General features: G+C 47.3%; 18 protein-coding genes, 1 non-coding gene and 1 pseudogene across 43 annotated transcripts; 11 read left to right on the top strand and 9 right to left on the bottom strand.

Annotated features, from left to right (window-relative positions):
• The first annotated feature begins 7,734 nt into the window (after nucleotides 1-7,734).
• On the top strand, nucleotides 7,735-8,013 carry LOC117020561 (60S ribosomal protein L37a-like). The gene has a single exon (XM_033103147.1). It carries the CDS (start codon nucleotides 7,735-7,737, stop codon nucleotides 8,011-8,013), a length of 279 nt encoding a protein of 92 aa, XP_032959038.1.
• A 26,623-nt stretch (nucleotides 8,014-34,636) lies between these two features.
• Nucleotides 34,637-34,710, bottom strand: TRNAI-AAU (transfer RNA isoleucine (anticodon AAU)). Its single transcript has one exon. It is a non-coding gene; the product is annotated as a tRNA-Ile (tRNA).
• A 9,336-nt stretch (nucleotides 34,711-44,046) lies between these two features.
• On the top strand, nucleotides 44,047-46,264 carry SMIM40 (small integral membrane protein 40). Its single transcript, XM_033097397.1, has 2 exons — nucleotides 44,047-44,342; nucleotides 46,214-46,264. Exon 1 carries the CDS (start codon nucleotides 44,061-44,063, stop codon nucleotides 44,301-44,303), a length of 243 nt encoding a protein of 80 aa, XP_032953288.1. The 5' UTR covers nucleotides 44,047-44,060; the 3' UTR covers nucleotides 44,304-44,342; nucleotides 46,214-46,264.
• Nucleotides 46,265-47,010: 746 nt separating this feature from the next.
• DAXX (death domain associated protein) lies at nucleotides 47,011-51,681 on the top strand. 9 transcript variants are annotated; one of them, XM_033097321.1, is made up of 9 exons: nucleotides 47,265-47,441; nucleotides 48,068-48,072; nucleotides 48,358-48,544; nucleotides 48,699-49,530; nucleotides 49,642-49,856; nucleotides 50,012-50,240; nucleotides 50,400-50,874; nucleotides 51,016-51,238; nucleotides 51,444-51,681. In XM_033097321.1, the coding sequence occupies exons 1-9, from the start codon at nucleotides 47,394-47,396 to the stop codon at nucleotides 51,501-51,503; spliced, it is 2,274 nt and encodes a 757-aa protein (XP_032953212.1). In that variant the 5' UTR covers nucleotides 47,265-47,393; the 3' UTR covers nucleotides 51,504-51,681. The 9 variants fall into 9 exon arrangements, with proteins under 9 accessions (XP_032953155.1, XP_032953203.1, XP_032953164.1 ...); XM_033097264.1 differs by lacking the exons at nucleotides 47,265-47,441; nucleotides 48,068-48,072 and adding an exon at nucleotides 47,011-47,141 and having other exon boundaries at nucleotides 48,289-48,544; nucleotides 51,444-51,503; XM_033097312.1 differs by lacking the exon at nucleotides 48,068-48,072 and having other exon boundaries at nucleotides 47,263-47,450; nucleotides 48,289-48,544; nucleotides 48,897-49,530.
• Nucleotides 51,682-52,304: 623 nt separating this feature from the next.
• ZBTB22 (zinc finger and BTB domain containing 22) lies at nucleotides 52,305-55,638 on the top strand. The gene is made up of 2 exons (XM_033097334.1): nucleotides 52,305-52,391; nucleotides 53,071-55,638. Exon 2 carries the CDS (start codon nucleotides 53,140-53,142, stop codon nucleotides 55,045-55,047), a length of 1,908 nt encoding a protein of 635 aa, XP_032953225.1. The 5' UTR covers nucleotides 52,305-52,391; nucleotides 53,071-53,139; the 3' UTR covers nucleotides 55,048-55,638.
• Nucleotides 55,639-55,764: 126 nt separating this feature from the next.
• On the top strand, nucleotides 55,765-66,087 carry TAPBP (TAP binding protein). The gene is made up of 8 exons (XM_033097359.1): nucleotides 55,765-56,041; nucleotides 56,193-56,363; nucleotides 56,596-56,856; nucleotides 62,413-62,811; nucleotides 63,207-63,548; nucleotides 63,631-63,720; nucleotides 63,833-63,867; nucleotides 64,999-66,087. Exons 1-8 carry the CDS (start codon nucleotides 56,005-56,007, stop codon nucleotides 65,008-65,010), a joined length of 1,347 nt encoding a protein of 448 aa, XP_032953250.1. The 5' UTR covers nucleotides 55,765-56,004; the 3' UTR covers nucleotides 65,011-66,087.
• Nucleotides 66,088-66,761: 674 nt separating this feature from the next.
• RGL2 (ral guanine nucleotide dissociation stimulator like 2) lies at nucleotides 66,762-74,511 on the top strand. Its single transcript, XM_033097238.1, has 18 exons — nucleotides 66,762-66,920; nucleotides 67,135-67,331; nucleotides 68,603-68,686; nucleotides 68,929-69,107; nucleotides 69,237-69,287; nucleotides 69,377-69,674; nucleotides 69,939-70,190; nucleotides 70,274-70,377; nucleotides 70,472-70,556; nucleotides 70,636-70,704; nucleotides 70,886-70,960; nucleotides 72,122-72,154; nucleotides 72,279-72,400; nucleotides 72,497-72,592; nucleotides 72,674-72,785; nucleotides 72,891-73,181; nucleotides 73,604-73,718; nucleotides 73,832-74,511. Exons 2-18 carry the CDS (start codon nucleotides 67,173-67,175, stop codon nucleotides 74,041-74,043), a joined length of 2,337 nt encoding a protein of 778 aa, XP_032953129.1. The 5' UTR covers nucleotides 66,762-66,920; nucleotides 67,135-67,172; the 3' UTR covers nucleotides 74,044-74,511.
• Nucleotides 74,512-75,315: 804 nt separating this feature from the next.
• PFDN6 (prefoldin subunit 6) lies at nucleotides 75,316-76,767 on the bottom strand. Of its 2 annotated transcripts, none has more exons than XM_033097373.1 (5): nucleotides 76,647-76,767; nucleotides 76,353-76,431; nucleotides 76,011-76,081; nucleotides 75,802-75,926; nucleotides 75,316-75,553 (listed from the first exon to the last, which is right to left on the bottom strand). In XM_033097373.1, the coding sequence occupies exons 2-5, from the start codon at nucleotides 76,414-76,416 to the stop codon at nucleotides 75,424-75,426; spliced, it is 390 nt and encodes a 129-aa protein (XP_032953264.1). In that variant the 5' UTR covers nucleotides 76,417-76,431; nucleotides 76,647-76,767; the 3' UTR covers nucleotides 75,316-75,423. The 2 variants fall into 2 exon arrangements, with proteins under 2 accessions (XP_032953264.1, XP_032953275.1); XM_033097384.1 differs by having other exon boundaries at nucleotides 75,342-75,553; nucleotides 76,353-76,502; nucleotides 76,647-76,763.
• Nucleotides 76,762-85,397, top strand: WDR46 (WD repeat domain 46). The gene is made up of 15 exons (XM_033097346.1): nucleotides 76,762-77,159; nucleotides 77,259-77,468; nucleotides 77,574-77,654; nucleotides 77,792-77,904; nucleotides 78,028-78,115; nucleotides 78,246-78,307; nucleotides 78,552-78,656; nucleotides 78,762-78,912; nucleotides 79,029-79,164; nucleotides 79,354-79,453; nucleotides 84,057-84,370; nucleotides 84,540-84,634; nucleotides 84,755-84,850; nucleotides 84,980-85,093; nucleotides 85,207-85,397. The coding sequence occupies exons 1-15, from the start codon at nucleotides 77,091-77,093 to the stop codon at nucleotides 85,306-85,308; spliced, it is 1,836 nt and encodes a 611-aa protein (XP_032953237.1). The 5' UTR covers nucleotides 76,762-77,090; the 3' UTR covers nucleotides 85,309-85,397.
• Nucleotides 85,398-85,777: 380 nt separating this feature from the next.
• On the bottom strand, nucleotides 85,778-87,485 carry B3GALT4 (beta-1,3-galactosyltransferase 4). The gene is made up of 2 exons (XM_033098796.1): nucleotides 87,376-87,485; nucleotides 85,778-87,205 (listed from the first exon to the last, which is right to left on the bottom strand). Exon 2 carries the CDS (start codon nucleotides 87,180-87,182, stop codon nucleotides 86,028-86,030), a length of 1,155 nt encoding a protein of 384 aa, XP_032954687.1. The 5' UTR covers nucleotides 87,183-87,205; nucleotides 87,376-87,485; the 3' UTR covers nucleotides 85,778-86,027.
• Nucleotides 87,486-88,020: 535 nt separating this feature from the next.
• Nucleotides 88,021-93,029, bottom strand: RPS18 (ribosomal protein S18). 2 transcript variants are annotated; one of them, XM_033098818.1, is made up of 6 exons: nucleotides 93,024-93,029; nucleotides 92,011-92,109; nucleotides 88,641-88,727; nucleotides 88,458-88,559; nucleotides 88,259-88,350; nucleotides 88,021-88,137 (listed from the first exon to the last, which is right to left on the bottom strand). In XM_033098818.1, the coding sequence occupies exons 1-6, from the start codon at nucleotides 93,024-93,026 to the stop codon at nucleotides 88,062-88,064; spliced, it is 459 nt and encodes a 152-aa protein (XP_032954709.1). In that variant the 5' UTR covers nucleotides 93,027-93,029; the 3' UTR covers nucleotides 88,021-88,061. The 2 variants fall into 2 exon arrangements, with proteins under 2 accessions (XP_032954709.1, XP_032954700.1); XM_033098809.1 differs by lacking the exon at nucleotides 93,024-93,029 and adding an exon at nucleotides 92,589-92,685.
• VPS52 (VPS52 subunit of GARP complex) lies at nucleotides 92,775-110,698 on the top strand. Its single transcript, XM_033098781.1, has 20 exons — nucleotides 92,775-93,096; nucleotides 93,910-93,994; nucleotides 94,140-94,192; nucleotides 94,379-94,454; nucleotides 94,645-94,712; nucleotides 95,020-95,195; nucleotides 95,584-95,734; nucleotides 96,028-96,128; nucleotides 96,228-96,360; nucleotides 96,501-96,558; nucleotides 96,847-96,980; nucleotides 97,430-97,585; nucleotides 98,039-98,157; nucleotides 98,481-98,604; nucleotides 98,856-98,951; nucleotides 99,059-99,166; nucleotides 99,383-99,448; nucleotides 109,373-109,484; nucleotides 109,714-109,832; nucleotides 110,026-110,698. The coding sequence occupies exons 1-20, from the start codon at nucleotides 93,007-93,009 to the stop codon at nucleotides 110,170-110,172; spliced, it is 2,172 nt and encodes a 723-aa protein (XP_032954672.1). The 5' UTR covers nucleotides 92,775-93,006; the 3' UTR covers nucleotides 110,173-110,698.
• Nucleotides 110,699-117,115: 6,417 nt separating this feature from the next.
• Nucleotides 117,116-122,856, bottom strand: LOC117018641 (HIV Tat-specific factor 1 homolog; annotated as a pseudogene).
• A 9,550-nt stretch (nucleotides 122,857-132,406) lies between these two features.
• On the bottom strand, nucleotides 132,407-136,419 carry RING1 (ring finger protein 1). Its single transcript, XM_033103681.1, has 7 exons — nucleotides 136,150-136,419; nucleotides 135,902-136,033; nucleotides 134,957-135,117; nucleotides 134,641-134,856; nucleotides 133,551-133,940; nucleotides 133,096-133,369; nucleotides 132,407-132,822 (listed from the first exon to the last, which is right to left on the bottom strand). Exons 2-7 carry the CDS (start codon nucleotides 135,977-135,979, stop codon nucleotides 132,721-132,723), a joined length of 1,221 nt encoding a protein of 406 aa, XP_032959572.1. The 5' UTR covers nucleotides 135,980-136,033; nucleotides 136,150-136,419; the 3' UTR covers nucleotides 132,407-132,720.
• A 1,559-nt stretch (nucleotides 136,420-137,978) lies between these two features.
• On the bottom strand, nucleotides 137,979-140,219 carry HSD17B8 (hydroxysteroid 17-beta dehydrogenase 8). 4 transcript variants are annotated; one of them, XM_033099570.1, is made up of 9 exons: nucleotides 140,085-140,218; nucleotides 139,682-139,899; nucleotides 139,464-139,580; nucleotides 139,261-139,353; nucleotides 139,087-139,172; nucleotides 138,890-138,974; nucleotides 138,632-138,674; nucleotides 138,358-138,432; nucleotides 137,979-138,163 (listed from the first exon to the last, which is right to left on the bottom strand). In XM_033099570.1, exons 1-9 carry the CDS (start codon nucleotides 140,128-140,130, stop codon nucleotides 138,147-138,149), a joined length of 780 nt encoding a protein of 259 aa, XP_032955461.1. In that variant the 5' UTR covers nucleotides 140,131-140,218; the 3' UTR covers nucleotides 137,979-138,146. The 4 variants fall into 4 exon arrangements, with proteins under 4 accessions (XP_032955461.1, XP_032955437.1, XP_032955453.1 ...); XM_033099555.1 differs by having other exon boundaries at nucleotides 137,980-138,163; nucleotides 139,048-139,172; XM_033099546.1 differs by lacking the exon at nucleotides 138,632-138,674 and having other exon boundaries at nucleotides 139,048-139,172; nucleotides 140,085-140,219.
• A 141-nt stretch (nucleotides 140,220-140,360) lies between these two features.
• SLC39A7 (solute carrier family 39 member 7) lies at nucleotides 140,361-143,928 on the bottom strand. Its single transcript, XM_033099531.1, has 8 exons — nucleotides 143,777-143,928; nucleotides 143,059-143,467; nucleotides 142,803-142,971; nucleotides 142,599-142,652; nucleotides 142,325-142,462; nucleotides 142,038-142,178; nucleotides 141,630-141,826; nucleotides 140,361-141,240 (listed from the first exon to the last, which is right to left on the bottom strand). Exons 2-8 carry the CDS (start codon nucleotides 143,461-143,463, stop codon nucleotides 140,968-140,970), a joined length of 1,377 nt encoding a protein of 458 aa, XP_032955422.1. The 5' UTR covers nucleotides 143,464-143,467; nucleotides 143,777-143,928; the 3' UTR covers nucleotides 140,361-140,967.
• A 76-nt stretch (nucleotides 143,929-144,004) lies between these two features.
• RXRB (retinoid X receptor beta) lies at nucleotides 144,005-150,632 on the top strand. Of its 3 annotated transcripts, none has more exons than XM_033099509.1 (10): nucleotides 144,005-144,468; nucleotides 145,139-145,386; nucleotides 145,883-146,039; nucleotides 146,361-146,540; nucleotides 147,619-147,791; nucleotides 148,169-148,298; nucleotides 148,487-148,619; nucleotides 148,723-148,826; nucleotides 149,152-149,257; nucleotides 149,389-150,632. In XM_033099509.1, the coding sequence occupies exons 1-10, from the start codon at nucleotides 144,237-144,239 to the stop codon at nucleotides 149,534-149,536; spliced, it is 1,611 nt and encodes a 536-aa protein (XP_032955400.1). In that variant the 5' UTR covers nucleotides 144,005-144,236; the 3' UTR covers nucleotides 149,537-150,632. The 3 variants fall into 3 exon arrangements, with proteins under 3 accessions (XP_032955400.1, XP_032955403.1, XP_032955408.1); XM_033099512.1 differs by having other exon boundaries at nucleotides 144,006-144,468; nucleotides 148,735-148,826; XM_033099517.1 differs by lacking the exon at nucleotides 144,005-144,468 and adding an exon at nucleotides 144,634-144,768.
• Nucleotides 150,633-151,541: 909 nt separating this feature from the next.
• Nucleotides 151,542-180,143, top strand: COL11A2 (collagen type XI alpha 2 chain). 10 transcript variants are annotated; one of them, XM_033102648.1, is made up of 67 exons: nucleotides 151,542-151,677; nucleotides 151,954-152,100; nucleotides 154,791-154,940; nucleotides 155,062-155,272; nucleotides 155,702-155,864; nucleotides 157,358-157,549; nucleotides 158,675-158,926; nucleotides 159,164-159,226; nucleotides 159,887-160,066; nucleotides 162,214-162,273; nucleotides 162,374-162,415; nucleotides 162,647-162,709; nucleotides 163,024-163,098; nucleotides 163,563-163,649; nucleotides 163,916-163,972; nucleotides 164,137-164,190; nucleotides 164,277-164,330; nucleotides 164,429-164,482; nucleotides 164,667-164,720; nucleotides 164,881-164,934; nucleotides 165,011-165,055; nucleotides 165,184-165,237; nucleotides 165,670-165,714; nucleotides 165,916-165,969; nucleotides 166,138-166,182; nucleotides 166,315-166,368; nucleotides 166,623-166,667; nucleotides 166,863-166,916; nucleotides 167,045-167,089; nucleotides 167,291-167,344; nucleotides 167,663-167,770; nucleotides 168,772-168,825; nucleotides 169,141-169,194; nucleotides 169,287-169,331; nucleotides 169,418-169,471; nucleotides 169,589-169,633; nucleotides 169,777-169,830; nucleotides 169,932-169,985; nucleotides 170,206-170,259; nucleotides 170,654-170,761; nucleotides 170,913-171,002; nucleotides 171,187-171,240; nucleotides 171,472-171,579; nucleotides 171,715-171,822; nucleotides 171,960-172,013; nucleotides 172,117-172,170; nucleotides 172,346-172,453; nucleotides 172,637-172,690; nucleotides 172,924-172,977; nucleotides 173,194-173,247; nucleotides 173,404-173,457; nucleotides 173,787-173,894; nucleotides 174,254-174,307; nucleotides 174,498-174,551; nucleotides 174,686-174,739; nucleotides 175,200-175,253; nucleotides 175,482-175,589; nucleotides 175,692-175,745; nucleotides 175,878-175,931; nucleotides 176,178-176,285; nucleotides 176,434-176,487; nucleotides 176,796-176,831; nucleotides 177,025-177,078; nucleotides 177,194-177,461; nucleotides 178,054-178,166; nucleotides 178,532-178,738; nucleotides 179,430-180,143. In XM_033102648.1, the coding sequence occupies exons 2-67, from the start codon at nucleotides 152,019-152,021 to the stop codon at nucleotides 179,568-179,570; spliced, it is 5,385 nt and encodes a 1,794-aa protein (XP_032958539.1). In that variant the 5' UTR covers nucleotides 151,542-151,677; nucleotides 151,954-152,018; the 3' UTR covers nucleotides 179,571-180,143. The 10 variants fall into 10 exon arrangements, with proteins under 10 accessions (XP_032958539.1, XP_032958538.1, XP_032958540.1 ...); XM_033102647.1 differs by lacking the exon at nucleotides 151,542-151,677 and having other exon boundaries at nucleotides 151,777-152,100; XM_033102649.1 differs by lacking the exons at nucleotides 151,542-151,677; nucleotides 158,675-158,926 and adding an exon at nucleotides 158,450-158,527 and having other exon boundaries at nucleotides 151,778-152,100.
• Nucleotides 180,144-204,876: 24,733 nt separating this feature from the next.
• Nucleotides 204,877-218,124, bottom strand: LOC117015356 (HLA class II histocompatibility antigen, DP beta 1 chain-like). The gene is made up of 5 exons (XM_033093965.1): nucleotides 217,968-218,124; nucleotides 207,401-207,664; nucleotides 206,380-206,661; nucleotides 205,783-205,893; nucleotides 204,877-204,993 (listed from the first exon to the last, which is right to left on the bottom strand). Exons 1-5 carry the CDS (start codon nucleotides 218,065-218,067, stop codon nucleotides 204,980-204,982), a joined length of 771 nt encoding a protein of 256 aa, XP_032949856.1. The 5' UTR covers nucleotides 218,068-218,124; the 3' UTR covers nucleotides 204,877-204,979.
• Nucleotides 218,125-219,583: 1,459 nt separating this feature from the next.
• LOC117020364 (HLA class II histocompatibility antigen, DP alpha 1 chain) lies at nucleotides 219,584-234,509 on the top strand. The gene is made up of 5 exons (XM_033102797.1): nucleotides 219,584-219,794; nucleotides 222,772-223,014; nucleotides 223,388-223,669; nucleotides 223,887-224,033; nucleotides 234,330-234,509. The coding sequence occupies exons 1-5, from the start codon at nucleotides 219,695-219,697 to the stop codon at nucleotides 234,389-234,391; spliced, it is 834 nt and encodes a 277-aa protein (XP_032958688.1). The 5' UTR covers nucleotides 219,584-219,694; the 3' UTR covers nucleotides 234,392-234,509.
• The last annotated feature ends 923 nt before the right edge of the window (nucleotides 234,510-235,432 follow it).

Below are 235,432 nucleotides of genomic sequence, written 5' to 3'. Positions count from 1 at the left end.
TATGTCATCTTTCACAAGTAGTAAGTAGAAGGTCACGTTCTGATTGGGAGTGATTCTAGATTCCATTAGCTTTAAATAAAAGCTATATCTATCACCTCACACTAGCTCTAACAATCTTGGTAACAAAAACAACAACCTATGAATAATTTGCAGAGTGGTTCTACAACATTTACTCGTTTGAGTTTCCAACCAATCCTGGGAATAGGCAGGACAGGGATTTTATTTATGATAGTGAAAGACAGGAGACTTGGTGTATAACTGGTGATTGACAAAACCGGAACTCAAGCCACCTATCTTTTAATCCAGTGCTTTAATAACTTGAATGCAAACCTGCTTGTGGAGGGGAGCAGACTGTGGGGAGACACAGTATCTGAAAACCCTGTGGTCGTCCCACCACCTTGGGTATCAGAGGAAACCTGAAAAGAACAGGAGCTTGAAAAGAAGAGAGTGAGAAGAGGAGTGAAGGAGGAAATTGGAGAAGACCAACATTTAATGGATGGGTAAAGAAGGAGAACGGAGAAGGGAAACCTGAGAAGAAACGTGTTAAAAGCCATTTATCAAAGTTAAAAAAAACAAATGTTAGATAGACTAGGAGAAATATGGATCCTTTATTACATTAAAGGGGAAAGAGTTTATTCATCTCGATTGATGCAGACAATACTCAAAATATTCAGCATCCATTGATGCTACAGAAAAATAACCTGATAAAGGATATCTTCAAAAATTCTACGCCATACATCGCGATAATGGTGAAATGTGAAAAGCATTCCTCTTAAGATGAGGAACAAGGCAAGGATGCCTGCTCTCAGTAATCCTAGTCAATATGATCATGAAAGTTTTAGCCAGTCCAATAAATGACAACAAATATATAAAGATTGGAAAGAAACAAAAAATGTCAGTATTTGCAGATGGAATTATTGCATGTATAGCAACCCCTAGAGAAAGTTCAAATAGAATTGATAAGTGAGTTTAACAAGGTTGCTAGGTACAAACTCGATATAGAAAAAAATCAATATACAAAATCTATTGCATTCCTATCATCAGCAACCATCAGTTGGAAAGTGTAACTTTAAAAATATACTATTTGGTTACATGAATATATACATTTATAAAAGTCAAGTTGTATACTTGATTTGTGAACTTTGTCATTCTGAAATAAAAACTTGAATACAAATATATCATTTGCAATGGCAACAAAAAGTAAAGTGCTTAGTAATAAATTTAACAATAGGTGTGCAAGCCCTTTGTGGAGAAAACGAGAGAAGTTTATTGGAAGATATTAAAGAAAATCTAAATTAATTGAAAGATAAACTACATACTTGCAGAGAAAGACTTGCTATTATAAAGATGTCAATTCTTTCCACGTCATTGTTGTTGAACTAAGGGAGTGATAGTCCTTGATGTTTGTTTCTGCTACAGTCTGTCCCATCTGCCCATCTCAGGAGCAGGCTGAGTGCAACAGCTCTTGGTGGTCTTTCCCCCTTCCCCAGAGATCTCTCCTCCAAGTCAGGGAGGATTTCTTACCTTGGAAATCACATTTCTGAGCCTCACGCCCCCTCCTTCTCCTGCTTTTCTCCCTGGCTTCTCTGGCAGATTCCTTTCTCCTGCCCAGTCCTTTTCAGGCCTCTCCACAGATGGCAAGGTGTACAGTGACGTTACCTTGATTTTGTCTGAAGGCAGTCAACCCTTCATTCATACATTACCCCAGCAACTTCTTGTGTCCACTCTCCTACAAGGTGTGTCACTTAGGCTCTTGTCCTTGCAGGTGTTCTGCCTCTGCTACCTTCTCTCACAAAGTTGGTTCTCACTGCCTTGGTCCTCAGACCCCTGAATCTCCGAGTAGGAAAGCCCTATCCAGTTTGGGTCACCTCTCCCCAGCTTGGAACACAGGATTCACAAAGGCTTGCACACTTCTGCTTCTGGCCCAACGGACCCTTGATGAGCCACAGCACCTTGCTCCTAAGTCCTTCTCATGGCCCCATTCTGAAAATCACAGAAACAAACGTTTTCACGTTTAAACCTTTCTTAGCTTATAGGGCTATTTTTCAAAAATTATTTTAGAGCAAATCCCAGAGATTGTATAATTTCCCTGGAAAATACATACATATATATGATATCTATATCTATATCTATATAATATATAAATATATAATGGCATTGTGGATGGATATTATATATGATATGTATATTATATATGGTATATACTTATATTATATATCACAATACCATTATTATACCAGTAAAATGAACAAAAATTCCTCAATATCACCTAATAATCGACCAGGGTTCAATTTTTCCTAATTGTCCCCAACTTTCTTTTGCAACTGGTTTTACAAGACCCACAGATCACATTTGATTGGTTTGTCTCTTCCGTTTCTCCGTGACAACCTCCACCCCCACCCCACCACACACAATTTTAAAATGACCTCTATTTCTTGAGGAAATAATATATTTTGATTGTGCTGCATTCTGGATTGGGATTATTGTGATTTTGTGCTGTCATTCAATGTGCTCCCCTCTCCTCTCATGTTCCATTGCATCTCCTCAGGAGGTACATGTCTGGTTGTCCCACACTTGGAGAGTTTAAAAAATAATGTTTATCATAATTTTTTTTTCTTTTCTAAAGTGGTACTTTTCCACTGTAGAAAATTTAGAGAAGAAAAATTCATCGTTTTGCTAGTAATGGATAAACATGATTCATATTTTGGTGTATTGCCTCCCAGCCTGGTTTCCATACATATACTGCATAGTTGAAATTCCAAAAATAAAAACAAAAGAGACACAAACAAAAAATGTGAAAGACACTTTAGATAAGCAAAATGTGGTACATCCATGAAACAGAATATCATTCAACTATAAAAAGGAATAAAGTACTAACACATGCTACAACATGGATGAACCTTGAAAATATTATAATAAGTGAAAGAAACCAGACATAACAGGCTACATATTGTGTGATTCCATTTATATGAAATGTCCAGAATATGCAAATCCATAGAGACAGAAAGTAGATTAGTGATTGTCAGGGGACAGGAGAGGGAGGAATGATGACTGGCTAATAGGCATGGATTTCTTTTTGTGGTGATGAAAATGTTCTAAAATTAGATAGTGGTAACGATTGAACAACTCTGTGAATATACTAAAAACCACTGACTTGTACATTTTAAAAGGGTGAACTCTATTTCTCAGAATTGTTATAAAAAGCTTTAGGGCCAGCCCAGTGGCTCAGGCTCTTGGAGCTCCGTGCTCCTAAATCTGAAGGCTGCCAGTTCCATTCCCACATGGATGAATGGGCTCTCAACCACAAGGTTGCCGGTTCAACTCCTTGAGTCCCGCAAGGGATGATGGGCTGCGCCCCCTGCAAATAAGATTGAACACGGCACCTTGAGCTGAGCTGCCGCTGAGCTCCCGGATGGCTCAGTTGGTTGGAGCTCGTCCTCTCAACCACAAGGTTGCTGGCTCGACTCCCATAAGAGATGGTGGGCTGCACCCCCTGCAACTAGCAACAGCAACTGGACCTGGAGCTGAGCTGCGCCCTCCATAGCTAAGACTGAAAGGACAACAACTTGAAGCTGAACAGGGCCCTCCAAAACTAAGATTGAAAGGACAATAACTTGACTTGGAAAAGTCCTGGAAGTACACACTGTTCCCCAATAAAGTCCTGTTCCCCTGCCCCAATAAAATCTTAAAAAAAAAAAGCTTTAATAAGTTATTCAATTTTCAAGTACAGTTCATTCAGCATTTCTTAAGTGCCCACTCTGTCATCTACTGTACTAGGCTTTGTTGCAACAATGACGAAGGAGTCAAACATCATCTGTTTCCTTCAAGAGTTTCAGTTTAGGAGTAAAGGGGAGACACACAATTAAATGGCAGAAGGAAGACAGGTGCTGTCAGATCACCTTTCTCAGAAGTGAGAAGTGGAGAAAGATTTCCAGAGGAAGTTCTCATCTCAGCTGTGACCAACAAGATGAGTAAAAGTGAAGAGAAAAGACACCTTCCATCTTGACAGGAGTTGAAGACTCCTGTCACGGTGCAGGATGGGAGCTGAGGTCCCCAAGAATGGGTCTAGCTCTGGGAATCTGAGAGGACCCACCCACAGGTGATTGATTTCCCCCCAAGCTGTTCTCCCTTTATTTCAGACTTTGCTAACACAACCAATTCAGAGATAGGTACCAGTCCTATGAGGGGGATACCCACTCACTTCCTCAACATGGCATGGAGTGGGCCTTGTGATTTATTCTGGAGAGGAAGGCCTTTGGTTCTTTCCAAAGTATTCCAGCATTGCAATGACTCCCTGTTCCTTGTCTACAGGCTCTAGGGAAGAGGGTGCAGAGGGTCTTTCCAGGGGCTCTCACATACTCATGTCCTGGAAACACAGTGAGCTGGGGAGGAGCCCCACTTGCCCCAAATCCACAAGTGACAATTGTGGGCTGTCTCCAGGCACCAAGATTTGAGTAGCCCATGGCAGATGAATATAAATACCATGAGGCCTGAGATGCACCATCAGCCTTTTACCCCCTAAGGAAAGAAGTATTTGTGGTGAGAAGAAAACCTCCATATTGCCTAGGCTGAGTGGGAAGTAAAGACCAAGTTGGCATGATGACGAGACAACTCAAAATCATGCCAGGGCCGGGGGGGAGTACTTTTACATTTTGAACTATGTGAATATATAACATAATAAGATAAATAGAATTAAAAGGAAATGAGAAGAATGAAATACGTTTCCCTGTCAGATTGGTACTCCATACATTATTTCTGGGACTATAAAATGGTACTGCTTTCCTAGCAGTTCAGGAAACTCAACATCTCATGAACATTCTGATTTAAGAATTTAGTTTAAGGAAATAATTGGAAATGTGCACAAAAGTTTACAAAGGTAAAGTACTGGAAACAATTAAAATTTCCACCAATAGAAGGAAGCTGACAAAATTATACTACATAATGCAAATTTATATATATAATATATTTATATATAATATATTTATATATTATATTATATTATATATAATATATTTATATATATATTATATTAAATTTATATATATATATATATAAAATATCTCACATTTACTATGTACTGCTACTACTGCTGCTGTTGGTGATTCAGCCCACAGCCAAAACTAACATGGCCCTGCCCTTAGGGAGCTTACAATCAAATGAAGAGACACACATGAAACACACAGCCACACCATTCAGTGGACAATTGTAAAGTGACATGGATTCTATGAAAGGCATTTGAGGACATGTGGAATATGATGTAGCCACTGAAAATAGTGATATTTTGAAGACTCTACATTAACAGATGTGGCATAAAAATGATAAGAAATTTGGGAGGCCGGATGGCTCAGTTGGTTAGAGCGCGAGCTCTCAGAGCTCTCAACGACACGGTTGCTGGTTCAATTCCCACATGGGATGGTGGGTTGCGTCCGCTGCAACTAAAGATTGAAAAACGACGACTGGACTTGGGGCTGGGCTGTGCCCTCCACAACTAGATTGAAGGACAATGACTTGGAGCTGATGGGCCCTGAAGAAACACACTGTTCCCCAGTATTCCCCAATTAAAAAATTGAAAATAAAATGCTTTAAAAAATGATAAGAAATTTAAGAAGTCTGTAATTCAACCTTGGTTCAAATCAGTTACAAGTCACGATGCTATCTAATGAGAAACATTGCAAGAAAAGAACTTTGTTGACATTAGCTCTTTCAATGCAGGCTAGGTACAGGTACAGGTATAGATACCATGCTTGTACATCATGATAGACTCCAGGTCACCGTGGACCAACATTTGGCCGAAAGGAAGAAGGCTTTTTAAGATTGGTTTATGCATGCTCTGTCTCAGGTAAAGGTAACTATCATTCCGTTTTAAAAAGTGGGATAAAGTCAGGTAGCCTCTGTGGTAGTCTACTTCTAACTCCAGCAATTATAGCCTGAAGTTTAAGGCTTTCATTATTTGTTACAGGAACTTGCATTTGTGGGAATGTTTGTTACAGCAAATTGTGTTTGTTCACCTCACTATATTTGTTACGTGAAATTACCTTATAATGATATCCTACTGTTTAGGACCTCACTGATCTTGTTAAAATTAATCATATACCGTGTTTCCCCGAAAATAAGGCCTAGCTGGACAAACAGTTCTAATGCATCTTTTGGAGCTAAAATTAATATAAGACCTAGTCTTATTTTACTACAAGACCGGGTATAATATAATATAATATAATACAATATAATATAATGTAATGTAATATGATAATATCGGGTCTTATATTAATTTTTGCTCCAAAAGATGCATTAGAGCTGATTGTCCAGCTAGGTCTTATTTTCAGGGAAACACGGTATGTATACTATCTTGCTAAGTTAGATTCTAGAGTTTCCAGAGTTTCCCTCATTGTGGGTTGTACAAGTTAAAAAAAAGAAGTATTGTAACACATTTGCTTTCAAAAACACATCACTACATCTGGACTTTCCGCAAAGGAGAGAATTAATGATGTAAGGTAAGTGAAGAAGACCACCACCACCTTGTACATACACTATGTTCAAAATTATGGTTTTGGGGAAAAAAAGGTGCACAAGAAAAAGAGTGGGGAAAAATAATGAAAATGCAAAAATTTTCACTGTGTTTTCAAATACCCCATAACATGTTTATCATACCTAGGTATGAAAAAATTACTTTAAAAGAGTTTCCTTGAGACCGAGGAGGAAATCCCCTTCCTAAATGATATCAATTGAGATGTTTTTGAAAAAACAAAGGTCAGATGGGGGACACTGGAAATTTCCTGTTTGCGTTTATCTACCCAAAGACTAATAGAGATTTTTAGTCCATTTGGTAATTATTTCCCCAGTGACTTTCCAGTTCTCAGAAAGATAAGAGAACTCCTGACATTAACTCCAAACAGATGGCTGGAGTCTCTTTCACCATCTCATCCTTCCTCTCCCCACCCTCCCAAATTACCCAAATACAGCTAAAGGCACAGATTGAGAATAGGAGAAAAGCAAGACTGAAGCTGAGAATGTCCATGTGACATTGGGCTTGAGGGCACTTTCAGAGTCCAGGTGTCATCCATATTTCAGCTCAAACTGCTGCAGGAATTGTATATGCCTGTATCACAAAATTCTGCTACGACAAACTGTACTGAATGAAGGTCCTGGAGAGTTTCTCAGAATGGAAATTCCACATTCCAGACTAGGAAGTAAGTGGTCAGTTAAGTGGGCTAGAAGTTCGGTTAGAAGAAAGAAATGTAGTTTTCTATATTTTACTGTCATTTCTTTGATGGGAAATGGAAGGTGTTAGGTGAAAAGGGGGTCTATGCACACACTCCGCTTCCCCAGATCCCTGCCTTGAGACAAAGACTTTCCTCTCCAGGCTCCAGTCTCAGTTGTTGCCAGGAAGACATTACTCACCACACACGCTCCATCGGCAGGGACAGGCCTCCCAGGAGATAGCCACTCCTGCGTAAGGCCCATTTCTATTCCAAGAAGCAGTCACAATTCAGGGAAGACATGCCCTTTAAAGTAGGTCTAGGGAAACATCTTCCTTTCTTTGGTCATTGTACCTCAGAATCACAATGAAGGAAAAAAAGTGTTACTACACTTAATAACATCTCACTTCATTTTTCTATCCAAGATACAAATTAAACATAAAAAACACAAATTGTGGGCCAACTATAACATGGAGCCACCGGCAACTCAAAAGTGCCACATTCTTCCTTTCTGGGTTCCGGCCTGGTTAGAGGTGACATGGCTAAACGCACCAAGAAGGTGAGAATCGTGGGTAAATACGGGACTCATCAAGGTGCCTCCCTCAGGAAAATGGTGAAGAAAACTGAAATCAGCCCGCACACCAAGTACACTTGCTCCTTCGGTGGCAAAACCAAGATGAAGAGACGAGCTGTTGGGATCTGGCACTGTGGCTCCTGCATGAAAACAGTAGCTGGTGGTGCCTGGAGTTACAGCACCACTTCTGCCGTCACAGTAAAGTCTGCTATCAGAAGACTGAAGGAGTTGAAAGACCAGTAGAAACTCCACAATTTGAAACATTGCTAGCCTATAATAAATGGGTTAATTTATATAGCAAACAAAAAAGGTGCCACATTGCACTAGATGCTGGGAATACCGCAGTGGACGGGACAGACGTGGCCCCTGACTTTTTTGAAGTTCTCGCCCAGTAAAGGAGTACTGTTAGATAAGCTGACAGAGTGGCAATGACAAAAATTAAAAGAGATCATGGATGCGACACTTAGCACAGCACATCCAATAGTGTGCGTTACTGAGTCACAGCAGGGCGAGGAAGGTCAGAGCCAAGCTCTTCAAGCGTAGGGAATGAAAAGGGGCTGCAACACAGAGCAATTTGAGGACATGAGGCTAGAAGGGTGTCAGGTGGTCAAAGGCATCCTTCACCCTGTCTCCCTGGCTACTGGTGCTGCTCCACAGGCTCCACTGGTACCCAGGGAAGTCACCCACCTGCTCCAAGTCTCTGTACCTCACGCTAGGTTGTCCTCTGCAGGTGGTTCTGCCTACCTTCTCCTTGGACTTTCAAGACCTCAGTTCTGCAACCCAACAGGCACTTCCCCTCTTCTCCTCCATTGAGGTGGTGACTTACGTGCTCTCCCAAGCTAGTCTCTAGTCATGCTGGTCAAGGGGTGGACATTCTTTGCATTATGGGACTACTCTTCTCACGCCACCCTACCAGTGGCAATGTGTAAAAGGCAGGGTTGCCACATCATAGAAAATTATCACATTCTAAGAGTGCAACTGCTGTGTCCTAAAGAGCTCAAGAGAATACAGTAAGTCCTCCTTTAATGTTGTCAATAGGTTCTTGGAACTACTGCAAAATGATATAGAACAAACCCAGTTTTACCATAGGCTAATTGATATAAACAAGAGTTAAGTTCCTATGGCATCTCATCAACATAATGAAATGATATTGAACAAAACCATGTTATTTGAGGACCTGCGGTACATGGTTGAAATATGGGTTTTTTTATGTCTACATTATCAAATTCCAAATAATAAATTTAACGTGACCAGAAAACGAATTATCCTTTACATTTTCCTGGGTACTCTGAGTAAGACTTGCATTTGGGGTCGTCATCAGTGAAGCTCTGTAACGTCGTTGAGTCATTGGAAGCCAGGGTCACACATGACGCAGTGTCCCGAGTAATGACGTCCCTGTATTACGTAAGCAAATGGTATTAGGGAACTGGAAAGGCAAGAGAGCTACTCGTATGTTGTTTCAACTCAAACAAATTCCAAAGAGCCATGACATTGTGAATGATAACAACGGTGCTATCTATTTTCTTGTAGTGGGAGCTATGAAATTTTCCACGTGCTTGTCTTTTCACCCATTAATCTAAATTCTCATCAATACATCACTACACTTCACTTGGGCCTATGTATTTTGTAATATATTTTAAAATCAATTTGTTCACAGATTTGCTTCAGCCCTGCCACCCTAGGTGCGACCCTGCCTTGACATGTCCAAACAGAGATCTTTATCTTCTTTTGTGGACATTTGGTGCCTCTCTCCCTTCTACTACCGTCTCTCCACCACCACGATCAGACTTATATCTAATCCACCTCCAAGTCCTGCAGATTCTACCTGCTAAGCATCCTTCCACATCTCTGATGTCTCTGCCTCTCCACCATTACCACCTTAGGCCAGGCTTCTCTCACCTCTCTCCTGGACTACTCCAGCAGCATCCTAACTACCTGCCCTCATCCCCTCCTAACTCCTGCTGACTCCATTTTCAAAGCAGCCAGTGTGATGTTTCAAAAGAGCAAATACTATCACATCACGCCCTAGATTAAGAAGCATTGCTTCTCATTGCTGAAGTCTAAAGTCTAAACTTTTTAGGTTTATAGTTTAACGTATTTTAATAGGAAACTTACAGTAAAATCTAAACTCCTTACCATGACCTGGAAGCGAAAGTTAAAGCAAGAACATTGTTCTGTGTTTGGGTTTTGGGGTGGGGAGCACTTTTAGAGTGAACTTCATTTAAATAATATATAATGGGATGAGCTTTCTTCATAATCACAAATTGATATTTTTATCTTTGAATATAATGTACCTTTAGGAAAAGCTTAGTAAGCTCATAGATGCCCCATTTATTCCAAGTGATACAAATTTTGAACCATCACTAAATTTCACAGATATCATTGTAATTTATCTAAACAACATATTGTAAGCATTTGGAACAATTAAATAATATAATGAAAGGTATTTGCAAATTTGTTAGCCCTAGGAGAATTCTTATCTTCTTCTCTTTGGATGCCAGAATCTTGAAAGCAGTAAGTGCAAAGTAAAAATGCATTCGCTTTGAGAACTATATTTTGCTTTTTGAAGTTTTCCAAATCTAGTTAGTGAGCCCTTTGCTAATTAAAAATGGATTTTCATTCTTCAAAGAAAAATTCATGTATCTGAATCTGATCTCCTATTTTCTTAGAAAAAAGACCTTACGTATTTTTTTATGGTGAACATGGCTTAAAATTTGGTCCAGTGTGCTGGCCCACGCCCGCCTGGCCACACTGCTACAAGGCAAGTCCACCCTCGCACTAATATCTGGCGAAAGAAGTTTCTCTTAAAACCTCAAAAGTGCCACGTTCTCTCTCACATCCAGGCCTTCACATTTAAAGCTTAAAACAATCTTCTCCCTTCTATTTCTCTCTCCAAACAATGAAATATTTAAGTAGAAAACAACATAGTGTAGCCATAATGAACGTCCCAGCATCACCACCCCCATGTCCAACTAATAATTTGCCCCGTTTTATAAATAAGCAAAACATTACAGACTCAGTTGATGCCCCTGCATACTTGTTCCTAACACCCTTCCTCCCTCCCCAGAGGTAACCTCTAGCCTAAATGTGATGATTTACATTCCCACGAATGGTTTTGTACTATTATCAAATTTTTATGCATCTGTGAAAATATATAACATTTTTAATGTGTTCAAGCCAGATTTACTTATTAGCTAACATATAACAGTTCAGTTTCATGTTCATATTACATTTGTCTGTTGCCCCTTTCCAAGTAATTTCAAGACTGTTTTGACCATGTCCACATGAAATTAATACAGAGAATGGAGCAAGATCTTGCTGTAGAAGTTTTGCTGCAAATATTCAAATTTTGTATTCTGTGTAAATTGCAAAATATCACAGACAGGAAGCACAAGGTTACAGTTTTTAGATAACCTGGTAGACCGAATTCAATAAATAACTAATAAATATGATTTTGCCAAAGTCCAAACAGGCTGTACGTGCATTAGGCCTTTTTCTTGAATTAGTTGGGGCCAGGAGAATTATCTTATTATATTTGAATAGATGAAACAATTAAATGGTTTGAAATTTTAATGCTGCAAAAGGATCTATATGAGAAGTCTCCTAGCTACTTCATCCCTCACCACACACTTCCCTTCCCTTGCTGATGTTATCAATTTCTTCCAAGCCAGTTCAATGGGAGGATACTCCCAGTGTACTCCTGCAACTTGCTTGCTTTTTCATCAACCTTATATTTTTGAGAGTATATATTTTGAAACATGTAGAGCCAGATAGTTCATTTTATCTTCCTGTGACAGTGCTGTCCAACAAACCTTTCTGTAACGACAGGAATGTTCTGTACCTAATGTTCTGTGCTATCCAATATGGTAGCCTCTAGCCAGCCACATGTGGCTGCTGAGCACTTGAAATGCAGCTAATGAGAATAAGGAACTGAATTTAAAATTTAAAATGCAGGCTTAATTTTAATTAATGCAAACTTAAATTTAAACAGCCAGATGAGGCTTGTGGCTACCATATTGGATAGCACAGCCCTGTTGGGGTTTCCAGGCGGGAATTCCCTCCCATTCCCAGGAATTTTTTTTCGCTTTCCAGATCCCAAATCCCTAGATATAAACTGTTTTCTGTTCTCCACGATGAATCATTTCCACAAAGTGACAGCCAATACTACCAACCACCTGAGTTCAAGGATTTCCCGACCAACTTTTCTCCGGATTCGGAACCGGAAAGTGAGAAAAATTCCTGAGAACGGGCAGGCATTCCCGCCTGGAAACCCTACCTGTAATATTCAATGATATAAATTTACCACATATAATATATCCATTCTTTTCTTTATGGATATTAAAATTATTTCCAACTTATTGCTATATAAAAAAATGCTGCAGTGAACACACTTTTGTATGCTTTCTTGTGCAAACTGGGAGACTTTAGGTATAAGTTTATAAGTGGAATTGTATTATCAACTCTACTAGATGTTGCCAAATGTTCTCCACAGTGGTTTTTCCAGTTTATACTCCCATCCAATGTAAGAGGGTCATTACTGCCCCATAGGCTCACCAGCATTTGCTATTACCAGGCTTATGTTTGCCAATTTGATGGATGTGAAAATGTTATCTCATTATTATTTTAATTTGCATTTTATTTTTCCTCACTGAGGAATTGTCTTTCCTACTGCTGTCACTTTTCCCTTGGGTTGATTGTGCAGTGGAAGTCCTCCATAAATCCTAGATAGTAATTCTTTCTTGGTTATATGCCTGTATATGATGTCTACTATAATGTGCCCTTTGTTATTGATTTAATTTTTGGCATAGCAATATATTCACATGTATGTCAAAAGGTACACAAAGATAACCATGGTTCTTCAAAAATTAGACATAAAATCACCCTATGACTGAAAAGGATTGTCTCCTTGACCAGGTTCCTCTAAGCCGTTCCTACCTTGGCCTATGAGGACGTGAACAAACACTAACATAGTTTCTAACAACTCAAGGCCACAACCCTATGCTGACTCTTGCCCCCTTAAAGTGCCTGCCTGAGAAAACTCAAAGCTGTTAGAGGAACTTACTGTTCGTTCCAGCCAACATCTGAACATAGGGCCCCTGTCTCCAAGCCACGTTGGGGGGGCAGGAACCTAACTTGGATAAGAGCCAGTAAACAAACCCAAATGGATATCACACGGGCCAAAGCCCCTTTCCCACTTTTTATAATTTTTCACTTCCCTGACTTTCATGAGCTCTCACTCACCCCCTCCCTATTTCCTTATTCTCCTTTTATTGTTTAAATTTTTTAAATTATTTTTTATTTTAAAAATATTTTTTATTAAAATACAGCTAACATACAGTATTATATTAGTTTCAGGTGTGCATCATAGTTATTCAACAGTACCCACCTGGCTTTCACAGTGTTACTACCACATTATTGATTTGATTCCCTATGCTAAAGAAGAGATCACCAAGATAAGTCCAGCAACCATCCGACGCTGTACCACGCTATCACAACATATTGATCTTTTTCCTTCATTCTCCTTTTAAAATGCCCTGTTACCTCTGTACAAATCATAGTGAATTCCATTCATACTGGACTCTTGTGCTTATCACAATAGTTTGTCACTGACTAAAATGTCTTTACCACTGTAACTAGTGTCCAGCTTTGTTCATCTTTGACACGACCCCGAAATTCTACTCCTAGGCGTATACCCAAGAGAAATGAAAGCATATGTCCACACAGACACTTGTACAAGTTTTATCTCTGCATTATTTATAATACCCAGAAGGTGGCAACAGCCTGATGTCTATCAACTGATGAACAGATAAACAAATTGTGACACATACATAGAAAGGAATATTATTCATCCATAAAAAGCAACATAGTACTGATATATGCTACAGCTTTAATGAACCTCAGAAACATTATTCTCAGTATAAGAACTCAGACACAAAAAGTCACATATTATATGATTTACACAGAACGGATGGGGTCCTGGGGAATATGGAGTGATTATGTAACAAATAACCATTAAGAGCTTTTATGAGGAGATAAAAAAGCTTTCAAACTAGAGAGAGGTAGTGGTTGCACAACATTGTGAAATACGTTAAATATCATTTAACTGTATACTTTTAAATGATTAAGTCTATGTTATGTGACTTTCACCTTTAAAAAAACCACAATTAAAAGTCTCTCACAATCCTATTGCCTGGCTACTCTGTTACCCCTTCTCAGAGGTAACCAATGTTTTGTTGTTGAAAAAACTCCATTTATAGTTACTTTTAATGAATAGAAGCTTTTAACACAAGTTTATTGGTCTTTTCCCTTAGGGCTTGTGCTTTTTAAGTATCTTATTTCAGAAATTCTATCTCATTCCAATAACCTACTCTTCTATATTCTATACTTTTTTTAAATTTAAACATTTTGCTTTTCACATTTCAGTCTTTAATCCAGTTGGACGTCCTTTTTCTGTATGGGATCAGATGGAAATCTGGTTTTATCTTATTTTTCATATGGATAACCAATTGCTTCAGCACAATTTATTGAATACTCAATCTTGTCCACAGAACAAAGAGACAACCTACCTATGTCAAATATTGGGCGTTTGCATACATGCATGATTTTTTTTTTGTAAGTTCTCTATTCTGCTCTACAAGTCCATTTGTCTATCCTTGTATCAATACCAGACTATCTTAATTACTAAATAATTACCATAAGTCTTGATATATAGTAAGACAAACTTTCAAACTTGTTATTTTAGTTATTCTTGGCCCTTTGTTCATCCATATAAATTTTGTAATCAGCTCATGATGTCCAGAAATAATGTTACTTAGGATTTTTTATTAGAATTGCATTAGATTTATAGATTTATTTGGGGAAAGTTGACATCACTGTAATATTGTCTTCTCATTCATAAACATGGTATATCTCTCTGCTTATTTAGGTCTACTTTAGCACCTTTCAATAAAATGCTATAATTTTTATCAGAAATTTCTTGAAGATTTTTGTTTGCATTATTCCTAGCTATCTTAAATTTTTTATCATGTTGTAAAGGGCTTTTATAAAGTTATATTTTCTTACTGTCTGCTGCTGATATCAAGGAAACCAATTGTTTTGGTTTCCTTGATATCAGCAAGGAAAACCATTTCATATCCAGTAACATATCCAAGCTTTCCTATCTATTGTGATAATTTGTTGGGCTCTCTATGTAGATGATCAAATCCTTATAAACAATACAATCATTATTTACGTTTTTCTTTCCTTTTTCATTGTCAGGTTAGCAGTACGCGCGTGCGCGTGCGTGCGCGCGCACACTCACACACACACACACACACACACACACATACATTGCTTGATTTGACTTGCATAAATTTTGTTTAGGATTTTTCCAATTTTGGTTGTCAACGAGAATAGCCTATAGTTTTTCTTTCTTGTACTGTCTTTGTTTCATGTTATTAAGGTAATCTTAAGTCTTATATAATAGTTTGAAATTATACTCTTTTCTTTTCCCTGGAAAAGTGTATGTTGTGTGTTTTTTTTAACTTTGGTTATAACTCTGTATCCAAGTAATAATTTGTATAAAACAGCGAGATTCTAGGCCCCCCACTCTTTTGCTGGACTAATTTTTACTCATCCTTCTCATTGTGAACTTCACATCCTTAGAAAGCTCCTTGCTGTCTCCTACTAGATTAGGTGTCCCTGTTACATAACTCTCATAGCACATTTTATTTCCTCTCTCCTAACCCACTTCACATTTCATTGTAATATCTCACTAAATGTCAGCTGGACCACAGGCTGCATGAGTCAGGGACTTAATTTTTGTTCACCACTACTTCAGTGCTTAACATCAATAAATATTTGTTGAGTGTTTGATTAAGTGAGTGAGTGAAAGAAATAGCCTCAAAATGAGACATGAATCAAGTTATCCCTAGATATGGGCAAATTTGAGCTCCCTGTGAAGACCTTTTGCTTCAGAACAAGGAGATGATAAGGACCAAAAAAGACAAGGACCCCAGCTGTGGAAGCAGAGGCCTATGGAAGGAGTTGGATGCGCCATCCTGATCCCTCTGTGTAGAAGCCAGGGATAAAAAGACAGTGATGGGGCAGAGATGTGTCAGCACCAGACACCATATCATGACTGGAGGTGTGCCAGAATCCTAGGGGCTCTACCAGAGGTGGCCCTGGACATGTAGAGATTTTGGGATGGTCATCATGCCACCTGAGAGCCAGGTACTATGCAGGGTCGTGGGGAAGACCCTAGAGATTCTCTCACAGACAGAGACTGGGGCTTGAACGGGGCTAGATATTTCTTCATACTGCAGGCAGAGTCCCCAAAATATGTTTAAGTTTTCTGGGTTTTAATTTATTTTATTGTTTTGCACTGGGTGACCAAATTTTATCCATACCTGAGAAATTAGATTACACTTTCAAAATTCCCAAATCCTCTCGAGGCAGAGATGGCTCTGTGGCTTCTGGAGGTCCCTGGAGAAACCTCCCTTGCCAAGTCCTCATCCCTCTGACTCATGCTCAGTGACTATCATGTTCATTCTGCATCTACACCTCAGTACCAAGAAGTGCCTTGGACAGAGGTATGAGAAAGTCACTCACTGGAAAGACATGATTTCCTGGGCATCCCGGCTTACCTGTCTTATGTGACTTTGACTAGCATCATTTAGCGCCTTGAGCTTCAGTAACTCTGAATACACTGGCAAAGAGACATTTAGCCTTGCAGTGAGGATCAACAGGCCCTGATCCTAGGCGGTGGTCTGTTCATTCACCCAGTAAACTCTGCCTGAATACCTCCTGTGTGGGAGACCATGGTTGGGTCAGTCCCTGGTACCCACCTAGAGAGCTATTTCCATGTGACTCAGAAATCTTGATCTATAGAGTAGAGTTAAAGACTTATGGCTAAAACCTGCTCTTTGGTAAATTTATTTCCCATTGTTTCAAAGGAGAATAAGGGGAAGATAGGAAGAGGTGCTTGAGAGGGCTTGTTTTAAGAGTGCAGTTTGATGGGGCAGCCGATGGCTCAGTTGGTTAGAGCGTGAGCTCTGAACAACAGGGTTGCTGGTTTAATTCCCACATGGGATGGTGGGCTGCGCCCCCTGCAACTAAAGATTGAAAAAGGCGACTGGACTTGGAGCTGAGCTGCGCCCTTCACAACTAGATTGAAGGACAACGACTTGGAGCTGATGGGCCCTGGAGAAACACACTGTTCCCCAATTAAAAAAAAAAAAAAAGAGTGCAGTTTAACTAAATTATTGAGTGGGGTCATCATTACAAGGTGTGGTAATGATGACAGTTTTTTGTTTTTTAATGCAAGTCCCTGACATAAGTCTCTGATTATAGCGGCATCCACTTCAAAGATGGCTGTCTTGAATAAACACATGACTAGATAAAGAGCCAGGCCACCTCCCCCTGTCTGAGACTCTTGTTTTAGAGATTGCTAAAATCAAGCTAACCTTGAAAATTCCCTGTGCAGATAAAACCAGTTTAGTCATACAAACAAAGCTTAAAACAGTTTATTTTGTAAAGCTAACTTGACCTGGGTCATTTCTTGCTTATGCCTCTGGAAATCATAAGCAAAACTTACACTGTTTTCCAAGGTTGATATAAGGTAACCACTGATCAATTTCCTATCATTGAAGAAAATTTGAACGCAACCAATCACTGTGAAGAATAAACAGGCACTGCTTTCTCACTATTTAAGCTGCTTTATAACAACATACCCTTGAGCTTCGTTTCCTGTTTTGGTTTGAGTGTTCCCCATTTGCAAACTGTCTTCTTGATGTGTACACAGTAATCTTTTACTAACTACTACTTAAGTGGTTAATTGGTTTTACTTCTGTTATTTCTGAACTTTCAGTAAGATTTTTGTTGTTTTGGACAACCAACCATTTAGCCCACTTGTTTTTTCTCTTCTTGCAGTTTAAATTCCAGCTTTGATGTTTTAAATTCACCAGTAAAGAGTGAGCGCCAGAAACCCTGTGCCACCATCCTTGACCTCAAAAGCAGAATCCCAGGCCCACACACACACATACGCTCTCTCTCTCCCCATGACCTCTGTGTGGCCTTGAAACGGCCGGTTGGCACCCCCACAGTGGAGGCCTCTCCTTGTCCCTGGCCTCACCTTTCCTTGACCTACTTACAGCTTAACAATAGATCATCACCCTGCGGCTTGAGCTCGGAATGTCCCCTGTCCCAGCCAGTTCCCTGTTTTAGAAAATTACCCTGAAATTTAGGATTAATACCCTCAGGTTTATTGGTCACAATCTAGTGGTCTACCAGGCTGCTCCCACCGTTGAGCCTCGATTGCTGACTCCACCAGAGAGCCCGTTTCCAGAGGGAAGTCTCCATGCAGACGCCCGAAACTGTCACTAGAGGAATGTCCAGATTTTCCATTAAATACCTCCAGCCAGTCTGAGAATGATAAGGCAGTGTTTGGAGGTGTAACCCGCTGCCTTCTCAGACCACTGGTGCTCTGATAATAAACGCTTATTTCTATGACCCAACTGCTGTGTTGGTCTATTGGCGGAGCGGCACAGGCAGCGTGAGCCCTGGACTTGTTTGGCCTCTGGTTTCAGCCCTATGAAAGAGTGTTATGTAGTTTCCAGGTGCTGTAAGTAATAAACCTTTTTTTTCTTCAGAGTTTCCTAATGGTTATTGCTGAAGGGCTTCTTGCAATCATAAGAACCACAGAGCCGGTGCAACCACAATATTGGTTATTGATAGGCTGAGATCAGCACACAATATGGTATTTCTCACTGCATAAAACTCAGGGAAACCTTCAGACTAGCCTTGCATCTGAGGTCCTGACTCTTCTCTGAGTTGGACAGCTACAGGCCAGACCAAGACAATGTTTGTACAGGCACACCTCAGAGATATTACAGGTTTAATTCCAGACCACCACAATAAAACAAGTATCACAGTAAAACGAGTCACATGAATTTTTTTGTTTTCTCAGCTCATATGAAAGTTATGTTTACACTATACTATAGTTTATTAAGCTGTGCAATAGCATTTTGTCTTTAAAAAATAATGTACATACTTTAATTAAAAATACTTTATTGCTAAAAAAAAAATGGTCACCATCATCTGAGACTTCAACAAATCATTTTGCAGTGGAAGGGTCTTGCCTCGATGTTAATGGCTGCTGACTGATCAGGGTGGTGGTTGCTGAAGGTTGGGGTGACTGTGGCAATTTCTTAAAATAAGACAACAGTGAAATGTGCCGCATTGATTGACTTCCTTTCATGAATGATCTCTCTGTAGCCTGCGACACTGTTTGATAGCCTTTTTTCAAAATTGGAGTCAATCCTCTCAAACACTGCCACGGCTTTGTCAACTAAGTTTATGTAACATTCTGAATTCTTGTCATTTCAACAATCTTTACAGCATCTTCACCAGAAGTAGATTCCATCTCAAGAAACCACTTACTTTACTCATCCATAAGCAGCAACTCCTCATCTAGTTAGTTTTACCATGAGTCATATCTTCAGGCTCCACTTCTAATTCTAGTTCTCTTGCTATTTCCACCACATCTGCAGTTACTTCCTCCGCTTAAGTCTTGAACCGCTCAAAGTCATCTGTGAGGGTTGGAATTAACTTCTTCCAAACTCCTGTTAATGTTGATATTTTGACCTCTTCCCATGAATCATGAATGTTCTTAATGGCATCTAAAATGGTGAATCTTTTCCAGAACATTTTCAATTTACTTTGCTCAGATCCATCCGAGAAATCACTCTCTACGATAGCTATACCCTTACAAGATATGTTTCTTAAATTATAAGACTTGAAACTCAAAACTACTCCTTGCTCCATGGGCTGCATAAGGGATATTGTGTTATCAGGCATGAAAATTCCATTAATCTCTTACATCTCCATCAGAGCTCTTGGGTGACCAGGTGCATGTCAATGAACAGTAATATTTTGAAAGGAATCTTTTTTTTTTTTTCCTGAGCAGTAGGTCTCAACAAGTGGACTTAAAATACTCAGTAAACCATGCTGTAAACAGATGTGCTCTCATGCAGACTTTGTTGTTCCATGTATAGAGCACAGGCAGAGGAGAGTTAGCATGATTCTTAAGGGCCCTAGAGTTTTCTGTATGGTGAGTGAGCATTGGCTTCAACATAAAGTCCCCAGTGGCATCAGCCCCTAACAAGAGAGTCAGCCTGTCCTTTGAAGCTTGAAGCCAGGCGTTGACTTCTCTTCTCTAGCTATGAAAGATGGAATCTTCTTCCAGTAAAAGGCTGTTGCGTCTACATTGAAAATCTGTTGTTTATTGTAGCAAACTTCATTAATTATCTTAACTAGATCTTCTGGATAACTTGCTGCAGCTTTTACATTAGCACTTGCTTCTTCACCTTCCACTTTTATGTTATGGGGATGGCTTCTTTCCTTTAACCTTAGGAACCAACCTCCGCTAGCTTCATACTTTTTTCCTGCAATCTCCTCACCTCTCTCAGCCTTTATAGAATTGAAGAGAGTTAGGGCCTTGCTATGGACTAGGCTTTGGTTTAAGGGAATGCTGTGGCTGGTTTAATCTTCTAACCAGACCACTGAAACTCTCTCCATATCAGCAATAAAGCTGTTTCATTTTCATAATATTTGTGTGTTTACTAGAGTAGCACTTTTAATTTCCTTCAAGAGCTTTTCCTTTGCATTCACAACTTGGCTAACTGTTTGGCACAAGAGGCCTATCTTTTGGCCTACCTTGGCTTTCAACATGCTTTCCTCACTACACGTAATCATTTCTAGTTATTGATTTAAAGAGAGACGTGCAACTCTTCCTTTCATTTGAATACTTAGAGGTCATTGTAGGGTTATTAATTGACCTAATTTCAATATTGTTGTGTCTCAGGACATAGGGAGCCCAGAGGAGAGGGAGAGAGATGGGGGAATGTCTGGAAGATGCAGCGGTCAGAACACGTACAACATTAATTGATTAAGTTCACCTTATATAGATGTAGCCCCAAAACAGTTACAACAGTAACATCACAGATCATTGATTACAGATCACCATAATAAATATATAATGAAAAAGTTTAAACTATTTTGAGAATGACCAAAATGTGACACAGATCCATGAAGAGCAAACTATTCGAAGAATAATGCCAACAGACTTGCTTGATGCAGGTTTGCCACAAATCTTCAATTTGTAAAAAATTCAGTATCTGTGATGTGCAATAAAGCAAAGCATAATAAAATGAGGTATGCCCATATTTTTTTAGTGCCAGATCTTCCACTTTTTCACCTTTGGGGCCTTTAATTGTATTATTCTTTAAATCAACTGACTCGTACATGAAAGACTTCAGCCTCACACAAGATTTGGAAGGCAGACACTATAGTAGGTAAAAGCATGCACTCTGGAGACAAAGCCTGAGTTCAAACTAAACGTCCAGCATTTACTTCTCTGGACCACATGGAAAAATAGGGCTAATCAGAGTCCTGCATCAGTTAGGATACATTCAGACGCTAGCAGAGAAAACTCAGTTAAACATAGACAGTAAGTTGTTTCATATTACAAAAAGGTCTAGAGGTAGGCAGCTGGTAAAGCTTCTCAACTATCTCACCCAGGCTCACCTCATCCTGCTTCATCATCCTTAGTGTTCTGGTTTTTTGGGACCTCTGTAACACTCCACTGATATTCTTGGCTCATGGGAAACTTTGCTCCTGGACCTCCCAGATCAATCTGAGAGTATTACTGTTTGAGTGCGTGGGTGGGGGGTGGGGTGGACAGGGGACAGTTGCCCTGTGGTGATTTGGACTGCTTTTCCCAATTTTTTGCTTTCTTATTATTTAAGTATACCTCCATGCCCTTTGCTGTGTGACTTGCTGTGTGGGTCAATATAATATCATAGGATATAACGCAAACAGATACTTTAAATGTGCTTTTGTAATTTGACTTGGCCTCTTGCATTCCTGTGATATAAGGAAAAGCAAATTCCAGATATCCACTACCCCTTCAGCGTGGGTCACAGAATAAAGACCGTGGACCAGCATGAACACAACCGGAAGCCTGGATGGAGCCCTACCAATCCCTGTCGAGCCCATATGTGGTTTGGTTGAATCAACCAAACCACAGCCACCTTCCAGCACCATGCATATGAAAATAAATGGTTGTCGTTGTAAGCCATCGAGATCTTGGGATTGTTTGTTACACAGCAAAAACTGACTATTGCAAGCCATTTTTAGGGCCCCAGCGATGTCTAAACTCTTTAGCAAGATCAATTAATTATCTTACACCACCAACAGAGGTGTGAGGAAATATAGTTTGTCTGTAAGCAATGTGGTCTTTCTTATAACTCTCATGCTCTGGGTAGCAGTAAAAGCTCAGTTGCTTTAGTGTAATGCCATAGAATAAACAGGCTGTTCAGATACATGTGTAGTCTCTTTGGGGAAAAATGCTCAGTCTCAGATTTCTCAGAGGTCTTCCCTGCTCCCAGGCTTCTTGACAAGTAGGGCTATTGGAGGTGCATGGAGAGAGAGGAGAGGCTTAAGCAATCTCCTGGGTGGCAGGTGTAGGAGAATTGGGATCCTCATGCTCTCAGTGTATCCTTTTGCTCCTTTGGTTAATGGGTCAATATACACTTGGTCACATCCACTCTGCTGGCCTTTGGCTACAGTCAGCACTTAGAGTATCTCCTGGGTATCTCTTGGCTAGGTCTGATCTCATTGGTACTCCCTAGCTGACTCAACCTTCCTGTGGCTCTGGGAAGCCCATTGGACCACCTAAATCTCCATCATGTTCCTCATCCAGCCCCTGGCCCAAGATGTTCAAGCCGTACACCTCTGTTGTCCATTCACTGCCACACCATGCCCCATGGCAGGCCCACAGCTCTCAAATTGATCATTGGAGGAGAACTGGAAGTGCAAACTAGACCCTTTCTCCCTGCTGGTTCACCCTGATTTGCCCACTTATCTATATTGGTTACAAGTTTGTACCAACTTCTGTGATTTCTTCTATTTTCTGGATGTTTCTGAAGCTATTCCTCCCAATTCCAAGTTAATGCTCTTTGATTCCTATCTCACTCTCACCTCCCAGCTTTCCTCTTCAATCCCCAAGACATACCGTATCCTTGGCTTCCTGGCTCTAGTTGCTACTTCAGAAGACAGAGTTCCTTTTGCAAGCAATCCTTGAGGTAGGTATTATTATCATCATTATGGACAGATAAGGAAATCAAAGATGAGAGATTAAATTACTTCCTCTTCGGTAGAAACATGAATCTGGGTCTGGATCTTGATTTTGTTAAATGGGAGCTAAATAAATTTAGAAAATTATTTCTACAAGCCTATTGTCTTGTTGAAAAATTCTACTTTGAATTTCAATAGATGCATATTAGCTCTTTTCTTCTCTTTATATTTCTTCTGAAACAATCCTAATCTCCTCACAAGCAGATTGATGCCACAACCAAATACGGAGGAGGTCATTTAGTTGCTAAGTGCAAAGAAAAAACACACATTAATAGTTTCTCCATATATTACCCATTCCAGCTCCCTGCTTCCACCTGACTTCCCTACTCCGAAGTCTAGGGAATTTTTATCTAGTTCTTTGAATGTGTGTGCATGCACACGTGTGCCGGTGTGTACATATGCATATATGTGAGAGTATACATGCATATGTGTGATATTGTTGAGAAAAACAAACTCTCCAATTCTTCCAAAATTGTTTTCTCATGTCATGAGTCTTGAGGCTTTTAAAACCCCAAAGTCAAAAGTTTGACTCATTTGTAATTGGTGTTCTACTGTCATTCATTTCTTGAGCTAATAAGGCCAGGATTCTTGTTTTTTTGTGATGTGACTAAGATAGGGGTTACAGGATATATAGGATAATAGGTTACTGTTTTTAAAATCTTGTGTCTCTAGGATATAAGTCAATGGCAATAGAGATAGAAAAGAGGACAGTGGTGGTGACCCAACCAAACTACCACCGAGCTATCTAGCCCGCTGGCTCCTCTTTTGACTTCTCTGAGTCATCACCCTGGCTCCAACAACCTCCAAATGCAGGAAAATGAAGATATTTGAGTCTCAGCCATATGCCTGACAATATGTTATGTACTTTCATATACATTACCTCATTTTAGTCTCAAAGCAATCCTTGAAGGTAGGTATTATTATTCTCACTTTTTAATGATGAAGGATCATAGACTGAAAGAGGTTGAATAAATTTTCAAAATCCTTACAGCTGAAACACGAAGGCAGTGGGATTCAAACTCTATCCCCTGTGCTTCCTAACCTCACCACCTTTCCCTACGTTAAGGTGCCCCTTGAGAGAATGTGCCAGCATGACACGGGGAGGACTCGCTAAAGATGAATATTTCCTTCCTTTAGGAGTTAATTTTTAAAACAAGCTTAAAAGTAAGTTTATCTGACTTTAAACCTGGCTTTAAACTAAAGGTGTCAGATTTAACTCCCTTCCAAGAAATATCACAAGTAAAGAGGGAAGTCCTTTGTCCCCTTCCATGTGTTAGAGGGAGCACATACTAGGATGGGTCAGAAACCCAATCTGGAGGTACTATTTGGGGCAATTCCCACTGTAATCTTTAAACGTAGGCTTTAGAAGGATATAACAATGTATAAAGAAAACAGTGCCTATGATTCATATTTTTAAAAGATTTTTTAAAATTCTAAAATGCATATTTTCTTTCAGATCACTGTCACGTGGGGTGTCATACGGGGTCTCAGCTCCCACTCCCCACATAAGAATGCAGGATATGGTGAGGCCAAAAAGGAACACCCACAGAGCCATAGATAGGAGGGTCATACCACTATATTCTCGCTGGCGGTTGGGGGAGACACAAGAAGTAGGATCCACACCATCCGCAATCCGCCGGCCGCTTCTCTGCCTGCCAACCAGCCAACCAACCAACGCAGTCATGGCAGTTATTTCAATGGCCAATTGGCCAACCAGTCACAGCCCACGACCATCCAATCACAATTGATGGCCATTTACTACCTGAGCCAGCACCTTTCCACATGAGGCCGAGAGCCTGGAAACTGCACTCCTGGCTCTGTCCCCACAATCACCATAGGCTTTTTGCTGCCCTGTATGTTTTGTCCTTTTCAAGCACTGTCAAAATGTCATCAGACCTTCCCGATTTGTAGAGGAAATGCCTCAAACACCAAGAACCCAAAGTTCCTCTTCTGGTTCAGTTTAGGTTATCGATTGATGTAAATAGATGGCCTCAAAGCTTGGTATGTTAAAGCAGTAACCATTGTATTGTTTCTCACAGCTCAGTGGGTCAGGAATTCTGATAGGTCATAGCTCACCTCTGACCCACGTGATGTCCACTGGGGCCAGAACATCCCTCAGGGCTTCTTCACTCATATGCCTCAGCTTGGAGGGCTCGAGTGGCCGGGGAGACTGAAACTGCTCAAGTGGGGTCACACTCCTGAGGCCTCAGTTCTTTGTTATGAAATCTCAAGTTCTGTCCATCTCCATGTGACCTCTCCGAGCAGTCATTCCAACAGGGTAGACAGACTTCTTACTTGGAGACTCAAAATTCCCAAGAGAGGAAAAATGGAAACTACCAAAGTTTCTTAGGGCTTAGACTCAGAACTGGCACAGAGTCGTGACCACTGGTTAAATCAGATGATAGGGTCAGCACGGAGTCAAGGAGAGGGGGCTATATGAGGTTGTGAATATCGGGAGGCATCCGTTAGGGATCACCAATGTAACAGACTACCACAGGTCTCAACCTGCGTCAGCCAGTCTGGACAAAATTTCCCTCCCCTGCTTGTTCTAGACGACCCACAAGAGGCCTTACATGTGTTCATAAACATCAGTTGTACCCCCCCGCCCCCTTGAAGTACCTGCCATGTTCCTCCTCTCCTATTCTGGTTCAAAGCCCATAGTTTTCAAAGCTGCTCAAGGAAGCTTTGCTGTTACATCAACTGATATCCTGCAGAGAATGTTGTCAACTAATCCTCAGGAACATTATCACATTACCACAGTATCACATTGGTGCTGTCTGTGACAAACTAGGACAATAAACCACATCTTGGCAGCTGGGCCCCACAGCAGTGGAACTTGTATCTAGAATCCCTGACATCTCTCAACAAACAGCTCCTTCTGCTGACAACCCGGGCCTATTAACCACTGGCATTCAAACCCCTACTAGATCCTGGGGTGGCGGTGAGCAGACATCATGATATCCCCTTCTCTTTCCCATGGACATACGTCAGAAGGTCAATGCTCTCAAGCTTCTAAAGCAATAAAGGCAGAAGGGGGAAGGGGAAGACGTCTTCACCAGCCAGACAAAATGTCCTGTTACTCAAATAATTCTATGACAATCTCTTTCTGGCAAATTGCTGGAGAGGTTTTCTCTCAATCTACTGGAGTTGGAGAGTAAATGTCACAATGTCTATAATAAAATAGCAGGTCATGAAAGGATGCAGAGGGAATTCTGAGGAGGATTTTGGTTTTTAATGACACAAAGTCACAAAGCAAAGAGAATAAAGGAGTCAACAGCAAAAAAATGTTGGAAATTAGAAAGCTGAAAACCAAATGGTAACTGATTTAGTAGAACAGAGAAAGCTGAGGAAAGCAAAGAAGCAACCAGGTTTATATCACAGAAACTGCAAAAGGAATTATTGACATCAATTACCTGTGGAGGTGAGTATGGGGCTAAAAACAAAATGTTTTTTTTTTTGTTTTTTTTAAAAACAAAATGTTTGATTGAAAGGCTACTTAAGAAGCAGTTAAACCCCAGGTACTTCTCCTCGGAAAGCAGGTGTGTGACTTCCCCTCCTAAGCCAGCAGAATCCTGAGAATCTACACTTTAGAAGGTACCATTTAGAGAGTCTCTATATTGGGGGACACCAGAGAGCAAGGGTGTCATCCTGAAATAGGAGGATGAAGTAAAAGTTCAGAATTTGCCACTGAAAGCTGATATTCCCAGCCTTTCCCCTTACTTAGCTCACAGAACCCTGGCAGCCAGACTGAAAGTCTCCAAACAAGTGGTTGTCCAGAAAACATGACAATGACAAAAGAAAAGACCTCTAAAAATACAGATGGGATTCCCAAGTAATAGGCCTGCTAGGTCACTGTATCAGACATCACTGCCTCACCCATATTCCCTGGGGTATCCTACTACAGTGTATTCCTGCTGACTTCCAACTGCCAGTATCTGAGTTGCTCAAGGTCTCTCTGCAAAGACAGGGAAAGGTACTCTGTCTTTGAGTAAACTAGAAGTGCTAGGGTATTAATACTCTCCTTCCCAGGAGCAGCTCTCAACCAATGACTGCCAGTATTTGATGTATAAATACCCCAGCTGTCTTGCCCTTGCACGCAATAACTCTGAGGTGTGTGTTTTCACCATTTTCCCAAAGTCTTTCTGTAGGATTAAGACTTAGTCATCCTCAGTTAGCATTATGGCTTCCTTCTTTACCTGTCTCACTTCCCTGCTCCCTTACTTGTGTTTCCACTGAGTTCTTCCATTTGAATACATGTCTCAGGTTCTCTTTTGGGGGAAACCAAACTAAGACAACCACATTAGAGTTAAAAAGTCCCATGCAAAGTGAACAGAGCTTCTAATCAGCTTTTTAGTACCCCACTTTTAAATAGAAGCAGACAGCCAAGGATCACCAGAAATTTAAGAAGAAAAATTTAACTTGAAATATACAGATCAAACAAAACAAAGGTAAAAGAGTAACTGGGAGGAAACAGAGACTAAAAAGGGAGTGAAAATTTATAAAAAATATTAATATCTACAAGAGAGTTAAGAAAAGAAATTACATTCATGAAATATAAACAGAGCACTATAAATAAGAACATTCAGAGAACAAAAATCAAAAATTAAAAAGATATATATGATAGCAGAAATGAAAAACATGCTGAAAAATTTGGAAGATAAAATTGATGAAATCTTCCAGAAAACAGAGCAAAAAGAAAACAATATGAAAAGTGAGAAAAAAAGATTTAAAAGTTTATAGATTGTGAGGTGTGTAAATATCTAGTCACTATGTTGTTTTGTACACCTGAAAGTAATAATTTAAAAAAGTTTAGAGAAATAGTCAAAGAGATCCAATATCTGATTTGGGGAGTTATATAAAGAGAGAATACAGAAAACAGTTGAAAGGATATCATCAAAGAAATAAAAATAATTTAAGAAAATTTTCCAGAACTGATATTACACAAGTTTCTTAAGTGAAAAGGCCCAGCACACTGAATGAAAACATGCCAGTTCCAGAGTTATATCATTTTGAAATTTCACCAGTGAGGACAAAGAGAGGATCCTAAAAATGTTTAGAGAGGATATAGAAGGTTTTATACAAAGGTTCAACAGCCAGAATGTCATCTACTGGAAGCAGGAACACAGTGGAGAAATACTTTCAAATTTCTGAGGGAAGCTTTTTTAGAATCTAGGGTTCTATATGAAACCAAACTATTAACTCAGTGTAAGAATAAAGTAAGTACATTTTCAAACATGCGAGATCTCAAAGCATTTCCTTCCCATGCACCTTTTCTCAGGAAACTTTTAGAGGATGTGCTCCACCACAACAAGGAGAAAAACCAAAAAAAAAGATGACGTGATATGTATGAAATGGATCCAACACAGCAGAAGAGGAAGAGAATTCTCAGGAAGACAGTGAAGGGAGACTCCAGAAACCATGGCTGTTCAGCAGGCCTGGAGGGCATCCAGTCCTCATGGGGGCCAGAAGCTTCAAGAGGGAGTTTCATTCAGAAGATGTGATAGACTATTTAATGTGTTTGAACAAATTAGAAGAGATACATACTGGGGGATAGTTGGGGTTTGAACCAATAGTAAGAACATAGAAACAATACCAAACGGCAAGTACTAGGTCCAGGGAAAATGAGAGCTTATGCAGTAACGGACTCAGAGGTGTGGTCATAATAGGTAAACAATGAATCTCTATCTAACCAAAATGAGTTATGTTGGACTGATAGGGCAATGAGAAGTGGGCAGCTGAGGCAGTAAGGAGACGGTGTGTTGTTTTCCATAGCAAGCCCCACAGAATTATTTGAATCTGTAAAATATGTGCATGAATAATTTTGATAAAAATAATAAAATTGTGAGGTTAATAACAAAATAAACAGCTAAGTAAAATAAAGGCTGGAATCTCTAAACAGGAATGGAGGTGAAAGCAGGGATCAGGGGCCTGCTGTTTTTTGTAAAAAGGCTCACAAGTTTACGTGACTCTGTGTCACCGGAGCCTCATGGGGATGTCCAAGAGAGGACTCCACCCAGAGCAACGGTGATCGGGCTCTTGTCTCCGTGCAAAAAAGAATTCAAGAGGGAGACAGATGCAGGAAAGCGAAAGTCATTTATTGAAAACAAACGTACACACTTGAGAGGAAAGTGGGCAAACTCAGAGAAGAGTCCCTGGAGGAAGTCACCATCGGGGGTACTTATCCCTCCCAGGGTGGGAACTGGTGATGTGCCATTGATGTGGTTCATTTATCTCCTCCCCTGGGCGAGGCCCTCCATTCCTGCTTTTTCTTCCTTATTTGGTTCCTCCAGAACTGTATCAGATGCAAGATGGGAGTTGCAGTAACCGCAATGCAAATGAGATTGTAATGACATTATAATTAGCTAAAGGACAGGTCCCAGTCGTAGGGATCAGCCTAGCTGGAAGAAACTGCTTCTTTTTTTTCTCCAGCTGCAGGTACTGTACACATTCAGTTACTTGTGTAACCAATGAAGCACCTCACCTTTGTACCCTGGAGGGGGGTGTCAATTTCCTAGGCTATATGTCCTGCCTCATTTGTTTTCCAGTTTCTTCACTGAAAATTTTGTATTGATGTATAACATGCATACCCAATGTGTACATATCATAAATATACAACTTGATTTTTTTTTCACAAAGTGAACTTCCACCCAGATCCAGAAACAGAATATTACCTTATCGGATGGCCCCATTCACTCCTTTCCAATCACTACCCACAAGGATAATCCCTCCCTGACTCTAACATTATACATTAATGTTGATTATTTTGTATTTTATATAAAAAAGAAAGATTAGAGCATAAATCAATGAAATTGAGAACAGAAAAACAATAAAGAAAAATCAATGAAACCGAGAGCGGGTTCTTTGAAAAAATCATTAAAATCAATAAACCTCTAGACAGACACATAAAGAAAATTCTGCTTGAGACTTTGCACTAGCTACTCCCTTTCCCTGACACGCTTTGACTGGTTCGTTCTCCTAACTTCCAGTCCCCGTCAGGAGCCCTTTCCAGGCCACTCTTATCAAGTAACTCAGTGTCTCCCTACACTTTCGCTTTCTCTCTCTCTCTCTCTCTTGCTCTCGCTGTTTATTTCATAGCACTTACTACAATCTATGTATTTTTTGCTTCTGAAGCAGTACTTTGCGCCTGTGGACTTGTAGATTGTAATCAGGTAACAGCTTTCTCCTTTTCCCCACTGCCGCTTGGAATCGGCCCTGTGGCCTAGTTCTTCCACCGTCTCTGAATGATACTGAGGAAGCATTATTGGCTCAATCTCTGGTATAAAAAGTCCTCTAGGGGCTGGCCCCGTGGCTCAGGCGGTTAGAGCTCCATGCTCCTAACTCCGAAGGCTGCCGGTTCGATTCCCACATGGGCCAGTAGGCTCTAAACCACATGGTTGCCAGTCCAATTCCTCGACTCCCAAGGGATGGTGGGCTGTGCCCCCTGCAACTAGCAACGGCAACTGGACCTGGAGCTGAGCTGCGCCCGACACAACTAAGACTGAAAAGACCACAACTTGAAGCTGAACGGCACCCTCCACAACTAAGATTGAAAGGAAAAAACAGGCCTGGAAGTACACACTGTTCCCCAATAAAGTCCTGTTCCCCTTCCCCAATAAAATAAAATAGAATAAAATAAAATAAAAAGTCCTCTAAACTTCATTTTAAATTACCCTGTTTCCTTGAAAATAAAAACTACCCCGATAACCAACTCTAATGCATCTTTTGGAGCAAAAATTAATATAAGACCGGGTCTTATATTATATAAAACCTGGTCTTATAGTCTAGTAAAATAAGACCAGGTCTTATATTATTTTTTGTTCCAAAAGATGCATTAGAGCTGATTGTCCAGCTAGGTCATATTTTCGGGGAAACACGGTAAGTTTCTTCTCTCAGCAAGCTAAGATTGGTTTGACATGGAAAGCGGCAGTGTGTCTGGCTGCTGCTTAGAGCATTTCTTTCCAGCCTCTCTCAGTGCCCTATTCTTCCCATTGAAGCCAGATGCAGAGAAGGAAAAGGAGTTAGTACTTTACTTAACCAGCACAAACCAGAAAAAGTTTTAGTTTCCTCTGGCTGTGGTAGGTGTTCAGATTGCTTTTGGCTCTTGTGGGGTGTCTGTAGATCTATACAGCACCCCTAGTTGCTGGCTATCTCTCTCACCTGCACTCTGTATCCCAAACCTCTATCTGTCTAGGTGTTGAATTGGCTGTAATTCTCCACCACTTCTTGAATCCAGGACTTTTGCAATGTGCCTTGGCAGCTACTCCATCAAAAGGTGGAGTTTGTTTCTATACTCTTGAAGCTGGATTGGCCTTGAGACCTGCTTTGGTCAATAGAACAAGGTGGAGGCAATCTGTGCCAGCTCTGAGCCTAGGCCTCAGGCAGATTTGTACATTTCTGCTCTCAAGCCTGGAACCCCACCAACAAACAAGCTCAGGCTATTCTTCTGGATGACAAGACATGAGTCCCAGGCTCCTCTTGTCACCCCAACAACACCAAGCCACCCTGCAGAAGCCGAGCTATCTAACTGACCAGCAGCTGATCAAACATGAGTGAGCCTTGCTGAAATTAAAAGATTTGCATACATGAGCCCAGCCCAACCCGTACTGCTGACCCACAGAATTACTACAGTGAGTTTTGGGGTAGTTTGATCACAGAAATATGCTAACTGATACAGCCTGTTAAGAAGTTATCTGTGCCTGCTGGATTCTGGTTCATAATTTGCATGGCTTTATTTTAAATATTTTTGTGTCCTTAGGATTTTTTAAAAGCCAAATGACAGGACATTATTGTTTGTTTTGGTCTTCCATTCCGACTTTTTCTTGGCATAGGTTCTTTGACTCAAACTTTGTGAGGTGGAGATTATTATTATCCTATTTTTACAGTTAAGTGAGTCAAAAAATCAATAGATTTGTCCAAAGTCACCCAGCTAGCAAGGGGCAGAGCTGGAATGCAAACCCAGACAGTCCGACTTCTCAGCTGATGCCATAAAACCCAGCTACTCGGTTCCCTGCCACATTGACAAGTATTTCCTGGGATATATGTAAACCAAGTTGAGGATCCTGGGTTTAAAATAAGGTATCTATACATTGTACCTCCAGCTTTTACTTTCCAAAAGTTATTTTTAAATAACAGGCAGCACTCTCCAATAGACAAAAAGCTCTTTCAAATCAATAAGAAAAAGGAACAGGACTTTATTGGGGAACAGTGTGTACTTCCAGGCCTGTTTTTTCCTTTCAATCTTAGTTGTGGAGGGTGCCGTTCAGCTTCAAGTTGTGGTCCTTTCAGTCTTAGTTGTGTCGGGCGCAGCTCAGCTCCAGGTCCAGTTGCCGTTGCTAGTTGCAGGGGGCACAGCCCACCATCCCTTGCGGGAGTTGAACCGGCAACCTTGTGGTTGAGAGGACACGCTCCAACCAACTGAGCCATCCGGGAGCTCAGCGGCAGCTCAGCTCAAGGTGCCGTGTTCAATCTTAGTTGCAGGGGGCACGGCCCACCATCCCTTGAGGGAGTCGAGGAATTGAACTGGCAACCTTGTGGTTGAGAGCCCACTGGCCCATGTGGGAATCGAACCGGCAGCCTTCGGAGTTAGGAGCACGGAGCTCCAACCGCCTGAGCCACCGGCCGGCCCGCCACTCTTTTCTGTGCTATGCCAGTTTTCCAGTTTCTAAAATCTTGGCTTCTCCTGCCTGATATTGCCTCTTCTCCTGTTCTCTTTGTCCCTGTAGGCCTGTGCCTTTTTTATTCCCTATCTCCCACTTTAGGGGGTGTTGGGCATGAGGAAAGAGAGGTAAAGGCGCAGTTCTCAAGATTTAATCAAAAGAGCTTAAAATTGCCTTTGTATTTGAAGAAATAAAGCTAGAATTTGTCGTTGGATCAAGACTTACTTTTGTTTTGGGAAGGACTACTTTTGTAAACCTTTTATTTAGCATTAGTTCATTCATTAATTCATTCAACAATATGTCCATGTGTCCAGTATACTGCACAGACTGGCCAAGACAGCGTCCGTCTTCAGCCTCATAGAGCTTGGATTCCAGTTTTAAGAAAGGAGAGTCACAGATGAAGCAAAGAAAGCTAACAAATATCATAAACTGTAACAAATAGTATAATGAAAACAAATAAAAAACCGAGATAAACAAAAACCCTATCATCCTCCTTTTCACATCTGAATAGGAGCTGTTATTATTCGTGGCGCCCATCCCTGCCGCTACCACCAGTTTTTCACAACCGACTCCAGTTGGGCTTCTGCCTCTTACTCTCCCTAAATTCCCTGATGATTTCCACGTACCTAAATACAGCCAGACTTTCCAGACCTCCTCTCATTTGATTTCCCAGCAGCAGATGACACGTGGACTTCCACTTTTTGGGATACTTGTCCCGTGGCCTTCATGACCCAACAACACTTTTCTGATAGCCCTCCCACCACCTCTTTGATGACGCCTGATCTCCACTGCCTTTATCCTGACATTAAATACTGGAGCTCTAAGCAGCTCGGTCTTGGACCTTCGTCTCTTCTCACTTTACAATCCTGGAAGAAGATCTCATCTTTAAGAACTGGAAATTTTAGCACTCACTTTCCTGTCTGGACTCCACCAATAATCCTGATGTTACTTTTACATTCAGCCTTGACTCCCTTAATACCTCATCCTTTCCCACACTCTTGGCAAAGTCCTCACTCTCTGCCAAGTCTGTCACTGCACTCACGTGGCGGAACGTATCCAGAGGGAAAGAAACCCCACAACCATGCTGGCTGGCCTCACCTTGAATTTATGGTAAGCTTCAAGTAGACCTCACTGCTGCCTGACAATCATCTTACACTCCCCTAGTCTGCTGCTCTGCTTTTCACCCTGGAGTGTGCAGATCCCAAGAAGTACATAAAGACCTTAGAAGGGGTATGAGGTCACGGCCAGTTATGAAGTATCTATTTTCTCATCTTCCACTTCTGTATGTCCTTTTCCTAAAACTGATTTGCCTGAAAACTCCTCTGCAGATCCTCATCTTTCTCCTCCTATTTTAAACTGCCTGTTTGCCATTCTCCCAAGGCAGGGAAATGTAAGAACCTCTGGGTTGCCAAACAAAAGTACAATTTGAAATTCTTTTCTTTTTTTTTTTTTAAAGTAAATGGCTCTAGTGATTGACTAATGAATCCTTTAGCAAGTCAGGTGGTTTCTAGTTCTTTGCTTTTAGCAAAATTAAAAGAGAATCTAATTGAGTTGTCAGCTTGAATATCATTAAAAATAACTTTAATGATGGTTCATTATGTGAATTTTGGCATATCATTCAGAAGATGTTCAAAGAAGTGAATGTCATTGCTATAATAAAAGTATTTCCATTCCTATGTACTTATTTATGTGAACGAGGACTCGCAGCTTTTACTATGATGAAGAAAAAAATAAAAAGAGAATTGATACTGAATGCTGTCTTATTCCAGCAACATGATTTAGTGATGCATAAACTAGTTACAAACCCATTAAAAGATGCATTGCAAATAAAATTTAGATTTATATTTAATAATTATCAAAATTTATAATATACTTATATGATTTTGATCAATTTGTGATATTCCTAATGGTTCAATCCAGAAGAAGAGTTTAAATGTTTACAGTGTTATGATTAAAAGAAAAAAACAAAAAAAGATTATTATTATTTAGTATTTATTTATTTGTTTGTTTATTTTTAAGGAAGGCACAGCTCACAGTGGCCCAAGCTGGGATTGAACCAGCAACCTTGGTGTTATTAGCACCACGCTCTAACCAACTGAGCTAACCGGCCACCCTTAATTTTTAAAAAATATTTTTTGTTGCAGAAAAATATAGGAAGATCAATACAAGACTTTTAAGTATAAAATACATTAAATTAGGATAAAATTCTGGAGTGGAAGTGAATGAAATATGAATTTGTGGAGAAAAATAAATAATGTAAAATGTTTAACTGTTGAAGAAGAGTTTATTCATATGTGTTTTAAAAGGATGTTGTTGAATACCAAACAGATATATCATTTAGATTCTACTGGATACATTTAAAAGAGTAATATAAACAGTCTTATTTTAAAATGTCAATATTTACAAAACATCAGAATTTTTTCACTCTTTGTAGTTATTTAAATTCACAAGGGAAAAAATAACTATAAAGTAAAAAGTATGCAACGGCACATACTTTTCCAAAATGTTTTTAGGGAACATGCAAGCAAAAAAAAAAAAAAAAAATTAAAGACTGATTAACTAGTCCCAGTACTGCTTTTATACCCAGGCAGGAAGGGACTCTGCCTTGAGCTCCATATTTTAGAGGGCTTCACATGTCATAGCACAAAAATAATAAATTTGGAAAGGACATCTCTGTTATTAAGGATCTGATGCTTAGTTTTAGCACAGTGTATCACTTATCTATTGCTGTGTAAGAAATTACCCCAAAACTTGGTGGCTCAAAACAACACACATTATTGTCTCATGGTTTCTGAGAGTCAGAAATCTGGAAGAACCTTAGCTGGATCCTCTGCTTCAAGGTCTCTCACAAAGCTGCAATCAAGGAGTTCCCACTGATCTCAACTGAAGGCTCAACTGGGGAAAGAAAGATCTCTTTCTAAGTTCACTCCCACGGTTGTTGGCAGGATTCAGTTCCTTAAAGGTTTTTGGACTGAAACTATCAGTTTCCTGTTGGCTGTTGTGCAGAGGTCACCCTCAGTTTCTTGCCACGTAGGCGTCTCCAATGTGACAGCTTACTTCATCAAAGCCAGCAACAGAGAGAGTACCAGCAAGACAGAAGTCATGGCTTTTATAACTTAATCTCAAAAGTGACATCCTTACACTTTCACCATATTGTAGTCATTAGATGCAAGTCGCTGGGTCCAGACCACACTCAAAGGGAGGGGATTACACCAGGGCAGGAATATCAAAAGGTGGAGGTCACTGGGAGCTGCCTACTATATACGGCATGTGTATAAGTCTAAACATCTGCTGTTATAATTAACACTATTCAGGTCTGAAGGAACTGCGTCTCCATGCCTCTTGCTCTCTATCATTGAAACAAAAGGTCATGGTGACCAAATGCTGTGAAGATTTATAGGTTGTGTTGCTGCTAACTACAGATGGTTCTATATTTGGAATGCAGGGAGAATTTAGCAGTGATAGTGATTAGGTAAGAGGAAAGACAAATTAATTAACTTGTCAAATCTCTCTCAGATAGTATGAAAGCAATACTTTCTTACATATTTTCTTACATATCATTTCCCAGTAGGGCCACAGTTGTATATGGCAGCTGAGGAACATTTTCCCATACTAAACCATCTATATTATTCTTAAATTTGTATGTATGTGTATGTATGCATTATAAGCACGACATATGAAGTTACACTGACAACTAAATAGACATCCAAATGCTTGAATTACATATAGTTTTATTTTTTACAAAAATAGTAAGATTTAACTAAAATTTCAAAAAGTTAAAATTTCAAATGTCAGCTTTCTATAAATAATTTTTCATATTTATTCAGTATAATTTGAATTTTACACTAATTTTAATAGATGATTTAAACAGAAAAATAACATTTGAAAGCATGAAAATTATTTTAATTTTATATTAACTTCAATTGATATCTTTATGAAAATATATTCAAATTTTGTCAAGTTTGAATAGTTAGTTGCATTTAATACAAATTATTTAGCCCAGTACTGTCGCTAGAACATAGATTATATGAAAATTTTTATTATAACAACATAATTAGTGACTTTCCTAAAATGAAGATAAGAAAAACAAATTTTATAACATGTATATTTATTAATTTATAAATAATTCATGTCTTTATTTTATTACTTATGTCTACCAACAGAATGACTACATACATGGTAATAATTAAATGTAGTCATTTTGATATTCTTCCAATTGTGTTGCTTTACACACATTCTTCAATTTCGTAGTTATGAAAGTAGACTTGTCAAGGTAAGAGTAGAGAACATACTTAACAGTTTATTAGCTTGATTATTAAAAATTTTAAAAAATATATGAGCCTCCATTTTTTATGACTGATTTTTTTTATTTTTCAATTATAGTTGAAATAATTATACTTGACATAATTAGTTTCAGGAGTACAAAACAGCGATTAGATATCTATATACCTTACAAAGTGATTGCCTCTATAAATCTAGTATCTATCTGGCATCACATAGTTATTACACCCAACGGATGGTCTCAACAGGCACCAGAGTCCACTGGGGCAAATCCCACTCAGTGGGGTAAGCCCCACACAGCAGCCTGTAAGCTGTGAATGTGGCCAAACGCCACACCCAATCAATCAGCCTGAGGGTCAATCCCACCCACTGACACGCCAATAGCAATCAAGGCTCAACTATAACAGGAGGGCACATATAACCCACACAAGGGACATGCCTGGAGCACCCAATGCAGGTGACCAGGGAGACTGTGCCAGAGCCCCACAGGGCACTTACTACATAAGGCCACATGGCCAAAACTGGGAGACTATGGGAAAGATATTAGGAAAATTTGCCTTCATTGGCTGATGTCAGTTTTTGTCTGTTAGCTTTTTGTTCCCTCACATGAGAGACTGCATGTGAGGTGACAGTTAGCTTTTGTCTGTCAGCTTTTTGTTCCCTCACATGAGAAACTGCATGTGAGGTGATGGTTAGCTTAGGATTAAGAAAATTCTCCCTCGTCTCATTCCTGGCAGGGAAGATATGAGGTGATGAAGAGTTTTTTTGTCTGTTTCATCCACATCAACAGATGAGGTTAAAAAGTAACAGTTATATCAGAATGACGTGACAGGCACATTGCCAGGCTTTGAAAGGCCTTGGGCCAATGGTCCCAGGTGAGAACAGTAGATACTGTTTGTCTGAATAAACTGGCCCTACAGCCAGTTAAACAATATTTTTATCATAGTAACTGTCGAACCCTCCCAGAACTGGCCATTCCCTGAGGGGGAAGCAGGAACAAGGAGCTTGTCTCTGGGGTACACCTGAAAAAATATATAAGACAGAACTCAGTTGACAGTGAAAAAAATTTTGTCATTTGTCATTGGTGATTCTTCATTATTCTAACATTTTGAAAACTTGTATACAACATGCAGCTTACAACATCAGGAGATGCTCTAACTTACATCCTCAGACCTAATGAGGTCTGACTGGTTCCTGACCTCTCCAGTGTTGTTCCCCACAAGTTAGCCTTTTTGAGAACTTGTTAGCATTTTAGAAACTTATGTACAGCTTATAGCTTGCAGCATCAAGAGACACCGGGACTTCCAAGCAACAACTAACAGCAACGGCAACAGTAGCAGCATTCTTGAGAACTTGTTAGCATTTGGAAACTTGTATACAGCTTGCAGCATCAGGAGATGCCGTAACTTCCAGCAAAAATGACAACAACAACAACAACAACAACAACAACAACAACAACGGAACAGCGACAACATTTTTGGAAACTTGTTAGCATTTTGGAAACTTATGTATGCAGTACGCAGCCTGCAGCTTGCAACATCAGGAGATGCCTCAGTTTTCCAGCCACAGACCTGACAAGGTTTTGATTCCTGACCTTTCCACTGTTGTTTTCCCACAGTTTGGTGAGCTTTTGACATCTACTGTAATAGTTGCTATCCTATAAAATTTATTTACTGCTTTTGATGATGTTATTGGTATATTTAGCCAAGTGATTTTTGATCAATAGTAAACATATGTTGGGATCTCTTAAACTTGTGTGTATGTGTACTCTTTTGACATGACATTGTTTTCAATGTATATAGTTTAGTCTTAACTGCCTTTACGTTCTGTCATTAGCATATTCTTTTAATTGCCTTTGTCTTTTGCTGTTGTATGTTGCTAAATAAGTTGATGAGATATTGCTAAATAAATTAATTAGTCCCACTCTATCTTGTCCTTCCTCTTGTTTTTCCCCTGCTCATCATTACAGAGACATAGCAGATCTACCTAATTCATAGAAACAAACACAGAGAGGCAGCCATAATGAGGAAACAAAGAAATACATCCCAAATAAAAGAACAGGGGAAAACTCAAAAAAAAAAAAAAAAAAAGAACTAAATGAAATGAAGGCAAGCAACCTACCAGAGAGAGTTCAAAACAATGATTATAAGGATGCTCAAGGATCTTAGTTAGAACTTCAACAGAGAGATAGCAAGCATAAAGAAGGACAGAGAAACCATAGAACAGAACCAGTCAGAATGAAGAATACAATAACTGAAATGAAGAGTGCACTAAAAGGAATCATCAGCACACTAGATGAAGCAGAGGACTGACTTAGTGATTTGGAAGACAAGGTAGCAGAAAACACCCAATCAGAACAGCAAAAAGAAAAAAGAATCCCCCAAAATGAGGATAGTGTAAGAGATCTCTAGGACAATATGATACGCAATAACATTTGCATCATATTGGTACCAGAAGGAGAAGAGAGAAAGCAAGGGATTGAGAAACTATTTGAAGAAATAATGACTGAAGGGGCTAGCCTGGTGGCTCAGGTGGTTGGAGCTCCGTGCTAATGCCGAAGGCTGCTAGTTCAATTCCCACATGGGCCAGCGAGCTCTCAACCACAAGGTTGCCGGTTCGACACCTCGACTCCCGCAAGGGATGGTGGGCTGTGCCCCCTGCAACTAACAAAGGCAACTAGACCTGGAGCTGAGCTGCGCCCTCCACAACCAAAATTGAAAGGACAACAATTTGACTTGGAAAAGTCCCGGAAGTACACACTGTTCCTCAATAAAGTCCTGTTCCCCTTCCCCAATAAAATCTTTAAAAAGAAAGAAAGAAAAGAAAAAGAATGACTGAAAACTTTCCTAACCTGGCAAAAAAAAAAAAAAAAAATAGACATTACAAGTCCAGGAAGTGCTGAGAGTCCCAAACAAGATGAGCCCAAACAGGCCCACACCAAGACACATTATAATTAGAATGCCAAAGGTTAAAGATAAAGAGAGAATCCTAAAGGCAACAAGAGAAAGGTAACCTCCATGTTTCCCCAAAAATAAGACCTAGCTGGACCATCAGCTCTAATGCATCTTTTGGAACAAAAATTAATATAAGACCTGGTCTTATTTTACTATAAGTAAAGTCTTATATAATATACAGTATAAGACCAGGTCTTATATTAACTTTTGCTCCAAAAGATGCATTAGAGCTGATGGCCTGGCTAGGTCTTATTTTCGGGAAAACACAGTAGTAACTTATAAGGGAACTTCCATAAGATTATCAGCTGATTTCTCAACAGAAACTTTGCAGGCCAGAAGCGATTGGCACAAAATATTCAATGTGAGTGAAAACATAGACGTATAACCAAGATTACTCTACCTAGCAAAGCAATCATTTAGAATTGAAGGACAGATAAAGAGTTTCCCAGACAAGAAAAAGCTAAAGGAATTCATCATCATCAAACCAATATTACAAGGAATGTTAGAGGAACTTCTTTAAGATGGAAAGAAAAAGATCAAAATTATGAACAATAAAATGGCAATAGCTACATATCTATCAGCAATTACTTTCAATGTAAATGGATTAAATGCTCCACTCAAAAGATATAGGAGGGCTGAATGGATAAGAAAGCAACACCCCTTCTACAATATATGCTGCCTACAAGAGACTCACTTCAGACTGAACGATACACACAGACGGACCGTAAAGGGATGGAAAAGGATATTTCATGAAAACAGAAACAAAAAATGTACAAAAAATGCTGGAATAGCAATAATTATACCAGACAAAACAGACTTTAAAACAAAAGCTAGGGCCGGCCCGGTGGCTCAGGCGGTTAGAGCTCCATGCTCCTAACTCTGAAGGCTGCCGGTTCGATTCCCACATGGGCCAGTGGGCTCTCAACCACAAGGTTGCTGGTTCAATTCCTCGAGTCCCGCAAGGGATGGTGGGCTCTGCCCCCTGCAACTAAAATTGAACACGGCATCTTGAGCTGAGCTGCCGCTGAGCTCCCGGATGGCTCAGTTGGTTGGAGCGTGTCCTCTCAACCACAAAGTTGCCGGTTCGACTCCCACAAGGGATGGTGGGCTGTGCCCCCTGCAACTAGCAATGGCAACTGGACCTGGAGCTGAGCTGCGCCCTCCACAACTAAGATTGAAAGGACAATAAGTTGACTTGGAAAAAAGTCCTGGAAGTACACATTGTTCCCCAATAAAGTCCTGTTCCTCTTTCCCAATAAAATCTTTAAAAAAGAAAAAAAAAAAAAAAACAAAGGCTAGGGGCAGCTGGGTGGCTCAGGTGGTTGGAGTGCTGTGCTCCTCACACCGAGGCCACCAGTTCGCTTCCCACATGGGCCAGTGAGCTGCCCCTGTACAGCTAAGACTGTGAACAATGGCTCGACCTAGAACTGGGCTGACGTGGGCTGCCATGAGCTGCCATGAGCAGCCAACCAATGGCGGGTGACTGACTGCCTCAGCCGGGCAGAGTGCAATGCTCATAATACCAACAAGGGCCAGGGGGCTGCATTCTCCACAACTAGTCTGAGAACAGCTTGAATCGGAGTTGGGAGGTGGGGAGCATAAGGAAAAGGGAAGGGGAAAAAAAGGCTATAATAAGAGACAATGAAGGACTCAGTAATCCCACTTCAGGGTATTTATCTGAAGAAATCCAAATGCTACTTCAAGGGGACATGTGCATCCATATATTCATTGCAGCATTGTTTACAATGGCCATGATGTGGAAGTAGCCTGGATGTCTTGTCGATAGAAGAATGGAAAAAGAGGAAGTGGTATATATATACAACAGAATATTGCTCGGCCATGGAAGGGCATATGTTCTCGACATCTGCAGCGACATGGATGGACCTAGAGGGTACCGTGCTGAGTGGAGTGAGTCAGACAGTGGAAGACAGATGCAATGTGATTTCGCTTATATGTGGAATCTAAAAAACAAAATAACAACTAGGCTAATCAGGGGGATCATTTCTTAAATTATATAAATATCTAATCATATGCTGTACACCTGAAATTAGTATAAAATAATATTGAATGTCAAATGTAATTGAAAATTTTAAAAAGGGGAGAAAAGGTGAAGGGGAATAAGAGGTCCAAATTTCCAGGTATAAATAAAACAAGTCTGGGATGTAATGTACAGCATAGGGAATATAGTCAATAATATTGCGATAGCATTGTACGGAGTCAGATGGTTGTTGGACTTATCACAGTGATCACTTCTTTAGGTAAATAAATGTTGAATAACTATGGTGTACACCTGAAACTAATGTAATATTCTATGTTAGCTATATTTTAATAAAAATCTTTAAAAAATAAGAATTCTGTGAGGAAAGAAGTTTCCTCAATTTTATAAAAAACTGAAAAAAAGATCAGGTGATTTGCCCAAGGGCACGGTCACACAACTGTAAAAGATAAACTGAGGGAGCATTTGAGATCTTACTGCTTGGCACTTGTTGTCCATTTTGGCTCAAGTAAACTCTTATGAAAAATACTTTGAAAAAAGATAAACTGAGGCATACTAAAAACTTTAATTTTGTTTGAGCAAAAATCCATTCAATTAGTGCAACACCAAGCCAGAAGTGGTTATGAGTGTTCCTCAGACATGACTCAGAGTAAGTGTGGAAGCGGAGAAAGGAAGTTATTTGACTGGCTATAGCTTAAAGCCTCGTTGAGACATTTAGACAAAGGCTGTCATGACATCAGAGTGTTAAAGAACAAAAATTCAACCGAGTAAATTTAAAGACCTAATTGCCTCTATTCAATGATTCATGAATCAGGGAGCACCCCAAGTAGTAAATAGAAAGATGCTCCCAGGAGCCGGACAAATGTAAAGCTTTTATAGAAAGAAATAGGGGGAGGGGAGAACAAGGAAGTTAAAAGAGTGGATTATTTCAAAGTCACCTTCTCTTAGGGCAAAGCAAGGAGTCTCATCAGGTAGATTACCTCCCTACTTTGACTAGGAAATTCCAGACTGATTGGTTTAAAATTCCATTCCTGGGCAAGTCTGAAACTGCAATTAGGTTAGCAGTATGTCTTGGTGGGGATTAGCAAAAATGACTCCATTTTGGGCCAGTTTCTTTTTAATAAGAGCCCCCTCAGTCTAATGGCCTTTTGTTTAATTAATTTAACACAACTAATAAATAATTATTAGTTCGGACCCTGATCTAGGCTTTTTAAGTCATTATGTGAACCCCCCCCTTCTCCGAGGCAGCAGCAAACTATAACATGAGTCGATTCTAAAAGAATTGTGACATCTTTTGTGCTGTTTAGGGTAAACAGGTCTCCCCAAGTAGACATGGCCTTCCTATTAACCTCAAAATGAAATTTCAGTAAGAGACCCTAAAATCTCCAGATATGAAGCCCACTCTCACAAACACTGCTTCCTCTGCGTTCCACCCCACCAGCACCATGGGACCCCAGATCTCCATAAGGGCTTTGATTTCCCTCACATACCTTCAGGCCAGTGCCTGGGGAACAGGGTCAAGAAAAAGCTTTCACCCCTTGCTCTAAGACAATCTCTTGGAGGACATTTCTCAGCAACTCTCAGACCAGGACCTCCCACAGAAAAATCTCACTCTTCATTATTATTGCCCCAACAGTTAAATCTCAATCATAAACCCTTGCCCCACTGACCAATCATGGTGTTTCTCTCTCTCTCTCTCTCTCTCTTTTTTTTAATAAACCTCCCCTTCCTTGGGTTCTTGCAGCTGCTTGTCCCCCACCAGCCTTGGTTAAGAGAGTCCCGCCCCCACCCCAATTACCCACTGTAAAGCTGGAATGGCCTTTAGATCTTTGACTGACAGCAGCTCACAGTAGCATACTAGGTCCACTTGTTCATGCTCTATCTGTGGTGGCCCAAGCCCTTGAGCCTTGAGCCTAGAGACCCAGAATGACTTGGGCAGCTCCAGCTTCATGTCTGTATGTTGGGCCTTCAGTTTCCAAAACAAAATTATAATGCTGGACAGACTTTAGGAATTATTTTGTCCAGTCCATTCACATTGCATTGGATAATTACATGATTGTTCCAAAAGCTCAGAAGCTCTACTCTCCTTTCTCTCTCGGGTGGGGGAATTAGGGTCAAACCAGGCAGGTGAAGGACTTGCCCCACCACGCCCCTTAATCCTGGCATTGCTGAGCAAGGGCTTCCAGCCTAGCCTCCCTGATCCAGCCAGCTGTCAGACTGTAGGTTACAATGGCAGAGGAGGAGGGTGACATGGATGAGGACGATGTGTTCCTGGCTTTTGCCCAGGGTCCTCCTCCTTCCAGGGGTCCCCTACGTCGGGCCTTAGACAAGGCCTTCTTTATCTTCCTGGCCTTCTTTCTGACACTACTACTGCTGGAGGCTCTTTATAAGCTGCTGTGGCCACTACCATGGGCAAAGTTTGGGCACTGGCTCTTGAGGTCACCTCAGAAAGAGGAGGAACTCGAATTGTGACCACCTTTCCTATAAACATCCTCTTACTCTGCCACAGAGGTGAGAGGGGAGGTGGGGGAAATGGGACTGTTGGGGGCTGTGGAGGGGACACCTAGAGAGGTTAGAGCAGCTGTCTTAAAATTTCGTCACCTATACTCTAGGAAATAATTTTGAACAGGTTTATACTCCTCAGGTTTATATTTCTCAGTAAGCATCTAAAAATTTTCATCATAATTAAAAATTGTTTCAAGGATGTAATTCCTGGCATATTGAAAATATTTACATTTTAAAATAAAACATTTAATCACTCTTTTGAATGTCCAGAAGAACTGAAATATCAGAGTGATTTGATACCTACTATCATCCATTTAAAAATACATAAATAAGCTCTTAACAATTGGGAATCATTCCTTTTCTCTTTTCTCCTTGAACTCCCATTACCATTCCCCTTCCCCAGAGACAATTTTATGCTTTTATACTTAAAAGTCTGAGATGAAAAATATTTTTCTTTCTTATGATCAAAACTCGTTTTTCCCCCTCTTCCTCCACTTTCCCAGCCCCATTCCAGTTCAAGCCGCTGTTTCTCAGTGTAGTTGTGTAGGACAGAGCTCCCTGGCCCATGCTGCTATTATGAACCTTGCGCTCCCCCGGCTGAGGCAGTGGATCGCCAGTCCTCAGTTGGCTGCTCACAGCAGCTCATGGCAGACCTCGCCGGCTGGCTGCCAGCCACTCCTGGCAACACTGCTGGCCAGCGCCTGGCAGCACACGGTAGCCCACCGCTGCTCATGGCAGCTTACGTCAACCTCTGGGTGCTCACAGCTGCCCAGCTCCAGGGAGAGCTGTTTTTCACAATCTTAGCTGTAGAGGGCGCAGCTCATTGGCCCATGTGGGAATCCACCGGCCACCTGAACTGTTGACCTGAGCACTAGAAGGACCAGTGCTCCAACCACCCGAGCCACCGGGCTGGGCCTGCCCAAAACTCTAGTTTTTAAAAAAATTTCTTCAGGGTTATCATTACAATTATTATGAGAGCAGAACCGATCAAATGGCATGAAGATTGTACACATTTTTATAATTGTTAAAAAATTTTTAAATGTTTTTAATGAGATAGACGAGGTGGTGTTTATGGTGCCTTAATGAAAGAAGTTGGCTACATAGCTCTTTATTTGACACTAGGTAAGACTGTCTCCAGATTTCAGGGTTGAAAACTATACTTTTTTTTTTTTTTTAAGAGGGAGAAAGTCTACTGTAAAAGGGTAAAGGAAGAAAAAGAACCTCTAGGGCCGGCCTGGTGGGTCAGGCGGTTGGAGCTCTGTGTTCCTAAAGCCCAGGCTGCCAGTTCAATTCCCACATGGGCCAGTGGACTCTCAACCACAAAGTTGCCAGTTGGACTCCTGCAAGGGATGATGGGCTGCGCCCCCTGCAACTAACAATAGCAACTGGACCTGGAGCTGAACTGCGCCCTCCACAACTAAGACTGAAAGGACAACAACTTGACTTGGAAAAAATCCTGAAAGTACACACTGTTCCCCAATAAAGTCCTGTTCCCCAATAAAATCTTAAAATGAAAAAGAAAAGAAAAGAAAGAAAAAGAAAAAGAACCTCTATTGTAGGTATTTATTCAGGAGAAATTTTGGGAAAGCTGAGGATCTGGAAATTAAATCTCTAACATCTCCCAAGTCCAAGTGCTCTTTGGGGAGTTTTCATTTTCCCCAGTTTGAAGACTGTAGGTTTAGACGACTGGAAAGAAGAGATGTGAGATTAATGGAAGGGAGCGTTTGAGGTTCTGGGACTCTGAGGCTTGGACGTGTAGGGACCGCGGAGATCCTAGAAAGTGATAAGATGCTCACCACTTGTGGAATGCTCAAGGATGTAGAGGGGAGCAACTCAGCCATTGGAACAGTCTTAGCCTCTCCGGTTTCCCCCAGAAGCTCACCTTTGGACCCAGCCTTGCCTCCATGAGTCCCTCCAGCCTCCCTAAAAGTGGGCGAGGTGGGATGCGGGTGAGGCGGGCGTCAAAGTCTGTGTCTTCTCTGTTCGTTCTTTCCTCAGCTCTCCCAGAGAAAGAAGAGGAGACGAGACCCGCGGTATTTTCCGAGCCTCATTTCATCTTACAGCCCTTACAGTGGCAATTCGCAGAGATTCTTCTTAACTCCCTTCCGCCTCCCCATATCGCCACTCCTTAGGCCCCGAAGCTCCCGGACAAAGCACGTCTTCTGGGTCATGACTACCTGAGCCTCAGGGACCCCCTTCAGAAAAGTACGGAGAATCACGTAGGTGCCACCTGCTTGGTTGGTAATTAGTCTGTGGTGAAGCTTGAAAAGCAAAACAACAATCGTAATAATAACAATAACACATTGTGTGGGGCGTTGTAATTATTTGTGTGCAAGTGTTTTGATGTCACGAACACCTGGATTCAAAACACTTGGAGACGCCAGGATGTAAGAAGCTGCTGGACAGCGGCAAGGGAGTGCGCAGCCCAAAGACGGGAAGGGGCAAGCGCCGTGGAGTAAGCCGTGGAGACGGGTACCTGGCAGGTAGGAAAGCAACGCGGGAAGGCTGGTCAATAGCCCATCGAAAGGAAAAGGTTTTATTTCCCTCGTGAGAGGTTTCCGCCCTTTCGTGCACCAGTGCGTAGCCTTGGAGGGCCCAATTCCTCAGCGGCCGTTTTCCGTTCCCCCCTTCCCTACTTGGAAAGGTGGCTCAGTCCTCCCGGCACGCGCCTAGCCGGCGGTTGGGCGGGAGGCAGGAAGTTTCTGATTCGCGGAGTCGCAGAAGCGCTGGGTGGAAAGACATCCACTGGCGGAGCTCTGGAGTCGGGGCTGAGTCAACGCCGTACGGCAAAATGACGGCCCCCAGGTACTTAGGGAAGCGCCGCGGGGATAAGCTCGCCTCCTACAGGTCGGGCGGAAGGGAGCCGCATACAATGTAGGAAGCTCCAGAAACGTTCGGGGATCGGACCTATTGTCACTTCCGGCCACAGGGGGAGGTGGGGGGGGGACTGGGTTCCGTACGAGAATATGGCGCTTAGGTTACTGGAGGCGGAAACTCTGCGGCTTCCGGTCCAGCATCGGGCCTGCGGTGGGAGGGGGAAGGAAGGCGGAGGTAACCATGCGAGCTTCTGATATCTGCGGTGAGAGTCGTTTGGAGAGGCCGTTTGTTTCTGAGGTGGGGCCCGGACTGTGCGGGGGTCGAAGGTGGGGGTGGGGATGTCGAGGGAGAGGTGTTGGGGAGTCCCGGGCGCTGAGTCTGAGGGGCAAGCTTTCTTTCCTATCCCTGAAGGGGAGTGGGGCGGGTGGGGCCTGAACTGGGGGAGGGGGACTTGGCGGGAAGCTCATCTAGGGGAAGAGGCCGGACTTAGGCTTGGGATCCGAGAGGAATCGGGCGAGCCCAGTGCGGGGCTCACGAGCGGTTACAGGTCACCGAGAGTATGAGGAAAATTAGGGTGGGGTGAGAGGGAAGGGTCTTGAGGTGAAATACCTCCAACCTGACTCCCCGGTTTGAGACCCTTCGGCGGGTGGAATCTGAGATACATTACAAGGGGTGAATGTATGGTTGAGAGGGAACCTTCTTCGCCTCAGAGTCTAGAAGTTGGGGAGATCCTTCAGGATGGGGTGAGGGTGTGGGTTTGACGTGTTTGAGAGCCAATGGTGGCGCTGACGGGTGTAGCACCTGTGCGAGGTGAAATCTGGAGTGCAGTGTGGGAGGTGGTGGCCCGGAGGCTGGGAGGAAAAGGCAGTTTGCCAACTAAGACAAATAGTGGAGAATGGAAACTGAAAGACCAGATGTCGTGGATATGGGGAGTGGAGCTGGGGTGGGGACTTGAGGTCGCAGGTGGTTTGGGGCCCCAGAAAACATGGTGCTAATGGTTGCTGAAGACAGGCAGTGAGGACACTGTTGGGCAGGGCTGGGTGTTACTGAAACCCAAGAACACTGAAAAATGTGTGAGCTGAAGGGATGGGGCTATGCTGGAGGGGCTCTTTCTAAGGCCCCCGTCCCCTTCCAGCAGGAAATACGAAATCCCCAACACTTCCTCCCTCCGGGGGATTTGATCCCCCATGGCTACCGCTAACAGCATCATTGTGCTGGATGATGATGACGAAGATGAAGCTGCTCAGCCAGGGCCCTCTCACCCACCCCCCAATCCGGCCTCACCCCAGGCAGAAGCCCCTGGCTCCTCCCAGCCCCATGGGGCTGGAGGAAGCAGTAGTTCGGGCGGCAAGAAATGCTACAAGTTGGAGAATGAGAAGCTGTTTGAAGAGGTGAGCTTTAGGGGAGAAGATTCTTGTACCCCAGGGAGGGGGTGGCTCACTGGCTCTCCTGTCCTTTTTTCCCCCACTAATCCCGCCATGCCTTCTTTCTCTCAACCCCCTCCCTTGTCTCTTTCCCCCTCCCTTCTTCCCCTGAACCCTCCAGTTCCTTGAACTGTGTAAGGCGCAGACAGCAGACCACCCTGACGTGGTCCCGTTCCTTTGTAAACGGCAGCAGCGTGCCCACTCTCTGTTTTTGGCCTCAGCGGAGTTTTACAACATCCTCTCTCGGGTCCTGTCTCGGGCCCAGAGCAGGCCAGCTAAGCTCTATGTCCACATTAACGAGCTCTGCACTGTTCTCAAGGCTCACTCAGCCAAGAAAAAGCTGAACCTGGCCCCTGCTGCCACCACCTCTGGCGAGCCCTCTGGGAGTAACCCTCCCACAGACACCTCCACGGATGCCACAAATGCCGAGGCCACTGGCTCTGAGGCCCCAAGGACCCGTGGTTCCCGGCGGCAGATCCAGCGTTTGGAGCAACTGCTAGCAATCTATGTGGCAGAGATTCAGAGGCTGCAGGAAAAAGAGCTGGATCTCAAAGAATTGGATGACCCAGACTCCACATACTTGCAGGAGGCAAGGTTGAAACGGAAGCTAATCCGACTCTTTGGGCGGCTGTGTGAACTGAAAGACTGCTCTTCACTGACAGGCCGGGTCATAGAGCAGCGCATTCCCTACCGTGGGACTCGCTACCCAGAGGTTAACAGGCGCATCGAACGGCTCATCAACAAGCCGGGGCCTGATGCCTTCCCTGACTATGGAGATGTGTTGCGGGCTGTAGAGAAGGCAGCTGCCCGCCACAGCCTTGGCCTCCCCCGACAGCAGCTCCAGCTCATGGCTCAGGATGCTTTCCGAGACGTGGGCGTCAGGTTACAGGAGCGACGCCACCTTGATCTCATCTACAACTTTGGCTGTCACCTCACAGATGACTATACACCAGGTAGGGATTAGTGATGCCCATCAATAACCCTTGTGTATATCAGGTGTGTGGTAGAGGGGGCATCTCTCTAGTCCCTTCTTCTAGGGTTTGACTTCATATCTTTCCACATAGGCGTTGACCCCGCACTGTCAGATCCTGCCCTAGCCCGGCGCCTGCGGGAAAACCGGAGCTTAGCTATGAGCCGGCTGGATGAAGTCATCTCCAAATATGCGATGATGCAAGACAAGAGTGAGGAGGGCGAGAGACAGAAGAGAAGAGCCCGGCTCCCCCAAGCCACCTCTTCCCATTCTGTGGACCCCCCCAAAGGCTCCTTGGATTCTGGTGAGGTATGGAAGGGATCTACCCTTCAGAGACACCTTGTCCTTCCCCTGCACTGGCCAGCAGGGACTCCACGGTGACCCATGGGGGAGTGTGCGGAAGGAACACAGAACCAGACCCTCTGGGGCAAGGGATTCATTAGAGAAAGTCCTTTGTCCCCCAGGGCCCTAGTGGAATGGCATCCCAGGAGTGCCCTACCACCTTCAAGGTTGAGACCGAGGACGAAGATGAGGAAAGTGATGAAGAAGAGGAGGAGGAGGAAGAGGAGGAGGAGGAGGAGGAGGAGGAGGAGGAGGAGGAAGAGGTCACAGATTCTGAAGAGGAGGAGGACTTGGAACAGACGCAGGAAGGTCAGGGGGATGAAGAGGAGGAGGAGGAAGAGGAGGAAGCAGGTATGACAAGGAAAATCTCACTGCTAGTTCCATCTACTCTGTTGGGAATGGGCCACCTGTTTGAGACCCTTCCCTTCCTCCTCTCACTCCTAGTGTCTTCTCAGCGTATTCTTTCCTCTAGTTCTTTTGCTACCCTTCCCCTCTTTTCTTCTTTTCCAGGTAATGATGGAGACAAGAGCCCCATGTCCCCACCACAGATCTCCACTGAAAAGAACCTGGAACCTAGCAAAGGGGTCAACAGGTCTTCAGGGGAGCAGCAAAACGAAGGACTCATAGTGTCACCATCTTCACCTTCAGAGGAGCCCCCGGCCCCCTCCAGTATAGATGCTGAAAGCAATGGAGAATACCTCAAGGAGTTGCCTGCGGAGAAAGAGAGCCCGGTGTCTCAGGTCTTTGAGCTAGAGATTGAAGCCTTGACTGTGGATACCCCCCCTTCCCTTGGGGAGGGGGACATTTCCTCTTCCAGGAAGCAAACAGAGGACCCCCTCACCACTGTCTTGGAGAATGGAGCAGTCATGGTGACCTCCACTTCCTTCAATGGAGGTGTCTCTCCTCACACCTGGGGAGATTCCAGTCCTCCCTGCAAGAAATCTCGGAAGGAGGGACAAACAGGAGCAGGGCCATTAGAAGACAGGTAAGGACAGGAGGCAGAAGGAAGCCACTGCGGGATCGCAGGGGGCTTTCTGAGAGGAGTATTAGGGAACTGAGTCTGCGGGGGAGGCCAGACCCTCCCCTTCCAGCCTCAGGCGCCCTACATGTATGTTTGTGTCCCTAGCTATGTGGAAGGGCAAAGGGCAGTCCCCGAGAAGACTGGGAAGAAAATCTGTACCCTGCCCAGCCCACCTTCCCCCTTGGCTTCCATGGGCCCCGTTGCTGACTCCTCAACAAGGGTGGACTCTCCTAGCCATGGCCTGGTGACCAGCTCCCTGTGTAGCCCGTCTCCAGCCCGGGTGTCCCTCGTCGCTCAGTCACAACCCGCCCAGCCTGGTACTTACAAGGTAAGAGGGGGAGGCTGTCTCTCTTGGCTTGGCTCTCTTTCAGTGTCTGCTCCGGTTCGGGTGTTCTGCCTGAATGCTGCCTCTCGCACAGCCTCTCCTTTTCCACACCCCAGCCTTCCGGCCGCCGAGGCCCTCCGGCCGCCGAGGCCCTCCGCCGCTGCTCGCTTTCCGGACCTCTCTGACTCTGTCTCTCACTCCCTTGCAGATGAGCGTGGCCACACAGTGCGACCCAGAGGAGATCATCGTGCTCTCAGACTCTGACTAGCCGCCTCCCCACCAGCTGCCTCCACAGTGTTGCGATAGTATTTGGAGGATTGTGGGAAACATGACTGAGGAAGGGAAGGACTGAGTTAACCCTCTTTTGGTGGTGTTTCTTTAGGGGAAAAAACAAACAAGTTTTACACAGAAACATTAATAAACAATAAAGTTCTTTTCTTATTGTATCCCTGTCTTCTTTGTCCTTCTGCTCTCACTGATTGGCACCAGCTGCTCTCTGGCTCCGGTTAGCCCGGCCCGGGGATAGCCTTGAACCTGGCCTAGCCTGCCCTTAGCCCGTCTCTCGTGGAGTTTCCTCGCCCTCAGGTTTTCCCCTTGCCCATTGCCAGGCGCTACAAAAATGTGTTTCAGCCTCCCGAACGCGCTTTACTTTCTCACTTCGAGCGGTAGGAGTAAAAAGGCCAATCAGGGGCCGACTCAAGGTTATTCGGCCAATCCAGGCCCAGAGGCAGGGGGCGGGGTGTCAGGGGGACTGTTAGAAGCTGGGAGACTAGGGCGGTTAGATCCCACAAACCCGCTGTTGGCCACAGCTCCAAGGCCGAGACCCTTCGCCAGTGGGAAGAGGCAGGCTTACAGAATTAAAGAGGAATGAGTGCTTCGGCCAAACCAAGTCCTGAGTCCTCAGCGGCGGAAGAGACCTGGTACCTTTAAGGTGGAACGAGGCGACTCTTTTTTAAAGGAGAAGTGGCCGAGTCGGCAGAGTATTGCCCAGCGGAACGGGCGGGGTGCCCGCCTGTGCCTTTAAAGCCGGAGGGGCGGGAGGCGGAGCGGAGGCGGAGGGTGGAGGGAGTCGGCGCAAGATGGCGGCGGGAGGGGCCCAGGCTGCGGCTCTAGCGGCCGAGTGAGGGGCGGGGGGGGCCCGGGGGCGCGCGGCCCGGTAAGCGGGGACGCGCGGGGTTGGGGGGCACCTTCCGGGTGGGAGAGGAGGTCGAAGTAGCTCTTGGGGCGGAGCAGAGGGGGGCGGGGTCCGGTGTGGGCGGGGGTAGACAAGAGGCGGAGCCGGAGATGCCACAGGGGGCGGGTCTTGAAATGGGGCGGGGCCAAAAGGGGCTGGGGGCGGGTCTTGACGGGGACTAGGCTGGAGATAAGCGGGGGGCAAAAGGGGGCCTAGAGAGCCGAGGAGCCTAGCCTAAAGGGATTTGGGGAGAGGGTGGTTTTCCGTACCAGAGCAGACCTGCCCCCTCCCACGAAAAGGGTGCAAAACACCAAAAATGTAAATTTTGGAAAGTCAGGCCCTCAGGCAAATGGGGAATTCCCAGGAGAGGCACCTTACTCCCGAAGAACAGCTATTTCTCTAATCTCCAAGAAAAGAGCACTACATTTGGAGTCAGGGCACCTGTGTTTGCTGGGGCTGGCACTTGCTGGCTTTGTGATCATAAATAATCTCTTAATCTTTCTTAGCCTCAGCTTTCTCATCTGTCAGATGGAGTTCAGAGGAATATCTCCGTCACAGTATTGTGGGGAGTTACTCAGATAATGGGTGTGAACGTGTTTTTAAACTGTAAAGGGCTGTTTCATTATGAGATGTTATCATTCTTCTCTTTTTTTCTTCCCAGAGACCCCCCCGGCCGCCCTCCTCCTTCCCTTGCTCCTGTGGCTGGGGGGGTACCCCCTCCCTCCACACCATGGAGCCATCTCCTCTGTCTCCAAGTGGGGCAGCTGTCCCTCTGCCTCTGACGCTGGCCCCGCCCCCACTACCCCTGCCTGCAGCTGCAGTGGTACATGTGTCCTTCCCTGAGGTAACCAGTGCCCTCCTGGAATCCCTCAATCAGCAGCGGCTACAGGGCCAGCTCTGCGATGTGTCCATCCGAGTGCAGGGCCGGGAGTTCAGGGCTCATCGTGCTGTCCTGGCTGCCTCCTCCCCTTACTTCCACGACCAGGTTCTGCTCAAGGGCATGACCTCCATCTCGCTGCCCAGCGTCATGGACCCAGGCGCCTTCGAGACTGTCTTGGCTTCAGCTTATACTGGCCGCCTCAGCATGGCTGCTGCTGACATTGTCAACTTCCTCACAGTGGGTTCTGTGCTCCAGATGTGGCACATTGTGGATAAATGCACTGAACTCCTTCGTGAAGGCCGGGCCTCGGCCACCAGTGCCACCATCACCACTGCTGCAGCCACCTCAGTCACTGTCCCTGGTGCTGGGGTCCCGTCAGGGAGTGGGGGCACCGTGGCCCCTGCCACCATGGGCTCGGTGCGTTCTCATGCTTCCAGTAGGGCCAGTGAGAATCAGTCCCCCAGCAGCAGCAACTACTTCAGCCCCCGAGAGTCCACTGATTTCTCATCTTCCTCCCAAGAGGCTTTTGCAGCTTCTGCAGTGGGCAGTGGGGAACGTCGAGGAGGTGGCTCTGTATTCCCAGCCCCTGTGGTTGGAAGTGGGGGAGCTACCTCTGGGAAGCTGCTGCTGGAGGCAGATGAGCTGTGTGATGACGGTGGGGACGGGAGGGGTGCAGTGGTCCCTGGGTCTGGGCTCCGGCGGCCCACCTACGCACCCCCCAGCATCATGCCACAGAAACACTGGGTATATGTGAAGCAGGGTAGAAACTGCCCAGCACCAGCGTCCTTGGTTCCCCAAGACCAAGATCTGGAAGAGGATGAGGAGGAGGAAGACCTGGTGTTGACCTGCGAGGATGATGAAGATGAAGAGCTAGGGGGTGGCTCTGGGGTTCCAGCGGGAGGAGGACCTGAGTCGACCCTTAGCATAAGCAATGTCCGGACCCTGAGTGAGCCTCCAGACAAGGGAGAGGAGCAGGTCAATTTCTGTGAGTCCTCCAATGACTTTGGCCCATATGAGGGTGGGGGTCCTGGGGCAGGGCTTGATGAGTCAGGGGGGCCGACCCCTTCCTCCTATGCCCCTTCCCACCCACCCCGGCCCCTGCTTCCTGTGGACATGCAGGGCAACCAGATCCTGGTCTTCCCATCGTCTTCATCCTCCTCCTCTTCACAGGCTCCAGGCCAGCCACCAGGGAACCAAGCTGAACACGGGGCAGTGGCCCTGGGGGGCACATCCGCAGGGGGCCTGGGCATGCAGGGTGGCTCTGTTGGGACCCCTGGAGGAACAGGCAGCGGGGATGGGAATAAGATCTTTCTGTGCCACTGCGGGAAGGCCTTCTCGCACAAGAGCATGCGAGATCGTCATGTGAACATGCACCTCAACCTGCGGCCCTTTGACTGCCCCGTGTGCAACAAAAAGTTCAAGATGAAGCACCACCTGACCGAGCACATGAAGACGCACACAGGCCTCAAACCCTACGAGTGTGGCGTCTGCGCCAAGAAGTTCATGTGGCGAGACAGCTTCATGCGCCACCGAGGACACTGTGAGCGCAGGCACCGCCTGGGCGGGGGCGGACCCGGACCCGGACTCGGGGGGCCCACCGGACCATTCGTGCCAATCAAGAGAGAGTCCCCCGGGGTGGGCGGGGGCAACAGCGACGAGGCGAGTGGGGCCATGCCCCCCTCCAGCCGTCCGGTCTGGTCCCCACCCAGCGTCCACAAAGTGGAGATGGGCTTCAGTGGCGGCGGAGGAGCAACCTGAAGGGGTTGCTGAGGTAGCTTTCAGGGAAGAGGACGTAGGGAGCACGAGTCAGGGTGCTGTGGCCCCTAGGTCATCTCCCACCACAGCTACCGTCTTCCTTGTATCTATGGACTTGTATATATTCTGGAAGGCGAAACACACTGCGCCATCGACCACCCCTTTCTACTCCTCAGTACCTCCCCCTTAAAGTGTCCCCGGAACTAAACCCTTCCTTTCCCTCAGATGGGTCCACTGAAGCCCCAGCTCCAGAGGAGGGCGCATGTGGTGGGGGGAGGGAGAGGGCGCCTGTTGAGCATTCTGGAGTCACAGGGTCAAGGGTCAGGTGGTGTAGTCTGTACCTGAAGTCTGTGTTTGTGTTGTTTTGGGGACCAGGCCTTTGAGCCCCATCCTAGTCCTACAACCCACTTCGCTCCTCCCCAGGATGTGCCCCTTATTTCTACCCTAAAACCTCTTCCCTGTTCTTGGGGCCCTCAACTCTATTCTCTATGGGGAGGGAGCGGAGACGGGGAGGGAGTAAGTCGTAGGAGTACAAGGTTTTTATTTTAAATCTTATTTTTTTTAAATGGTGATTAAAATATTTATTGGTCATTTCACTTGGCTTCACGACAACCCCTATGTGTTTGCTGGGGACCTGGCACAGGTGGGGGAAGGCGGAGTAATGGTTCTCGAATGAGTGGATTCTACGGGGAGGAGACGGAAGGGGGAGCCTGGGGAGCGCTCTGGGGCTCGGCGGTGCTGGGTAGTCCTGGCGGACTGGGCGCGACTGAGGTCCGCAGACCAGAACTGGAGTGGATGTTCCGGGATCCCTTCCCCAGCCGTGGGGGAAGCACCTGCCTCCCACGCGCCCTCACCTAACCAGAGCGGGGATTTCCTCGGCCCCTCCTGCTGCCCTTGTTTCGAGAAAGTAAAAGTGAAAGCAGGAAGACGAGGCTTCGGGGCTGAGGAGATCGCGGCGCCATGAAGGCCCTCTTCCTACTCCTCGCTCTGGCTTTGGGTGAGCGAACCCCGCGACTCTCTGCCCTGGAAGAGAACGGGAGAAGCGCGGGGAGGTGACCGGGTCCGCGCCCAATGCCGGGCGCGGGTGGGGAGAGGATCGGGTCACCTGACTTCCAAGCCGCCTCCTCACTCGCGCCCCTCTCCCCCAGGCCTGGGGACCACCGTCTCGGCGGGACCCGCGGTGATAGAGTGCTGGCTCGTGGAGGACGCAGGCGGGGGCCGCCTGTCCAAGAGACCCGCTGCATTGCTGCTGCGTCAAGGCCCAGGGGGACTACCTCCCCGGCCGGACCTCGACCCCGAGCTCTACCTCAAAGTGCATGGTGAGTCTTCCCGGACTCATCCCCAAGTCAGTCGCCTCCACCAAAACGTTCTCCTATTTAGGTCGCGCAGTGACCTCGGGCCTCGGTTTCCTCCTCTGTAAAATGAGTCTGGATTACCTCTAAATTTCTCCCTACGGATAGCCTGTGCATTTGAAATTCCCTGGACGCTGCCCTTCCCACCCCTTTCTTGGCAGTGACTCTACACCTGCAACCCCCTTCTCCGTACTTGCAGACCCCGCGGGCGCCCTCCAGGCTGCCTTCAGGCGGTACCCCCGGAGCGCCCCCGCACCACACTGCGAGATGAGCCGCTACGTCCCGCTCCCCGCGTCAGCGAATTGGGCCAAGGGCCTGTCCCCAGAGCAGAATTGCCCGCGGTCCCTGGACGGGACTTGGCTTATGGTCAGCATGTCCAGCCCGATCCTCGGCGTTTCCAGCCTCATGCGACCACAGTCCGAGCCTCAGCAGGAAACTGCACCCATCACCATGGCAACAGGTAGCTGGGGAGGAGGAGTGGAAATGAATGGGAGGATTCTAAGAGTCACGATCAACCGGCGACTGCTTTGTGGACTTGAACGAGTCATTTCCCCAATCGGAGTTCAGTTTCCTTATTTGTAAAGCGAGTGGATTTGACTAAAAGGAAACAAGCTACTTCTACCGCTTCTTCTAGCCCTTGACCAGTTTTAAAAAACAACCCGGAGGTTTAAGGGTGGGGCTTCGTGGTGTTTCTAAAGGCGGAGCTTTGGAGAGAGGCGGGGTTTCCAGACACCAGACCTTGAGAAAGTTGTGAGGCAGCGCTGTTGGGAAAGGCTCAGAAGCGGGAATTTTGTTCTTCTGTCCTCCCAGATCTATTTCTTACTAGGCACCTCTTCCTTTGCGGTTCACCCTGTGTCAAAACCAGACTGAGCCACACCTGCGCCACGTCCGGTGCTGCGGCCGCCCGCAAAGCAAAGCCTAGTGCTCTAGTGCGTTGACCTTCCTGACAGCCCATGCCCTATGGCGCGTGGGGATCCGCTGACTTTGTGGTCACCAAATGGTGCCCTCGGTGGGCGAAAGGGATACAGCGGGAGACCAGATGGTCCCCTTTTCAACGACCCCTTATTGCATCAGGCAACAGGGTTTGAGACCCAGGGGTCCGGCAATTGGCTGGGCTGGGTCTCCAGGAGGGAGGGGGCGGACAAACCAAGAATGGGGAAGATCTGACTGGTATATCTGGGAGCTCACCCTGCTCGCAGAGGAGGGTGGGAAGATATGAGTGGAGTCCTTAGCTCCCCTTAGTTTTGGGAGCTCACCCTGCTCGCAGAGGAGGGTGGGAAGATATGAGTGGAGTCCTTAGCTCCCCTTAGTTTTGTGAGATTTTTATGTAATGTTTTTTTGTATGTTTTTATGTATGTTTATGTATGATTTTTATGTATGTTGTTTATGTAAACAACACAGCCTGACCGTCAAGTCAACCCGTGTAACCATGCACCCTCCCTTCCCCAGTACGTCCTCCGTGGACACCCTGCTCACTGAGCGAGAATCACCGCGGGACCAGGCAAACAGACTCAGTACCCACCCCGCAATACTCACCTCTGCCTACACCTTCATTTTTACTCCCCAAGCCCCACCCTGGGCAGGGTCAGAAGCAAACTGCCTTTGGGTACAGTAGCTCTCTCCGGAGGCTACTGGCTTCATCGAGGTGGGGGTGAGAATGTCCTTTTCTCTCTGAGTCTGTTTTTCCAGTTGTAAAATGTGGAAGCTATTCCCCATCTGCCTTTCCCTTGTGGTGACTATCAAGGGAGCTAGGTTGTTAATTTATGCGCTGAGCCAATAAATATTTATCAGCATCAAGAACAAATTAGGGCCCAGTAGTTCTCAGTGCAGGCTGCACGTTAGAATCCTCTTGGAAGTTTCTAAATACACTGAAACCTGAGTCCCCCTTCGGGCAAGTTAAACCAGAATCTCTGGGATGGCCCTGGGCCCCTTAAGGATCACAGAAGTGATCAGATGTAGATCCTGATGTGTCATGGATAATTGTAGAGTAGAAAGCCACTTGGGCCCTGAAAAAAGTTGCAGTCTGGGGAGTGCCCAGGACTTTGCATGTCACAGACCACTGGAGATAAAAACTAGCTGCGGTGCTCAGTGTTCCTTTTCAAGCATTTCTGCTTGATAAGGGACACAAAATTAAAAATAGAATCTTTGCAGGGTCACAGATCATTGATAATTTTCTTAATATACATTTATACATTATTTATCAAATACTTGAAAATGTTAACAAATATACCTTATTAACATACTTTATGTGTATGATATTTAATTCTCACCATTCTTGTAAAACACTGTTATGGAAAGTTTCAAAGATACACTGCAGGAGAGAGAATAATGTAATGGACCCCATATATCTATCACCCACTTGTATAGTTATTGCATTTTACAAAATTGTTTCACCTGTCCTCCCACAACCTTCTTTCCTTTTTTTTTTTTTTGAAGTGTTTTAAAGAAGATCCCAGGGATCATATTATTTTACTCCTAAGTAATTCAGAAAGTATCTTAATTAAATAAGGACTTAAAAAAACCCAATACCATTATCACACCTAACAAAACAAACAATAATTCCTTAATATTAATTTCCAGCCCTTATTAAAAATTTTCCAGTTGTCTCAATGATGTTATTTTACAGTTTATTTGCAGTTTATTTGATTCAAATCAGAATCAAAACCAGGTCCATATATTATATTTGGTTGTTGTATTTACTTGCTCTGCCGTAACAAAATATCATAGACTGGGTCGCTTAAACAACAGACGTTTATTTTCTCACAGCCCTGGAGACTAGAAGTCCAAGATCATGTCCAAGATCAAGGTGCTAGCAGGTTTGGTGTCCGATGAGAGCTCTCCCCTTATGTTTGTGTCCTCACAGGAGGAAAGACAGACAGCTCCAGTGTTTCTTTTCTTATAAGGGCACCAGCTCTATCAGATTAGGACCCTGCCTTTATGGCTTCGTTTAACCTTTCTTACCTCCTCACAGCCCGTCTCCAAATATAGTCACATTGTGGATTAAGGCGTCAATATGTGAATTTGGGAAATGGGGAGATCACAGACCATGAAAGTTTTGTCTCTTAAATCTCTTTTATTATATAATTGCCTCCCCGCTGATGCTATTGATTTGTTATTTGTTCTATAGAATTTCCCACGTTCTATATTTGCCCAATTGTTTCCTCACTGAGTCATTTCCCTTGTTCTTTTTTCCTCTGTATTTCTTATAAATTGGTAGAGGCTTGACTAGATTTGAGTTTAAACATTTTTCAGTAATACTTTATAATAGTTGCTATCATTCCCTTTTTTTTTTTTAACAGAAAAGCAAAAACCTATACAATACAAGCTGCAAAAACAGATAGAAATTTCCTTACTATTCTGGCCCTGCTGTATTTACACTTGTATTTTTATGGCGTCCAGTTTGTGGGCTTCAGGTCTAAAGTTGCTTCAATAACCCACCCATACTAAAGAGCACTGTTAGCTTAAGGGGTAAACTGTAAAACCTCTAGGTTTTGCTTACTGTGTATAACAATTCCAAAGTATGTTTCTGAGTTTTGATAAATTAAGTGACATTGCCTAATTTTTTTACTCTGATGAACAAAAACAATCCATGGTGTTGAGAAAAGTTTAACCTTGTATGCCTCAGAAACTAAGATTAAAAATCAATACACATGATCACAAGAGAAAAAAATATTACTTCCACCTGGAGGACCCAGATATTTTGGGGAGGAAGTAACAGTGGAGCTAACCTTGAAGGACATGGAGTATTTAGATGTTTGGGAGGAAATGGGGAAGGACACTGAAACTGGAGGAACTTTATGACCAAAGCAAAGAAATGCCCATTGATTAGTTTCTGCCAGGAAAGGGATTCTGTGTAGCTTGTTCTTAGGGTGCAAGAGAAGTCTGGAAAGTTGGGTTGGGAGTTAAATTATCAATTACCCTGAAAGCTGGCCTTCATTGATGAACCATCAGAAGTTTTTTTGTGTGTGTAAGCACTATTTTTCCAAAGAGCCTGTTATTTTACTTGATTCTTACCCCCCTCCCCTTTTTCCACCTCCCCCCGCCCCCTCACTCCAGTTCCAGCTGTTGTTTCTCAGTCTAGTTGTGTAGGACACAGCCCCCTGGCCCATGCAGGTATTATGAGCCTTGCACTCCTCCCAGCTGAGGCAGTCGGTCACCGGCTGCTCAGGGCAGCCCACGGCAGCCCAGGGCAGTCCATGCCCACCTCGGCAGCCCAGCTCCAGGGAGAGCTGTTGTTCACAGTCTTAGCTGTAGAGGGACAGTGATCCAACTGCCTGAGCCACTGGGCCGGCCTGTTACTTATTCTTACAAAAGGTAGGCAAGGACCAGGTCATTGGACTAATGAGGAAAATATAGATTCAACGATTTTCCCAAGATATCCAGTCGACGATGATGATGATGATAGTAATGAAAATAGTAACAGCTAACATTTATCAAGCGTTTTCTATATGCCAGGTCCCTGTTCTAAGCACTTTATAGGCATAATCTCACTTATTCTTCTCAGCAACCATAAGAATTACATACTGATATTATCCCCATGTCACACATGAAAAAGTCTGAGACTCAGAGCAGTTAGGTAACTTGCCCGAGGACACACATCTAGCTCCCTGAACTGCTGGTTTCCAAGGTAGCAGGGATTTTTAAACAGGCAAGTGACTGGATCAGACTTGTAGCCACACTGGCTACAGTGTGAGGGATGAATTGAAGGAGAGAGACACTGAGGATGGGGAGACCAGAGAGGGGGCTATTGTAATTGTCCAAATGTACATTGATGAGAACTTGAGTTGGAAACAGGTGAGATCTATTAGGACCTGGTGGGGCTAGCACAGAGCATGTTATAGTCGACAATTTCCTCATCTGTCTCCCATATTAACCTGTAAGCAATCTGAGGGCAGGCACTGCCCATCTTGTTCACTAGTCTGTCCTCTACTTTAAACATCCTAAGTGTTCAATAAATATTAGCTGAATGAATGAATTAGAGGAAGGAGTCTTGTGACTCCCAAGTGTTTGCCTTTAGTGTCTGGGGGACAGGTGGTGATCACTCACCAAGGCAGGAAGGATGGGCTTTGGAACAGGGTGGGGGGTGTTGCAGAGATGCTATAGTTGGGCAGGCGCTTAGGTGTAATCACAGCAAAAGCTTTTGTAGACTTACTGTGTTCCAGGTACTGTTCCAAGTGCCTTTCATATGTAGGTGTCTTTGTTATCTAGAACCAGGAACTGAATAAATCTGGGTAGCAAAAGGGATTAAATAATTTAACCCTCACTACAACCGCATGAAATAGATACTATCACCATGTTTACTAGAATATAAGACCCGGTCTTATGTTAATTTTTGCTCCAGAAGACGCATTAGAGCTGATTGTCTGGCTAGGTCTTATTTTCGGGGAAACAGGGCATCATCAGTGTCATCTTTAGGAGATTAGGAAGGGGAGCCATGGAAAAGTGAAGCAACTGGCCCAAGGCCACATAAATAGCTTCTGAGCTGGGATTACCCCGGGCAGCCAGGCTCCAGGCGACATTGCCTCATTAGAGAATAGAGGTCTGTGTTCAGGTCTAGGCCAGAGCCATAACCGTTCAGGGTCAGGAAATAACCTGCATGGCACCATAGAACCAACAATCAGAGTCATCGTCCTCACCAACAAACCAAGAAAGCCTCGCTCCTGTAAGGGTGGTGCATGGAGACCGGACTGGTTCGGGCTGTGGCAGAAGTGCACTCACATCCCGCTGTCCCCAGAGCTTGAGCGGGCTGTGTTCAGAGCAGCCTGCAAGGGCTATACCTGCAAGGGCTCCATTACCTCTAGACCTTTCTGCTCAGCCTCAGTTACACTGGCCCCACCGGGTCCCAGAACAGGCGATTTGCAGGGAGGGCTGGGGATGGTGAGTCTCAGAAAAGGAGGTGTCCTCTGAGGGGTGGGAACATTGGACTTGAGTCCTCCCTATAACTCCATTTCTCTGTTTTTTTCTCCTTTCTTTCCTTCACGCCCCTCCCACCCTCTGCTCTCCCCATTTTCCTCAGTTGTGCTGACTGTCCTCACCCACACCCCCACCACTCAAGTCCAACTGGGAAAAGACGCTCTGCTGGATTTGAGCTTTGCCTACATGCCCCCCACTCCAGAGGCCACTACGTCTCTGGCCCCAGGTCCCCCTCCCTTTGGGCTGGAGTGGCGACACCAGCACCAGGGTAAGGGGCACCTGCTCCTGGCTGCAACTCCTGGGCTGGATGGGCAAATGCCAGCTGCCCGACATGGGGCAGTGGCATTTGCTGCTTGGGATGATAATGAGCCATGGGGTCCATGGACCGGAAATGGGACCCTCTGGCTGCCTGCAGTGAGGCCCTTCCAGGAGGGCGCCTATCTGGCCACCATACACCTGCCATACCTGCAAGGGCAGGTCACCCTGGAGCTTGCTGTGCAGAGTGAGTTGGGGGACACGGGTCCTCACGGGTAGAGGGGAGACATTATGGAGACACCATGATAGGGGAGGGATGGTGGAGAAGAGGATGTTGGGTGAGTGGGTGGAGATAGGTTGGGGTGTCTGGGAGTCAGAAGGGCAACGGATGGAGGATCCCTGGGAATCTGAGGGCTTTGGGGACGAAGGTTCTCAAATCTGAGGGGACAGGGATCCCTGAGAACTGAGGCGTTGGCATGAAGATTCCTGTGATGCACCAATGGGGAGATAGTGGGTTCCCCATCCTGAGAGAAGAAACCCAGACACTCTTCAGTTTTGGAGAAGCCAAAGGACAAACAGGGTCTCTGAGGGAGGACAATGTGGATTGATTCACCCCATGCTCTTTTCCTACTCTCTTCCCAGAGCCCCCCAAAGTATCCCTGATGCCAACACCTCTTGTATGGGCTGTGCCCGGGGAAGCACCCCCCGAGTTGCTCTGCCTCGTGTCCCATTTCTACCCCTCCGAGGGCCTGGAAGTGGAGTGGGAGCTCCGAGGAGGCCCAGAGGGCAGCTTTCAGAAGGCCCAGGGAAAGAGGTGGCTCTCAGCCTTGCGCCAACACTCTGACGGTTCTGTCAGTCTCTCCGGGCACCTGCAGCTGCCCCCGGTCACCTCTGCACAGCATGGGGCACGCTATGCCTGTCGTGTCCACCACCCCAGCCTGCCTGCCTTGGGGCGCAGTGCTGAAGTCACCCTGGAAGTGGCAGGTAAGAGCCAGGATAGAGAAGGGGGGTGGAGGGTACCTGAGAAGATACTCCAGAACTCACTCTTGCCCCTCCTACCCTCCAGGTCACTCTGGACCCTCCCTGGAGGATGGTGTAGGCCTCTTCCTGTCTGCTTTTCTGCTCCTGGGGCTCCTCAAGGCACTGGGCTGGGCAGGTGAGTGAGCCCCGCCCCCTCCACCTACAGACGCTCCCTGCCTCCTCCCAAAAGCCCGCCAGCCATCCTGCCAACCACGCCCCATCCCATCCCTTTCTGTCTCTCTCCACAGCTGCCTACCTGTCTGCTTCCAAGGAGTCAAAGAAGGTAAGAGCGCTTCACCTTAGCCTTATCTTTCCCTTCTCATTTCATGCCCTTCCCCCAACTCCTCACCCATGGAGGGAGCCTGCTGGCATGGTGGGCAGAACCTAGACTTGGAATTCACACAGACCTGGGTTAAACTCTGCTGCCTTGAATATGCTACTTAACCAATACCTCAGTTTCCTTGGGAATAGGGATAACAGCACTGTCCAATAGAAATGTAATGCAACCACATCTGTAAATTTAAATAATCTAGTAGTCACATTCAAAAGGTGTTGACGAAAGAAACGTCCAAACCTGTAGAGAATTTTTATGTTTATTTGAACCGAAACTGACAACAGTTACAGGGAAGCAAGATCTCAAATGCTCCATAGAATGAGTTTGCAGCTTCTTTGATGTACCTTAGGGAACTTAACGAAGGTTACCAGAAGGTGGGAGAAAGCAAGGTGGGAACTGGATTACAGGATAGTTAAAATTATTTGCTCTCTTAAGGGTCGTTACAGCTTATTTCAAAGGTGTGTTAACCTAGATGTACAGGAAAAATGGACCGGGCTTGCTTAAGGCAAAGATAAATCTTTTACTAAAGAAGTTATAAACCTGGGCCGTGACTACCCACCATGAGCTGCAGTTAGGAGCTTGTTATGATCGGGTCACCCTGGGAGGTTCCTTTCCGTAGAACTTTTTCGTCCTGAAAGGTAAAAAAGAAACAAGTAAATTTAATATACTTTATTTCATCTAATATACCCAAAATACTATTTCAGCATGTAATCAATATAAGAAATTCCAGTGTGTTTTTCTAAGTCTTCAAAAACAGGTGTCTATTTTAAATTGTCAGCACTTCTGACTGACCGCATTTCAAATACTCAGTAGACACGAGGGTGGTAGCTATCGCACCGAACAGTGGAGCCCTCAGAGGGCCGTTGGGAGGATGAAAGGAGATAGTGTATCTCCTTTGGCAGATGCAGGAGCAAAAAAACTCACCAGTGTCTGCCAGGCAGATAACACAGAAAATGTTAGCCCCATTCTTCTCCCACCCTCTGTACCCATGATGGTTCCTTTATCTCGGATTAACCATGAGCTCTTCACCAAGCTTTCTAAAACCTCAAATTCCTCACCTCATTTTTACTTCTTTTCCAGAAAGTACAGTGAGGGTACTCAACACCATGCTGGGGAGCCACCATCATCTCTGGCCTGAGCTGCTGCAGTAGCCCCCCCCCCCCCCCCCAGTATGCCATCACCTGCTTCTGCTCCTTCCCATCTCTCTCCACTGAATGGCTGGAATTCTTTTTTTTTCAAGACCCAAATCTACAGCATTCACGTTCTTAAGAGCTCTAGGGCAGTGGTTCTCAAAATTTTTATCTCAGGACATCTTAAAAATCAAGGACTCTAAAGAGATTTTGCTTATGTGGGTTATAAACTATTTATCATACTAGAACTTAAAACTGAGAAAAGTTCAAAGCAGAAGACACAAGCACACATTCCACTAGCTGTGAGGGTGATGTCAGTACACATGTACCTTCTGGAAAACTTCACTGTACGCTTTTAAGAGAATGGGCGTGAAAAAGACAAATAACATCTTCGCAGTGTTATGAAGAGACTTAACTTTGTATACCTAGTGCAATAGTCTCAGGGACCTCTGGGGCAGGGCCCACACCGGAAGAACCGGTGCTCCAGAGGCCAAATCCATTCTTGCTCTTGGAATATGCATTTCCGACGATGGTGCCACTGCTTGACCTCTTCCACCCCTCTCAATGCTCGTCACACGGACCGCTATTCCTCTCCTCCAGTGGCCTCCCACCCTCCCGTTGGGTCCCAGAACTCTGCTCCTTCTGCCGGGTTCGCACTCGCTCTCCCTGGGGTCCAAATCAGGTCAGCCTCGTCATTCCCCTCAGACCCCCGCGTGTCCCTCTAGTGCGGTTCACCATGCTTGTATTGAAGTGATTGTGCGAGTCGTTGTTAAAGCCCGTCTCCCCTTCTGGACTCGCAGCTCCTCGAAGGCAAGAACCCGCGCCCGCAGTGGGCCTAGCGCCCACTGGAGGGCGCTCAGTGGAAGAAATTACAGAATGTTTTTGGTCCTAAATATTCAAAAACAGACGTGGGGTCAAATAAGTACAGGACGAAGGAAGCGGCGGCTCAACGGAGGGGCCTTCGAGGGGCTGGACGGTGGGCCAGACCGGCAGGGGGAGCGGGCTTGGTCCGATGGGAATAAAGTTGTGTTCCAGTGCTTCCAACGGGTGTCTCATTTCTACCCCAGGCTCCCCTTTCTAAGCACAATGACTCCACCAATCACCTCCGGTCCCTTCCAATTTCCCCGACCTCCCGGCGAAACCCAATCCCCCTGCGAAACACTTTGGGGTCGGACGCCCGCTAGCACTAAGGTTTCCCTGGCGACCAAGGGAGCGGAGATCCCGGCCTCAAGCGCCGGAAGCTGCCGAGCGCCCACTCTGGAACCGGATGTAGCGGCTTCCTGCTCCGCCCCCTCTCCTAGCGGGAGGCGGGTCCCGAGGGCTCTCCGCAAAACCCGGAGTGGATTTCGGGCCGATACGCGCGTGGGTGGGGTGGGGTGTGTAACCCCGCGGGGTGGAGTAACTGGGTCCTTCCACGCTAAAACGCGTACCGCGGGAGTTTCAGTCTTGTGTGGGGGGAGAGGAATGTCAAATTCTCCTGTCCTCCCCCGGAGCTGGAGACTAGAATCTTTATCCCAATTCAGTCGGGGCGACGTGGGCTCCAGGATCCCCCAGTCAGTGGGGCCGGAGGACAGCGGAGCTGGGGACCCGGGCTCCTGGGTCCTGGCCTCTGGCCCCTGGGCGTCCAGCACTCCCCTAGTCCGTGGGCCTGGCTCCTGTCCTCACTTCCTTCCCTTTTTGGCTCCTGCTCTCGGAACGGGCGGACGTTGGGGGGAGCGGAAAGGGCGGGAGGGCCCGGGAGCCTGGCGGGGGGGTACAAGGGGGTGCGGAAAAGCCGGGGAGGGGACTTGGTCTGGGGACTCGGTCGGGGGCTGGAGACCGACAGGAACAGCTGCCCGGGACCCGCGCGCTGCCCCCACCCCTCCCGAGCAGGTCAGAGCCAGAGCACCTTGTGATCCTGCCCGTTCCCGTACTCGTGACCCCTTCATCCCCCCAATGCACTAAGGCTCCCCATATTTCACCCCTGTGTTGCTGCCCCCCCCCCGCCTCCCTGCAGGACTCGTTACCTAGACAACTACCCGCGTCCCTCCCGAATCCCGGGCGCCCACCTGCCTCTCCACCCGCCCCCCCTCCTTTCTCTCCCCAGGCGCCCCCATGGCCCGACCCTGCTGACTCCCCTCGGCCATGCTCCCGCGGCCTCTGCGGCTGCTTTGGGACCCGAGCCCCCCCGGGGGAGTCGTGCTGAGCAGCTTCCGGAGCCGAGACCCCGAAGAAGGTGGGGACCCAGGTGGCCGAGGCGTGTGCGAGGGACAGGAGGAGGAGGAGGAGGAAGAAGAAGACGAGGTGAGCTGCAGGTGGTGGGAGGTTGGGGGATGTATTTCGGGGACTCCACCTTTCCGTGTCTGTGTCCCTGCATCTCTTCCCCCCGACTCAGTTATTTCCGCTCCTCTTGCTGGTGTCTGTCTGCCTTTCCCCTGGCTGCGGGGAGTCCTGGCGTTTCTGTGGTTCTTTGTGGCAGTGTGACTCAGGACCTGCCCGCAGGAACCTGCTCTGTTACTACCAGGAGCGTCTGGCTGGCTGTCCTGCGGGTCTCTGGCCCTCTCCACCAGGGCCTGAGTGTGCCTTCCTCTCTGGGCTTTGTGTCTTGGTCCCTTGTTTTTGTTTGGCGGGGAGGGGTTTGTTTCCACAGTAACCGGCTCCTCTGACTCTGGGATTGGGGAGGGAACCCTTCGATTTCGTGACCCCTCCCCCTCTCCCTCTGGGCGCTGGGTGGAGGTGGGAAGCCAAGGTTCTTGAATCTTGGAGGGACGGTCCCAGGCTGAGCCGGGATGGTCACCTGCTTTCCTCCCGGACGAATAGTGGTGGCCAGGAGCAGGATTTGGGGCCTCAGGAAGGGCCTGAAGTTGGATTTGGGGCCCGGAGGCCCTGGGCTCTAGGGTCCAAGGGCTGGGTGAGGGCAGGGTGACTGGCAGGGCTGGTTTTTCGGGATCGGCTGGGGGAGGGGCTGGAGCCACGTGACTCTCAGAGTCTACCCCCCCACACCACACACACACATCTTCCCCACTTCCCCTTCTCCTTCCTGTACTGGCATCGGAGCCGCCACCTTGAGGGGGGTCTCCAGGGACCAGGGACCAGGGGAAGGGGCTAAGGGGAAGGACTAACTCTCTGGGCTTTCCAGTTCCTTCTGGGGAGGGCGGAGCATGCGGCTGTGCCTGTGACTGAGGTTTCAGCTTCTCAAGGTCTCTGCCTCTAGCTTTCTGTCTGTCGCTTCCCTCTCCTACCCTCTGCACCTTGCTTCTCTTTTGGGTTGGGGTTCAGCTCTGGGGGGAAGGGGCTACGGTAGTCTCCAGGATCAGGGTTTCTGCATTCCACCCACCCCTCCACTGCAACCCCCTCTACTCCACCGGGCCCTGAGGCGGCTTGGGTGGGGCTGTCTGAGCCCCAGTGGGGGAGACCTGGGGTCACCAGCCCCCCCCACCCCTCGCACTCGCTGGTACTGTCCCCTTCCGCCACAGGTGAGGGGTACAGAGGGAGGAGTAGGGCCTGGGGGTGAGGGCTGGGGGCAGTGGGTGGTAGTGTGGGCCTATCTGACCTCCCCTTCCTTATTTCTGCAGGCCCCTGTGTCTATCTGGGATGAGAAGGAGGATGGTGCCATCTTTACTGTCACAAGCCGCCAGTATCGGCCTCTTGATCCCTTGGTGAGATCATAACTTTGGCTTCTCACCTCTGACGCATCAACCCCAGAATGGCCAACTGTTAGGCCAGAGTGCTAGGTTGGAGGTCTGGAGACCTGGACTCTGCGGTGTGACTTAGGTCAAGTCTTTGGCCCTCTCTGAATTTTAACACAATGAGCCTGGATTATCTCCTAGAAGGGGGTTTCCCTAGAGATCTAGGGGCAGAGTTGAAGAAAGGGGTAGTGACTGACCTGTGTTTTCTCCAGGCCCCAACACCTCCCCCGCGTTCCTCCCGAAAGATCCGAGCTGGCACTTTGGAGGCTCTGGTCAGACACCTGCTGGATGCTCGGACATCAGGGGCTGACGTGACCTTCACTGCAACCTTCCTGGCCACCCACCGGGCCTTCACCTCCACTCCTGCCCTGCTAGGGCTTATGGCTGACAGGTCAGGGTCAGAGGGACCAAGGGTCACAGAGGTGTCTGGACTTTCTAAAGCCAGAATATCCCACCAAAATAGTCAAAGCCACTGGGGGTTTGGGAAAAATGGACAGATAGAATCTCTCTCCCACCCCAGGCTGGAAGCCCTTGAAGTTCATCCTACTGATGAACTAGAGAGGACAAAAGGGTGAGTGACCCCTGCTTCTTAACCTCACAGGCCCCTCTGCCTGAGCTGCAGCTTGACATCTGACCCCTGGCTGATTCCTTTTCTCCCAGGGTAGCCATCTCTGTGCTGTCAACCTGGCTGGCCTCTCACCCTGAGGATTTTGGCTCTGAGGTCAAGGGTCAGCTTGACCGGCTTGAGAGCTTCTTGCTTCGGACAGGGTATGCAGCAGGGGAGGGTGTTGGGGGGGGCAGCGCTGACCTCATCCGCAACCTCCGGTCCCGGGTGGACCCCCAGACCCCCGACCTTCCTAAGCCCCTGGCCCTCCCCGGCGATCCCCCTGCTGACCCCACGGATGTCCTGGTGTTCCTCGCTGACCACTTGGCCGAACAGCTGACCCTGCTAGATGCGGTGAGACCCTGACCCCCATGCCCCCTGCCCCTTTACTAACCTTTCCCTGACTCCAGATCCTTTCCTTGCTTCCAACCCTTCCTGATCCAGTTCCCAGCCTCCTCCGTCCACCCAGTTTTGACTTTTCCCCTTTTCCCCTTGGTTGTTACCCTTCAAACCCTGTGCCCTTCTGGTTCCTTGGCCAACTAAGAGCTTCACACCCCTAATATTGGAAGGCTGACCTCTCTTGTCTATGAACTTTAACCTCTGACCTCTGCCCCACAGGAGCTGTTTCTTAATCTGATCCCCTCTCAGTGCCTGGGGGGCCTGTGGGGTCACAGAGACCGGCCGGGACATTCCCACCTCTGCCCATCTGTCCGAGCTACTGTCACACAGTTCAACAAGGTGGCAGGGGCAGTGGTCAGCTCTGTCCTGGGGGCTACTTCAACCGGAGAGGAGCCTGGGGAGGTGACCATACGGCCACTCCGTCCTCCCCAGAGGGCCCGGCTCCTGGAGAAGTGGATCCGAGTGGCAGAGGTAAGAGAGAGGATTAGCCCTGTCGGGGACCATGATGTGGAGAGAGGTCCTACAGCTTCAGCCTCCCTCTGTGACCCTCACAGGAGTGCCGTCTACTCCGAAACTTCTCTTCAGTTTATGCTGTTGTGTCAGCCCTGCAGTCCAGCCCCATCCACAGGCTTCGGGCAGCCTGGGGAGAAGCAGCCAGGTGGGCCAGATGGCACACTGGACTGGGTTGAGGGCTGGGAAAGGGGGGTGCCGAGCCAGGCCTGTCCTCACGCCTTCTGCCCTCCATTCCCCAGGGACAGCCTCAGGGTCTTCTCCAGCCTCTGCCAGATTTTCTCCGAGGAGGATAATTATTCCCAGAGCCGGGAGCTGCTCCTGCAGGTGAGGCCTGTTCCCTGGTGTTCCTAGCCATCCCTACTCCCCCGCCCACCCCCATATCTCCTTGTTCTGTTACCCCCAGGAGGTGAAGGTGCGGCCCTCCTTGGAGCCAAATTCCAAGAAGGCCCTGAAGTCTGGCTCCCGTGGTGGGGTGAGTGCCTGGGAGTGGTTGTGAAGGACTAAGGAGTGTGTGTGGGGTGCCGTCTGAGGGACAGAAAAGGAAGGCACAGAGGGATGAGGACAATTTTCTGTGTCTTCTGAGGCAATGGAATGGGAAAGTGTGGAGGGATGGAGAGCCCTCAGGTCTGTCTGACTCTGACCTCTGACCTCAGGGTGTGGTTCCCTACCTTGGCACTTTCTTGAAAGACCTGGTGATGCTGGATGCAGCCTCCAAGGATGAGCTGGAGGTCAGTGCTGTGTGTGTTCATGTGTTCAGTGCAATGACAGAACAAATGGTCCTCGGGGTCAGACAGAACTCCCTCCTGAAAGCGGCTGCAGGCAGAAGCACTGAGGACCCACCGGGACTTGAGCCAGAGTGCCGGGGTCTTGGTTCTGTTCCTTTGGCAAGTTGCTGACCTCATTGTGCCTTAGTGATATATTTTTTTTTAAACCTTTTTGGCCAGGTTCTTGACCTCTTGGTGTTCTGTAATTTCTATTTCATTTTTTTTTAAAGATTTTATTGGGGAGGGGGAACAGGACTTTATTGGGGAACAGGACTTTATTGGGGAACAGTGTGTACTTCCAGGACTTTTTTCCAAGTCAAGTAGTTGTTCTTTCAATCTTAGTTGTGGAGGGTGCCGTTCAGCTTCAAGTTGTTGTCCTTTCAGTCTTAGTTGTGGAGGCCGCAGCTCAGCTCCAGGTCCAGTTGCCATTGTTAGTTGCAGGGGGTGCAGCCCACCATCCCTTGCGGGAGTCGAACCGGCAACCTTGTGGTTGAGAGGACGTGCTCCAACCAACTAAGCCATCTGGGAGCTCAGTGGCAGCTCAGCTCAAGGTGCCATGTTCAATCTTAGTTGCAGGGGGCGCAGCCACCATCCCTTCCGGGACTCGAGGAGTTGAACCTGCGACCTTGTGGTTGAGAGCCCACTGGCCCATGTGGGAATCGAACCGGCAGCCTTTGGGGTTAGGAGCATGGAGCTCCAACTGCCTGAGCCACCGGGCTGGCCGTGCCTTAGTGATTTATAAATGGGAAACTAGCCACAGGGTCTACGTTAGTCTGTTATTATGAAGGTTAAGGGAATTAATATTTGGCAAGTGCTTAGAACATGCCTGAAATGTAAGCATATATGGAGTTTGTCAAATAAATGAATACTGGGACCTTAGGCTGGTTCGTAATCCTCTCTGAGCTTAATTTTCTCATCTGTAAAGTGGACATAATTTCTACCTGAGATACTCAATCTAGAAGGTAAGGTAGAGTGTTCAGGGAATGATAGATGGGAGGGGGTGGGGAAGGGGCAGGGGAGTCAGAGAGGCCCGGTCACGTGTGTGCGCTGGATGCAGATGTGCTGGAAGAGGGCATATCTCTCGGGAGGGCTGGGACTCTCACCGCATCCCCCTTATCCTTGCAGAATGGATATATCAATTTTGACAAGCGGAGGAAGGTGAGGAGACTGCCTGGGCCGGATGCTAGCTACCCCTAGCCATGTCCCAGGAAGGGGACGGACAGGGAGGGCAAGCCAGGGGCCCTTGGATTTTGGCTCCTATAGTCTGAGGGCCACTTCCTAGGAGTTTGCTGTCCTTTCTGAGCTGCGGCGGCTCCAGAACGAATGTCGTGGCTATGACCTCCGACCCGACCCCGATATCCAGCAGTGGCTACAGGGGCTCCGGCCATTGACAGAGGCCCAGAGGTGACTGGCTGGGTGAGGTTTGGACGCCAGGGCTCGGGCAGGCTGTGGGGCTCAGTGTGTCACAGCCTGACCTCTGCTCGTTGTCCCTTTCCCTAGCCATCGAGTGTCCTGTGAGGTGGAGCCACCTGGGACCAGTGACTCTCCTGCCCCTCGAGTGCTTCGGCCAACACTGGTCATCTCGCAGTGGACTGAGTGAGGCAGTCGGTGGTTTGGGGGTAGTGTCTTGGCGACTTGCCTTCTTCCTCTGACCCTCCCCTTCTCCTGCCACTCCAGGGTTCTGGGCTCTGTTGGGGGTCCCACCCCCCTTGTCTCTTGGGACCGGCCCAGTGTTGGGGGAGATGAGGTACCTGGAGCCCCTGCTCCTCTGTTGACCCGGCTGGCCCAGGTGAGCTCTGCTCCTGACCTCTGACTCAACACTGACCCTGATTTTGTGAATGTTCTTCCTTGCCCTCCCTGCCTTCATGCCAGTCCCCGTGTTGTTTGTCCTCAGCACATGAAGTGGCCGTCTGTCTCATCCCTGGACTCCGCCCTGGAAAGCTCTCCTTCCCTGCACAGTCCGGCTGGCCCCAGCCACCTGTCTCCCCCAGCTTCCTCCCCTAGGCCTTCTCGAGGTCACCGCCGCTCAGCCTCCTGTGGTTCCCCACTCAGTGGGGGTGCAGAAGGGACCTCCAGGGGGACTGTATATGGGGGCGGCGGGTCTGGGCCAGGGGCTTCTGACTGTCGAATCATCCGAGTCCAGATGGAGCTGGGGGAAGATGGCAGTGTCTACAAGAGCATCTTGGTGAGGGAGCTGTGGGCTGGGAGGTGGGAGTGAAGGATGGCGCCTTGTGGGACTATAGATGTTGTCTTAGGTTTGAACAGCCAAGTGGGAGATGGTTCTAGTTTTAACTCTGACCTTTGGTTTTAGCAGCCATGTTTTATTTTGAAGGCTACTTTGTGTTAGCTGCTGCACCTTGAACTTTTGGTGGCCGTAGATTTTCAGGATGAACAACAGTTTCCCTACAGTGAAGCAGCCTTATTTCACTGGGTACCGTGTGGGCTGGCCTGTGGAGTACAGGGAGCCACCACATTGGGTTTCTCTGTTCACTCTAAAGTGTTGGACACGGGTGACTTTGGTTGGGGATCAGTGACTGGGGTTGGAAGGATGGGAAGCAGAGGTCATTATGGCCAATTTATTATTCTTTTGGTCTCCTATCCTGTCAGGTGACAAGCCAGGACAAGGCTCCAAGTGTTATCAGTCGTGTTCTTAAGAAAAACAATCGTGATTCTGCCGTGGCTTCGGAGTATGAGCTAGTGCAGCTGCTACCAGGGGAGCGAGGTCAGAGGCAGACTCGGGAGGAGACTGGTGCCCCCCAGTGGGAATGCTTCTACATCTGGGTGGTTGTTGCGGGAAGACTGTCTGTGCCTGACACCTGCTCTCTGAACCTGCAGAGCTGACCATCCCACCCTCGGCCAATGTCTTCTACGCTATGGACAGAGCGTCACACGATTTCCTCCTGCGGCAGCGGCGAAGGGCCTCTACTGCTTCATCGGGCCTTGCCAGTGGCCCCTCTGCCTCAGGAACCCCCCCAAGCGAGGGAGGAGGGGGCTCCTTTCCCAGGATCAAGGCCACAGGGAGGAAGATTGCCCGGGCACTGTTCTGAGGAGGAAGCTCTCTTGGCTCACAGAACGCTTGGTGGCCATACCAGATGTGGGTAGCTGTGCTGAATGGTGGCAGTTATGTTGCATTGGGAAGAAATCCAGAGTGGTGGCCAACTACCCTGGGGCAGTGAAGTGCCACTGGCTTATCAGACAGCCAAGAGATCCAGCCCTGTGGGAACTGGTCATCTTGGCTATCAAATTGGATACCTGTGTATACCTCCCCCCTTTCCGTGAAAGCAGCACATGGCTAGTGCTGGAAAAATGGGCCCCCTTCTGATTCCTGGCCACGTCCTAGCATGCCAGGGCCAAGGGGACGCCTAGGAGTAGGGGGAGAAGAAAAGCCTACAGGCTCTGAGCCCCAGGGAGAGGGACGGCAAGTAGATTCTAGTAGGAGTTCCTTTTCCTACTCTGGGGGTTCCTGTCACTGTGACAACACTAAGATAATAAACCAAAACACTACCTGAATTCTACTCCTGTCTTTGCAGTGTATATGAATTAGCTGCTGGGAGTGGGGCTTGGGGGGCTGGCTGAAGTTTGGATGCCATGGAACACAAAGGGGCCCAATGTTTTCTCTCCCCATGAAGAGCTGAAAGTGAGGCGTTGGTGAAAACGGCTTCCTTAGAATGGTTTATTCCTCCCTAGCAACGTCTCCATCCCTGGTCCCTTTATTTGCTCTTATATTTTTCTCCTTAGTTGTCACAGATGCATGTCAAGTGCCAGCCACCCAGTTAATCAGTCCCCTGGCTGCAAATTTGTAAGAAACAATTTTAGGACAGAGAAATGGAAGAATAACTTTGTGGGCAATGTCCAAACTTAGAGGACTTACAACATCACAAAGCATGTGTTGGGATTTTAAATCAGTCTAAGCTACCTTCAAACAAATTCTAGGAACAGAGACACTAAAAAGAACTAAGAGAGATGCCAGTACTATTTAGAGGATAAGAAATCATAGCAAGGAGGGTCACCACCTTTCATCCTGGGGGGGTCTCAGGTTAGAGAACGTGAGTTCTTCAATTAAATTGACCTTCCCAACAATTGTTGCCTTGTTAATGTCCTTCTCATGTTTCCTAAAGGGGCATGCCAACTATGATAAGGGAGAGTTAGGGTTTTATATACAGACAAGAAGGAAGTTTGACACATTTCAGAATTTAGTCTCAAAGAAGAGTGCATTACTCTGCCAGGGATTCTAGTTGCAAGAATTTGGACCTGAGGGAGTAACTGGTGGGTTATATGTAAGGAGGAAGGGGCAGGGGGAATGGATGGAGATAATTACGACAGAAGTGGCTGGTCAGAAAACAGCCAGGTGTTTTCACATTTTATTGGCTATAATATAGACCCTAGAGCTGCCTCGGTCCCTCCCCTCCCCTCCCCCCACCAGGGGGTCAGGCTTTCCCAGGAGCCCCTGCCTTTGCTGCCTGGGCCCGCTGGAACTCCTGCTGCAGCTGGGCAAGGGTCTCCCTCTGTTGCTCTGACTGCCGCTCCAGGTCCCGGAGCTGGGATTCATATCGTTTACTGACAAGAGACAAGAGAGACAAAAAAAAAAACAACAAGAAATTAGTGAGACTTACTGAGTATGCTGAAGAAAGAGATGTGTGGAAAACTTGCGATCTAGGGGAAGGAGAGGAAGTGGGATTAAAGGGGAAGGGGTTTGGAGGAACTGGACAACCGGGCTACGTTGGCGAGTTCCTCTACAATGGTTCCTCAACACCCCTACTCCAGTGGCGTCAGGTGAATCACAGGGTGGTGGAACAAAGACTCACATTTCAGCTGTGATATAGTCCAGCCTCTTCCCCACTGTGGCTCGAGCCTCTCCCAGCTCCTGTTTGACCAGCACAGGGCCCAGAAGTTTAAAGACCACGTTGGACCCATCCAGCAGGGCCAGTTCCTGATGGAGGGGTGCGGCACATATTGTCAGAATCACTGTAGGTAGTACAGGTCCCTCTTCACCCCGCTAATCCCCATCTCTCACCTCCTTCACGATATTATTTTCTGTTAGTTGTGCTTCAAGCTTCTGCCGCCCCGACATGGATTTACTCAAGTCTGGGGGAGGGGGCAGTGCGGATGGGAGGAAAGACTTGATCAGAGACAGCAAATGTGCCACCCGACCCCCACAATCCTAGTCAGAAGAAAATGGAGCTGAGAAAGCAGACAAGGATGCGGGCGGCGGGTCGAGGGAGGGAAGAAGAGTATTGAGGTGGGAAAGAAACTGTACGCGGGGGCCCGGGTGGGCAGAAAACATGATCTTGGTATGGCTTTGGGTTCAGAGTGAGAGACGGGATTGGGGAGAGACTACACCGACTTGTTCCCTTACCCTTCTGTAGCTGTTGATATTTCTCCACTTCTCCCTGTAGCTTCTTCTGAATCAGCTCAGCCATGGCGGAGACGAAAGCCTGCAGGAGCGGGAAAGGGGCGCTGGGTCTCACACTCTGGAAGGTACCCGAGCTCCCCTTAATGGTCTGGCCTGCGGAAATGACAGCACTCTAGAGAGGCAGCCTCTGCGGGCACCACAACCTCTCCCCGTCCGGAAATCGACTTGACCCAGGCCCCAGTGGGTGGTGGTTGAAACAAGACCCCAAACCCCTCAACCCAACCCTGCCCCACTCACGTTCTCCCTTCAGTATTCATAAACCCGGAAGCAAACAAAGAATACTGGGAAAAGATGGTGCCGGAAGCTGTCTTTTGATGCATTTCGGGAATGGTAGTTCAGACAGGTTTAATGCGGCGTTCTGCTAAAATGACCGGACTTGAAAAGTTTTAGGCAAGATGGGGAAACGAAACTGGAAAAAGAAACTGCAGCGTTTCTTTGGCCCTGGCCCCGGACTTGCCTTTCTTTCGTTACTCGCGCGTACGCTGCCGCTCCGGAGGGCGGGGCCAAGGCCCGCCCCGCCTCTGGATGGAGAGCGCGCCCTCATTCAGGATGGCGTTTAGGAGGCTTCAGACCTGGTACAGCTCTGATTGGATAAGGGTCAGAGGGCTTCCGGGAGGTCCCAGTCAGGCTGTGGGACAGCTGAGAAGACTTTGCACGTGGATCGTCGTTTCGGTGGGCTAGATGGAGACAGCCCCCCAGCCAGGCAGGGATCTCCCGCCCAAGAAGGACAAACTTCAGGCCAAGAAGAAGGTAGAGATATCCCTGGGGTGGAAGGGAAGTTTTCAGCTGCGGGGTCGGAGGGGCGGGGCACGGGCAGCGGGGCATCAGGGCTCCTGATCTGCCCCCTAGAAACCGCGGCGATACTGGGAGGAAGAGACCACTCCGATCGCGGCGGGAGCCTCTCCAGGGCCCCCTCGTAAGAAGAGGAATCGAGAGCTCCGTCCCCAGAGGCCAAAGAACACTCGCACCCCAAAGAAGTCTCGCATCTCCAACAAGCCCCAGGTCCCGAAGAAATCCCTAGAATGGAGGAATCCGGAGCCGCAGCAGATCTTGTCCGGGGTGAGCCTGGGACCTGATAGGCGGGGCAAGTCGTCTTGTGCTTTGAGAGTGTGAAGGTTGGGGTCAACTCGAGCCTGTCTGCGAATTGCCTCCTCCCTGTCCCAGGCCCAGGACCCGTTCCCGGGCCCCGCCCCCGTCCCTGTGGAGATGGCTCAGAAGTTCCGTCGCACTGACAAATCCAAAAAGGTGAGGACCAGCCTGAAAGTGGGGTCAGACAGGGAGTGTCTGGAGGAACTGGAAGGATGCGGGACCAGGTGGTTCTGCTGTGACCCCACATATCCTCTGGTTCTTTTCCTACCCTTCCCCCACCAACAATGTTATAGCTGCCGTATTCTAAATCCAAAACCCGAAGTCGACTTGAGGTGGCCGAAGCTCAGGAAGAGGAAATAAGTGTGAAAGCCGCTCGTTCTGAGCTGCTGCTTGCTGAGGAACCTGGGTGAGTGGCCCCTAATCGGGGCCTCCCCAGCCCTGCCTTATGGGACTGTCCTTTCTCTTTTTACTGTTGGTACACTCACTTCATATTCGAAAGCTTTACTGCAGCCCTAACACTCACTTGCAGGTTTCTGGAAGGGGAGGATGGGGAGGACACAGCAAAGATACTCCAGACGGATATTGTGGAGGCTGTGGACATTGCAAGTGCAGCCAAGGTGAGCCTGAGGGTGGGAAAGGGGCCGACGAGTTGATTGGTGGTGCAGAGCAAGAGGGAAGTGGGGACCAGAAGAGGGGATTACTGAGGTGAGCCAGTTTTCTCTTTTTTTTCATTCTTTCCTTTCCCAGCACTTTGACTTGAACTTGCGGCAGTTTGGACCCTATAGGCTGAATTACTCTCGAACTGGGAGGTAAGGTTGAATTCCAGTGACTGTGGAACTGGGATGTGATCATGGTTCCTTAACCACTTCAGCCATACCAGTGCCTGTGTGAGTCGTGGATGTGGGGAGTGTCTGGTGATCTGCTTGCATGTGAGGGTGAGCACATATAGTGATGTCTCTCCTGTCACCTGGAGAGGAGGGGCTGGCGTGGGGCCCTCAAATGGTGAGGGTACTCCCCTGCATTGACATGCTGCTTGTTCCCCACCTCCAACAGACACCTGGCTCTTGGAGGGCGCCGGGGTCATGTGGCCACCTTTGACTGGGTGACAAAGAAGCTCATGTGCGAGATCAACGTCATGGAGGCGGTGCGGGACATCCGGTCAGTAGCCTCTCTGTCAGCGGTCAGTGGGCATGAGACAGTTCATTCTGATTGAATGATGACATGACCCCCTTTCCCACTGAGCTACTCGTCCCCACCCCCCAGGTTTCTGCATTCTGAGGCGCTGCTTGCTGTCGCTCAGAACCGCTGGCTTCACATCTATGACAACCAGGGCATTGAGCTCCACTGCCTCCGCCGCTGTGACCGCGTCACACGGCTCGAGTTCCTGCCTTTCCACTTCCTCCTGGCCACAGCTGTGAGTGGCTGTGCAGCACGGGCTGGGTGGCAGCCCCTGCAAAGACTGCTTTTCCTCTGGGACCTTGGTAGAGGGAGGACAGAGGGCAGTCAGGACTCATTCTCTCTTTCTCACAGTCAGAGACAGGGTTTCTGACCTACCTGGATGTGTCAGTGGGGAAGATCATTGCAGCTCTGAATGCTCGGGCGGGACGGCTCGATGTCATGACCCAGAACCCTCACAATGCCGTCATCCATCTTGGACACAGCAATGGTCAGTCCCTGCTGAGCTTTGACTCTGGCCATCCCCACCTGCTGTTTTTCTATATTTGTAGTTCACAAATCCCTTAAAGTTGCCCTTTACTTCCCTCTCTTGTTGCCTCTTGGTCTTGAGGCCCCATCTATCCCAGGTTTAATCACCTCAGTGCTCCATTAGTAACTTTATGTCCTCTCTGACCTCCAGGTACTGTGTCCTTGTGGAGTCCAGCCGTGAAGGAGCCACTGGCAAAGATTCTCTGTCACCGTGGCGGGGTCCGGGCTGTGGCAGTAGATTCTACAGGCACGTAAGTCACTTGTTTGGGTGTGAGGTGCTGGGCGTCACAGCGGGGCAGGACGGTGTGGAAGGCAATGTGCCTTAGGAGCACAGAGCCTGCAGTCACGCTGCCTGTGTTGAAATCCTGATGCCACCACTGACCAGCCACGCAAGTGTGGAAACGATACCTAACCTCTGTGTGCCACACTTGCCTCACTTGAGAGTCTAGCTCAAGGGTTAGCAAACTTTTTCTGTAAAGAGCCAGGTGGTAATAACTATTTTAGGCTTTGCTCGCCAAGAGGTAAAACCGAGAAAAGAGTATAAACTTTTAAGCAATGAAATTAAATATATAATGATAATCGAGTATAATATTTTTCACATATAGGTCTACTAATGAGAAGAATTGGATTCCTCTTTTTGAGGATAACATTTTGTTTAATTGAAGTTTAAAGTTAGTGTTCCAAATCATTAAACTCGACTGCAAATGTTTATCTGTTAACGCTGATCTGTAGAGACTTGGCATATTTTACCATTGGAAACATCTTTTCACACAGACAGGTAATGAGATAGGTGGTCTGTGAGGTGCTCAAGTGCTGTCAAGTTATCAGAGTGTCACTGCAACTTGTAGGGCACCAGGCAGTAGTGCATAGTGATCAGATGCCACACACACTGTCTGTCTTGACCAGTCTACTGTGCTCTTGTAGCACAAAAGCAGCCACAGAATAAGTAAATGAACATGGTTGTGTTCCAGTAAAACTTTATTTGTGAACACTGAAATATGAATTTCATATAATTTTCATACAGTGGTACCTCGGTTTTTGAATGTCTCTGTTGACGAACATTTCAGTTTACAAACACCGTAACCCGGAAGTAAATGCTTCAGGGTTTTCAATGTCACGTGGCTTCTGCTGAGTGCAAGATCCTGAGGCCTAGCTGTCGGCTGTTTTCGAACATTTCAGAACTCGAACTATCTTCCGGAACGGTTTATATTTGAAAACTGAGGTACCACTGTATCTCAACATAATCTTGATTTTTTTTTTTCCAACCACTTAAAAATGTAAAAACCATTCTTAGCTTGTGGGCAGTACGGAAATATGTGGTGGGCTGTATTTGTTTGGCAGTAGTTTGCCAAGGCCTGGGCTGAGCTCATAAAGCTAATGTTGTAGATACTACAGCAAGTTAGCATGGTTCCTAGTGAACAGGGAGAGCTACGAGTCATCGTCATCATTAAAGGTGCTCATTCTCTTTAGGTCTGCCTGGTGGTGCAAGGGGGGGGGAGTGGTGGGTCTGCTTTGAATTTCTGTTCTTCTCTGACAGTATTTGCATTTCACAGCTGTTCTGATTTGTATGTATGTCTGGATCTGGCAGACAGTTTTTCACACAAGTTCCATGTGTTTTTCTCTAATTCATTTGTCAGGCCTTCACTGGGCACCTGCTGTGGGCTGAGCTCTGCGCTAAAGTTCTGGGGGTGTAAGGATGAATTGGCCATTGGGCCTTCCCTGGTGTGGTGTTCTAGTTCCACTTTTACAAAAACAGGTGGCACTAGTTTATGGGAATGATTGGCCAGGTGGTGCATTTACGAGGTGTGATCAGAAAATACGGTGAATGTTTAAATTTAAAAAAATAGTGTTTAAAAGACACATAGCCATTAATCCCCCTCAAAATACTCCTCCTCGCTTCGAACACACTTATCCCATCATTCTTGCCACTTTCTGAAGCAGTTCTGGAAGTTCTTTTTCATGTCTTTAGTTGCGCTGTCATGGCTGCCTCGATGTCCTGAATCAATTCAATACGTTTACCTTTCATGGTCATTTTGACTTTGTGGAAGAGCTAGAAGTGGTACGGTGCCAGATCTGGTGAATAAGGTGGATAAGGACATACCGTAATGTTTTTATTGAAATTGCAGTATCAGGAGCAATATGTGACAAGGAGCATATCTGGTGTGATCACAAGATACAGTGAATACTGCTGCCGAGTGCCATCCAACAGAAAGGCAGGGATCTTCAATACGGGAAGTGGAGCATCGAATCTTTGGAACAGTGTGTGACAAGTTTCATCTTACTTGGTGCAGTCAGTCGGGTGTGAGCTACGGTTTAGGGAAGGTGTATTTTAAAGTGTGCCGTAAATCATCCTTAATCGTGACAATGCTCTGTCACACATCGCTTCTGGTATGGCAATTTCTGTCAAATAAAAACATTACAACAAACAAACAAACAACAACAAAAAAAAATTACAGTGTGTCCTCATCCACCTTATTCACTGGATCTAGCACCATGCGACTTCTGGCTCTTCCCAAGTGAACCTGATTCAGGACATCGAGGCAGCCACGACAGCGCAACTAAAGACACTCATGAAAGAGGACTTCCAGAATTGCTTCAGAAAGTGGCAAGAACGATGGGATAAGTGTGTTTAAAGCAAGGGGGAGTATTTTGAGGGGGATTAATGGCAACATATCTTTTACTGTACTATGTATGTTTTTTAATTTAAACATTCACTGTATTATTTGATCATATCTCATAGTTTCTACTCAGTTGTCTCCTATCACCCCAGACTTGATGTGTCCATCACTGGATCATACACCCCACTCTCAAGGTTCCTCCTTGCCTGCTCCCTTTCTGCCATTTTCCTGTCATCCACAATTTGACTTCTTTCACACAGACAGCCCCAGGTTCTTCAGCCACCAGGAACAACAGAAATCAAAAGCCTGCTGAGTGCTTTCTGGGTGCCCAGGCTACTTGCTACTTGGTTTGGTGGCATTACCTTATTACCATTCAGGACCGACTATGAAGTCTTGACTGCTTTTCCCCTCAAGGGCCCTCCAAGGTCGGTTTTTCTCCATCCTTGGCTGTCTCAGTGGGGCATACATGGTGCTCACCGTCAGTCCTGGCAGGTGTTGTCGGAATAACCTTTCCCATAAGCTGCTTTCCTCCTTTTACACTGCTTGGGAATCTTCTACATTAAATATAAACTGTATAACTATTTTTAAGTTGTTTTAAAGAAAATCAGGAAAAGGAAAAGCTCAATAGCTACCAATTTATTTCTGAAAGCCTTCCAGAGGCTCAGACCCCTTAGACTACCAGAGTTGTATCTTTGGGGACAAGTGATTCGGTTTCGCCCTTTTGGCTCCATATCTGTGCCAACCTGGCTCTAAGAGAGTAGGGAGGCCTGTCTCGGGGCTTTCTGCCTTCTGTGGGCCACTGGACCTAAGCTGTAGTTTGCCTTCCTGGGGCTGCCTGGGTCAGCTATTCCTGTGGCCAGGGCTTAATCAGTTAGTTCACTGAAATTTGGTCAATACTTAGATGCTGACCAGCTCTGCCTTTGAGCTTAGGTACACCCCAGCTTCCTCAGGAGCTTCAACAAGCCACGGGGAGGGGTTCCAGGGATGAGGTTTACCATATTACTTAACAGGCTTTTTGGAGCTTGCATTAGGATTGGGTTGGATTGGATTCTCAATGCTGAACTATTTCTTACAAGTTTCGTAGTGTGGTAGTGTGGCCTGGATGCCCATCTGGCCAGTGGGCTGGTATTTGTGCAGGGGATCCCAAAGGTGGGTATGTGTGGGGAGAGAAGCCAGCATGTGCCCCAGAGCTGTTAGTTCACTGAAGGATGTGACCCTGGGTCCCAGGAGCCCTCAGTAATTCCTGGTGTGCACTGATAGTCTTTCCCTTTGGTGGAGTCGGGAGTCTGAGGTCTTGTCAGGAGAATTATCCAGCTGGGCCTCTGTTTGGCCCCATCACAGGGCAAGTCTCTACTCAAGGCTAAAAAGAGTCCTCAGCCCTTTGGCAAACATATGCCTTCTGGTCTGGCTGGTCCTTCTTCAGCTCTCTTTCTGAGGAACAACTTGAACATAAGTAGAAACTTCAACCTCTGAAAATAACTTACGCAGTGCACGATTCCTTCAGAGGAGCTGGTCACCAACTCGCCCTCCCTCCTTCAGAGAAAAGGGGTGGGATAGGGCCTCTAGCACATCACTCATTACCTCCTACGGAGTTTCCCAGGTCCATGCAGTCTTCAGTTGCGGCCTGTCATTGCCAGAGAGCAATGTTGGGGGCATTGGGTCCTCAGTCTGACATGAAAGAGTCCCTGTGGTTTGTCCCCTCCTGATCCTCCTGACTGTATTTCCCACCAATCCTGCAAACAAACCTCTGCCTCTGTCTCACCATCTCCATACTCTGATGAGAATCCATGTTTTTGAGAATTCCCCAGAATGGCTCATACCCCAATTTTCCCACAAAGTCCACCCTGACCACAACAGTCGCGCCTTCCTGGTCCTTCCCTGGGCTGAGTCTCCATGCTGTGTTTGTGTGTGTGTGTGTGAGGGACATCACATTTAGGTACACGTCCTGTTCTCCCTTTGGTTCACGTGTCTTGAGTAGGTTAGAGGGCAGATGCTAGAGAAACAGGCCTGCCTTGAATCCTAGCTCTGCCACTTACCCTGATTTCTTCTCCGAGCTTCAGTTTCCTCATTGTAAAGGGAAATAAAAATAGTAGAGCCGTGTGATGCGTAACTGAGGTGTGATGGCAGTGGTCACCATCATTAGTCTTTTTCTCCCCAACTCGACTTGATGCCAGGACTTGGCCACAGGCCTGCTCTGTAACCCTACGACAGGTTTATCGATCCCCTCTTCCCTCAGGCACATGGCCACTTCTGGCTTGGATCACCAGCTGAAGATCTTTGACTTGAGAGGGACATTCCAGCCTCTGAGCGCTCGGACCCTGCCCCAGGGAGCGGGGCACCTGGCCTTCTCCCAGCGGGGCCTGTTGGCTGCAGGAATGGGTGACGTGGTCAACATTTGGGCAGGGCAGGGCAAGGCCAGCCCACCCTCCCTGGAGCAGCCCTACCTTACCCACCGGCTCTCAGGCCACGTGCATGGCCTTCAGTTCTGCCCCTTTGAAGACGTGCTGGGCGTGGGGCACAGTGGGGGTATCACCAGCATGCTGGTCCCTGGTGAGTGGGCCAGGGGATGGGGCTCAAAGTAAATGAACTCTGGATGGAAGTTTGAGTGGGCCTGAGACAGCCAGGAGCGAGGGGCTTGGTCAGGCCGCAGTGCTGGACTAGGCTCCAACTTATGGCTCCATGCTCTAATTTGTGGCTCCGTGCTCTTCCCTCTGTCCAGGGGCTGCTGAGCCCAACTTTGATGGCCTGGAGAGTAACCCGTACAGAAGCCGGAAGCAGCGCCAGGAGTGGGAGGTGAAGGCCCTGCTGGAGAAGGTGAGAACATACCTGCATGTGGTTTGGGGCTCAGGGTTTTGGGAAGAGTGGGATTGAGCACCCTCCCTGGCTTTGGGATCACCCTCCTTACCCTTTCCTGTCCCTCTGTGACACCTCTAGGTACCTGCAGAGCTCATTTGTCTGGATCCACGAGCCCTGGCAGAGGTTGATGTCATATCTTTGGAGCAGGAAAAAAAGGAACGGATGGAGAGGCTGGTAGGGAGCAGTCCCGAGTGCCCAGGCACTTCCTCCCCCAGCACGTCCCCCAAGTGTGGCAAAGCAGGTGCGTGCTGCCAGTTCCGTGTCTGAGGCTGTTACAGATTTCACTCCTGTCCCCTTCTCCAGGGCTATGACCCAGAGGCCAAAGCTCCCTTCCAGCCAAAGCCAAAGCAGAAGGGCCGCAGCTCCTCAGCAAGCCTGGTGAAGAGGAAGAAGAAGGTCATGGATGAGGAACACCGGGTAAAGGAGCATTTGGGGAGTGGGCCAGGACTCCATGGCTGCACCCTCCTTTTGCTTGTGCCTCTAGCCTTGCCATCCTGCCACTTCTTATCTCATCCATCTCGCCACCCCAGGACAAAGTCCGGCAGTGTCTTGAGCAGCAGCCGCAGAAGCAAGAGAAGGCAGTCAAGCCCCTGGGGGCCCGGTCATCTGCCCTGGACAGATTTGTGCGCTGAGCCAGGCTCCAGGGTGGTCTAGCAACAACTGTCTCTCCCCAAGATCACCTGTGGTGAAATGACCCTGTTCCCAGGGTTGGGGGTGGGCGGGGCAGATACCCCTTTCCCAACGGGGGTGGGGGGGTGGGGGGGTGGACAGCTGGCTCCTAGGGTGGGTTGGTATTAAAAAGGTGGGTTTTTTTGGATAACGTGTCTGGATTGTCCTGTGGACCTGTCCCCTTCCTTTGCCCAGCATGGGGCTCCTCTAGGATCCAAGGGGCCATGATGTCCTGCCTCTACCCCCACCCCGCATCTCGTGATTACTGTGGCCTTCGCCTTGCCCTTGGGGACCTTCCTCTTCAGAGAGGTTGTCCTCTCTCTCCCAAGGCCCTGAAGATGTCCTTCCCATCCAGCAGGGTTTGGCATTCTCCAGGCTCCCCAGGTTTGTGTTCTGGGGCTCCTGGTGAGGACCACACTGCACTCGAAGAGGTAGAGAAACAAGTTTATTGTGGGGCTCGCGCCCCTTTCCTGCCATGGCTGGAGAGGATGACCCCAGCATTGTTTTCCTCTTCCTGATGGCCGTCTTTGGGGCTGGCCGTCTCCAGTGACAGACTGAGCATCTGATGTGGGGAAACGGATCAGCTGCAGCCTGTCAGGCCCCTGCCTTGGGCCTGGGAGGAAGGTTGTGGGGGTGCTGGCTGGACCCTCAGATTCTCACTCCTCCTATGGCCCAGGTACTCTCAGCTGTGAAGCCAGGCTATTACCCGACACCGCAGGATGCCCAGGGCCCCCTGGAGCCAGGAGCAGAAGGGTGCAGTCCTTTCCCCATCAGATCCGCCCACCAGCTTCCAGGCTTCCTGCATCTTCCAGGGGTCCAACCTGTGGGATGTCAGCAGGAACTTCCCATAGCAGCACCGGTCCAGGGGGTAGTGGGTGGCACCAGCCAGCTTGACACAGTGGGTTGGGGTGAGGCCTCCCCGTCGGGCACTTACCCCCACAAAGACATCCTCCAGTGGCAGAGGAGGTGCCCCACTGGCCACTTTGAGGATGAGCTGCACAGCGGAAGCTGACAGCACGTACCCTGTGCCTGAGGCATAGGGTGGAAAGGGGCCCCAGGTGGGAGGCCACTGCTCCTCTGATATGTGGTGCTTGCCCCCTGGCTTCCGAGAGGGGCGCACCCACCAGTGCACACGGCCCAGGTACAAAAGAGGCACAGGGTGGTTCTCCAAGGTGGGGCCACCTCCTTCCCACTCGTCCCCTCCAACCTCAGCCTCTGTGTGGGGCACCGTGCCCCTCTCCCATTGCTCCCAACGGCCGCCTCGCCGGACCAGCTCTGATACCAGTTCTGGGACATTGACAAACACGTCATCGTCGGTCTTGAGGATGTATCGGGCCATGGGGCAGTGTTTGTCAGCCCAGTTGAGTCCGCTGAGGGTCTTGAGGGTAAGGTTGCGGTAGGAGTCCTGGAAGGCTGCCTGCAAGATGTCCCCCTGGGCCGCCGATTCCTGTGCCAGATAGTTCTCGTGGGAACTGGAGCTAGGATGCCGCGCGCTCGGCTCTCCCAGGAGAAAGAGAGTCTGCACCCTGAGCCCTCGGGCCCTGCGCTGCCCGCCCCACGAGGCCCGAATGGCGTTTCTTTGGTTCAGGTTCTCCGGGGCCGTGCACACCAGGATGAGCAGGAAGGGAGGGGCGGCAGGACCACGGCATGCGTTCTCGTTGGGAATCAATAGGCGGGGCAGCGCCAGAGGCGGCCCTGGCGAGGCGGGGGCTGGGAGCAGGGAAGCAAGCGAGAGGCTCAGCAGCTCCTCCCCGAGGCCCGAGGGCCCGAAGAGGGTCCAGACAATCAGCAGCAGCAGGGCGGCAAGGAGAAGGCGCCGGAAGAGGGTGAGGGGCATGGTGTGGCGCAGTCAGTTGGGACCTGGGGGGAAAGATGGAGGGCGGTTGGAGGGCGCAGAGCCCAGCTCTCGGCGGCCCGGGCCCCAACCCCGCCAGGCGAGCGGAGGGCGCGGGCGGTACCAGCGCCGGAAGGTGCCGAGGCGCGGGAGGTGGCTTGGTCGGGTACGACGGCCGGAGCTGCGGGGAGGTTACCTTGTCGCTGCCCCGCCGCCGCGAAATTTGGCTCCATGGCTGGCGGACCGCCGCGGCATCAGCCGCCTCCCCTGCCCGCCGCGCGGGAGCCCCGCCCCTCCCCCGGAGGGTGTGGCGCCGCGCGTTTCCCGCCGGAAGATTGGCTGCAGCGCGGCGTGCGGACACCTATCGGCGTGAAGTGCGGCCTTCCCGGGGGCCCGCAGGCTTCGGATTGGACTAGGGTGCCTCGGCTGCAGAGGCCACTCTCCCGTCTCCCGGCAGGAGAGCCATCTCGTCAGGTTATCTGCGCCTTCCCCAACCTTCCCGCACCCAAACCCCATCTTTTGGAAACTTACGTTCAAGACCCGAAAAGACTCACCGGAGCAGCTGGCTGGGCCAGCTACACAAGCCACGCCCCTCCAGTTTAAACGGGTTGGGCTCCTCCTCCAAGCTGTGTAGGTGGCTGCAACTTCTTCATACTTAGAGGGTGGGGGACCATTAAATAAAGAATCCATTGGGAAGGGAGTGAACACCATTGTTTTAATCAAACCCTAGGACGTTTGGGCAGCTGTGTGGGGACGTCAGTTGGGGAAATGACCAACAGGGCCCTGCTTGATAAACATTCCCTATCAGTATCCCCATGAAGAAAATCAAAGAAGAAAGCCATAGGTGTATAAACTATTTATTAACAGACAAGGCCTACAGATCTATTTCTTCTTAGACACACCCACAGTGCGGCCTCGGCGGCCGGTGGTCTTGGTGTGCTGGCCTCGAACACGAAGTCTGCAAGTGAGAAAAGAAGGATCACAGGTCATGTGCGTTACAGGAAAGGTTTCAGGAAAAGAGCATGAGAAATCTCTGGGAGTCTAGGGGCAGGAAGGGAGGAGACCCCACCCTGACTCACCCCCAGAAGTGGCGCAGCCCTCTGTGGGCCCGAATTTTCTTCAGTCGCTCCAGGTCTTCACGGAGCTTGTTGTCCAGACCATTGGCCAGGACCTGGATTCAGAAGAGGGTGAAGGATGTTTGTTTTATCCCCCCAACCGCCTATGAGCAATCCTAACTGGCCACCCTGCCTTCCTTTAACCTTTCATCTCAATACACACCTGGCTGTATTTGCCGTCCTTCACATCCTTCTGTCTGTTCAAGAACCAGTCTGGAATCTTGTACTGGCGTGGATTCTGCATAATGGTGATCACACGTTCCACCTGGCAGGCAGGACAAGGGTCAGACCCCGACGGCCCCCTCGGAGGCAGGCCCAGCCCCCCCCCTCCCTTTCCTTGTCCTACCTCATCCTCAGTGAGCTCTCCTGCCCTCTTGGTGAGGTCAATGTCTGCTTTCCTCAACACCACGTGAGCATACCTTCGCCCGACACCCTGAGGAGAGGTTTTGGAATTAGGTCTGTGTGTTTTTTGGTTTTCTTTATAACCCCATTATCCAAAAGGCACACAAAGATAGTCTGCAATAACCTATAACCTATAACCTAGTGCTTTATACATTCCCACATCACCCATGCCTCACCCACTTTTCGGATATGAAGCCTAATCGTTAAGCAGAAAGGAGCAAGTTTTGTTCAGGAGCAGGGCTGGACCAGAGAACTGGGAATAGATAGCCTCTTGAAACCACCATCTTTTCTTTTACATTGCCCAGAAAATACAGTTGTGAATAAATGCTGGCTGTTAAGACACTAGTGGCACCCGAGAACGGCACCTTCTGAGCTCCGCATTGTGGAGGGCAAAGGGCCTGGCCCTCAAAGCAGCAAGATTAGGGTCTTCTGGTTCACAGGGTTCACCAAATGGTAGGTCTGTCAGTTGCCTGCAATCTCTAAAGGTCGTGATTCTTTGGACAGGCCACTGCAGCCCCCTGATCAGTATTCCGAGACCATAAACTCGATTTTGTCAGTACTCAGAAATGACCAGGCCCTAGGGAGCTAACTGCACAAATCAAACTCAAGAAACTAATGCATCCACTGGTGGCTCCCTGACACCTGAGCTCATGAACCAGATCTGGACAGTGATGGTGGGCTGGGTTAGTGTCCTCCCACCACCTTCACCGTCTTTCCATCCAATATCTCAGAATGTGACCTTATTTGAAAATAGAACCTTTGAAAAGATGATCAGTTAGAATGTTATACTGGATTAGGGATGGCTTAATGACTGCTGTCCTTACAAAAGGAGAGGACAAAGACAGAGGGAGGACCATGTGATAAAGGCCAAGACACCCCAGCTATGAGCTATAAGATGCAGCTATTAAGACCAGGAACGCCAAGGAATGCTGGTTACCACCAGAAGACAGGACAGGCAGTAAGATTCCTAGAGCCTTCAGAGGAAGCACGGCCCTGCTAACACCTTGATTTTGGATGTCTGGCCTCCAGAACTGAGAGTATGGTTCTGTTGTTTTAAGTCAAGTCTGTGGTAACCTGTTACAATAGCCCCAGGAAATAAAGGGATGTTATTTCCTCTGTAAGAAAAGGACCTAGGAAACAAATGATCAGGTTGGTTCAGAAGAGATTAGGGTCTAAGCCTCTCAAATTTAAATAAGTGCTGTGCTATGTCTGAGATTTACTTTAAAATATGCGCGGATAGGAAAGTGTAGATTAAAGATTTCTAATTTTTAGCTAGATGATACATCCACCGGGTCTAAATCAATAATTTTCTTTTTTTACTTTTACATGTTTAAAATTTTCCATAATCAAGTTTTTGGAAAGTTGTCAAGCTTTTTTGAAAGCCCTGTTTACTGACTAGGTAATGGCTTGCCAATTTCCTAAGTTTGATCCCCCAGATGCCCCTTTCTCTACCAAGGACACCTCTACTTTCTCCCCCCAGAAGAGTCTACTACAAGGGACCCATACTCATCTTTGTAGTCCAAGGTCCTGGACTACATAATAGAAGAGCTGATACCAACTTAGTATTACTCAGAATTTAGAGCAGTGTCACTCACAGGGGCACTGGCATTTTGGCAGGACAAGCATTCCTTATGTGGGTACTTCCTAGTCATTGTAACCAACTCCAACCTCCCTCCTTCCCATGTTTCCAAATACTCCACAGATGGCCATTATCACTGATTTAGAGGAAGAACAGAAGACCAGCCAGCCTTAAAAGAATAACCACAGCAAAGGTCTACCAGTGGAAACAAAACAATCAGAACTTATTCGAAGGACCTTTATTATCTCTCAACATCCTCTCCTGCTTGTGTCGACTTCCATTCTTCACCCTTCCCTGTCCCATTAACCTTGCTTTCCACTTCTTTAGCCCCATCTTTTGAGGTACCTCTCCCCACACTTGGCCAGCCATTACCCCCTGCAACTTTCCCTATTCTGAATCCTTCACAAAAGACCACCTCCAAGCTTTAGTTCTCTCACCAGAGGAAGAGCTAGCTGCCTTTGCTGGCTCTTAACAAAATCAGCAAAAACCTCAGGACTTATCTATAGGAGTAACCTTTCTCAGTAATAAGAGACTTATCACAATGTTAATTCAGTACCTGAAACTGCTTTGGTTAAATTGTTTTGACCACAAAAGTTGTGACATTTATTTAAAATAACATATAAAACAAATGAATTCTGAAGAGACAGAATTTAACAGAAGTATCCCATGAACCACGATCACCTTTTATATTCATCTCACTTGTCTCATGGCAACCCTTGAAAAAGATGCTGTATTTTAAACTGCCTTACTAGTTTTACAGCATAACAGGAGGAAGCAATCTTCTTATATACCAATGAAGAACAAATCAAAGCTGTGCTTCCTACAGTACAGAATTAAAAATCAAGGGGATATGATGAAGCTAGGATTTAGTTTTGAACGAACAACTTGTCTATATCATAGTTACCTTCAAAATTCTTTCAAGCCCGGCAACAGTATCCCTGGTAACATCCCTTCCCTAACACTGAATGAGCACTTACCATGCACTAGAAGCTGGGACTGTGAGCAAGAGGACTATCCCTGACCCAAATGTGGTAGGAAAGGAAATTATGCAGCCATTTCCATTCCTAATTACACCTATTCAAAACAGCAAAGGAAAAAAAAAGTGTACCCATGTGGAAGGCCAAGAGTTCATTAGGTTGGTGAAAGGAGATACCCAAGCTTGCAGTCACCAACGTATTTCATGTCATGAGCCAGGTACTTGGTTCCTGCTTCAACCAGAAAGGGGCAATGACTTCCACTGCTGGCTTTGGAGTAAATGTCCTGATCATGAAGTGACATCCCTCCCACCTCCCAACTACAGGTTTCTTCACACTTGGAATCTGGTGGCATTTCTACTCACCCCTTAAGATGAACAGTTATCCTATTTACAGGGCTTAGAAATTTCACGGGAAAGGTTGCTGTTATAATGCAGTGAGGGAGGTGGGCAGAAACCAAATCCAGGATGATCTCAAGATGATGGTCCCAGAAAATTCTAGTGAATTCAGGGAGATAACCAAACCCACTGCCCACCCCCCTGGCGAAGTATGCTGGCTTGACCTGAGACCATTCCCTGGCTTTCCTTACTTACCTTCTGGGGTAAATGTGGGAAAGAGTTATGAGTATTAGCGATTCTCTTTTTCACCCAGCAGCTGAAGTGATTTGGTTGGGACTTGTTTCCTCAACCTTGCCTCACTTACAGCTTAAGTCTTTACAACCTAAGTTTCATTTATGCTCTCCACTCCTTACCCTACTTTACCTTAATTGCAGTGATGGCAAAGGCTATTTTCCGCCGCCCATCGATATTGGTGTTGAGTACTCGCAAAATGTGCTGGAACTTCTCAGGGATCACTAGAGACTGATAGAGATTGGGGGAGAAAGCAGACACCGTGAACGACCATCAACTCATAACCTCAAACAGGAACGTTCAACTTGTCACACAGGGAGCAATGGTCCCTCGTCAGGCTTTCACAACACAGCAAACTCCTTAGACCTGCAGACAGCAGGAACATGAAGTGTTTGGACTTGGGGAAATGCAACCTCTGGGAGAGGACAAATCTCCTGCCTTTTCCCAAAAGTACACTCTGAGTGGCGGAGGCCGGAGGTCCCCAAACGCGCCCAAGCCTTTCGCCGTTTTTGAGCGCCCGGGGAGTGACTGTTCCTCTGGCCCCACTCCCCGGAACTGGATGTCTTTAGTCGTTCCTTCCCGGGGCGCGATCCAAGGTTCCACACAGAAAGTTGCAGGCCCCAAACCAGGGTGTTCTCGGTCCGCTGATAGCAGACCTTCCCTGCCCCGGTCCGGATGTCGCCGGATCCCCGGACGGATTCGAGCCTTACCATGGCGGCAGCCCCAGTGGCGGCGTGCAGGCCTCCTGTGGAAAAGAGAGCGGTAGTGACGTAATAGTCTTATATAGTTATCAGGAGGAAGAGGCGGGACTACCTTAGTGAAGCGCTTCCGGAAACAGTTTATGCCCTAGTCCACTAGACTTCTGAGAGTCTAAATTAGTCGTCACAACTTCCGGTTCCGCGTCTATTTACAGTTCGTAAACTTTTGGGGTTAGAGAGCAGCGAAGGTTCCGGGCGAGATTGTGCTTAAGACTTCCATTTCCCATTTGTACTCGAGTGAAGTGGTTAGAGCTTTAACGCAAATATCTGGGAACGATTTCGCGCTGTGCAAGACACTCTAAGACTTGTAGTTCCCTCCGGGAAACGGACTTGCGGCGACTGACAGCTGCCGGAAGTGAGGCTGCGCGGAATGGCTGCCGCTGCCACCATGGCGGCAGCTGCCCGGGAGCTGGTATTGCGGGCCGGGGCTTCAGATGTGGAGGAGGAGGAGGGCCCGCTGGTGAGAACGCCGGGCTGTTTCTCCGGGATTTTGTCCGGTCGTCCTTGCGTCAGAAAGATCTGGGCTGGGTTTTTGCAAGAGTGGGAGCTTGGCTGCTACCGGAGGTCCTCTCCATACCCCTCCCTGGGGCCAGAATGCTGGAAACTCAGCTTCCCAGGACACAATTTCAGTTAACCTCCAGATTATGAGACAGCATAGAAAAGCAGTGCAGTGTGAAGGTTAAGAGTATGGCCTCTGGAGCCCGATTGCCTCTGTTCTAATTCTAGTTCTGCTACTTACATGCTGTGTCCTTGGGCACGTTAACTAGCTTCTCTGTGCCATCGCTTTACATACCTACCTTATAAGGTGAAGAAAATAATAAGACCTACCATATAGGTTGTTGGTTATGAGTCCATGAATGAGTATATTTAAGATGGAACCAGGCCTCCAAGTAACTATTGGGTGTTAGCTGACAGTTCTAGAAAGGCTGGAGCTCCCTAGAGAGATTGTGATATAACACCTAAGATAGCAGGAGTTTGGGGACTCCTAAATTCAACTGCAAGTTCTGCTCTGTCCTCTCCAACTCCTAATTTTTCTCAGTTGGACATCTTCATTCTCTTTGTGGGTTGTATGGCTCCTTGTCGTAGTCCCTACACTTCAGCCCCAAGTAGTAGATTGGGTACAAGGTGAGACTCTTGGAAGTTTTTGACTCAGCACCTATGGCTCCCCAGTAAAAGTTCCCCTCTCCCCCTTGAAGTATTGGCGATTATCCCATTATATTGTGTTCTCCCCCTCTTTCCGTGTATCCTTTCTCATTAATTTATCCCTCTCCAGGGGGGTGGTCCTGGTCTTCAGGAGCCATTGCAGCTTGGAGAGTTGGACATTACCTCTGATGAATTTATCCTGGATGAAGTGGATGGTAAGTGATGGCACTGGATGCAGAGCGTCTATAATCTGAGCGGCATGGGGGCTGGAAGTAATGAGGCAGGGGTTGGTGTGCAGATGTTCAGTGCGGGCAGAGGGCATTATGGAACTGAACCCTTATAATACACTTCTATTTCCAGTTCACATTCAGGCAAATCTGGAGGATGAGTTAGTAAAGGAAGCTCTTAAAACGGTAAGTCTTTCTGCTATACTAATCTGCCACGCCACCCCCTGCCCACACCTTTTTAAAGAAAAAAAAAAGGAAACAGTTTCTTGTACTTATAATGCCACCCTGATGTCTTACCTTCTGGTCCTTCATTGATTCTGTTCCAGTGTCCCTTCACTGTGACTTCCTCCTGACCTGTTTATGTTCTCCCAGGGTGTGGATCTCCGTCACTATTCAAAGCAGGTTGAGCTGGAGCTACAGCAGATTGAACAGAAATCCATTCGAGATTGTATCCTCCAGCAGAGGAAAAGGGTGGTATTATTAAAATGGGGATTTTGTGGAGCATGATGCAGACAGCCTAACTGGGGATGACATCTTCTCTCTGAGGCTTCTGTCACCTCAGGGCGAAATTGAAGAGGTCCTGAAGGCCTGAGGATCTCCATTTTCATGGTGAGCCTCCTTGACTTTCTGTGGGTCAGATATCCAAGAGAGTGAGAACATAGCATCTCTGCACAACCAGATCACAGCCTGCGATGCTGTCCTTGAGGTTAGTAAGCATGACCTGTGATCTCTAATAACCTTGAACCAGATCATGGTCTTTGGTGCCACTCTTTAGGTCATCAACCTTAGGTGGAGACAGTTAGAATCACTTCCAGGATGACCTCAGCAGCCTTTTGTTGTTATAGTTGTAACTAATGTTATTTGCTAGTGACCTTTGGGGTATCTCTTCCCTCATCACCTGCTACCCTCCTGGACTGATAGATACTGGGGACTTCACCAATGTGCTTAGGTGTCCCACGTGTCCCCTACCTACCCTGTGACACTCCAGCAACATCTTCTGCCTTTCCCCCCAGCGCATGGAGCAGATGTTGGGAGCTTTCCAGAGTGACCTGAGCTCCATCAGCTCTGAGATCCGGACACTGCAGGAACAGTCAGGAGCCATGAACATTCGGCTTCGAAACCGCCAGGCAGTTCGGGGGAAACTCGGGGAGCTTGTCGATGGCCTGGTAGTGCCCTCTGCTCTGGTCACGTGAGTTACCAGTTTGAAAGGTCACAATGTCTATAGCAGGTAGATAGGCTGGGGTGACCTAACCTATTTACCACATGGGTTTCCTGACTCCAGGTTATCAAGTGTCATCCAGAAACTGATGGTTGGGTTGACAACTGTTTCTAACCTTGATGCATGCTTTAGGCATCAAAGACTAGGAATCGTCCAGGGTCAGGCATGTAGTGAGGGGGTCCAAGGCTTATGTGGGAAGCGGGGGTCCAGGAATAGAAAACTCTGTATGTATATCCTGACTGTATGGTACAGTGTAAGAAGGGCAAGGGGACAGAGGCTGGATGTAAGTGATATGATTTGGAGTGTAGGGATGTCTGGGTCTCCCTCCTAACCCGTCCCACCCCGTCCTGCTACCCAGGGCAATTCTGGAGGCACCAGTGACAGAGCCCAGGTTCCTGGAACAGCTGCAGGAACTGGATGCCAAGGCAGCTGCAGTCCGAGAGCAGGAGGCCAGAGGCACAGCGGCTTGTGCAGACGTCAGAGGTGTGCTTGACCGGCTCCGGATCAAGGTGAGGGGCGGGGGGATACCCTAGAGACTGCAGAACCAGCCTCCCCAACACCTTCCCCCTGGGTTTTCCTGGCTGAGTTCATTGTAGCCTGTCCCCAAGAACTTCACCCTACCTTTGCCTGGCAGAGCACATCCTCACATCTCTGGGCTCCCCTGAGAATCTTTAAAAAAACACTGAAGAGGTATTCTCCACCATTCCTCTTCCTACATTTAAGAGCTGTCACTTCCCCTAATGCCTCCCAAACAGTAAGAAGGTTGCAGCCTCATGCCCTGTGTTTGCTCCCCCATGTCTAGGCAGTGACGAAGATCCGAGAGTTCATCCTTCAGAAGATTTATTCCTTCAGAAAACCAATGACCAACTATCAGATCCCCCAGACGGCCCTGCTGAAGTACAGGTCACCATGGGAAGGATGGCCTCTGAGCTTTGAGCAGCCACGTGTGGTGTCTGGCTCCTTAGGTAGGCAGAGAAACTGACAGGTCCCTGGCCCTTCCAGGTTCTTCTATCAGTTCCTGCTGGGCAATGAAAGAGCAACAGCGAAGGAGATCAGGGATGAATATGTGGAGACGCTGAGCAAGATGTACCTATCCTACTACCGCTCTTACCTGGGACGGCTCATGAAGGTGCAGGTGAGACCAAGGAGGGAGAGGCATAGCTGAGCACCTGGGCTGGGAGGAGGGGCTACGCTGGGCAAGGGGAGCAGTGGGAAAACAGTGTTCCATCGTGCTGTGGGGAGAGGTGGTTACCAGTTCTCTTCTTGTTTCTCTAGTATGAGGAAGTCGCTGAGAAAGACGATCTAATGGGCGTGGAAGATACAGCAAAGAAAGATATCCTAGAGCCTCCAAGACGCTGCTGCTTACCTTTTTCTGTGGGACCAACACCTTTGAGAATGGGATGAAGGCTATGGCCGTGCTCCCCAGAAAAAAGCGTTTTGACACTTAGTTTTGCCTGTGATGTCAGAGGTGTAGAGGCTCCCTGAAGCCCATTCACAGGTATTAGGTGAAGTAGGAAAGGGGTACCAGGCTGTCCGGCTGCTGGAGGCTCCAGAGGTACTGAATTTTTGATCTTCAGTCACAGCTATGCACTTACTGTTTTCCCTAACTCTGACCCTTCACGATTCTTTTCAAAGCCATCCCTGCGCAGCAGAAACACCATCTTCACCCTGGGGACCCGTGGCTCTGTCATCTCCCCCACTGAACTGGAGGCCCCCATCCTGGTGCCCCACACTGCCCAGCGGGGAGAACAGAGGGTAGGAGGAGGAACAAACTTCAGTCATGAGGGGGATGCTGAGCGTGGGTGGGAAAGCCAGACCGTCCCACTCCCAGGCCCCTGTGAGTCCCCTGAGACCTGGGAGTGGCCTTTTCCAGTCTGTCTCCCTAGTGTTCTGTGCTGTGGAGAGGGTTGGGACCGTTGACGTAAGGGCACGTAGCGGGGAGAGACGGGCTGAGCAGAGTGACATGTCGTGAGGCAGTTCTGGAGGTGTATGCAGGGGTAGCAACAGCAGGTGGGGCGGGCTTTTCTCTTGTACCCCTTCTCTCCCCCCATTTCCGTACCCATTCAGGATGCTCTTTCACAGCCTGGACTTGGGTTAGATGGGAAGGGTCTCAACACCCACGTTTGCCGATTTCCCAGCCATATCCATGGGGAGTCAGTGTCGGGGTCCATCCCTCTGTCTCTCTTCTTTACCCCCCATCCTAGTATCCGTTTGAGGCCCTCTTCCGCAGCCAGCACTATGCCCTCCTAGACAATTCCTGCCGGGAATATCTTTTCATCTGTGAATTCTTTGTTGTGTCTGGCCCGGCCGCACTCGACCTCTTCCATGCTGTCATGCACCGTACGCTCACCATGACTTTGGTAAGACCCCCAGCTCCTGTGCTTAGACCCCGTGTCCCCGGTCCCCTTGGCACTGTAGGAAGCTCATAGCTCTGGTGGTATTGAAACCAGGACACCCTCATTCTAAAATGTCCAAGCCTCATGCTCACAGATGACTCCCCACGAAACCCTCAAAGCTTGGGGTCCCCAAGGCTGCCCCTGCTGCTGATCCACACCTAGACAATAGCACCTGAAAACTGAGGGGCCCCTAAACCTTGGGGCTCAGTCCTGAATTCTGCTGTGATCATAGATCCTGGTGAGCAAAGCGTCTTGACCACCTGAGTGGCCAGCGCACAGGGAAGGAGGGGGCATTTCCCTTTTAGATTTCTCTCTCCCCTCCCTCCTTCCCAGTGCTACATCCCAAAGGAGCACATTTGTCTTTCCACTGGGAAGGACAAAGTAACACCCAACCCTCTGCCTGTTCCTGAATCACAGAAGCACCTGGAGTCCTATCTCACTGACTGCTACGATGCCATCGCTGTTTTTCTCTGTATCCACATCGTTCTCCGGTTCCGCAACATTGCAGCAAAGAGGGATGTTCCCGCCCTGGACAGGTCACTGAGTCCTGGTCCCTGATGGCCTGCTGGCCTTGAACTCTTGCTCTTACATGACCCTGCCCCGATCCTTGGGCTCCTACTGTCTTTTTGACCCTGTCCCCATTCATCTACCTGGAGGCAGTGCTGGTGCTGCCCACGCACCTCTCACACTCAGTGCTAGCACCTCCCGCCATCCGTGGTTAATCTGAAGGATGCCCCAGTGTTGGGCAGGTTTCCCACACACAGGCCCTAACCTAACAGCAAGAGCCACCCCTCGCAGTCCCCACCCCAGACCCTGACCTTCCTGGCCAACTGACCACTGACGCTGGTTGAGTCCACAGGTACTGGGAACAGGTGCTTGCCTTATTGTGGCCACGGTTTGAGCTCATCCTGGAGATGAATGTCCAGAGTGTTCGAAGCACTGACCCTCAGCGCCTCGGGGGACTGGATACTCGGCCCCACTATGTGAGGAAGGGCAGCGCTCTGGGATTTACTGGGGAGAGGGGCCAGGTTCACGGGTGTGTTGGGCCTGGTGGGATGTTTAGCCCCACTGTGAGGGGCAGCCTGGAGTGGTACACTCGGGTCGGGCCCTGTTTGTGGAGTTGAGGGCAGGAGTCCCACGGGTTGGTCGGCCCGCGCGCGGCAGCGGTGCTGGGCGGCTGTGCTCGCTGGGCCACAGCTTTGGTGTGGTTTTTCTTCCGCCTCCTTTCTCCCAGATCACACGCCGATACGCAGAGTTCTCCTCTGCGCTTGTCAGCATCAACCAGACCATTCCTAGTGAACGGACGCTGCACCTGCTGGGGCAGCTCCAGGTGAGGGGCGTGGGCGGGCGGCCCACAGCCGGGCTGCCGGGCGGGCTGCGCTGTGAAGCGCGGCAGTGCCCTTCCCTGCCTGTCTCTCCGCCTTTCGGCCTTTGCAGGTGGAAGTGGAGAACTTTGTCCTCCGCGTGGCCGCTGAGTTCTCCTCAAGGAAGGAGCAGCTTGTGTTTCTGATCAACAATTACGACATGATGCTGGGTGTGCTGATGGTAACGCACCCCTTCCTCCCTTTGCCTACCGGAGAATTCGGGTCCCCCACTGCTCTGCGGGCTCTGAGGGCAGGGTTTATGTGGGTCCGTTCGGTGGTTTGTTCTGGAGACCGGCACAATGTCTGGCTAAGTACGGTAAATGTGGAGGCAAGGGGATATCCTGAAGTGAGGGGCGGCGTCTCCCCAAACTTGAGTTTTCCCTTTGTTTTCCCTTAGGAGCGGGCTGCCGATGACAGCAAAGAGGTGGAGAGTTTCCAGCAGCTGCTCAATGCTCGGACACAGGTAGGGTGTGGGGAAAAGGAAAGGGGCAGTCTTGTGTGCTGTTTTCAGTTCGGTGCGCGTGTGTGTGCCTGTGGTCTCCAGGTACATAGAATTGGAATTATAACTCTTGGTTCACAACAGGCTGTCGTTATTGGTCTATTTTATTTTATTTTGTGTTTTTTAAAATTATATAAACATCCATGAATCCACAACACACCTTGACAATAAACAAGATCAAAGTATGAATTCCTCCTCACTCCATCTCTCCGCCTCTCACATGGAGGCACCTGTTGACCTAAATACTGTGTTTATCATCCTTTTAATAAAATGTGTAAGTATACCAAAACAGTAATTGTTTAGTTTTGTTGGTGAGTGTCATAAAAGCAGAATCACAGGATTTTTCATGCATAATTTTTCTAATATTGTTATGTTATTTATTACATATGGCTGCACTCATTCTTTTTCACTATTGTATAACATTACTATGTGACATTTGGATTATTTCCATTTTTTTGCTACTGTGAGCATTATTTTACGAACAGTTAGGTCTTTTAGTGCACATAGAAATAGGTAAGTTTTCTCAAAAGTTTCTCCTGGCAATAGGGGCAGGCTTGCACACAATATAGGGTATGCCAGTATTCAACTTTATGAGATGATGCCAAATTGTGTTCCTAAGTGGATGTACCAATTTATTCCTCACCTGTAATATGTAAGAATTCTCAGTGAGCCATATTTTCTCCAACGCATGGTATTATCAGACTATCTTTACTTTTCTGGTAGATACTCGTTGGGGTCTTGATGTGCATTTTTCTGATTACTAATGAGATTGAGCATCATTTCAAATACTAAGTAGCCATACAAATTTTTCTTTTCTGTAAAATGTCTGTCATGGCATTTGACATTTTAAAAATTGGGTCGCTTGTGGTTTTTTTTATTTATGAGGGTTCTTTATATATTCTATATACTAATCTTTTATTGATTATTTAGGTTGCAGGGATCTTTCATTATGTGTTTTATCTCTGTTTTATGTTGTCGTTTGAGGAACAGAAATTCCTAGTTGTAATATGATTGAATTTATAAATCTTTTCTTTATTTTTGTATCTTGTTTAAGAAATCCCTTATTCCTCCAAGGTCAGAAAAATATTATACTCCATTTTCTTCTTAATATTGTAGAATGTTGCTTTTTTACTTCTAAGTCATAAATTTACCTAGAATTGATTTTTGTGTATGATGTGAGGGAGGAATCGAATTTAATGGTTTCTATGTGGATAACGATTGGCTCAGAACCATTTATGGAAACTGTCTTTCCCTGCTTGATGGGCAGTACTGTCTGTGTCACACAGCAAAACTCCACAGAGATGTGCATCTCGCCTTTATTTTGTGCCAGTGATCAATTTGTGTGCCCTGCAGTACAGTTTTTTAAGGAGGGCGCAGCTCAAAGTGGCCCACGCAGGGATCGAACTGGCAACCTGGGTGTTAGGAGCACTGCGCTCTAACCAACTGAGCTAACTGACCGTCCCACAATACAGTTTTAATTACTATGCTTTATAGGGCACATTCTCCTGCCTTCTTTTTCATCAGTATCTTGAGTCTTATTGGCCTTTTGATTTTCCCTATAAATTTTACAATCAGCTTTTAAATTTTCACATCCATAAAACCTATTAAGGATTGTGATTGGAATTGCTGCATTGATTGATTTAGATCAGTTTGAAAGAATTGACACTTTATGACACTGACACTTCCTGTCCTTTTTTAAAGATATTCTTTAATGTCTTTTGACAATCTTTTATAATTTTCAGCACAAAGACATTGCAAATCTTTTGTTAGAGTTATTCCTAGGTAGGTATAATATGTAGATTTAGTCCTACTAGGAATAAATAAATTCTTTCTAATCCTTCGCCTTCAATTTCTTCCATCTTTGGTCTCTTACTTTTCTGGCTAGGACCTCTATGACAATGTCGGATAATTGAATAGAAGGGTAATAGGGAGAACCCTTTTCCTGTTCCTGATTGTAAAATGAATGCTTTCATCACTTCCCCATTAGGAGTACTGTAGTTGTAGGATCTTGTAGATGCCCTTTATCAGGTTAAGAAAATTCCTTTTAATCTCTAGGTGCTAGGAGTTATTATTGTAGTTATTACTATTAGGAATAAATCTACATTTATTTACGAATAATACTAGGAATAATGATTATAGTTCTTTCTCTCTAATTAGACTTTTTACACTATTTTTGAATTTGTTCTTTAAACCGTTATTATCTTTTTTAAATTTTTATTGTTTAATTTTTCAATTACTGTTGACATTCAATATTATTTTATATTAGTTTCAGGTGTATAGCGTAATGGTTAAACATTTATATAATTTACGAAGTAATTCCCCCAATAAGTCTAGTATCTAACTGGCACCATGTGTAGTTATTACTATTTTATTGACTATATTCCGTATGCTGTACTTTACTTCCCTGTGACTATTTTATATAACTGTGATCTTTTGAAAAAGAAATTTTCTTGTTTGAATTGGTGTATAGAAATGCTCTTGATTTTTGTATATTGACCACATAGCCAGCCACCTTCCTAAATTATTATTTCTAATAGTATTTCTGGATATTTGAATGTGTGTGTTTCTATGTAGGCATTCATCATCTATGAATTATGTCAGTTTTAGTTCTTTCTTTCAAATCCTTATGTTTTTCATTTCTATGTCCTTATTCTCTTACTACACTAGTACCTCCAGTAGAAAGATAAATAATTGACTAAAAGTGGTGATAGTGAGAACCCTATCTTTTCCTAATTTTAAAAGGGATGATTTAATCGTTTCCCATTAAGAGTAATGTTGTAGATTTTCTTATAGATACCTTTTGTCCAGTTATGAAAATTCCTTTCAATCCCTCCTATGCCAAGAGTTAAACTATTTTTTTTAATCATGAATGGGTATTGAACTTTTAGTCAAGAGTGTATGCTTTTTCTGCAACTGTTGGAAGTATTTTTTTAATCTATTATATGGTATATGACATTTGTAGATTTTAGAATGTTAAACCATTCTGGGTTTGGTCTAATTCACTTAGAATGTTTGCTCTGTGCATAGGTGAGATTGGCCTGTGATTTTCTTTTCTTGTACTGTCCTTGTGTAGTTTTGCTACCAAAGTCATAGTGGATTGATAGAAGGAGGTGGGAGGAACTGTTTCTTCTTTTCTTTTTTTATTCTGAGAGAATTTGAAATGATCTCTTCCTTGAAAGTTTCATAGAACTTGCCAGCAAAAGCATCTGGGAAGATCTAAAACTATGAAATTCTGTCTCAGTACTCCTTTTTTTTTTAATTCAGTAGGTTCGAATAGGTAACATTTTTGTTGTCATTCAGTTCTAAGAATGTTTATATTTCAATTATTTCTTCTTTGATCCGTGAGATTTTTGGAGGAGTGTTTTTAAATTTCCAAAAAGTAGTTTTCTTATTTATCTTTTTGTTATTAATGTCTAAATTGCATTGTGGATGGAGAATGTCTTTTTTTGGGACCGATTCTTTGAAATTTAGATTTGCTGTGGCCTGGTACATGATCAACTTTTGTGTGTTTGAGAAGAATCTGTGTTCTTTAATTGTCAGGTGTGGTGATCCAGCTTTTTTATTGTGTTATTCACATCATCTATATCTTCATTGATTATTTTTTTGCCTACTATCAGTTATTGAGAGAGATGTTTTGAAATTCATAGATTTGTCACTTTTCCCTGCAATTCTATCAGATTTTGCTTTATATAGTTGCAGCTTAGTTTACCTAAATTCTTAAAAGTTTAGAATCGGTGGCTCTTACTGGTGACTTGAAGTATTTGACGCTGTATAATGACCCACCTTAGCCCTAATAATTTTGTCTTAAAGCCTATTACGTCTGATATTAACATAGCTCTGCCAACTTTATTTTGGTTAATATTTGCCTGTTTATTTCCATTCTTTTACTTTCAGAATTTTAAGTTTTCACTTTTTAAATATTTTGTAAATAGCACATAGCTTGAATTTTTTAAAAAATCCAATTGAATTATCTCTGCCTTTTATAATTTTAATCCATTTATATTTGTTATGATTAATGTTACATTTGGACTTGTTTCTACCATCTTTCATTTTCTGTTTGCCTTGTGTCATTTGTGCTTCTTGCCTTTATTTTTTTTACTACATTATTTTTCTCTCTAATTGTTTGGATTTTTGTACTCCCTTCTTTTAGAACTTATCCTTTAAATTTTACATTGCATATTTAGCTTAACATCTAAACTTAATATTTAACCCCTCTTCTCAAACAACATATGAACTTTAAAACATGTTAAATGCTTTAATGCTCCTGTCACTCCTCCTTCTTCCTTTCATGCTAATTATTGACCAGCATTTTATTTCGGTCCTATTTCACTTGTTGCCATTTTATAGCGATACTTTTTATTTCAATTTCCATGAATGTTTCTCGGTTTATTTGCTCACCATTCCTTTTTAAAACTCAGATGATCTTTTTAGGATCTTTTTGGGGATCATTTTCCTTCTTCTTGAAGCAACTTTTTTAGAAATTCCTTTGTGAAAATTTATTGGTAGTAAACCTCGTTTTTGTTTTTATATAAATGTCAGGAAAATATAGTTTTGCTGGCTTACTGTCAAATTTTAAGTTGACAGTTATTTTCTGTCAACATTTAGAGGATGATTTTCCACTTTTAGCTTAAATTATTGCTGTGGAGAAGTCTGCTGGTCTAATTATTGTCCTTTTGAGGGCAGTCTATTCTCTGTTACTGCTCTTAGAGTCCCTTTTTCTCTTAGTATTCTGAAGTCTAGATGTGGATTATCTCTTTAGTTATATTTTGGTATCTTGTGTTTCTTGGGTCTTTGAATCAATTTTTTCATTAATTTGGGAAAATTCACAGTGAGTATCTTTTGAAACATTGCTTTTCCTCCATTCTTTCTTCTTTTGGGGTCTGATTAGTTGTAGTTTAAACTTTCCCATTCTGTTCTCTCTTTTTAGTAAAATAAACATGTCAGGACAAAGGAAACCATTGTCCTCACCTGCCCAGTTAAAGAACGGGCAGCTCTACCTTCAGAAGTGCAATTTGCTAGATCCTCTGGTCCAGGAGATGCACTTAAACCAGTGGGCTCTGCTGAGAGCAGCCAAGCTGCCCTGGAATTTGCCAGGGTGGGGAGCCAGCTGTCATCGGTGCTCCCCGTCCTTTTTGTGGGCTGCTGCTCGGGCTGCATATTGTGTGGGAAGGATTGCTAGCTAAAGCCCAGTGTGCACTGTTCCCCTCTGGCCGCTCTTCTGCTATGAGGACATTCTCTTTTGCTGGACAGAGAGCTTAAAGTTTAGGCCAAGTCTAGACCAGTGTTGTCCAATAGAAATATAATGCACAATATGAGTCACTTAAGTAATTAAAAATTTTCTAGTAGCTACATTTTTTCTTAACTTTAAAAAAAAAATTTATTTAAGTGTGTTTTTCCAGAACCCATCAGTTCCAGGTCAAGTAGTTGTTGAGGGCGCAGCTCACAATGGCCCACGTGGGGATCAAAGTGGCAACCTTGTTGTTAAAGCACAACGCTCTAACCAACTGAGCTAACTGGCCGCCCCTCTAACCAACTGAGCTAACTGGCCGCCCCTCTGGTAGCTACATTTTAAACATGAAAAAGAAACAGGTGAAAAGAATTTAATAATATATTTTATTTAAACCACTATATCAAAAATATCATTTCAACAAATAATCAACAAAAAAATGAGTAATGATTTATTAAAAATTTTTTTCCCATATGAAGTTTCTGAAGCCTGGTGTGTATGTTATGCTTATTGCACATTTCAGTTAGGATGAACCACGTTTCGAGTGATCAGTAGCTCATGTGACTCATGGCTACCGTGCTAGGACAGCCCATCTCTGTTAGCTGAACTTCCCTTTGCACTCCACTCTCTGGGCCCCCACTGTTATGTTGTTAAGAGCATGTATACCGTAGGTTATTGCATTTAGGCAATTGTAATAGGCTGCATTTGGTTGTTCAATCTTTTTAAAAATTTTATCAAATTTATTGGAGTGAGATTGGTTAATAAAATTGTATAGATTTCAAGCATACAATTTTATAATACATCATCTGTATATTGCATTGTGTGTTCACCACCCAGAGTCAGTTCTCCTTCCATCACCATATATTTGACCCCCTTTTCCCTCTTCTATCTCCCCTCACCCCCGTTTCCGTTCGGTAACCACTATACTGTTGTCTGTGTCTATGAGTTTTTGTTGGTTTATTTGTTTTGTTCATTTGTTGCTTTCAGTTTTATATCCCACATATGAGTGAAATCATATGGTTCTCGACTTTTCCTGTCTAACTTATTTCACTTAGCATAATGATCTCAAGACCCATCCGTGTTGTTGCAAATAGCATTATTTCATCTTTTTAAATGGCTGAGTAGTAGTCCATTGTATATAGCCCACATCTTCTTTATCCAATCATTTATCGAAGGACACTTCAGTTGTTTCAATGTCTTGGCCGCCGTGAATAATGTTGCAATGATCATAAGGGAACATACAACTTTATGAATAAATGTTTTCAAAATTTTCAGGTAGATACCCAGAAGAGGGATTGCTGGGTCGTATGATAATTCTGTTCATAATTTTTTGAGAAACCTCCATACTATTTTCCATAGTGACTGTACCAGTTTACATTCCCACCAGCAGTGTATGAGGGTTTCCTTTTCTCCACAGCCTCTCCAACACTTCTAATTACTTGTCTTGTTGATGACAGCCATTCTAACAGGTGTGAGGTGGTATCTCATTGTGGTTTTGATTTGTGTTTCCCTAATAGCTAGTGAAGTTAAGCATCTTTTCATATATTTGTATGTCTTCTTGGGAAAAGTGTCTGTTCAGGTCCTCTGCCCATTTTTAAATTGGATCGTTTTGTTGTTGTTGTTGAGTTGTATGAGTTCTTTATATATTTTGAATATTAGCCCCATCTCAGAGGTGTTTGCAAATATTTTCTCCCTTTCGTTTGGTTGCCTCTTTATTTTGTTGATGGTTGTTTGTTTTTTTTTGTTTTTTTGTTTTGTTTTTTTTTGCTGTGCAGAAGCTTTTTAGTTTGATACAGTCCCGTTCATTTATTTTTGCTTTTACTTCCCTTGCCTTAGAGGTCAAATTCATAAAATGCTCTGTAAGACCAAAGCAATATACAGCTTTAATGAATCCCCATCAAAATCCCAATAGCATCGTTTAAAGAAATAGAACAAAAAAATCATCAGATTTGTATGGAACCACAAAAAGACCCCAAGTAGCCAAAGCAGTCCTGAGAGAAAGGAACAAGACTGAAGGTATCACACTCCCTGAATTCAATTTATACTTCAAAGTGGTAATAGTAAAAACAGCGTGGTATTGGCAGAAAAACAGACACACAGAGCAATGGAACAGGATTCCGAACCAGAAATAAACCCACATGTATATGGGCAAATAATTTTCAACAAAGGAGCCAGAAACATACAATGGAAAAAAGAAAACCTTTTCAATAAATGGTGCTGGCAAAAATTGGAAAGCCACTTGCAAAAGAATGAAACTAGATTGCCATCTGTCACCATATACCAAAATTAACGCAAAATGGATCTAAATATAAGACCTAAATATGGACCTAAATATAAGACCTGAAACAATAAAATACATAGAAGAAAGCATAGGTACTAAATTTACAGTTGTTTAATCTTTATCCAAAATCACATCACATAAAAATGCCTTGTTTATAGAAAGATCATTCTTGGGGATGTCTCCCTAGTCTCATATTAGTTAACCTCAGTGGAAATAAGTGGATTTGTTATGGGAAGAGTAGAAAAAGATTGTGTATTTAAATGGAAGTAGTTTATTCATTTATTTTTTTTTAAAGTTTTGCCTTTTCCAGAATGTCATAGAGTTGGAATCCTAACAGTATGTAGCCTTTTTTTTTTTTTTAAATTTTATTGGGGAATATTGGTGAACATGTATTTTTCCAGGGCCCATCAGCTCCAAGTCATTGTCCTTCAATCTAGTTGTGGAGGGTGCAGCTCAGCTCCAAGTCCAGTCACCGTTTTCAATTTTAGTTGCAGGGGGCGAGCCCACCACCCCATGCCGGAATTGAACCGGCAACCTTGTTGTTCAGAGCTCGTGCTCTAACCAACTGAGCCATTCGGTTGCCCCTCCGGCAGCTCAGTGGCAGCTCGTTGTCTTCCGTCTAGTTGTGGAGGGCGCAGCTTGCCCCATGTGGGAATCAAACCGGCAACCCTGTTGTTCAGAGCTCGTGCTCTAACCAACTGAGCCATCCGGCTGCCCCTGGAAGACTTTATTTTTAAGTGGAATAAAAGTTTCACTTTTACTCTACCAGATATTACTATCTGGGTTGGGGTTTTTTTGTTTTTGTGTTTGTTTTTGTTTTAATTCCCCTCTTCCATTAAAAAAAAAAAAAGTTTGCTTTTTATTGTGGGAAATTTCAAATGTATTTGCTAATATAGAGAATAGCACAGTGAACCCCTGGTACCATCAGAAATCAAAGTTTTGTTTCATCTCTGTATTAACACCCATTGCTCATCCTCTTCCCGTGCCCTCTCCTCCCAGCTCTTGAATTAAATCCTATACATTATCATCACTTCATCTGTATCAGAATGTGTTTTATAAACCACAATGTTATCACACTTAAAAAAAATTATTACATTTAAAAGCTAGTGTTCAAATTCCCCCAGTTATGATTGGTTTTTAGGTTTCAAATCAGGACCCATATGCAGTCCGTACGTATGTCTCTTTAATCTGTAGATTTCTCTAAATTTATTTGTGGAAGAAACTGAGTCACTGAGTCATGTGTCATGCAGGATGATGTAGATGATTGCATTTCCTGATGTGGGTCAACAGTTCCTCTTTTCCCATAAATGTGTAGTTAAATGGAAAGGCTTGGTCAGATTCCAATTGGAATTTTTTTGCAAGGATATTTGAGAGGTAGTGGTATGTACTTCCATCAGGGCACATAATATCTTTTTGGCTCACTTTTTGTCAGTAGCCATCAATGATCACTGCCTTAGATCCATTAATTAGATTTCTATACCTCTCAGTGTCTCAAAATTTTCCGTCTCCTCTGTGCTGCATTCTGAGTCATTTCTTCAATTACAATTCCCTTATCATTACAATTCGCTGTATCATTCTTCAGGTATTTCTAAAATGCTATTTAGCCTGTTAACTTTTGAAAAATTTAAACATTTTTTACTTTTAAACCATTTCTAAAAAATTCCATTTCAAGTCTCTCTATTCCTAATCTTGTTAATTGGTCATGTTTGTGTCTGTATCTTTAACTTCTTTGAACATTTCATAAAGAACCTGCAACTGCTGTGTATCTGGCAGTCCTAATGTTGGCAGTTTTTGGAGGTCTAAGTCCATTGCTTATTGTCTATACTGACTCATTACTTTCTTATGTGTCTGGTAATCTTTGAGTTCATTGATTGATCTTAATCGGGGAGTCACATAGGCCAAAATTGGGAGTGAGAGGATTTGCCTCTGCTTTTGCAACAGCTGAAAGATGCATCCACCTGGGTCTGCCTCAGCACTTCTTTGTGGCTCTCACGAGAGACCCAGGCTCAGCTTCCCCGCTCGAGGCTGGCCTCAGGCTCAGTTTCTAGATGGCAGTGTTGCCATGGCCATTTGCCTTCTGGTAGCTCTGCCTCTCCCAGTGCCCATTCCTCTGGTTCCAGCCCTGACTCCAGTTTCTTATTGCTCTGCTCTCAGTTCAAGTTTGGTTTCTGTTTTGTTTTTTTGTTTTTTGTTTTTGAGGAGGGGGATCCTTAAAGATTTCCCTAACCTCTTGTGGGACCAGCAGTTTCTTAAACTGTATGACCTTTCCAGAGCTGAGCTGTTCTACTGTGGGAATGTTCTAAGGACTTAGTTGGTTATGATGCCAGAATTGGGAAAATCTGCTGACACCAGAACACTCTGTGTGTGTGTGTTTCTCCAGGAATTCATTGAAGAGTTGCTGTCTCCGCCTTTTGGGGGTCTGGTGGCATTTGTGAAGGAGGCTGAGGCTTTGATTGAGCGTGGACAGGCTGAGCGACTTCGAGGGGAAGAAGGTATGAGGATGGTGTGGTCGTGATGGGGTCAGTGGTAAGGTGACTGGAAAAGAAGAATGAGAGGATGTGGATTACATGGGGACAAAGTAGAGCAGGAAAGAATGGGTTGGGAGAACAGAAAAGAGGCATTGGATGGTGAGGATGGATGTGCCTCGGGGAGGACTTCGTGGGGCGGAAGATCACTTAGCCTAGTCCCTGTCTGACACTGTCTCTTTCCTCCTGCCATCAGCCCGGGTTACTCAGCTGATCCGTGGCTTTGGTAGTTCCTGGAAATCATCAGTGGAGTCTCTGAGTCAGGATGTAATGCGGAGTTTCACCAACTTCAGAAATGGAACTAGTATCATCCAGGTGACCTGCAACTCCCAGCTGCCCCTACTCCCATCACTATTTTTTGCCCCTCTTTTCCCTGGGTTCAGTTGAAGACCCTTGATATTCCATTACCAGCTGTGCCCCAAATTCTGGATGAGCCCTAACCTGATTCTTAATCATCTTCCTTAGCACTACCCCACAGTCTGACCCCTCCTTGACTTTCTCTGACCAGGGAGCATTGACCCAGCTGATCCAGCTCTATCATCGCTTCCACCGAGTGCTGTCTCAGCCCCAGCTCCGAGCTCTCCCTGCCCGGGCTGAACTTATCAACATTCACCACCTTATGGTGGAGCTCAAGAAGCACAAGCCCAACTTCTGATGTGCCGGACCGTGGGATCTACCAGGGACTCCTATACCCCATCTCAAACCCTTCCAGTTCTCCCTTTGACTTGCCCCACTCTGCCTTCATTCCCAGGACCTTGCCTCAGGTGGGTAAGCTGGGTCCCCTTAGCTTTCTGAATCTCCCAGTATCTTCGGGTTTCCCAGGACCACCCGCCCCTGGGCTTCCAAACTGACCTTTATCATTTTCCCAATTTTGTCACCTCTTCCCCCCAAAAAAAACCCCCAAAACCAAGGCTCTATTCTCTTCCTCCAGTAAAACCTTCACTGCCTCAATCTCTGGTTCACTCAACTGTTGTCACTATGTCCCGAGGTGTGAAGCCTCAACTCTTGGAATTGGTGGCAAAGGGAGACTCTCTCCAAGTCATTTGTTTCCCCAAAGTGATGTCTGTAGCTTTTTGACCTAAGATCTCAGCAACTTGAACACTAACCAGTCCCCCTCCTGGCTTGAGAGGTACTCCAAGGTCAGTCTGCAGAACAATAAATATTTAATATGACATAATACTCTTCTCCCATTTCCTTTCTCCTTCCTCCTGGGGCCTTCAAGTAGCCCCATCTCTGCTTCAGGGTCACCTTCCCTCTCTATTTCCTGGGCTTACATCCCTTTTGGTGGGTGTCTAGAAAGTAGGGGCACACAATAACTTCTAACCTCTAGCTGCTTTAGGCCAAAGGAGACTATTTCATAAGTAACCCACCTGATGGAGGAAGGTGGCCCCTGGTTAAAACAGCAGATGCAAGAGCTGGGAACATGGCTGTGCAGCCTTAGGCACTGTCCCAAGGGCTACCTTGGCTCCCCAGTACGGGTTCTCCTTGCATCCCCCTATCCCCCTGGAGTTGACCATGGGATTGCCTCCTTTCCAGCGCCAGTTCCCTTGCTGCTTTGGTTGTGGCTGTCACAGCCCCTTGCACCCAAACTTGGGGCAGGGGTAGGCCAGGTTTGCAGAGTGTCCATCTCATCCATTTCTGTGTTTGACTTGGCATCTTCCTGCTGCCTCGCCTATACACCTCATTTGAATTTAGACCCTAGACTGGAGACACAGGGGCGCCTCTTAAGTCCTGTGGGGGAAGACGCGGGCAGTCGGGAAAATGGTAATTTGGAGATGTTTCCTCTGATCCCTCCATCCCTAGGGCCTAATCATTCCCTCCCAGGTTCCAGCAAGTGGTGGAGGGAAAGCGGTTTCTGTGACCCGCTTCTGTCCTCTGGATGCGGGCCCCCCCTGCCAGGGCAGGGAGCGGAGGCCTCCTCGGGCGGGCGCGCTGTGTGATCGCTCTGCGCACGCGCGGTGAAGGCAAGGCTGGCGTGTACTCGGGCGGAGCTAGAGCGGGCGCAGCGGGCGGGCTCTCCCGATTCGCTGCCGCGGGGAGGGGCGTGGCGGGGGAAGCCGCTTTCTTTCGCTCCCGCCTTTTTTGGGGGGTTCCGCCCCGTTCCGAGAGCAGCGCTCTGATTGGTTTTGGAAACCGTATCTCAGAGCTTCGGCCTCGCCGCTTTGAGCGTCTTGGCGCCCGAGGCTGAAGTGCAGGGGAGGGTGATGTTGAGGGACTGAGCGACTTCCGATTGGCACAGACGCCGTAGGGGCGGGACCAGGGCAGCGTCCTTAACTGACCTCACCCGGCGCCACCGCCGCTCTCCCCCTCCTCTCGGCGTCCTTCCAGTTTTACCCTACGTGACTCTCTGCCCCAGGCCTTCCCAGAGACCTACCCCGTGCGAGGCGATGGTGTGCTGGGCTCCTAGGGACTGAAAGCTCGTCCTGGGCGGCGGCGCTGGGAATCCTATCTTTCCACTTTCGTTTCCCGCTTCTCGTTCCTCGCCCACCTACACCCGTACCCCACTTCTGGTTCAGCCTTGAGGGACCCAGATGTTCTCACATTTGACCTGCCCCCAGCCTCATAGCGAGAAGGACTGAAGGGCCCAGAGTTTGCAATTTGAACAGGGAAGGCGCAGGCTGCTTTGACAAAGAGAGAGGGTTCCCAGAGAAAGGGTCACTGGACACCCTGCGAGGGAGACTGCCTCCCAGACAGCCGATTTTACTGGGAGTCAACTAATGCTATAATGGAAGAAGGGCTGTGCAGGCGGGCCCCTTGGAGTTTCGCAGTTTCTGACCTCCCCTTCTATCCATCCCCGAGTCCAAATATTCAAATTTGATAAGCGCGGTTTTTTGCAGGCCTCCCTAAGGGACAGTGCTAGAGTATGAGGTGGCTCGTGTTTCTGGAACCCGGAAGCATTCACAAATTGGAGCACACAGTTTTCGGGGGCATTGAACTCCGCCCGGGGATCCAAAGGAATTCTCTGACCCAGCAGTCCCTCCGGTTGGGTTGAAAAGGAGACAGCATAGCTTGAAAGGGAATCGCGATACCTCTACAGACCTCCAGGGGGCAGCATCGACCGGGGGATGGAGTTCGCTCGCCATCCGCTGCCTTTCTTGCTCCCGAAGGCTGCGAGGCTTCTTCCATGTCCCCTTCACGCTGAAACACCGAGGAACTCTTCATTCAGCCTGAAATCCCTCCGTCCTGCGGCTTAGGTGGGACCTTGGGACACCCAGGCTGAAACTCAACTTCTGGCGAGCATGACTGCTCCTCAACTCTCCCTCACTTCTTTCCTTTTGTTGATGGCAGACACACGGGCCTCACCGACCCAGAAACATCTGGGATCACTCCTTAGGACGGGGCTGTGTCAATATCCTTCTTCCCTTTGCTAATCTCTAAGAACGGTGCCTGTATCTGTTCTTACCTAGTGTCATACCGGAAGGACTTGGAGGTGTCTTATGGATTGTAACAGCGCCCCACGCTGTTCAGGGATCGCTGTCCTTTAAAGAAAAATCATTTCCCTCTATTTGTCCACATCTGTACCCCGGGCTTGCCCTGAGTTATTTCTTAACTGTGCTCTCTGGGAAACATTTACTCAGTGTTCGACAGCTCTGTTTCTGCATAATATAGGGGTGCCCATCTCAGTATAATTTTCAAACTATTGAATGTGGACATGTACTCAGAGGACAGAAGAAATAAGGGACATCCTCCTTTCTTCCCGTCCTATCAATATAGACCTACCCACCCTCCACTTAATAAGGGTGGATTTCAGAAAAGCAGGCGTTAGGGGAAGCAGGCAAATTGGCTAGGTTCCAACAGATTTAGGTCAAAGGTTCAAGGAAAGGAGAAAGCAAGACCAAGACAAAAAGTTGAGAATAGAGATCAGCTCTCTTCCTCCTGGGAATAATGGATAGAGTAATTCATGTTGCATTTTAGAGTGTACGGAGTGTTTTCAGATACAGTATTCATGAAACTAAGATATATTTCTGTGATAGGCACTGTGTTCTGTGATAGGCACTGTGGATGCAGCAGAGAAAAACTCAAAGCCCCGATCTCATACACAGAGCAGCTATTTCATCTCGCTGAATTCACACACCTGCCCTCTGTGGAGCTCTTCTTCCCGTTTCATATGCTTGAATAAATAATGAGCCCAACACCACACAGCCACTCAGAGGCTTGAACCTTCTGTGCCCACAGTCACCCTTTGTTCCATGACTCTAGGCTGGGAGTCATGAAGCTGAGGAAGCGGCTGGCTGTAGAGAAATAACAAATTACAAAGTAAGAGTAAATTATTGGAAGAATATTTACAGAACTGAAAGAAAAGCTGCACAAGCAGGTTTTGGAAAAGGACAAGCCGGGACAGGTCAGGGTCTAGGTAGCAGGCACCAGGGCTCAGAAGGCTTGTGGGCAGGAAGCGGCTTGTTCTCCGGACCTGGCTCCCTTTTAACTCTGACACATCGCTGGCTCTACTGCAGGGCTCTTACCCAGGACCCCAGGGGACCTGTGAATGAGGACGGGGGAAAATTACATTTTATTTCCACTAACCCCAAACTGAAATTTAGCATTTCCTCCAATACTAAATGCAGTCAACAAACCACAGCAGTATTAGCAGTACCTGTGACTGTCACCAATAGAAATCAGACTTTTTGTATCACCTTCCAGTTGCAGAAATTTCAAGATGTCATATGTGTTCATCATTACTTTGTGGTTATGGTCATGGTTAGACCACCACTAGATCTTATCATCACACATTTGTTTTTTATTTTGATAATTGTACTTCACTGTAATTGTTTCCTTTTATAATCCCTGTGTTTTATTTTATGCTGTTGAAAAATATTTTGAGACTCCATAGACTTCACCAGTCTGCCAAAGGGGTCCCAAGTATTAAAAAGGTTGAGAATCACTAGATCTCTCATGAAATGTTAGTTTGCTGTAATCATGTTAATGACAAGATTCCCCCCCCCACCAGCCTCTTCCCACCGCTCCCTGCCTGCTGTGCCACTGCACAGGAGAGTGTACACAACACACACACAGCCTTTACCCTCAACTCCCTGAGCCCAGTTCCCATCTCACCCCACTCAGGTGCGATCTGCAGAGTTGCTGGACCAGCCTGCTCCAGGGTGAGTGTCTACATCCTCTGTCTGTAAGGCTTTCTTGAGTGACAATAATGTAACTGCCACATATTGACTGTTTACGTCTTTCCAGGAACTGCCTTTTGTCCACTTGGTTGAATTTGTTCATTGAACTTTTCTTTTTCTATTTTATTGATGTCATCTCTTTATTGTTTCTCCTAGTTGCTGTGTTTGAGTTTGAGATGCTAACCTTTTACTAGTGTCTCCAGGTGACTCTCAAGTCACTGGTTTTTAGTCCTGTCTCCTTTTCTAACATACGGATTTAATGATATAAATCTCCCTCTAAACACTGTTTAGTTGTATCTAACAAGTTTTGCTATGCCTTATCTCTTTCTATTATTATGCAGTCAAAAGATTTTCTAATTTCTATTGTATTTTCCTTAATCCAAGGATTATTTAGAAATATTTCTTGATATCTAAACAGTTTAATATTTTCTTATCATTTTATTGTTGATTTCTACCTTTCTGAGAACATATACTGAATAGTTTCAACCATTTGACTTTTTTTGAAGCTTCTTCTGTGATATGGCATGGTGTAATTTTGGGAAATAAAATTTGATGTACAAAAAACGTGGATTCTCTTGCTGTTGGGGGTCATGTTCTATATTTGTCAAATAGGTCACGTTAATTGTTCTTCAGTTGTTCTGTGTCCTTACTGATCTTACCTTGGTTTTTTTTCCTCTTGGAAAGGGTATGCCATTGGAAAGGGTATGCCATTTCTTCCACTGTGAATGTAGATTTAAATTTATTTTTCACTTAATTTTGTCAAATTCTGTTTTGTATATTTTAACATGTGCTTTTGGATATATATTACATTGGGTTTGGGGAAGGGAAGGAGTCATAAGTATATGGAACTGCTATATCCTATTGTCTCTCAAATAGAATTAAGATCAGGTTTCAACTTATCTTTAAGTTCAGAACCTGGATCAGAGTCAGAGGAGGCGGACACTGCTGCTGGGAGATGGCGTCTGGTGGGAGAGACCCAGGACACAGCTACGGAGATGACCATGGAGTACTCAGGGTCCAGGGCTCTCATCCGGGTGCCTGAGGATTCTCAATATAGCTCACGTGTAGGAGAGGGAGGCACAGCAACTCCTTGAAGGGAACATGGATGGGCCAGGCCTGGAGCTGGTAGTCAGGAGGTGGGAGGCCCCCGCATCTGCACAGAGAAGATCTGAGAAGACATCATCCTCACATTTATATCCCAGTATTCCGTGTAGGGCCTCCCACCTCTGGCTGGCTTCACTAATAGTCCCACGTAAGTGCTGAAAACAGCATCTGTGGGCATTGTCACCAGCTCGTGTTTATGCCCTCTGTGCTTGAGTCCCTTGGCAATTGCTTTTGACATGACTCCTGGTATTCATGTCCAGATGTATCTCATTCTTTCTTTTTTTTTTAATTGGGGAATATTGGGGAACAGCGTGTTTCTCCAGGGCCCATCAGCTCCAAGTCGTTGTCCTTCGATCTAGTGGTGGAGGGCGCAGCTGAGCTCCAAGTCCAGTCGCCGTTTTCAATCTTAGTTGCAGGAGGCACAGCCCACCATCCCATGTGGGAATTGAACCGGCAACCTTGTCGTTGAGAGCTCGCGTTCTAACCACCTGAGCTATCTGGACGCCCCTCTGGAAGCTCAGCAGCAGCTCATCTTCAATCTACTTGTGGAGGGCGCAGCTCACTTGCGCATGTGGGAATCAAACCAGCAACCCTGTTGTTCAGGGTTCATGCTCTAACCAACTGAGCCATCCAGCTGCCCCAGATTTATCCCATTCTTCAAAAAAACTCTGGGTTTCCTGGTTACTCCAAGATTTAATTAACTGGCCTGAAGTTTTCTCTGGTCCCAGCTTTGTTTTCCTCCTTTACTTTCTGAAGACTTCTAATAATTTCACTTGGAAGTGTCACTGCCTGAATTCTCATTCCTGAGTTCTCTCTGATTCTTTTCTCTGCAGGCACAGGGCCTAATCCAGGGCCTGCAGAGAGCTGATACCTAGTCTCAGCTGCTAGAATTGAGGTGAGTAAGGAAACCCCAGAGTGTAGAAGTATGTTTTCTCGTTTCCAGCCACTATTAAAAGCCTTGGATGTAATTGAGTCGAACCCACCCCACAAAGCTTCTCTTTTGATTAACTCAAGATAAACTGATTTGAGACTTTAATTATATCTGCAAAATCCCTTCCCAGCAGCACCCAGACTAAAATTTGAATAACTGCAAGAGGATGTGCTAGCAACCAACTGGGGCAATGATTCCAAGGGTCCCTGGGCCCCACATGCCCAACTGCAAAATGTGAGGTTGTTACCTTTCTACAAATGAGCCCTTCCCCGCACCCCAATTCACTGCCTGAGTTAATGTAAATGAATTCAGCGATGTCCTTTGGGACATCTGATGTCCTTCGGGTTTGGCCTCTGAGGAGTGTCTGTGACTTGGGAAGAGTGGTCTGAATGGAGGGTTAAGAGACCAGGTTTCATCTGGTTGTGGGTGGAAGCGCCGTCCACGTCTCACTCCTTCTGAAGCACGAAACGGAATTTGGATGCCGAAAGCATCTGCTGGCTTCCGAGGACACTGAGGAAAGCCTCTTACCCACCCAGCCTTTCCTCCCTTCCTCTTGAGGTTCCCTCAGCCTGAGGACCTATCATCCCATCCCGTGCTTGAGCAATGGTTTCATGGCCATCAAAACACCTTCGATGGAGGACTGAAGGCAATTCTCAGCTTCCTCTGTGTTCCTCAAACACACAGAGGCCGCACCAGCTTCAAGCCTCTCCGAGAAGGAGCGTCCTGATTTGTCCAAACGTAGAACACTCTTCTCAAAGGGCTTCTCTGATCTCTCTCAGCACCACAAAATCCACAGGCTGGAACCTAGTTTTAATGGTGACAGCTCAGTCCTGGTGTATGCGGGGTGGCCCAGCTCCTCTGAGGTTTCCAGCCCAACTGTTTTTGTTGCAGAGTCAGCTTCTTCTTGTAGTCTTTGCACTTCTTTTTTGGCATCTATTCCTCCTTCAGCTGAAACTTTGCCACCTTGACATGTAATTTGTATCTTCTAATTGCATCTATATCTAAAAATGTTAATGCTAGATCCCCAGATCTCCTCTTCAAATAACAGAAAAGCCCATCTTCTTCATAATTTCTTTGTAAAGCTTGACCTTAAATTCTTCTGAGGATCTCTCATAATAATGCAAAATTTGAATATCATGCAGATAAAGTCATCCACTGTAATGTGTGGAAGCAAACCAGAGATATAATATATTTGTATTTCCATCTTTTTCAACATGAAATCATCTTGATTCCACTCTTCTTTTATCTCTCCTCTTTTGGGGGTCAGTAGGTTTGGGGCTTTTCTTTGCAGAAGTTTCTCTGCATCCCTAGCACTGACATCTTGTATGTTTGCAGTAGAGCTAGACACACCACCATTAGAGAAGCCATAATGACCCTGATGTGTAGCAACGAAAACTTCCATGGTCTGGGGGAACCGAGCTTTCTTGTCCAGATCCCAGCCGTAGGGGGTGGCCGCTGGCTGCTGCTGGAAAGAATCCATTTTCCACGGGATCTTCTTTGCTGTCCTTGGTATTTCCATATAATTCTTGCCTTTGCAACTGCCCGTCAGCCTTGTCATTCCCAAGCGGTTGCCACTTGTGTTTCCCACCTAGCACAGGCCAGGGCCCAGTGAGCGAAGAGGCTGTTCTGCTGGGCCTGGGAGCCACCACCAAGCATTTCTGAGGTGACTGCCCAGGTTCTGTAAACATTTAACACCCTAAGTCATTGAATCACCACATCGACCCTGTGAGGTAAGACTATTATCTCCATTTTACAGAAGAGAATACTGAGGCTCAGAGACCTTGCCCAAGATTATAGAGAGCTCACGCATGACAGGGCTCAGATTTGAATCCAGGCAGGACTGCTCCAGAGGCCACATCTGTAACCACCACTTTTTATAGCTTCCAAGAGACTAACTGGATGAAACCCAGCCTGCCTCCCTCCTAAGTTTGTACCACTTAGTAGTGCAAATGTAAACTCCGTAGTCCACCCAGCCTATGGCATTGTTGTCTCCACGACACCCTGTACTTTCTGGCTGTGACCCAGCCCTCTACTTGCCCCTCCCTCCCTCCCTAAGCTACCCGCACACCCTCTAATAAATGGCAAATCTCCTCATATTCTCAACTTCTTCTTGGAGCGTTCCCTCCACTTCCCAGCGTTAACTGAAATTTAACTCTCCCTTGAGGGCACTGCCTCCTCTGCAGGCTTCTGAAATGAGAGCTGTTTATTTTCTTGCAGATGAGGGTGCTTTCCTTGCTCCCATTGCTGCCTCCAGACTACTCCTCCTCCAAGCCCCAGTTTCTAGTTTAAAGTAACCCTCTGTCGCTAAGGCTCAGCCATTGGGCTGAATTGCCCTCTTCCTTCCTCTGTGGTACTTTCTGCCACCTGCCAGTCCTCTCCACCTCGCTCAGGGGGATGTGGGCACCCACAGGCTATCTCTGTCTTCCCATCTCATTGTCCACACGGAGGACCCGTCCCTCACCTGACCTCCCAACCACTTGGTGACTTCATCCCCTGGATGCTTTCCATTCCAAACCATGCACCTATTTTCTTTGTGACCTTGCAATCTGAAGCAACCCCCACCCCACCTTCAAGAATCACTCGTTCAAGCAGCCTGTCTCAGCCCCCATTCCCTAACCTTCCATCCATCACTCTGTCTACTCCTCTCACAACCACTTTCAGTCTCCCGGGACCTCCAGATCCATGGTGTGTCCCTGTGTGCAACCCGTCAGCCCCTCCTTATCCAGCTTCAACTGCATGGCCCTTCATCTCAACAATTCTCTTGACAATATCCGAAACTTGCTTCTCTATATTTTCATCTTTGGCCCCTATCTGGCATAACCTCAATGCCAGATGCGCCCAGTGAGTTGTTCGGGATTTTACTCTCAGAGCTGAGACGTGTTGGAGGATGTCACACCAGGACACGGTCAGCACTGCTCAGTCATGGTCTGACCCCAAGGACGCCCCGCATTGCTGAGTGATCCCACCCCACCGTGACGTTCATTGGCGACCTTAAACTCCCCCATCCCAGAACCTGTGCGGCTCTTTCTGTCTCTCACCTGACTCAACTGACATCTAGCTCTTATGTCACAGAGAAAACTGAAGCCATTGGAGGTGAGCGCCCTCTACTGCCTATTACGAAGTCCACGCTGCACCTGTGCCCACCGGCTCCTTGTTCCTCAGGCGAGATAGAGTAGGGCAATGGTTCTCCAACTCTGTGTGCCTCAGGATTGACTGGAAAGTGTGTAAAAGTATGTTTCTGATTCAGTAGGTCAAGGTGGGAGAAAGGAGACTGGAATTTTCATTTGTGACTAGTTTCCAGGTGGTGCTTGATGCTTCTGGCCTGGTCACCCCACTTTGAGAACCACTAGAGTAGAGGAGCTGCCTCCTCCTGTCCAAGACTAGTCTCTCTAGCTGTGTTTTGCATCTCATTTCCTCAATTAGCCCCTTTTCCCTCTTGAATCTGCAACCTCTCCCTCTCAAAACAAAACAGAAGCAAAACCCTCCCTTCCTCCACCTCCTTTCTTCCTCCGGCTGCTCCCTGTACCTCTCAGTTGCCTCATCCAGCCTCTGTCTCACATACACAGTGCAGGTGCCTGATTAGATCCTGGTTTGAACAGACCTGTAAGAGACATTTGGTGGCTAACTGGGAAGAACTTGAGTATATTCTGCATATGGATAATATGAGGGACCAGTTCTTATTTTCTTGGCTGCGATCGGGGCATCAGGGCACCGTGCTTATGTAGGAGGAAGTTCTTACTTTTAGGTGATATATGTTGAAGTGTTAAAGTGTGAAGCATCATGATTTCCTAAATTTTCACCTGGTTCAAACACTATGTACAAATACATAAATATTTGTATGTATGTATAAACGATATTTGTTAAATCTAAGTAAATGGTGGATATATAAATGGTAATTGTACTATAGTTCCAACTTTTCTGTATGTTTGAAACTTTTTATAATAAATAGTTAGGAAACAATTCTCTATTCCCTCACTTCCACTCACTCCTCAGCTCTTTCAGGCTGGTGTCCGCCTCTCCCATGCAATTCAAATGCTTTTGCAATGACCTGCATGTCATTAAATCCATTTTTAAAAAGTTTTCCCCTACTTGAACTCCTACCAATATTTAACGTCGTTGACCAATTCTTTCTTGAAACGCTGTCTTTCTTTCTCTTCCAGGACTGAGCTCTCTTCTGGTTTCCTTCCTCTCCCTTTGGCTGCTCCTTGCTCATCCTACTCTGTCCGGCCATCCTGGAATTCCTCAAGGGTTGAGTCCCAAAGCTCTCCTCTCTGCATGCTACACGACCCCTCTAGGGGATCACACCGAACCCATGGCTTCAGTTGCTACCAGGTGACCACTCTCACAGCTACATCTTCGTCTGAAACCCAGACTGTGTATCTGACTGCCTACCTGGCATCCTTACTTGGGTGTCTCAAAGGTACCACAGACTTAGCTGATTCAAAACTGAGTCATGATCTTCTCCCACAAACAGTGTCATATTCAGATCTGGACCACAGGGGCCCTGCTGTGCCCCACACAGCATTTATGAAATGACACCTGGGCATCTCTGTCACTTGAGATCCAGCCCTTCGTGCTAGCACAACACAACATGAAACCCTGAACATCCACTCTCATAATTAACATCGTTCAGGTCCCAGAGAAATACTTCTGCAATCTCTTGCCCTGTATCCTGGGAACAAAAGATGACAGCATCCGGATCCTGTGAAAGCTGAGGTTGTGCATCTGCCAGATTCCCAGTCACACACCGTTTTGGAGTATACGGAGGATTTAAGCAGTAGAAGCACTCAGGTAAAAGAAAATACAACTTAATTACTTTGTCAAATATTACCTCTCCAATAGCATGATAAAGTACCGCTTCCCAGTAGTGGTGAGTATCTATTTTTCTTGCTTCTCTTTCTGTTCTAGAAATATTGATTTATGTTCTAGGAGTATTGATTGTTGTGATTGCAGTCATAATAGTGGCAAACGACAGTTGAGGAACATTTTGCAATATAAATAATTCTTATTACTGTTAAATTTGTATGCCTGTAGGTCTAGACATAAACTTTGTGAAGTACAATATTGATTTTTCTATATTGGTAAGTGGATGGACATTGGATACTAGATTATGAATAGTTGATCTCTATAAAGCTATTTTGTAAAGTTTTTTTAAAGTAAACAGGAAACCCAACTTTATTTAAATTAGTTTGATTTTAAATATAAATATTTATTAATTATAATGTGTTCTTGTCTTTTTCAACAGATAATTTTGAATATTTTAGAAGAAAATAACTTTGGTAAACATTAAAGTGATTTTGGTTTTTTACATATACACATTTCGGTGGAAATACATTATGTTTTTATAAACTTTGGCTACAATTATATTTTATTTTTAAATCCTAGATCATTGAGAATGAGTACACATTGTGATAACAACAGAAACAGAAACTATGGTACGAATGTGGAATTCAAAGAAATAAAGCTGCAAATAAAAAAGAAAGAGTATCTTCAAGGGAGGAATCTACTTCAATTTGTAAAAACTGGGGGGAAAGTACAAAGAGGAGCCACATACGTCTCCATTGTTTTGATCAGTAATTAAGTTGATGAAATTACGTGGATTTTATCTGACCTGTTCAAGTTGTAGATTTGGTAAAATAAATTTCTGGCTTGTTTTAGCAAATCTACAACCTGAGCAGGCAGATTGAATTCCTGCAATTTCATATTCTTTATTTGTACTCTTGTCCTGGGCCCCTCAAATGTCAGGGTTCTCTCTCTTTCCCTCAGGAGGCTCGCCCCCCAGGAACCTCCCATCTTGTCGTGCAGGGGTAGTAGCCCACAGCCTCCGCCAGGGTTTGAACCAACTGCCAGCACCAGCTGCCAGACCTGCGAGCGAACAAGCCGTCAGATGGTTTCAGCTCCCAGCCATCTAGTCACCTCCAGCTCAGTCCCCAGACATTGGGGAGCAGAGACAAGTGATCCCAGCTGTGCCCTGCCCCAATACCTAACCCTCAGGGTCCCTGGGAGTCAATGTATGGTTATTGCGCGTAAGCCGCTGAGGTGTGGGGCGCTTTGTCACACAGCAATGGGTAAACAAGGCACCTCCTCAATTCTAGTCAGCCAGCGCCACCCTCCCACCCTCGCACTGACCCTGCTCGCACCAAGGTAACCGCAGCTGGATCTTCTCATTGCCAAATTGAATGCGCATTTTTCATCTTCATTTTGTTTTTCTTCTCTGGAGCATTTGATCCTGTTGACTGCCCTTTGCATCACTTTTCTCTGTTGATTTTTGTGAAATTACTCTCTCCCCGCCTCTTGTTCTTCCTACCTCTCTGGCTGACCTTTCTCAGGCTACTTCTGCATACTTGCTCTAGGCTCCCTTCTCTCCTCTGCACACTTCTCTTGGGTATCCTCATCTCCATCACTATGCTGCTTCCTCTTAAACGTGTATTTCTAGCCCAGATTTCTTTCTTGACCTTCACTGCCAGATATGTGTCTCACAAATCTCTCCATTTCAATGTCCCCGGTTGTTTAAAAATTAATGTTTTGATTTAAATTTACCAAGAAAGCACTGAATATTCCCAAAGCTGAATTCATCTTTTCTTCCTAACCTGCTCCTATTCCACTGTTGTGGTTTCAGTAGTTAGAGACACCAACCACTCACCTGCCCAACCAGGAACCTGGAAGGGCCCCAGGTCCCACGCTTGCTCTTCCCTGGGTTCCAATGACCAAGTCGAGAGATTTACCTGCCAGCTTATGACCACCTCTGAGTCCCTCCAGCCCTGCTGCCACCCCTGCCAACCTACCTCTGGCCTTTTCCTCAGCCTCGGACACCCTGTGCTCACCAGTTTCACAGAGGTGAACCACAAGCACTTTTCTCAGAGTTTGCAGCCGTTGCTCAGGACCTCTCTTGGCCGGTCTTGGCCGACTACCCTGATCTTGCCTCTTTCCAGCTCCCAATTCTCGGCCTTATGACCCCAACCCAAGTCTCGTCTCTGGACCTTTGGACTCTGGATTTGAACCCCGTTTTCCTTGCCAGGTGGTGACACAGCTTTCAGTGCTCTACCATAAGTGCTTCAGAAAGAACTTGTATTCTGGTTTTGTCTCTGAACCTAACTCCCAGTCTCGGCCACTTGGCCAGTCCCCACGAGGAAGGAAGGCGGCACTGCTCTGGTGTCCCCACCTGGACCTTTGGGAATGTGTCCTTCATCATCTTTGGCTTCTAGTTCTGCCACCTCTGCCACTAGAAGGATGCTTCTGAAGTGAAAATCAGCACCTCTCCCTCTCCGGCTCACAATTCCTTGGTGGCTGCCTCTCCCCATCAGGCACAATCCCCACTTGTTCACCTGGCACACAGGCCCGTCAGGATCTGACTCAGGATATGAAGCTGTAGTATCTCTACAGCGCAGGCTCTACAGAGCTGCTTCAGATCTTGGCTCTGACACTTGTTGGCTGTGTGATCTTTGGCAAGTTTCCTAACCTCTCTGGACCACAACTTTCTTGTGTATAAAATGAGATAGCAATGTTGTGAGGATTCCTGATTTCTATGATTTTGTGAAGCATCTGTCACAGTGCCTGGCACACAGTAAGTGCTCAAGAAACGTTAGAAGTTATTATCTCCCATTCTGTCCATCCATCTTTGCGCTTTGAGCCCCAATTGGCAAAACTGACTTATTTGGGGATCCTTGACTGCATCACATTTTTCATTATCCATGCTACGTACATGCTTTCCCCTCCACCTGGAAAGTTAACCACTCACCATACTCCTCCTACCACAAATTTTTTTTTAACAGGACCTTATTGGGGACCTTAGTGTGTACCTCCAAGCCTTTTTTCTAAGTCAAGTTGTTGTCCTTTCAATCTTAGTTGTGGAGGGTGCCGTTCAGCTTCAAGTTGTTTTCAGTCTTAGTTGTGGAGGGCGCAGCTCAGCTCCAGGTCCAGTTGCCGTTTTCTAGTTGCAGGGAGCGCTGCTCACCATCCCTTGCGGGACTCGAGGAATCGAACCGGCACCCTTCTGGTTGAGAGCCCGCGCTCCAACCAACTGAGCCATCTGGGAGGCAGCTCAGCTCAAGGTGCCGTGTTCAATCTTAGTTGCAAGGGGCGTTGCCCACCATCCCTTGCGGGACTTGAGGAATTGAACTGGCAACCTTGTGGTTGAGAGCCCACTGGCCCATGTGGGAATCGCACCGGCAGCCTTCGGAGTTAGGAGCACGGAGCTCTAACCGCCTGAGCCGCCGGGCCAGCCCAACACAATTTTTTTTTAAAGCCAAAGTATGCTTTTTTCAAAAATTATCTCAAAGCTTAAATCCCAGTTCTTGTAGGTAAAATATGACCTCTTTTTCCCCCCTAATATGGCCCATGTTGGTGATCTACTGCTATTCTACAAGCCACCCTAATATGTGGTGTCTTAAACCAGAAGTGTACTGTTGCTCACAATGAATTCTGCAGGTTGCTGGCCGTTCTTCATTCAGCGGCTCGGGGCGGGTGGATGCTTCCAAATGGCCTCTCACACTGGACGAGCAGCTGACATGGGCTGTCAGGTGGGGCCTCAGTTCTGCTTCACGTGGGTCTCTTCCGGGGCTGCTGAGCTTCCTCCCAGCATGGTGACTGGGTTCCGAGGGGCAAAAGGGGAGGCTACAGATCTCCTAAGGCCCAACGCCACAAAGTACAGTCATTCCTGCCACATTCTGTTGGTCCAGACAGGTCACAGGGCCAGCGCAGACTCAAGGAGAGGGGTGACAGACTGTACATGCTGACAAAGAACTTGCTGTCATCTTCAACCCACCACCCTCTCACTGCTCCGTTACTCACCTTTCTTACAGCTCTAATTACGTTGCATTGTCAAGGTCTGCGCATGCGTCTGTCTCTGCCAGCTTCCATCTTAGGGCTCAAAAACTGGCAACCCACCCACTCACGTATTTCATTTGGTTCACAACGTGCTTTTATTATCTTTTGGAATTAATTGCAACACTTAAAAAAACGGAATGATTTTAAAGAAAATTGGGATTTATCGTTTCTGTTAATTCCCCCCCCCCCCCCCCCCCCCCCCCCCCCGTGGCAGTGCTAGCTCCGAATTCCTACGTGGCAACACCCTTCCAGGAACGGATGCCCGTTTAGATGGGGAGGGAGCTCCGCCTGTTACAGCCTTACCTGGGCCTTGCAGGAATGTGAGTTTGCAATTCTTCGTTTAGTTCCTTGAAGGCGGAGTCTGGGTCTTCTTGGATACTGGGCACTTTCATTGCCAAGTGAGGTTCTTAGGAGATTTTAAAAGTTGAGATTTAAAAAGAAATTCTATGCAGCTGGAAGTGATAACAACAGTAACAGTAGCACCGTCACCGTCAGCTCCAGTCTTCTAGAGCAGCTGCTCCAAGCTCCGCACTGTTCTAAGCACTTTCACTTATTTAACTCCCACAACAATGCTATGAGATAGACACTTTTAATATGTGCATTGTATAGATGAGGAAATTGAGGCACAGGGCAGTAAAGTAACTTACCTAAGATTAACAGGTACAATAAGTAGGAGGAGTGAGACTTCACATAAAGTGGAAAGAGTAGGTAGGGATGGCACATCTCTCCACTTCCATAGCCAATATTGTACTCTTCTAAAGAGATGAACGATTATCAGATAGGTGCAAAAGTAATTGTGGTTTTTGCAATTATTTTAACCCTTTAAAACGCAATGACTTTTGCACCAACCTAATAACTTTCACTTAGCACTTTTCCATTTACTAGCTCATTTAATCATCACAGCGATCCAATTAAGCAACACCCCACTTTTGTATCATCTCTTTTGTTTTCTTTTTCTTCAAAAATAAACAAAGCATTACATTACACATATGGCTAAAGCCTATCCCATCAATCTCCTTTCTTGGTGTAATTATCATCCTGAAGTTGTTGGGGATTATTCCCACACACATTTTGTACTTTTAACAAATATGTTGTTTTCCTAAATGTGTATCATTGATTTGTGTAATTTAACACTTGCGTAAATGATATCATACAACATCTGTTTTTGCAACCTTGTTTCCTCATTGTGTTGGTAAATATGGCTATAATTCATTTGACTGCCATGTAGCAATCCATTATAAGACTAAACCATGTTTTATTTATCCATTCCTTTACCTTAAGGACAGATTATCTTGTTTCCACCTTTACTTGACAATCAAACCATACTGCAACACCCATTCTTCTCCTTGCCCCTTTTTGCACATGCAGAAATGTTCTCCTGAGGAACACATCTAGAAGAAACGTTTCTGAGTATTAGGGTGTGTGCACTTTCATTGTTAAGTATTGCTAAACTTCTAATTTGTTATAGCTGTTCACACTTCAACACAAATGTATGACTTCCTGTTGGTGTTATCAGAGTTATTTTAATTTTGCTTATTCAGTATGTGTAGTTTCTCATGGTTTTGATTTGCATTTCTACATTACCAGCGAAGTTGAGAATCTTTCCATATGTTTATTGGCCATTTGGTGAATAGAAACAGTTACAACTAGTATCATTGTATTGACATTGGAAGTTATTTTCCATTCCTCGTCCTCTTTGGTGTCTAGCCTGTCATAATTTTTGCTCATTTTTCTCTTGCCTGTCCTTTTCTTATTGATCTGCAAGGGTTCTTTGTAAATCCTGGATACCAATCCTTCATTGATCATATAGGTTGTAAATATTTTCCCAGTCTGTAGCTTGTCTTTTTATGTTGTTAAGATGTCTGTTGTCTTACAGAAGTTTAAAAACTTTTTAAAATGTAGTCATTTGTGTCAATCTTTCCTTTTAGTGTTTGTGCTTTTTGTATCTTGTTTAAGAAATCCTTCCCTACTCTGATATCATCAATATTTTACCTTATATATTTTTTTGAACAGTTTTAAGTTTTGTCTTTCACACATTTAAGCCATCTGAAAGTTATTTTTTGGTCTGTTGTAATGTAGAGATCTATTTTTTTCCCGTTTGGATACCAATTAACCCAATCAATTTCACAAATAGTACATCCTTTCCCATTGATTTAGATCACTTTTGTGACGTACTAAGTTCTCATATCGTTAAGGGTCTGAATCCAAGAAGTTCTGTTCTGTACCGATGGTTTATTTATTGCCCAGGTGCCAGGACCATGCTGCTTTAATCACTCTAGCTTTAGAATAAAGTTGTGATGTATGGTAAGGCAAGCACTCTGGTTTTCTCCCACTTCCAACTTGTTTTGGCTTTTCTTGGCCATTCACTCTCCTATAAGAATTTTAAGAACAGCTTGTAAAGTTCCATAAAATATCTTATTGGGGTTTTGATTAGAATTGTACTGAATTTATGGACTTGAGAAAAATTACCAGCTTTATATTGAATTTTCCTCTTCATGAGCATGGCATATCTCTTCATTCTTTTATGTCTTCTTTTTCAAAATGTTCTCCAATAAAGCCTTATAATTTTCTCCATAAAATTATGCATATGTTTTGTTATATTTATTCCTAATTATCTTATAGATTTTGTTGTTATTACAAACGGTATTTCCTATTTTTTCTGTTTTATTTGTTCGTTTATTCTGTTCTTTAGATTTCACCTATAAGTGAGATCATATGGTATTTATCTTTCTCTGTTTGACTTCTTTCACTTGGCATAATACCCTCTAAGTCCATCCATGTGTTGCAACAAATGGTATTTTCTTAAAACAAAATCTCCTGTTTGTTTATTGCCGTGGTATGGGCATATTGACGTTTGCATATTCATCTTGGCTCAGAAAGGGGTATATTAGTTCTGTTTGTAGATTTTCATTGTAAATAATCAATCATCTATGTATAGTGATGGCTTTATTTCTTCTTTTTCTAACCGCTTCAGTTCAGACACCCCCAACACAAAGTGAATAGAAACAGCAAAATCTAGTATCCTTGTACTGACATTGGAAGTTATTTTTTATTCTTAATTAGCTAGATTTTTTTTAGATTAAAAAATAATCAATTAGTCTTAAACTTTATCCAGTGCATTCTCTGCACTTACTGGGACAATTATGTTTTTTCTTTTTAATATGTCAAGTCATAAATATCATTAATGGACTTTTAAAGCAGAATATCCTTGCATTCCTGGAATAAACCCTTCTTTGTCATACATACACTTGTACATATACACACATGCACACATACACATGCTTGGACAAACTCCAACTGGATTCAATGAGCTAATATTTTATTTAGGATTATTAGTCTTATAAATGTGATTGGCCCTCTTTTTCCATTTTCTGGGACAGTTTATATAAATAAACAGTTCCTGTAGAGTTGGCAGAATACATCTATAAAATTATCTAGGCACTATGTGTATTTTTAGCTTCTAGTTCAATTATTATAATTTATAGAACTGTTCAGGTTTTCTATTTCTTCTTGAGCCAGCTTTGGCTGCCTTTCATCTAATTTCCCCGTCCCTTCAGGACCAAGACCTCATTTCCTGTTCCTGGGTGGCTAACATGCAGGCCCTTAGTTGAAAGAACCAATTCCCTCCCAGCCCCCCTTCTAGTAACTGTAGCCCCAGTCAGCTCATCCTCTGGCTTTCAGTTTCCTCTTTATTTCTAGCACTGGGATTTTACTTTCCTTTTGAGAACTCAGTCATGGTGTGTGTGTGTGTGTGTGTGTGTGTGTGTGTGTGTGTGTTTCATATTTTATCCAGAATTTCTAGGTGATGGTGCTGATAGATTTTCTAATTCCTCCATCTTGCTTGATTCTGAAGTTGTTCCCTTTTTATAGATAAGAAAGCTAGGGTTCAGAGTGGTTTAACAGCCTACTGAAGGTCACACAACCAATACTTTTAATTTAGTTATTGAACCCAGATATTCTGGTTTTCAATCCTGTGCTGTTTTTCATGCTGCCTTCACACATTTTTTCATGCTGCCTTCTGAAGCCTGAAATATGTACCTTCTGCCCCAGATCCTGGCACACATGCATCCATTTAACCAATATTGGAACTCAATATTATGGAGTGTTCAGTTCTAGGTCCAGGGACTGACGAGAGTGAGTATGTGCAGACTTGGCCCCTGCCCTCAGGGAGCTTACCTTCTGCAGGGAGACAGACATCAATGAAATAATCACCAACAAAGGTACCACTGCAACTGTGCTGTGTGCCTCCAAGGAAAGGCACATCGTGGTGTGGGAGCCCAGAGAAGGGGAATTTGACCCTGAAAGGAAGGTTAGGGTACCTTCACTGAGGGTGAGGTGGAGAAGCTGAGATCTGAACCAATTGCTAAGAGAGAAATGGAAGAAGGAGCCTTTTGGGCGGAGGGTCCGGCCTGCACAAATGCTCTGGAGGGAGGAAGCACACGTGAACAGGAAGTGGAGCCCTCAGGCGTGACAGGGAGAGTGACAGGTGGGAGATGAGGCTGGGAAGGCCGGGAGGGCCAGATCTCTCAGGGCCTTTGAGGCCAGGTTAAGGACTTGGACCTTTAGCTTAAGATCAGTGGGAAACCACTGAATAGGCTTAAGCAGAGTGCCTGAAACAATCAGATTTGCATTTCAAAAAGGTCTCTTACTTAGGAGTGCAGCGTGTATTAAGGAAGACCATTCCCAGCTATTGCAAAAATTCTGGGAGGAGGAGGAGAACCGATGGTCCAGGGGACGGCTGGACCAGGGAGGTGGAGGCTGGAGAAGAGTGGGCAGACTTGAGGGGTATTACAGTGGATACAACTGATAGGACTAGATGCTGGATTCGGTATTGGGATGCTCACCATGAACACCCCTAGATGAAATCCTTGAAAGGCGGGGGCCACATCATGTGTCTGTGTGTAACACCGAGGTCCCAGAATAGTTCCTGACACGTGGTGGACTCAATGCATATTTCCAGAAACGGTGAAACTAAGTAGTGATCTCCCAAGCGATTCTTTTACCTGAAAGTTTAATTCCTTATTGCCCAGGTCAGCTCGATTCTAGTATCAACCTTTCTTTCTCTACCTGGCTCCTTTGCATTGTTAGTTATTTTCCTACATAAATCTTGCCCCCATCAAAATAGTCCAGTTCTCTTTTGTATCCTCTATATCTCTCTCACTTTGCCTAACCATACAGGCTTAGTTGAGAGGCTGAAGTACCTACTTGGGGAAGGAACTCAGAGAAGCCAAGAGTGGAACAGAATTTGAGCTGCTCAGGCTTCTCCCACACCTCCTTCTGCACGCACTGAGGAAGGAGACCGGCTCCCCGGTGGGTAGGTAGAGGAGACTTACCTAGGCCAACACTTCTGTGTGTCTCCCCCATGGGGTCACCTAAATAAACAGGGATGTCTGCGAAGTTCAGTCAGGAGGGCAGAGGAGAGTAAGAGAGCACTCACTGAGAAAGAGAGGCACCAGGGGAAATGTGAGGACTGGAGGTGGAGAGTGGGGCGAAGGTGTCCACTGGGGACTGAGAAGGGATAGAGGGGCCGCGGGCTGTTCAGAGTGAAGCGAGAGGGTGGGAAAGACAGAAGAGCTGCCAGGTCTGTTAGGGCTGGGGAGGATGATGACAGTGAGGGGGTGACGCTCCCTGGAACCAGGAGAAGCTGAGTGCTTTGCATACTCCGGCTTCCTCTCCTGACTCCTCCGCACGTTTCTCTTCCTCGAAATTCTAGGAACAACGCCCACCTTCCTCCCGCCCAGCATCCCGGGATCAGGGTCCCTGGGAGGCGGGTGTAGAAAGGGTCTCCTAGAGGGTAGAGCGGGTGTTCTTTACTTCTGCAGGCCAAGAGATCTCTGCGGTGAGCGCCAGGTCACACACCAGGTCTGCGGTACTCGCAGGGGCTATAGGACGCCCCCCGCGTCCACGGTTTTGAGGCTACTAGGACCGAGCGGAACAAAAGAGAAATTCCAAGCGTGGAGTGTGTGTGTGTGTGGGGGGGTGTAGGACTGAGGTCTGCGGGTCACACCAAGACTAACTCCTCTGTCTGCAGGACCGAGAACCAAGCCAGCGGCAGGAATTTGGGGTGGATCAGGGTGGGGGCACGAAGAGCAACGGAAACAGGAAGTGAGGGGCAGAGAGGCTGAAGCGGGGGACCGGGAGCATCAGTCCCTTCTGGACAGGCGATTCCTCCTCTCCGATCCCGCGCTGCCCGGACAGGGTATGCAGCCAGGCGCCTATCCTCCGGCCCCGCCAGCCCGCCCGCCCGCGGAACTCGAGGCCCAGAAGAGCAGAGGCTTCACTGGACCCCACCGCTCAGCTCCCGGCCACTGTCTGGACAGCCACTGAGACACACACGGGGAGGGGGGAGACGGGGCCCTCTCCCTCCCTCCACTCTGCCGACGGCTGGGGCTGGGGGAACGGCTCAGTTCTCCCGTGCCCGGGTGGCGGGGATGTGGGGCCGGGAGGTTCTTGCATCCCTCCCCACCTCCCTCCCTCTTTTCTTCCCAGTTATAGGAACCAGCGTCTTGTAGTGAGAGGAGTTCTTCCCCTTGCAAACATCACCGCCCTGTCCACCGCTACATGCCTTATTCTCGAGGCCCTTTCCAGCTTTCCCTTTGGTATTGAAACCCTGGATTTCAGCCTAGGCAACTCAGGATTTAAGGAGCAAGTCTGGGATTTGATTTCACACCGCCCACCCCCCACCCCGGGCTCTTCTTCATCCTGTCTCTTCCAGCTTCACAGGTCATTCCTACTTTTGTACTCATTTGCTGCTTTGGGGGTTCTGAAAAATGGGAATTACACACCTTGAATAACTTTTGACATTTCTTCCCCACTGCCAAGACTGATTCTACAGGATTCCTAGGCTTTCCTCTCCAATCTTTTTTTTTTTCCCTTCTAGTACGCCCCTGATAAAGACACAGAACTGCAGATTTCAAAGAGGAAAAAAAGTAAATTTGTTGTTGGTATGAGGGCATGAAAGGAGGTTTCTTCACCTTATCCAACGTCTTGTGTATATGGGAGGTTGGGGGAAATAGAAAAGGCAGTAGATGGGGGTGCATGCCCCACTCTGTACAATATAGAAGAATCTGATATAGATACTTTGTATAAAAGCCACATGTCCTCATTTATGTCCTCTTGCTGGCTGGCTGGGCTGGGGGGCACTAGGGGACAAAGAAGCTGGGGTGGTGGGCCAGGACACAGGGAGACCCCATGGTCCCCATCCTCTGGCTGTCCCCTTGTGGGGTCACTTTGGATCCTTGGTGGGGGCATAGCAGAGCTCCAGTGGCCGGGACACCTTCCAGAACTTCTCATTCACCAGCTCTAGGGTCAGCGAGCCATTCAGTGTCTACAGAGGGAGTGGGAGAGAGAGGCAGGGGAAGAGAAAATAAAGTTGGAGAAGACAGTAAAGGAAATGAATGAGAGAGGTGGGCGGAGGAAAGAAACAGGAATGATAAAGAGATGGGGTAGAACGGGGCACATGGAGTTGACAGAGGAGAAAGGACATAGAAGGGAGAGGGAGATGCAGAGGCAGGAGAGCTGCTCAGTTAGAAGTCAGGGTCACAGTTGTGCATGGCCCCAGGCTACCCCCTCCCCCATGCCATTGCCCTCCAAGGCTCACCGTGAAGGCTCCGCCCCCGGGGGCGATATAGATGGTGTATTGCTTTTCGCTGACACCTTCCAGACTGGGCAAGGCAGGCTCTTCAGGGCTGTCACCTCCTCTGGTACCCCCACCCTCCCCACCACCTCCGTCAGGTCCCCCAGCATCAGAGGCACCCCCTCCAGGCCCTCCTGGCTCCCCCGCCTCTTGCTGCTGCCTCCGCTCGAGGGCAATGCGCAGTGCCAAGTACTTGGAGAGATGGTCCACTGTGGCATTCCCAGTTGTCTTCACATACCTGGAGTGGGAAAGAGGTTACATTTAGGGCACAAGAAGCCACAAATGGAGAAGGGATGTAGGGGACTTTCCAAAAGGGCCTCTGCGTTAGGGTTTCTTCCTCGGGTTGGACAAACCCTACTTCTGATGGAAGCCTATGTGATCTCTGGTTTCTGAGGGGTCTGGGGAAACACGGCTCTCACCTAGTCTGGCAGTATTCTCCCTTCTCCACGAGCAGTGGGTGGGGCCGGAACACGAGCTCAATTTCTCCACCTGGCTCCGGGGGACTGGGGGCCCCAGGAGGGCTTGGGGGGCCCAGGGTACCCCCTCCCAGAGTCCCTCCCCGGTCACCGGAGTCTTCAGAACCAGCACCCCCACCCACCCCACCAGTGCCTCCTCCCCCAGTCCCTATACTGCTCCCCCCTGCACCCCCTACACGGGGTCGCTTGGGAGCAGGGCCTGGGGCAGAGTCAGGGGCGGAATCCGAGCTCACATCCTCTCCATCCCCCTCTCCCTCCCCTGGCTCTCCTTCCCCCCCACTCATCGTGGTGGTCTGATCTGACCCAGGCATTGGCCGCCTCACACGCTGGGCCCTGTAGAAGAAAGTGGATGAGGTTAGAAAGCATCAAGGATAAGGGGTTTACATTTCAAACTTCAGAGATTTAAGAGATCAGGGGAATCTTAATGATGACACCTAATATTTATTAAACACTAACTGTGTGCCAAACACACGCTAAGTGTTTTGCATTGATTGCTCTCATACTACAAGTCTTATGAGGCAGATAATTAAATCATCTCTGTTTTATGGCTGACAAAACTGAAGCTGAGAGAGATTAAACATCTTGTTTGAGATCACAGCCCTTCACCTTTTAAAGTATGGTCTAAGAACCAGTAACACAGGCTTATAGAATCGCAGAAACTCAGGCCCAACTCTAGACCTACTGAATCAGAATTCGCAGTTCTAACCAGACTTTCAGGTGATTTGGATCCACATTAAAGATTGAATGGTGCTGGCCTAGGAGGTGATTTAATCCCCAGCAGTGTGAATCCGGAGCTTATGCCCAAATCACTCCACTGTTCTAACTTCCAGAAAGTTAGATGAGCTCTTTTCTTCTGAAGAACAGTAGTGCCCATTGCTAAATAAGAAGTTGGCAATTTCTATCCATGACTTCCAAGCCTGCCAATCAGGCTGCAGTCAGCTTTTAGGCTTAGAGGCTGGCAGGCCACAAAGCCAGCATTGGGGATGTGACCCTTGGATCTGTCCCACCAGCCCCTCCGTCTCTCTGGCCGAACCTGTGCATGGCCTGCATGCGCAGTCCCTCTTCAATGCTGGAGCTCAGCGCCTGCTGGTTGTGCAGGCGGCTCAGGCGAATGAGCACGCGGTCCTGGTGCGCCTCGTATTCTTCCCGGCTGGGGTAGATCTTTGAGATCAGAGCATCAAAGTTAGGGTCCGGTCTCAAGGATCGCTTTGATACCAGCTTCTTGCGGCATGTAGGGCACTCCTTGTTCCTGGGGTAGGAGAGAGAAAGCCCTGGGCAGTCAGTTGCCAGGGCACTGAGATCTTAGCCCTGTACCTTTTACCCCATCACAAAGGTGTCCCTCTTGTTACCCGCTCCGCAGGGCTGTGACAATGCAGTCAGAGCAGAACCGGTGGAGGCACTCCTTGGTGGTCATCGTATTCTTCAGCATGTCCAGGCAGATGGGGCACATGAGTTCTGAATGCAGTGACCGAGGGGAAACGGCAATCTCTGTGCCATCCATGATGGCTTCCTGGAGACATTGGTGAGTGGAAAGGTGGTGGTGGATTGGGGGGAAAAGTTTTAGAATCAAGTGGCCTATGAAATGGGAGGTTTGAGAGACACTGAGATAGCAGAATCTGGGTAACCCATGTTGGCCACTTGAGGAAGATGGTAATTCAGACAGAGGGGGGCCACTGACTTGGAGAAAATGGAGAACAGAAAAAATTAATGTTCCTGAATTAAGAATAGGAGCTTTGCAATAGGATGATCTGAAGTTGGGAGAGACACCTGGGGGGGGGGGGTGGGAGTGGCACAGATTTGTGGTTTGGGGAAGACTTATCTTAAAGTGTGATCCTGGTAATATCTACATCAGAATCCTTTAGGGTGCCTGTTAAAAACGCAGATTCTGGGGCCCTGTCACATTATTGTATCAGAATAATACAATATTATTCTGTAGGGGAGGGGGGGGCCAGAAAGCTCCACTTGCAACAAACTCCCAAGGTAAGTCTTACAGGCACTGATCTATGACGTTGTACTGAGGAACACGGAAGATAATTTCTGTCCGTTTACTAGCTTTCAAAAGAAGATAGTAATATTTGCTCTACCTCTCTCTGGCTGTTTTGAGGAGTAAATGAAATAAATGTGAAAGTGTTTTTAAAAGGTTAAGGTGATTCAAAGGTAGGATCAAGGGACTCTGTGAAATCGGGCAGGGTCGGTAGAATGGGGCAAAAAAAGGAAAAGAGGCTGTGAGAGAGGGTCTGGGGATTGAGGGTCTTGGGGAGAGGGAGTAAGCTGTGCAGGGAGGATCCTGTCACCTGCGGGGTCCGGTGGAGCTCATACAGACTCAGTTCCCACGTTTTGCTGGCATTCTGGGCATTCGCAGGCGTCGTCATGGTGACCGGGCACAGCCCCCCGCCGGGGCTCCTAGGCGGAGAAGGAGTGGAGGGCTGGGGAGAGAGGGAAAGGGGAGGGACAGGGTTAAGGGGATCGCCCTCGCGCAGACACCGCCTCTCTAAAGCCCCCCCCCCACTCCTGCCGCCCCAGCACCGGCCCGGCCCCTCACCCGGCTCCCGCCGTCCGCACTGCCGCCGCCGCAACACCGCGCCCTGGGCCCCGGCTCCTGGCCGAGTTCGCTCGGTCCGCAGGCGCCGCTCAGACAGCAGCTCCCGCCGCCGCCGCTGCTGCCTTGGCCCGGGCGCTTGGGCCCTACGTCACTTCCGCCTGCCCTTCCACTCCACTCCCCGCCGACTGGGGAAACGTCAGCCGCCACTCGCGGAGCGGGTGGAACGCGACGTGGACGCCCGGGTTCCCCCGCCCTCCGGACGCTCCCGCCCCCCGCACGCTCCCGCCCCCGGCGAAGAGCCGGCGTCCCTGAAGTCCAGCGCCACGTGGGGACCCCGGTCTCCGCCTCCGGCCCAGCACCGTCGCACAGACAGCCTTAGCCACAGTTCCTTCCCTTGGCCCCCACCCGGGGCCTCCGCTCCAGAGGGCGGGGCCTGAGGTCGCTTGGACCCCGGGAGGGGACGGGGGGATTGTAAAAGGGCCACCTCCCCCACTCCGCGTCCCCTAGCGGCTCTGGGGAACGGCTGCACATCCCTGCACACTCCGTAGCCCCAGCCCGGGATTCCGGGGAATAAAAGCTGCGAAGGGTTCCCTGCCGCTTCTGTCCACCAGTCCTGTGAATTCAATTTAGTCCCGATGTGCCCGGGATTCCCTTTACCACCCTGGGGACTTGCTCCACCCTCCGCTTTGGCTCTACCTAGACCCTCCGACCCGTTCTCCCCTCGAGGTGTGGGGGCGACGGCTCGGGACGTCCAGACTCAACTCTCGGCCGGAGCCAGAGACTCGAGAATTGCGTTTGGACAATCAAGAGCCGCGGCCCGGGGCGGGGGAGGGAGGCGCAAGGGAGGAACAGGGGAATGGAGACACCACGCGGAAGCAGGGACACACACACAAGATGGGGCCCCTATCGGGGAGGGGGTGTGCACGGGTGGAGGGGCACAAGGGCCCGAATGTCTGGAGTGTGAAGCAGGCAGAGGCCTCCTCTAGGACTTTGCAGTAAAGGAAGGGGACGGGGAGGAAAGAGAAGAGGAAGGGGCAGAGCGATCCCAATTGAAGGCAGGGATGAGAGGGATACGGCGGGGGAGGTGGAGGGGGGGGGAGAAACCGTGATGGGCGTCCCGTCTCCTCCAGCCTGAGCTGGGGCTCCCGGACTTGGGCTGCAGCTGCCAGGGGGTGGCCTGTTTCTGGGACAAGGCAGCAATGGGTCCCCTCGCCCCCTCCCCCAGATCCCCCCTACTTCCCTGTCCTCTCCTTCAGTCCGTGGCCAGTCCTTATGTGGGCTCCAGAGTCGATTAGCGCGGACCCCCTCCCCTTCCTCCTCCTTATCCCAGCCCCCTCCTTTCTACTCTCCTCCAGCCCCTTTCATCGGCTGGTCCATTCCCCTAATCCTGGCCCCCTCCCCTAATCCCCCCCATCCGACCCCAGGCCGGCTGCAGCTATTGTAAGGTGGAGAGAAAGGGGAGGGGGGACGCAGAGAAAGGAGAGGGCTGGGGGAGGGCCACCTGTTCCAAGACCCCCTCCCAAGGCCAGGCTGGACACCGGGATGGGGCCATGAACAAATCACCCTTGGGGACCATAAAGACCCAGGGTATTGGGGGGAGGGGACTGGGGCTGCAGGACTAGTGGAAGGGGATGGGGCAGACCCCTCCCTCCAAAAAGACCCAGAGTGTCACGCATACACAGTGACACACACTCTCTCCTCTCACACCCGGCGGCGGGGGTTGCCCTGGGAGACTAGGCAGTGAAAGGGAACAATCCTTTGGTAAAGGGAAAGAAGGGGGAGGTGGGGAAGGGTCTGAGGGCTTGGACACAAGAACTGGAGGTGGCAGGGAAGAGGATTTGGAATTTATTGGGGTCACAAGCACCCCTGCCTCCCATATTCAGCATTCCTGAGCCATACACTGCCACCCCTTTTGTAGCCTGGGAATTCAGAGTCCTCATCAGCAGGAGGCCGGGCCGAGTGATGGGGAGTGAGCAGATCCAGGGTCCTTGAGGCAGTTACATGAAAAGACCTCCTAGGAGGGGCAAAAACATTTGGAGAAATGCATAGGTGGAAACAAATGGGCTGGGGGGTACTGGGTCGTCTTCCGTCCCTGGCCTTCGGGAACTTCTGCCCTAACCTCAGTGGCTCCAGATTCTCCTCCCTTGCTTTCTCAAATCATCTGGATTCCATTTCTCTGCCCTCTCCCTCCCCACGATGGCCTCATACCAGTGACTTCCACTGAGGCACCCGTGATGTATCTGCTGTCATCAGATGCCAAGAATGCGACCACATCTGCCACATCTATGGGAACAGTGAGGAGAGGGCAGAATCCTACTCACTCCCATAGACCCAAAGGAGCCATCATCTCCCACCAGAAACACCTCCTCCCGCAAAACACACACACCAACCACCAATCCTGGTGAGACCCTTTCAGATACCAGACTTTGGGATCTGTTCATCCAAGACCCTCCCCAGGGCCCACTCCCCACTCAGTGCTCACCCTCAGGGTCCCCCAAATGTCCCATTGGGATCTTTCCAGTCACCTGTAAGGAAACACTCATATGTGGCTGCAAGTTTCTTTTTGGATTGTTTTTGTAGACTGAGTCTGTGACCCTTTGTTCTTGTCTTCGTTCCTTGTGCACTTATTTAGTACCTACTATGTGTCAGGCACTGTGCCCAGTATTCTCTCTCTCTCAAGACCAGAGAGGCTGGGTCTCTGAACGGTTCTGCTCTCTGCCCTCCACCCATGGCCTCCTACCTTGTCCAGCACTTTCTGTGGCACTTTCTGCGTCATGGGTGTTGTAATGAACCCCGGGAGGACAGAGTTACAGCGGATCCCATGTCTGTGAAAGGGAGAGTGGCTGCCGACTCTGGAGAGGACTGAACACCGACCCCTCTCTCAGAGCTCCCACATACCTCAGCAAAGCCCCCTGAACCCCCAGGTGTCTGACCAACCGTCCAAGCTCCAGGGCTGCAGTCTGGGTCAGCCCAATTACTCCAGCCTTGGATGCTGCATAGTTTATCTGTCCCATGTTCCCCACCTATAGACGAGTCAGAGATCTGAGATGTATCAGGGGTTCCAAGGAGAGGCTCTCCACTCCATGCCTTCTCAACCCAACTCAACCTGACCTTGCCTACGATGCTACTGATGTTGATGATGGAGCCACGACCACCATTGGACACCAGGGCTTGGGCTGCAGCCTGAGTGACTAGAAAGATGCCCTAGTGAGGACAGAGTAACAAGGCAAAAAGGATCAGCTGGGGTGACAGTCATCCTCCAACTCCCTTCCCAGGCTGAAGGGGCCAGAAGTCACAGGTTCAGAGGTCACCACCTTGAGGTTGACGGCTATGACTTTGTCCCAGTCATTCTCAGACATGTGAAGCAGAAACCCATCCCTGGTAACGCCCGCACAGGACACGACGACAGATGGCGGGCGAGAAAAGCAGGCCTATGGAAGACAGAGGTTACATACCAAAACACCATGAAAAGAGCCAGGGGCGGTGGAGGCAGTGTGAACACTTTAAAGGGGGAGAGGTCGCTCGCGTTCACCTGCACTTGTTCCAACAGTTGTCTAGCGGCCACGGCCTCAGACACGTCAACCTGGAAAGCAGCGTGGGCCCCGCGGGGCACCCCCTCCACATTCCCTGGCCCGCCCAGCAGCCCCACCGTCTCCCGTGCCGCTGCCCCGTCCAAGTCGCAAGCAGCCACAGAGGCCCCCTCTCGGGCCAGGCGCACGCAGACTGCTCGGCCGATGCCGCTACCCGCACCTGCGGTGGAAGAAAACACGAGGTGGGGCGAGGCGAGGAGTGGGCAGAGGTCAGAGGTTAACAGGGCGCAAAGTTAGTAAAATTCGGCCCGGGGGACAGAGGTCACAGCAGCTGCAGAGGCCGAGGGCGCGCCCCCGATATAATTCCCGCACCCCAAACCGCCTTGGGAGAGCACCCCCCTCGACCTGTGACCAGGGCCAGCGCAGAGCGGAGCCGGAGCTGCGTCGCCATGGCTGGCGGCGAGGGGGCGGGCACCCAACACGGAACCAATCCGAGCGCAGAAGGGGCGTGGCGAGAGCCGAGCCAGGCCAATCATAGCCCCACTAGCTTTAGGCCACCCGCGGCCACCAGCACAGGCGGACCTCCCACCGCGGGGGCGTGGCCAGAAACCACCGCTTGGGGCTTTAGGGACTTGGGAGACAAGCCCCATTCCTCCAAAAAACACAAAGACTGCCTTTGGGGCGGAAGATCCGACGACTTTATTTCTGGTCACCACCCCACCCCCTCGATTCAAACAGTGATATAAAAAAATAAAAACAAAAAAATCAGGCCACAAGATTAGCAACTAACGGCCCCCCACCCCCCAATCACGATACACGATTGATGTTAAATTGATGTTTATCCCTTGACTCCGGTGCCCCTTCTGTCCAGGGCTTTGGTCTTCCCTGAAGCCTCCACCAACAAGGGAGAGGGAGGGAGGAGGACCTTGGAGAAGCCTGTGTGCGGCAGCTTGGTCCTCTGAGAACAGGTGGGGGAGGGGACATGGGGTAGGCTGCCATCACTGGTCTCTTCCAGCCTTCTTCACAGCCCCATTTAGCCCCAAACCCAATAACGTGGTCAGCACACACCCAACACTGTAGTTCCTCGGGTCTCTCATTCTCATCTCTACAGCCCCTATAGGACTGCTAAACCTTAGCCCTCATGCTAAAGTCACCACTTCCCTAGGATGCGAAAACTCCTTCCTTTGGCAGATATCCCTGGCCAGGGCCCCAACCTCCACAGACCACAAACTCCGAAGACTTAGAGGCCAGAAGTTTGGGGCTGGGTGGGGGTGGCTTATCCCACCTCTCACTCGAGGTGGGCAATCAGCACCATCATGACAACCCCCCCCAGTAGTCCCAGCACCTCCAGAAGTGACTGCAGTGGTGACGCTTCCCTCAACAGCTCAGGCAACACAGACACAGTTGCTACGTAGATAAAGCCACCTGCAGTGAACGGCAGAATCCAGCCAGGACCTGTCCCACCTGCAACTTCACTACCCACTGCCCCTCCTTCAGTTAGGAGAGCACAGGCTGTGCCCGCAAGTGCCCCTACCGCCGTCAGTAGTTGCAGACGCATTGCCTGGTGGACAAAAGAGACAGAGCATTTATCAATATCTAAATATCTAAAGATTATCAGTGGTTTAGACGTGGCTGGGGAGGTACAGATATATATGGGTAGGGTGCATGTCTTTGGAAACAAAAGAGTATGGCAAAAAGAGGGGAGTCTAGAATAGACACTTTTTGAAAAATCTTAAGATATCAAAACCATTCAGATGGTTTATGGACCACAGTTCAAGAAATACTAAGCTACAGGACAGTGAAACAGAACCTCTCCCTGATTTCTAGAAGATTTATTATCAATAACAGTATAACTTGTTTGGAAGCAAGGAGAGGCAGTCTTGGGTTTGGGGTGGGTGAGCAGGGGGTAAGGATTGGAGGCAACCATGTTTGGTGCACATCATCACCAACCTGCTTTTTGCTGCAGCCCGACTGGACCAAGATAGCAAAGTCTCCGACTTCATGTGGCACTTCATGTAGCAAGACAGTCATTGTGGTCAGGATCCCTAATCCTCGACCCCCTCGAAATGAAGCACCAATGGCCAGACCATCTGTGAAGTTGTGTGCCAGGTCAGCCGCCAGATTCAGGTACCCTGATACACGCAGGTCTTGCATAGGAGGAAAGGAAGACAAAACAATTAGAGGCTCCATCACATCCATCCTAGCCCTAGTCCAGCCATTAGCACATCTCCCCGCAGAGACCACTTCCTAGCTAGCCTCTCAGGGTTTTCCAGATCCCTGCTACCACCCACAGCACACATCCTGTGGGGCTCATGATGATGCCCCTTGTCCACGCTTCTTACCAACCCTGGCCCTCACCTGAACCCGTTTTTCCCTCTTCAGAATTTTGAGGTCTCAATGGCCCATCTTTGGGACCCGTACTGCGTCCTCTTCGCTTCCTAGACCCCCCTGCTTCCTTTTCTTCTTCATCTGAGCTCTGTTTCTCCTTTGAAGAACGCTCTGAGGGAAGAAAGGAGTTGGTAAGAGTGGGGAACAGACACCTGATACATCCTCAAAAGGGACGTCCTCTTCCATCTAACAGCCATAAGATGAGCGGATTCTGAGGCAAACAAGGTGGCTTTCAGGAAAGTTGTTCCTCGGCTCACCCTGTTTTCCAAGTCCATGTATGGGTCCGTGAGCATGTCCATGTCCTCCTTTCACATGTCTCACAAATTTCTCCACCACAAGGAAGGCGACAATTCCACTAAGGACCCACAGTCCCACAGACAGAATGGGGCCCTGGCCTGGAAATGGAGGCATGAGACATTAAGGGAAATGTGGATTCCAGACTTATCCTCCTCCTCAAGTGCAGGAGAAGAATTGGGAGGAGTAGACCTCCCCCAGCACCCCAATCCCTGTCTCCACCTGCCCCTTCCTCACCACTGTGGGAGTGTCCATGTCCGGGCTGCTCCTGAGGGTGGTGGGAATGAGGTTCTGGAAGGAGGACGAGAAAAGGCCAGATAAGCGAATACCCCAATATTTGGAAGAATATTGGAAGGTCAAAGATCATAAACGGGAAAAACCCCTTTTACCCAAAGAATAAAGTAACATTAAGATTTGAGGTAGAAGTCTGAGGTTACTTACCCAGGGCATGAGGGATGAGATGCAGGAAGGCATCTCCCAGGAGCCCGCCAGAAGCAAAACTGAGCAAGATCTGGAGTAGAGACCGGTGCCGGGGACAGTTTGACTCCACAGGGATAAGGAAAAGGACAAAAAATGGAGCTGCTGAGATCAGTACTGTGGCCCCCAGTGCCTGGTGAGGGAAAGTCAGGGGTCAAGTGGTGTGGGGTTTCCCAACAATCCAGAACCAACCCCTCTCCCCCATCCCCTGGGGACTCACATAGGCCCAGAGAGTGACAGTGTCCAGGTCCTGCTTGATGCCTGGAGACCTAGACTCCCCAGAGCCTCCGTGGCTGTGCTCGTGGGCATGTCCATGTCCTCTGTGGTAGAGGCTCTCATGGGGGTGGCCATGGCTATGGTCATGGTGCAAATCCTCATGTGAATGTCCGTGGTCGTGACCGTGGGTATGCCCATGCCAGATGCTTTCGTGAGTGTGGCCATGGCCATGGGCATGGCTGTGTCCATGGTGGAAATCCTCATGTGAGTGGCTGTGGCCATGGAAGTCCTCATGCAGGTCCTCGTGCATGTCGTCACGACCCTCGTGTCCGGCCACGAGCAGCCCCACGGCCGCCCAGGTCAGCAGTCCCAAGGCCACCCAGTGGGAGGCCCCCAAGTAGCTGGTCATCACGCTGACCAGAGGAACAGAGACAGTGACTCCACTTGACCCTCAACTCTGTACCTATGCCGGGTCCACTTTACTCCGCTCGCGCCCTCCGTCCACTTCTATGGGCCTGTCCCCCATTCCATCCTGCCCCCACTCGCAGTGCTCCCCAAACTCGTTCTTTTTATCCCGAACCGCCTCCCGGATGTAGGGCCCCCGGCACACTGCTCTAGGCTTTGTTCATCCACTTTACGGACTCTGGGTCCTCGTCTCTATGACCCACTAAGTGGGGGGAAAGGCCTGGAAAGGAAAGGAGGGAAAAGTAGGAAATTCTCACCGGCTCCGGGATCCTCTTCTTTCCCGGTTTGCACGGACGTGGCACTCCCGCCTCTAGCTCCCGCGAGAACAGGAAGTTCCGTTCTACCTCTGTCCCAGGACCTTTACCAATATGGCGGCACTCCGGTAGCGGCGAAGCGGCCGTGCCCTGGCGCGCATGCGCGGGTGTGGAGGTTATTTGAGGGGAGGCTGGGCGAGGCCCGCAACAGGGACCGAGGAGACCGCCTCCTCCGTTTCCAACTAGATGAGGGGGCGGGAACTAGCGCGGAGACTTCCTGTCTATACCAAGATGGCTGCCACATCGGCGCTGTCATTTTGGTACAGAGCAGAGCGAAGCGCTTAATTCGACCCGATTCAGGCCAGAGTCTTTCTCTGGGGCTTCCTCGTGCTCAGCTAGCCCCTCAATAAATCCTTGGGAATCTCTGGTACCTCTTCGGTATCCCTACACTCAGCCAGGAATCATGTCTTGGACTGCTCGCCCGCCCTTCCTCCCCCAGCGGCATGCCGCAGGGCAGTGTGGGCCGGTGGGGGTGCGAAAAGAAATGCATTGTGGGGTCGCGTCCCGGTGGCGGCGGCGACGGCCCTGGCTGGATCCCGCAGCGACGGCGGCGGCGGCGGCAGCCGGAGAACAACAAACCACGGAGCCGGAGCCGGGGGAGGCTGGACGGGACGGGATGGGCGACAGCGGGCGGGGTGAGTGTCCTAGCGGACGGACCCGCGAGCCAGTGACCGCGTTGTCTGCAACCCCTCCCCCCTCCCTTGGCGATCTTTTCCTGGCGCTCCCGCCCCCTTGTTTGTAAACACGCGTCCCCTCCCTCCCAAGGGCCTTAGCGCCCTCCCCCCGGGGCGGGGCGGGGAGGGAAGGGGAAGCTTCCGCCCTCCTAGTCATGGCCGCTTGGGTCCCTGCACATCGGAGCGCCTGGGCGTGGGACACGAGTCCTCGAGTTTGAGGACTCTGGACGTTTGAAGACAGATCTTGCGTCCTAGGAGGAGGTCTCTTCCGCCTATCTCTCTTCTCTGCACACTCTGGCTACAGGCTGGGAAGGAGGGTCCATCCCACGTGTTGCCCCACCCACACGAGACTGGCTTGGGCAGCTGGCTTGGGGTGACCACGTACAGTGCTTGGAATTTTGCCTCGCCGGAGCTATACTCCTCTCTTTTGTCACCAGTCCCTTCTGTCACCACTATTAGAAGTTAAACTGTTGTGTGACAACAGGGTGTCTCTGGACTTGGGGGTGGGGTGGGTATGATGGGGTGCAGGGGGGATTAGAGAAAGTCTTCAGTTGGATGATCGAAGACTCATTTTTCTCTTTTTGTCTCTCCTGTCTGTGTGTCTCTGTGCCTCTGTGTACCCCTCCCTCAGATTCCCGAAGCCCAGACAGTTCCTCTCCAAATCCCCTTCCCCAGGGGCCCCCTCCCCATTCTCCTCCTGGACCACCCCTACCCTCTTCAGCAGCCCCATCCCTTGGAGGCTCTGGGGCACCACCCCCACCCCCCATGCCACCACCCCCACTGGGCTCCCCCTTCCCAGTCATCAGCTCTTCCATGGGGTCCCCTGGTCTGCCCCCTCCAGCTCCCCCAGGATTCTCCGGGCCTGTCAGCAGTCCCCAGGTGAGAGGTTGTGACCCACTTACTGCCTCTCCACTTTCATTTCCTTGTTTTCCTTGTGACCCCAGATCTTTGTGTGAATTTCCCCATGGCCCACTGACCTTCCAGACCTCTAACCTGGCAGGCCTGTGGTCCTTGTGAGACCCCCTTGCCCTTCCTGAGGTGACTGATCGTTCAGTGCATGCTTCCTCCCCAACCCTGTAAAAGAATCCTGATGTTGCTGATGTCCCTTTCCTCTGTCAGTGATTCTTTGCCCTTTTGGTCCCATCTGCCCTTCTGAGATACATGGTTTTCAGGGCTACTGTGTTGCATAATTTCAGGGGAAACTGTATGTCGAATCTCTGGGTTGTGCTGGCCCTTCACACCGACTGCAGTGTAATGATGCCCCTGGGATGTGCAATGCAGGGCCCTGCCTAGGTGTTAGGGCATGATTTCCATCACCTCAGAGATTCTCTTTCCCAGTGAGTCTCCCCATGACCTCCCTATTTCCCCATCTCAGATTAACTCAACAGTGTCGCTCCCTGGGGGTGGGTCTGGCCCCCCTGAAGATGTGAAGCCACCAGTCTTAGGGGTCCGGGGCCTGCACTGTCCACCCCCTCCAGGTGGCCCTGGGGCTGGCAAACGGCTATGTGCAATCTGCGGGGACCGAAGCTCAGGTACGGGGCTCAGAGGACCAGCAGAGAGGAAGACAGAGTGCCATGTCCCACCCCCTGTAGAATTCCCATGGGCTCATGGGGTTTTGTTGGAGCAAGTGAGCTAGGGAGGCCCAATGAGAGCTAAAGAATCTGAAGCGCAGATTTGGGGGGCGGGGGTGATCAGAGGGAAGCGTGGGATCGGACCATCTCTCAGGTCCTGGTTCCCCAGCTGTATTTGGCGAACACAAAGTAGATAAACTGTTTGCTGGAGGGAGGTTAGCAAGAAACCTAATGGTGAGGGGTTTACATGCAGCAATGTTCTTGCTCTTCCCCCACCCCCAGGCAAACACTATGGGGTTTACAGTTGTGAGGGCTGCAAAGGCTTCTTCAAACGCACCATTCGCAAGGACCTGACCTACTCGTGCCGGGACAACAAGGACTGCACGGTGGACAAGCGCCAGCGGAACCGCTGTCAGTACTGCCGCTATCAGAAGTGCCTGGCCACGGGCATGAAGCGGGAAGGTAAGCGCCTGCGCACCCAGGCTCCCCAGTCTACCCATGGGAGGAGGAAGAGGGAGGATTGCAGGACACCACACGCAGACCTCTCAGAAAGGCTGGACTGTTCTCTCCTCCAGAGGGCGATATTTGATTTCTCTCTCCCCTCCTCATCAGCTCTTCTTCCTGGTGCCCTGCCGCTACCCTGGCAGGTCCCTTGAGTTTCCTTCTTAATGTTTCTGCCTCTGTGGCCTGCACCTGTGACCCCTGCCTAGTGTGCTGTGAGGGTAGCATAAGTCCTCTTATGCGTGATGGGCTTCTCTGTGTTGCTCTCTAACCTGAACAGCCCTCCTGGCTCAATGCTCCCTCTCTGGTCTCTCCTCCAAGCTCTGGGATTCTACTCTCTTAAGCTACAGGCTTTATGAAGACCTCAGGGCTGCCTTCCCTCTTCTTTATCTTATTGTTTTCAGTCTGATTCTGGAATTCTAAGGCAAGCTTTAGAGAGTATCATGATCAAATCTCTCATTTTAGAGAAGATGAGTCTGAGGCCTAGCTTTCCCAAGGTCATGCAATAAAAGAATGGTAGGGCTGGGGGCAGAACTCACACTTCTGAAAACTCAGGCCAGTGCTCCTTATACTGCCTCTTTGTTGAATTAGAAAAGCGCAGGATTTGCAGTCAGGTACACTTGGATTCAGATGTATGACTTACCCTGTATTGTGTGAACGTGGGCAGGCTATTAACTTGTTCAAGTCCCATATTCTTCGTCTTTAAAAATGACAACGAGAACTCTCAGGGTCGTTATAGTAGAGTGAATGTTAAAATGTGCTTGGCACATTTCCTAGTGTGTAGTAGGCCCTCAGTTTAAATATTAGCTTTCTCCCTAACTCCTTTATTCTCTCCTTCCCTTCTTGGCTCATGTACGTGCCCTTTTATAACCCTCGCTTCCTGACTGCCCCCAGTCCACTGTTAATTCTAGTGACTTCCCCAATTCCTAAAAACATTTCCTAAAGGCCATGAAACCTGATAAGGCCCTAAGGACATTTCAGAACCTCCTCACGACCGGCTGCTGACTTGCCACTTTTTCTCCTCCCCTCTTTCCCCCAGCGGTACAGGAGGAGCGTCAGCGGGGGAAGGACAAGGACGGGGATGGGGAGGGGGCTGGGGGAGCCCCCGAGGAGATGCCTGTGGACAGGATCCTGGAGGCAGAGCTTGCTGTGGAGCAGAAGAGTGACCAGGGCGTTGAGGGTCCTGGGGGAACCGGGGGTAGCGGCAGCAGCGTGAGTGATGGGGTCAACCCACTGTCCTTCCTCATGGGGGGTGGTTGCCAGGAGCCTAGGTCTGTTCTGTCTCCCCCTCCCCTTCCTTCCTGTCACAACCTTCCTAACACTCTGGCACTGGAAGTGCTGCCAAACAAGGTCTCTCAAACATCGGAGGTGGGCGTGATAGTTTTTCTCTGTCCCCACCCCCAGAACAATCCACTGGTTGTCCCAAATAAATGTCGGAATGCCGGAAGGAAAGTCTGATTTATAGGGATTGGTTCAGATGGGGCTTGAAGAGAGACTACATAGTAAGAGGGGGTGTCAAAAACCTCTTGTGAGGGGGGCTTCCGTGTTCCTCCAAACCTCCCATAACTCTTACCCCCCATCCCCTGCAGCCAAATGACCCTGTGACTAACATCTGTCAGGCAGCTGACAAACAGCTTTTCACGCTTGTTGAGTGGGCGAAGAGGATCCCACACTTTTCCTCCTTGCCTCTGGATGACCAGGTCATATTGCTACGGGCAGGTCAGTGACCTTGGATCCCTTTGACCTCTTGACTTTTGATCCCTCTTTGACCTGACCTTCAGTGATCCCCAGTGCACAGTTGCATACTCAGGGAGCCAAGCTCACTGACCTTGCCACCTCTTCTCTTCCCCTGGCTTTGCATCCCATGGCCTGATCTCTGGCTCCTGACCCTTGCTGCCCCCACCCAGGCTGGAACGAGCTTCTCATTGCCTCTTTCTCCCACCGATCCATTGATGTGCGAGATGGCATCCTCCTCGCCACAGGTCTTCATGTGCACCGCAACTCAGCCCATTCTGCAGGCGTGGGAGCCATCTTTGATAGGTCAGTGGCCCTCCGCTGGGCTGACCTGTAGGTAGAGGGGGTGGGGCTATAGGCTGGTCCGTGTCCAAGGCTGGCTGAGCTGTGACCTTTGAGTGACCTGCAGGTCCCTCTCCAGGGTGCTGACAGAGCTAGTGTCCAAAATGCGTGACATGAGGATGGACAAGACAGAGCTTGGCTGCCTGAGGGCAATCATTCTGTTCAATCCAGGTAAGAGGAGGGTACCCCATCTCTCAAGACCAAGGCCACCTTGAGCCTCCTCTTCTCTGGAGACTCCTAAGTTACCCAGCTATCCCCTCAGTAAGACCCTCAGCCCGGAAATCTCCCAGCTGACCGAGCACAACCCACCTCCACTGATACAGTCCCCTTCTGACCCCACCCCACAAACCCAAGTGCCCTGCTTCCCTTGCCAGGTATCTGGAGAAGGGCAAGTAGATGGGGCCCGAAAAGCACATCATGTGGGCCCCATCTCCATGTCTGTCCTGATTGTGTTTGCCTGCCTCCTCCTTCCTCCTCTCTTCCCCTGCCATTCCAGATGCCAAGGGCCTCTCCAACCCCAGCGAGGTGGAGGTCCTGCGGGAGAAAGTGTATGCGTCACTGGAGACCTATTGCAAACAGAAATACCCTGAGCAGCAGGGACGGTGAGAGGAGCTGTGGGGGTGAGGGGTTGTGGGCACCGAGGCCCCCACAGATGTGGAGGTGGGGGTGGGACGAGTGTGTTCAGGGCCCGTGTGGTTCTGTTCTCAACGCGCTTCTCCCACGCCTCCCTCAGGTTTGCCAAGCTGCTGCTGCGTCTTCCTGCCCTCAGGTCCATCGGCCTTAAGTGTCTAGAGCATCTGTTTTTCTTCAAGCTCATTGGTGACACCCCCATCGACACCTTCCTCATGGAGATGCTGGAGGCGCCCCACCAGCTGGCCTGAACCCAGACCCAAACTTGGTGCTTCTCACACTGGATGAGTGCACATCCGAGAGGGACTCCAAGCCTTGGGCCGGGGGTGGGGGGCCGTGTTTTTAAGAATCTTGGTGGGGTGAGAACTATAGGACAGGACAGAGACCTCCAAGGGGGTCCATTAACCTTCAAGGGGTTTGCCTGATATCCCAAGTCAGAGGGGATCCCAGTCCCTGTGAGGGCTGGACCTCTCCCTTCAGTGGCCTTGAGTCTCTGAATTTGACTGGGTCGGCCATGATTGGGGTGAGTTCTCACCCTCTGCCTGGAACGATTTTCTTCCCCCAGCACAAAGCACTGGCCTTGCTCCCAGGACCTTGCTTCCTTCTCATCTTGCCTCACTTAGCTCCCCGTCTGAAGACTGGATATGGGAACTCCCCCAGAGATGGATACTGGGGGCAGGCCCCCCAAACTGATAGACATGGGAGTAGGGTTCTGCCAGGCCTTCCTTTAACCAAGCAGATGGGGGTTACTCTGGAAGAGGGAGGCTCTGCCCAGAGTCCCTTCTCATACTTGACCTCCTCCTGCAGTCAGACTGAGAAATGGAAAGGTGGTGGTGGTGAAGGGGTGGGTGGAGATGTAGGAACCCATCGGCTATTTTTAATTTCCTCTGAGGACAGAGACTTGCAGTTAGACTCAGAGAAGTACTGTACTTTCCCGGGTTGACTAAGAAATGCCGGCGGTGGGGATGGTATTTGGGGAAGGCAAGGCCCCAAGATGGTCTGTTCCTCGGGCTCTCCAAGCACTGGCCTTCTCGCCCCCTCCTCCCATCCCTCCCTGTCTAACTTGGGGGAAGGGGCCTGGGCTCTGATGCAGGGTCTGGCAGGGGATGGTTTGGTGAGTAGTCCTCAGGCCGCCCCTTTCACAGTTCTCCCGGCCTTGGGCACACACAGTGGAGGCTGGAGACACAGGACCCTAGCCTGAGAATTGAGGGGGGATGGCCAGCCCGCAGAGATGGGGTGCTGGGGCTGCATGGTTTTTGCTCCGCAGCTCTTCCCTCGGGTTTCTTTTCCCCCCTCTCTCACATATAAAGTCGCTTTCAAATTAAAATCGCTGTTTTCTGGACTGAGGTGACTGTTAGGCGGTGGACAGCGCTGCATCGGGTTGGGGTGGGGGGGGTATCCGGTTGGGAGCTCCGGACGCGCTCCCTTGACGCTGACACCGCCGCGGAGGTTCCCTGGGGCCTGAGGGGCGGGCACAGGGTGGGGGACACAAGGCACGCTTTGTCGGGGAGGGGGAGAAGAGGGTGTGCCAGCCTGGGGGCGGGGCCGGCCGGAGGAGGAAGGGGGGCGCTGATTCTCAAAGGCGCCTTGTTCGCTTGCGCCCTCCTAGCGCCAGCGGGCGGCGGCGCCTCGCCACGCTGCCGTCTCCTCTCCGGCCGCCGCGGGCTCCGGGCAGGCCCGGCGCTGTGCCGGTTCGTGGGGCTCACTGGGCGCTGGGCGCCGCGGCCTTCTCAAGCGTTGCCCGCCTGGAGGCGGCCTCCTGTCCCTGAGTGACCTCGTTTTCCCCATACTTCCAACTAGCAACGACTGTCCTCTCGTCTCTCCACTGGGTCCCTTTCCACCTGGGTTCCTGGACTCCCTTACCTCGTACCCCCATTTTTACCTCCTGAGACCCGATTAGCCTGTTTGTCAGTCTGTCCAGTCTGCTCCGACGCCGGCTCCCTCTGTCTCTCCTCCACCCTCTCCCTGGCTCCCCCACCCCTCCCCTTGCGGCCGTCGAGTCGCAGGTCTCTAACCGCTATCTATAGCTCTGTCTATAAATACCCCTGCCCCGGCCCGCTCTGTAATTACATGGGGCGGGGCGGGGGAAGTAATTATGGCGACCTGATGGGGGGAGGTAGTGACCCCCCAGGCCCGCCTCTCCCCTCCCACTGTACCCTAAATCCCGCCCAGGACTCTGCTGAAAGGGGACTCTGGGCCCCCAAGGGGGAGGGAATTGGGCAGGGGGGCTGTGACTGGACGTCTGGGTCCTAAAAAAGAAGGGGTTGGGGAAAAGATATTGGGGTTCCCGAAAAGAGAATCAGGGTGTAAGCCATTAAGTCCCTGCAAGGAGCAGGGAAGAGCAGTCGGAGGATCAGCCAGGGAGGGTTCTCATTCCCCCCACCACCCTCAGGTGGAGACTGAGGGTGGGGTTTCTTCTCTGTGGCTGTGGGCGGGCGGCTGGAGGCGGGGGCTGGGCCGGGGGCGGGGGCGGAGTGGGGGCTCTGGGCCGCCGGGGTGGCCGGGGACACACAGGAGCGGCGGCCACCGAGGAGGGAGCAGCGTCGGAGCCCCGACGGCGCTTCTCTGCATGGAGCCGGGCCGTTGAGAGCTGTTGCCACCGTACAGCCTGTGATCTCCCCGGACCCCCGCGTCCGAGGCTCACAGCCAGCTCGCTCTCTCCTGTCAGCCTCGGGACGTCCAGTGCCTCCGGCGCCCTTGGGTCCCTGGGACCCGGCGTTCCGGTCGCCAGCCATGGAGCGGTGTAGCCGCTGCCATCGCCTCCTCCTGCTCGTACCTCTGTTGCTGGGGCTGAGCTGGGCCCCGGCTCGGGCAGGTAAGAGGAGTCCCGACGCCTGAGTCCTCCGGAGTCAGGCTGGAACTCTTGGGTAGCCCCGGGCAGGGGACCGCTGATGCCTGGGGCGGAGCTTCTGAGTCCGACAAGGGGATTTTGGGGATCAAAGGTCCAGGCTAGGGGGCAGGATACCTGGGTCCCTTGGAGCCAGATTAGGGATCTCTTCTTCCTTGAAGTGACTTGATGAGGGCGACTGAAGCTGAATGTGGAGGCTCACCTTAGAGAGCCATGAGTGCGGGGTGAGGGGGGGAATCCTGGGGTCCTGGGGAGAACGGCAGCTGGCAGGGCTGCTGTGGCCCAACCTGTAGTGGGGTGAGGGGTAGGTGACAGTGTGGATGGGTGACGGGTGTTTGTATGTCTTCTGAACTTTCTGTCTCTGGGTTGAGAGGGAGCATCTGTGGGTCACAGCAGAGCCTCGTAAGTAGAGAAAGAAGGGATGCCTGGATTATTTGTCCCAGTGGCTTCCCCGACAGGATCCCCTTCCCCCTCCCTGTGCCCTCGATGCTGCCACGCGGCTGGCTCTGGGGAGCACTGGGGCTGGCTGCCAACAGGACGGCCGCTGGACAGGCCGGGATCAGGTGTCTGAGGTGGGAGCCAACTCTTTGCATTCCTGCCCCGCCCCTCCCCCTCTGGCCAGCCCGGCTCTCCTGGGACCCTGGTGTCCACAACCCCAATCTTTTCCTTCTTTTTCCCAGGATCCAGAATTCCTGGCTCCTAGGAAAGAGGATTTGATATCGGAGATGGGGGGGGGGGCCGGTGGGTGCTGAGAGCACCTGGGGCCTCGGCAGGCTGATGCAAGCCCCCACTCCTGGAAACACTGGAGGCTGATTTGCATATAACTTGACTATTCATTTCTTCTCTGCTCTGGAGAGAAAATGGTCAGAATAGCAGCATAAAGGGTTTAGATTAGATTACGGGAGGAAGAACTTCCAAGTTATGAGGAGTATGACGCTCAGGGACAAGAAACAAGTGTGCAATGTCTGTAGACTCGAGGAGTCTTTCTTGGAGGAAAAGGGACCCTTTAGCATGGAGGCAGGGAGATGGCTGAGACCACAGCTTCTTATTTGGGGGCTGAGTGGGTAGAGGTGGGACTCTCTAGGGAAATGGGTTAATGTGGAATTCATAGGAGTAAGGAATGGGGCATTTGGGGGCCCAGAGGTGGTGGTGGGGGGGGTGGGGCTGCCAGTTGGGGCAGATTAAGGCCAGAGACAGTGGGGCACATATGTGGCCTGAGGTGGAATGATGGGTGGGCAGCTTGTGGGTGGGTCATCTATAGGATGGAACTGGACTCTCCTGGGCGCTGGTGGAGGGCAGGGTCTCTGAGGTCTCCTTGGCCTGGGGTCTCTGTGAGTCTCTGTGTCTCTGTCTCACTCACCTTCTGTCTCTCAAAGCGGCCCTTGTGTGTTGGTGTTTGCGGAGCTGCCACACGCGGGGGCCAGGCTAGGGCGGGGGTGGGGGGGCAAGGCCGTGGTTTCCCGGCTCCTGGACTCAAAGGGCCTTTTCTCTGCCTGCCCGCCTCACCTCACCCACCCCACCCAGCTCTGCTCTCCTGATCACTCTGGCCCCTGCCCTGCCCCATGCTTCTGTGAAAGTTTTGCAGAAACTTTCTTTGGGATTTTTCCAATCTGGAGCTGATGCTGTGAGGAGTGTGTATAGCGGGGAGCAAGAGAGGGAAAGTGACCTTTGTGTTCTGGGGGTTTGAGCCCGAGGAAGCCAAGTGGTAGGTGGATGGGCTGGTGGCCTGGGTCTTGAATCTTTGGATCCGGAGTGGTGGTGGGGGTGGGGTGGGGTAGGGCCGAAGTTCCAGGTGTGAGGAGCTTGCCTGGATTTTGGGCAAGGACTCTGATGGGATCCCCAGATGTGTGGCTCAGGGCCCTGGACCTGCTCCGGCTCTGCGTGGCAGCTTCAGTCTCCCCCCCAGCCCTGCCCCCAGCCCATCTCCCAAGCTAGGGGCCCAGGCTCCTGGGGTGGCTCTTTCTTGTATCTCCTTCCTCTGCATGGTCAGAATTGTCCCCACCTCCCCAAACATGGGCACTGCAGCAGCTGAAGCCCCCTCCCCAGAGAGCTGCCTCTCCGTTCCCTCCTTGGTGGCCCCCCTGCACCTCCGTGCCCAGGATGATCGATTGCCCAGATGTTGTTTGTACTGGAGACATGGGACAGAGGCCAGAGACCCAGAGACCAAGAGATACGGAAAGGGAGTGAGAGAGCTGGAGAAAGACAGGGAAAGAAAAAGATAGAGAGTGTGAGGGAAATGGAGGAAGAGAGAAGAGTCAGGGAGACAGAAAGACCAGCAGATACAGACAAAAAGAGGAAGAGAGACAGAATGAGAGAGAAAAGGAGAGAGAAGGTGGAGAGTTGAGAGAGAGATTGAGAGAATAGAGAGAGATTCATAGGCTGAATTGTCATTCAGAGATAGAGAGTGAGCATGACAGGCGCTGGGCGGGAGAGGGGCAGGAGTGAGCATGGAGCTGAGTCCAGGGTCAAGCCTGCTCTTTTCCAGGTGACTCTGGTTTCCCATCCATTCAGGCCCCATTCAGGAGCAAGTAAGGGAAAGGTGACCTTTGCCTTCCAGAGAGTTTGAGCCCCAGGAAGCTGAGTTCTAGAGCCCAGATGTCCTGTCTTGACCCTCCTAAGGGTGTGTCCCTTCCTCTGACCCTCATGGACTCTCCCAGGTGCACCCCCTGTGGATGTGCTCCGGGCCCTGAGGCTCTCCTCCCTCCCTGATGGTGTCCGGAAGACAAGAGGCGTTTGTCCAGCTGATGTGGCCTACCGAGTGTCCCGACCTGCTCAGCTCAGTGCACCTACTCGCCAGCTCTTCCCAGGTATGGGTAACATGGTGCAGTAGCTCATGGGATGGGGTCTGGGATCAGAAACCGGAAGGAAATGGCTTTATGGCTCTCGTTGCCTTTCACTCCACCTGTGTGTGTCTCTCTTGGGTCCCAGGAGGTTTCCCCAAAGATTTCTCTCTGTTGACTGTTGTCCGGACCCGCCCTGGCCTCCAGGCCCCCCTCCTGACTCTCTACAGTGCCCAGGGCGTCAGACAGCTGGCCCTGGAGCTTGGCCGACCTGTCCGCTTCCTGTATGAGGACCAGACCGGCCGGCCTCGGCCTCCAGCTCAGCCGGTCTTCCGAGGCCTCAACCTAGCAGATGGCAAGTAAGTTAGTTTGCTGTCTGGTCTGCTGGCCTGCACTTCCCCTCTGGCCACTGCCCCAGAATCCCTAGTCCCTAAACTAGGAAACCCTAGTTCTGCCACACCTCATCTTCCCACTGCCCAAACTTCAGTCACTTCTAGCCCAGAGTTTGCGCTTAAGAGTTTATGTAGTATTAGCCTGTACCTTGGGCAAGTTACTTAACTTTTTTGAACCTCCATTTCTATGTTTGTAAAATAGGGAGAATAGAACCATAAGAATCAAATGAGAAATTTATTTCATGGTGCCTGGTGCCTTGTAAGCGCTCAATAAATGATCACTACTGCGATTATTACTGTCACGATCATTGCCTTAATCCTTCCATCAACTGTTCCCCAGCTCTGTTGACTTTCCCTCTTTCAGTCAGTCACTTGAGCCTCTCCCCTTATGACCAGGTGGCACCGTGTGGGTGTGGCTGTGAAGGGCCAGTCTGTCACTCTCATTGTTGACTGCAAGAAGCGGGTCACCCGGCCCCTCCCCCGAAGTGCTCGTCCAGTGTTGGACACCCGTGGAGTGATAATCTTTGGTGCCCGTATCCTGGATGAAGAAGTCTTTGAGGTAACCAGAGCAATCAGAGAACAGAGTGATTTCTGGTCCCATATCTTGTGTCCACTCCCCTTCTGACCCCAGCACACCATCTTCCCATGTCCTAGCCCTTCATTTATCCTCTCATGAATTTGTAATTCCGTTTCCCATCCTCAGGGCTAATGTTCTCTGTTAGGAGATCTAGGTGTCCACTTACACCTAGGATGGTCGCAGGGCTGTCCATAGCCACTCATTCTGTCACTCAGTCTTTGTCACTTTGCCTATCCATCCATCTGTCCCTTCAGCCAATCTGTCTGTCTACCTACTCATCCACTCACCCACTCACCCATCCATCCAGTTACACACTTACCCACTACTCAAGCATTCAGGTTTGCATCCACGCACCCATCTATCCTTCCCTTGCTCAGCCTCTCCCTCCTTCAAACCACCCATCTATCAATCTGTCCTTCCATCCATCCATCCTCTTTAACCTGTCTGTCCATCTGTTTCCTCATCCGTCCACCCACCACCCCATGTACCACGCACATGAGGCTGCGTGCATCCATTCATCCACCCACTCACATACCCATCTCCTCACCCCCCACGCTCCTCCATCCGTTCATTCATCCCCATATTTACTTCCACCTACCTACCTACCTGTCAATCAGTTTCCATCTACTCTGTACCTCCCATTCACCTACCCACCAATCTACCCATACATACGTTCATTCATCATCCATCAATCCTCCCATTCAGTCATGCATTTGAGCTCCCATTCACCCACTAACTCACCCATCCATCCATCCATCCACCCATCCATCCACCCACCCACGTGGCCAGTTAACATTTCCTGAATACCTGCTGACCCAATGCCACGGGGAACATAGAAGAATAAATATAAGTTCTCTGTCATCCCAAGGAGCTCCCCATTCTGCTCTGGAGATGAGACAGTATTTCCAAATCACAATACCAGGCAGAGTGTGCTCACCACATGTGAGCACAAATAAAAGCCATTGGAATTCCAAAGTGAGTTCCCCCTCCCTCATTTCTAGAGGTCCTAAGAATTCTCATTATCACTGCCAGTGGAAGGTCAAAGCAGCTATGACTGGGCCACTGTCTCCAGAAACCCCTGTGAAAATGCTCAAGCATTACCACAGGGGAAGGGGTAGGAGAGAGTGTTGAATTTAGAGTTGGATGGCTTGAGTTCTAGTCCTGATCCTTCCACTGCGAATGACCTTGGGCCAGTCATTACCTCTTTTAGCTTTTCTGAATGGAATGTATCTGGAAAATGGGCATGAAGGTCCTTGTCCTACTGACTGTCCTACTGACTTTCCCAGTTGTTGTGAAGGTCCAATGGGATTATGAATGAGAAGGTCCTTTGGAAACTGAAGAGGGCTGTGCACATGGAAGGCTGGTGATGACCTCCCATTATCCTGTTTTACCTAGGATCGGCCTCCTACCTTTTGTCTCAGACTGAAGCTCTCGCTGCCTCCCTCCATTGGTGTTCCTTTCTCATGTCTTTGAAGGGTGATATCCAGGAGCTTGTCATTGTTCCGGGGGTGCAAGCTGCCTATGGATCCTGTGAACAGAAGGAGCTGGAATGTGAGGGGGATTGGAAGGAGAGACCTCAGAAACAACAGTTTCACAGAGCCCAGAGATCTCCAAAACAGCAACTATCAAGACTTCATAGGCCCCAAAACCAGGAACCCCAGCAACAGGTGAGGGAGCTGGGCGAACCCTAAACTGCAGCACACCCCGGGAGGGAAGACAGCCAGAAATCTCCCAGGGGAGTTCCTCCAATGTCCAGAGCTCCCCATCCTATTTTGGGCTCCTGTTCTCCCCTCTTTAGTGCCCCACCCCAAACATACCTTTCTATTCCCATCACCGCCCCTCCCCCAGTCCTCATTCATCAACCTTTTTATTTTCATTTAAAAATAAAAAGAGTCATTATGAAGAATTTGTGGCTGGGAGCTGTGTCCCCTCCTTGTGTCTCCTCCTCTGATAGTCTTCCTGGAACTGTGTCCTTGGGTTTCCCATCCCTTCCTCGAATTAAGAGATTGGGAGAGAGGGTGGGGGTGAGACTTGGGGACAGAGGATGGGAGACCAGAGTAGCCGGGAGACAGAAACTGGGAGAAAGACCTTGAAATGGTAAGACCTAGAAGGAGAAATGGGGCAGGAACAGGAGGTTGAGGGAATCCCAAAGGAGTGGTGGGTCAGTGGACGTGTGGGAGTAGGGCCCTCTCTAGCCCCCTGCACATGGAGGTGCACGATAAGGGGCTGTGGTGGGGAGAAGGGAAGGGAGACTCTGGATTGGGTGGAGTTTGAAAGGTTAGGGTGACAGATATGATCTAGGGTCAGTGGTCTGAAGATTGGAGAGTCAATCTCTTAATTGTGTCTGCTTCTGTCCCACATGCGGGACCCCTCCCTCCTTTCCTACCTCTTCCCATCTCTCTCCTGTCCCCCAACCTCTCCTTTCATCCCCAACTCTATTTCCCAACTCCATGCCTCTCCTGTTCCCCACTCCCACACCATCTCCTCACTTCTCTCACTCCGCCCTACCGCCCCCGCCACCTTCATCCTCTTTCTACCTATTCCCACTGCCCCTTCCCTAACCCCAGCCCACTGAGTCTCTCTACTATGACTACGAGCCCCCCTATTACGATGCGATGACTGCGGGGACGACCCCTGATTACCAGGTAAACTTGAGGGACCCCCTTCCTTTCTCCTGTTCCTCCCACCATCTTGTGCAAACATCTCCTATGACACCAATTGCAGGGAGAGACACCATATATTTAAATTATGGGAGTTTCCTCACTGCCCCCTCCCATGTCTCTCTGCTACAGCGGCCTCGGAGCCCCAACCACAGGTCTGCCCCTTCCCCCAGGGGGCGTCGGACCCCACCCCGAAAGCCTACCCCACCTGCCAAGAGGTCAGCAGCCCGGCAGGCATCCCCCTCACCAGGCCGGAGACCCTCTCGAATTGGAGGTTCTGGCCCAGCACGGGGCCAGCCTTCCCCCTCCCGACGCCCAGCTCGGCGGGCAGCTTCCCCCACTGCCCGGGGCCCCCCCAGGACCAGAGGCAGCGGTTACCGGCAGGTAGAGCCGGGGCATCCAGATCTCTGCCCCCAAACCTCTATGATATTGGAGATTCACTCTCCCCAAACTGTTCCCCCTCCAAAGGGGCTGCAAGATCTGAGATTGCCCCCACCCCCCAGCACAGACAGACACTGCCCTCAGGGAGGGGACAAGGTGCTGCTTTGCTGCCCTTCTTGCTAACTTCTCTCCTTCTTTCCCACCCCATGCTACTCTTCTCCCCCTTCCCCTTGGGGTTAGTACCCAACTCCAGGTGAAGAGGAAGGAATCCTGGAGTCAAGCCCCTTGCCACCCCCTGAGGAGGTAACTCCATCCCCCACCCTCACCCTAGCTGGGGGCAAGTGGGCATTGTGACCCACCCCTCAGGTCCCATGTCATCTTGATGAATCAGCCCTTCCTCTGGCCGGAGGACTCTTTGTCATATCCACTTATGGCCTGACTTCTGGTCACTCCAGACCTAAGGGTCTGCTTGTCTTTTCAGTGTCCATGTCTCCTTCCATTATTCTTTGATTCTGGAGTAACTTCTTTTCCATATCGGTGTCAAATAGTTTTACTTCCTGTGTCATGTTTATGTTCTTAGAAGCCATTTTCTGTCCAATTCTATCATTTTTCTCTTCTCCCAGTCTTTCCATCCATGTCTTTGGTCGTTCATTCCCTGGACTCTTTTGTCCACCATATGTTCATGGACTGTCCACTCTGTGTCCAGCCCTCCGGCCACCCTTCTTGTTATCCACCATTCCTGCCCATGAAGCCCATTTTCTGGACGGCCCTCCTGATTTAGGGTTTTTGATGGCCATCACTTTCTATACAACTGCTCCCCTTGCTCTTTTTGGGAGAAAAATTCCAGTCACAATTACATCAGAATCCTCTGGGCTGGAAGTTGTCATACCCTGGGGTCCAGGGAAAAACTCCTCTCAGCCCTAATGCCCCCGTCTACCCCTCTCCCTCCCCATCCCCGGGAAGGAGCAGACAGATCTCCAGGTCCCCTCCACAGCCGACAGGTTCCTGGCAGAGGAATATGGGGAGGGTGGCACAGACCCCCCAGCAGGGCCCTACGATTACACCTATGGCTATGGGGACGATTATCGTGAGGAGACGGAGCTTGGCCCTGCGCTCTCTGCGGAGACAGCCCACTCAGGAGCCGTAAGTTAAAGGAGCTCCTCTTCCATTCTTGACCTCCAGTGGGAGCTACAAGAATTGCTTCCTGTTGTTTTTGACTATTCTCTGTTGGCTGTGAGCTATTTTCCATCTGTCCACATAAGATGTATATGTTGCTTGAAATATTACTTCCTGCCTTCCCTTGACAAGAGTCTTACCCTGTGACTTCTTATGGATGCTTCTGCCCAGGGCAATGGGATTTTTTTTTTTTTTTAAATCTTATGGGACTTCCTGTCTTTCTTGGCCACTTCCTGTCTTAATCAAGCTGGATTTCATAAAGCTTTTGGTCAATAAGCCCTTACCTTGTGCCCATTTTCAATCTGTCTCCATCATTTCTTCTTGATCAAAACAATTTCTTATCTATGTTGCTGCCAAATAATCTAGCTCCCTATGTCACACTTTCTAACCTACGGGTCACTTCCTGTCTGTCCTTTCCTGTCTTCTCCAGCCATGGCATCCATTTTGGTAATTGTGTCAGATTGGACTGAAAGGGACTTACTATTTTTATTTTGACTCTAGTTTTTCATGCTGTCTGTGACAATTTCCTTTGATAATAAGTTACTTCCTGTGTTTCTCAGGTCATCCAAAGCATAAAGTTTCTATTGTGGACCTAGATATTTATCATGGCCACCTCCTGTGTGTGCTAGCCTTGATGTTTGTGTGTTCTGGAAGAATTATCTTTCCTTGTCATAATCCCCTTTCCAGGAGTCGCTTTCTGTCGGTTTTGTGAATTTCTTATTTCTCTTGGTCATGGTAGTCATGTTGCTGTTGAAGGTCCACTTCCTGGAATCTACTTTTTGACTGCTTCCTGTCTGTCCAACCACTTCCTGTTTGTCCTGTTCATTTTCTAGCCATTTTGGCCATGCTTGATTTTTCTTGGTCTTGGCATCACCCTTGCTTCCAAGTGTTTGTTCCTTCATTCTGTCGCCCTTAATTGATTCCCATGTCTTCAACCACACCCTACCAGGTGGGGTGTTTCCTGTCTGCTCCACTTCATCTTTCGCCTGCCTTGCAGTTAGAGCTGCCTCCTCTATTCTGCTGCCTCATCCCATAACTCCTTTCTCTAATATTGCCACCCTTGCTCTTCAGCTGCCTTTCTTTTATGCTGCTTTCTGGAAATTTGGGGTTGATCTGCAATATGGGAGAGTTTGCAAATTGATCATTACTGTTTGGTTAGGATGGAGGTGGAGGGGGACATTCTGAAGATCTTTGTTGGAGGAGTTGGGGGGTGGTGGTGAATGTCTTCCATTCTCTCTGTTCTTATCTTGGTTCTGGCCCTAGAGTTGGGGGTGGGCATCTGAGTGGAAGTATGGAAGAGAGGCAACTGGTGGGCTTGGAGTATAAATGGGGGCCAGAGGGAGAGTATAGCATCCTTATTGGCAGAAGAGCTGTGGGAGCTTGAGGGAATCTGCTCTGAGTCTTGAGTAACTGAGCCCAAGAGCTGTACTTTTCCAAAAACCAATTAAGGGGTCTGAATTTGGGATATCAGTGGGAACTGCCCTCCAAATCTACTTAAAGTATGGATGTTTAACCTCCAGGAAGTTTTTAATTTGTGAACCCCTTGAAATTCTAAGAAAAATTCTGTGCATAAGGGCATACATTTTTTTCTTCTCTGAAGATTCCATAGATTACGTCAGATTATCATATGGATCCATGCTCTCTTCCCAAACCCCAATAAAAATCTGTCTGCAATCTTGGAGAGATTCTTATTGGGTGGGTTGGAGTAAGGGTGAGGAAGTTGATGGTTTCTTAAGTTTCTAAGGATTCCTGGGGTCAGAAGAAGTTTGGGGAATAGGATGGGGTCCTCCAGAAGAGGCTTTGGGAGAGATTGAGGGGTTTGGAATCCCAGAAAGAGTATGGGGACCTTCCTGAAAGAGGTTATCCCGGAGGTGAGGAGGTTGTGTTTGCTGAGGTGGGGCTGGGATTTGGGGGGTGGGGAGCCCTGAGGTCCCCTTGGCAGGCCAGGGAAATCTGTGAAGAGAGAGCCTTGGGGGAAGGGTGGGCGATTTGGGGGTAAGGTCAAGGAAGTCTCCAGAGGACCCGAGAATGAAAATGAGAGTTGGGATGGGGGCAGTCCTGGTGTCCTGGCTGCTCACAGGCCCCACTGGGGGTTACATGTGTGTCTCCCTCAGGCTGCCCGTGGACCCCGGGGGCTAAAGGGAGAGAAGGGGGAGCCTGCGGTGCTGGAACCTGTAAGTCACTCTGATCACTGAGCTGAGGGCAATGGGAAGAAGGAAAGGAGGGAGGAGTGCTAGGCCTGTAGCCTCTGACTTTTAACCTTTGACTCTGCAGGGTATGCTAGTGGAGGGGCCGCCTGGCCCAGAAGGCCCTGCGGTAAGTCTAGCTATGATCCTTAAGCCTCCATTCTTTTGTCAGAAACCCTTCCGACACACTCATCTGTGCCTTCCCCACATATGCTCAAGCTTCCTTCTCAGAACTCCAGAGCATCCTTTCAATCTAAGCTCCCAGATCTTCAGATCTCTTTCTGCAAAGACCACCCCTCAGCCACATACCCCTCTTCTCTCCGAATGCCCACACCTGCCCCCCTCCTCTTTTGTTCCTCAGGGGTTGACTGGTCCCCCTGGCATCCAGGGCAACCCAGGCCCAGTTGGAGACCCTGGAGAGAGGGTAAGAGCGTGTCCTTATCTGGGGGGGAGGGCTGCAGAGGAGCCACTAGTATCCAATGGGGCATCACGCTCAGTAATTTCTCTTAGCTGGCTGGTTAGTGAACAGGGCCTGGTGTGCTCCTCAGCACTCAGAAAGCAGGGCAGACGGGTTGGGGAGGAGGACAGTCTCACCTTCATTCTTCTCCATGGCGGTGGGGGCGGAGCACGGGAAAGATCTAGAGAAGTCTGCATTTATCCTGTTGAGAAAGCTTTCAAAATGATGCCAAGACCCTAATATTCCCGTCACTTATCTTTCTCATGTTCTTCCCACTCCAGGGCCCCCCTGGCCGAGCAGGGCTCCCTGGATCCGATGGGGCCCCTGGCCCTCCCGGCACATCCCTCATGCTCCCGGTGAGTTATCTGGGCTTTGGGATGGGCTGACAGGGAGGACAGGGGAATTGCATCGTGTCATCAAGAACCAGAAGTCCAGGAAAGCTGAGGTGTCTCTAAAGACCAGCAACCCAAAGAGACTGTTCTTTGGGGTGGAGTGACTAGGGCCTCATTAGATGACCTAGAACCAAACATGGATTTTCTAGAATCAAACTGGGCAGAACATCCTATATTTCAAGGAGTCTAGAACCAGAGGAGAGTCTTTTGGGAGGAAGAGGCTAGAGAGCGGAGGAGGACAGGAATTGAATTTCTGAAAACCTCTAAGTGATTATTTGGAAACCTCCCGTGGAAGACACTGGAGGAGGGCACAGGGAGGTATCCCAGAGCCTGGGAGATGGGGCAGAAATGCTGGATGACACCTCTGGCTGGGAAGGTCATAAGGATTTCCTGGAAGAGAGCCTGGACCTTCTTTCCTTGCCCCTCAGTTCCGGTTTGGCAGTGGTGGGGGTGACAAGGGCCCTGTGGTGGCTGCCCAGGAGGCTCAAGCCCAGGCAATTCTGCAGCAGGCACGGGTGAGTAGGGCTGGAGGGGACCTCGGTGGGGGGAGGGGTGTGGTGTGGCAGGGAAGACTGTAGGAGGCGTGGGAAGCGTTGGTTGGAGTGAATGCAGGGCAAGGGCACGTCTGGCTTGGTACCACTGGGCCTGAGAGGGGGGTTGGGGAGAATCTAGGGCAATGGAACAAGGATCGGGAGTGGAAGCGCAGGTCTGGAGGGTATACTGGCGTTGCGAGTTCTCCAGCTGCGTCTTCTCAGCTCTGCTGTGTCCCCTGCTCCCCTAGCTGGCACTTCGTGGACCCCCTGGACCCATGGGATACACAGGCCGCCCCGGACCCTTGGTGAGTGAGTGGGGTGTTGGGGTAGGGGGCTCTTTAGTTGTATGTGGGGGTATGGATTGTTCTGGAAAGGAACCAAATCAGAAGTTATTTTGCTTCTGGGGAGGGCTTTGAGGTCACTTTTGGGTGTGTCCTTTAACATGGCCAACTTCTCGTCTCTCTCACAGGGACAACCTGGGAGCCCTGGCCTGAAAGGAGAATCTGGAGACCTAGGGCCTCAGGTTATACCCCGTACCGTCTGATTCCAAACCCAGTCCCCCCCCCCCATCTATGCCCATTAACCTTGCCCCCGACTCTCCCTCCCCAGGGCCCCAGAGGACCTCAGGGCCTCACAGGCCCTCCTGGCAAGGCTGGGCGAAGGGTGAGTGACTGGGGGTGGGAGGGGTGACAGTGGGAGATGGGGCACAGAGCCGGGAGGACTGTTCCCTGCTTGCTTTGACGCTTCCCCTGCATCTGCAGGGCCGAGCGGGTGCTGATGGAGCCCGAGGGATGCCCGGAGAACCTGGAGTGAAGGTGACAGGCTGGGCCCCTCTCAGACTCTTAGCTCCCAGCCCCATCTGAGCTTGTTTGTTTCCTGGGGATGTCTGAGTGCCCCAGTTTCCCTCACAAAGGAGCACCTCCCACTCAGGACACAATAGGAAAGGGTGGGGTGGAAAATGGACTTGGACCTCATCTTGGCTGCCCATCTTTTTTCTAGGGTGACCGAGGCTTTGATGGACTCCCAGGGCTTCCTGGGGAGAAGGGACAGAGGGTGAGTATATTGGGGGGTAGGTATCTTAAGGCAAGGGAAGGGGGCCCGAGGGTCCCAGCAGGAGCTCAATGGATGAAATTGGTTGGTTAATTGAAGAGGGTCAGTGTCTGCTTGTGTTGGGGGCTCTGAGGCTCCTCTTACCTGTTTGCTCATTTTCCAGGGTGATACTGGTGGCCAGGGCCTTCCTGGGCCCTCTGGCGAGGATGGAGAGCGGGTAAGTGTTGCGGCCAGGGCAGGGGATCGGTGTGGGAGAGGGCTGGAAGGCGAGACCACTTGTCCTCCTCCTCCAGGGAGATGACGGGGAGACCGGGCCTCGGGGGCTGCCTGGCGAGTCGGTGAGTGTCAGGGGCGTGCGCTGTGGGGCAGGGGAGGCCTCTGGGGATGCCAGAGGGGGGACGTGGGTATGAAAAGGACACTTTTCTCTCACCTGTGCATGCTGCATCTTCTCCTCACCTGAATGCAGGGACCTCGAGGTCTTCTTGGCCCTAAAGGCCCACCTGGTATTCCTGGACCCCCGGTACGTAACTGCGCCTGATTTCTGAGCCTGATTTACCCCTGACCTCTCTAAGTCTCCACCTTCCTAACTCCCCCCACCTCCTCTTCAGTGCCCCCTCCCGGTGCCCCCCCAGCCCTGCTTCAGCCTCCATCCCCAGGCACCCTTGCAGGGCCCTGCGATACAGGGCACTGAAGGCTCTAAGCATAGCCAAAAAACACACAAAAAAGTCCTCAAGAAAAACAAAACAAAACCCCACAAACCCACAAGCCCACAGACCCACGCCCTGCGGATCTGGGCCAGCTGTGTTTGCTTAGGTCTGGGATGAACTGGAGGTCTGACCGATGTGCCTCTGCCTGTCCCACCCTCTGGAATGGCCAGGCCGCTCAGAAACCACAGGTCCCTCCAGGGCCCAGGCCTGCCTTTCAGCCTTCTCACACCCCTCTCATGTTTCAGGGAGTCCGAGGCATGGATGGTCCCCACGGTCCCAAAGGGAGCTTGGTGAGTAAAAGGCATGGAGACCCCACCCAACACTTAGCTCCTGAGTTCCCTGCCAAGGCCCTGCTCCCTTTGCCACCATTTTGACCTCCTGCCTGCTCTGGTTCTTGCCCTCTTGGCTGTCCCTGCTGGGACTCAGCTCTCCACCCCTAAGTTTGTTTGTCACCATCTCCTTCTGACCCTGGCCTGGTTGCCTGTTTCTAGGGACCCCAGGGAGAGCCAGGACCTCCTGGACAACAGGGCACTCCTGGGACCCAGGTGAGCTGTCCTGTCCATCCCCTCCCTAGCTTTAGTGACTTCCCCTGACTGGGGACAGGAAATTAGGGTCTCAAGTCTTTCCTGCTCATGCTGTGAGTGGGGGATGCTGGTTGGAGGAGAGCGCCCACCCTGGTGGGGCCCCTGTGACTTCTGTCTCCCTGTGTGTAGGGTCTCCCCGGGCCTCAGGGTGCCATTGGCCCTCATGGAGAGAAGGTAAGTGACTAAGTGATCTGGCGGCAGGAGATGTGCCGGGGGCATGTCGGGAGGGCCCTGAACGCCTGGTTGGGAGGTTGGTCATATTCGGACCTGAGCTCCCCGCTGATGCAGTCTCCTCACCTTCTGCAGGGTCCTCGAGGGAAACCAGGGCTCCCTGGCATGCCTGGCTCAGATGGACTCCCGGTGAGTGGGCCCCTACTTCTTATTCCCCTACTTCTCAAGTACTCCTTGAGCCTCCGCCCCACTGAATGACCTCCAAGCACCTGCAGTGACTAGCCATACTGTGTGTCCCTCACACTGGGAGGTCACTGATGGTGCCCACCCATGGTCCGTCGGCTTCCTTAGGTCACAGGGGAATTTGGGTTGAAAAAGTATAGAGAGGGGTGCAGGGAAGGTGACAGGGGCCAGTGGTCACATTCTCCTTCTCCTACCCTCAGGGTCACCCCGGGAAGGAAGGTCCTCCTGGAACCAAAGGAAACCAGGTGAGATCTTTCACACCTCCTTTCACTTCCAGAAGGGGTCTCCATCCAGATTCTGGGACCTCTAAGTCCTTGGGATTTCCTTGTCTCACCATTCACGTATTTTCCGAAGTTGTCACTTCCATTTATCCCAGCCCCTGAGGCCCCCACAGCGAAACCCTGTGACCCCTTTATAGATACCTTCCTTTCTTCTTCCAGGGTCCATCTGGACCTCAGGGTCCTCTAGGATACCCAGGACCTCGAGGCGTCAAGGTGAGAGACTACCAGGCTGGGAGATAAAGGCCTGTGTTTGGGGGAACCAGTTGGGGTTGTAGGAGCTCGGTCCTTGCAACACAACCTCCATCCCTGCTCTGTGTCTCTATCCTCCTCTCTAATTCTAGGGTGTGGATGGAATTCGGGGTCTAAAGGGTCATAAGGGTGAAAAGGTGAGCAATGTGCCCCTAACCTCCCAATACCTCCACCCTGCCCCCACCAACCTCTCTGTTGATCTCTGCCTCACTTCCTGTCCTCCTGCCTGCCTTTCAGCTCCTGGAATCCACCTTTCCTTCCATACTATCCCAAATCCTCCATTTTAATCTCCTGACCGTTTGTCATCTGAGGTGTCTTCTCACTCCCATCTTTCTCAGGGCGACGATGGCTTTCCTGGCTTCAAAGGTGACATGGGAGTGAAAGGTGACCGGGTGAGTAGAAGCCCCCACACAGGCCCCCAGCTCTAAGTCCAATGATCCGCCACTTTGGTGCCCTCAATTACCAGCCTATCCCCTGGTACCCCGGAGTCCCTATCTCCAGTGCTGAGTACCCGTTAGGGCTTGATCCTAGACGGACGACAACCCCACCATCGGTGACCCTCCAGTCACAACACTCTCCCTGCCCCCGTCTGCAGTAACTTCTGGGGTCCCTGCCAATCTCACTCAGCCTCTCCAGGGCCTGCCTCTCCTCTTGGGGCCCAGCCCCGACCCCCAGTCCCCAACGCTCACCTCTCCAACCCTCTCACTCAGGGCGAGTTTGGAGTCCCTGGTTCCAGGGGAGAGGACGGTCCTGAGGGGCCGAAGGGACGCACTGGACCCACTGGAGACCCTGGGCCTCCAGGGCTCATGGGCGAGAAGGTGACGGGATGAGCGATCTCTCGGGATGTGGAGGGGATGAGGGCCTGGCCCTGGGATCAGGGTTGGCATGAGGTGCCCACAGCTGGAGTCAGCTTGTCAGCTGAAGATGAGCGTGCGTTCATTATGCCCTCCTCGGTATAGGGCATCTCCGGGGCACGGAAGGGTGGAGGGGCAATGGATAAGAAGTCAAGGCCAGGTCCCTGTCAGGGACAGTGTACAGCAGACTAATGGGCATGAGGCTTAGAGGCCGTCACAAGGTAACTGGAGGTGTAAGGCAGAGTGGAAATGTGTCACTCAAAGCAGTAGGAGTTCCGAGAAGGGAGAGAGTCAGGAGCTGGTGAGTTCCGAGACCTTCCGAGCTCATTCTCACCGAGCACTTTCTGTGTGCCGGCGCTGTGCAAACTTGTCACATCCATCTTGCACTATTACAGCCCTGTGTCACAGAGGCACCGGGAGGTTGACATGCTTGCTTGTCACACAGCCAGTGAGGGGCAGAGCCAGGGTTTGAGCCCAGGCAGTCAGGTTGCAGAATCCTGGCTCCCAGCTTCCACTCCACAGCTACCTCGGGAGGACGGGCCATGAAGCATCGGGAGGCGGGCTGTGTGCAGGGGAGGTGGAGTGGTGCAGAGGTGGCCCAAGCTGTGTGGACGCATGCCAGGGGACTGGCCTGGGAGGATGAGTGTGTGCTGGGGAAGATGGAGCTGAGGTTGACAGCTGGGCAGGACTAGATCACAGCCCCCAAGGACCTGATGGAGCTGCAGACTAGTCTCCAGACCCAGGGAAGGCAAGATCCCAGTCCTAGAAGGGAAAATCCACTCTCAGGAAGGAGAGCTTACAAAAGCCAGGCAGCCTGTGAGACAGGAGATGAGGGGCCAGGAGCTGGAGGTTTTGGGGGGGGGTGTTGCTAGGTGGGGCTGGCTCCCATCTGTGAGGGTTGGGGTCTCCAGGGATGGAGTGGTATCTGTGGCTCTCGCTCCTAATTGCTCCCTGACTCTCCACAGGGCAAGCTGGGTGTTCCTGGTCTGCCTGGCTATCCTGGACGCCAGGGTCCCAAGGTGATGTGATGCCTCATTTATACTCCCTTCCCCCTGGCCCTTCCCTGATGCCTGATTTCAGGAAGCACAGACTGATAGAGCAGCACGGCCCTAGAGAGAATTTTGCCCACCCTGCCCCACAGAGGAGGGGGCAGAGGCCCAGAGAGCAGCAGGGGCTCGTCCAAAGCCACCTAGTCTGACGGGCAGAGCCCAGACCTGTGGGCAGAGCCCACGTCTCCCACACTGCTGCCGCCATCACCTCTTCTAACCACGTTGGCCCTTCCTAGGCCCTTCCCTTTCCTGACTTCTCAATTTTTCTTTCTTCATCTTCACCAGGGGTCCCTGGGATTTCCTGGTTTTCCTGGAGCCAGTGGAGAGAAGGGAGCCCGGGTAAGCTGGGGGAAGAGAGAGGGTGCGGAGGGAAGGGTGGCTCTGCGGGGAGCCCTGCCCTGGTGACATGTTGTCTGCTTCGTTCCCACCAGGGCCTGTCTGGGAAGTCAGGGCCTCGGGGAGAGCGGGGCCCCACGGTGAGTGCAGGGGTGGGAGAGGCCTGTGGCTCAAGACCCAAAGGGGTGTGTTGGGTTTTTCTGACAACTCCTCTCTCCTCTTCTAGGGTCCGCGGGGTCAGCGGGGTCCCCGAGGTGCCACTGGAAAGTCTGGAGCTAAGGTGAGTGGTCTTGGCAGTGTTCCATCGGCTGTCTGCCACTTAGCCCAGCAGCCCTGCAACTCCTCTTACCTCGGGGAAAGCTAGAAAGCAGCTGCTCTGACTCTGTTTCCCCCATAGGGAACATCAGGTGGTGATGGCCCCCACGGGCCTCCTGGAGAAAGGGTGAGTGTGGCTGGAGTCTCCCGGTCCCCAGCGCTCCCAAGGGAGCCTGAGCGGAGCAGCTCCCTCTCACTCCAGGGAGGAAGCTGTATTCCCTGCCCAGCATCCCACCCCATTCTTCTGACTTAACCCAGCTCTGTCTCTAGGGTCTACCTGGACCTCAGGGCCCCAACGGATTTCCTGGTCCCAAAGGACCTCCGGTAAGCTGACTTCTAGCCTCTGGCCTCCCTTGGTTCTCTGAGTCCTTCTTCCCTATTCCTTTCCCTGCCTAGAATGCACCTGATCTCTGAACCCCTTCTAGGGCCCCCCTGGGAAGGATGGGCTGCCAGGACACCCAGGCCAGAGAGGAGAAGTGGTAAGTGATGCCCTGACACCCTCAGATGCTCAGACTCCAGAGCTGTCTGGAAGGCCTGTCAGGGAGGTTCTCCTGGCGGTGGGGAGCATCCTGGCGCTTCCTGCCGAGCCCCACGGTGACGGACTTGACCCTGCGCTTCTGCCGGGAGCCTGGGCTCCGTCCCCCAGTGTCCATGCCTGCCTGTGTGCTCTGACTCCTCTCTCTTCTCCTTCATTCTCAGGGTTTCCAAGGGAAGACCGGCCCTCCTGGCCCGCCAGGGGTGGTGGGACCTCAGGTACGCCTGCCCTCTGGAGAGAGTGGACCCCAGACCTTGGAGTCAGTCTACCTGCCCTTCTTCTCCTTTTTCCCATCACAAGCCCCTGCCCTGGGTCCCTGGGGCTTTGGTAAAGGGAGGGGGCTGAGATTTGGAGCACTGATGTGGACCTTCAGTCTGTTTCCTGGGCCAGTTCTCATCTTCTCAGGTCTCGAAGAAGAGGCAGTTCCCCAACGGGGACACAAGGCGGAATAGTTATACTGAAACTCAAACCCAGAGCAGCCACCTAAGAGAGCCCACAGGAACTTGCCAGTAGCTTTGGGCAGGGAGAAAAGGGCTCTAGAGGGTTGTTTCAGGGTGGCCAGGGTGGCTGCTTTGGGGGTCTGAGATTGGAGTCCCTCTGCCTTTTTCCCAGGGAGCAGCAGGAGAAAGTGGGCCCATGGGGGAGAGAGGTCATCCAGGCCCCCCTGGACCCCCTGGAGAGCAGGGACTGACTGGAACAGCTGGAAAAGAAGGAACAAAGGTCAGTAAGGGACCAGGCAGAGGAGAACTTGGGGGACCAGGGTTGGTTGGGGTGCTGAAGTGTACAGGCAGTTGGGAATTTGAGGGGGCTCAGAGATCTCTGCATAACTCGGGAGCATGGCTGTGGCTCATCACCTTTCCCTTCCTTTTAGGGTGACCCCGGTCCCCCTGGGGCCCCAGGGAAGGACGGTCCTGCAGGGCTAAGGGGCTTCCCAGGAGAGAGAGGCCTCCCGGGCACTGCTGTGAGTACGACCCCCCCAGACCACCTGTAACAAGTCACCGCGAATCCCGGCGCCCCTCAGAGTCACCCCACTCCTGCATCTCTGAGCCTGAGCCCCACCCCGACCCTGTATGTCTTTGACCCCCATTCCTGTGATGTCCCACCTTCCTGTCTCACATCTCTTTTTCTAAATCTCTGGTTCATAGGGTGGACCCGGTCTGAAGGGAAACGAAGGTCCGGCTGGTCCCCCCGGCCCTGCAGTGAGTCTGGGGTCCTTTGGGGCAGCGGGGAGGAACCAGGAAACAGGGTGGGTGAAGAAGGGTGAAGAGCAGTGTCTGGATCTAGGTGGACCGTGGACTAGGCCACGGAGTCTAGGGTCAGCCCTAATGCATCTGATTGGGGGCTACTCTCCTGGGAACCATGGTCGGGTCCTCTGGTGTGGGTGGGCTGTGGTCTCCTCCATGGGGGTCTGACTCCATTTCCTTTCTCAGGGCTCCCCTGGAGAACGAGGTGCAGCGGGGTCAGGGGGACCCATTGGCCCCCCAGGGCGCCCAGGACCTCAGGGTCCCCCTGGAGTAGCAGGAGAGAAAGGTGTCCCGGTGAGTATGGGGGCACTGGGTAGAGATGCTGGGTGGGTTTGTGAGCTGCGGGGCTACAGACGGTTTCCTGTGCGGGTGTTTGAGGGTGAGGCTCACCTTCACGTCCGTCACGCCTCCTTTCTTCTCTTCCTGCAGGGTGAGAAGGGCCCCATTGGTCCTACTGGCCGCGATGGGGTGCAGGGTCCTGTGGGGCTTCCTGGTCCTGCTGGACCCCCGGGCGTGGCAGGAGAGGATGGAGATAAGGTGATGGAGCCCACAGCCCCTGGACCAACTTCTTTCTAGATTGCAGATATGGGCATGGCCCCGATCCGTCTTATTCTTGCACTTTCCCCCTCTCCCTGTCTCCTTTCTCTAACATCTCATCTGCCTTCTCCTCCCAGGGTGAGGTGGGAGATCCTGGACAGAAGGGCACTAAAGGGAACAAGGGTGAACATGTAAGTGTCTGTGACCTTTGACTTTTGCCATCTGGCCTTCAACCTCATTCCCACCTGGTCTCTCTCACTGTCTTGGTGTCTCTGATGCTCCTTTCTTCTCCAGGGACCTCCTGGACCCCCTGGGCCCATTGGTCCTGTGGGGCAGCCTGGAACAGCGGTGAGTGACTGATGCCTGGCCCCTCTCGCCAGAGGCCCTGGCAGTCCTGTCTGCCTTCGGTTCTCCTCTGCCCTTGGGGTTGGGGATGGGAGTAGGGGCTGGTGCCCAGCTCTGTGTGGGGTTTGCGGACAGAAAACAACTGACCCATGACCATCTCTGTGTCCTTGTCCCTCAGGGAGTAGATGGGGAACCTGGAGCTCGGGGACCCCAGGGACACTTTGGAGCCAAAGGTGATGAAGGAACAAGAGGATTCAATGGGCCCCCGGGACCCATTGGTCTACAGGTGAGTTGGGGGCTGGAGACAGGGGCTGAGAGTTGGGGTCAAGATGGAGCTGATATCTGCCCTACAACACTGCCGGCCCCCTTCTGATGAGGACTGGGGAGGGCAGGCATGTGGGATCTGGGGGAGGAATTGGGGGGCCTAGAGTGGGTGGTCACCTGGGTCTGTGCTGTGTATCCTGCACAGGGTTTGCCAGGCCCCTCGGGGGAGAAGGGAGAAACAGGTGATGTGGGCCCTATGGTGAGTGTGACCCCACTGATGCTGTGTGACCCCTCTGACCCCAGCCTGACCTCCTAGTCACCACCCCCACCCAGCCCCACCCCAGCCCCCCACTGCCACTGGCCCCCTGCTCCCTGGCCGCCTGCCCCTCCCCCTCTCTGCCTCGCCCAACCCTTCGTAATTCATGTGCATCTGTCACCGTCACCATGTCTCTCCTTTCCCTCCCCATCGCTGGTGTTTCTGTTTCTCCGCAGGGACCACCTGGCCCCCCAGGACCTCGAGGCCCAGCTGGACCCAATGGAGCTGATGTGAGTCCTCTTGGCTTCTTGTCCCTGAGATTAATGTGGCCAATCCTCTGCCTCCCTTTCCCCAGCCTACGCTCAGGTCAGGTGCCACGAGAAGCCACTGGCCCCCCGGGAGGCTCCCACTGCCTCACCACTCTGACCTCGGGGCCGCATCCAGGCTCCTCCCCTGGAATGGCACCTCCTCCCCTGAGCTGATCCCCATTTCTGTTCCTCTTCCAGGGTCCACAAGGTCCCCCTGGAGGGGTTGGGAACCTGGGTCCCCCTGGAGAGAAGGTAACTAGGAAGGGGGTGAATGGCCTGGTCTTGGGGGGAATAAGGGTTGGACTTCTGCCAATTTTGGTTGGGGGGGTCAAAAAGAAAATGAACTGTGGGGAATATCTGGATTTTGGGGGGGGGAGAGGAGGATTTTTGACCCCAATCTCCTTGCAGGGGGAGCCAGGAGAATCAGGATCTCCAGGAGTCCAGGGTGAGCCAGGTGTCAAGGTGAGTGATGATAGCTCTGAGGCACCCTCCCCCATCCCTGTCACCCTCTCCCCCACTTTTCCTGTGACCTCCTGGACCTGGAAGTCCTCTGCAGCCCCGGGGTCTGCCCCGGCCATTCTCTACGGGCCTGGTCCCTGGGTCTGTGTGAGCCCTGCCACCCTTTCCTCAAAGGGAAGAGGGGCCAGGGACCCCCTTATGGGCTTGCCTTTCTGTGTGCATCCCACTGTCACTGAGGGCACTGGGGGAGGCTGAAGGTGTCTTGGAGGCAGGGGCTGCATCCTTGATCTTCAAGACCCCCTTGGGATCTGTACCCTGCACTCGTCCTCCAGGGCCCACGCGGAGAGCGTGGGGAGAAAGGAGAGTCCGGGCAGCAGGGAGAGGCGGGACCACCAGGGCCCAAAGGCCCCACCGGGGATGATGGCCCCAAAGGGAACCCTGTGAGTTTGGGGGGAGGGGCCGAGAGGAGGGTCCTGTGAATGGGAGACCTGGGAATGTGTGTGTGAGGATCTTGGGGCGTGGGAAGCCCAAGAGTGGGGACTGCCTGGGAGGAGGGCTCTGGGGGCTGGGATCCAGAGAGAGAACATGCTAGATGGCCTCTCGTCAGTACCCTGAACGCACTAGAAGGCATGTAGCACGTGAGGGCGGAAAACGGGTGCAGGAGACCCTCTTCCTAGGGTGCTGCAGGTAGGCAGTGCCTCTAGAGATGAGAGTGTGCTGTGTGCCCCTGGGGGTCCCTGTTGGCTCTGGGTGGGTTTAGGCGGCTATGAGCCTGACCTTTGTTCTCCCTCTGGATTAGGGCCCTGTTGGTTTTCCTGGTGACCCTGGCCCTCCTGGAGAAGGTGGCCCTCGGGTGAGTCTTCCCCAGGGAGGGGAAGGGGCAAAGGTGGTGGGCTTCCATAGAGGCTCACTGTGTGGCTGACGGGCTTGGCTGTGGGAGGCTGGGCACACGGCAGGGCAGGTGCAGGGGTGGGAGCATCAGCAATGTGGGGTGATACCAGCCAGGTTGGGGGCTCCCCTCTCACCTTGCTTCATCCTTGCAGGGCCAGGATGGTGCGAAGGGTGACCGTGGAGAGGATGGCGAGCCAGGGCAGCCTGTGAGTGACCAGTGACCCCGTCCCCCCACTGAGCCCAACCCTTCAGAGCCATGTCCCCTCTTCTTTGCCTCACTCCTGAGAGGTCCCTTGACTGGAGACTAAACACTCACCCACCCCTATTCACCCGTCCTCAGGGATCCCCTGGTCCCACTGGGGAGAATGGACCCCCTGGACCACTTGGAAAGCGGGTAAGTGAGGCGGACACCTGGCATCTTGCGGGGCAGTCCGTGGGCAGGGCGGCCTGGATGGGCCATGGCAGGTGACGGGCAGGGAGATGCCGGGCACCCGGGTTGTCCCTGGGTGGTGCCTATATGCTTCAGCAGCGTTTGTCAGGGTGCTGTGTATAGTTGCGTATGTTTGTTCCTGGGGTTTGGTATGGAAGTCCTTGCCAGGCTACGTGGTGTGTGCCAGCCAGTCAGAACGGACACTGGAGGAAGGGGCTGGCTTTCTGGAGGGCGCTTGCCAGGCCAGGAATTAACTCTTTAGTTAGGAGGTGGGGCAGTGGGTGGTGTGGGGGTAAGTGGCCTTCGCCAAACGCTCAGAAGTACTCAGCATTTGACCAACTGGCCCAGTTGCCCTGCCTCTCACCGTCTGTGAAGCGGCCTGTGTGCCGCCTGCTCCACTCTTCCTTCCCATCTCCATCTGCAGGGGCCTGCTGGCACACCTGGTCCTGAGGGGCGACAAGGAGAGAAGGGAGCCAAGGTGAGGGGAGGCTGCCCTGGGTGCTGGCGTTCCTTCCGTTGGCCCCCCGTGCTACCCCACGTCCGCCTCCCCCTCGCTGAGCCCCGGCTTCCCTAGACTCTTCCTGCCCCAAGGGCTGCTGGGATCTGGCCCCCCCTCCCTGCTTCACCCTGTCTACCTTGGACTCCCTGCCCCCACCCACACCCACATCCTCTGCCTCTCAGGACACATTCCTTATGTGTGTTTCAGGGTGATTCTGGTGCTGTGGGTGCCCCGGGAAAGACAGGCCCTGTGGGTCCTGCAGGTCCAGCAGGAAAACCTGGTCCTGATGGTCTGAGGGGGCTCCCAGGCTCAGTGGTGAGTCTTGGTGGAGAGGCTGGGTTGGGAGGGGTGAGAAGCCAGGGAGGAGTAAGGGATGGGTACACTCCTCCTGACCTCTGTGGTCCCTCCAATCTGCAGGGCGAGCAAGGCCGTCCTGGAGCCACAGGCCAGGCTGGGCCTCCAGGACCTGTGGTGAGTGGTTATGGATTGGTGGGGTGGCCTGGGGCAGGGGGCATCCAGCTGAAGCCCTGGAGGAAGTGGGAAGTGGTGGGGAAGAGCTTGGGTTCACCCCCCTGGAGAGAGTGACTTTCTGTCTCCCTACAGGGACCTCCAGGGCTTCCTGGCCTCCGGGGTGATGCTGGGGCCAAGGGAGAGAAGGTGAGTGACGGACAGAGTGGCCAGGTGTCTCCCCCCCCCCCCCCCCCCCCCGAAGCCTCTAAGACCCGAGCGTCCCCCGCTCTGCGTCAGGCCTCCGCACCAAGTCTTTGGGGGTCATTACTCAGAGGGCTGCTCGCAGCCTCTGCTCTTCCCTCAGACGCTGTGCCTCAGGCTCTTCTGCCTTCTGGGCTCGGAGCCCCATGGTCTCCTCCCTGTACCCCCTTGACCACCTGTCCCCTTCTTCAGGGTCACCCAGGTCTCATCGGACTGATTGGGCCCCCTGGGGAGCAGGGCGAAAAGGGTGATCGGGGACTTCCTGGCCCTCAGGGCTCCTCTGGACAGAAGGGAGAGACAGTGAGTAGAGGGCGTGGTCCTGGAAGGTTTGGGGGATGAGGGTGTAGATTCATGTTGGGCGTGGGAGAGACAGGGATGAAAACTCTGTGGTGGGGTGAGGGAGGGGGCGGGAGGATGACCCAGTTGAACCAGGCCCTCCCTTTCCTAGGGTATCCCGGGAGCATCTGGCCCCATCGGTCCTGGAGGGCCCCCTGGCCACCCTGTGAGTATCCCATCTGTTCTTCCACTAAACCCCCTAAACCCCACTGCTTCCTCCTCTGTAATCTCCCAATGGCTTCCATGGCAACTGCCAGCCTCACAAGTATAGGCCCCAGTTTCCGCCATATGTCCTTACACCTGCAGTGTCTCCCCCATCCTTCCAGGGTCTCCCAAATGTCCCCATGTCCCCTCATGCCTGCCCTTCCTGTGGTCATCCCACTGTCCTGTGGACTCATGACCTTGCCGCTCCATTCCTCTACGTCCCGACGTTCCCCTGTGGTGACCATCTCTTTCTTGTTTTTCATTTCACAGGGACCTGCTGGCCCCAAGGGAGCCAAAGGAGCCACAGTGAGTGAACCCCAGCCAGCTCTGACCTTTGCCCTTTCCCCCACGCTGGACTTGACTCTATCTCTGCAGAGCAAACACACTCCCCGCAGTGGAGCCCTTCTTTCCCAGCCTGGATGCTGGTTTGACCTTTCTGTGACCTTGCTTGCATGCTTGACCTCTTGACCCTTCCACACCTCATTTACTCCTTTGACAGGGCCCAGCCGGACCGAAGGGAGAGAAGGGTCTCCAGGGCCCTCCAGGACACCCGGTGAGTTACGAGTCAGGGCCTACTTCTCCGACTGGCCCTCTCAGTCCCGGAGTTTCTCTGCTTCACCCTCATACTGACCTTGTCTTTCACCTTCTGCATCTGCCCCTCCCTCCAGGGACCCCCGGGTGAGGTGATCCAGCCCCTGCCCATCCAGATGCCCAAGAAGGCTCGGCGTTCAGTGGATGGAAGTCGTCTGATGCAGGAAGAGGAGGCCATGCCAACCGGGGGGGCCCCGGGCAGTCCTGGGGGACTGGAGGAGATCTTTGGCTCACTTGACTCCCTGCGGGAGGAGATCGAGCAGATGAGGCGGCCGACAGGGACCCAGGACAGCCCTGCTCGCACCTGCCAGGACCTGAAGCTGTGCCACCCAGAGCTGCCAGATGGTCAGTGCCAGCCTCAGGGGACACAAAAATATTAATAGCCGCGTGGGCGTGGACAAGCAGAAGGATGTTGGGGAGTCCTGGGGAAGGGGTTGGGGTGGGGTAAGTGTTGAGGGGAGTGGAACAGCAGTTACTTACCAACCAGGTCAGAAGTATGTCAGTGTTTAGTGACTGACACGGTCCTACCCGTGTGTAGCAGCTCATTCTCCTGGTGTCCAAAGGAGTAGATAAACATACACGTGTGTACACGCATGCTTGCATTTACACAGAGGGACATGTGTGCGAACCGACAGCCACACATTCATTGTACCGGCATGAGGGTGTCATTGTTCCTACCCCCTCCAATCAGGGGGCTGGGGGTGCTGCTGGAGTCAGGGGTGTCAGAGGTGGGGCAGGGGCACAAGGTGATGAGGGAAACTGAAGCAGGGTGGGCTGCGTTCTGGGGTTCTGGTGGGAGAACAGGACTGGGAGACTGAGCATTGTGGGGCAGGCTGCCGGGGTGGGGTGGGGGTGGGGCAGTGGGAACGTGGGGGCAAAGCACACCGTGGGTCCGAGCCCTCAGGGCCCTGACCCTCGCCTCTCCCTCACCCAACAGGAGAATACTGGGTCGACCCCAACCAGGGCTGTGCTCGGGATGCCTTCCGGGTTTTCTGCAACTTTACAGCAGGAGGGGAAACCTGTGTGATGCCCCGGGATGACGTTACACGGGTGAGCGCTGGCCCCTGCCCCACAGTGTGCCCCTGTCAGGGTGCAGTAGTTTCTGGGTCTATGCGACAAGTTCCCTGGCCGTTGTCCTTGCAGAGACTACTGGCCCTTCTCCACTCCTGCACCTTCTTCCTTTCCTTCTCACCAGCCCTCCCACTCTCACTTTGTCTCCTTCCCTTGGCAACCCAAGACAGATGTTTGCCTTCTGTTTACCCCCAGTCTCCTGGCGCCCACTCAGGCCCCTCATTTGTCCCCAGCCCTTTGCTCCCACCCGTTCCCTGCTCACGCCCCTGGCCTAGCCGCGCTGCTTCTGTGCACAGGCTCGGCAGCCTGCTCTGTGCCCCTGACTGCAGCCCTCTCTCTGCCAGTTCTCCTACGTGGACTCAGAAGGCTCCCTGGTGGGCGTGGTCCAGCTCACCTTCCTGCGGCTGCTCAGCGTCTCTGCCCACCAGGACATCTCCTATCCGTGCTCTGGGGTGGTCCGGGAAGGCCCCCTGAGGCTCAGGGGGGCCAATGAGGACGAGCTGAGCCCCGACACCAGCCCCTATGTCAAGGAATTCAGAGACGGCTGTCAGGTGGGAAGCAGGAAGAGCTGGCTAGGGGCAGATCCCAGGCCCAGGCTGCAGGAAGGCCCTTTGGGCGGGGCCACCAGACAGAGCAGGAGTCCAGCGCCCTGGTGTCAGATATGCCTGAGGGAGCTCAGATGGGGGTGAGGACGAGGACGATGGGAGTGGTGCTCAGCTGTGTGCTCCTAGCAGTGTCATCCCGAGTGAATCATGCAGGCGTGTACACACATTTACACAGGTTGTCCCGAGGCACGGGGGAGGGTAACCCATCATGGAGGCGCAGGGGCACAGACGCCCCCGATCTGTACACACGTCCCCAGTCGCTTGGCCAGGGTGACACAGGTACACACATGTGGAATCATGTCGGCTATCATCACACAGACACACTCACAGACACATGGGCACATATCCCCGCGAGTCACACAGACTCACACAACCACGGCAGACAAACCCAAAGCCTCACAGACTGGCTCACGAGCACACCTGTGCACACACGTATACACACACATGCGCATACAACTTCCTAGCTTTCCCAATCCTGACTTGCTGGAAGAAAATGTAGCAAGTGTGAACATGTGACATGGTTGGGGGAAAGCTTCTCAGGGTGCTGAGGGAGAGGCAAGCCTGGGCCTGAGGGTGGGGTCCCCTGGGGCGTGTGCCTCCACCACACTCACGCCTCCTCTCCCGTCTCCTCTTCAAGACACTGCAAGGCCGGACGGTGCTGGAGGTGCGAACACCTGTGCTGGAGCAGCTGCCAGTGCTGGACGCCTCCTTTGCAGACCTGGGGGCCCCCCCGAGGCGGGGAGGGGTGCTGCTGGGGCCTGTCTGTTTTATGGGCTAGGACCTTCTTCTCTGTTTGACCCTGTCAGTTGAAAGCAGGCCCACCTGGAATCCCACAGCGTCAGCTCCGTGCCACCTCCCAAGAGGGCTCCTCACCATCTGGGGCCCTTGGGCCAGGGCACCGAGAGCCCCGTCAGGGGCAGACCAGGGGAGGGGTGAAGTGGCTACCCGGACACCCCAGGGGAGGGCTGGCATCTGGGGCTCGTGGCCTTCCCACCTGGAGCCTGTGACCTGATAGACAGCTGACATACTTATTTAAAACTCACCTCCCAACCACGCCAAACAAGAGGAAGAGAAGAGAAAGGACACTGTGTATTTTGTATTTAAAAGTAATTATATTAATTATTTAAAGAGTGGAAAACCAAATACAAAAAAGATAAAGAGAGAAATGCCAACCAAAATCAACGGACTCTGGAGATAGGGCTCTCCAGGGGTGAGCCCCGTGCCCTCGTCCTTGCCTCAGGGCTTCCGTCAGTGACTGTGTGGGGGTTTTCGGGCCGAACCCCAGCTCCCTCACACCCCACCTGTAGCACCCACTGTGAACGTTGGAATATATGCTCTCCTTTGCCTCAGGGCTCTGACTCTCTCTGCCCAGGTGGGACTCTCATCACCTACCGGGTGTTTGGCTCCCTCATCCACATACCTGCTGTCTTTCACTTGGTCTGGGGCTTGCGGGGACTTCCTGATATTTGGGGACCAGGCCACTCCCCTGGGAGAGAAATGGATTAGTGAGGGGTGTGTGCAGGACCTGTATTCAGTGGACTGTTGAAATACCAAAAACTTCCGTATTAGCTGGGAAGTCACCATGGCCCTGAGCCCCGAGTGTCCCATTGCCATCCTGGCCACCCCACTCGCTCCCCTGGACACCCCCTCAGCTTTCCTGATCCTGCAATTGAAGGGTTAATGTGTGGCATATGGATGGAAGGGACATCCAGGACCTTGTCCAGCCCTATGACCAGTGTCCATTCTGACTGATGGTTAAAACATGTGATTGTCTCCTAGGGTATTTGTGTGTGGTCCCTGTGTTGTTATTTCAATCCCCACCCAACTGCCATCCAACACCGCTTTTTCCCCGCTGAGCTGTAGCCAGAAATGGATGGCTTAACCCCTGTTCCCTGGAGGACCTGTCCAGCTGGGGTGTCATAATGCCTGGCTGACGTGCAGAATCACAAATGGGTCCCCCAGTTCTGCCTGACAGTGGTGCTGGATTGGTTCTGGGGGAGGGTGAGCTCAAACCCAACCTCCCCCCATCCTCTGGCCAGCTTTAGGAACTCCAGGCTCAGAAGGAGCCTTAGATGATCTAAACTCTGCAGGTGAGGAGACTGTGGCTCACTTCCATAACAGTTTCCTGCACCTGGAGCTCTGGTCACCTCTGCCCTCCTCCTCAGGCTTGTGGTGTCCTGTCATACAAAGCCAGGGCTGCGGCCGGCCCCCATGCTGGACAACTGTGTGTATTCGTGTCTACATCATTCCAGGCTTTGCCTTTGTGTCAAGATGCACAGTCCTGCCCCATCTCCTCCCACTCTGTGCCGCCCCCACACCCTCCTTCCCCAGCGGCCCCTCTCAGGGCTTATTCTGCATGCAGCTCTGTGCGGTCGGTCAGGGTTCCTGTCAGTCTCTTCTGCTCAGGCAGCCGGCCGTCAGGCATCCCTAGCTGGCCTCCCCGCCTCTCCTGGGGCTTCCCATCCTTCCATGGCACTTCCTGGCTCCCGCCCGTCCTGGCAATAGATTAAAATTTATTCCTGGGCCTCATCCAGTAGGGACGCCCCTTTCTTTGCTGGACGCCTGGCTGCGGGGGCTAGAAGGGGGATGGGTGTGTGTCCCGGTTCCGTGTCCGCAAACTCTGGGGGTAGGGGACCGGAAAAGAGTTGCCTTGCACCGCGCCCCGGAGTCCGGGTAGGCACCCCCTTCTCCGTATTTCTTCCTCCCGTGGATCCCGGATGGCACCGCCTTGCTCGTGCCCGTCCCAAGGACAAAACCCCAACCTCTGAAACCCTGGAGTATCGGAGTCAACTCCTTCTCTATCCAGGAAGCTCTCCTATGGGGGCGTCTAGAAGCTCAGCCTGGGCAGGAATACCGGTCGCAGGTGGAAAACCCCTCCTCCGCGCGTCCGCGCCTCGGGCTCCGCGCATCTCTCCGCGTCTGCTGCCCCCTGGTGCCCAGGCCAAGACCATAGCTCTCTAAAGGGCCAACGAAAACCTTCCGGCCGCTAAGACATCCCGAATCCGCTACACTTCCGTCACCCACTGAATCCTCACTCCTACTCCGCCTAACCCAGGAGGAGGCCGAATGGAGCGACAGGCCCCGATCTCGTCTATTTGGGATCAGGCGATGGACAGGATTTCTGGGGTCGCCCACGCCCTCCGTCTCTCATCTCCTATCCCCGAGGGCTTCAGACAATGCACCTTCTATCCCTCCCTCCCAGGCCTCAGCTGAAGAGATAATCAGACCTAAATAAATACTCCCCACGCTCCTCGCCCGCAACCACTCCCAGCCAAGCTCATCCAGAGCTGAGGTTTCTTAGCGCCTTCTCTGCCATGGAGCCAAACCCACAGAGGTCGCCCCCGGAACACAAAGGAGAATGTCCACAAAGGTCACTTTTGGACAGACGCTCTGAGCTCAGAGGGCTTTTCTCCATGGAAACAATGCCATACAGTCACTCAAATAACATCTATACATGGCGGTTAGGTCGCTAGGTCAGTCCACAAAAGCCTGTTTAACTAGCATGCCAACCAACCCCACATAACACTTTTATGGGCGATTCTGTGCCAAGTTGCTGTTGCCGATGCCAGGACCACAGCCCTCTCTTTGCCTCGGGACTTCTCCCTTCCCCAGGGCAAGCTGGGGCCTGGCTCTAAGGGAAGATAGGAGGGGTTTAAGGCAAGGCTCCAGAGCTGGGGGTTTGGGGAGGGGCTGGGTGTTTTGTGCAGGTGCCTCGGCATTTTGGCATGTGGGTACTGGTAGTGGGCAGTGGAGGCTTCTGGATGGGGTAGGGAGGAGATAAAAGAGAAAGAAGCAGAGACTTTGGGGAGTTACTTTGAGTTTGATTGGGTTGGAACATAAACTCTTGTGGGAGGAGCTGGGTTCTGAAACATCTTGACTGCCTCTCAAAGGAGTTTCTTGAACCCAATAAGGAAGAGGGAGTCATTGATGGTGTTTGAAAAGGTAAGTGATATGATGGAGGTGAGTGCTAGCAAGGTCCCACCCAGGTGAAGGAACTGGAGGAAGGCACACAGCCAACACGCTTGGAGGTTTAGGAGAGGAGGGCTTGGAGGGGGGAGGACAGTAAGATTACAGCGGGAAGGCTGTGAGGATGGGTCCTCAAGCCTGTCACACCCTTGGAGCTGCTTCTCAGACTTGGACTGATCTTTTTGGCCTCTGTGACCTATGGTCAAAAAGCAATTTGTAAAATTTGGACTACTTAGATCATGTACCTGGGAGCACTATATATCCCAGAAGGCATGAGCTGCATATCTCAGGCATCCTTTGGCCATGTTGCATGCTGGGATTTGTAGTTTCTGTATGATGGGGCAGGTGTGGGGTGGAGATGTGATAGGGGAGGGACTGGGTCAAAGTAAGGCTCTAGCTGCCTCAGAAAGAAGTTCCTGTATAGTAGGAGGTGGTGACTCAGTTTTGTGACTCATAGCCCCTATTCCCATAAGTTTGGTATGGTCAGCAGGGAATGTCAGGGCCACATTCCAGCTTTTTCCTGCCCAGCTGTGCCGTTCACAGGGCACGATCATGTTTCCCTGTTAAAGTGAGAAGTCACTCCTGGGTGCTTGCAATTGGCTTTCTGTTATCTTTTCTCTCATCTCCAGGGTAGTTTCATGGGAACTGACACTGCCAGCAGAGTGCCATCTGAAGTAGGGAAGACCTGTTCTGCTTGAATGAAGACCAGAGACATCTATAGGGGCATCTCCTTTAGGGCTACCCCCAAACAGCCAGGATGGTAGCATCAGCCTCAGTGGGAGTCAGCATACCACACCACTTTCCCTCAGTTGGTGGGAGCGTAGCAATCCATTTTGTTTACTTTGATCTGGCCTCCCTTTCTATTAATGACATCTTGCTCTCAGGCTGAAGTCTTTTGATTCCCAAGAAATAGATGGGTGGTTTTCCAAAGTATAACAGGTAAAAGCCATGTTGGATACCATGGCAGCTGGTGTGAAGATCATGTTCCAGGTCTCTCCACTTCATCTCTAAGGGCCTGGATTCCACAGACTCAGGTCATGGCTCTGTATTCCTGTTGTGTTCATGTCTCCCCGGGGTCTGGGCTACACTGCTGCATCAGATAGTGGGGCAATTCTTCTCACTAAATATGGTATACCTATGTTACTAGTGCTGGTAGACAGTTCTTAATGACTCTGCAACTTTCCACTTGTGGTTATTTTCATTAATACCTCAAGATTTTTCTTATTTTTCAAAATTGAAAATAGAAACAAATAAAAACTACAAACTAAGAAACATGTTCCAGAGATCTGAGGGTTAGGGAGAAGATGGGAAATGGCACCGTGTCTCATTGGAACCCTGGTAGTCAGACAGAAAAGTCTGCAGTGGCAGATGGCCTAGGCTGAGCAGACTTGGGGCCGAGGGTGGCACTGCTTTTGGCTGGGAGGAGACCTCTCTATATCCCTAATAAGGGGTTCGCCTTCATTTATCTTGCCAGGGTGCTTTACTTCTAACTGGGCAGCTTATTTAATATGAGCATCAGTTTTCTCATCTGCAAAATGGAATAATACTTGCTCTGTAAGGGAATAAGTCCCCCTTTAATTACGCCTTTGCCCTGGAAAGAGAAGGGAGGGGAACAGGCCATGCTGCCTTGGTGCTATCTCTTTGCCTTGGGTTACTGCTGACGCACTGGTGTCTGGGGCACACTGCTCCCCTTTACACTTCCGATCTTAGTGCTGTCAAGACCCCATACTTCTTAAATTTCTTTTTGTTACAAATAGCTGTTTGTTTTGTTTCAAACAGATTGGTGATTCAGAATACTTTAAGCCCCAAAGACAATTTATTATAAAAATATTGGGATACTCAGGATTGGAAAGAAGGGTTGACTCAGTTGGGAACAGCAAGGGCAGTTCAGTTCTAGGACCTCACGGGTTCCTGGACTTTGTCCCTGGAGCATGGCCACAAACACCACCCGGCTGATCTCTCTGTCTCTGTGTCTCTGAGCTGCAGGGCTCAGATTCCTGGAGTGCCCATCTGGTTGATCTAGATTTTGAGTCAGCTGTCTCCCTGAAAACCCACTGTCTATGGCTGGGGACCCATGTAATGCACCGGGGGTGGAGGTAAAGGAGTGTTGGGGGCACTCTTCCCACATAAGGTGAGATTACTGAGACACCCCAAGAGGTGTCTGTTGCCTTTCCCCTTTCTGTACATTTGACCAGCATGATGCAACCAGTCTCTTCATGACCATACTTGCCCTCCCTCTCCCCTCAGTGTGGAAACCCAAAGTCATATTCAGCTCTTGTAGCCACAATGTCACGAGCTCTCTATCCTTGGAGTCCAGCATCTCTGCTCGTTTGTATTTTGCTATTTTGTTCTTTGGTACATAAATGTTCATGACCATTACATACAAGGCTGTATTATGACTTCTATGGGCCTGACACACTTTTGCCTTTTCTGGACGCTTTCCTCAAAAAAAGAAGAAAAAAAATCAAAATTATATTTTATGACTGTGTTGGTATACAGATAAACATCTTAATATTGCATATTAAGATATTTTCTTCAACTAAAAGTTTATTTTGTATTTTAAGAGAAATGTAAACATTTTCATGGACCCCCCCAAAAAAATATTGTGGGTCTTACGCACTGTGTCTACTGTACCTAATGGATATAAGTGGGCCTTGATTGTGTCTTCGTTGCAGATTTTATACTTTATTAATAAAAAATTCATTTTCCTGTTTACTGAATTTGTCTTGACTAATATATTTTGTCTATGTTAAAAAAAAACAACCTTGCTTTTTCTCATTTGCTTTATCTGGTTTATATATGCCTGTTATCTATTTTTAAAACTTTTTATTATGGAAAATTTCAAACATACATGCAGAGAATAGTAACATGTATCTTCTGGTAGCCATCAGCCATAAATTGATAAAAATTTTTAACTCATGGTCAGTCTTGTTTCACTTCTACCTCACCTACTCCTTCCTTATCATCTGGATGATTTTGAAGCAATCCCAGATATCATATAATTTCATCTGTAAGCCAGTATGTAGCACTGAGAAATAAAGTCTCTTGAAATTTATTAACAATTGTATTATCACATCAAAAATTAATAATTATTCCTATTATCATCAAATATCCACTCAGTGTTCAGATTTCCTAGATTGTGTGTGTGTGTTTGTTTGAATAGTGATACAAATTAAAGTTGATAAGTCTTTTAAGTTTTTAAAAAGTCTATTTGTTTATCTAAATAATTTTGTTTACATTTTATTATGGAAAAATTTAAATGCATACAAAAGTGACTTATTATTTTTAAAAAGAATTAATATTTTGTTTTAATTTTGAATATTGCAAATATCAATAATATAACACATAATATTACACATAAGTAAAGCTTTCAGGGTCTGCCATAATTTTTTAAGAGTTCAAAGGGGTCCTGAGAAAAAAATTGAGAATCACTAATCTAGAGGAACTCTTAAAAATACTCATGCCCTGTCCCCACCCTCAGAGATGTGAATTCAATTCATCTTGTGTGGGGCCTGTGCAAAGGTATTTTTGTAAAAGTTTCCCAGGTGATTCCAAAGTGCAGCCTGGGTTAAGGACTTCTGCTCTGAACTAGAGACCTGTAAGAAATAAGCAAAGGACAAACAATAGCCTTAAATGACATATTAGACCAGATGGATTTAATTGATATTTTTAGAGCATTTCACCCCAAAGCAGCAGAATATACATTCTTTTCAAGTGCACATGGAACATTTGCCAATTTAAAGCACATATTAGGCCACAAAACAAGTCTCAATAAATTTAAGAATATTGAAATCATGTCAAGCATTTTCTCCAACCACAATGGTATGAAACTAGAAATCAATTATAAGAAAAAGACTGAAAAACAACACAAACACATGGAGGCTGAACAACATGATATTAAAAAATGAATGGGTTAACAATGAGATCAATGAAGAAATCAAAAGATACCTGGAGACAAACGAAATGAAAACACAATGACCCAAAATCTATGTGACACAGCGAAAGCAGTCCTAAGAGGGAAATTCACAGCAATCCAGGCCTGTCTACCTCCAGAAATAAGAAAAATCTCAAACAATCTAACTCTACACCTAAAGGAACTAGAAAAAGAACAGTTAACAAAGTAGGAGGAAGAAAATAATAAAAATAATAAAGATCAGAGCAGAAATAAACAGTCTAAAAAAACCCACAACAACAATAAAAAAGATAAATGAAACCAAGAGCTGGTTCTTTGAAAAGATAAACAAAATTGATAAACCTTTAACAAGACTAATCAAGAAAAAAAGAGAGAGAACACAAATAAATAATATCAGAAATGAAAGAGGGTAAGTGACATAAATACAAAGGATTATAAGAAAATACTACAAATAATTATATACCAACAAATTGGACAATCTGGAAGAAATGGATAAATTCCTAGAAACATACAATCTTCCAAGAATGAATCAAGAAGGAACACAAAATCTGAACCAACTAATTACTACTAATAGTAATGAATCAGTAATCAAAAAACTCCCCACAAACAAAAGTCCTGGATCATATGGCTTCACAGGTGAATTTTACCAAACATTCAAAGGAGAATTAAGACCTACACTTCTCAAGCTATTGCAAAAAATTCAAGAGAATGGGAGGATCCCACCTCATTTTGCGAAGCTAGCATTACCCTGATTCCAAAACCAGAGAAAAATATTACAAAAAAAGAAAATTATAGGCTGATATTCCTGATGAACATAAATACAAAAATTCTCAACAAAATATTAGTAAACTGAATTCAGCAATACATTAAAAAGATCACACACCATCATTAAATGGGATTTATTCTTGGGATGCAAATTTGCTTCAATATCCACAAATCAATTAATGTGATATACCACATAAACAAAATTAAGGATAAAAAACTATACCATTTACAATGCATCAAAAAAAAAATACCTAGGAATAAATTTAACGAAAGGGGTAAAAACCTGTACTGTGAAAATTATAAAACATTCAAGAGAGAAACTGAAGAAGATAAAAATAAATGGAAGCATATACCATGCTCATGGATACGAAGAATTAATATAGTTAAAATATCCATACTACCCAAAGAAATCTATAGATTCAGTGCAACCCTTATGAAAATACCAATGACATTCTTCACAAAACTAAAAAAAAATAATCCTAAAATTTATATGGACACCCCAATAAATGAAAAAAAAAGAAAAATTTATATGGAACCATAAAAGACCCTGAATAGGTACAGCAATCTTGAGGAAGAACAACAAAATTAGAGGTATCATAATACCTGATACCATACTAGACTACAAAGCTATAGTAATCAATACAGCATGGTACTGGCATAAAAACAGATATATAGATCAATGGAACAGAATAGATAGCACAGAAATAAACCCACACCTAGATGGTCAAAAGACAAATCTATGACAAAAGAGGCAAAAATACACAACGGGGTAAAGACAGTCTATTCAATAAATGGTGCTGGGAAAGGACAGATAGATATGTGCAAAAATGAAACTAGACCACCTTCTTACACCATATACAAGAATAAACTTAAAATGGATTAAAGACTTAAATGTAAGATCTGAAACTATAAAACTCCTAGAAGAAAACATAGGCAGTAAACTCTCTGACATTACTCTTAGTAATACTTTTTTCTGATATGTTGCCTCGGGCAAGGGAAACAAAATTAAAAAGAAACAAACGGGACTACAATGTTTTGCTCAGCAAAGGAAACCATCAACAAAATGGAAAGACAACCTACTGAATGGGAGAAGATATTTGCCAATGATATATCCGATAAGGGGTTAATATCCAAAATTTACAAAGAACTCACTCAACAACAAAAAATTTAACAATCCAATTAAAAAAATTGGCAGAGAACTTGAATAGACATTTCTCCAAAGAGGACACACACGTGGTCAATAGACATATGAAAAGATGCTCAATTTTACTAATCATCAGAGAAATGCAAATAAAAACGCAATGAGAAATCACCTCACACCTGTCAAAATGGCCATCATCAATAAATCTACAAACACCAAGTGTTTGTGAAGATGTGGAGAAAAGGGAATCCTTGTGCACTGTTGGTGGGATTGTAAATTGGTGCAGCCACCATAGAAAACAGTATGGAGACTCCTCAAAAATTAAAAATGAAACTATCTTATGACCCAGCAATCACAGTTCTGGGTATTTATCCGAAAAAATTTAAAACACCAATTTGAAAAGCTATACACACCCTTATGTTCATTGCAGCTCTATTTACAATAGCCAAGATATGGAAGCCACCTGTCTGGGAAGCAACGTATTTTATCCAATGGACGATTGGATAAAGAAGAGGTTGTACACATATACAATGGAATATTACTCGGACATGAAAAACGAAATCTTCCCATTTGAGACAACATGGATGGACCAAGAAGGTACTGTGCTAAGTGAAACAAGTCAACCAGATAAAGACAAACACCATATGGTCTCACTTAAATGTGGATGCTAAAGAACAAAATAAACATACAATCAAAACAGAAACACAATCATAGAAACAAATTGATAATTGCCAGATGGGAGGGGATTTGGGGGACTGGGTGAAAAAGGTGAAGGCATTAAGAAGTACAAATTGGTGGTTATGAAACAGTCACAGGGATTGATACAAAGTACAGCATAGAGAATATAGTCAATGATATTGTAATAACTAGCGATATGTATAGTGCCTTGTGGGTATTAAACTAATCAAGGGATGACTTTGTAAATTATATAAATGTCTTACCACTATGCTGTACACCTGAAACTAATATAAAATAATATCAAATGTCAAGTATAATTAAAAAAATTTAAAAAGGTGGGGCAACAGTGAAGGAGAATAAGAGGTTCAAATTTCCGGTTATAAAATAAATGTCATGGGGATGTAATGTACAGCATAGGGAATATAGTCAATAATATTGTAATAATGTTGTACGATGTCAGATAGTTACTAGACTTATCATGGTGATCACTTCTTTAAGTACACAAATGTTGAATAACTATGGTGCACACCTGAAACTAATATAATATTATATGATAGCTATATTTTAATAAAAATATTTTTAAAATAAAAAAAAAAGAAATAAGCAAAGGAACACAGCGAGAAAGGCAACCAAATGCCCCAGGTCTGAAAGAGTCTCCTGAGACCTGCTGTATCCAGTAGAAATGCTTGCAAGAGCAGGAGACTCAAATAACAGTGGCTAAAACAAATAGGAATTTATTTTTCTCATATAACAAGAAATCTGAGGCAGACAGCTTCTGGTGTTGGTTTGACCATTCACTGATGCTGTCAAGGCCCCAGACTCTACATCTTACATTGTCACCTTTCCTTTCTCATGCTTGTCACCTCATGTCCTTAAAGTGGCTGCTACAATTCTAGACATCTCTTCAACAGTCACAACAGAAGAGGTAAGTAATTGTGGTAGCCACATCTGGGCCTTCAACAAACTTCTGCTTCTGGGTCACACAGCCACCCCTAATTGCAAGGAAGGTTGGGCAGGGGAAAGGGGGGTCAGAATGGGTGTGGGGTCAGCCAAGCAACAGTGTCTTCCACATACTAGTTGAACCAGTATGTGGAAAGTCAATGTCCAACTTCCTTCCCTGGGCAGGACCTGCCAAGCTGAACAATGGTTTTAATTAATTAATTAATTGATTATTTTTCACCCACCCTCCCACCCTTTTCTCCTCTGCCAACCGCCAGCTTGTTCTCTCTATCTATTGGTCTATTTCTGTTTTGCTTTATTTATTTATTTTTTGTTTCTTAGAGTCCACATATGAGAGAAATCATATGGTATTTGTCTATCTCTGTCTGACTTATTTCACTTGGCAAAATCCCCTTTGGTATCCACGTTGTTCCAGATGGCAAGATTTCATTCTTTATGATGTTAATTTTAGACTGAATTGGCCATCAAGTCAGTAAAATACCACACCACTGGGTGAACGCTTATGTATTTTCTTTGGCTAAACTATAAGCACATTTTACTGCTGCTCTGTTTATGTCACTGTCAAACATGACATTCACCACAAAGAAAAGATGCATCAGGGTACCTGACACGACTTTGCTGTAGAAATGCCCAACAGAACTTTGCTGTGTCTTTACAGAGCAATTTTATGGTTCCTGCAAATGCTTTAAAGATTCTAAGTTTCGTACCCAGGAGATATAGATGCAACACAGGAAACTTGGAAGTATAACCACCATAGAATTTTGTTAATGATTTATTACTGCAAATAAATCCATGCCAGGTCATTTCTGAAATCAGTAGAGATGGCCTCAAACTCAGCACACGCCTACTGGCACACGCTGCAGTGTCTTGTAGTCACATCCCGTCAGCCGCAGTTCCTGGGGCTCACAGAACTGCTCTTGCTCCTTCCTAGTGAGCACCATGGAGGTGTATGATGTTGGACAAGGCACCATTGAAGGTGTGATCACCAAGAAGATAAATAGCTTGCGAGAGAGCTGCCAGTGAGGGACATGTGTCGGAAGTGGAGGAAACCATTCTATCATTTTATTGTATCTGAAGCTTGAGGGTGAAATGCACAAGAGAGCTCCATTTTATATTTCCCCGAGTCTACTCTTGTTATAGTTTGTGAACCAGAGATGCTGCTAGGATGAGGTTGAGCTGCGAGAAACAGAAAACTCTGAAAACAATAGTGGCTTAACCAAGATAGACGTTTATTTCTCTCTCTCTCAGGTAGAATCCCAGTCCTATGTGGTGTTTAACAGTGTCAGGGATTCAGGCTCCTACCTTGTTTTCCCACCAGCCTCAACACAGCTCTTCCCTCTCACGTCCAATATGAGTGCTTGAGTTCCAGCTCTCATGTTTGCATTCCAATCAGCAGGAAGGAGGAAGGGAAAGAAAAGCCCACGTCCCTATTTGTGAGGCCACTTTCTAGAAGTTGCACACAGCAGTCCTGCTTCCAGCTCTTTGGAAAGAACTTGTGTGTGGTCCTTTCCGTGTAACTTGAAAGGAGGATGGGAAGCTAATATTGATTCTGGAAGTCCATGTTCCCAAGTAAAATGGAAAATTCTATTAGGGAATCGTGGAATTAAGGATATCAGGGTACAACCAGCATTCTCTGCTATGCTGCGTCTCTAAACAATTTCTTGAGTAAGACCTGGAAATGGGGATTCTGCAGTGGCTGCCTTTACCAATAAATTGGTCCCATAATTTCCAAAAAAATTGATTGTTTAAGAACATATTTTTTTGCTCTGGTGGGAGAGGATTCTAATGTAATCTACCTCCTAGTGGTGACCCGAAGTCCAATAGCTGTAAGCAGAGCATTACAGCAGGCATTTAGAAACAAACAGGCTATTTGTTTTATTTCACCAGTAAACCTCTCACAAGGGATTTCTTGAAGTATTTGGAGGCTGTTTTGGGCACCTGGAGCTTGTGCCTGTGTCACAGCAGCACGCTTTCCTCCATGACTTCAATATGGGTTACCGCGAGTGATGTGCCTGCCTCTGAGCGTCAGGGTGCGAAGATCACCGGCCTTCTTAGAGCTACAGTCTATATCACCTCAAGATGATTTTAATGGGTTAGACATGTCAGCCAATTGAATTCTTAAAAGAGCATGTCACATTCAGTACTCAAATCATTCCACTCCAGTGGTCTCTATACCTGTTTGACCTCTTAACAGTGCTGTCCAATCAAACCCTCTATGATGGTGGAAACATTTTACAGCTGTGCAATCCAACCCTAGTCGCACGTGGCTATTGGGCACGTGAAACGTCGTTAGTGCACCTAGGGAACTTTATTTTTAATTTAAAAGAATCCAACCCCATGTGGCCAGTGGCTACTGTGTTGGCACAGCTCTAAGGCATCTTGTTTAAGGACTCATGTGAATTTGGATCCATTTTTAGTTATTTGATGAAGAGACCCAAGTTTAAGACAGATGAGGGATATGCAGTCTTCAGAATTCCAACATGCCAGTTAATTTCCGTTTTTCTTTTTTGGGTTGGGAGTTTCAAGGGCAAAGTCTTTTGCTTGATCTTGTCAGAACTTTTTCTCCGCAAAATGTTATTGAAATTTTTGCAGTTTTATGATCTATTCCCTTTTAATCATAAAATCAATAAAGGAAGACAGTTTTTGGGTGCAATTGCTTTTTAAAAAATCAGGCTTGCTGAGATAAAATTTGCATACAGTAAAATCCATCCTCTCCTTGACTGTATAATTCTATGAGCTTTGACAAATTCATGTGTAATCACCACCATAATCACCATAAAGGATATTCCCCCCCCAAAAAAAAAATTTCCTTGTGGGACAATTGTTGTCAAGTCACCTATGGTTAATGTGTCATTAATGCAATGAACAATTGTAACACGTGAATTGGATTTTAGGTCATCTGTTTAAATTCTGCTTTATTGGATTATGCCCCAAGGTAGGAGAGTTTACTGTGGCAATATAGTAAATGTGACTTGTTGGGGAAGCCAAGGGCAAGCAAACTGCTGGTAGGGACATAATTTATTGGTATTGAAAATAATACATCGGAGACGTCATCAAAATGGCGGCGTGAGGTGAGCCTCTGTAAATCTCCCCTGGAATTTACAACTAATAGAACAACTATAACTCCACAAAGGACTCCCTGCACAGCACAGGCAAGACGAAGAGGCCCACTACTGAATTCACCTAAAGGTGGGCGAATCACGCGAGCGGGGAGGAGGGAAGGGAGAAGTGCGGAGACAGAGCCGTGGGGGCGCAGGACGCAGACCTGGCTCAGTGCTCCGAGCTCGCTGCATCCCAAAGCTACCGCAGCTGCGGGAGAGGGAAGAACTCGGACTGCTAGGGCTCCACTTATGGCCCACGGGGCTGAGGGGGCAGCATATAACATGGATGAACCCAACGCTCACGATGGAGGCCTCGGAGCAAGGACTGAGGGAAGAATGCTAAAAATGGTGGTTTAAGCCCTCACTGCCAAGCAGAGAACAGATGCCTTAGGCACTGAGACTAGCTGCCCCCTCCCCACCCTCCCAGAGCTCGCCCCGCCCCCACCTGCCCGGTGCTAGAAGTGGAACAGTAGCAGTGTCAGATCAAAAGAACAGAATATTTGCAGGTCTGAGACCTGTGGTCCGCAGACACAGTTTCACAGCTCAACTAGTTCTGGCAAAGGGGAGGGAGCTGTGGAAGCAGGACCAGCTGTGGTGGTGGTCGCCGCCATTGCTCTGGGCCACCTCTCACAACTCACCCCGCCCCTGTCCCCACCTATCTGGGCGGATCCCTGCAGGAGTAAACAGAACTGCTGAAACTCACGGGCTCTGAATCTGGTGCAGGAAGAGCTTTGGAACTTCAAAAGCTCTCCGCATACCCAGATGGACACTGTGCCCTGTGACCCAGGCGAACTGTTAACAGAGGAGAAGCCCGTCTTCCAGGGAATCCCCCCATTGTGTGAGAAGCTGGAATAATGCAGAGAAAACATAGCACTACCGTGTGAGAGAGAAAAAAAGGCTGCAGTTGGCTAGAAAATAAAACATTCTACCAACAAGTACTAGAAAACAAAAGAAAAACCTCTTCCTATCAACGTGTTGCAGAAGCCACTCCGAGTGTAGATGTCTAGGAAGAGAAATAATAAATCAGTAATTGCCATGAATAACCAAGGCAACAAGACAGCTCAGAAAGAAAGTGAAAAGTCTCCAGAAAAGGAACTCAAAGATATGGAAATATGTGACTTAAGTGACAGAGAATTCAAGATTGCAGTTCTAAAAAAACTCAACGAGATGCAAGAAAACACAGAAAGGCAGTTTAATGAACTCAGAAACACAATCAAAGAATAACATGAACATTTTATGAAAGAGATTGAAATTTTAAAAAAGAACCAAATAGAATTTCTGGAGATTAAGAACTCAATAGAAGAAATTAAGACTGAAATAGCCAGCTTAGGTAGTAGAGTTGACCAGCTGGAGGAAAGAATCAGTGACATCGAAGATAGAAACCTGGAAATGACATGGATGGAAGAAGAAAGAGACTTGAGAGTTAAAAGAAATGAAAGAACTCTACAAGTATTTTCTGACTCCTTCAGAAAGAGCAATATAAGAATAATGGGCATACCAGAAGGAGAAGAAAGAGAGAAGGGAACAGAGAATATATTCAAACAAATTGTCGACGAGAACTTCCTAAACTTGTGGACAGAACTGGATCCTTGAATCCAAGAAGCAAATAGAATACCTAATTACCTCAATCACTGCAGGCCTTCTCCAAGGCACATTGTATTGAAGCTGTCTAAAATCAACGACAAAGAAAGAATCCTCAAGGCAGCCAGGGAAAAGAAGACGGTAACTTACAAAGGAAAGCCCATTAGATTATTATCAGATTTTTCAGCAGAAACTCTACAAGCCAGGAGGAAGTGGAACCAAATATTCAAACTATTGAAAGAGAGAAATTATGAGCCAAGAATAATATATCCAGCAAAGATATCCTTTAGATATGAAGGAGGAATAAACACCTTTCCAGATATACAGAAGCTGAGGGAATTTTCTAATACACGACCTGCACTACAAGAAATACTAAAAGAGGCTATTTGACCACCATTAACACGGACAATGTGTGGCAACCTAAACATAAAAAGAGGGAGAGTAAAGGCCTGAACTGGAATATGGGAATGGAGAAAGTAAGCATGCTGAAGAAAATGGAATACTCTAAATATCAAATTTTCTTTTACATAATCTTAATAGTAACCACTCAAAAAAAATCCAGAACTGAAATATATACTGTAATAAAAGAAGAAACAGAGGGAAACATCATAGAATACCACCACACAGAAATAATAGACAACAACAAAAAGGCAAAGAAGCAATGGAGACACAGCCTCACCAGAAAACTAAAGATAGAATGACAGGAAATCCTCACATACCAATAATCACCCTAAATGTAAATGGACTGAACTCACCAATAAAAAGGCACAGAGTAGCAGATTGGATCAAAAAAGTAAACCCAACCATATGCTGTCTCCAAGAGACACATCTCAGCTATAAGGACAAGCATAGATTCAAAGTGAAAGGGTGGAAATTGACTCTTCAAGCAAGTGGTATCCAGAGAAAATCAGGTGTAGTCATGCTGATATCAGATGAAACAGACTTCACTGTGAAAAAGGTAACAAGAGACAAAGATGGACATTTCATAATGGTAAAGGGGACTATAGAACAAGAAGACATAACAGTCATCAATATTTATGCCCCCAATCAGGGAGCACTGAAATATACCAAGCAACTACTAACAGAACTAAAGGGAGAAATTGACCAAAACACAATTATACTAGGGGACTTAAATACATCATTGACAGCTATGGATAGATCATCCAAACAGAAAATAAATAACGAAATAGCAGCCCTAAATGACACATTAGATGAAATGGACATAATTGACATATATAGAGCACTTCATCCTTAAACATCAGACTACATTTTTTTTTTAGTGTACATGGAACATTTTCAAGGATAGACCATATATTGGGACATAAAATCAGCCTCAGCAAATTTAAGAAGCTTGAAATCATACCAAGCATATTCTCTGATCACAAGGCTTTGAAATTGGATATCAAAGAAGCAAAAAGAAAGCAGGGAAAAACACAAATACATGGAGATTAAACAACATACTTTTAAAGAACAACCAGGTTAAAGAAGAAATTAGAGGAGAGATCAAAAGATACATAGAAACAAATGACAATGAAAATACATCTTACCAAAATTTTTGGGATGCAGCGAAAGCAGTTATAAGAGGGAAATTTATATCCTTACAGGCCTATCTCAAGAAACAAGAAAAATCCCAAATAAATAACCTCACATTGCACCTTAAAGAACTAGAAAAAGAAGAACAAATGAAACCCAAGGTCAGCAGAAGAAAGGAAACAAGAAAAATCAGAGCAGAACTAAATGAAATAGAGAACAAAAAGACAATAGAAAAAATTAATGTGACAAAGAGCTGGTTCTTTGAAAAGATTAACAAAATTGACAAACGCTTGGCTAGACTCACTAAGATAAAAAGAGAGAAGACACTAATTAACAAAATCAGAAATGAAAAAGGGGAAGTTATCATGGATGCCACAGAAATACAAAGGATCATCGAAGAATACTATGAAGGACTATATGCCACCAAATTCAATAACCTAGAAGAAATGGACAAGTTCTTAGAACCATATAGCCTTCCTAGGCTGGACCATGAAGAACTGGAAAATCTAAACAGACCGATCACCAGTATCGAAATTGAATCAGTCATTCAAAACCTTCCCAAAAGCAAAAGTCCGGGACCAGATGGCTTCACTAGTGAATTCTACCAAACCTTCAAAGAGGATCTAATACCAATCCTGCTCAAACTTTTCCAAAAAATTGAAGAAGAGATAGTACTCCCCAACTGATTTTATGAGGCCAACATTACCCTGATACCAAAACCTGGTAAGGACAACACAAAAACAGAAAATTACAGACCAATATCTCTGATGAATACAGATGCAAAAATCCTAAACAAAATTCTAGCAAATTGAATACAACAATGCATTAAAAAGATTATTCATCACGACCAAGTGGGGTTCATCCCTGGGGCACAAGGATGTTCAACATACGGAAATCCATCAATGTGATACATCACATAAACAAAATAAAGGACAAAAATCATGTGATTATATCAATTGATGCAGAAAAAGCATTGGACAAGATACAACATCCATTTATGATTAAAACACTTAATAAAATAGGTATAGAAGGAAAATACCTTAACATAATAAAGGCCATATATGACAAACCTTCAGCTAATCTCATAATTAATGGTGAAAAACTGAAGCCCTTTGCTTTACGTTCAGGAACACGACAGGGCTGTCCCCTATCACCTCTGTTTTTCAACATATGTTGGAAGTCCTTGCCAGAGCAATCAGGCAAGAGAAAGAAATACAAGGCATCCAAATTGGGAATGAAGAAGTTAAATTGTCACTCTTTGCAGATGACATGATGCTATATATAGAAAACTCTAAAGACTCCACCAAAAAGCTATTCGAAACAATCAACGTATACAGTAAAGTTGCCAGCTACAAAATCAACGTACAAAAGTCCATTGCATTCCTATATACTAACAATGAAATCTCAGAAAAAGAAATACAAAAAACAATTCCTTTTGCAATTGCAGCAAAAAGAATAAAATACCTAGGAATAAACTTAACTAAGGATGTGAAAGACCTATATGCTGAAAACTATAAGACATTTTTTAAAGAAATTGCAGAAGACACAAAGGAATGGAAAGACATTCCGTGCTCATGGATTGGAAGAATCAACATAGTTAAAATGGCCATATTACCCAAAGCAATATACAGATTCAATGCAATCCCCATCAAATCCCAATGGCATTTTTTAAAGAAATAGAACAAAAAATCATCAGATTTGTTTGGAACCACAAAAGACCCCGAATAGCCAAAGCAATCTTAAGAAAAAAGAACAATACTGGAGGTATCACACTCCCTGACTTTAGCTTGTACTACAGGGCTACAATAATCAAAACAGCATGGTACTGGCAGAAAAACAGACACATAGACCAATGGAATAGAATTGAGAACACAGAAATAAAACCACATAAATATGGATAGATAATTTTTGACAAAGAAGCAAAAAACATACAACGGAGAAAAGACAGCCTCTTCAATAAATGGTGCTGGCAGAATTGGATAGCCACGTGCAAAAGAATGAAACTGGACTGCTATCTGTCACCATGTACCAAAATTAATTCAAAATGGATCAAAGACTTAAGCATAAGACCTGACACAATAAACTGCATAGAAGAAAACATAGGTACTAAACTTATGGACCTTGGGTTCAAAGAGCATTTTATGAATTTGACTCCAAAGGCAATGGAAGTAAAAGCTAAAATAAACGAATGGGACTATATGAAACTTAAAAGCTTCTGCACAGCAAAAGAAACCATCGACAAAATAAAGAGGCAACCAACTGAATGGGAGAAGATTTTTGCAAACAGTGCCTTCGATAAGGGGCTAATATCCAAAATATACAAGGAACTAATGAAATTCAACAACAAAAAAACAAACAACCCAGTTGAAAAATGGGCAGAGGACCTGAAGAGACATTTCTCCAAAGAGGACATACAAATGGCAAACAGACATATGAAAAAATGCTCAACATCACTAGTCATCAGAGAAATGCAAATAAAAACCACAATGAGATATCACCTCACCCGTCAGAATGGCTATCATCAACAAGACAAATAGTAACAAGTGTTGGAGAGGCTGTGGAGAAAAAGGAACCCTCATACACTGTCAGTGGGAATGCAGATTGGTGCAGCCGTTATGGAAGCCAGTGTGGAGGTTCCTGAAAAAATTACAAACAGAATTACTGTATGACCCAGCAATCCCTCTCCTGGGTATCTACCCAAAAAATCTGAAAACATCTACACATAAAGACACGTGTGCTCCAATGTTCATTGCAGCTTTGTTTACGGTGGCCAAGACATGGAAACAACCAAAATGTCCTTTGATAAATGAATGGATAAAGAAGTTGTGGTATATATACACAATGGAGTACTATTCGGCGGTAAGAAAAGATGATATAGGAACATTTGTGACAGCATGGATGGATCTTGAGAGTATAATGATAAGCGAAGTAAGTCAGACAGAAAAAGCAGAGAACCATATGATTTCACTGACATGTGGTATATAAACCAAAAACAACAAAAGAACAAGACAAACAAATGAGAAACAAAAACTCTCAGACACAGACAATAGTTTAGTGGTTACCAGCGGGTAAGAGGGGTAGGGAGTGGGAGATGAGGGTAAGGGGGATCAAATATATGGTGATGGAAGGAGAACTGACTCCGGGTGGTGAACACACAATGGGATTTATAGATGATGTAACACAGAATTGTACACCTGAAATCTATGTAATTTTACTAACAATTGTCACCCCAATAAACTTTAAAAAAGAAAAAAAGGAAAATAATAATCGGCCAGAGGGATGCATGCATGCTCATTAAGACAGGTTTAACAGCATCGTTTACTAAGGAAATGATACACGTATAGTGCTAACCACATTTTATCTGTTTATTTTTTATAATTAGATGAGTTAAATATAAATAAAGTACTTAGAACAGTCCCTGGCACTTAGTAAGTACTACAAGAGTTCTACTGGTGAGATGGATCATCTCACGTTCCTCCAACTGTTTTTATCACAATTGTTATTTTACATACTATCCTAGAGACTTGGCACTGTTTCATATTTACATTTTTTTGGTGGTAAAGTGGAATTCCAGAGGTTCAGAGTGGGAGCTTTTCTATTTCCCAGAATTATAGTAGTATATTGAAATAACATACCTGGGGCAAGTAAAATCACCATAGAAAGTTCTTTTAGTTTTCTGTAACCTCCTTTAATGTTTTCACAACCTATCACCCTAGATACTTTGTCCTCTACACACCCATTCAATATGCAAAATCACCCTTCTTATTAGGTTTTCATAATTACAATTTGCTATTGATCCTGTATCCCAAATTTCCTAGAATTCTTCAATATTGTCCATTGTCCTCAGTGTTTTAATGGAGCCTTGAGTGTCTCCAGACAGGTCCAATGTGGAGGGAAGGACACTGGGGCTACTTGTGCTCTCCTACGAGAGGATCTGGCTTGATCTTTAGGGTAAAGCTCTAAAATCAGGGGGAATTGAAGAGGAGGTGTGTTGAAGTGCTCCCTTTCTGTGTACGTGGACAGAAATGCCCCCTTCACATTTACAAGCTCTTTGTCTTGGTGGTTCCCTTTGGTTTGGTTCCCAGCACTTTAAAACTGTGCGAGTTGAGAGTTTGCCCAATTATGTCCATAGCTGTCGCTTCTGCATCTGCTTCTGCTAGAATTGAACTGTTTTTGATGCTTCCTTCACTTCTTTTGTAACTTTATTAACTTGCTAGCAGGACTATTATGTTTTCGGGATTCTGATACCCCCAAATCTAATGAGCCATGATCAGACAAGACACTGTATCTCCATCCTCCCTGGCTTTTTCACTTTTCAATTCTCTAGCAGTTTCTCCTTCAGATGGTTCTGCCTCCATGAAAAGCTGCTAAGAGAGGGCCTACATTTTTTCAGAAAAAAGGTGTAAACTCTACTCTGCCTGTCCACTACGGCAGCCACTAGTCACAGGTGGCTATAACAATTTAAATTTAAATAATTTATAATTAAATGAAAATTTCAGCCCCTTAGATGCACTAGCCACTACTGTTTTCAGTCCTCAAGAGTCACATGTGGCTACTCTACTGGACAGCTCAGATGTAGAATGTGTCCATCACAGCAGGAAGTCCTACTGGACCGCCCTCCTGCAGTTGTTCTCCAATGACCACACTCATTTTACAGCTACTTGGATTCTCTGCTTATGTAGACCTTCTTCTTTCCAAGGCTGATGATGCTGAAGGGTAGTCTTCTGTGAGGAGGCTTTCTTTTATTCAATTCCTTAAAAATATAATTAGGGCTCGTTTGGCCACAGAGCAATGATTAGCATATTTTCATGGCTGCTGTTAAAGGCATAGCCAAACCACAGAAGCACTGCTGCTGCCAAAGCCTCTACATTGGGCCATATTTATTTTGACTCATGTCTTGTTTTGTATGCCTAACTTTTACTCTAACTTTTTCATTAAGAATGTTGGAGTATGCCCAGATTTTTGACAAAATCCCTTATTTCTTGTTCCAAGTCTAGATTCCACTGTTGGCCTCTAGGTGGAGATAGGATTCTGTTTAATATTCTCAGCTTTAAAGAACACCATTTTATTCTAGTGATTATATATATATATATATATATATATATATATATATATATATATATAATTAAATTTATTGGGGTGACATTGGTTAGTAAAATCATATAGTTTCAAGTGTACATTTCTATAATACATCATCTATATATTGCATTGTGTGTTCACCACCCAGAGTCAGTTCTCCTTCAATCACCGTATATTTGATCCCCTTTTCCCTCTTCTACCACCCCCTCCCTCCTTTACTCTCTGGTAACCACTAAACTGCTGTTTGTAAAGAACACAATTTTAAATTCAGATTCTTTGCAATGGGCAATCTGGCTTTTTCCTCAAAACCTCAGAACACTTCTCATGAGAATTAAAACACTTCACAATTTTAATTCTTCACAGTTGTCCAGTAAAAACGGGAAAGGAAAGAAGTACTAGATCATTTACCTACCATGTTTCCATATGACAATCCTTTACCCTCAAGAGGGCAAGCTTTAAAATGCGATTCAGTGGTTAGATTTCTGAGTTAACACACAGCAGGTACTCTGATGATGTTAGGAGGAATTCTTGGCCAAAGAGAAAATCAGGGAGACCTCTTTCTCCTTATCAAACCTTAAATTAATCCATTGGGTCTGCTTTATAAGCAGAGGGTGAAATGTTTAAGACTCCAAGATAACTGTAAAAATGTTTTTTTAACTAAGTTCCTTTTAATTATTACTCAAGAAAATATTAAGTTAACTATCAGGCATTATAAACACTGGTTTCTCAGTCCTCTGCTGACAAGGTCTGTTTGTTTCTTCTCAAAATCCCAAATACTGACGCCTCTATCACCTTAGGCAGTGTGGTGGACGAGAGGTCCATTCATAATCAAACCCCATGGATGGGAAGTTCTTTGGGCACAATGTAGACTGCCTCTTTCTTTTTACCAAGATGATTGACAGTGGATATATCGAATTACAACTTCTCTTTCTCATTTGGGGTGCTGAGAGATGGGCTACCTCTATTCTCAACTAGAAATATCACAGAATAGAAAGCATGTGTAATTTCTCATGGTAGTGAGCAAAAACCAAAAATTTCATAGAACAGAATACTTTCATCTGCATCCTTGGTTTGTAACTTCAGCTTTTCAAAAGCTGCTTAAATGCTAATAGGATTCATAAAACATTTGTAATACTAATTTCATGATAATGAAAAATAATCACATGAATTTAGCTCTGTCTTCTGTCAATGTTTCCAGAAAACTAGGATTTAAGAGTGTTTTCTGTATCAATATATAACTTTCATTGATAAAAATGGATACTCACGTTATCTTGAAAATTGTCAACAAAATGGATGGTTTGCTCCTGTGCAGGAAAGCACTAACATAGCAGGCCTGACTGCTATCCTTTGAAAGGCCTGCTTACAAGATGGCCCCTGTCTGGCATCTAGGAACTTGGATTTTGGGAGGGTTCCCACCATTCCCAGAACTGATAAGAATGTGCCTAAACTGTACAAACAATATGGCTTGTGCTGACACCTGCTTTCCTTCCGGCAGTCCAGAATTTTGGTACGTGCTAGGCAGAGGGTGCCTACGTGACCAGCCGCCAATAAAAACCCTCAGTGCTGAGTCTCCTCTGAGCTTTCCAGGAAGACAGTATTTCATGTGTGTTGTCACAGCTTGTTGCTGGAGGAGTTAAGTGTGTCCTCTGGTGCCAATGGAGAGAAACTTGGGCTGCACCGGCTTTCTCTGGGCTTCGTCCCATGTGCCTCTTCTCTTTGCTGACTTCATCTCATATCCTTTTTCTCTAATAAATTACAGCCATGAGTATATACAATTATATGACGGGATCTGTGAATCTTTTTTTTAAGATTTTTTTTTATTTGGGAAAGGGAACAGGACTTTATTTGGGAACAGTGTGTACTTCCAGGAGTTTTTCCAAGTCAAGTTGTTGTCCTTTCAATCTTAGTTGTGGAGGGCACAGCTCAGCTCCAGGTCCAGTTGCTATTGTTAGTTGCAGGGGGCACAGCCCACCATCCCTTGCGGTAGTTGAACCGGCAACCTTGTGGTTGAGAGGACGTGCTCCAACCAACTGAGCCATCCGGGAGCAGCGGCAGCTCAGCTCAAGGTGCCGTGTTCAATCTTAGTTGCAGGGGGCGCTGACCACCATCCCTTGTGGGAGTCGAGGAATTGAACTGGTAACCTCGTGGTTGAGAGCCCACTGGCCCATGTGGGAATCGAACCGGCAGCCTTTGGAGTTAGGAGCACGTAGCTCCAACAGTCTGAGCCACCGGGCTGGCCCCGGGATCTGTGAGTCTTAGTGAATCATGTAACCTGGGGTGGTCTTGGAGACCCCCGACATAGCCCCTTATTTGGGACTGGTATCTCACAATAGTTAAAATCACCAAAAACTTACTCCTACTTGTAATTTATAACCATATTTCATTAAAATGATTTCCCATTCACAGGTTAGAAGGTCAGTTAAGAAAGGAAAACTCTTTAAGTTTGGTTAAGGCCTTGCTGTTTTTGACAACTGATATTAATCTCTGAGTTATAGAAATCAGAAGTTTTTCTGATCACTGTTATATAGAATTTGAACTTAGGTGGCACACCATACCATGAAATAACTGAAGCAAATATGACTTCTGTCTTGGTCTTAAACATCAATTAAAATGATTTACAAAAACCATAATAAGCTATATTCTAAAAGCAGGCCTTTTTCAGGCCTATGTCTGAAAAAACTGGCATGTGCGTATCTTTTACCCTTTTGAAACTGGAGACGTACTTCCCAGTGAATGACTCAGAAGGGAGGAGTTTAGGGTGAGCTGATGGACAGAGGGTTATGGGACACGTCTGCCTCTGTAAGTTGATGCAAACAATAATATAGGAAGAGAACTGTGTTATGCTCTTATACCTGTTATTTATAATTCTGATCTTATGCTGCTTTTTACTTGGAAAGCATATTCTTAATGATTGACACGCTTTATCAGTCCTGTATGAATTGTAGTGGCAAATTCAGGCTCAGTGTCACTTGCATCTGGGATTATTAGAAGTAATAGTTCCACTCCTCACTGGTAAGAGCACAGTAGGAATTTGGGCACCACATGAAATAAAGCAAGTTTTAGGAAGTCTGTTACCAGCTGCCTTTCTATTCAACAGGAAGGATTGATCACCATGGAGAAGTTTATTTCTCCATGCCTGGGATAAAGTAACAATGGCATTCCCAGGCTCTTCACTGGACTCAGTGGTCACCAAACCCTCTAGACATAAACGTGGCCACATGAATGTATCCTTCCTCAAGAAGAAAGGAGGACAATAATATTGCATTTAGGTGGTTCATGTTCCTCAGGAAAGGGCACTCTACAGACTGGACAACTTGAGAAACAGGAAGTACTTTTAATTAAAAAGCAGAGACTCAGAAACTGATGTCAGGGGTACAGTGTAGTCGTAATGGCCTTTTTGGAGGTGGGAGCTTGCTGGGCAACAAAAGTATCAGAAATTCTTGTTCCAAGGCTTCCTGTGATGTTTGGGATCAGTTCAGGAGCCCTGGGAAGAAGAAGAAAAATTAAAAACAACCAAAGCTCAGAGGTTACATTTCCTTTCCCTCTAGAGTCCTAGGAGGAGAAAAAATATAGAGAGAGGCTGAGTGTGGGCCTGGTGAAAAATGGAAGAGAGTTTCCTTCAGCAATGGGGCAAAGTCACGTTCACTGCTTATACCCACCAATATATGAAAATGGGACAAAAAGTTGGGGGCATTTGGCTCAACTTGAAAAAGAGAGACAGCCACTGAGAGTTTCTCTTTATCCTCAGGGCATTTCCTATGCTATATCGTGAGCATAGAGTACTCATTAAGTGTTCCCAAACTCATGTTGCAGTGAAGTGAATTGCACCACAAGAAGGAAGGAGGGAGCAGAAATACCACCTACTGGTTGAGGTCCTGGTCTGCCTGAAATGAAAGTAAAAGGGACGACGAACTCAGTAATCAAGAAAGTAAAGAGCAACAACATCTTAGAAAATTATACAAACATTTGCATCCCATCCCCATGTCACTGGGAATTCAAGCAGGGCCTAATCTGTAGATGTAAGCCTACCCCAGGCTTTAAAGTACACCCTGCAGAATAGGGTAAGTATTCAGCAGTCTCAGGTATGTTACTGGGCCAAGAGCTCAGTGTAGGCAGCTTGTTCCCTATAGGGCTGTCACTGCCTTATCAGAGTCTGATGTCAGTGGCCTTGTTTTCTCTGCCATTTTGCTTTTCTGTCTCATCGTCATCACTAAAAAATAGGAGAATGAGATAGTGGAAAGGCAATATCAACCACTTTCTAGGAATTTCTTACCTTGTCGGCCTTTGAAATGGAGAATGAAGCTCAGAAGGAGGGCAGTGAGCCCCAGCACCAAGCCCCCAAGTCCAGTCAGCATCTTGCTCCTGGCAGAAGCTGACTGTGCCTCTGGGAAGAACAGATCTTGGGTCAGTCTTACCTCCTGTGCTGCAACCCCTGGCCCTGTCTGACACTCAGAGCCTGAGCTAGTATACTGTGGAGAGAAAGGGAGAGTATAGAACCAAACTTGGAACCGCTACGGAGAGGAGCAGATGTGGAAAGCACCCCACAGTTCTGGGTCTCAGACTAGTGATTTTCACAGGAGGCAAATGCTAATTTTAGGTGAACCCATTAAGTCCAAGCTTAATGAATGGAAGGGAGACTGAAGGGAGAGGCCAGGTCCCTTGTCTGAGGGCTGATTGCTTTTCTGGGGTTTTCTGACAAGGAGAGATTCTTTAGGACCTCTCAGGGCAGAGATAAATGTCCGCTAGAATCACCAGGTCTCCACTGCCCCCATTCCGGACCACACTTCAGAGGTTGATGGGGACACATGGGGATAATGTGACTCCAATGTGTAGTGAGCAGACCCCAGAGTGTCATCAGGGAGTAACTCACTCCACTCTACAGTGACAGGACTGTCCAAGCTGGGGTGCTCCACTTGACAGGTGTAGACGTCTCCCCGCTGGGGGGTCATTTCCAGCATCACCAGGATCTGGAAAGTCCAGTCTCCATTATGAATCAAGTTGGTGAACACAACCCCAGCTGTTTCCTCCTGTCCATTCAGGAACCAGCGGACTTGAATGTCACGTGGATAGAAATCTGTCACGTGGCAGACAAGCAGGTTTGGGTGCTGCAGGGCTCCCTTCTTGGAGGGGAAGACGTTCACTTTTGGCTGGACTAGGAATGGAAAATGAATCTTGTTATGACAACGGAGACAGCTAACGTAGTGCAGTTAGTGATTTTCTTGACAAATTGACTTCTAAATGTTAAAGATGAATATATCATCTATTAAGCTATTTGGAGGCAGAAGATGAGGAACAGAGTAGGAAAAACAGAATAAAACATTCAAATGTTCCAAGAACAACCTTGTCATACACAATAAAGAAAGAGCAGAGAAGAAAAGGAGACAGTCAAAGGTGGCACACTTGTGCCAGACATGTAAAGCTAGTGATTAATGTTCTTGGAACAGAAATGTTGAACCAGCTATGAAACTACCTAAATTTACATTTCCCTGTCTTCTTCAAAAGGATGTATAATTCTTCCAAATATTGTCTTGAAGTCAGAGTATATTTAGTCACCAGTATTCCTTTGATCTATCAGTCTGATTTCCTCATTAAAAAGAAAAGATGAAGAAATGAAGTACCTTGATTCATTCTTCATTTAACCTGTATGGCTCCTGGCCATCTCTACCAAAAATTTTGTAGCAAGATCCACAAACCCAATGTTCTTAGTTCTTTGGTGTTGGTTTAGCAGGGAGTCTGGTACCTTCCCAAGTGATCTGGCCCCACACCCCACTGAAGCCCTTTGGATTCCGGCCACCCAGCACTGGGTCTTGGAGATGGGAAAGAGACCCCTCCCCTCCTCTGCTGCCCAGCGACCCCTTTCAGGGTCTTCTCCTTCCCACCCAGCCCCTCACCTCTGCGCTTCAGCGTGGAACCCTCGTCCAGCTCGTAGTTGTGTCTGCACACTGTGTCCACCGCGCTCTTTCTCAGCTCCAGGAACTCCCTCTGGATATTCCAGTTCTTGGCGGTTATGCGCCCGAGCTCGGTCACAGCCACAAACACCCCCACGACGCTGTCAAACTGGATGCACACTTCTCTGTTGTAAATGTATTGCTCCAAGAAGCGGTGCGTCCCATTGAACTCAAAGCAGTCACTCCTCCTCTGGTACACGTAAAACTCTGGAGAGGGCAAGGCCAGGGCAGGGCAGAGTTGGGAGAGGCCTCAATGCCCACAGGACGCTCTGCCCTCTTCCCTGTGTAAGCCCTTCACTGGGAAGTTGAGTGGCTGCATCCAGGGTCATGTATTTCCTGTCTTTAGCCTCTTTTCTCCTGGGTCGCCATCTTCCTTCCAGCACAGTGTCCAGTTACAGAGCTCAGAGGGGTCACTCTGCCCTCTGTCCAGCAGCGCTGACCCAGGGCCTCGAGCATGGCCAAAATAAAGGCTTTGTGTTCACCACATTCTCAGTATTTTCTCTATCTCTATCTCTTCACCTCACCTCCACTCTCAATAAAACAACAAATCAATACCATATTTATTACTGTTGATGTAAAGGTATTTTGCTAACTACCCCTAAACCTGTCACCATCCAGGATTAAATTATAAAATATACATTTTCTTATCCCCAATCATGTGATCTTGGATAAAATCACAGAACCTCTCTGAACCAAAGTTTTCTTACCCAATAAATGGGGGATTTAACCGAATAATAAAGAGTCACACCTCAGAGAACCTAAGGTCTAAGGGGGAGACAGCAGGTGAACACAGCGTGGGCATGGTGACAGGAGGGGTCTCAGAGGGATGGAAGCAGGGGTGCAGGAGCGCAGGGAGAGTGTCTTAAATTTGCTTAGAATTGGAGGCAGAGGGAGATAGAGGGCTTCCAGGCTTCCGGGCTTCCGAGGGAGTTGGCATTCCACCTGGGGTCTAAAGAGGAGCAGAATCTCACCAGAGAGGAGAGAGTAGTATGCCAGAAATGCCCAGAGACCACAAGGGGCAGCAGGAAAGTGAGAAGTGTGTGGCTGAGGTGACAGGAACTAAGGATGGCAGGCAGTGGTGACTGCTCGCTCTCTGTACCGAGAGCTCAGGAGTTTGGGGATGTTTCCTGCAGGGAACAGATAAGCTGAGGAGTGATTTCATCTGGTCTGCTGTTCATTAGGAAGGCCATCCTGGAGGGAGCATGGGGAATAAATTGGATGTTTTTCCAATAACAGGAAAGAAGTGATGAGGGCATAGACCAGAATTAAGAATATGAGAGATTATGAAGCAAAGGCTACAGGATATAGGGAGAGGAAGGACTGCCTCTTTCCTTCCATAGCTCCTAAGGGCAGTAAGTGTAATGTTTAAGATCATGGTCTCTGGGGAGAGAGGACCTCGCTCCTCTTCTGTCTCAATGACTTATTAACTGTGTGACCTCAGTGAGATATAGTGTCCTCAGTACTAAAATGCGGACACTGACGTTTCCCTGACAGTGTTGTGTGGGTTAACTGAGATCAAGAAGGTAAGATACAACACGGCCTACAACAAACTAAGGGTTCAGTTTACAATGACTGTGATCACATACAGGCTTTTCTTCATGAATCTGGAGTGAGAACACAGAGTGACAATACTCTTTCCACATGACATTCTTGCCTGGCTACCACTCATCTCTGCTTTATTCACTTTCAAGCTCCTCAAGAGTATTGATCATCTGCCAGGTCCACTTCTTCCCTGAACTTTCCCTCCTCAAACTCACACAATTGAGAGTGTGCACTCCCCACCCTTCACTCTTCCCAAACTGCCCTGACAAAGGCATGTGTCAAGGGCATCTCATGATCTGCCTATGTGCCTCTCACATGTTGTGTGTCCTCATGCGTGTTCCTGACACACTTCTGCACATTCTCACTTGGGGTTATTTCACTCACATCATTCCTTAAATATCAACCATAATAAGTAGCTGATATGGGTAAACTTCCAACGTTGTTCTCTTTTCTGAGTTCTACATGTGTCTGTCCACATGGCCACTGGGCGTGTCCTGCTGGACGTCCCACAGGAGCTTGGGCTTCTCCCTCACAGCTGCTTTTCCTCCCAAGTTCTTGGTGAATGGTATCACTGTTCGCCCATCCTCTAGCTAAGAATTGCCAGTCACCCAGAACTCACTCTCTTCCTCACTCACTACTTCTGATCAGATACGAAGACCTGTTATTTTGCCTCGTGTCCCCCCGTCCACTGTAATAGTTAACACCGATTGCCGTCCTTCCTAACGTGGATTAATTCAGTGGTAACTTAACCCTTCTCTCTGGCTCAGCTTTGCTTCCTCTGGTTCATCCTCTGCCTAAGCCTGAAACACTTAAGGTCACACACTGCCTCAGTGTGACCCTAATATGGTGAGCAAGGCTTTTTATGATCTGATCCCTGCTTATCTAACCAGTGTCCTCTCCTGCCCCCAAACTCTTTTATTCAGTCATTCTTATGGGTTTGTCTTTGTGATATATTTGCCTTTTTGCACTGCATATTTCACATTGCATAATATTTGCATATTATCCCAATAAAAATAAAATGCAAAATACATAATATTTGTTGGTTCTAATGCCCAAACTAAAATGCCTAATTCCAACTTATCCTTCAAGACCGAGCTGGTGTCAACTTTTCTGAGAGATTTTTCCAGTTTTCTGCTTCTACTCCCCTCCACTTTAACTCCTCTTATGTGTTGTAAATGTTCTCTGTGTATAACTCAACATCGTGATTCTGACATGTTTACAGACTGAACTCATAATCTTTATTCTCCCCTTGAAGTTGTTCTCTTTCAACGATCCCTGGCTGAGTGAACATCACCATCCATTTTCAGCAAGCTGGAAATGCAGTAGTTAACTTTAACCCTTTTTCCTTTTCCCACTCCAACCAGGTCCTGGGAGTTTATATCCCATGTCTCCCCTACTATGTGACCTCTTAGAAAGCCTACATAATAAAATCAGTGAAGTATTGGCACAAAACATCAAGAGTGAGGCAGAACAGAATGGGAGCTCAGTGTTTATGAACATATGAGATTGAAAACACAACCAAAGGAGCCCCTTAGCATATGGGGGGAGAAAAGTTATTTGGTAGATGGGGTTGGGAAAACTGGTCTATTATATGGAGGGGAAAAAAATCTAGATCTGTACTTAACATAAAAACTTGGACCCTAGATGGATTAAAGACCTAAATGAGAACAATAAACTATAAGGTAAATATAAGAACATACAGGAGGCTATAATTATGAACATGGGGATGAGGAAGTATTTCTTAAGCAAATATAAAAACACAAGGCAAAAATATAATCAAATGGATTACATTAAAATTTAATACTTCTGTTAAGCAAAGGGTATCACTAATAACTTAATAGACAAGGAATAAAAAGAGACTCACAATGTCTAAAACTGAGATAGGATTAATATCCAAAATATATAAGCAACTCTTAAATAAAAAAGCAAAATAAAGGACTGCAATAGAAAACTGAGTAAAACTGGAATGGGAATGAATAGGAGAGGAAACTTGCAAGGCTAACTATAATTCACCAGTGGAAAGAAAATTGCAAATTAAAATAAAAAAGAGAGAGAGACTGAGATCTATTAGACTTTGAAAAATTAGAGATCTGGATAACTCCAAGCCCTGGTGGACGGGGCATGGAGAAACCTTCACAGATTGCCGGTGGACTGTAGACCACCACAGATGATCAGAATAGCACTCAGGATACCTGGTTAAATTGAGTGGATGAATGCTGGATGGCCCAGCATTTCCATAATTTGTAATACATCAAAAATGTTTACACTTGGGGCGGCCGGATGGCTCAGTTGGCTAGAGCGCGACCTCTCAACAACAAGGGTGCAGGTTCAATTCCGGCATGGGATGGTGGGATGCGCCCCCTGCAACTAAAGATTGAAAATGACAACTGGACTTGGAGCTGCACCCTCCACAACTAGATTGAAGGACAATGACTTGGAGCTGGTGGGACCTGGAGAAACACACTCTTCCCCCAAATGAAAAAATAAAAAAGAAATGTTCACATTGGTCCACAATGGGACATTATTTGTGAAACTGAAGATTGGCAGTGATCAGTCGGTTTAATCATCCCTGGGACAGTAAATACCTAAACTATTGTCAACACGCACCATGGAAGATTATGCAGCCATTAGTTGAAACCATATAGCTGTACTCTTCACTACTTAGTCAGATCTTAAAACCACTATGCTGTGTGAAAAAACAAAACAATATACTTTATAGCATTATGTAGGAACATTAAAAACACAGGCACATAAAAATACATATTTTGAAAGAACACATACAAACAAAAACTATGTAGGAAACGCATTGGAATGGGTGGGTGCATTCTCTATCTGTGTGCCTTTAAATCTCATCACAATGATCACACTGGGGACATAGACAATGTGATTTTTAAAAAATCTGTTCTTGTTCTCTACACTTGAACATTTTAAGGCAAGTTGTTCTCTTATTCATATTTCTATACATCACCTAACCTAAGCTTTAGTAAATACTTATGAATCAAACAAATAGTAAGCAAGAATTGATTTTATTTTTTAAAAGATGTTTCCAGCTTTTCTCTTGGCAATCAAAAATTGTATATATTTAAGGTGTGCAACTCGATGACCTGATATACGTGTACAATGTTAAACACTGTACCACATTATTTCACCACAACCAAGCCAATCAACATATCCATCACCTCATACAGTTATCAGTTTCCTTTTTGTCTCTTTTTTTATATTGAGACTACCCAAGATCCACTTTCTTAGATTTCAAGTACACAATAAAATATTGTCAACTCTAGTCACATTGCTGTATGCAGTACTCCAGAACTTATTCAGCCTGCATAACAGAAAGTGTGTGCTCCTTAACCAATATCTCCCCATTTCCACCGCCTGCCAGCCCCTGGTGATTACCATTCTACTCTCTGTTTCTGTGAGTTTGACTAGTTTAGATTTCACAAGTATGTGAGATCATTCAGTACTTGTCTTTCTACATCTGGTTTATTTCACTGAGCATAATGTCCTTCATGTTCATTCATGTTGTCGCAAATGGCAGAGTATCCTTCTTTTTAAAGGATGAATAATATTCCATTGTGTATATAGACCACATTTTCTTTATCCATTCATCAGTCTATGGACATTTAGGTTGTGTGTATATATTGGCTATGTGAATAATGATGCAGTGAGCATGGAAATGCAGGTATCTTTTCAAGATCCAGAGTTCATTTCCTTTGGCTAAGTACCCAGAAGTGAAATTGCTGTATTATAGGGTAACTCTATTTTTCATTTTTTGAGGAATCTGCATATTTTTTCCATAATAGCTCTCCCAATTTACATTCCTACAAACAGTGTACAAGGGTTCCCTTTTCTCCTCATTGTCACCAACATTTATTATCGCCCATCTGTTGATAATAGCCACTCTAACAGGTGTGAGGTGATATCTCATTGTGGCTTTGATTTTCATTTCCATGGTGATCAGTAAAGTTGAACACCTTTTCAAATACCTGTTGGTCATTTGTATTTCTTCTTTAGAAAATACCTATTCAGGGCTATTATCAACAAGACAAGTAATAACAAGTGTTGGTGCAAAAGGAACCCTCGTGCACTGCTTGGTATAACCACTATGTAAAACAGTGTCAAAAAATTAAGAATAGAATTACCATATGACCCAGCAATCCCTCTTTTGAGTATCTACCAAAAAATCTGAAAACATTTATCTGTAAAGATATATGTACCTCTATGTTCATTGCAGCATTATTCATGGTGGTCAAGACATGGACAATCTAAGTGTCCTTCGATAGATGATTGGATAAAGAAGATGTGATATATATATATATATATATATGTGATATATGATATATATATATATGTGATATATGATATATATATATATATATATATATATATATATATATATATGAATAATAGTCAGCCTTAAGAAAACATCAAATACTGCCATTTGTGACAACATGGATGGATCCTGAGATTTTCATGCTAAGTGAAACAAGTCAAGATGGGAGAAGTCAAGAATCATATGATTTTACTGATATGTGGGATATAAAACTGAAAGTAACAAATGAACAAGACAAACAAACAAGCAAAATCTCATAAACACAGACAACAATTTAATGGTTACCATTAAGGGGAGAGGTAGGGGACAGGTAGAAGAAGGTAAAAGGAGTCAAATATATTGTGATGGAAGGAGATTTGACTTTGGGTCATGAACATACAATGCAATATATAGATGATGTATTATAGAATTGTACACTTGAAACCTATATAATTTTATTATCCAATGTCACCCCAATAAATTTAATTTAAAAAGTAGAGATTGCCAAAAAAATTTGTCTATTCAGGTCCTTTGCTGATTTTTTAATCTGGTTTTTTTTTTTTTTTTTTTTTTTTTTTTGGTGCTGTTATTGAGTTGTATGATTTCCTTATATATTTTGGGTATTAACCTCTTATCAGATATATGGCTTGCAAACATTTTCTCCCATTCCATAGTTGCCTTTTCGCTATGTTGATTGTTTTCTTTGCTGTGCAGAAGCCTTTTAATTTGATGCAATTCCATTTGTCTATTTTTGCTTTTGTTGCCTGTGCATTTGGTATCATATCCCAAAAATCATTGTCCAGACCAATGTCACGAAGTTTTTCCTTTATGTTTTCTTCAATGAGTTTTATGATTTCAGATATTACATTTAAGTCTTTAATCTATTTTGAATTGATTTTTGTATATGGTGTGAGATAAGAGTCTTATTTCATATTTTTCTGCAGGTGGATACCCAATTTTCCCAACATCACTTATTGAAGAGACTATCCTTTCCCCTTTATATGTTCTTAGCACTCTTGTTGAGTATCAGTTGACTGTGAATGTGTGGATTTATTTCTGGGTTCTCTCTCTTTTTTTTTTTCTTGCCTAATTGCTTTGGCTAGAACTTCCATAACTATGTTGAAAAGAAAAGGCAAGAGTGAGCATCCTTGCCTTGTACCAAATCTTAGATGGAAAGCTTTCAGTTTTTCTCCTTTGATTAAGTAAGCTGTGGGCTTTTCATATATGACCTTTATTGTGCTGAAGTAAGTTCCCTCTATACCTATTTCATTGACAATTTTAATCATGGATGGATATTGAACTTTGTCAAATGCTTTTTCTGTGTCTATTGAGATGATCACATGGTTTTTTTCTTTCATTTTGTTTTATCACATTGATTGTTTTCCCTACCATCCTTGCATCCCAGGGATAAATTCCACTTGATCATGGTGTATGATCCTCTTAGTATGCTGTTGAATTTGGTTTGCTTTTCTTTTTTTTGAGGATTTTGAATTTATTTTCACCATGGATACTGTAGTTTTCTTTTCTTGTGTTGTCTTTGTCTGGTTTTGTTATCAGGGTAATGGTGGCCAGAGAGAATTGATTAGAAATGACTGGCTGCCTGGAATCTAATTGGGAGTTGTTTGTTGAAGGAGTCTATAAATTATAGCGTCTCAATATGACTTATAAAATGCATCATAAGTGGAAACTCCAGACTGAATTTATCACACAACTTCTCAGACCCAGAAATGAGGGCAGAAGGAATTGGAAGAGTATGTCAACGTGAGGCTCACCATGTCAGTTCTGGACTGAGCTCAGGAAACCCAGGCTCCAGATGAAGCTCTTCTGCATGCCTTTCCTGCTGCTCAGAAGCCTCCCTGACTGGATGTCCAGGAACCTTGAAGGTCCAGTAGGAAGAGGAGGAGGATGTGAGGGTATCTGGCCATTGTCTCTGTCACTGCAGACACGGCCAGAGTTAACCTGGGTGATCTGGTCAGGTCCTTCTCCGTCCACAGTGCTCTACATGCCCCAACTTGAAGCTGAACAACTGGTAGCTCAGACGGGGAGGGAGTGGAGTTGGCATTAGGAGACCCCACCCCAGCCCCAGGGAACCCATACAACTGTTAGCCTAAGAGGGTTCCAGCAGCATTTCATTTTTCTCTGATCTTCTGAGCCTGTCTTCCTGCCCCCTGCCCCTCAGCCTCTGAGTTCCTGGCCTCATCCAGTTTGGGGTCTCTGTGACAGATGTCTTCTACCTGCCCTCCCCATTTTACTCCCCCACGTTTAATTCAGTTTCCTGCTCCACTAATAGGTTTCCCCACCTGTTTTTCAATCAGAACACATTTCTGTTAGTTCTGAATAGAAGTTTGAATTTTTTCTTTTAAAAAGCAATCGACTTTTGTCTGTCGAATGAAATCTTATTTGCAAAGCAGATAAATGTCACACAAGGGTCCCACAAAACAGCTTTTTTTGTGTATGTGAAAAATATTAGTTTGTGAAACTCTTGAAAGCATCTGAACTTTCTAGTGTAAAGCCTGAAAACTTGTGTAAAATAAATCAGAACAGACTGTATTAAGAATATACAATTATCATAGGCTGTAGATAATGTGGGCAGCACAGTAAGGATATCCATAGACCAGCTGTGTGACCGACAGGGCAAATACAGAACCTCTCAGAGTCTCAACCCTTTTACTTATAGAAAAGAATGTTACGTATTTTTCTACTTTGAAGGACTACTGTTAAAATTAAATAAGATGATGTAAATAGAGAATCTATTTACAATCTAGAGAATAGTGTCTGTCCCTGCTCACTGGAGGTGAGAGCCCTTCCCCTTGTCAAAATGTTATGGGTTAGATTATGTGGCAACAAAGAGAAACACAAAGGACAAAGCCCTAGTTTGTTCAGAATGACTCAAAAGGAGCTGCCCTTGGGGCATGGCCTTAATGCTTGAAAGGAGCTTTTATAAACTTACCGCTGATAGTTTCTTTGTTTGCACCTCTTCTTTCACTTGGGAAAGGGAGATAAAAGAAATGGAGTAAACAAATGTTTAAATCCCCTGGCTTCTACTGCTGCCCAAATGGTGTGATAGGGTCTTTGAGTCCCAGGGTTTAAATACCAGGATGGTGAATGTCATGAACAATGGATTTTTTCAAGAGGCTGTTAGAGCTACAGGTCTGTTGCACCCATGGGTGGGATGTTTCCTTTCTCCACAATTTTCTTCATGACCCAAAAATCACTAGTGTTTTCCCAACAATTCCTGCTTCATCCAGGCCTTTTAAGCCAACTTCTCCCTTTTCCATTTCTGCTCTGTTGGAAATTGAAGAAACCCTGAGGAGTTGGAGGAAGAAGGAAGTGGAGGAATCTGCCCAACCCATTGGAACCCAGGCCCTGGACTCCACATTTTAGTCACCAATGAGTTCCTCAGCGTCAAAACTGTGCAGAGAGCTCTGTACCTGCTGTTTCTTCCCTCAGGAGCCTCTCTCACATGACGAAGAACACTCCTGTCATTGCTTTTACTAATCTGAACCCACTGCCCTCTCCATCTCACCCCACTTCACCCACCTCCATCCACCTTCATGCTGCTCACTGGTCAGCCCACAGAACACCTGAGCCCTCATTTCCAGTGATTTCATACCGACGTCCACCGTTACCCCTGCTCCCGAGCACAGCATCTCCTGTGCCCTTCCTGCACTTGCTCTCCTCTCACCCCGTTGGACACTGTCCCATCTCACCAGCTACTTCCATAGCCCCTCCTGATCTCTAAGACTCAAACCTCACCATTTCTTCTCTCATCTGCAGGCACAAGCTCCATAGCTTAGCTGCCCGTCTCCAAATCTCTGTCCATCCGAATGCTAACTGTCAGAAAATCTTCCCCTTCCCTCTATCTGAGAAATGGGTACAATGGGATGGGGTTTGAACAGATAAATTTGAGAGTTTCAAATGCTATTAACCCTGGAAATTTGGGAAAAGCCTTAGCGAACCTGACTCTCAGGAAGAAGTGAGTCTGGCTTTATGAGTGGAAATGGAGACGTTGGGGAATTTTAACATAAACTACTTCACTGTTCTATCATGCATGGGCTTGGTAGTAAATTGGTATATGTGCTGCCGAAGCGAGCACGGCTTGGTAGTAAATTGGAACAAAAAGATTCCATTTCCTGTTTCTCACTCCCTCTGTGGCCCTGTCCTAAGGTGCTGGACGTGGGAGTTCTGGACGTGGGGACGTGGGGGACAGTCAGCTGCAGCGGGTATCCTGCTGGTCTTAACCACAGCTTGTCACCATTATCCTCCTCTGCTCCTCTGGCCACCACTGGTCAGAGGGTGGGGCTCCTGCCTGGTTCTGTGGCAGGGGCCTCCACCTGGATCACTGATTCTACAGCGTGATCTTGGATCCTGGACACTGCAGGCTAACCATCGTTTCTCCTTTCCGACTTTGACATTGAAATGTCATCTAGATGACCCCTATATGAGACCCCTGTCCCTCCAAAGTCATTCCAGACCACCAGGTACCATTGTGCCCTACAGACACACACACTGATTTCCTTCTCTCTCTGGTGGCAATAGCTGTCCCCGGGCAATGTTGGACCCCCAAAGCCTTTCTGTGGAGTGGGCCCACATGGAAAGCCCCCTAAGGTCATTTTCCTGAGCTGGGCCCTCTAAGAGCAGCAGCTCTGCACTTACCTGGGGTGTCTGTGCCCTGAGCCACAGAGGAGCACAGCATTGCCAGGGACACCGTCAGAGCTGCCATCCAGAGCGCCCCAGTGACCGGCAGGACCACCATCCTGGAGCCCGGGAAAGGCGGGGGCCGAGAGAATTACAGTCAGAGTAGCTCTCACTCAATGGGCCTCGCTCCTAAAATATTAGAGATGATGAGTTAGGACAGATTCATACATCCCCTGGGTGTGGCCAGATTCCAAAAAAGTAACCAATAGTAGGAACTGTCACTCTTTAGGCAGAGGTTTGGTGTAAAGCACATCGTATTTCCAGGTGTAAGATTCACTGGAGACAGTATAAGAAAAGGGATCCTCATTTTGAGCAACTGGGTAAGTCACACGTTTTTGTTTTTAATATGTTTTCCTTGCTCTGGTACAGACACCAAGGCATCGTTCGCCCTCCGCAGTAAATGCCACCCCCGTTGCATTCCCCAGAGCAAGTCCTAAGCAGTATGTTACAGACCTAGGGGATGAGATTGCCCACCCAGAAGTCTGAATTAGTCCTGGGGCTGCACACACAGTCATGCAGGGCCTGGTGTGCGTCTCCTCCTCTCAGAGGTGCTGCTTGATCTTAGAGGTAGGTATCGAGGGTGTAGAATAGGCCCTCTGGGTTTTAATACCAGAGTAGACATGGAAGTAGATGTACAATTTTGGGCAAATTTCTTGTCCTTTCTAGGCCACAGTTTCTCATTTTTGAAATGGGGATGACAACACCTGACTTCTTGGTAACTGTGAGAGTGAAATGAGAGCACACATATAAAATGCCTCAGAAACTTAAAGATCTGAGTGTTTTTGAATAGACCAATGAACTTACCAGGGACCATCCTTTTGTTTGCAATTCAATATTTTTTTGGTAACTTTTAAACACGAAATAATCCCCAACAAACAAATTTACAGATAGTTCCTGAAATGAAGTAAAATATACTCCCTGAACACAAACTTAAGAAAGAAAATGACAAATGAGTATAATTTTCAACAAATTTATTAAGTACTTAAATATATAAAGTTATTTGACTTAGATTTTCCATTAGGAACAAGGATGCATTCTATTAATGGTAATGTGGTCAGACACAGGTTTAGAGTGAAATTTCCTGGCTGTGAAGCCCCTTTCTTGCTGTTTCCTGGCTTTCTGACTGTGGACAAGTTATTTAATGAGCTGTGGCTTAGTTTCCTCTCATGTAGAATGGAGATTGTTGTGGAGCCTATGTCATTGGTTTATTGGGAAAACAAATTAGAATAATATTTAATATTTGTGAATGTCTAAAACAGAGCCTTGCACATATCAGGTATCAAGAAACGTTCATTAATATAATGCAAGGCTAGTTCAGAACACCAAATAAGAAATACTCAAGGATCAACTTCAATGACATATTTCTAAACAACCCCATTAAAAGGAAGGTGATTTTGTCTCCATTTCAGTTTTCCACCTCTTAGTCCCAATCCACGTAGGTTGAGGCTTTCTGGGCCATGTCAGTCCTGACAGTTGTCTCACTTCCTCTCTCAGCCATTCTAGCATGTTCTTTCCCAGCCACAGAGATGCCCCTTCTGACGTTTTTGGGTTGGCAGAGCCCCATCAAGCTGTTTCACCTCCACCCCTCCTCCCTCCACGGGTACGGAACTAAGTCCAGGATTTATCCCCCTCCTCTGCTCTGCCTTGTTTACTCCTCAGTGTCTGGCTCACGGCAGCCACTGCAGATGCCACCTGAAGACAGAAGGAGCCAGACCAGAGTCATGATCCTGAGGGCCATCACCCTGGCTGCCCTGCTGAGTCCCCATGGCACTGGGGCCATCAGGGGTGAGTGCTCAGGTGGGCCAGAGCGGGGCGGGGGGTGGGGAGAGACTACAGGAGGTTTTGTAGCCCACAGGTGCTGTTTCCATCCTGTGCCTCTTCTCTCTTCTTTTGCTTCTTCCGTGAGGTCATCTTTTACTTCCTCTCCTTCTATCAACAGTAATGGCCATCGTTTATTGAACAACTACCAAGTGCCAAATCTCATTTCATTTTCACAACAGCTTTTCAGCAAGATGTTTATTATTCTCATTTTAGAAGTGAAAAGGCTGAGGCTCAAAGAGAATAACAAATGTCTCATGAGCCCCAGGTCACAGCGCTGATGACTGAAGAGCCTCAGCTCTGCATCCTTCTCAGGACGGTCTCTCTCTTCGTCTCTCTGACATTTCAGAGATGAACTTCTTGATAGGAGTCTGCAGTGTCTGTTTTTTACTTTCTCCTGTTTCATTCAACCCACTGCATTGTCCCTTTGCCTCTCCCATCTCTGATGCCTCCATAGAACCCAAGCCAGTGATCACTTCTCTATGTATGTCTTACCTGTGTTATTAGTAATATTTGCAATGTGACCACTTCCTCCTTCCTGGACCTTTTCTCTTGTTCCTTGTCTTTTATGAACACACTTCCTCCTTGTTTCTTCCTACTCTTTAAGCCTGTCCTTTTCAGCCTTTTAAAAAACGTCCATGTTTGCCAGGACCACACACTCAGATCCTGCTGTTATGACTTTATGTACTTTTTCTTGAGTGACCGAATCCAAACTTATAACTTCCCCTACCATGAGGACTCCTACTCTACGTCACTCGTCCAGTCTAGCCCTTAGAGCTACCCAATTATTTCAATTTCCCTCAAATCAACTCTACGTTGTCCCCTGGAGATTCAAACTCAGAATGTCCCAAACAGAACATTTTCTCTTCTCTCAATCACTGTCTTATCCTCCATTACCTGTTCAGTCACCGAAGCCACAATTCTCCATATGGCCTGGTTCTCCTGGACTCCTTCACATCCCTGCTTCTACCACAATGATTACTGATTCCCGTGGCTTCTCATTTCTTTACTGCCATCCCAATCCACCTGCTCTCCTCCTTACCCTGTGTTACTGCCCCATCTACACATGAGTCACTTTCCACTTGATTGCTGAGAAGTCCTACTGGTCTTGCTTTCAAACTAGCCTCCTCCAATCCATCTTTCCTGCTGTTGCCACCTCCAGGTACAAATCTGATCCTGTCACTCTCTTGATTCAGAGCCTTCCACGATTTCCCAGGGGCTGTGAAATAATGTCCAAACACCTGTAGTCAGCACACAGGGCAAGTCGCAAGGCAGCCCCACACGCCTCTCAGTTCCATCGCACAACTTGTACTTCTCCAAGCTCTTTCACAGCTCTCCACTCCTGAGCCAACTTCTCCTGCTAGAAATTCCATTTCCCCCTTTCTCTTTTTGCTAACTGCAGATGAACACCAGCTCTAAGAAGCCCCACTCAAATTTCATTTTGACTTGGATGCTGTCCTTTTGCTCCCAAACATGTGTATACCTTTTCATTACTCAGCAGTGATCAAACCATACTCGTATGTACAATAATAGTTTTTTCTTTATCTTTCTCATTCTTTGGATTCCAAGCAGCATGAGGACAAGCACCATGTCTTGGAGTTTTACCTTTACAGCCTGCCTGGAGAGCGAAACTTCACAATAAGTGTTTCTTTGAATGAAAATTAACATTTTTGCTTCAAAATGCACAGACACTTAGTTCTAAGAATTTGTGAAAATGATAAAAATGAAATATCCTAATTTTAGCAAACCACATCCATATAGCTAAGCCTGTACTCCATTTTCTCTCTCTCTCTCTTTTTTCTTTCAGCTTTTTTTCTGTAGGCAAGTGATTCTCTAGACACTAAATTAAATAGAAGACCCCAAGCAGTCATATGTGACAATGAATCCTGTCACTAGAAGTGTCTAAGGAGAGAATTGGTTTTCCAGTGTTGGGGCTATTCGGGGGAATCTTTAATTAGGGAGTTAGACCACTGAACCCTGCAATGTCATTTCTACTTAGTTCCTCTACCTGTCTCAACCCCAAACGCTCTCATTTTTATTGTTTTACTGTAATACTAATAGATTTTTTTTTGGTCAACCCTTTGTTGCTCCTTACACGTCAGTTAAAACTAAGATACTATCCCATAGGTATTTTAAATGCAACAACTTTTGTTTCCAATGGTAACTACACTTAAAAACATAAATTCAACAAGAAAACTTGTGAATGTTGTGTGAGTATTAATACTTTTAAATTTAATATGCCTAAAATGAATGTGTTATGAACAAAATTACATAACCTACCATTTTTTATTAAATGAAGAAAGTAACTTGAAGTCTATCAATAGCACCAAGACTCTGGAGGTCTTTTCATTTCCTTCACTACTGAAAAAAATTTCCACTCTGAAAATTTTTTATTCCCTTCTCTCTTCTTCCCTGCCCCACTCTGTGATTTGAGAACTAATTATATGTCTGATCTTGTAAAGATTCTGAGATCTTGTGGGAGTGGAGTAGGGAGGACGATTCAATATTACTTCTACCAGGAGTTGTGTTATCTTGAGCCAGTTACCTAACCTCTGTGGTCAGTTCCCTAAATATGCAAAATAAGGCTCTCCATAGTGGGGGTGGTGGTGAAGATTCAGTGAATAAGTTGAAAACATGGTAAGTACTCAGTAAATATTATCTTATTGTGCTCAATATTGTTACTGTTGTACTGGAGTGACAAATGTTTAAGTCTTCAGGAACAAGAGAAACAACATGAATTTTCAATAAGTCATTTCTCTCATTGTTTTCTCCCTTTTCTTTTCTTCTTTTTTCTTTTCTTTTCTTTTGTGTTGCATTTCTCATATTCTGTGGTATTCCTTCATGTTCCCAATAACCTTCCCTTTATTTACTTGCTTTCTGTATTTCGTTTACTTTTCCTACTTGTTGACCCATTCTTCAAACTCCCTTCTTCCACTTCATGCAGTCCATGTGTCAACCTATGCCGAGTTTGTCCAGACATACAGACCCTCTGGGGAGTACATGTTTGAATTTGATGGGGACGAGCAGTTCTATGTGGACCTGGATAAGAAGGAGACCGTTTGGCACCTGCCGGAGTTTATTCATGCCTTTGACTATGATGCTCGGAGGGGTATTGCTGACATTGTCATGGCGAGGAAGAACTTGAACACCTTGATCCAACGGTCCAACCACACCAGGGCCACAAGTGGTACTGCTTTCTCTTGCTTGTTCTTCTACAGCCCAGCTGCAGGGGTGGGAGAGCCCCGCTGCTACACAGAGAATGGGAATCCAGATGCCCACTCATGATGAACCCTCCAGATGAGTGGGCAGTATTCGGTCCACAAAGCAGGGCACAAAGGCTGTCAGAGGAGGCATTTTCTTCTTATTCAAGAAACGTTGGGTTGAGGGAGGCCAGGTCAGGAGCATGAGAAGCTTGGATTCTGGCCTGGGAGCCCTAGGAGTGGGGGGGGGGGGAGCCTGAGACAGGTGACTCCTAATCTGGAGAACATTTTGCTTGAGCTGGGGGAGCCTTTGAGATGCAGCCGAAGGCAGTAGACTCACCAGATCCTGTGCCTCCTCAGAGCCCCCTGAGGTGACTGTGTTTTCCAAGGAGCCTGTGGAGCTGGGTCAGCCCAACACTCTCATCTGCCACGTGGACAAGTTCTTCCCACCCGTGCTCAATGTCACATGGCTGCGCAATGGGCAGACGGTAACCGAAGGGGTGGCTGAAACCATCTTCCTGCCTAGCACAGAATTCAGATTCCACAAGTTCCACTACCTGACCTTCCTTCCCACGGCCGATGATGTCTACGACTGCCGGGTGGAACACTGGGGCCTGGACGAGCCGCTCCTCAGGCACTGGGGTATGGAGCGCTCTCCCTTTGCCAATACCATCCTGATATCATCTTATTTCCAAGAGCCACCTCTCCTCAGCACCTGCTTTCCTTAATCCCATGGTTTGTTGTCACTTTGTCCAAATGTCACCATCCCACGCTTTCTAATTCTAATTCTATGTCCTCATACCTGAGGCCAGCTCCTGCTCTCTGAACCTCCTGACTCCATCTTTTCTTTGTGCCCTAGAGGCCCAGGAGCCGATCCAGGTGCCTGAGATGATGGAGACTGTGGTCTGTGCCCTGGGCCTGGTGGTAGGCCTGGCAGGAATCGTCACTGGCACCATCATCCTGAAGACCAGGCGACCTGACACCATTTGTGGGTGCAGGGGCCCCTGTGAGTCATTTCAGATGTGGGGGTATTAGGGACACCATGGAAAGAGGAGGTGGCATGTTATGGGAGGTGGATGTGTTACCTAGCAAGGGTCCACTGTCCAATGTGCATAGCAGCCAATACTATAGCACTGGCTTTTGAAATAAGAAAAGGCTTTTATTTGTGAGTTGACTGGCAAGGAGATAGGAGGCAAGGCTCCAATCTCTCTCTCTGATCCAGGTTTCAGGGCAGGGTTTTAATGGGTAGTAGTTAAGGGTTCACAAGTGTTACTTGTAAGTGATGTATCCAAGGTTTAAACTTTGGTTCTGGGTCTTCTTAAAACAGGATAGACCAGTTTGAGCGGCTTCTGCTTTACAGATGGGAAGGAGAAACACTTCAATAGGGGTTCTTTGGGCCCTTTATGGTTTAGAGTCACTGAGCTAGATGAAAACAATAACAAATACCATGATGAAGAACATCAGTGGAGTTCCTTACTGTGTACCAGGCACTATTCTATATGATTCTTATGTGTTCACTTATTTATATACAGGGGACACAGGCATGAGGAGAGGTAGAAATCTGTCCAAGATCACACAGCTTGAAAGATACAGAGCCTGGATTTGAACCTGGGCATGGGGGGACGGGACTCCAGAGGCTTACTATTGTACTGGAGTGACAGATGCTTAAGTCTTCAGGAACAAGAGAAACAACATGAATTTTCAATAAGTCATTTCTCTCATTGTTATCCAATTGTTATCCAATTATATCATCGGCAGCCAGTATATCTCTCCCTTACAATCTTCAAAGCCTTGATTTTCTTCTGTTTTTATAGTGATGTCTAGAACCTCCAATACTAGTTAGACATTTTTGTTTTTAAAAAGCAATCCAACTTTATTTTTTAAATAATTTTTTGTTTTTTCAATTACAATTGACATACAATATATTAGTTTCAGGCATATAACATAGTGATTAGACATTTATATGTTATAACTTATAAAGTGATCACCCTAATAGATCCAATACCCATCTGACATCATACATAGTTATTACAATATTATTGATTATGTTCTTTATGCTATACTTTACATCCCCATGACTATTTTGTAACTACCAATTAGTACTTTTTAATCCCTTCCTCTTTTTCATCCATACCTCAACACCCCTCCCGTCTGGCAACCATCGAAATGTTCTCTGTATCTATGAGTTTCTGTTTTTTGATTTTTTAAAATATTTTATTGGGGAAGGGGAACAGGACTTTATTGGGGAACAGTGTGTACTTCCAGGACTTTTTTCCAAGTCAAGTTTTTGTCCTTTCAATCTTAGTTGTGGAGGGTGCCGTTCAACTTCAAATTGTTGTCCTTTCAGTCTTAGTTGTGGAGGGCACAGCTCAGCTGCAGGTCCAGTTGCCGTTGTTAGTTGCAGGGGACACAGCCCAGCATCCTTTGCGGGAGCCCAACCAGCAACCTTGTGGTTGAGAGGACGCGCTCCAACCAACTGAGCCATCTGGGAGCTCAGGGGCAGCTCAGCTTAAGGTGCCGTGTTTAATCTTAGTTGCAGGGGGCGCGGCCCACCATCCCTTGTGGGAGTCGAGGAATCGAAATGGCAACCTTGTGGTTGAGAGCCCACTGGCCCATGTGGGAATTGAACCGGCAGCCTTCGGCATTAGGAGCACAGAGCTCCAACCGCCTGAGCCATTGGGCCAGCCCCTGTTTCTATTTTCATGAAATATTTTCCATCCCTTTACTTTCAGTCTGTGTGTCTTTCAATCTAAAGTGAGCCTCTTTCAGGCAGCATATGTAAGGATCTTGTTTTCTTTACCATTCAGCGACCCTGTCTTTGACGGAGCATTCAATCCACTTACATTTAAAGTAATTGTTGGTAGATATATAGTCATTGCCATTTTGTTACTCATATTTTTTATCTTTCTTCCTCCTCCTCCTTCTCCTCTTTCTCCTTTTCTCTCTCCTTCACCTTCTTCTTCAATAAGTCCCTTTAACATTTCTTGTAGTACTGGTTTGGTGGTGATGAACTCCTTTAGCTTTTTCTTGTCTAGGAAGCTCTTTATCTGTCCTTCGATTCTAAATGATAGCTTTGCTGAGTATAATAATCTTAGTTGTAGGTTCTTGCTTTTCATCACTTGGAATATTTCCTGCCAAATCCCTTCTGGCCTGCAAAGTTTCTGTTGAGAAATCAACTGACAGTCTTATGGGAGCTCCCTTGTAGGTAACTAACTGCTTTGTTCTTGCTACTTTTAAGATTTTCTCTTTATCTTTAACATTTGGTATTTTAACTATAATGTGTCTTGGTGTGGGCCTCTTTGGGTTCATCTTGTTTGGGACTCTGCACTTCCTGAACTTGTATGTCTATTTCGTTCTTCAAGTTAGGGAAGGTTTCCATCATTAATTATTTCTTCAAATAGGTTTTCAATTCCTTGCTTTCTCTCTTCTCCTTCTGGTACTCCTATTATGTGAATGTTGGTACACTTGATGCTATCCTTAAGAGGCCCCTTAAGCTATCTTTGTTTTTTTGGATTTTTTTTTCTTTTTGCTGTTCTGATTGGGTGTTTTCTGCTACCTTACCTTCTGAATCACTGATTCAGTCCTCTGCTTCATCTAATCTACTGTTGATTCCCTTTAATGTATTCTTCATTTCAGTTATTGTATGCTTTATTTCTGGAGATTTGTTTTCTATCTCCTTTTTTATGTTTCCTAGCTCTTTGTTAAAATTATCCCTGAGTTCATTGAGCATCTTTATAACCAGTGATTTTTTTCTTAATTTAATTTTTTTTATGAGTGAGGGATTTTCTTTTTTTAAAATTTTATTGGGGAATATTGGGGAACAGTGTGTTTCTCCAGGGCCCATCATCTCCAAGTTGCCCTTCAATCTAGTTGTGGAGGGCGCAACTCAGCTCCAAATCCAGTTGCCATGTTTAATCTTAGTTGCAGGGGAGCAGCCCACCATCCCATCTGGGAATTGAACTGGCAACATTATTGTTGAAAGCTCATGCTAACTAACTGAACCATCTGGTCGCCCCTCTGGAAGTTCAGCGGCAGTTCATTGTCTTCAATCTAATTGTGGAGGGCACAGCTCACTGGCCCATGTGGGAATCGAACTAGCAACCCTGTTGTTCAGGGCTTGCACTCTAACCAACTGAGCTATGCATCTGCCCTATAAGCAGTGTTTTGAACTCTGCATCTGGTAGATTGCTTGTCTCCATTTTGTTTAGTTCTTTTTCTGAAGCTTTGTTATATTCTTTCATTTGGGACATGATTTTTTGTCTCACCATTTTGGCTGCCTCCCTGTGTTTATTTCTATGTAATAGGTACTGCTGATGTGTCTCCCAGCCTTATGTAGTAGGTTCCCTGTGTGGCCCAGTGGTGCAGTCTCCTTGGTCCCCTAAACTGGGTCCTCCAGGTATGTTTGTTGTATGGGTTGTGTGTGCCCTCCTGTTGTAGTTGAGCCTTGGTTGCTGTTTGCATGTCATTAGAAGGAATTGACTCATGGGTTTATCGGTTGTGAGGACAGTTGTGACTACAGTGGAGGAGCTGTTGTACAGGGGCTTACCCTATGGAGTAGGATTCATTTTAGCAATGCTTTGGTGCCTGCCCAGACTGCCTTTTTGGTATATCATCCTTGGAGGCAGCTGAGTGGTGGGTACTCTGTTCAGTCTGAAGCTGGCCACCGGGCATGCTGGTCTCAGGGCCTCCTGGAAGGGACCCCACTGCATGTCAGGTTCAGCAGTGGCCTGTGTCTTACCTGGGACCACCTGGTATGAGCCACAAAACAATCTGCAGATGGCCGCCACCCTCAGAGGTGCCTTGAGAGGCCAAGTAACAAACTGAGACTGGCTGCCACTAGTGGCAGGTTTGGGATTCCTCAGCCAGAGGTGTGGGCCACACTGAGGTCAGATGCTGTTGGTTTTGGGTTTAGTGAACCTTGAGAGATTTTAAGAAAGTCTGCAACATGAGCCAAGACAGCCCATTTGTATGGAAAAGCCACTGGAAGCAGCTTGGGTGGGCCTGCAAGTGAGTGGGGCAGTTTCTCAGGGAATCATCAGACCAGAGTGAACAGAGTTAGACAGTTTGATGAAGACTCAGATATGGCACCCTCCTGCATCTGCGTACCAGGAGTGGGGAGGCATCAACAAAGAAACAATTGATTCTGCCAACACTTCTGTCTGGGAGAAAGCTGCCCCCCCAGCCTTCATCCTGAAGCCAGACAATTCAGTTCTTCCCCATATGTCCCTGGTGCCTTTTGAGCTGCTGCTCAGTGCTGGAGCTCAGAGTGAGTCTGTTGGCAAATAAGTCTCTGCACAGGTCTTTTAAGAGGAATGCCTGGGACTCCTGCCACTCTTCATCTCACTCAGCCACAATCTCCACTGGTTTTCACAGCCAGAAGTTGTGGGGACTTCTCTTCCTGGCACTGGAGCCATGGGCTGGGGAGCTTGGTGTGGGGCTGGGACTCCTCACTCTTCTAGGGGGGCCTCTGCAGCTGACATATCCCTCGTGATTGTCAATGGTCACACATGGGTATGAGACCAACTCATTCCTCATCTCTGCCCCTCCTATCAGTCTTGAGGTGGCTTCTTCTGTATATCATTAGTTGTAGGATTTATGTTTAGCTAGACTTCAGTTGATTCTCAATGATGGTTGTTCTGTAGTTTAGTTGTAATTTTGATGTGGTCATGAGAAGAGGTGAGCACAGTATTTACCTACTCAGCCATCTTGATCAGAAATCCTAATTAGACATTTGTAATAATAAAGGGCATCCTACCTTTTGCATAATCTCAAAGGGAATGTATCTAATTGCTTTATAAATATGTTTGCTATAGATTTTTGGTTTATAATCTTTACCATGTGGTGAAATTTATCAGGTTCTGTTCATACATTTATTGAGTTGAATTCAGTTGACATTAATATTAATTTTCTTTTTTGGTTTACTAATTTTTTGGTCATACTGTAAGTTTCTTGACATTGAACTATCATTGCATTCCTAGGATTTTTGTGTAGGTCTCAGCCTATCAATACTGATGCTATCAGGTAGGAATGCCTGGGGCACTAACCTGGGCCCCACGGACATTCCAACAACCGGAGCCAATGTTGTGGCTGGACTGGCCCTTGTGGTTCTATTATATTGCAAGATGCATCTCAGCAATGACCATCAGGGAATTTTGAAAAAACAAAACAAAACAAGATTTATTACTGATGTGTCGTAGAGGATATACAGCATCATGCCGTGGGCAGCACAGTGAGGTTTCTGGGAGAGAAGAGGAGAGGGATCAATTTGGGGGTCTTCCTTTATTGGGATTGAGGGTGTGGTGCCAGGGTTTCACAGGTTGACTAATTATTGGTGAATTTAAAACAGTAGAGCAAGAATTAAAGCATGGGAAGGGAAAAGCAGGGTCACTCAAGCAGTCAGTTATCTAGGTCACCCAGAGGTTTCTAAAAGGGGAGCTTCATGGGTGGAGCGGTCTGGCTTTTTCTGGTTATGTAGCTGGCAATATGTATATTTGAGGTAAATGTCTTTGAATAGATGCCTCTGCAATCAAAAGCTTAATGTCAGGCACTTACATTACAATAAAAAAAGCTAATTGTAAGGCATTTACATTATACTGGGATAAATCTTATTTGCTCAAAGTGAATTATTTTTGTAATACTCATACACTATTGGATTTGGTGACATGGATGAAATTATTTCATTATTTTCTTCTCTTGTACTATCCTTAGCTCTCTCTGAAAATAAAGATGCATCAGCCTCATAAAATGAATTGGAAAGCTTTTGTTTATTTCTATGTTTTAGAATAACACTTAAAGAAGAGGAATGATTTGTGGGCTTTTTTTTCTTCACAGTAACAACCAGATTTGTGACTAATGCTCCAGTCACAGAGTACAGGCACTGGATCTTAACAATCATGTATAAATAAATAATGATAAGGTTTTGAAAGCCAAGTGTTTTAAATGAACTAAAGCTGTGTTATCTGTTAACCTAGTAACAACTTTCCAATTGAATAGATTACAGATGGGTAGCAAAGCCAACAGTAAGAAGAATCTAAAAGAATCTATAACTGGCACGTTGTCTTTTCAGGGATTTTCATTGTTTCTGTCAGGGAAAGAATGCTTGCCGCTGGAATGGCTCCTGTGATCCCTAAATGTTTGTTCTCTATACCGTGGGTGCATTACCAAAGATTAGAGGCAGATTCTTTTCTGGTCAGGGTAGGGCTTACCAGGTTCCAGTTTTTGGAAAGAGCTGAAAAGAGGGCCAAAGAAATCTGGGACTTACTCTCCTTAGGGATGCCACTGACATGTCACTTCACTACAGCCTGTTTACTTTTTGCCTTGACAAAATTGCAAGGATATAGTGTTATGGGACACCTCATTAATTTAAGGGCTGTCACTGAGGAATGATTTGTTTTTGAAATGTGGTTGAACTTTCCCAACTGCAATGTTATCAGGACAGGGGCCATTGGGAAGGTATTCTTTGCTTCTCAGTTCAGTGTCTTTGATGTTCATTACTCTATTTTAGTTTTCTATTTCTTTCTGTAGTTTTGACCTTTCTAGAAATTTATCCATCTCATCTAAAATTTCAGACTTATTGGCATAGCATTGTTCATAACAATTTTTCTTTTCATTTAAAAATGCATGTATATATAATTATTTCTCCTTTTCATTCTGAATCTCCTACATTTTCCTGAACAGTCTGTCAGAGGACTATAAGACTCTTTAAATGTTCTATTGAATCAAAATTTGATTTTGTTTATCTTCCCTACTTTTTTTCTATTTCATTGATCTTGCCCTGTCTTTGTTATTTACATACTACTTTGCTTTTGCTGTTTTTCTACATTTTCAACCTCTTACTGGAAATGATTAGCTCATTTATTTTCAGGCTTCCTTTTCCTAATAAATTTGTTTAAAAGCTAGATGTTTCCTTTGAGGTATTACTTTTGATATATAAGTTTACATTGAGTACTAAGTCTTCCATCATTTGTTCTTTCATTCCCCTTGTTATTTCCTTGCATGTTTTATGCAATAAATATGCAATTAATTTATTTATGTTTTTAAATTGATTTAGAATTCAATTGCATTATGGCTAAAAACAAAGTTTATGTGATATTAATTTGAACATACTGAGGTTTCCTTAGTGGCATACTAAATGTTAAGTTTTCAAAAATGTTCCATGTTTACTTGAAAATAATGTGTATGTTATATTCTCTTTGATGGTTGTAGAGCTCTCTATGTAACTAATTATTTGAGCCTTTTAATTATGTTATTTAGATCACCTATAAACTCTGTTTATTTTCTCTTTGCTTCAGCTCTTAGTTTTTGAGGATATGTTAAAATCTCCAGCTACTATTTTAGATTTTCCATTTTTAGAGTCTTTTCCATGTACTTCTGTCATTTGTTGTTCTTATATTTTGAGGTTTTATTTTCAGGGGCTTATGTGTTCATGACTTATAGTTTTTTTTCTTTTGCTTTTAATTTTCTTTTGGCAGATACTAGATTTGTTATGTCAGCTATGTTTGTTTCATATCTGCCTGAAATATATTTTTTATTATTTCAACCTTTTTATATTCTTTTATTATGTTTGAATTTGTTAGATCTTCTTGAAAATACAATCTGAGGGTTTCTTCTTTTTAGTTGGTTAACTAATTTATTGCAATTATTATTATATTAAAACTTTATTATATTATTAAAAGGTTGTATTTAATATACTTTATTCTTATTCATTTTTCTCATTTCTTCTATGCTATGCCAAATTCTGCTGTTATAAAAGTTGTATGTTCTAATTATACTTATAAAATGGTTTATCTTAACTTACATTTATTTACTGTATTGATTTAGAAAAAAACCTGATGAGTTCCTATATTCTCCCTGCTTCACAAAAAAGATAAGCACTTTGCAGTACTTTTGTTTTCCCCTATTATTGCCACTTACCACCTCCTCTATGTTGATATTGACTACAGTTTTAGTTTTTAAAAATTGTTTATTTATTTACTTATTGGGGGAATATTGGGGAAAAGTGTGTTTCTCCAAGATGTCAAGTCATTGTTTTTTCAATCTAGTTGTGTGTGTGTGGGAGGTGGGGGTGAGGTGGGGGACGAAGCTCAGCTCCAAGTCAAGTCGTTGTTTTCAATCTAGTTGTGGAGGGCGCAGCTCACTGGCGACCTTGGTGTTATGAGCACCCACTCCAACCACTGAGTCAACCGGCCGCCCATAAGCTCAAGGTCGCCACTGGTCCTTGTTCTTAAGGGCTCGTGCTCTAACCAACTGAGCCATCCAGCCGCCCCTTTGGTTTGTTTTAAACACAGTTTTTCCTACCTTTTAAAAAATTCAGTCTCCGCTTTTTAAGATAAACTTTGTTGAATAATTTGATATTTCTTATTTCCCACATTTCTTATAGCATCCTCTTGGATGTGTTTCTCTTGTTTTTTTTGGCAGAGAGGGGGGTACTTTTTCTAAAAATATTTTAAAAGTGGTTCTTTGACTAGCCAAATATCTAAGATTGAAATGTTCAAGAATATCTACATTGCATTAAAATGACCTTTGTTGGGGTATATATTTTGGGATCGAATGTTCTTTTTCTTCACGTCTATGAAAGTAACAGCCCATTGCCTGCTGGCATTAAGCATTGTTGATAAGAATGATGTCTATCTCATTCTTGTTCTTTTACAGATGGATCTGTTCTTGTTCTTTTATGGATGGAACGTCTCTCTCTGCAAGTGTTAAGAATTTTCTTTGTTTTTGAAGTTCTTACAGTTTCCTTATAGTATATCTAGATATGTGTTTTTTTTAAGATATGCATTTCTAAATAATCTATTTTTCACTCAATGCACCATTTCAAATTAAATTATGTCATCTTTCATTAAACCTTAGACATCTATTCTTTTTCCCAGACATTTCATCTCTCTTTACTTTTCATCTCCTACTTTCTTAGTGTCTAATTATCAAGATATCAGAATGTCTATTTCTATTCTTCATGTCTCATAGCTTTCCTTTTATATTTCCTATTATTTATTCTCTCATACTGACATCAGGAGTTTCGCAGTCTGACTATGTATTTATTAATTATTCTTCAGTTGCAAAAGTCCCACTAGTTATTTCATCTAAATGTTCTTTGTTCCAACCATTATTAAAACTCAATATTTCTGCTTGATTCATTGGTTTCTTATTTTTACTTCAAATAACCAATATCCTTCTTTACCTCTCTCCTTAAACCCTTTTACTGTGAACCGAAGACATATGTAAGAAATACACAAAACAATAATGTACAGCCAATGATTATCAAGTCAACACTTATGTAACTAGTATCTAGGTCAAGAAATAGAACACTGCCAGCATCCCAGGGGCCCTCTTTTGACCAGCAGATAATTGGTGAACTTTGCAGGAACCAGAAGCTCTTTTTATCCATAATGCCTAGCATAGTTCCTGGTACATAGTAGGTCCTCAGTACATGTCTCTGGTGTAAATGAGTAATTAATTACTTGTTTAATATGTACTCACTGAATACTTTCTAACCTCCAAAGACTCCAACTCATTTGATTCCAAATCGCATATCCACGTGACTCGCTTTGGACAATGGAATGTGAGAACTGATGTGTTATTTCTAGGAGGGATCATTAAGAGCCAGTGTACAGATTCACTAGGTTCTCTTCACTCCGCTGGAGAGATTATGCGAGCAGATGCTAAGATCGAGGTCTGTCAGCCTGGCTCCCCGAGTACCTGTGATTGCCAGAGCTGCTCTGCTGACTCTCATTGGACATGTGGCATAAGCAAAAACTAGGGAACTTTTTACTTCAGCTCTGTTATATTATTCTTACTATATAAAAGGCATAGAAAGAGAGGCATTCAAAGAGACTTAGAAGAAGCAGAAAGGCAGGAAAATTACAAAAATATTTCATCACACAAGTCAAGGGAGCAGAAATTTCAGGAAGGAGGACATAGTTAATAGTGTTAGATGTTCATAAGCTGTAGCTAAGGGACGTATCACTGAGCCTGGTAGTAAATGGCTATTGGAGCCCCGTGGAGCAGCCTCCCACGGTGTGCAACTACCTGCTCCAACTTCCATCGGCTCACTGCTGGGCTTCGCTGTCTTTGGAATTTCAGAGCATGTAGGCTGTGGAGAGCTGGAGGGAGGGAAATGACATGTCCCTCAGGTGCCCCTGACTTCTTACTGATCCTCATCTGGGGCTAGCAACATCTGCTGGGGAGACCACCTTCTCCTTAGGGGCCTACGAGAGAAGAAAATGAAGGGAGTGGCTGTAAAGGGGTAGAGGATGCAAAGCTACATTGGGAGTCCTAATCCACTATGTTTATCCTACTGCAGGTGACAAGCTTTCCGTGACAGAAGAGGACATAGGGGAGAACCCAGGGTCAGGTCTACTTTAAAGCTTGAATCCCTTTGAATCTCTGCTCAACACCCCAAAACCCCTCTAATTCTTGCCTGTATGTGATCCTACTCACACGTAGCAACTTGCAAAGCCCTGACACATAGAAAGTGCGCATTAAATGTTGAAACTTGAAGTGTGGTGAAAAGTGGTCCCCACCCTGGATGGTCTCTAAGCCCCGGTCTCCTCTGGGACTTCTCCCTACATAGCATCCTTCCTGAGAAATCCCAGAGACCTATAAATATCTGTGTGTCAGAGCTAGATGTGTCTGGTGCCTTCTTTGAGACTCCAGGGCCTTTGTCTGGTCTCTCTATACTTCACTTCCTATGAACATGTATCCTGGACCTGCAATATAGGTGCGGACACTGGTTTCTGACTCTGCCAGGAGGTAGGTCTAGAGAACGTTCACTCTGCCCTGGGTACATCTCTAGCCTATAGTGTGGGGTAGAGACAATAAGGATGGTTGGTGCTCATTATGCGGCTGATTTACTCTGAACTATTCCTCACATCATCTCTGTGCCACCGCTCACCTCCTTTGACCTCCCTTTCTTATTTCACCCAGAATTCTGATTGCTTCTGGACTCTGACTTCCGGGGCTTCCCACCTCTTCTAGGCCCACTAGACCCACCATTTTGCAGGAATTTCTCATAGTAAAGGTGTTAAGTCCTTAGTGACTCAATGTTTTCTTTTACACCATAGCCCTCTCCCAGAACACAGAGACATCTAAGGTGGGGCTGGGTCCAGGAGAAGGACAAGCGCAGTGTCATCTGTACTGTATCCACTGATATCCCCGCCCCACCCCGCCAGGCTTTACTTTATTCCTCCCATTTTCTTCCAGGAGCATTTGCAATCAGCTTTGACGATCCCCATATGTTATCTGGTTTACTGATGTATAAATCCCAGCTGTGGATTAAGGTCAGATCTCTCCCACAATGTACCTGGGCCCAGAGCAAAGTGTGGAAATATGGATGAGAATCTGTTTCAGTTGTAGAATTTTAACATAAACTACTTTACCATTCTGTCATGCATGATCTTGGTGGTG

Source organism: Rhinolophus ferrumequinum, chromosome 3, assembly GCF_004115265.2.
Source record: "Rhinolophus ferrumequinum isolate MPI-CBG mRhiFer1 chromosome 3, mRhiFer1_v1.p, whole genome shotgun sequence".
Lineage (NCBI taxonomy): Eukaryota > Metazoa > Chordata > Mammalia > Chiroptera > Rhinolophidae > Rhinolophus > Rhinolophus ferrumequinum.
This window is presented reverse-complemented; position numbering and strand designations above follow the sequence as displayed.

Coding starts and splice junctions, on each gene's coding strand:
- HSD17B8 (XM_033099546.1), bottom strand. CDS start 140,130: ATGGCGACGCAGCTCCGGCTCCGCTCTGCGCTGGCCCTGGTCACAG. Junction 139,900..140,084: donor TGCGCTGGCCCTGGTCACAG/GTCGAGGGGGGT, acceptor CTTCCACCGCAG/GTGCGGGTAGCGGCATCGGC. Junction 138,433..138,889: donor CACAGAAAGTGCTGGACAAG/GTAGGAGGCCAT, acceptor CTGTTCCCATAG/ATGTGGCAGATGTGGTCGCA.
- LOC117020561 (XM_033103147.1), top strand. CDS start 7,735: ATGGCTAAACGCACCAAGAAGGTGAGAATCGTGGGTAAATACGGGACT.
- PFDN6 (XM_033097373.1), bottom strand. CDS start 76,416: ATGGCTGAGCTGATTCAGAAGAAGCTACAGGGAGAAGTGGAGAAATAT. Junction 76,082..76,352: donor ATATCAACAGCTACAGAAGG/GTAAGGGAACAA, acceptor CCCCTCCCCCAG/ACTTGAGTAAATCCATGTCG. Junction 75,927..76,010: donor AAAATAATATCGTGAAGGAG/GTGAGAGATGGG, acceptor CCCCTCCATCAG/GAACTGGCCCTGCTGGATGG.
- VPS52 (XM_033098781.1), top strand. CDS start 93,007: ATGGCTGCCGCTGCCACCATGGCGGCAGCTGCCCGGGAGCTGGTATTG. Junction 98,952..99,058: donor ACCTGCTGGGGCAGCTCCAG/GTGAGGGGCGTG, acceptor CGGCCTTTGCAG/GTGGAAGTGGAGAACTTTGT. Junction 109,833..110,025: donor ATGGAACTAGTATCATCCAG/GTGACCTGCAAC, acceptor TTCTCTGACCAG/GGAGCATTGACCCAGCTGAT.
- DAXX (XM_033097321.1), top strand. CDS start 47,394: ATGCGAGCTTCTGATATCTGCGGTGAGAGTCGTTTGGAGAGGCCGTTT. Junction 50,241..50,399: donor GGAGGAAGAGGAGGAAGCAG/GTATGACAAGGA, acceptor CTTCTTTTCCAG/GTAATGATGGAGACAAGAGC. Junction 51,239..51,443: donor CCCAGCCTGGTACTTACAAG/GTAAGAGGGGGA, acceptor ACTCCCTTGCAG/ATGAGCGTGGCCACACAGTG.
- COL11A2 (XM_033102648.1), top strand. CDS start 152,019: ATGGAGCGGTGTAGCCGCTGCCATCGCCTCCTCCTGCTCGTACCTCTG. Junction 152,101..154,790: donor CTGGGCCCCGGCTCGGGCAG/GTAAGAGGAGTC, acceptor GGACTCTCCCAG/GTGCACCCCCTGTGGATGTG. Junction 172,978..173,193: donor CTGGACCCAATGGAGCTGAT/GTGAGTCCTCTT, acceptor TTCCTCTTCCAG/GGTCCACAAGGTCCCCCTGG.
- LOC117020364 (XM_033102797.1), top strand. CDS start 219,695: ATGCCACCTGAAGACAGAAGGAGCCAGACCAGAGTCATGATCCTGAGG. Junction 223,015..223,387: donor CCACACCAGGGCCACAAGTG/GTACTGCTTTCT, acceptor GTGCCTCCTCAG/AGCCCCCTGAGGTGACTGTG. Junction 224,034..234,329: donor TTGTGGGTGCAGGGGCCCCT/GTGAGTCATTTC, acceptor ATCCTACTGCAG/GTGACAAGCTTTCCGTGACA.
- LOC117015356 (XM_033093965.1), bottom strand. CDS start 218,067: ATGGTGGTCCTGCCGGTCACTGGGGCGCTCTGGATGGCAGCTCTGACG. Junction 206,662..207,400: donor TTCCACGCTGAAGCGCAGAG/GTGAGGGGCTGG, acceptor TTCCATTCCTAG/TCCAGCCAAAAGTGAACGTC. Junction 205,894..206,379: donor TCCTGTCACTGTAGAGTGGA/GTGAGTTACTCC, acceptor TGTTCTTCCCAG/AGGCACAGTCAGCTTCTGCC.
- TAPBP (XM_033097359.1), top strand. CDS start 56,005: ATGAAGGCCCTCTTCCTACTCCTCGCTCTGGCTTTGG. Junction 56,042..56,192: donor ACTCCTCGCTCTGGCTTTGG/GTGAGCGAACCC, acceptor CCTCTCCCCCAG/GCCTGGGGACCACCGTCTCG. Junction 56,364..56,595: donor GCTCTACCTCAAAGTGCATG/GTGAGTCTTCCC, acceptor CCGTACTTGCAG/ACCCCGCGGGCGCCCTCCAG.
- ZBTB22 (XM_033097334.1), top strand. CDS start 53,140: ATGGAGCCATCTCCTCTGTCTCCAAGTGGGGCAGCTGTCCCTCTGCCT.
- RGL2 (XM_033097238.1), top strand. CDS start 67,173: ATGCTCCCGCGGCCTCTGCGGCTGCTTTGGGACCCGAGCCCCCCCGGG. Junction 69,288..69,376: donor GAACTAGAGAGGACAAAAGG/GTGAGTGACCCC, acceptor CTTTTCTCCCAG/GGTAGCCATCTCTGTGCTGT. Junction 70,191..70,273: donor AGTGGATCCGAGTGGCAGAG/GTAAGAGAGAGG, acceptor TGACCCTCACAG/GAGTGCCGTCTACTCCGAAA.
- RING1 (XM_033103681.1), bottom strand. CDS start 135,979: ATGACGACGCCTGCGAATGCCCAGAATGCCAGCAAAACGTGGGAACTG. Junction 135,118..135,901: donor AGCTCCACCGGACCCCGCAG/GTGACAGGATCC, acceptor CAATGTCTCCAG/GAAGCCATCATGGATGGCAC. Junction 133,941..134,640: donor CGCATGCAGGCCATGCACAG/GTTCGGCCAGAG, acceptor TTTCTTCTACAG/GGCCCAGCGTGTGAGGCGGC.
- RPS18 (XM_033098818.1), bottom strand. Junction 88,560..88,640: donor GAGAGCTCACTGAGGATGAG/GTAGGACAAGGA, acceptor CCTGCCTGCCAG/GTGGAACGTGTGATCACCAT. Junction 88,351..88,457: donor AGGACGGCAAATACAGCCAG/GTGTGTATTGAG, acceptor TTCTGAATCCAG/GTCCTGGCCAATGGTCTGGA.
- B3GALT4 (XM_033098796.1), bottom strand. CDS start 87,182: ATGCCCCTCACCCTCTTCCGGCGCCTTCTCCTTGCCGCCCTGCTGCTG.
- WDR46 (XM_033097346.1), top strand. CDS start 77,091: ATGGAGACAGCCCCCCAGCCAGGCAGGGATCTCCCGCCCAAGAAGGAC. Junction 77,655..77,791: donor GCACTGACAAATCCAAAAAG/GTGAGGACCAGC, acceptor ACAATGTTATAG/CTGCCGTATTCTAAATCCAA. Junction 85,094..85,206: donor TCATGGATGAGGAACACCGG/GTAAAGGAGCAT, acceptor TCGCCACCCCAG/GACAAAGTCCGGCAGTGTCT.
- RXRB (XM_033099509.1), top strand. CDS start 144,237: ATGTCTTGGACTGCTCGCCCGCCCTTCCTCCCCCAGCGGCATGCCGCA. Junction 144,469..145,138: donor GATGGGCGACAGCGGGCGGG/GTGAGTGTCCTA, acceptor CCCCTCCCTCAG/ATTCCCGAAGCCCAGACAGT. Junction 148,620..148,722: donor GTGGGAGCCATCTTTGATAG/GTCAGTGGCCCT, acceptor AGTGACCTGCAG/GTCCCTCTCCAGGGTGCTGA.
- SMIM40 (XM_033097397.1), top strand. CDS start 44,061: ATGGCAGAGGAGGAGGGTGACATGGATGAGGACGATGTGTTCCTGGCT.
- SLC39A7 (XM_033099531.1), bottom strand. CDS start 143,463: ATGACCAGCTACTTGGGGGCCTCCCACTGGGTGGCCTTGGGACTGCTG. Junction 142,653..142,802: donor TCTCATCCCTCATGCCCTGG/GTAAGTAACCTC, acceptor TCCTCCTTCCAG/AACCTCATTCCCACCACCCT. Junction 141,241..141,629: donor CGGGCTGCAGCAAAAAGCAG/GTTGGTGATGAT, acceptor TTTGTCCACCAG/GCAATGCGTCTGCAACTACT.